This window comes from Malus sylvestris, chromosome 2 (genome assembly GCF_916048215.2).
Source record: "Malus sylvestris chromosome 2, drMalSylv7.2, whole genome shotgun sequence".
Taxonomy (NCBI): domain Eukaryota; kingdom Viridiplantae; phylum Streptophyta; class Magnoliopsida; order Rosales; family Rosaceae; genus Malus; species Malus sylvestris.
Genome location: NC_062261.1, coordinates 29,905,206 through 30,185,688, shown reverse-complemented (window position 1 = coordinate 30,185,688; position 280,483 = coordinate 29,905,206). Strand labels below are relative to the sequence as shown.

At 37.7% G+C, this 280,483-nt stretch overlaps 13 protein-coding genes, 6 long non-coding RNA genes and 6 pseudogenes across 42 annotated transcripts; 14 read left to right on the top strand and 11 right to left on the bottom strand.

The window, feature by feature from the left end:
- Positions 1 to 6,343: 6,343 nt before the first annotated feature.
- Positions 6,344 to 8,071, bottom strand: LOC126585940 (beta-D-glucosyl crocetin beta-1,6-glucosyltransferase-like). Its single transcript, XM_050250550.1, has one exon. The coding sequence runs from the start codon at positions 8,067 to 8,069 to the stop codon at positions 6,582 to 6,584; it is 1,488 nt and encodes a 495-aa protein (XP_050106507.1). The 5' UTR covers positions 8,070 to 8,071; the 3' UTR covers positions 6,344 to 6,581.
- A 3,268-nt stretch (positions 8,072 to 11,339) lies between these two features.
- Positions 11,340 to 13,037, top strand: LOC126586591 (protein ANTAGONIST OF LIKE HETEROCHROMATIN PROTEIN 1-like). The gene is made up of 4 exons (XM_050251500.1): positions 11,340 to 11,368; positions 11,452 to 11,963; positions 12,058 to 12,283; positions 12,379 to 13,037. The coding sequence occupies exons 2-4, from the start codon at positions 11,454 to 11,456 to the stop codon at positions 12,834 to 12,836; spliced, it is 1,194 nt and encodes a 397-aa protein (XP_050107457.1). The 5' UTR covers positions 11,340 to 11,368; positions 11,452 to 11,453; the 3' UTR covers positions 12,837 to 13,037.
- LOC126586601 (uncharacterized) lies at positions 13,037 to 14,275 on the top strand. Its single transcript, XM_050251510.1, has 2 exons — positions 13,037 to 13,393; positions 13,491 to 14,275. The coding sequence occupies exons 1-2, from the start codon at positions 13,037 to 13,039 to the stop codon at positions 14,025 to 14,027; spliced, it is 894 nt and encodes a 297-aa protein (XP_050107467.1). The 3' UTR covers positions 14,028 to 14,275.
- Positions 14,276 to 40,116: 25,841 nt separating this feature from the next.
- Positions 40,117 to 46,472, top strand: LOC126605322 (uncharacterized). 6 transcript variants are annotated; one of them, XM_050272700.1, is made up of 6 exons: positions 40,117 to 40,258; positions 40,366 to 40,445; positions 41,108 to 41,219; positions 41,333 to 41,766; positions 42,567 to 42,882; positions 45,014 to 46,472. In XM_050272700.1, the coding sequence occupies exons 2-6, from the start codon at positions 40,411 to 40,413 to the stop codon at positions 46,325 to 46,327; spliced, it is 2,211 nt and encodes a 736-aa protein (XP_050128657.1). In that variant the 5' UTR covers positions 40,117 to 40,258; positions 40,366 to 40,410; the 3' UTR covers positions 46,328 to 46,472. The 6 variants fall into 6 exon arrangements, with proteins under 6 accessions (XP_050128657.1, XP_050128665.1, XP_050128650.1 ...); XM_050272708.1 differs by having other exon boundaries at positions 40,120 to 40,250; positions 40,369 to 40,445; XM_050272693.1 differs by having other exon boundaries at positions 40,125 to 40,250.
- A 1,954-nt stretch (positions 46,473 to 48,426) lies between these two features.
- On the top strand, positions 48,427 to 49,587 carry LOC126585811 (uncharacterized). The gene has a single exon (XM_050250354.1). The coding sequence runs from the start codon at positions 48,542 to 48,544 to the stop codon at positions 49,043 to 49,045; it is 504 nt and encodes a 167-aa protein (XP_050106311.1). The 5' UTR covers positions 48,427 to 48,541; the 3' UTR covers positions 49,046 to 49,587.
- Positions 49,588 to 58,154: 8,567 nt separating this feature from the next.
- LOC126611957 (putative RING-H2 finger protein ATL61) lies at positions 58,155 to 62,483 on the top strand. The gene is made up of 3 exons (XM_050280261.1): positions 58,155 to 58,829; positions 59,647 to 59,744; positions 61,704 to 62,483. Exons 1-3 carry the CDS (start codon positions 58,671 to 58,673, stop codon positions 62,125 to 62,127), a joined length of 681 nt encoding a protein of 226 aa, XP_050136218.1. The 5' UTR covers positions 58,155 to 58,670; the 3' UTR covers positions 62,128 to 62,483.
- A 5,332-nt stretch (positions 62,484 to 67,815) lies between these two features.
- LOC126610084 (cytochrome P450 77A3-like) lies at positions 67,816 to 69,700 on the bottom strand. The gene has a single exon (XM_050278055.1). It carries the CDS (start codon positions 69,612 to 69,614, stop codon positions 68,070 to 68,072), a length of 1,545 nt encoding a protein of 514 aa, XP_050134012.1. The 5' UTR covers positions 69,615 to 69,700; the 3' UTR covers positions 67,816 to 68,069.
- Positions 69,701 to 76,416: 6,716 nt separating this feature from the next.
- On the bottom strand, positions 76,417 to 79,460 carry LOC126585776 (trihelix transcription factor PTL-like). The gene is made up of 2 exons (XM_050250304.1): positions 78,852 to 79,460; positions 76,417 to 78,054 (listed from the first exon to the last, which is right to left on the bottom strand). The coding sequence occupies exons 1-2, from the start codon at positions 79,292 to 79,294 to the stop codon at positions 76,788 to 76,790; spliced, it is 1,710 nt and encodes a 569-aa protein (XP_050106261.1). The 5' UTR covers positions 79,295 to 79,460; the 3' UTR covers positions 76,417 to 76,787.
- An 18,670-nt stretch (positions 79,461 to 98,130) lies between these two features.
- Positions 98,131 to 99,356, top strand: LOC126587084 (uncharacterized; annotated as a pseudogene).
- Positions 99,357 to 101,093: 1,737 nt separating this feature from the next.
- LOC126585497 (uncharacterized) lies at positions 101,094 to 102,926 on the top strand. Its single transcript, XR_007610543.1, has 2 exons — positions 101,094 to 101,907; positions 102,774 to 102,926. It is a non-coding gene; the product is annotated as an uncharacterized LOC126585497 (long non-coding RNA).
- Positions 102,927 to 108,037: 5,111 nt separating this feature from the next.
- Positions 108,038 to 114,748, bottom strand: LOC126585200 (rust resistance kinase Lr10-like). 3 transcript variants are annotated; one of them, XM_050249626.1, is made up of 6 exons: positions 114,475 to 114,748; positions 111,229 to 111,258; positions 110,802 to 110,831; positions 110,640 to 110,675; positions 110,471 to 110,500; positions 108,038 to 109,298 (listed from the first exon to the last, which is right to left on the bottom strand). In XM_050249626.1, the coding sequence occupies exons 1-6, from the start codon at positions 114,479 to 114,481 to the stop codon at positions 108,166 to 108,168; spliced, it is 1,266 nt and encodes a 421-aa protein (XP_050105583.1). In that variant the 5' UTR covers positions 114,482 to 114,748; the 3' UTR covers positions 108,038 to 108,165. The 3 variants fall into 3 exon arrangements, with proteins under 3 accessions (XP_050105583.1, XP_050105580.1, XP_050105582.1); XM_050249623.1 differs by lacking the exon at positions 114,475 to 114,748 and adding an exon at positions 112,525 to 113,473; XM_050249625.1 differs by lacking the exons at positions 111,229 to 111,258; positions 114,475 to 114,748 and adding an exon at positions 112,525 to 113,474.
- A 685-nt stretch (positions 114,749 to 115,433) lies between these two features.
- On the top strand, positions 115,434 to 117,631 carry LOC126585312 (rust resistance kinase Lr10-like; annotated as a pseudogene).
- An 835-nt stretch (positions 117,632 to 118,466) lies between these two features.
- On the bottom strand, positions 118,467 to 121,490 carry LOC126585335 (rust resistance kinase Lr10-like; annotated as a pseudogene).
- A 178-nt stretch (positions 121,491 to 121,668) lies between these two features.
- Positions 121,669 to 128,938, bottom strand: LOC126585541 (uncharacterized). The gene is made up of 2 exons (XR_007610582.1): positions 128,859 to 128,938; positions 121,669 to 122,048 (listed from the first exon to the last, which is right to left on the bottom strand). It is a non-coding gene; the product is annotated as an uncharacterized LOC126585541 (long non-coding RNA).
- A 12,676-nt stretch (positions 128,939 to 141,614) lies between these two features.
- LOC126585458 (uncharacterized) lies at positions 141,615 to 151,489 on the top strand. Of its 6 annotated transcripts, XR_007610510.1 has the most exons (12): positions 141,615 to 141,676; positions 142,207 to 142,285; positions 142,390 to 142,496; positions 147,131 to 147,184; positions 147,275 to 147,389; positions 147,493 to 147,569; positions 148,681 to 148,735; positions 148,925 to 149,165; positions 150,017 to 150,261; positions 150,421 to 150,503; positions 151,254 to 151,305; positions 151,432 to 151,489. It is a non-coding gene; the product is annotated as an uncharacterized LOC126585458 (long non-coding RNA). The 6 variants fall into 6 exon arrangements; XR_007610514.1 differs by having other exon boundaries at positions 148,925 to 149,011; positions 150,224 to 150,261; positions 151,254 to 151,489; XR_007610508.1 differs by having other exon boundaries at positions 151,254 to 151,489.
- Positions 151,490 to 152,903: 1,414 nt separating this feature from the next.
- Positions 152,904 to 279,886, bottom strand: LOC126585168 (LEAF RUST 10 DISEASE-RESISTANCE LOCUS RECEPTOR-LIKE PROTEIN KINASE-like 2.3). Of its 8 annotated transcripts, none has more exons than XM_050249561.1 (9): positions 279,056 to 279,886; positions 278,340 to 278,363; positions 265,220 to 265,270; positions 265,114 to 265,146; positions 262,533 to 262,562; positions 262,044 to 262,073; positions 261,789 to 261,930; positions 202,656 to 203,379; positions 152,904 to 153,407 (listed from the first exon to the last, which is right to left on the bottom strand). In XM_050249561.1, the coding sequence occupies exons 1-9, from the start codon at positions 279,861 to 279,863 to the stop codon at positions 153,150 to 153,152; spliced, it is 2,100 nt and encodes a 699-aa protein (XP_050105518.1). In that variant the 5' UTR covers positions 279,864 to 279,886; the 3' UTR covers positions 152,904 to 153,149. The 8 variants fall into 8 exon arrangements, with proteins under 8 accessions (XP_050105518.1, XP_050105516.1, XP_050105572.1 ...); XM_050249559.1 differs by having other exon boundaries at positions 152,904 to 153,182; positions 202,431 to 203,379; positions 279,056 to 279,885; XM_050249580.1 differs by lacking the exons at positions 152,904 to 153,407; positions 265,220 to 265,270 and having other exon boundaries at positions 202,134 to 203,379; positions 279,056 to 279,884.
- LOC126585254 (rust resistance kinase Lr10-like) lies at positions 165,329 to 235,506 on the top strand. 4 transcript variants are annotated; one of them, XM_050249662.1, is made up of 4 exons: positions 165,330 to 166,075; positions 208,935 to 208,961; positions 209,053 to 210,087; positions 235,184 to 235,506. In XM_050249662.1, the coding sequence occupies exons 1-4, from the start codon at positions 165,391 to 165,393 to the stop codon at positions 235,258 to 235,260; spliced, it is 1,824 nt and encodes a 607-aa protein (XP_050105619.1). In that variant the 5' UTR covers positions 165,330 to 165,390; the 3' UTR covers positions 235,261 to 235,506. The 4 variants fall into 4 exon arrangements, with proteins under 4 accessions (XP_050105635.1, XP_050105619.1, XP_050105624.1 ...); XM_050249667.1 differs by lacking the exons at positions 208,935 to 208,961; positions 235,184 to 235,506 and adding exons at positions 166,314 to 166,340; positions 166,432 to 166,531 and having other exon boundaries at positions 165,331 to 166,075; positions 209,192 to 210,285; XM_050249678.1 differs by lacking the exons at positions 208,935 to 208,961; positions 209,053 to 210,087 and adding an exon at positions 166,432 to 167,427 and having other exon boundaries at positions 165,329 to 166,075.
- Positions 176,126 to 177,964, bottom strand: LOC126585346 (uncharacterized). Its single transcript, XM_050249760.1, has 2 exons — positions 177,390 to 177,964; positions 176,126 to 176,943 (listed from the first exon to the last, which is right to left on the bottom strand). Exons 1-2 carry the CDS (start codon positions 177,669 to 177,671, stop codon positions 176,209 to 176,211), a joined length of 1,017 nt encoding a protein of 338 aa, XP_050105717.1. The 5' UTR covers positions 177,672 to 177,964; the 3' UTR covers positions 176,126 to 176,208.
- On the bottom strand, positions 178,862 to 192,225 carry LOC126585512 (uncharacterized). Of its 2 annotated transcripts, XR_007610557.1 has the most exons (9): positions 192,144 to 192,225; positions 188,110 to 189,154; positions 185,437 to 185,508; positions 185,265 to 185,325; positions 184,498 to 184,695; positions 183,856 to 183,900; positions 179,449 to 179,509; positions 179,261 to 179,311; positions 178,862 to 178,984 (listed from the first exon to the last, which is right to left on the bottom strand). It is a non-coding gene; the product is annotated as an uncharacterized LOC126585512 (long non-coding RNA). The 2 variants fall into 2 exon arrangements; XR_007610552.1 differs by lacking the exons at positions 178,862 to 178,984; positions 179,261 to 179,311; positions 179,449 to 179,509; positions 183,856 to 183,900 and having other exon boundaries at positions 184,571 to 184,695; positions 185,433 to 185,508.
- On the top strand, positions 181,234 to 183,764 carry LOC126585479 (uncharacterized). The gene is made up of 3 exons (XR_007610520.1): positions 181,234 to 181,614; positions 181,714 to 182,571; positions 183,396 to 183,764. It is a non-coding gene; the product is annotated as an uncharacterized LOC126585479 (long non-coding RNA).
- On the bottom strand, positions 202,134 to 261,782 carry LOC126585358 (rust resistance kinase Lr10-like; annotated as a pseudogene).
- On the bottom strand, positions 217,085 to 220,832 carry LOC126585450 (uncharacterized; annotated as a pseudogene).
- Positions 224,007 to 224,879, top strand: LOC126585435 (rust resistance kinase Lr10). The gene is made up of 2 exons (XM_050249872.1): positions 224,007 to 224,305; positions 224,398 to 224,879. The coding sequence occupies exons 1-2, from the start codon at positions 224,266 to 224,268 to the stop codon at positions 224,862 to 224,864; spliced, it is 507 nt and encodes a 168-aa protein (XP_050105829.1). The 5' UTR covers positions 224,007 to 224,265; the 3' UTR covers positions 224,865 to 224,879.
- On the top strand, positions 228,523 to 230,559 carry LOC126585382 (uncharacterized; annotated as a pseudogene).
- On the top strand, positions 254,780 to 256,034 carry LOC126585531 (uncharacterized). Its single transcript, XR_007610576.1, has 2 exons — positions 254,780 to 255,407; positions 255,516 to 256,034. It is a non-coding gene; the product is annotated as an uncharacterized LOC126585531 (long non-coding RNA).
- Positions 279,887 to 280,483: the final 597 nt, after the last annotated feature.

Genomic DNA, 280,483 nt, shown 5'->3' with positions numbered 1-280,483 from the left:
GGCTTCTCTTCTTGCATCTTCTTCCTTCCTCCTGATTAACTCGTGATCAATGAGGACTCCAGCAGAGGGAATCTCGAGCTCACACTCACGCTGGCATTTACTGCACATAACCATCCCCTTGATTATGGTAGCCTTTGGATACTCGGGTAGTTTGTTTATTCTCTCTATAGGTTTTTGGGCCAGTCTTTCTTCTTCTTCCCTTGTAATCCTCCATTTTCCTTTCTCCGCCCATGTCATATTGAGCATATTTATAGGGGCCTCTGAAAAGGGAAATGCAGGGTTGATTACGTCCATCCCGTCTGGCTGGTTGTTTCTACGTCTTTTTCCTTTGGGAGGAACCACCTCTATATCACTTCTAGAGCCCGTGGAGATTTTCTCCAAGCGTTGCAGCATTTGAAATAACATGGTCTGCAAGTCTTCTGGCATATCTGTTTCTCTATCTTCTGATTAGGTGTCCCACTGGGCGTGGCAGGAATTTCCGTCGGGGATGACTTCCTGGCCAACGAGCACACAGCTCCCCTGGGAGATTTGGCGCCGGTTGAGGGCTGCTGTCGGGCTTCTGCTTTCCTGTTGGGCTTTGTCGGGCAAGTCTCGTCGGGCAAGGCTGAAAGAGAATGACAGCGTTAACTTTGAGAGGTTCCTTTGTGGGGCCTTAGGTGTAGGCCTTAAGGCTCGCAATCAAGGTTAACACTTAGGTGCTCAGGCGTGCCACTGCCATCTTTAGCATGGCAGATGTAAAATGGTTGTCGTGCTTTCGTTGTGAATATATATACATATATCCGAGAAACCGTGTTAGATTTTACAGGTGCCTTTGTGGGGCCTTAGGTGTAGGCCTTAAGGCTTCTTGTCAAACTAAACCAGTACTCGAACATATCATATTTGGTCTTTATGGTTATCGGAGTCTTATAACTATCATATTTCTGATTATCCGAGTCCGAGACGTAGAGCGAACCCAAATAGGTGCCTTTGTGGGGCCTTAGGGGTAGGCCTTGAGGCTTCCTATTAGAGTCCGTTCTTATACTCAAACCATCTAGACCGCAGAATAGAATGAACCCAAATAAGTGCCTTTGTGGGGCCTTAGGTGTAGGCCTTGAGGCTTCCTATCAGAATCCATTCCATCCTTAAGCGTTCTATGATAATCATGATATAATAGAAATAAAACCAAAGGTAGGTCGATTACTTGCGCCCCAAGTAACTTCGGACTTCTCGTTTATCAAGGATTGTCGTGGATGGGTTAAGTCCACATAAAGTTCTTTTTTATGCCTTGAGGCCAAGGACTTTTAAACTAATCAGATTTACATGCCTGCGGGCTTATGACTTGGATCTTATCAATTAAGGCTGATCGTCTTGCAGGTCCCTATCTTTGTAGTTCTGTCAAAGGTCTGAAAGCTTAGAGGGGGAGAAGGGAAAGGAGAATACAAAAGGTGAATCGATACTACAACAAGTTAGAACAAGGTAGCAGAGCTATTACAGAGGTTGGGAGAAAAGATTATCTCGCGGGGGATGAAGGCTTGGGCTGACTACAGCTTCGTTTTGAAAGGCAAATCTGGCTTTTTGAGCAGAGTTTGTGCTTTTGTTTGTTTGATTGAGTGTCTCTATTCCTGTCTTCTCTTCCTCCTTTTATAGACGACTCGGTTTGGCTCCTATAGCGACAGTTTTGCTCGAATGCGGTCTGAGGGTGATGACTCATCAGCTTTATTACATGTAATACCACCATAAAGTACTTTATGGGCTGTGCAGTGTGATCAGTCTACACCACTTGGTCCTTGGGTAGGTAGGCAAGTGGCCCTTGTGAATTGTATCAAGTCAGAAAAGGCCATTTCCTGCTTTCCCAAGTTTCGGCTGGGTTTTGATCTTCTATTCCTCCAGGCCTCCTTTTGGGCCGACTCCATCCTTGGGCCAAAATCAAGTTTTAATCCAAACAGATGCTATAGGAGGAAGATGCCTCTTTGCCCTTTTTGTTTTCTCCGTCGCGGAGTGAGAACAAAGAAAAGAGTAAAGAGAGATCGAGAAGGAAAGGAATGCGAAAAGGGAGAGAAGGGGAAAAATAACATGTGCCTACTATTGCTGCTGACACACTCCGACCCGAATGTCTACTTAGACATCCAAACTGAGCTGTGTTGGCCGACACTGCTCGGTTTGAGTGTCCAAGTGGACACATTCGGGTTGGGATGAGTCAACTGTCTTTCCCTTTTATTTTTAACTCTAACTAAACACATAAAAGAACACAACTCTAAACTAAATAATAAATAATAAAATAAAAGCTAATTAATAGTAAAAACAAATTATACACATGTAAACAATAATTAAGAAAAATTAACCATTCTATTAAGAAGTAATTTAAATGAGGGCCTTTACATACTGCCTGTTTCTAAACTATCCACTTTTATCAAACACTGTTAAATCCAACGAAAAATGGGCATGTGAGGCTCGATCTACCTATTCACTTTGAAGTAAACAACATTGACACATGGAGAGAGTAGCCAAAAATTATGTACTCAATTGTCTACACCAAGTGGTGCAAGTTGGTTTAGAATTTTAAATTCGGTCATTAACAGTTTTTAAACATATTGGATGAAAATTGGAATAATGCATACACAAATTCTAAAATTCTAAATAATTTTCAACCCATATTTTTCTGGAATGTTGCAAACTTGTACCGACAAAAAGAATTCTGAAATATTCCAAAATTCTAAAAGCTTTTTTACTTTAGATTATGTATTTAGTAATCAACTTTTGTATTTTAATTCGATCATTCTTAGTTTTAGATACAATTCATTAGTAGTTTTGATATTTGATATCATACACTTATATATATGACATTACAAAATTAATTGAAAATTCAGGAAAAATTAGTATCCGGTCCCTAGTTCTTACTGTTCATTGACTAAGACCTTATTAATTCTCAAATTTTGATTCAAGTCCCTAGCATTAATGTGATAATGAATTTACATGTTTATTATATAATTTTTAATATAAAAATTAGTAATTAATTTAGGGTTTAATATTCACACCTCTATTAAACTTCTAATTAATTTTCAATTCAAACATTTCCAAAATAATAAAAAATTAAATTAAATTAAGTTTGTACCTATTAGTTTTTTTTTTATATATATAAAAAGATTCTCAATTTTTTAACCTTAAATGTACCATTCATATAATTTTTCAATTTTTTTAATCTTAAATGTACCTATTCTCAAATATATCAATTTGTTATATGTAAAATGTACCCTTTTTTAATATAAAATCCATTCAAAATTTTTAATCCATGTTTAAACTTATATGGGTACATTTTTTTTTCGTTGATTTGAGAATGTATCCATATTTTGGTACAATAACTTTTTTTGTTAATTTTGGTTAATGTACCCATACATATATGTACACACACACACACACACACACACACACACACACTGTGACATCCCACATCGCCCAGAGGAGTGATCCTTAAATATATATTCCCATCCCTACCTAGCGCGAGGCCTTTTGGGAGCTCATTGGCTTCGGGTTCCGTAGAAACTCCGAAGTTAAGCGAGAAGGAGGCCAGAGCATTCCCAGGATGGGTGACCCACTGGGAAGTTGCTCGTGAGTTCCCAAAAACAAAACCGTGAGGGAATGGTAAGCCCAAAGCGGACAATATCATGCTACGGTGGTGGAGCGGGCCCAAGATGTGGTGGACCCGGGCCGGGATGTGACAAATTGGTATCATAGCCAATCCCTGGGCGGAAGTGTGCCGACGAGGACGTCGGGCCCCTAAGGGGGGTGGATTCTAACATCCCACATCGCCCAGGAGAGTGATCCTTAAATGTATATTCCCATCCCTACCTAGCGCAAGGCATTTTGGGAGCTCATTGGCTTCGGGTTCCGTAGGAACTCCGAAGTTAAGCGAGAAGGAGGCCAGAGCACTCCCATGATGGGTGACCCACTGGGAAGTTGCTCGTGAGTCTTCAAAAACAAAACCGTGAGGGAATGGTAAGCCCAAAGCGGACAATAGCGTGCTACGGTGGTGGAGCGGGCCCGGGAAGTGATTCGCCCCGGGCCGGGATGTGACAATTGGTATCAGAGCCAATCCCTGGGCGGAAGTGTGCCAACGAGGACGTCAGGCCCCTAAGAGGGATGGATTGTGACATCCCACATCGCCCAGGGGAGTGATCCTTAAATGTATATTCCCATCCCTACCTAGCGCGAGGCCTTTTGGGAGCTCATTGGCTTCGGGTTCCGTAGGAACTCCAAAGTTAAGTGAGAATGAGGCCAGAGCACTCCCAGGATGGGTGACGTATTGGGAAGTTGCTCGTGAGTTCCCAAAAACAAAACCGTGAAGGAATGGTAAGCCCAAAGCGGACAATATCGTGCTACGGTGGTGGAGCGGGCCCGGGAAGTGATCCGCCCCGGGCCGGGATGTGGCACACACAATACAATAGAGAGTATAATTTATATTTTATTATTTTTAATCCCATAAATTATGAGTTTTATTTAAAATCTCATTAATATAAACAATTACAAATTTCATTTTTTAATTTTTAATTTAAAAAAATATAGTAACTTATATTATTACATTAATGTCAGGAACCTCAATAAAAAATTAAAAACTAACAAGGTTTCAATCAAAGAATATTGATAACTAGGGACCGCATCCAAAGTGTCCCTTAAATTTATTAACAATATATATACCTAATATTAAGAAGGAATGACAAATTGCATATAGGAAAAATGTTTGAGAATATTATTGTTTTTTATTTTTGATTTTGTTTTTGTCAAAGGTTGAGTAATTCATTAAACAAAATCCAAATGAACATAAAATAGCTTACAACGAGTCTAAAAGGGACTAGCACATATAAAAAGAAACGCCACTAATGCAAAACAAAGCATGAGTAATAGTTTCTTTGTGAGTACAAAATGGTAAATAACGGAAATGCATAAGTGGCTCAACAAATAAAGAACCAAAAGTGGCTAGTACAGAAAATCCTAGATGCCTATGTGAGGGATGGCCAGCTGCAGAAGCTGGGAACCTAGAGGCCACTAACCACACACACTACCAAAATTTCACCACAAAATAACAACTGCTCCCTAGATCATACCATATGCAAATCTTCAAAAGCCCCAAATGGTAAACAAAATTAAACCACAAACAAACAACATTATATTAAAACCAAAACTCAAAATCACCACCAAACAACCTGCAAACCGATTGGAGTAGCCAAACTTCACAACTAAATACACCACCCGGGGGACTAGCCAAAAAAATAATTCTAACACCAGAAAATCACAACATGAATCCATAACCAAAGAAGGAGGCGGGGCAGAGCTCCGCGCTGAAACCAATGTCTTGGTTTCACACACCTCCAACTGAATGAGCGACAATTCGCACTCGGGGTGGGTAGTAGACGCAAGAGTTCGTTAGAGTACTCAACCGAAAGCAGCCAATTTGACAGCAAATGAGAGTCAGTAGGGCCAGGGTGGAGGGTGAAAAGGAAACGGCATAGGACGATGGAGAGCGTGTGGATGAAATTGTAGTTTGGGTTAAGGATGTTAACTACATTGCAATGGTTGGGAATTAAAAGGAAAATCAAGAACAATGGATGAAGAGAAGGATGAACACAGAGATATTAGAGAGAGAGAGTTTAGAGAGAAATAGGATTTGTATTCACTAATCAAATGAAGATTACACATACTGTTTATATAGAAATCCTAACCACTTTAACCAAATACTAACTACCTAACTATATTACTAACTGTATTACATTTTTACCCTTAATAAAGGATTTGTGGGTTTGGGGCTAAAGAAAATCTGGTGCATATTGGCAAGAAACAGTGGGCAATTAGAGGAAAATCAACACAGGAAAAGTCCAGTTCCCCAATTGAGATGAAATTCAAGCTCACAACCGCCATTGAAAGAGGATTGGAGTGAACCACCATCTTTGGGGAGATGTGGCCAACCACCATCATTAAAGAGATGGGGCAAAATAGCACTTAGAGAGGAGAGATGAGGTTAAAGGTGGAGAAGGTAGAGAATGGGAAAGAAGGAGGACCTGGTGGGGGACACGGGAGGATGGAAAAGTTTTCAGGTTATTTATATTATTATTGTTGTTGTTGTTGTTTTTCAATTCGAGGATATTTATCCTATCAAGTTGTTTATTATAGAAGAGACTAGCTCTGTATATAATAGATGAATATCCAAGGTAATTATAGTACTCAATAGTTGTTTGTTATTGGAGAGACTAGTTTTGTATATAATGGATGAATATCCAATGTAATTATAGGACTCAATAGTTGTTTGTTATTGGAGAGACTAGTTTTGTATATAATGGATGAATATCCAATGTAATTATAGGACTCAATAATGTAAGGAAATTCTCTTTTTATTACAACAATAACGTCACACAATATTTGGTACACCGTGGAGCAAATGCATAATCTGGAAAATTATTACGTTTTGTACGAATGCATTCCAGGTTATCCATTACAACAAAGAAAGAAAAAAACACCAAAACAGAAGTAGACGTACCATATAATCCTTCAAATTAAACTGATACATATGTACGTAAAGCTGTTTTATATATTGTGTCCATTTCGCATATGCTCTATGCACATAGTTGCACCAGCTGCTCCAGCTGCTCCAGCACGTCATTTATCTCTTCATCCTCAATCTCTTTCATGTTGTCTCTTACTTCCAGTGCCTTCATTCTCACGCCCTCTCCAATTTTCTTCACAACCACATCTCCGATCGCCTCTGCAATCGCTTCTCGTTGCAAACCACCACCTTCTGCTCTCCTAGCCTCCACACCCACGCCGACCTCCTCTACCAGTTTGGCGTTCACTGGTTGGTCAAGTTGCATTGGCAGGGCTATAATTGGAACGCCGAACTTGATGCTCTCCAACACAGAGCTCCATCCACAGTGGCTCACAAACCCACCGACGCTATGGTGTTGCAATATCTTTGCTTGTGGTGCCCAACCCTCCACTATCATTCCCCTCTCTCCCATCCTCTCTACAAACCCTTTTGGCAATACTTCTTCAACTTTAGTGGTTTTGTCTTCCTTGGGAAATCTAATAACCCAAATGAAACTCACTTTGCTGAGCTCTAACCCATGAGCTATCTCTTCTATTTCCTCCTTGGACAAAAAGTACTCACTCCCAAAGGAAACATACACAACCGAAGACTTCTCCCTTTTGTTCAGCCACTGGATGATCGGAGACTCCTCGTCGGTTTTTTGGTCCAGTGGGTCTTGAACTAGTGGACCAACAGGCACAATCTTCTTCCCGACTAAATCAGAGAGATAATCGATATATTTCGCTTCAATCTCTCTGGATGTCTTCGCCAAAATGATATTGCAAGAACTAGAACTGCACTGCTGTATGCGGTCTCCGTCCTTTAGGCCATTTGATGAAAACTCCACCTGATTTTTGAACATTCTGATCTCGTAATCCCGAAGATGGATTCCTGGGAAAGGAAATTTGAGACTGGAATTCTTGAAATGGTTAGCGAAAATTGAAATAATGGTGGCAGCGTTAATGGTACAAAACTCAACGGCCGGAATATTGTGCGACAAAGCTAGAGAGGGTGCCCATGGTTGGAGAAAATCATAAATGAGCAAATCTGGTTTTAGGGTTTGGAGGACGTTGGAGAAGTTGCTGCTGGACATGTCGAAGGCCTTTTTGAGAGTGGACATGAGATGGGGAGGGAGGCCATTGGTGGTGTGGTAGTGAGGTGGCAGTTCAGGCAACTCATCTTGCGGAAGATGGAGTTCCACAAACTCAATGCAGTGGGAGTATTTTTCAGAGAGTTTGGGCTTGATGGAGGTGAGATTCACAGGCGTGGAACAAATGTAGAAGTGAAGATTGTTTCTCTTGTGGGTGAGCTTCTTGGCTAGCTCGAGGAAGGGAGAAATGTGACCGTGGGCTAGCCATGGAAGCATAAGAATACTAATGCTTCTGTGCTGCTGAGAATAAACCATTCTTTCAAAATTTGACTCTTTTTTGTGGTTGGTGTTTTGACTAAAGGAAGTGATCTGATGATTATATATTTTTAAGCCACGGGAAGAGACACACACACATATACATACATACATACATACATATATATATAGGGTAGTGTGATCGAGAGGTGACGAAACTACAAGAATTTTGAAGAGACGTGGAGCTTTAATAATTGATAGAGACTCTAGGGACCCGTTTGTTTGACCGGATTAGGGGGGACTGGATTGGACTAGATTGTAGTCCCTTGTTTGTTCTGCACCAGGATTAGGTTTAATGGGATTAAATGGGACTCGCTCGGATTAATGGGTTCGCTAGGAGTTCTTAGCCGAGAACCCCAAATTCGGCCGGACTCGCAAGACCTTCCGCGAGAGAAAACCTCGCTCATCCTGCGAGAGAGAGAGTTGTCGCCATCGCTCCCTGCTTGCCTTGCTCCCTCATCCTCGTCCTCTTCACCCTCATCTCTGCGTCTTGCTTGCCTTCATCTGCATCTTGCTCGCCCTTATCTGCTCCTCTTGCCTGGTAAACTTCGAATCTTCGATTTATTTCTTCAATTTGTTTTGCAGATCGTGATATTACTAAGCTTTATTTGATTTAATTATTTTGGGTTTGAGAAATTTTCAATAATATACCTCTGTAGTTGAACAAATTAGAGTTTTGATTTTTAGGGTCAAATTGCAGATCCTGCTCGCCCTGCTCCTCCACCTTCTTCTCAGGCGACATCTCAGGAACACTCCAACCAAATCGCCCCTCCTCCTCCCCTGTTCGATCCAAGTCAAAGTAACCCTCTCTCTCTCTGTCTCTCACTCTTACTCTGGTTCTTTTGAATTTGCAGTAATGTGTGTGTGTGTGTGTGTATGTATGCAGTGTGTGTGTGTATGTATGTATGCAGTGTGTGTGTGTATGTATGTATGCAGTGTGTGTGTGTGTGTGTGTGTATGCAATGTGTGTGTATGTATGCAGTGTGTGTGTGTGTGTGTGTATGCAATGTGTGTGTGTGTGTGTGTATGTATGCAGTGTGTGTGTGTGTGTATGTATGTAGTGTGTGTGTGTGCAATGTGTGTGTGTGTGTATGCAATGTGTGTGTGTGTGTGTGTATGTATGCAGTGTGTGTGTGTGTATGTATGTAGTGTGTGTGTGTGTGCAATGTGTGTGTGTGTATGCAATGTGTGTGTGTGTGTATGTATGCAGTGTGTGTGTGTGTGTATGTATGTAGTGTGTGTGTGTGTGTATGCAGTGTGTGTGTGTGTGTATGTATGTATGCAGTGTGTGTGTGTATGCAGTGTGTGTGTGTGTGTGTGTGTGTATGCAGTGTGTGTGTGTGTGTGTATGCAGTATGTATGCAGTGTGTGTGTGTGTGTGTATGCAGTGTGTGTGTGTGTGTATGTATGTATGTATGCAGTATGTATGCAGTGTGTGTGTGTGTGTGTGTGCAGTGTGTGTGTATGTATGCAGTGTGTGTGTGTGTGCAGTGTGTGTATGTATGCAGTGTGTGTGTGTGTGTATGTATGCAGTGTGCAGTGTGTGTGCAGTGTGTGTGTGTATGCAGTGTGTGTGTGTGTGTGCAGTGTGTGTGTATGTATGGTGTGTGTGTGTGTGCAGTGTGTGTGTGTGTGTGTATGTATGGTGTGTGTGTGTATGCAGTGTGTGTGTGTGTGTGCAGTGTGTGTGTGTGTGTGTGTGTATGTATGCAGTATGTATGCAGTGTGTGTGTGTGCAGTGTGTGTGTGTGCAGTGTGTGTGTGTGTGTGTGTATGTATGCAGTATATATGCAGTGTGTGTGTGTGCAGTGTGTGTGTGTGAGTATGTATGCAGTGTGTGTGTGTGTGTGTGTGTGTGTGTGTGTGTGTGTGAGTATAAAAACAGAGTGTGTGTGTGAGGGTAAGAGTGTGTTGCACTCTGTCCCCATGTGTGTGTGTGTATGTATGCAGTATGTATGCAGTGTGCAGTGTGTGTGCAGTGTGTGTGTATGCAGTGTGTGTGTGTGTGCAGTGTGTGTGTGTGTGTGTGTGTGTGTGTGTGTGAATGTGTGCAGTGTGTGAGTGTGAGTGTAAGTGTGAGTGTGAGTGTGTGTGAGTGTGAGTGTGTGTGAGTGTGAGTGTGTGTGCAGTGTGTGTGTGTATGCAGTGTGTGTGTGTGTGCAGTGTGTGTGTGAGTGTGTATGCAGTGTGTGTGTGTGCAGTGTGTGTGTGTGTGTATGTATGTATGCAGTGTGCGTGCGTGTGTGTGTGTGTGTGAGTATAAAAACAGAGTGTGTGTGTGAGGGTAAGAGTGTGTTGCACTCTGTCCCCGTGTGTGTGTGTGTGTGGCTGTGTGCAGTGTGTGAGTGTGAGTGTAAGTGTGAGTGTGAGTGTGTGTGAGTGTGAGTGTAAGTGTGAGTGTGAGTGTGTGTGACTGTGAGTGTTTGTGCAGTGTGTGTGTGTATGCAGTGTGTGTGTGTGTGTGCAGTGTGTGTGTGTGTGTGTATGCAGTATGTATGCAGTGTGTGTATGTATGCAGTGTGCAGTGTGTGTGTGTGTGTGTATGCGGTATGTATGCAGTGAGTGTGTATGCAGTGTGTGTGTGTGTGTATGTATGCGGTATGTATGCAGTGTGTGTGTGTGTGCAGTGTGTGTGTGTATGCAGTGTGTGTGTGAGTGTGTATGCAGTGTGTGTGTGTGTGTATGTATGCGGTATGTATGCAGTGTGTGTGTGTGTGCAGTGTGTGTGTGTATGTATGCAGTGTGTGTGTGTGCAGTGTATGTATGCAGTGTGTGTGTGCGCAGTGTGTGTATGCAGTGTGTGTGTGTGCAGTGTGTGTATGAGTATGAGTATGTATGTATGCAGTGTGTGCAGTGTGTGTATGAGTATGTATGCAGTGTGTGTGTGCAGTGTATGTATGCAGTGTGTGTGTGTGCAGTGTGTGTATGCAGTGTGTGTGTGTGCAGTGTGTGTATGCAGTGTGTGTGTGTGCAGTGTGTGTATGAGTATGAGTATGTATGTATGCAGTGTGTGCAATGTGTGTGTGTGTGTATGTATGCGGTATGTATGCAGTGTGTGTGTGTGTGTGTGTATGTATGCAGTGTGTGTGTGTGTGTGTATGTATGTATGCAGTGTGTGTGTGTGTGCAATGTGTGTGTGTGTGTGTGTATGTATGTATGCAGGGTGTGTGTGAGTCTATGTCAGTGTGTGAGAGTGTGTATGTCCGTGTGTGTGTGTTAGTGTGAGTGTGAGTGTGAGTATGTATGTGTATTTTGCACATTTGTCCATGAGTGTGTGTGTATGTACCATGATATTACAATGTGAATGTTTTGTATGGTGTGGGGTTGATGCTGAATTGCAATTTTTTGTGGTTGTTTGTTGCAGAGAAGATGAGCATAAACAGAAGGCTAAGGCTAAGGCTACTGCATTACAGGTGTCCTTTAATTTCCCTCTTCACATGCAATGCCTAGGAATGATAGCAATCCTCATACTATTGTTTTTTTTTTGTTTGGATAGATATGGATCGAAGGAAGCTTTTATTGATCTTATTGTTAGAGATGTCTTATTTGGAGACAATTTGTATTTGTACGATTCTTGTGGTGATGATGCTACGTGGCAAACAGAGACATGTTGAACGACCCACATTGACTAACCGTTCACTTATTAGACGAGAGATTAGTTTGTGTTATCTGAATGGTATAATAGGGAATACTGATACTGAATGTGTCAACGAATTGAGAATGGATAGAAGGACTTTTGGCATATTATGCGATTTACTTCGTCAAGATGGGAGGGTAAAAACTGATGGTTTGGTGTCTGTAGAGGAACAGATGTGTATGACTTTACAAATATTAGCACATCATACTAAGAATCGTAGTGTTGGCGGTAGATTTTATAGGTCGGGAGAGACTATAAGTAGGTATTTCAATAGCGTATTGCAAGGAATTTTGCGATTACAAGGTATCCTACTAAAAGTCCCCCAGCCTGTGCCTATTGATTCTACAGATCCTAGGTGGCGATGTTTTAAGGTATGATGAGAATTTTTTTTCATTTTCCCTAAGCTTTAACTCTTCATTCCCTTTGTATAAATTAACAAAAACTTTTTTATTTTTTATTTTTAAGAATTGCTTGGGAGCATTGTATGGAACACACATTGATGTGCATGTACCTGAAATTGACAAACCAAGATACCGAACAAGAAAGGGTCGAGTCGCAACTAATGTGTTAGGTGTGTGTTCAGGAGATATGCAGTTCATATATGTGTTTCCGGGGTGGGAGGGTTCCGCATCAGACTCTAGAGTGCTACATGATGCAATTAGTAGGCCTAATGGTTTTAAGGTACCAGCGGGTAAGACTATTACTTAGTCTCAACTTTGTAAGTTAGGTTTAGTTCTGTTTGTCAACTACAAAACACTAATAAGGTCTGTTTTTTTTTTTCATTAGGTTGTTATTACCTTGTAGATGGTGGTTATACAAATGGTGAAGGATTCCTTGCACCCTATAGAGGAATACCTTATCATTTATCTGAATGGGAGGGACGAACACCTTCTAATAAGGAAGAATATTTTAACATGAAGCATTCTAAGGCAAGGAATGTAATTGAACGCTGTTTTGGCTTGCTAAAAGGAAGGTGGTCGATACTAAGGAGTCCATCTTTCTATCCGATAAGGACACAAGGTCGAATAATTACCGATTGTTGCCTACTACACAATCTTATTAGGCAAGAGATGTCTGTAGATCCAATGGAGAATTTGCCAATAATAGAAGATGGACAAAATACAGAAGAAGGTGAATATGTTGGTAGTGTTCAAACATCGGACCAGTGGACTGCAATGAGGAATGATATGGCTCAGGAAATGTATAATGAGTGGAGAGCAATTAGGAACCAGCAACCGAACTAGCTATATGTGTTAATGATAACATTTTATTTTAGTATTCCTTTTTATCATGCATTTGTTAGATATTAGCACAATGATTGGATGGTATGCAAATTAATTGGATATTATGCAAGTTGATTGGATATTATGCAAGTTGATTGGATATTATGCAAATTGATTATTTGTATGGTATTTTCCTTCATTAAAATATTTTTTGTTTAGGTATGGATAACGAAAAATTTTTGAATGCTACTCAAGAGCCAAAAGGAAGAAGGCGTAAATGGGAAGCATTTGAGGAAGAAGTATTACTAGGAGTTCTTGAGGATTTTGTTGCTCGGAAGCAACGGTGTGACACCGGTGCTTTCAAACAAGGTACTTTGGTTGAAATAGCAAAAGCTGTCAATGTTTTATGTCCTCATTCAAATATAAAGGCAAATCCACATATTGAGTCCAAGTTGAAGAAATGGAAAAAAACATATAGTATGGTCGTTGACATGATAAACACAAGTGGATTTGCATGCAATGATGTCAAAAAGTGCGTTGAAGTTGACAGTGATGACGCATGGCAAACTTATGTGCAGGTTCATATCCTATTTTATTTATGCATTAGTTATATTCTTGCTGCTATATTTGTTACGCATGCTAAATTTTAGTTTTGCTATGTTGATATAATCTTAGAGAAATAAAGAAGCCGATGGATGGAGAAGCAAACCTTTTCCACTGTTTGATAGATTTGCATATATATTTGGAAAAGATCGGGCTACGGGTAATGTAGCCGAAACCCCTGCTCAAATGGTGGAGGAACAAAGTCATGATCATGTTGGTGAAAGTGATATTAGAGGTGATAATTTTGTTTCTTCAATGAACCAACAAAGCCAACAAAGCACCCCATCTGAAAATAGCCAAAGAAAGAGAAAAAGAGCTGTGAGAAGTTCAAGTGATGGAACCGAGGCAATTATCAGTGGACTGAAAGATTTTTATGTTGAAAGTGGGAAGAGGATGCAAATGGTAACTGAAGCTTTAGTTCAAGGTACTGCAGATCATACTGACATAGCTAATGAACTTGAAGCAATGGGTCTCTCTCCTATGGATCAAATTGATGCATTGTCTCTTATTTTGGATAAACCAAAAAATGTGGGAGTGTTCAGGGCAATCAAACCGAAACTCAAGAAAGTGTTCGTCCAAAGGCTTTTAAGCGACAACGCAAGCGGATGAGGATTTTGGCTAATGTTAACATGGATGTATTTTATTAACGTTAACATGGATGTATTTTATTAATCATACAATCTTATGTTATGACTTATAACTTAGCTTTGCACTAGTATTTTGGCTTATGTTAACTAGCCATTTTGTAAATTATGGAGATCTATTTTGGCTAATGTTAACTAATGTTAACTAGGATTTTCTAAATTATGGAGATCTTATGTACTTGTATTTGTTGAAGTTGCATGTATTGGCCACTATTGTTTTTCTTCTGTTGGGTGATAGAGTTTAAATCAAGCTACATTTGTAAATTAAACCCAATTCTATTAGCAGGTAATAGAAACAAAACAATTGTCAATTTTTTTTAAGATTCATAATATACATGGTAAAAATATGCTCCAATTAACCTATATCATGAGATTTGTAGCATTACTCTATTACACAATGGCAAAAATTTGTAGTCCTAGTCTAAGCAAACACAAATCTGGTGAACAGTACTGTTTTTCTTATCCTGCTTCTTAGTCCGAGACTGCACCAAACGCTTCACTAAGTTAGTCCAGCTTAGTCCAGTCTAAGCCAGTCCAGCTTAGTCCCGGCAGCTAGTCCAGTCCAAGACAGTCTGGCGCAACAAACGCACCCTAGATGTTTCGTGTGACTTCCTAAGCTGAAGATGCATGCGATAAAGACACAGCAAAGAAAAGAAGTTTAGTAAAACTTCTTTTTTATTTGTTGGCCTAAGGGTTACTTAATTACATTTTGACACGTGGCTACCAACTAGGCCAAAATGTCGACTGACGCCTACGAGCAAAAAATGCTCCCTCGACAAAGTCACTCCAAAATAAAATGGAAAATTTGAAATAGGTGTTGCAGTTCTATTTAGAATAGGAATGTGATTGTGTAAATCTTAGGAAATATGAGAATGTATTTTATATTTCTATTAGGATTTGATTATCTATTAAATGTTATAATCCTAAAGGGAAAAGTTTTACCCTTCCTACTACTATAAATAAAGGCACAATAGGGTGAGTTAACACAAACCCACAATTACACATCTCTCTATTCTTCTCTATTGCCGCACCCCCTCTCTCTCTAAGGCCTCCATAATTGTTCAGTAAATTATGCCTAGAACACGTTATCAGCACGCTCTTAACGCTACGCTAACAAGAGAGTTTGATCTTCAATTTGGGGAGTATTACGTTTTAATCATTCTTTTCATGATTAATTTATTATTTTATTAAATTGATCTACATGCTATTGATTCAATTTAATTTTTCTGTGTTGAACGTAATACAACGCATTGGAGAATTCCGGCTTTCAAGAAGGATCTTCTACAAATTCAAAAGCTTTTGTTGTTTTCTGCTACTCAGGTACGCTTAAAATAAAGGAAGATATTTGAAACGACCCATGAAGCATGAAAACATTCCCCATGATGCATGAACCCCCTACATTTATATTTACCTTCCGATATATATATATATATATATATATATATATATATATATATATATATATATTGTATATGTTCATATATTGGTCAATATATATATTTGTTTCATACATTACGCAATAATTGCTATGTGGAATTTGTGAGTTAAAGTATTCAATTAAATTAGAAGCATGTTTCGGGTTTTTCTAAACCCTAAAGGATTTGAAAAAAAAAATGGGGGAATTAGGACATGGTGCGGCACACCACCGCACCATCATTGTGCAAATAATCACCAGGCCTAGGCTTGGATTTTACCTCGGTAGGGCCTGCAGCCCTGAGCCTATGCACACTGGCCTTGGCCCGCAGCCATCCAACCTGCCTAATTATCTGGGTTGTCCTCCCATACACACAATGCAACCTTTTTGGTTGCTGGGTTTTGTTGCTTTGGCTCACATACATATAGCCAGCATATGCTGGGCTTGTCACTGCGTCACCCATACCCAAGCATGTGACCTGCAGTCATTATGGGGCTGCTTTCACGCAACCAGCCTTCGCTGGGATCCCCGTGACAACCCACAGGCCAGCTTGCGCTAGACCTGTCTGTGCACTCCCTTGTGGCCTAAAACACAACCCAGCTGCGACTAGGGTCTCCCATTCTTCACCCATGGCCTGCAACATCCATCAAAGGAACATTTGGGCCTCGTCTTATGCTTAAGGCACCCAACCCGTGCCTCTTAACCCCCGGCATTAAGCCCAATTATTTTTGGGGCTCTATTTTCGATCCAATAATATTATTTTAATATTATTTTACTTCTACGATCGATCCCGAATGGTCCCGATCTATTGAATTAATTAAAAGTGACCTGCAGTCCATTAATCTGATAATGAATCCAAAATTATTGACCTGAAGATCACTTTTGGACATTAACGATTCAATAATTTATTTCTCTTCTTCAAACCATCACATACTTCCGTAGTAACGAAGCTCTCACACTTGAGTTCCTGAAGACAACTCAAATCCACTACACTAAGTTAGTATATTGCATTCTGAGTTTCTTGCAGGAACCTCTCTTTTATGAACTAAATGTTCATAAACTAAATCGAACCTGTAGTTTCGAATTTAGTGCCTTTGAAACCAGAAGTTTTCATAAACCAATACACCTATGAAAACCCGACGTTTTTCATGAAAACCATGTCTTAGAACTCGAATGTTCTAACTTTGATGCTTATGGATTATTCATTCTCATAGCACCAATCACAATCTTGTTCCTTCAAATTCAATGAATTGTCAAACCGTCACAAGTTTGATTTTCCTGATTTGGGCATTTCTAATAGAAACCACTTTATGTGGGGTACAAGATGTGAATCTCCACATGACTATTAAGAAGCTGAGAAATCATTGAAGCCAACAATAACATGGAAGAGCTGAATAAGCATCTACCATGATCTTCATTCAAAGACTTATGCTCAAAGCATTACAAATGGAAGTACCTCCCGAACGAGGATTCCATGGCTCTTTGGCTCGCTTCTATGGACCGTCTAATCATGAAAGATATTGCCCAAAGCAAACCATGATTACGTCCATGAATGAGTACAATTCTGAAGTTTATAAATCCGATCGAATTTTGACTGGAGAATACTTTTCTCGTCCTTCCCTGTTTCTAACTCGCCCTTGAAGCAGCAGTGTAGATAGCGGAAGTTTATCAAATTCTCGGATCTGATTACTACCACAAACGTGAGAGAAAGGTATGGACCCAGTTTGGTCAAATCCTACCAAATGGTGATGCACTGCTTCGGTAAGGATACACTGAATGGCATACTCTCTCACAATCCAATTTTGAGTTTGTTTTAACAAACATATAGTAGAATCAGGGCATGCCAAGGTGCGGCATCATGCCTGACGCGTGATCCTTGGCACCCAAGACCTAAAACTTCAAGAATACGGGATAATATTCCCAAACCTTAACCCTGCAAAATCTACTTCCGTCTTGATGGAATAGACCATTGGTTATGCACCTGTTCGTGCCCCTACCAATGTTGTTGAGGAGTACCATTCTAGTAGTCAATATGTGAGATTGATTTTGCTCCACCGAATATCGTTGGAATAGCAAAATTTCGACATGGATGGCCTTATTGGCCGAATCCCCTTAGTAAATTTACTTGGTGAACATTTTTCCATGTTCTTGGATTCAGGTTTGGTGTATGTTTTACTTATGGATAATCTTATTGATATTGTCCTCGAATATGAGTTAATTGAATCATATTTCTTAATACATGTGACCGATTCAATTAAACACGTGATTAGGTAGGAATGTGGGAAAGTTAGTTGTCTGGATGAATGCGTACTATGCACACTAACTTTACACCTAAATCACAACTTTAACAACGACTTCAGGTCTATCCAACCTGATTAAGAGCATTGGCACGCTCCTCGTTGTATGAATGATACTGAATTATCATTTAAAGGACTTTAAATTCTTCCTGATGTTGAGTTTTTAAGGATATTCGAGATGACAATGATCATAAATGAAACCACTGAAGAAAATAGAGTGAAATATCTTTGCACCACCTCCAAAAATGAGCTTGAAGCTTTGATTTGGGGCCAATGGGTTGTCTCCCAAACTAGGAATACACCACATGTGGCCGGCCTATAGCCTGGTGATTGAGCAGTTTACTTGCTTTGGCACGACCTTTTGGGACACTTAGGTTGAACAATGATGCTACAACGCATCTCCTTATCTGAAGTAAGGATTTTGTGCCTACAAGCACACTTTGCCAATCCTGCTCATTAGGGAAATTGATTTTCTATATCATTTCTTGCAAAGATACGACACGACTCCATTTTCGCAGTGGATTCAAAGGAATATATGTGGACTAATCCAACCAAAATGCGGACCATATAAATATTTATGGTTTTGGTTGATGAATCGACAAACCGGTCACATGTTTATCCACACACATTACTGCTACACCTCTTGGCCGATTAAGGGTTCACCACTCTACTTATCCCTTGAGGTCTGGAAGACTGGATAATGCTAAAGAGTTTATATCGACGGTTTTCGATAAAGTATTGCATGTCATTTTGGGTTTTTAATTGAACATCGCATTCCTATGTTCACCCCAAATAGCCTAGCCTAGCGATCATAAAGCGCAATTTAAATGATCGCCCAAATTTTGGTAAACGTACCAAGTTTTCGGTCTTTGCCTAGGGCTATGCAATCTTGCACGCAGCTATGTTGGTCCGCCTTGAGGCCCATTGCCACCCAACCTATATGACGTTACAGTTGGTTACTGGGTACAAACCTGACAACTTTCGTATTTACGCATTTGGGTGCGCATTCCATGTGCTAAGTTGCGCCGCCGCAACGTACCACCATGGGTCCTCAAAGAAGGATGTGTATCTTTTGTCAATCATGATTCTCCTTCACACTAGCTCTCTTCGAGCCCTTGCACATGATCTTTTTACCGCTTATTTGCGGGTTGTCACTTTAATGAGACAGTCTTCCCACCGTTAGGAGGAGATAAGAACGTCAACGTTATTGTAGAACAGCGTGAATTTGCATGGACGTTGCCCACTATGTCTCATCTCGATAACATATTCCTCTAATCTAGATTTTAGAATGTTGCTCTAAACGCATTCCTCTAATCTAGCTAAAGTGACGATAACATATACCAGTTGCAAACATACCTGCAAGGATAGACGTACTTAACGGACGTCGAGTCAACATCCCTGGAGGGTGTGCCACCCATGTTGGACGGTTTGGACGCCCATGTTGGACGGTCTGGTACACCGGCGAATAGCCAATCAATATGTCTTGGCCTAGATCACAACATATAATTCGGTTTGTAGGATTCACTTCCTTAGAAGAGGAAGACACGGCACAACAATGAATCTAAACTCGATCGCTGTCTCAAATCATTTCCATCTCATGAGATTACTCTTGAGACTTGAAGTTCTTGGTCCAGTATACTAGTTTGGATGAGAAAATGGAATTGAAATGAGATTATCATCGATGATGTTTTCACTTATATGGTAGCTACCGACATAAATGAAAAGCGACGATATTGAACCGTGTTCAGTTGATTAAGTGACAACGTAGAACTGATTGGACAACTAAAGTTACAATCCAGGTCAAATTCCTTACCAAAGTGTGTATTGGACCTGTCGTTCCTACACTGCCCAAGGTAACCCTGTTGAGTTACAAGTGGGAAAGGAAACGTTATGAGATGAATGAAATAGTGCGATATGATGCACGCCTTACGGCGCAAGGTTTTTCTCAAAACGTCTTATGATTGATAGCATCATTATGAAATGTGGTTAGTATTTCTCCATGGGATATAAATACGGAGATTTACGTGTAAGTTCCCGAAGAATTACATGGACTGGTTCAAATAGTTCCAAACCACGAAACACCCTCTTAACTCGTTTTGAGGCGTTCACTTATGGATTGAAAAATCCGTTGGATGTGGTATACCCGTTTAAGTGATTATTTGATCAGTCAAGGATATGAATTATGCCCTTGCGTGTTAAACTATGAAGTCTTATTCCAAATTGCTAGAGTTACAGTTTATGTCGTTAACACGAATCTAAGACTCTGGAAGAGCTTGAGAAAACTGCCTCGCACCTGAAGATGGAATTTGAGATGAAGGATCTTAGGAAAACTCCTTTATGCCTTGACCTGAAGTTGAAGCATTGTTCTGACGGTATTTTGATCTACCAGTTGAACTACACCCAGAATGTGTCACCTTTGAGTATACCCATGATCGTCCATACGTTATATGCAAATGAGAGTCTTGAAGAGTCTATGGAATCCGAAATTCCATATCTAAAAGTTCAACTTTGCGCTTCGTTGTACTTAGCTCATTGTATTTAGACAGGACATCTCATTCGCTGTTGATCTTGGTAAAGATGCAGCACCGCGCCTACACGCAACCACTGAATTGGTATTAAAGACGTACCCTGAAGGTATTATGTGGGCAAATCCCAACGCATCTTGAGCGGATCTAACCCCCTTGATCCTCGAAATGATGCTTGCATTATTTGTTATGCTGATGCTGGTTACTTATCAAACCCGCACAAGGCAAAATCCATAAATGGTTATGTCTTTACCGTTAGGGATATCGCAATATCTTGGAGGTCCACGATATGACCCTAGTTGTGAAATCTTCGAATCGTTCCAAGACTCACCTTACTTCACTATGCCACAAGTGAGACATGGTTAGGAGTTCTTGTTGAGCATATTCGAAGTACTTGTTATATTTTCATCCATCGTTGAGTCCCAATGATGATCCATGAAGATTATGCCACATGTATCAACCCGACCAAGCCATGATACATCAACGAAGTTAACACCAAGACATATTGCGTCTACATCTACATCAGCAAAGCATCAGGAGATTGAAGTCTTGCAAACCGATCCCAGACAACCTTGCCGACCTCTACACATTGTCACTGCCGAAGTCAACCTTCCAGAAGCTTGTCTGAGGAATTGGTATGCCTAACTGCTCATATGCAATGCTTGTAGTTCTTATTTGGAAGTTATGTCAAACTCATGGGGAGTATCCAGAAGTAGACTCATTTGATCTTAATGTACTCTTTTTCCCTACGATTAGGAGCATTTTTCCCACTAGGTTTTTACTACCTAACTAGGTTTTAACGAGGCACCCATCCTGGGCTGATCATACCCTTGAGAGCTCTTATACTTGCGTCCAAAAGACGTATAGTTTTGACTTAATGCAACTTCTCACTTTTCTCCTTAGACTATGGGTTTTTCTCCCATCTTGGGTTTTACCATAGCGAGATTTTGTGAGTTTTACTTTTTATGCATTCTTCCGTTGATTTGAGACTCGCATTTGCCCATTGTGCCAACGACTTCATCAACTGTACTTACTTCATCAATGAAGACTTGATGCGCCATTTACTTGAGTATTTACACACTCAAGGGGGGGTGTTGCAGTCATATTTAGAATAGGAATGTGATTGTGTAAATCCTAGGAAATATGGGAATGTATCTTATATTCCTATTAAGATTTGATTACCTATTAAATGTTGTAATCCTAAAAGGAAAGGTTTTACCCTTCCTACTACTATAAATAAAGGCACAATGGGGTGAGATAACACACACCCACAATTACACATCTCTCTATTCTTCTCTATTGCCGCACCCCTTCTCTCTCTAAGGCCTCCATAATTGTTCAGTAAATTATGCCTACAACAATAGGTTTAATTTTATAGACTTACTTTTGAAATATGTCTAATTTTTAGTGATTTTTGACTTTTGAAGTAAGTCCAATTTTTAATTACTTTGGACCCATATAAAAATACCCCAATAAAATCCTACTGCCCCGGCAGCTGATACATAGGTTAGTCAAGTTGGTTTTCAACTATGAGCATTATTTCTTTGGGAACTTTAACGAAAAGCTCTCAGTACTGTTCATTTTAACGAAAAACCATATTTTTACACTAAAAAGTTAATCCTGATACTATTCACTTTATCTTTTATTTTGTCCTTATTGTTAAAACTCAAAGTTTTCAAGCTATTTTTTATTAGTTTTCCTTATTTCTTTTAGTTTAAATAACTTTCGACTTTAATCTGTTACCTTTTTTTAACTATTTTTTTAAGAGAGAGAGAGTCAAAATTATCATAATAAATTCTAAGAGAGAAATTTTCAAACTTGGAATGTATGGATATAAATTTAACATTCTATTTATTAGAATATTGGATCACATACTGTAATGCTCTTTTAAAATGTTATAGATTTCAATTTTTTTTTTAAATATTGGAAAATGTTTTTAAAAAAAATAAATAGTAAAATACATGTATTTCTTGATAAGGGATGAAGGTATTATTCCAAAAGAAAACGTTAATATAATTGTCTCTGCAGAGTGTGGTCCAATGGTCCTCATCAAACCCTTATTGTGATGAGCATCTGCTGCTGCAGAATAGATAAATTTTAAAATAGCATAACATGCTTGAGAAGACATAAATTTTAATATCATAAGAGCTTCTTCACAAAATCGCCCTCGAATTTGATCAATCACGCTTCTCGCTTTGTGAGCAGAGATGCTCACTATATAGTAAGAATCACATGCAACATCTAGAATTATCTGTCTGCATGTGGTCGAGAAATCATACCTAGGGACTTGAAAACGTGCGTATCCGAAACTCTAGTTTCAATTATACAAATCATCATCACTGTTGTCTCTTAGTACAGATGTAAGCGTTCTCACAACATCTCGGTTTCGAGTAGTATCTTTGCACAACCACCATTTGTACACCTCATCTCTTTGCAGCCACTTATTATCAAGCTCTTCATCACATCCTCTGTAATGTCTCCACACGGACACCGACCTCATCTGAATAGTCTAGATAGTCATGGCAGCATGGCTAAAACTGAGACGGCCATCGAACCACAGCCACGCGGAAAGCTTCACATACGGAATATTATGAAAGTGCCCACGTAGGTTGTAGTATTTGCAGATTGCGTTGTCAGGATAAAGGATTACGTAAGAATCGACCTTTTACTTTTGTTGTATGGCCGCATGTAAATTATGGACAAATGGAAAACGATATTACTGTAGATTTACGGGGGCGTAGTTAAATTAAAATGTGATAAGATTTTAATAGGCTTTAAAATCCGAATGTATATACTTAATTAGGTTTTAAAAGAGGATTTTAAAAAACTTTGAAATCATAGTATAGTCAACTTAAAATTCTAGAGGATTTTAAAAAATACATTCAAATCTAACAGTAATCGATTAAGATTTTAAAAAACCCATTCAAATTTGTAGGCATTCAAAATGTCATAGATTTTGAAAGATTTCTTTGAGTAAAGGATTTTGTAGGATTTATGAGTGAATTTTATGCATAACAAAGACTACAAAGAATCTCATCTCCACCGGTAGGATTTCTTTTCAAGCTTCAATTTGACTTTTCTCCCCCAAGCTAATATAAGAACCAAATTGAAAATATGGGACCCTTTCTTCTTCATTGTGTTCTTGGGTCCCACTCTTTCTTGGTATGCATCTGTTAAGGTGGTCATTTTCCTTTTGTTTTTTCACGGATGGTTTTTCTGAAGATTATGGTTTGTGAGTTTTTCTCATTTGATTTCAAAAACTGTTTGTGAACAGTATGAGGTCTTTTTTGTTTTTTTTTGTTGTTGTTTTTTTTTTTTTTTTTGCGTAAAAAGTATGAAGGTTTTGTTGTTGATCTCGCTTGGTTTGCCATTGGTGCTGTGTTTCTAATATTGAATGTGCTTCTACTAGTAATTTCTCATTTCTCTCCTGTCTAGTTGTATCGATATATTCTTGTCGGGTTTTCGAAATCAAGATCTGTATGTGAATGAGAGATATAACCGAGAGGCATTTCTTTGTGTGAATGCTCTATATAATTGCCCAGAAAATATTCGACAAAAATAGCATAAGAGGGAGGGGACAAGCTATGGATGAAAAATGGTTGCTGTGACAGTTTGATTAGATTTATGGCCTAGGCACATTTATCACCATTTGATCTATTTGACAATCAAGATTAAGCGCTACATAAGTCTATCAAAATCCATAGAAATCAGTTATATGAATCTTCTCAAATCTACGAAAATCCATATAAATTTTGTAGAAGTCTATATAATCATATGAAATTCATCACCTAAAAGAGTTTATTAAGGGCTTAATTAGAATTAGATGCCTCATTTTAGATTTTTCTAAATTAAAGTTCTGTTACTTTTCAAGCTATTTTATGTCGCATCCCGAGTTATAAATTCTGCTTAAATTATGTTCACATTATTTTATATACATACTATTTTGTGAATTAATAATTGTGAAAGAAAAAAAAAGAGCTATTAGACTTACCTCATTGTCTTATTTTTCTATTCACGTTATAATCTCACCCACCTTAAAAAGTTAAAAAATAAAAATGTTGTTTCCCCACCCACTATTATTCCCAAAATAACCCTTAATATATACATACATATGAAATTATAAAATTGTCTCTTAAAAAAAATATAACAAATAATATGTAAATGAAAACTATTAAGGTCTCCAAATTCAAATGGAAATGACAGAGGTATCCAAATTCAAAAGAATTTGACAACGCCAAATTTAAAAATACAATGGACAAATTCAAATGACCTACACACAATTATTCTTCTACATTTTCAATGGAAACATGATCTTCTACCTCTTCCGTAGAAGCGTTATCTTCCACATGTTCAATTAAAAAATCATCTTCTAAGTCCATTGATATTTTTTTTACCTTTCTCTAAATGAAAGGAAAGAAAATATGAGTTAGGGTTTAAGGTAGACAGGTCGTCTCCAACACCCAACCCTTTTTTTTTCTTAAATTAAGCAAAACAAGATAAATAATGTCCTTATCGGTCCTTTTGCAAATGGACAAATTTGTAATTAAAAAATTCATTAAAAGGTGGGTAGAAAGATATTGGGGTGGGAATAATATCACTAAAAAAAAGCAAGAAAAGATTAGGGGTTTTCTATCCTAAACAGGCTAAACTTGCATGAGCCACAACTTCTAGCCATTTGAGCCACGGCCTGCAGCTGTGCCGTTGAGCTAAGCTACTGAGCTGCCGAGCCACTAAGCCTCTAAAGCAACCCGCTCTACCCAGAACCCAACAACACGGTTTGGTGGCATCCATGTCCTTGGACACGGTCCACCTCCTCATATCCTTTAAATAATTAACAAAGCATGACTATCACAATTCAAACAATTAACTAATAAAATAGGAAATTGTTATTGGCAATTTAAAATACGTCATCATGCTGTACAAATTTATAAAACATAAGCAAAAGTTTTATTGGAAGGAGTAGAAGATGACTTTTTTGGAGTGCAAATAATAATATTTTTAAATAAAGGTTGTTTTATTAGCACTCACATATTGTTGAATACATTTGACATGAAAATTTGGAGTGCACCCATATGTTTCCCCACATATTTCTCCACCCACATTATAATCCCACCCGGCACAAAAAGTTAAAAAATTGAAACGTAATTTTTCCACCCAATATTATTCCTAAAATAACCTCTAATAAACCTAGTCGAGCCTTCACTCACTGTCAAGGCCTCCTTTCCCGATTTTTATTTCGATTAGAATTTCAAAATCTATCAGTTTCCAGATCTCCAGCTGATTGTAACTCTCCGTCATTCCCTCTCTCTAGACCTAACGCAACCCCCTTCCTCCCCTTTTTAAATATTTTCTCCATTTACCATTGCTTGTTTATTAAATAGATCATCTCAAATCCTTGGGTTTTTAAACCAAAAAATTTAGGTTTTAACCCATAAACAATTTTTCTTCCTAATCCTTCTAGGTTAAATTTTTAGCCCGAAATTATTAAAGAATGAATTCTGGATAATTTTTTCGTAAAGGAACTTTAAAAAAATTATGTAGACGATCCTAATTTAGTTTTATAGACATTTTAACCTTAAAATATTTAGATTATGATAAATATTAAAAGATCACTAAACCAACACCATGAAACTTGTGGAACACTATGAAAGAATATGAAACATATAAAAGAATTTTTTTTATTACTTTAGCCGTTATTTTTAAATTTGGACCGTTAAATCTTTTTTCTTACCATTAAATTTGATCATATTATATTTTAGCCGTTGGATTCAATGAAGTTATAAATATAAAACTAAAATAAAATACCCATATATGGTGGGCTAGCCCCACTAAGTCAAGGGGGAATCCTAGCCTAAATTTGCCCTAGATATGAATTTTGGATTAAAACTCATGTTTGCCCAAAAGGTTGGAGCAAGTTGAGTTAAGTTTAGAATCTAAAATTTGAGTTTTACTTCAAGGGTTGGTGTAGGTCTTAGGGAGCTGGGAGTTTTTGAAAAGTTCCTTCTTTTTTTTTTTATCTTATTTCGATTAATATCTCGTTTTTCTTTTTTTTTTTTGGATGAAAAGTAAATTTCTTTAGCAATACTTACCTACATAAACAAAGATCCATAAACATAAGAAAAACAAACAAAGGATGAGCCTCCAAGACAATAACAAAACAACCCAACTTGAGGCTACCACAAACCAGCTTCCTATCCTATGCCAGAGGTGAAACCTAACTAAGCCCCAACAACAAAAAGAGAAGTTGTCGTCCTCAATCAAACCCCACAAAGAACCAATCCACCGCCACCAATGGCAGAAAACCAGGGATGAAGTTAGTGGAACCACTGACAATAGTGCCGAGACTGACATATTGGTGGAAGGTGATGGTGCAAACACCCAAACTGAAGGTCTACACACCTTCTAATAAAGTCGTTGAATAAGGCGGAACGAGGTGGAAGCAGATCAGGTCGAAAGTGAAATTGAAAAAGGCTGAACACAAGTGGGAGAGGAAGAATAGGGAAATAGTGGATACATGGAGGGGAAAAGGCAATGGGGAGAAGAAAAGGGGATCGGAAAAGGAGATTTTCCGGTTGGGGCAATGAACGGTTAAAATGGAAGCGTAAGGGTTGAGAAGCAAATGGGGGAAATAGGAAAAGTAATATGAAAGGGACTGCCACCAACCTTGGCCGAAGCTAAAGTCGACGACTAGATTAGAACCTGAAATTGGAAGAACTCACACACAAAGAAAAGCTCTCACACAGAGAGAAAAGCTAAGGAGAAATTAACTACTCTAGAAAAATTAATTAAAAAATCAATTGAGAAAAAAAAAGCAATGAGTTTTAGATAGATTGAGTATGTTTTAAATGGCGGCAAGTCAAGGAAGAGGATTTGAGATTCTAAATTAAGTAACTTTTTCCCTTTTTTACCCTTTTGGCGGGGGAAGGGGAATATGCCAATGGTTCGGGGTTCTGAGAATTGATTCACATTAGGCAAATTGGATAAGGGTACTCCAAACATATGCATATGCATATGCAAATTGTACATCCTGACCAGTCTGCTTAGTACCTTATTTATACTGGTTTCTTATGGTTGTGATTTATGAATCATTGTAAGGACCCTTTGGAATGACACACCAGCAGGCGCTAGCACTGGTCACGGCTCAGGTTGTTGCACTCTCACCATCTTTTTTTTTAGTTTCTTAAGTCTCAGCTAAGTATTCAACGTCTTCATCTACAATAGAGTAAATTGTAACAATGGTTCCTTAACTTTAATCAATTTGGAGCAATGGTCCTTCAACTAAAAATCCATTACCATTGGTCCCTCAACTTATCAAAATGTGTAGCTATAGTCATTTTCATCAATTTCGTCAAAATTTTGTCAAAATAAGTTATGTTGGAATGACCATTTATACAATTAGGGTCCCTTACCTCATCAAAGTGTGTAATTATGGTCATTTTCATCAAAAATTTTGTCAAAACGAGTTATGTTGGAAGGACCATTGCTACAATTGGGTTAAAGTAAGGGATCATTTCTCCAGTTGAATTAAAATTGAGGGACTAATGGTAATGAATTTTTAGTTGAGAGACCATAGCTGCACGTTTTGATGAGTTGAGGGATCATTGCTGCAATTGATTTAAAGTTAAGAGACTATAGTTATAATTTACTCTTATTCACAACACCCTCCACATTGTTGACACAGTCTCCACCCTTTTACTCACCACCAAGGCCACATCGTTGACACAACCTATAAAAATCCCATCTTCCTAATAAGCCTCAACTCACAGCTAAAGGCCTCCCTTCCCGATTTTGTGAATAACTATTATCTATGATTAAACTAGAGGAATAGAAAATGAAGAAAATATCTATTTGATGGAATTGGGATGGTTGCACGGAGCTGGTGTATAGAGAAGAGAATCAATTTTTTTCTTTTTCTTTTTTGCTTTGGTCCTTGGATGTTATTTTCAAAAGGGGTAAAAGTGGTACCAAAATTTTTACTAAAAAGTGGATTGAGAGATAAGACAATAGAGTGAGTTTATTAACCCTCAAAATTTATCATTAAACGACTTATATACCGTAATATAAAATAACTGTTTAGGCCCATAAGGTTTTAAAATAAAATAAATTTTTTTAATACACCTCAAATTAATTTCAAATTTTAAAACACCTCAAATTTTAATTCACCTCAAATTAATTTCAATGTGTTATACGATTATTTTTCTTCAAACTTTCAAAAGCAACTTTCACCCTCTAGCGTAGAACAAAATTCATAAAGGCAATAAATAGGAATATAATTAGCTTTATATCGGGATTAATATAAATTTTTTGTCCGGACCATATTGAGAATCAATACAAACTAACAAAACATGAGGTGAAACACGAGGACTTTGAGAATTTCCGGGAAACTTCGGTGTCTTGATATTTATTTTGGTATGGGTGTGTGGGGCGAGTGGGTATGTGGGTGAGAGGGTAGTTTAGGTATACAAATAAGGTGTATTAAAATAGTTTTTAATTTAAAAGTAAATATGAGGTTTCGTTGTAGCAATGGTTAAATAAAAAAAAAAGTAAATATGAGATGTTTTTATGTCACGTCGAGATCCACGAATAAATGCTATTCACGAATTAGAGTGTAAGCCATATCTTAACAAAATCGGTTACATCCACTAGAGTTGTGTTTGTATTTGTATTTCCTATATATGAGCTTTACAAAATACCATGAATGTAGCTCGAAAGCCATTTTAAGACGTGGCTAACGTCACATCCATTCAGGCTCTCAGGCCTTGTATTTTTGCCTAACTTGTTGCTTGAGCTCTCCTTAGCCCAATTGTCCAATGTGTGCTGGAGGGATTTGGGAGGGGGATTGGATTTAATTTGGAGCCTATCCACAGGGTTATTGCCTACAATGGAAGTGCTCTAATCTACACGAACTGGATAATGGAGGAGTAATATGAGAAGAGAGAACTTCCTGCTGGCGGTGTCCTTCCTTTTGGTTCTTCTCCTTCCCTTACTTGGCCCCTTACGTCCGCATTGATATCTTAAACGCATTTGCTACCATTTTATTAGAACATTTGGAAGCTTGGTAGAGTAGGCATTCTAGAGAGAATCTTGCCCAAATGATTAACATCCTTATAGATTGATGAGTAAGCACTTCTAACACCACAAGATATTGCCACCTGCATGCTATATTAGACACACATGCATAGTCTATGGTCCTATATAGTTTCATACTTCTCTAATTTAGATTGATGAATAATCACCATAACGACTAACCTCTAATGATTGTAAATTGCACCATAAGGAACCCTAAAATGTCTCCCAAGTGGAGATGTAAAAAAATAACCCACCTCATATATGGAATTCTCATATGTTTCCCTAAATATAAATAAAGAGAAAACTATACAAGTTGTCTCGTACAAGCAGATATCTATCTTTGATTCTCTTATACAGTTTAAATATATGTATTAGTTAACTAGTGAAGGAAACAACTTGGTAGATAAATATTCGTGTGAAAAAACACAAACTAAAAATATTTGGATATGTAACACTTTTCGTTGAGTGTGTAGACCTAAAGAAGTAGTTGCATTAGGTCTTCTAGCAAATGTGAAAGCAGTTGATAATATCTTCTCGTCAAACACATACAATGCATACGCAAGTCTCTAAGTAGGGATTCATATAGGAGTATAGTCTCCCCAAAAACTTGACTAAGGTACCCAGTGGGACAAACTTGTTAGTCTAAAGAGAAAAGATGAAATAATTCAATGACAAAGCTTGATTAGACAAGAGGTTGTGTCACGCCTCGATCCTGACATATGTACAGAATTGACATGTGACATCACCAAGTACCCGTATATCTAACATATCCTGCCTCCGGTATGTGGACAAAGCACAACTCAAGATACGAATTACATAGTAATTTTTTTTCGTTTACTATATGGTTGCATATAACCTCCTCGTTAAACTACCTACGTACCCTCATACGGGATCAAACCATTCATAGTTCACCACTCACACCACTCCAACTTTTATCACAGAACGTTCTAGTAGAAAGGCATAACATTTCTCAAACAATTGTTGGAACTCGACAAACATGAATTACTAAATTCAGGGCTCTATAGCAAACCCAATGACAACCAAGATTTGTATTTCACCAATCATATAAATCACTAGGTTTTCAACAGAATACCGCAATTCACAGCATGTAACATATCAAAGAACCAATGGAACACAATACTATTCTCCAGCCACATTAATCAATTAATTTGATCATAATAATAATGATCATATCCATACCTTATAAATTCATAACAACTCACCGAAAGTCTCGAATAATATACGATTTCGGATCACTCAACGAAATCAAGGTGAAGCGGGGTACCGGACCACTTACTGAATCTCGCTTTAGAATGCATATGGTTCCCTAATTTGGTTAACCAGGTGGAACCATATGCTTCCATCCGATAGTGTGATCCCCCAATGAGGATTAACCAGGCAGGATCACATATGGATCCAATGTGATCAAGTAGGCAGTGACCCCTAAATGCAGATTAACCAGGCGGAATCACCCCTAGTGTCACGCCCCGATCCCGACATACGTCCAGGATCGACACGTGACGTCACTAAATACCCGTATTTCTAACATACTCTACCTTCGGGAAATGCCAAAACACAACTTAAGATCCAATTGAGCAATAATTCTTCGTAGACTTTATGGTTGCATCTAACATCCTCGTTAGACTGCCTACGTACCCTAAATAGGGATCAAGCCATTCGTAGTTCATTATTTCACTACACTCGAATATTCATCACATAAATCGTTATGTCCCAACAATATATCACAATGCATATCATGCAATATTTCAAAGAACAAACGACGAAGCACAATCATATTTTCTATGCATATTTATCAATAAGTCTAATCATAACAATAACAATGATATCCAACATAACAATCCCACATGACGATTAACATTTCCACTTCATCCATCACATAAATCACCATGTTTCCCACATAAAATCACAATTCATAGCGTGTAACATCTTAAAGAATTAACAATGCACAATATTATTCTGTAGAAACAGTGATCAACTAAAATAATCATAATAACAACACTCATATCCAGCATCATTCCATAATCCCGTCAATTAATCAATTCATGAATCAAAGATGCACGATCTTAGCATTTAATTACGTTAATCAAACAATGCGATAACATATCAATTCACGAATTTAACCAAGGAACTCTATATAATTCCCTACTTGGATTATGAATAATAACATGGTAATTCTAATTTGTATTCACAAGGTCTATTGTGGGTAATTCCCATTCACTCGAATCTAGGGTTCTAGACTAACCTTATGGAAATGAACAAGAGCAAGGATTCCGGACTAGTCAACGGAATCCAAAATATCTAGCGTTTCTTGTAGTCTATCCAAATTTATCACATGTATAATCAATGCCTACATCAGGGGAATGGTGCACTGGCCAACCAGAACTCAGATAATCTGCGAAGCTCGGCTGAGTGATAATAATACAAGTATGTGATATTCAATAAAAGAAAGACCATCGGTCACCGTTTATAAACCTCGAATATAGAATCATATTTTTACGAAATCATAGTTAAGTCACTGGAAACTTCGAATGAGTCACCCAAACATCCAACGATTTTTCTAGTTCAAATCACAAGCTTCTTAAAAACCATTGTTCATATATACATTAAAAACTAGGGCTAGATGTACGCAGTTCGACCGAAGCCTACATAAGTAACCAAACAGGAAGTGGCCCCCCCCCATAGCGGATTAACCCAGTAGAGCCACCCGTGAGTAACCATGTGGGTAGTGACCCCCCATTGCGGATTAACCAAGCATAGTCACTCCCACGAATCTGTTAGGCAGTGATCACCCATTGCGGATTAACCAAGCATGATCACCCCTAAGTATGTATGGCCATAAGGATCGCCCATCACGGAGTAACCAAGCACGATCCATAAATAATATGGTCCCTCATCACAGATTAACCAAGCAGAACCACTAGTGACCCCTCCATCACGGATTAACCAAGCAGGGTCAAGATAACCAAGTAGGTAGTGACCCCTCATCGCGGATTAACCAAGCAGAGTCATACCTACAAAACTGTTAGGTTGTGATCACCCATCGTGGATTAACCAGCATGATCACTCCTAAGTATACATGGTCATAAGGATCGCCCATTGCGGATTAACCAAGCGCGATCCATAAATAATATGGTCCCCCATCGCGGATTAACCATGCAGGACCATCCATGTACCACTGCTACATGGTGCAGACTCAGTGTCACCTAACCCCGTGACTAGGCTTGGCAATTCTTAACACGACCCGATAACCCGACACGACACGACACGAAATTAACAGGCGTTCGGGTCGACACGATAACGAATCGGGTCGTTATCGGGTAACCCGATAAACACCTGTTAAGATAACGGGTTGATTCGGGTATACACGTGGGTAACACGATATACGATAAGCAGAATATTAATTTTATAATTTTATAACCCTAAAAAAATATTGTAATAATTATATATATTAATTTAACAATTTTATACCCCTAAAAACTATAATAAATATCTATATATATATATATTAAATTAACTATAATAATTATAATAATTATATATACTATAATAATTATACCCCAAAATATTAACTATCTATAATAATTATATATATATATATATATATATTAAATTTTGAATTATAAAAACTATAATAATTATTAATTAATATGTATGCATCCATTGATTTGAATTTTGATTCCATAATTGATCCATTCCATTCCCTGCTGCAGTGCCGCCCTTTTTGAAGAAAAAGGGAGGGAAAATAAAAATGATAAGAAAAGTTGAAAAGGAAACAAAAAAGAGAGAGAATTAGGGAAAGATGGATGGATAGGGTGGAGGGAAAAGTGAAAATTATATGAAAAGTTGAAAAGGAAACAAAAAAGAGATGGAAAAATGAAAATTAATAGAAGTGCAGTGGTGAGAATATTTTTTTTTAAGTTATTAACTTTTTATCGCACATGATATATCCCACTATTTTTATAATGACACGTGATGTACTACTCTGTGTACCTCAATTATACATACAAAATAAATAGATTTAAATCTACTTAATATATATATACACACACACACACATACACCATTGAACTTGATGGGATACGAATTCTCCGAAACAAATTTCAATGATCACAACCGTCAAACTTGTTTGTATATGCTTCGAGATTACATCACCAAAAAATCACAAAAAACAAACATTCAGAGATCAAGTAACGGGACAAATCTTTTCGACGATTATAAACGAAAAATCACGATTTAACGGTTATTTTAACTCCGATTTTGATGATTTTTTACAGCTACACTCTTTGACCCTATATGAATACAAAGAATGAATTCGATCTTCAATTTAAAATATTTACACAAGTGGATACCACAAAATCTTATGTTATACTTAATGAAAGTATAAATAAACTCTAAGTGTTAGTCAATCTATTGTTTTGATGGGATACAAATTCTCTGAAACTAATTTCAACGATCTCAACTGTCAAACTTGTTTGTATATGCTTCAAGATCACATCACCAAAAAATCACAAAAAACAAACATTTAGATATCAAGTAACGGGACAAAACATTTCGACGGTTATAAATGAAAAATCACGATTTAACGGTTATTTTAACTCCGATTTTGATGATTTTTTACAGCTACACTCCTTGACCCTATATGAATACAATGAATGAATTCGATCTTCAATTTAAAATATTTACACAAGTGGATACCACAAAATCTTATGTTATACTTAATGAAAGTAGAAATAAACTCTAAGTGTTAGTCAATCTATTGTTTTGATGGGATACGAATTCTCCGAAACTAATTTCAACGATCCCAACCGTCAAACTTGTTTGTATATGCTTCGAGATCACATCACCAAAAAATCACAAAAAACAAACATTTAGAGATTAAGTAACGGGACAAAACTTTCCGACGGTTATAAACGAAAAATCATGATTTAACGGTTATTTTAACTCCGATTTTGATGATTTTTTACAGCTACACTCCTTGACCCTACATGAATACAAAGAATGAATTCGATCTTCAATTTAAAATATTTACACAAGTGGATAACACAAAATCTTATGTTATACTTAATGAAAGTATAAATAAACTTTAAGTGTTAGTCAATTTATTGTTTTGATGGGATACGAATTCTCCGAAACTAATTTCAACGATCCCAACCGTTAAACTTGTTTGTATATGCTTCAAGATCACATAAGCAAAAAATCACAAAAAACAAACATTCAGAGATCAAGTAACGGGACAAAACTTTTCGACGGTTATAAACGAAAAATCACGATTGATCGGTTATTTTAACTCCGATTTTGATGATTTTTTACAGCTACAGTCCTTGACCATATATGAATACAAAGAATGAATTCGATCTTCAATTTAAAATATTTACACTAGTGGATGTGGATATCACAAAATCTTATGTTATATACTTAATAAAAGTATGAATCAACTATAATAATTATATATATTAATTTAACAATTTTATGCCCCTAAAAACTATAGTAATTATATATTATTATATATATTAAATTAAATTTAAAAAATTGATGACCATTTGGATCGGCTGAGATTTAATCTTTTGAGAAAGACTTACAATCTTGAAAACAAAAACTCTTTCATTTTGCATATCCTTGCACATTTAATATTTGTAATAGATTAGTAGTGTATGTATTATTTTTTTATTAGGCTCTTATTTTCGAGTGTAGTTATAGTACTTAAATGACAAATGTTTTAATGTTTTGAAGTAATATTTATGTGGCAATATGTGGTATGTGCAAATTAAAAAAAAATTATTTTTCTTAACGGGTCATAACGAGTCATAACGGGTCGGGTCACTTTACCCGTTGGGTAAAGTGACACGACCTGTTAAGGACTCGTTAAGATAACGGGTGTGACACGACACGACCCGTTAAGATAACAGGTGTTACACGAAAACGACACGAACACGACAGACACGACCCGTTTGCCAAGCCTACCCGTGACACTAGGGTAACGGTCCCCTACTAGCCCTCGCATTTCTCAACATTTCAAATATATATTCAAACACATTTCATAAACATTTCAATATGCAATTTGAATCACTTTTCCACAAATATTACCAATCCATGAATCAAATCACATTTAATAAAAATAGATCGGTGGCCAATTATAAAAGAATCACATTTTAACAGAAAACACATTTATAAAACCATGTCATATCCACAAAGGATATTAATATAAAGAATCGGGTAATCACCATATCACATATATTAAAGTCACTCACCGAGACAAGTCCGCAAAGCTTCACTGAGTCTCTAGTAATGCTAATTTTAGTAATTCAAATGGTTCAAGACCTGTTGACCAAAAATCAACGGTGGGGTCCACACTCTAACAATTTAATCCGGAAGATATGCATATCATAATCTAGATCTGTAACTTCCTAAAGTCCACATTATGCTCAAAGAACAACATACTAAAATCTCATCATGATCTGACGGTCAGATCTCCGCCAAATGCTAGAATTAGGTGGCGATTAACAATTAATTTTACTAATTTATAAATCTAATTTGGAAATATGCGTACGTCGGATTCCCGATCCGTCAGTTCCAATTATCCTCAAATTTTATGTTCTATAACGCATTAAAGTTTGGTGATGATCCAACGGTCGGATCGTCGATTTAAATTTTGATAAAGTGATATATCATAATGAAACTAAGTTCAAACAATCAAACCACTTCATACGTATATCAAGTATGAATTCAGGGCATTTAATTGGACTTAGAAAGACATCGTTGGCTCATTGGCCACGCACCGCCGCGGGTGGCGGTTGGCCGCCCTACTCGCCGGAAAATATTCAACTATTTCCAAAAATTACCAAATTTTACAGACAAGTAGATCTCAGTGAGTGGAGCAAAGTTTCATACTTGTGGCCAAGTCCAATTTTTCTGGGAAACACCTCAAATCGCCCATGAACTGCCGGAACCCTAGAAATGGGTGTTCCTCGATTCATCGCCAAAACGAACTCCGACACCTTATCCAATGCTTGGGCCTTGCTCCAGGGGTTGAGGGGAGTTTATTAGTGGTGGTGATTGACAGTAATCATTGTCGGATTCAACAGAAAAATAAGAAAACCGCCGGAAAACGGTGGACTTTGTTGAGGGGAGTCTATTGGTGGTGGTGATTGACAGTAATCATTGTCGGATTCAACGGAAAAATAAGAAAACCGCCGGAAAACGGTGGACTTTATGGCTTCGGTTTGTAAAATTGGGTTAGAAATTGAGAACTATAATACCACAAAGATGTTGGGTTCATCGAGAGCTTTCCATAGACACCAAGATCACCTCAATTGGATGTCGGACGGAAGAGATACAACTGGCTCGGGATTTGAAAACGGGTCAAGGTTGGTTAGGTGTTTCCTCACCTCTCTCATTTCCCTCCTTGTTCCCCTTTCTGATTGGTTCCCTTAACTAACATAAATTTTGATTGGCCTCCTTCCCACAAGGTGGGAGTTTAAAATAAATTTAAAATCTATAGTTTAGTAACACAACTTCAAATGTCCGTATCTATACCGTTATAGTCCGGACTCGCAAACGGCTTTCACCTATGCGCTCGTAGTTTCAAGATCCGTTACTTGTGACCTTGAAAGGTCAACAAATTTTAGATAATTAATTTCCAAACTTCAAACTTCATAACGAATTTAATTAAAATCTAAATCTAAATAGATTAATATAATTTCTCGAAAAATAATATAAGATCTCAATAATACAAATACGTAGATTATAACAGTGCAATCCAGGAACGGGATTTCACACCTAGTATGCGAATAGTCCCCCAATGCGGATTAACCAGGTAGACCGTAGGCAATCATCCGATAGTGTGGTCCCCAATGCAAATTAACCAGGTGGAACCACATATAGAAGCAAATAGAGTAGGTAGTGACCCCTAAATGCGAATTAACCAGGCAGAGTCACTCCTACACATACTGATAGGCAGTGATCACCCAATGCGGATTAACCAAGCGTGATTACCCCTAAACTATGTAAGGTCATACCTAGGTAACGAGGATTGCCCAATGCAGATTAACCAGGCGCGATCCTAGGGTTGCCCAATGCGGATTAACCAGGAAGAACCATCCATGTATCACTGCTACATGGTGCAGTCACATCATTACACAACATACATCAACATAAACAAATTATAATTACTAGCATACACATTATCAATTCCACATAACCAACGACTATCGAATCACGTACTATAACCTACGTCAATTTACTATGAATCACAATTTCAAATATAAATAATACTGATTCCTCTTAACTACCCAATATCTAGTCAACCAAACATACGAATTCTACGGAATATTTCTAACAACATTCCATCTCATATTTTGAAACTAGAAATCATATATCTCATTTATTTTAACAAGAAGTTAAATACACACACACACACACACACACATATATATATATATCACAATAATGCGTCCCATACACGTAAATTAAGGTATATATTAACTGGGATAACACCAAAAGGCCCACTAGACTCTACTTAGTCTCTAGTAGTACTAATTTTAGTATTTAAAACGATTGAGACATGTTGATCAAAAGGCAACTCTTTGTCAACGGTGGGGTTCACAACCCTACATAATTTGATCTCGAACATCTATCCACAGATTTCCTATCCGTAACTTCACAAAGTCTCATTAATCTTCTACAACAATATCCTAAACTTTCGAAACGATCCAATAGTCGGATCTCCGCCAATCGCTAAAATTAAGTGGCGGTCAATGTTTGGTTTTATAACTTAGAAATTCAATTCGGGAAGATCCGTTCGTCGGATTCTCGATCCATAAGTTCCTAAGGTCCTCAAATATTACGTATAATAACATACTAAAGTTTGAAAACGATCCAACGGTCGGATCGTCAATTGTTATAATGATTAAGTGGCAGCCTCTAATGAAAATATGTTCAAACAATGGGATTTCATCAACCAGACGTCACATATGGAATCGGGGTATCAAATTTAGCGTAGAAGGGTCAAGTGAGTCCTCGGGGTACGCGCTGCAGCCATGTGTTGGCCGTCCCGACTCTCCGGAACATTCACCTAACTCCAAAAATTCTCAAATTACACCAAATGAATATCGTGAGGTGATGAGTAATTTTTATACCTGGGCCGAGGTCTAATTCGACTGGGAAGTGGCCTGAAAACGCCAAGAACCTTCTGAATCCCTAGAAATGGGTGTTCTTAATTCATCTTCCCCAGTCATCTGCTTCCCCCAAACTTGTTTGGGCCTTGTTCCTGGGTTCAAGGTGAGTCAATTATGGGTGGTGGTTAGTGATGCTGCCTGCAAGATCTGTGGATCACCATCGAGAACCTCATAAGCACTCTAGTGCTGTTTTTTGTGAAACCGAGGCCAAAAACCCTCGAGTTTAGGTGAAGATGGAAGATGGGAGGTCGTTGGGTAGGTTACAGGTGGTGCATGGCAGCTTTTTGATGGAAAAATCGACAGAATCACGTCAGAATAGTCGCAAAAAAGGGTCGAAAAAGCTGGGTCGCGCAGGTCAAGAGATCTGGTACTTCTCTCTTCTCTCTATTCTCTCATTTCTCCTCCTCCTGATGGGTCACTCCCCTCTCCTTTTCCCTCCCTCAACTCTCTTAAGGCCAAATGAGTCTCAAAACTCCCTTTGAGAACTAACAACGTTGCAAATGAGATAGTGTAGGCAATCCAACTCCTTGGACAAGTTTTGGGAGGGTAAACTTCAACGACGACTTCGTGTAGAGATTAGCGAGGCTCTCTTGGGATAAGATCTTCTTGATTTCAATTTTCTCTTGCTTTGCTAATGTAGACAGAATAAACTTGGTGTGGTCTCTTAGATGTTGTGTGGCATTCTCTTAATGGTCTATTTTGTGGACCTCCAAGATATAATAGTATTCTCAAAGGTAAAGACATAACACATCTTTGTGAATATGCCTTGTGCAGATTTGATAAGAAACATGTGTCAGAATAACTAATAAGGCAAACATCACTTTATCAGAAAAGGTCTTTCACCAATTCAATGGTGGCATGTAGGCGTATCAAAAGAGATGTCTAGCCCAATGCAATGAGCTAAGTACAATGTAGACAAACCCTACTCAAACATGGAACTTTGATTCCATAATTCCTTCAAAAAGTCTCAACTTTGCATCTAGCATACGGATGATTGTGGGTAGTTCGACTGGTGACCAAAATACTATTAGAATAATGCTCAAACCTCATGCCAAGACATGGACAAGTTTTTCAACATATTTCATCTCAAATTTTGATTTCGATTGCGAGTTAGCTTTCTCATGCTCGAGTCTTTATGAGATTTATATCAACAACATATGTGAAGTTCGGAATGACTTGTTTAGATAACACGCAAGGGGCAAAGATTTATTCACACTAGCATTTATCTACATATTTTGTGTGTGTGAACACATTTTTTAGAAAATGAGAAGGAGAAAGGGAGAGAGAGAACGTGGGGGGGGAGTGAGAGGTTTTTGTCTTTGGTTTTTTTTTAATAAATATTAGAGGTATTTTAATATCACATTTATGTGAGATTTAAAAAAAAAAACAAAATTTAGTTATGTGAAATTATATTTCTGCCATATATTTCTTATTCATGTTCTGTTTTAATTAGAAAATTAAACTGATAATTCATAGAATTTTATTTGTTAATAAGTGTTTTATTAATTAGTAAAGCGGCTCGAAAATTAATTGAGAAAGACAGGATGTTCCAATTGGACCAAAGCATAATTGGCTTGTTGCTTTTGCACCCTCATTGTTCAAATGGTCGCGAGTAAGAAGCTTTCTCTGTTCATTCCCTCCGTTAGGGTTCATCATTCATGGAGCTTTCATTCTAAGGCAACCCAAATTGTACCCTAGTTCTCTATCTTTGCCTTTCTCCCCTTTTAATTTTCGCAATCTCTCACCTGGATTGCTCCAGTTTCAATTTCATTTCTTTGATGTTTAATCTCTATCATGGTTGCAGCAGCTCAATTTTGAAGTTCGGGGTTCCGTGTGATCTTCCTCTAGAATGCATAATTCTAATCAGGACTCGCAAGATCAGAGGTAAGGATCATCTGGGTACCTCTCATTTCTTTGTTTTCGCTTCGTTTTGATGTGGATCTCAGTGTTTGAACTCTTTTGTCTCACGGGGGTGTTGTGCGTTCTCCGTCGCTGTGGCGGTTTCTTTTTGCATTTTTCTTACCGTTTCGATGTCAATGAAGCCGAAGAAAAGCTAAGAATTGGAAATTTCAAATGCAAAGATCAACTGGTGTTATGTGGTTTTGAGGTTTTAATTGTGAATTTTAGTATTCGTTAGCTGAGTCTTCCTGTTTGTACACTCGTGATGAGAAAATGTAGGAGAGTATGAAATTTTTAGCTTGCAATTCCACAGTCGAGGATTTGAATTAGCAGAGCTTACTATTGATGCTTGGTATGATGGATGTCATGTTTTATATTTCCATGATCATATCAATGTTAACCATATTGTTTGACGCTGATGCGTCTTTTATTTCTTTATTCTTCTCAGAGATGAAATAAATGATCCCATTTAATGATGAACTACTTGCAGCATTCACTTTTCAGTTTTCCTTCTTGAGATTAATATATTCTGCGAAAACATTTTGAGGGTTGGTGTTTGGTTCTTATAGATTGTTTGAAAGAGTGATTTTTTGTTTTATTTGAGTCATAATAGTGCTTCAACCCCTAATTATTGCCATGTAAACCAGGAGTATGGAGGATTCCAGTGCAATGACGATTGAGTTTCTTCGGGCACGGTTGCTGTCTGAGAGGTCCGTTTCAAGAAGTGCAAGACAGAGAGTTAATGAGCTGGAAAAAATGGTATATTTCAGGATATGGGAAAGTGTGGATCTTTTAATGTCAGGTCTATTGTTCAAAGAACTCTCACTCTCACTTTCACTAGTTTTACAATATTTGTTTTGTTTACAATTTAGGTAGAAGAACTGGAGGAACAACTTAAGATTGTTTCTCTTCAAAGAAAAATGGCCGAGAAAGCCACAGCAGATGTTCTTGCCATTTTGGAGAACCAAGGGGCAAGTGACATTTCAGAAGAATTTGATTCCAGCTCTGATCATGAAACACACCAGGGATCCAAAGTGGGTAATAACTTGACAAATGAAGAAGAAAGCTTTGAAATTTCGAAGGCGAGAAGAAACGATCAGGAGGAACTTTCGGGTTCTGATGCTGATTCTTCTCGAATACCTAGTAGAAGCTTGTCTTGGAAAGGGCGCATTGAATCTCCACGTTCTCAGGAAAAGTATAAGGATCTATCCACTAGAAGACGTAACAATTTTTCATCCATGGGTTCAAGTTCTCCAAGACATCACCTTGGAAAATCCTGCCGCCAAATAAAACACAAAGAAACAAGGTTTGTTTGTTTGGCTTACTACTTTTCTTGTTTTCTGTGCATATATAGTATATACATTCATAGGCCTGCTTATTTAATATATGTATGTATGGGTTAAGGTGCTTTGCTATTTGATATAGTATGTATATCCTCTTAATAAATTTTCCTAAGCCAACTGAAAGTGATTCAATGAAGACAAAAGTATTTTATCCGTTAAGGTGCATTATAAATACTAGCCTAATCTAACTGTAGAAATGTCTTCAACCTAAGACCTAAGACTTTTGGTATCAAATACTAACCACTGGGAATATCTAAGTGTTATTGTTGTATTGATTGTTATGGTTAATATCATTATTGTCATCATTATTATGTTTGCTTTGAAACTTCGTAGTATCAGTGTAAAGAAAGTTAATAACTTCAGACTTATATGCATATTCAATAAAAAAAAGCTGTCATGGAAAAATCAGTAAGAACATGTATACTTTACAGTCTTTGTTTCTCTGAATTCAGGAGTGTTGTTATATCCGTTCTTCCTCCCAGAATTTTCTAGCTGACGAAGATAATTGTAGTAGACTGAAACTGATTTTTCATATCTATTGCGTTAAATGCTACATGCACTGATACACAATCCACGCTGAATTTACCTTATAATGTTCATAATCTGTCTATTATGTTATCCTCCCAACAATATAAAACAATTTAACTCCAGAGACAAAATGAAAAAGCAAAAAGAGCAGAGTTTTCTGAAAAGTCCTTGGTTTATGTACCATGGGGTTCTGTATAACACATTAGTTTTAAATAGATTTTATTGTATTTTTCAGATCAGACAAGTTTGATCCTCAAGAAAATGGTGTTTCTGCTTCTTCAGAAGGGCTTCCAAATGGCCTATACGGTGGGCCTGAGAAATTGAGAGAAAGTTCTGAATTCCCAGAAGGGAAAATTTTATCAAATGGTGTGCTGTCAGGGACCATTGAAAGACAAAGAAATAGGGACCTGGATTTCAGTGGGCATGGAAGAGACAAAGATATGGAAAAAGCACTAGAACATCAGGCGCAACTTATTTGTCAAAATGAAGAGATGGAGAAGGCTCAAAGAGAATGGGAAGAGAAGTTTAGAGAAAATAATACCAGTACACCGGTATGTTTTATATGAAGCTATTCATATCATAGACCATTTAAATGTTTTTGCTTCGCCTTCAAAGAATATCACTATTTCGCTGCATAATGTCTTAATGCTTGGAATAAATGCCCTTTGGATTTACACTCCATAATAGTGCTACAAACCTTAATTGTTGCCATGATTGTATAATTTTCCTTTTCCGTCTTTTTAGTTATGCTTGACCGATTTTAAGTTCTGCTATATAATTCATCAAGTTTTGTTGGAGTATTTCCAAAACATCTTAATTTTCAATCAGTTAGTTTCTTAAATTACGTGTGATGGTGTATATAGCCTAGTTTTGGAGTATTTTTGTTAGTTAATTTCTGAAAGTATGTTTTTGTAGTCCATAGGCCATGGCTTACTTTGATTAGTGAAAACCCATGTAAAAGTTCAAACATTCAGTTCCAAAGAACTTATTTACTTCTTGAAGCTGATAACTGAACTTATTCAACCGTCACCACAGTCAAAATTACCATCGGTCATCCCTTTATCATAAAACTAGTCTCTAGACTCACTACTAACATATTCACTACCTTTGCAAATACAACCAATGGCACAGTCGTCACTTCACTGTTGCTAATTGCATCCATCACTTGTCAGCAGTGCCATTGCCAACAGTCACCACCAATGATGTTGCCATTAGTTGAACTCCCAGTCACAATTTCATATCTTGAATGTTCCTTTCGGCTTCTGGGCTTTGTGTATTCTGCTGTAATTGAGATTTCATATGTTTGGTAAATTTGGTTTGGTTCTTTGTGTCCTTTCCCAAAAATGAAGAAGAAAATTATAGTTACTCATATGAAAGATAACCCTTTCTTTTCTCTTCCTCAATTTTCCAAGAGATTTGTAGGAGCTACAGTTGTATGCATTCTTGAACAATTACTTTCGTTCTCCATAATCAGTTTCACAACCCACAGTTTCTTCAAATCGGTTTTCATCTGATTTACTAGAGAAATTAGCTCTTGGCAACATCAATTTAAAATTTTCAAACCCGATTGATCAACATATTTGCTAACTTCACATCAATTTTCTGTAAATAATTCATCAGGTCTTACGACTTTAGGTTTATTGACTCATCTTCAACAATGTCATCAAGATCTCTTGTATGACATTATATTTGAAATTGTATTGATTCCTGTCCATGTCATCAAGATCTCTTGTATGACGTTATATTTGAAATTGTATTGATTCCTGTCCTTCAAAAGAATTTCCTTTACTCTCACTGAACTCACTTGTCAAAAGTTTTCAAGTCCCAACCAAATATCATAACAAAACTCTCAATTGCTTTTAAGAAACAATCAAATACTAGAGGAAGTTACAACTTTAGCAAGGAAAAATGAAAATCTTAAATTGTACTGGGACTCATGCAACGCTAGGTCAAGCAATGGAACAAAAGTCAGCTTTATAATAGTAGTTAAACATGATTGTCGTGTCAAAGTATTATTTGTGTTAGCTTTTACAGTAATAGTCAACCATAACTTCACCTGCCAGTTTCATGTTAGCTTGGTTTTGCCTTATTCTTTGGGCTTATAGGAGCCACCTCTTCCAGAAGATGTTAATTCGTCTTTCATGGCTTTGAAACGTTTGCTCTACCCATAATATTGGGGATTATTATTGATGATGCAGCATTAGCCTCATTTCTTCCATGTATTTTTCATATGAGTGAGAACTTTACTTCCTGTGAGTCTTTGGTACAGCATTAGCCTCATTTGGGGATTATTATTGATGATGCAGCATTAGCCTCATTTCTTCCATGTATTTTTCATATGAGTGAGAACTTTACTTCCCGTGAGTCTTTGGTACAGCATTAGCCTCATTTGGGGATTATTATTGATGATGCAGCATTAGCCTCATTTCCTCACGAATCATTTTACTGAACTAGGCTTCAAAACAAATTAATCAGTTTTGAGTGAACATATGGCATGGGTGTTTTTCTCCTTGTGATATTGTGTTTGATACAAGTAGCATTTGTTTCTAAGCAGTCATTCACTTTGCTGGTTGCATTTGTTAATAATGATGGTATGTGTTTTTTTACATAAAAGGTCTTTTCATTGTTTTCTATTGTTTGGAATTTTTATCCACTAAGCCTGGTGGGTTTTTGGTCATATAGGATTCATGTGACCCTGGGAACCATTCCGATATCACCGAGGAAAGAGATGAGATAAAGGCACAAATGCCATCTCCTGCCCAGGTGACTGCTGCCCAAGCTCAAGAGTCAAAGTCAGCAGAAGGAGATGTCTGCCTACCTAAGGAAACAGTCAAAATTCAGTCTAACGGTTTTCTATTAGCTTCACATATAGATACGGGAGGGTTGCAGGATAATCTGAGTAGAAACTCTGTTGCTTCCTCACAAGTTCAAGAATTTGCATTCCCTGGGGCAAATGGAAAGCAAAATCAAGAGAGCACAGAAAATTATGCTCGGCACTCTTCACGTGGCTCCCACCCTGACCAACTTCTGCATCAGTCAGCCCACAAACATACATCAGATGCCTTGTCTTCTGATGCTGGCTATGGTTTCCATAAAGGAAATGCTTCAGGGAGCAGAAACGACCTATATGCATTGGTGCCTCATGACTCGCAGGATAAGTTGGGTGGTGTACTGGATGCACTTAAACAAGCAAGGCTATCACTACAACAGACAATGACTAGATTGCCGCTAGTAGATGGTACATCTGCACACAAGTCCATTGAACCATCTATTCCTGCTACGAAAACTGTAGACAGAGTAGAGATTCCTGTTGGGTGTGCCGGGCTTTTCAGACTACCAACTGATTTTGCAGTTGAAGAAGCTGCGGCTCACAATAGCTACTTTGGTTCTTCTGGCTTACTGTCTGCAAGGCATTTTCCTGAAAATAGGGTTTCAGTTACTCCTGATGCGTTTGTCACGAGTCCTTATGTTGAGACTAGACCAACCTTCTCTACTAATGCTGCTGATCGATTCTCCACCAGTCAATATATTGAGCCAACTTTTTCTACTAGTGCTGCTGATCGATACGTTACCAGTCAATACATTGAACCCAGGCCAACATTTTCTGCTACTGGGGCTGATCGATCCGCCATCAATCCTTATGTTGAGACTAGACCAAATTTTCCAACTACTGCGGCAGTAATATTTCCCAGTAGCCCTAACGTCGATACCAGATCAAATTTTTCAGCAGATAATAGATTTATAGCTGGGCGTTATGCAGATTCTGGGTCAAGAGTTTCTCCGCTGCTGCCACATATTGATCCTTACTTTGATATGGGGCTGCCCTCGTCGAGGTTTACCAATCCTCTCTATTCCAACTATCCCTCTGTTCCAGACCCGACGCCATGGATGACATCTGATGAAGGATTAACGAGAGCCCTACCAAGAAGGCCAGTTGGGGCACCAACAGATCGGTATTCATATTACGATCATACTCGACCTAATATGTACAGATAGTAGCATGTAGCATGGCATTGCTAGTTAGTCACAGTGAAGCTTAGTGGTCAATAGTGGTTTTGTAAATGTTTTTGAAATCATGCCCTATTAAACCCTTTACTGAAGGACGCAGATTGTACTCGAATGCCGCCACGGTTTATGCTTCCATCTTGTCCTGGTTTCTGTTTTCTTTAAGGGCCGTTTAATAATCATTTTGTTACAGTTTTTGCTTTTCACTTTCTTAAAAAAAAATTGAATTCTTATTTGGTACTTTCTAAATTTCAAACAAAAAGTTGACGAGGGTTTAACTTGCCCATTCAAATTTAGGGAAAACTGAACGTTTACTTTCATTTCCATTTCCAAATTATAATTGAGAAGGAAATCCGGAAAGTCGTGAGTTCTAAAGGTGCGTCTCTCTTAATTTTGAGGGTGTTTCGATTGCCAAACCTTAATTCATGTTAAAATCAACCTTGAAAATTTTCATTTATAAATGAGTATAAATATCACCAGACTGGAATAATAGTAGTAATCTCTCACGTGATTCAAAATTCATGCATAAACATAAAATCACCCACCAAACTTACTCAAAAGACCTTAATAATTGTTTCACCCACTATGTAAAATAGATTGTTCGTGAAAACCCCAACTCCCTCCAACCACCACCAGCCCGCCCCCCTCCCCTCCTCCTCGCTCCAATGTCAATAATGACAACACTAGACCATGTATAGTTGTTGGACTTCATACGTACGCTAACCTGATTCTAACACCATGAAATAAGTTAAGGTTCTAGTTTAATATCTATTAGCAATATGAGAGTAACCTAACTCTTTTGAAACCGTAGCAAAGTTCCTTAACTTTTCAACATAGAACAACACTCACATTCTCAGACATATCGGTACACCCTCACACATGATACCTAGCACATGCTCGCTGTGTAAAAAAAGATGGAATTAAGCGATTGTCCTCTAATAAACTAAAGATTGACCCAAACTACATGGAATAAAACAATGATTTGGCCAGTGGAAGAAACTCTGCATATTATTCCACACTTATTAGAGCAATTTGCATCCCAAACACTTTCCATGGACTCATCAAACTGCATTGAACTTGTATGCAACAAAAAATTCAAACAAAAGCAGATTTTAAATTCCATTATTTGCCTGACTACAAGGGACTTTATTGGTCAAAGATAATTGTACTAGTTGCTCCACAATGCCTTGAACCAATCTTTGACACCACCATCGCCGCCACCATCATATTCCGGTCTTTAATGCTGTCCTCTTATCCACCATGGCCACCACCACTTCGGCCGTTTCACCATCCACTACCGACACCACAACTAAGTTCTCATCATGACCATCACCACCTATACCTCTGCTACCATCACTCCCACCACCGTTTAAATTTTATGTCTTCTATCAAAGATCAAGTCTATAAAAAATCACCCAAATTCAAAATCATATGCCAATTGGGAATATGGGGAGTAACCGATAAGTTCGGTTACTCCTCTCATCAATGTGGGATTTATTCTCAACGCGCCCCCTCACGTGTAGCGATCGAATTTTCAAGCCTAACACGTGGACAACATAAACAGAGTGACGTGGAGCGTGTGTGGCCGTTAAGCTATAATACCATGAAGAAAGTTGAGGTTGCATCATAAAACCAATTGGCAATATGGGGAGTAACCTAATTTACTTATAAGCTCATGCAAGGTTCATCCTCTTATCAATGTAGAATTCATTGTCACTAGTTGGAATAAATTTAGTGTTTATTTGTAGAACCATATTCGTCCTTTTTTTTTTCACACCAACAACCAGTCTAACGATGGCATTTCTTTTTCAAGCGACTCACCTTTTAAAGAACACGACTAAGGTGATCATGTTCAAGAAGTTGACTAGTTGATAGTTTTGATCAAACCTAAATGTGCCGCCATGATTTGACTCATTTATTGTGTGTCTTCCCATCCAAAAATCATCTCAAATTGAATTAATCAGGTACGCGTAGCTTAATTAATTGGCATGACCAAGTCATGGCTTAATTAGAAATCTTGAACTTGGTCAACTACACATTCTCAACACCTATATATATGTGCACAAACCACCAAAATTATCCAAAACATAAACGCTTTCAAACACATTGAGATCAATCAATTTGTTATAGCAAACCCTTCAACACAACAGCTCTCAATCTCCCCTCTTTGTATCTAGGAATATCAAATTATCGGTTGTTGTATCCATGGAGAAACCAGAAGGATATCCACAAGTAGACGATATTGCAACAAGTACGGAGCCATCAAGCTCAAGAACTTCATTCTTCGGCACCAAGAATGATATGTCACAACTTGAGAGCGGCCTACTCCGGAGAAGTGTTAGTGACATAGGTGAAACTTACTACAGATTCCAGTCAAAAATTGGCAAGTCAGTTGATCCAAGGTTGCTAGCGCTGGTGGAATTCTTTAGAGAACTTTATTTTCGAAGATTTGAACTGTTGAAGAAAATATTTCCCGGGGTTCAGGACAAGTTAATTATTGAGGTGCCAAAGAAATTGGGTATGGTATTAGCTCAAATGAAGTCGGATCAAACCAAAGCAGTTTGGACAATGCAACGGAGTCTAAGTATTGGTTCACCGCGTGATTTCAAAGGAAGAGAATCCAAAATGAGGCTTGAGAGATTCAAGGTAAGGACCATTGATGTAGATGACGGCGTTGATCAAACTGCTAAACCCAGTGGTTCGAAATAGAATGTTGCAGAACCAGGAACAAAAAGACGTCCAAATGATCAATGTTCTGCAGAGTGGTGGTGGTGGAGAATGTGTTGACTTTCTGATGGGATATTATTCTTTGTATAGAAAAAACAATGAATAATGAGGTCCTGGGGAAAAAGTCTGAAAGTTGAAACAAATTTAAGAGTATATAAAACTGCTCTAGTCGTGGATCGTGGTACTTGTGTCATACGAAACATCTTGAGTTAACTGCTCTAGTGTGAGTTGGAATTGAGCAAAAGTATTTTCAAAGAGACGACTGTAAGTGATGGTTGTTGTTATGTTCTTGTGTCTCTAGGTTAGCCATGTCACGACATGTTCGTCAACGAGGTGCTTGCTTCTAGACTCGATGTCGACAAATCCCAAGCTTTGGCTACGACTAAGAAAATTTGGGAGCAATGTGCTGCATCTATAGTTCCTCAACGATGAAACACGAAGGCCAACTTGTGCTTTTCTTGTGTTTTAGTTAATGTAATCTCATTTTACTTATGTTACTTTTAATTCTACCCATCACTTATATTTCCTGTGTGTTAAGTGTCTGAAATTTGTATTTTATTTTAGCTTATTTCATCGCTGTTTCCCTTCGCCATTTAACTTTGAATAATTTCTTCTTGTATCACTGCCTCAATCTAAAAATGAGGTCATATTTTGAGATTCAGATGGCCAAATCGCTTGGGAGTTATCAGAAGAAAATTTTTATTATTCGAAATTCCAATTAAATCACGAGATATTATTATTCTAATCTGTAGAGGTTGACAGGATGTTGAACGAGGGTTGTGCTAGCCTATTGGTTTGTAATCATCTTCGATGATATTCCCTTGATTATTTGAATCCGAGATGCAATATAGTTAAAAAGAGAAAGTCCATAACCATCAAGATAATATTAAAATACGATTAAAATAAAATGAAGCTCCTAATACAATCCACCTTATAAATAATTGAATTATGTTTTAGTTGAGTTTTTATAACACCAAAAGAAAATTGTGACGCCACGCTAATGAGCAGCCTAAAGATAGTTCTTCTATTATTTTAGTTGAGTAACATTACATCGTGACTAGGTGTGCAAAATGGAATGATCATAAGGCAGCCCAAATCAATTAAGCCCCGCGATAAAGAGGATTACCAGTCATTGGTTTTGATCAAACCCAAACGTGTTGCCATGATCTGGTCAATTGTGTCCCCCAATCCATAAAAATAATCTAGAGTCCAATTAGCTACGCGTATAGCTTAGTAGGCATGAGGACGAAGTCATGGCTGACTTTAAAAACCTTGAACTAGTTTCCTTTTTCTTAATCATTTCCAACAACTAGCTTCTCAAAATAACCTAACTACACACACACACAAATGTATATATATATATAGGATTTAACTTTGCTGCCGCTTACACCCAATCCCGGCTGGATACGTGGATACGTGTCCGAATTTTGATTAAAAAAATCAAAACTTAGACATGTGTCCAGCCAGGATTGGGTGTAAGTAACAGCTACTGAATTTGCAGCAACCAAGTCCAGTTCATATATATATATATATATATATATATATATATATATATATATATATATATATATATATATATAGGATAACCATCCAAAACCGGAAATAAACCCTACGCAAAGCACATTGAGATCAATCAGTTTGTTGTTCAAAAAGTGCAGAAAACCCTAATATATAAAAGCATTCAATCCCATTCTCTTGTGTATACATATATACGACGATTGGTTGTTATATCCATGGAGAGGCCAGAGGATATCCACAAGTAGATGATATTGCTACATGTGGGAACTAGGAAGGCACCTAAAAAGAAATTGTCAACGGTTATGTATTTTTGGAGAATATTTTTGACATTTTGATAGGATATTCTTTAATTTGTACAGATAAGGATAGTCAATAATGAGCAAATGGATTGTAGCTCGGTTGTATAAGAGCATTCACCTATGCACCCGAGGTCTTATGTTCAGATTCCCCTACTAAACGGTCTAAAACAAGTTCTTAAATTCAAGAGAGATACTTAGATGTGGCTGATTCATGGGACTTTCTACTTATGATCGTAACCATTTGTTATTATAAAATGCAAAAAATCAATTAAAACGCATGTTGATTAGCCAATTGTAGCAAATAGATTCCCCCTCCCCCTTGCCAAAAGATAGACTTCATTAAATTCTAGGATGAAGTGCCGATTTAGTCCCTGAACTATCACTTCAATGAACATTAGGTCCCTAAATTATTTTTTGGGTAAAATACGTCCCTAAATTCATTTTCATCCCTACTATTATATTCAAAGTTATTTTATCCAATTTTTCGTCAACTTAAGTCACTTGACATACTTTGAAGTGTAATACCATTATTTCCTCGCCTATAAGCCCTTAACATTTCATATAGATTGTGAATCTAACATCTAATTTACCCTCCAAAGTTAACTTACACTATTTCTTACGTAAAACTACCAATTTACCCTTCAAAGTTGACTCCATACACTATTTCCCTATGAAAAACTACAAATCTACCCTCCAAGGAAAATTGAATATATTAGCCTTGAATATAATATTAGGGAAGTAATTGGCAGAATTTTATAACTTAGGATTGATTTTTCTGAAAGAAAAAAAATAGTTTAGGGACCTAATTTTCACTGATATGATAATTCAGGAAATAAATTGAAATGTTTACATCTTGAGCCAAGATGTTAAAAAGGAACTCAAGACCAATACAATCCCATCTAAAAAAACCTCCATTTTTTTTAATAAACGCTGCAACAGAATGATGTTAAAAAGGAACTCGAGACCAATAAAATCCCATCTAAAAAAACCTCCAATTTTTTTAATAAACGCTGCAACAAAATGTGTCGCTCGGTTGCCTTCTTGACGAGCAAACTTGAACGAAAAAGTCCCCACGTCATTTGTAACAGCCCAAATGTCATGCACTATGCTTTCCAACTCCGCATCAACACCGATCTCCTTCCTTATCATCATCCTAATAACTTCACAGGCATCAGACTCAATGATAATGTTTGACAAACCATGTCTGCTGCACTCCTCCAATGCCTCTCGAATGGTAGAGGCCTCTTCCAGCTATATATGACTAATATTTTTATCGATATCAACTATTTGTTTTTATTTAGTTCAATGACTAAACGATCTCATATTTTATTAATGTGCTAGATGATGCCACATTCACGATGATGTCACATTCACATTGTAAGAATAAATTTTTTTAGAAGAGACATCGTATGAATAATAAATTGATTTGATTCGGATTTTTTAATGGCACCAATATTTGTCACTTACAAAACATTTGGTCGCTTTAACCCCCCGTGGGGGCCGCATCTAAGACCATATCTAAAGGAGCTTAACATGGCATCAGATAGCAAGAGAATGCCAAAGAAAAAAAATGCACAAGCGAAGATGAAAAAGAAAAAACACCTAGAAAATCTATAGTGAATGGTACATATATATTGACAATTAATCTTTCTGTACACTTCTATACAGTAAAATGCCTTTCAAAGTTGACAATGGAAGAAGCATGCCTCCCTTCGCCTTGTGTTTAATAACGGGGCAAAAGTGAGTCCAAATACAACATACCTATCACTTGGTATTGATTTGTGGCACTTTCAAATGCACACAGATTTGAAGAGCTCGGGGTTCAGTAAGTTGGTTGCCACTCAAGAGAACGGTATCTCCAATTTTGGCCGAGTAGCTTGGATATGGACTTGGTTGATTTCAGCATCATCATACTTGTCGCAAAACTTTTTATGTTCACTTGACTCTTAACCTTTAGCCTTTTCTATTGAATATAGTCTCAGTTGCCAATAATCTTAAACTAAAAGGTGTACGAAATAGTTAGTCCTGTAAATTACTAGTAATTATAAAATAGTAATAGATTTTTTTTTGGCTTAGAATAAAATATAATAGATTGTACACCAATAAACTTGAAGCATGAGATTAATTTAGTTGATTAATTTAGTACGTTAACAAAGATTAATTAAGTAAGTTAATTAGTTAATTAATTTTGGTGGATGTGATGTGAACCTGTTTCTAGGCTGCCTAATTGTGAGACTATTGCCGTTTCAAATTGTAGAGAAAACAAAGTTTGATGTGGTGTAAGTGTGGCTTTCACGTCAATTAAAAAACAAGTTGCATAATGGTCACTCATCACTTTTACAAAGGATTAGAAAGTTAAACAACTCAAAAACATAAACTGTTATGATTCATATCATAAGTATGCAGTGTGAGAAAATTAAAATCGTACTGCTCTATTTGAAAACCAGTGTAAATATGGTTATTCTAAATAAATAAGAAGATGCGGTGAATCAACTTTTTATATCAAATTTAAAAATCATGTGATGTGTCACTAATAGAATATAAACACGTTTATCAACATTTGCAAAATATAATTTAAAGAGAAACCATATTCAAAAGAAATATCAAATTATAAGAGTCAAATTACAATTGATAGCCAATTTGGCAATCTGAAGTCCTATGTTAAATTTCGTGCTTCTCCAACTAAAATGTCAAATATTTTTTTCTTATTTAAATAGAACTTTAAATGGTCATAATTATTAAAAAAATGTTGAAACAAAATTTTTGTTGGTTGAAATATTAGTGAAATAAGAGACCCACCATTAAAATGAATTAAAAAAATTTGGCAATTGACATACCCCGACCCGGAATGTCCATAAGGACTCCGAATCGAGCTGTGCTGACCGACACCTGCAAGGTGACAAAGCCATAAAGTGTGATGATGTGGAAAAATATGAATAAATTTGAACCTAATAATGCCTAAATACCAGAGTGCGCTGGTGAACAGGAATGAACCCACTTCACACGTGACATTAGAGCATAGGTAAAGGGCAATAGTGTAAGATAAGAATTATGTGGTCACTTATTTTGGAATATGCCAATCATCCTCGCCGATACAGAAGCTCAACTACTAAACCTGGAGGGGCGGAAAACAGAAAATGTGAGTGGCCTAAAAACAAAGTTTTAATAAAAATCTTCTAAACGTTATAACCCCTCGCTATAACACCTCTTTAGTTTCCCGAAAATCATAATACGTATAAGGATGAAATCAATTGTATACTATTAGTAAATCCAGAAGTATACCACGATACGACATTTCATCAGCAATATAAATAATCAATGCTAGCACGTAAGTCAGAGTCACCTATAGTGACCTGTATGACTCACCCATATCTCATCAATCAATGCTAGTACGTAAGTCGGAGTCACCTTTTAGTGACCTGTACGACTTATCCATATCAAGTAATATGTCAGCCGGATCCACATCTTGTGGCATGTACGGTTGAACCCATAGCTCATCACATAGTATCTGATATTCGTATGACGAGGATTGATCGTTTGAACCTAATTTCACTATGATACATTACTTGATCAAAATATGAATCAATGATTCGACCGTTGGATCGTTAACCAACTTTAATATGTAATAGTACGTAATATTTGAGGACCATAGTAACTGATAGATCGGGAATCCGACGTACGGATCCTTCCGTATTGAATTTCTAAGTTTGTAAAATCAAACTTTGGTCGCCACTTGAATTTGTAATTGCCGGAGATCCAACCGTCGGATCGTGATGAAATTTTGGTATGTTGTTTTAGAGGCATAATGTGTATTTTAGAAAGTTACATATCCAAAATCCAACGAGCGGATCTTACGGATCGAGTTGTGTAGTATTGTGAACCTTACCTTTGATCGAGAGTTGACTTTTGGTCAACATGTTTCAAAACGTTCTAAATACTAAAATTAGTACTACGGGAGACGCAGTGAGGCCTAGTGAGCCTACATTGGTTAAAGAGTGACTTGAGTATATGGGCTATGGTGATTACCTTAAATTCTTATATCAATATCAATTGTGATTACGACTTGGTTTTATAAATGTGATTTCTATTGAAATGTGATTTTATATATTTAGCCATAGACCTATGCTTATTAAATAGGATTTGGCTTGTACACTGATTATGTTTGTGATGTATATGTGTTTAATTATCTTTTTAATAATGTGATTGATAATTATGATGAATGTTATGACAATTATGAGATTTAATTATTGTTTGATAATTATTTGGATATGATTGCCAACTGAATACCTATTTGAACTTGGCATTACTACCTAGCTTGAGATGGAGATGAGTTAGGTACTTTGTTAGATTTTTAGTAGAAATAGTAGTTAAGGGAATTCCTTGTGTTGTGCTCCATATGACTAGATGCTAATTGATATGTGGAATCGATAACATGTATGCGTATAATTATGTTTAATGTGTGATGATGAGATTGCACCACGTAGTAGTGGTACATGGATGTGGTCCTACTTGGTATATTCGCGATGGGAGACCATATGTATTCAGGGGTGATCATGCTTGGTATATCCGGGATGGGTGATCACTGCCTGCACGATGATATTATGCCCATGGTTCTGCTTGGTATATCCACGATGGGGGACCATACGTATTCTAGAGGTGATGATGATTGGTTGTACTTGGTACATTTTATAGGCGATCATATTTGGTTTGGTTCTGTTGAGTGGTCCAGAACCCGAAGTTGTTGAATTTCATGGAGTGGCCTAAAATCCCATTAATTGGAGAAGTAGACTTGGTCTAACTGTGTCACTCTAGCCTTAGTTTTATATATATTGTGTCAATGGTTTCGAGAGTCTTGTGAATTGAGTTAAAAAATATGTTGGACGTCTGAATGACTCCTTTGGGATTTTCTATGATTCAATTATGATTTCATAAGTATGAATTTAGAAGATATGGGAATGATTGGTATTACTTTGTGTTTCGTCGACTCTTAAATATGATGTGTGTTGTGAATTGCGATATCATGATGAGACATAATGATTTATATGTTGGTGGGAGAGAAATCAAGTTTTCATGGGGATTGGTTATGTAGCCTGAGTCCAGGAATTACATGTTGTCAGGTTATAATAAATGATTGAGGAATGCTATGATTTTCTACTTGAACTTAGTGGATAAACATCTGATTTTGTGATAAGGTGAACTACGAATGGCTTGATCCCTATTGAGGGTACATAGGCAATCTAACGAAGAGGTTAGATGCAGCCATAGAGTATACAAAAAATTATTGTGCATCTGGATCTTAAAGGATACTTTGTATATATTCAGGAGGCGAGGTGTGTTAGATATACGGGTATTTAGTGACATCACGTGTCGATCCTGGACGTATGTCGGGATCGGGGCATGACACCGTACGTCGGATTCCCTATCAATAAGTTCTATGGTCCTCAAATATTACGTACTATAATGTATTAAAATTTGGTGACGATCCAACGGTCGAATCGTCGGTTGCTATACTAATCAAGTGACGGACCTTAATGGAACTAGGTTCAAACGACAGAATTTCGTCAATCGGACTTCACAAATGAAACCAAGGTATTCAAATTTAGTCTAGGAAGGTCAGAGGACACCTCGGCCCAGGTGGCGGTTGGCTGTCCCGACTCACTGGAAAATGCAACTATTTCTAAAAATTACCAAATTTTACAGAAATGAAGATCTCAATGAGTAGAGCAAGTTTTATACATGTGGCCAAGTCCAATTTGGCTTGGAAGGGTCCCAATTTTGCTAAAACCCGTCGGAAACCCTAACTTTGGGGTGCCCTCAATTCAGCTTCATAGCAACTCCGACGCCCCAAAACTTGTTTGGGCTTTGTTCTTGAGCCTCAGAGGAGTATTTTGGTAGTGATAATCGATGGAGTGAGCTTCGGAAATGGCAAATCACCGCTGAGACGCCATCTCACCCGCCGATGCATTTCTTGCGAATCCAAGGCCAAATTGCATGAATTTTGGGATGGAATTGGTAGATGGTAGGCTAGGAAGTTGTTTCCAGTTGGTGATTTGACTCGATTTTCCGTGAAAAGCCATGAATGACATCGAGAAACATGGTGCGCCGCCAGTCAGGTCAAACCAAAACTGGTCGAGGATCCAATCTCATGCGTCCCCTCTCCCTCGTTTCCCTTTGTCTTTCTTCCCTGATTTGTTCTCCTTCTTCCTTTCCTCCTCTGATTGGGTAGCTCTGCCCAATCCTTCTCCTTCTCCCTCCGATTCCATTCTCTTCCTCCCTCAGCACACACAAGTGGCATAATAATTTAGTAGTATAAAATAATATAATATAATTAAAATAATGATTTCTTCCAAGTACTTTCGGGTCGTAGCTCTATGAAACTTTAACCATAACTCCAAATTCGCTTCTGCCTGCGCCTATGCGTCCGTATCGTCAAGTATTTTAGGAATATGCTAAAAGAATATTTCATACGTCTCACTACATGTTGGTCAATGAAAGTCAAAACCTTCATCTTTAGGGTATTTTCGTAAATTCACACTTTTAAAATTTATAAAATCATAGAACTAGGGACGGGTTGTCATAGCAATGATGTCAAATTTGCTCCTAATTACAAAGTTTTCAAATCCAGTTAGCAAATAACATTTTGATTGGATAAACTTTTGATGTCAAGTATGTACAGTGTCATTCCATCTAAAAGTTTGACATTTTCTTTAGAGATGCTAAGGAGACTCTCTCAAAAGTGAGATTTCTTATGGACTTTCCGCCACCTCATATTTTTTGCATAATATTTTATAATGTTGGCACGAGAATTGTGGCAAAAACATGAGATGCCGGAGAGTCCCACTTTTGAGAGAGTCTCCTTAGACCATCTCCAAGGAGATGTCAAATTTTAAACATAAAATTTAAATTTGAAGATTTATGTGTCATATTAATGTTTTTTTTTTAAAAGGGCTTAACACATATTTACCACTGTGATAAAGGCCCACTTGCACATTATTTACTTTTATTAGTTGTTATTAGTATTTTTTAAAAAAAATATAAGAATAAAAAAATTAAAAATTATGAAAAACATTTATTAATTACTAAAAATAGATTAGAAACTTTTGTCAAATTTCACAACAACTTCCTCTGTTGCCATTCCATATTATGCCACATAAAAAATATCATTTTGATTCAAAAACACTAATGATGCCTTTTATTTTATTGATGTGGACTTTTTGACATAAAATATACATATCTCTATATTTGTAATTAAAAAACAAGTGTTTAATTAGATATTATTTGTTGTACAGTCAACACTGTTTGGTGACTGAAGTCAGTATCCAATCTTAACCCAACACCCAAAACCTGGATTTTCCTTTGGATCTGAGCAAATCCCTCCTTCCTCGAGTACATCATATCCCTCTTATTTTGTGTGATTCCAGTTACATGGGCTTCCTCAGTCCCTGGCTCTGCTCAATCCCTCCATGGCTTTCTCCTTATCCAGTCTTGCCCTCTTCCCTCCTACACTGAAGCAGTCCCCTTCTTCCCCCTCCCTTCACTCCCACACACAAACTAATCTTTGAGCTGTCCTGTCCATGACAATTGGCTCAATCCCAGAAGCAACAGCAGCACCAGAACCTGCAACACCAGCAGTACAAAACCCATATCTCAGAATTTTCACTACCTCAGTGGAAAATCTTACCCAATTCAGTGTAGCGTGTGTGAGAGTGACTGACGGGTCTTTATTTTTTCTGATTAAATTTTGAGCTTGTTGTGAATTTGGGTAAATTGGATACCCCAAATACAGAGTGATGATATCTTCAGGGATAAACCTGGTGATGACGGTGATTGGGTTCGCGGTGAGCACTATGTTCATCGTGTTCGTGTGCACCAGGCTTGTCTGTGCGAGGATTCACCTCAATGTTTCTAGACGCTCCTTCCCGATAGCTTCCAGATCCGATCTCAGTATTGTATGTTTCATCCTTTTCAGTTGTTTACTTTTGATTTGTTTTCTGGAATGGATGAATGGATTGTTCGTTTATCAGTAATTGGCTCTGATTTTAATCTTATTAGGATAAAATAGAATCTGGGAATTTTCCATTTTTCATTGGAAATGAATGAAAATTTTCTTGGCATGACTGTCAATGGTTTCACTGTACTTAGATCTTACTCTTTCAGTAATTATTATGTCCATATTTAGTTATTGTGGGTTTTGTCATAATATGTAGTTCTTATCATTTTTTACATTGAACAAGGTTCTTGGATTTTAGTTTAGAGAGAATTGGAGCAATGGCCCCCCGAGCTTTAGTCTAGTTCAAGCTTTGGTTCCTGAACTAAAAGTCCGCGACTGTTGGTAATTTGGTAAAGAACTTGTCACAGTTTGCAGCAATGGTCCTTTTGGATAACTCCATTAGAACTCCTTATTTCCCCCTTTAATCTCTTAAGGTGTTACTCAAAAGGACTATTGCTCCATGTTGTGACAAGTTCAGAGACCAAATTTTCTCGTAGTTTTATGCATTTATTTTCAACTTTCTTTTGTGATTTCCTGAGTTTAGTTCGTCAGTTTGAATTGATAGTTAGTGTACCATTTAGACTATTTAATATATCTTTTGGTCTTTGTATATCTCTTTACTTATTCTGGTGAATCACATAAAATATATACAAACTGGTTGTTGTTTTATTAGACCTATATATATTCCAATTTTCTTTCTTTTTATAATACGAGCTTATGTGGAATACGTATCTTTGACCATGAATTTAAATGGTTTTCACTTAATTCGTATACAGTTGGAGCGGGGATTGCATGGCGTTGAACCTGTAGTAGTAGCCAAGTTTCCAACAAAGAAGTACAGTGATGCATTTTTTTCAGCAGCAGAAGATGCTCAGTATGTTATTTCTTTAATTCTTCCATACCTCACTTTAATTGCTGTTTGCAGTTTTTATCATTTGAATGATTGTAATATGCAATGTTTGCGAGATATATGATGATTTTTCACTATTTTGAACTTGAGTGCATTATTTCAATTTTCCATAATATTTGGTATAGGTAACTAATCCAATTCAGATTCTCAACCATATGTCTTATAATTTGTCTAGTATTGGAATTTGAAAATACCTGGGAAAGGGGTAGAGGGAAGGATTTCCAGTGGTCTTCTCGTTAGGAGATACTGAAGAATCGACCAATTCCAACTTGTAAAACTTTTGGACCTTTGGGAGTTGCAAATATCAAGTACTATGGATAATACTGACAATGTTTAGTTTGAGATGCTAATCTCCTTTTTCCATACCTAAATGATGATAATGTTTCTTAGAAGCATGGCTCTTTTATTCTCTGTTTTTTCCGTTACATAATACAGCATTTTAATCTTCTATAGACTTCCATGATGCAATAAATCCAGTAATAGTCCTTGAAATCTCTTCTTCTAGTAACCTTATAGATGATAATTCAAATAATGTGGTTCAAGTGTCCATCGCCAAGGTTTGGCTGACCAGTCCTATGAGAGAGAATTTAGTGATGTATCTTGGTACATTGTTCCTTTTGGCTGTAGCATTTTATGGTAGACTGATGGACGGTTGTGTGTGTACAAGACACAAGTGGAATGATATTGGTTAGAGTGTAATTTGATGACGGAAGTTGGCTCTTTCATTTTCTCTGGGCATTGGTCTTTTGTCCATTGAGAAAGAAATACCAGGATCTTGGTTGCACCTAGTTCTAATTCAAAAGGTGGAGCTACTAGGCGTTAATTCATTCCAACTAGGCTGGATAAGTCTGAGCATAGATGCCACGTACCCTGTTTTTCTCATGGAGAATTTTAGATTTGTTCTGGACTGTGGGATGTGATACATGGGTTTAACATCTATTGAGAATTTCTATGTCTGTGATGTTTAATTTTCTTGTAAAATACTTTTTATAATTTGAGAGAGTTTAATATGTCCTCGAGCTTGGAAGGTCAGTGAATGTATATAAGAATGAAGTTTACGCTAGGTACTTGTCCACTTCAATCTTGTATAGCCTCTGATTCATCCTCGGCTGTATTCGGTGTATAATCATAGATCATTTTCTTATGTTTCTAAAAGCCAGTGGCTACTTATTTAGTGTTCCCAAAAGTATTTTAAGAAGTAATTGATCAATGTAAGTATTTCTATCTTTATGTGCACTTTAGAGCTGTTGCCACCCTCGTGACTTCTGATATCAAATGTTAATTTTTATATATTTCTTAAAGAGTGCAGTATTTTCGTTCTGATGCAATGTAGGCATATTTAGAAGGCTATATAACATTTCCCAGTTCTTTTGGAGCTCTCTTATTTTGTAAGTTTTAAACAATCTGGAAAATGCAGTGCTCTTCTGCAGTAAACGTTATCCTTGTTAATGCCTGACAATGTAAATTTACCACATAATAGTTCTTTGACTCCGAGCCAGTATCCTGCTACCCTGAATCAGTTATCTTCCCATTTTTTGTAATCTGTTGGTTATTGCGTATCCCGAAATGTTTTAAGGTTTTTGGTTCCTTAATCCTTTCATTTCAATGTTCTGCTGACATGTAAGGATTCTCTTTAATGAGGTCAAGTTTGCAATTTGTGTGACACTCCAATGAAGAACATGCAGTAAACATTTATTCTGGTATCTCAATAGCATGTTTCAGAAATTTCCTCTCTTCCTCTCTGCTTTAGTGATTAAATGTAAAGAGGAAAAGCAATGCGAATCAAATGAATATTATTGTCATGTTCACCTATAATCATGGCACTTTACAACAATTTCAATTTCAATCCATATGGTCAAACGTATTATCTCTTAATCTTTGCAATTTTTTCTAATGAAATTTGTTTTTTCTTTTATTTTGTAGATGCACTGTTTGCCTCGCGGAATACCATGGCGATGATGTATTGCGGATCCTCCCCTATTGTGAGCACTCCTTCCATGTGACCTGTATAGACATATGGCTTCAGCAGCATTCCACATGTCCTGTTTGTAGAATATCACTGCGCGAGTTTCCTGAGAGAAAACGCCGCATGCAACCCTTGTTCAGTTCGGCTATTCGGTCTCATTACGGTACAGAGTCCTTCAATACCCATTCTTATCGCTATCTCTTGAATAGTCGAGCATCAAGAACTCATGAAAACCATGGTATGGATCCCATTCAAGAAGATAATGCAGCATCAGAGGGTGATGCAACAGATGCCAGGGAGAATAGCTCCCCCTTAACTGAGAGTAATCAGATTTCTAAGGACTCGGCAAATAAGCACGTAGAAAGCCCATCAAATCCGTAGGCACATTGGTACCTTTGAATTCAAGATACATCCGCTAATACATCTGATCGGGCAGCGATTGAGAATGGGTATGTCGTAAAAGTTTGGAAGTAGATAGCATTGTTACCTTCTCTTAGGAAGTTGGTTGTTGGCTCTTCTGCTTGCTGTATATATAATCGAAAAGTGATTTTACTTTTCGTTTTGATTCACTTGCTTTTGTTTCGTTGTTCGGGTGGCTGGTCTTGGGCAGTTTTGTTAGATCAGTTCTACAAGTAGTAGCAGATAAAGATTGCTTGCTGGAGGTTATGTATTTCACATGTATGCCCTTACTGTCAACTCATTGCCATGCAAATGGAGAGAAGGGATCTGTTTGAGCACTCTCCCCTTTTGTCTGGGGAATTGATGAAGCTTGGGAAGGGGCTAAGCTATGGGTAAAATGGGATTAAGTTAATGATTTAGACCCAATACTTTAATCTCGAACTCAACTTTACGCCCTTTTTAATACAAGCGATATTAAGGGAGAGGTTTGGAACATAGAACCTTAGGCGCACGAATAAACACTTTTAATCACTCTTTGTGTCAACTTTAGGCTTTATATGATTGGAAAGTGCTCCAAAAAACCATTGCGCACTACAATTAGTGTCTATGTTCCTAATTTAATTTTCTCGCCATTGGATTGAGTACACCCAAGAAGAATCAAGTGACAAATGAGAGAATGCAGAAGAAGACGGGATTGTGAAAATTACTACTCTATTGATTTTGTTCAACCCGAATCCAATATAGCTTTTCTACATTCGTGTGACACATCGAAAGAGTGAAATTTGCAAGTAGGGAGAGTTCGTTAGTAGTTGGCAAAAAGCGTTGGCACGGAGAGTTATCGAGTGCTGTAAATGTTTGTGCGTGTAATGTATGACATTGAATTTTGGAAAAGGAAAAATGAAGTTTTGTGTCAGCCGGCAACGTTGGTTTAGTATCGTAACTAGTAAGTACTCCAGTCAACAGACACTGACAGTCATGCTCTTGTAGTTGTTTCTACATCACACAATATGACCAGTGGGGCTGATGGTGGCAGTGGTGTTGGAAACGATGCTCGGAGTAATGTGGTGAAAACAATGAAAATGGTCATTGTTAAGGTGGTGGTGGTCAAAGAAAGTTATCACCTGCGAACCACTCTACATACAATGGCAGGGTGTAGTGGTTATGGTAGTGGCGATGGTCGTGTGTGATCGTGGTGGTGGACCGGTGGTGCAGAGGCAACAGCGGTGGTGGAGGACAGGAGGTGGTGGTTGCTTTGTTCCTCTAAAGAAGAATAGTGTCGATTTTAAGAATGAGTGAGGGTATTGGGGGAATTGAAAGGTTTTATTACATACTTTATTTTTTTAATGATATATTTATACTAAGGAGTCGAGAATTAAGTTATACTACACAATTGCCTATGCATAATAAGATGATGTCAAGGAGATTAAAAATTTTAAATCAAATTTACAAATTAAATGATGTGGTTATAAATGATTGATTAATAATTAAGTATCGATTAACGTGCTTGTTTCTTATTAATGATACATTATTTAGTTAAAAAAAATTTGATCTTTCGAGTATTACCCTTCATAATAATATGATATTGGACCCAACATTCACAATAGTTAAACGTTAAACCTCCTACTTAATTACTAGTAAGATGAGGTGAAATACTTTCTTTTTTAGGAAAACTAATGAAAAGGGTTTGAAAACTTTGAGTTTTAATGATAAGGACAAAATAAAGGGTAAAGTGAATAGTATCATGATTGACCTTTTAGTGTAAAAATGTAGTTTTTCGTTAAAATGAACAGTACCTGAAGCTTTTCATTAAAGTTCCCTTCTTTTTTAGCATGATCTTGAAAAACTCAAAAGAGACCCCGACTATTTAAACTGCCACGAGACAACAATTTAATAGCCTAAAGCATCTTCTATATGTAGCGTTTACACTCGTTGTTCTTTTTTCTCTTCTAAAGATGAGTTCAATATGATTTTATTGAATGGCAGACAACAGTTCACTGTTATTTATAAAAAAAGATAATGTCAGAGAATTAAATTTAGAAACAAAATTTACAAAATAAATGATATGTCACCAATATGAATGAATACGTTTATTAACACTTAAGTAATAAATTGATCGTCAACTTCTATGTCTTTTAATTTTCAAAATTTTGTCTACAAATTTAGTCTTTCTAACATTACCGTTTATATAATTGTGAGATCAGTGTACAAATAAATAAGAAGAAAGCAACAATTTCATTACATTTAAGACTGCCGAAAGTGTTACTTGTATAGATGGTCAAGGTAGTGTACTTTAGAGTATGATGGTACAAAGCGAATACCTACAATACGAGAAATTTTTTCATACAAAAGCCATATATTTTGTGTTTTATAATATAAATAAAACGTGCATATTGCGTGTTATAATATAAATAGAACGAAAATGTATTTTTGAATGTTGGACACATTAAATCTCTCCTATGATAATAATGATTCAGGGCAGCTTTCCCAAGATGCAATATCGACACATAATTATTCACATGAAAAGGCAACCAAATTATTCGGTTTATGAATGCCACGATGCAGACATATGACATGATGGTGGTCCGTATTCCACCTCCACTTGTACGACTGCTGTAGTCACCCCTCCCCCGTTAAATCCTCGATCCATGGGAAGAAAGAATACCAGCCGCATCGTTCGTTGTATCATTTTCTCTCCATTCCTCCCTGTAAAGAAACATGTCTGAATTCTCAATCTGGTTAAGTTTTTCTCTCAAAAAGCTTGTTTAAGTTTCATGTGTGAAGTAATCGTTTAATTACGTCCCTAAAATATACGGTTTCAATTATTTTATCACATTGCTAGATGAAGATTCAGAAATTTTAATATACTTGAAACACTGCTACATGATGTTATTATTTTACTCAAAAATGAGAAGTTCACTCATATTATATAATACGTGAAATGATACACCTTGTAACAAGTATTCTATGAGCACATAAAGTTTTAGTTCACAATAACAAATTTTTGTATCAAATGTTTTTGTTTGATGTATTTGTATCGTAAGGGTCATCATGAAACGATACTACGTTGACCATAGCCAATCTTGCCATGATCTCGAGCCAAGTCACATAATTCGATGGTTGATTGCACAACAATTGCATTATTGCTAATATCTTTTGAAATAAATATGTAAACAATTTCAAATGATTAAACTCATTGACATCTTGCACTCGAGATCTTGTATTGAGCGATTCTCGCTTTTCATACCACTTGTTCAAAAACAAAAACATTAAAACAAGCCCGAGGAATTGATAAAGCTAAGTTTAGGCAAGATACATACACACACACACATATATATAAAGTATCACATCAGGTGTGACTTTGCGGTCAAGAACAACATTCATGGTGGTCGCATAGGATTCATCGACAGATTCTGTGGAATGGAATAAGACACACTCACGCGATATAATTATTTCTTCCAAAATTTAAAGTACATAGCAACTGATTGCTTTAATGTACATAAATACAGATGGACTCAAGTTTTGACTTTAATTTACACAAGCACGCAGTTTGTTAAATTTAACCACTTTTAAATATTACTAATCCTCTCAAATTCTACCCCACACTCAGTTGCACCATATTTAATTTTTTATACGACTTTTTCCGCAATAGTTGACACACAAGGAACTTAAGATTACAAGAAATTTAAACGTCTTAATTAAGCTAGAGTGCAAGACAATTTACAATTTGCTTTCTTAATTAAGCTAAGCTAATTTATCTCGTACGAAAAACTTCGAAACCAATGTAGAGAATCAAAAAGTAGAAGCGAAAATGTATCATGTTTGGTAGATATTGGTACTAAGCTGCAAAGCAAGATTTTAAATGAACTTAATAGGAGAAGTAGTTGGCCAAAAAAAAAAAAAGCGATGGATACCCAATATTTATCTAATATTTTTTTAGTAGTGCTACACCCAACGTTAGGCGCTAGTTGAGCAGTGGGCTAGGGCCTAGTGCCTAGGCGTCTAGGCGAGGCCTAGGAGGATTTAAGTAAGTTTATTACCCATCGTATAAATAAGTGTTTGTTTATACTTAAAAACACATAACTGCATTGAGATACATAAATTGGAAAATAGAATGACATATAGATTATAAAGTACTAGAACATAACGCAAAATGAAAGTTATCTATTTTCTGTCTGAGTGAGATTCGCGATCTAAACGGGTGCCTAAGCAGACGCCTAGACGGTCTAGGGACACCTAAACAGTTCTAGGTGCATTTTCTTAATTTTCAAATGCCTAGTGATTAATTGGGGCGGTGGCCAGCCGCCTAGCCTTACTTAGGCGGTACTAGCCGGGAATTTTTAGAACAGTGGCTACACTTACCACATATTAATACCATTAATTGTGCAACACCTCTAATGGAGGTGGAGTTCACAAACACATGTAGATCCCATCTTTATTAGAGAGATAATACACAAATATATAATAAGAGTAATATTTGTATTTTTTTAATTCCATATGAAATTGTAGATCAAGATTCCACTCCCCTTCCTTCCCCAGAGTAAAATCCATTATTTCCGTGTAATAACACTATAGAATAACTAAAAAAAAAAAAAGGCGATCATTTTTGTTAGCAAATACAATTAGGCCAAATTGGATAAATGATCATGTGATCATAAAGTATTTGGAAAATAGCCCATGTGCTAAAAAAACTCGGATTTAAACCCTCTGGTGTACTCTGTTAGCAAATTTAGTCCAAAAGTGATTTTTTAGTTAACTGTCTGTTAATACATGGGTAAAATTGTATTTTGACGTGTGCACCTTCTTTTCCTGCATCTCCCATACGCAACCCCCAAACTCATTTGGCGCAAGAGAAAAAGGAGAGACCATTTTTAGTTTTCCATAGAGCTACCACCACAACCATGGATGCCATCGTGTCCCCTTGGGTGCGCTTATGTGAGTTTTCCACAGTTGGGGTTTTTTTAACCCTTGATTCTGATGCGATTTTGGGCGACTTCTGAGGAAATCGAAGCCGTCTCAGTTTGGATTTTTTTTATTCGAACAATTACGGCCTTTTTGGGTGTTTTGTTCTCGAAGTGGTGTATGTAGTAGAGGAAATCTCCGTTTTTGCAGAGGTGTGATATATTAGATGTGAAATTTTCTATCTTCCTGTTTGGTTGCCTAAGTAGAGAATGATCAATCAAACAATTAGAGGGGGGATAAAGTTTTTGGGATTGATTTTGTTCTGTCTTTTTTCTGATTTAGTAAACTTAATCAAATTATTATCTCGTTTCTACAGAACATATGTGTGCGTGTGACTTTGATTAATAGTTTGGGTAACTTTTGTTTTCCAATTAAATTGAGGTTTAGTGTGTAAGATGAACAATTTTATGGTTTTCCTTGGATCTGGAAGATGATGGGAAAGTTTATCTGATTTGTGTTTTTCTTTGGTGGGCTGTGAAGAAGAAGGTGGATGTAGGAAGAAGAAGGTGCACATGTCAAAGAACAATTTTACCCATGTAATAACAAATAGTTAACGGAAAAATCACTTTTGGACTAAATTTGCTAATGGAGTACACCACATGGGTTTAAATCCGAGTTTTTTTAGCACATGGACTATCTTCCGAATACCTTATGACCACAAGGATCATTTATTCGATTTGGCGAATACAATTATATCACTTTACATTAAAATTTACCAAACACTTTTATACTGTTTTTCATATCAAATGCTGCTTTATTTTACAACTAATTATTCCTTAAAAGTACAACAAAATAATTTTTTAAATCCATAAACACTTAAAAATAACCGAAACATAAGAAATAAAATGAAAACAATACGAAACGGTGATCCACGATACAGATTAAAATGAAAAACAAGATGTACATATGATAAACGCTATATATCCGTATTATATCAAAATTTATTAGATTTTCCACCTAATTAATCAGATTCTAGGCTTGATCATAGCTCTAAGAGTGTTCTTCATCACCACAGTGAACTCCAATTTTCCAGCAAAATCTATCTTCTCACTAGCCTGGTAAGCACTCCACTCGAACTCCTGCACCATTCTAGCCAGCATTAGATGAACATGCACGGTCGCCATGCCCAACCCCGGGCATATCCTCCTGCCGACCCCGAACGGCATCATTTTAATTCCGGTCACCCCGGTTATATCCGCCTCCTCCCTACCGGACAGAAACCGGTCGGGATCGAACTTTTCTGGGTTGGACCACAATTTGGAGTCGTCCGATATGCCGGGCAAGTAAATCTCAACATTTACATCCGTCGGTATGTCGTACCCGGCCAAAGTAGCAGGCTCAGTTACTGCATGGGTTAGTGAAAAGTAGGTAGGAGGGTGTTTACGTAAAAGTTCCTTCACCACAGCTTGCAAGTAAGGCATTTTCTCCACATCTTTCTCGTCAACTTTTCTGTCGCCCACACTTGCTTTAATTTCGCTGTACAGCTTCTCTTGAATGTCCGGATTTGCTATGAGCTGAGCAATTCCCCATTCGAGAGCCGTCGCCGTCGTGTCAGTGCCGCCATTCAGAAACTCCGAACAAAGCGTGACCAATTCAGCATGAGAAGGCGAAGATTTTTGTCCCTCCACTTTGAGATCGAAAAGAGTGTCGAGGTAGGAGAATGACGTCGCTTTGACATCCGACCCTGGGTTCTTGAGCGCCCTGCGACGTCGTTCGATGAACGGGACAATGAACTGAATCTGCTTGTTTCTCACTTCCAGAGCTCTCTTCCTCTGCTTGGAGAAAAAGGGGCTTAAAATCGGCAAATAATCGTCCATTCTCGGGTCGAGCACCATTAAAACCGTTTTCATTATCTGATCCATTTTCTCCACGGTCTCCTCGTCCATCTCGATCCCGAAACACATTGCCAAAAGGATGCAAAACACGGCGAAGCGCGCGTTTTTGAGGACCGAAACGACGCCGTCATTGGCCTTGGCGTCGGCCTTAATCCGCTCGATGAGTGTGTCCATGGCATTTTCTCGGACACTTCGGAACTCCTTCAAGCGAGTGGAGCTGAGCATGTTCTGGACCATGTTCCGCCGCAGGGACCGCCACACCGGGCCGTAGACAGCGGCGTTGACGGTGAACTTGTTGCAGCTGAAGATTGTTCGGGTCGGGTTCTCTCTGGGTCGGGTGGCGAACACCGCGCCCTTCTCGATCAACGCTTCGTGGACGAGCTTGGCGTCGCTCAGGATGATCATGGTTCGGGTACCCATTTTGAGAGTGAAAATGGGGCCGTACTTTTGCCGGAGATCATCGGCGTACTGGAAGAATGGTTTTCCGGAGCGGGCAAACTGGAAGAGGTTGCCGACAATCGGCCATCCCGGCGGACCGGGAGGGAGATTGGGGCGCTTGGATTTGGACTTGTGGGTGAGCAGGAAGATTAAACCAGAAACGAGGAATGCAAGGAGGGTGAAAAAAAGGTGGTAGTACGAGGAAAGAGAGGCAGAGGAGAAGGAGAAAGTAGCCATTGATGAATGCAGGGAAGGTGTGTGAGAGAGGAGGAGAGAGAGTGAAGTGAAGAGTGGGGGGAAGAGAGAGATGGGTATAAAATGGGCAAAGCTTGAAATTACAGGTGGGATTAATAAAGGCACTTCCCTACCACTTCGAAGGTGGGGAGGGGGGGGTGTTCTTGAGCCGTGTGGTTGGTGGTGGGTGTATATTGTTAAATGTTACCCTCTCAAGCTTGTCAATTTTTTACAGCAGTGGTATAAAGTATGGGCAACCACTTCATTAATTTGAACAACTAGTTTTAGAGGAACGCTGCAGTTATTATCTAGTTATACCAGTACTTATATCATTTCTCTAATAGAAGTAGTATCCTTTAACACATGTAAATCTCATCTCTATTAGAAAGATAATACAAATAATGCTACAACTAGATTATAAAAATAACATTTTTACTATTCTAAAAACTCTTTTACTTTTATTTGAGTAATATTTTTTCACATCTACTGGGGCAGATTCCGAATTACACGATTAATCACATTTTCAGACAAGTTCAACGTGTCCGTTGATGGTTTTGTTTATTTGGCACATAATTCTAGCCACTTTTGTGTTTGGTTTGGTAATTTTCGTCTTGCAATACCTTTTAGGCTACTTTTTAACGGAAAACGATCATTTTCTTAGGATCTTAGAGATTCAGTGATCTGGATCGCCCATTGAACATCATACGGTCAGTTTTTATTAGGAATTATTTATATTTAATTTTAAATTTAAATTTTAAAATAGTTTCTGAAAGCACGATGTACGATTAACGATCCTGATCACGGAATTCAAAGGTTTGATATTGGAATCTGTCAAAGATCATACGCGTAAGTTTCTTTACATCCCAAGCAATAAAAATTAAAAAGATAAGCTTGTTTACATCTTGGTAATAAATTTGTGCGGTGGAGGGGCAGTGGTCAGAAAATGTATTGGAATTCGTAGGAAATTAAATTATATTTTTATCCCAAAAATAAAAGTATAGCGTTAGGAAGATAAAAAATTTAAATTAAATTTACAAATCAAATGATATGTCTTCAATAAGAAATAAGCATATGAATTAACATTTAAGTAATAATTCACAACATTCACACCATTTAATTTACAAAATTTAATTTAGAAATTTGATTTTCGCGTGACTCAAAATACAATGATGTTTGTGAGACATAGCAAGGGAATTTGTTAGCAATAAGAGTAATAAATTCTTGATGACAATGGTCGAAATGGGATGGAGAAATATTTATGGAGCCGCTTCTAAATGTTGTCTCTTTGGTGAAGTCTCTGGGTGTTTCCTTAATCTGCTAACTATTTAGTTAGTTTGTATTAAGTTTGTGTATCCTTGTTGCTACTTTTGAGTTACCTGTGGGTTGGATTTTGATCTGCAATTCCATGCGATTAATCGCATGTGTTTTATATGAAACTTGACTCTATCGCATCTTTTAGAAACAACTTTTAATCGCGTGTGTTTATTCTAAAGCACATTCAACTTTTCGGTTAAATATTGTGTTGGAACTAAATTTGTGCACATTCGCAGATGGAGACGAAATCCAATCGAATTAGCCCATGGTCACCGACGAGGAGAGAATGGGGTTAATTGGGGGTGTGATTAGTGAAGTTATTTCATTGTAATTAGACCTAACAAGAACAAAATCACGCTATGTAGGATTTGATCCTACGACATTGGGTTTTGGGGACCCACATTTTGATTGGGGGTGTGGTTGAATTTGAATAGGACTGCCTACATATCTTTGGGAAGGAGAATCAAACCACGATGTAGTTCTAAAGAAAAACAAAGTAAACCATCCTTGACGAATAGCCGAGGCGTTGGGAGAAGAGTTCTCCATAGATGTGTCAACGCGTAGACGGCAGCGTGCTCGCCTTGGTTAGGTATAGAGAGAATATGTGTATAGAAGTTCAAGTGAGAGATAGAGAGAGATTGATCCTCTTTCAATAAATACCTAAGCTAGTGTATTTATAGGGATATTGAGAGTCCTTGTAGGGAGAGTAATCTTCATCAAATCGGGAGACTATCTAAGAGGAAATCTAGAATAAGATACCTAATCTTTCTAGAATCTTGATTATGATGCCTAATCCCTAAGATATCCTAATTTGACTTTAATTAGGGTTTCTTTACTTGAGAGACAAGTAATATTTTTAGTAGGCTTAAGCCTAGCTTGCCGGACTGAGCTCCATGGGTTTTGAGTATTCCAGACCTTCTTGCCACCAATCATTGGCCTAGAAAATCAAGGTCCCACACATTGCCAAAAATACTTTTGATACTATGAAAATGTTTTCATTCTTTCTGAAAATGTTAGTGTTTCTTCTAATATTGTGTCGTTTAATCAAAATTAGGCCCAAATATGTCGTGCCCGTTTATTGAGTCACAACACATGAATGGCTAGTGGTGGAATTTATCTGGTAATCGAAATGTAAGGTGGAACCATAACCAAACAAATGCCTGTTGGAATGAGTAAATCGCAACTAACATGAGACGACCAAGTCAGTTTACCCACGTCCAATTAACTGATTTGGTCAGTCAAAACAATTTGAGTTTAACTATAAACACCAAAGTCTTTCTCTCCTCCTGTGAGAGGTTTTGTCTCCTCCGGTGAGAGTCTTTCTCACCCTTTTGTGAATGATCCTAGTTTTTTCAATTTGCATCATCCCAAGCTACGATGCACAGACACGGCACATCGGCCACTTATCGCATGTCGGATACGCAAACGGACACGATATGCCTCTGATACGGTCAGATACACATTGGATACATATCTGGATCAATGGATACGGCGTTTGACAGATGGATACGGGTATCCGACGGTTTAGATACGGGTATCCGACTGTCTAGATACGGATATCTGCACCATGGCCTTTGACGCAATTTTGTGGAAGAAAACCTCATGACAGAGATGACGCAATCTGATGGAAGGACACCTCACGAAGAAGATGACGCAATTTGACAGAGGAAGGCGTCACATGGAGACGACCCGATCTGAGGCTGCGAGAAGAAGATGACTTCTAGGTCGACATGCCGTTTGTTAGTTTCTGTAGAAAAAAACGACACCACATTTTTATTTTTTTTTAAATTTTATTTATTTTTATTTAGGGTTTAAATGAGACTAAAGCCCAAAACTACATAGCCCACCGAATTTACACCACTACCATCCTTTTTTTTTGAGAGTTTGAATAATATAAATTAAATTTTGAGTAATTATTTTTTTATTGTTATTTAAAATATATTTTTTAAATATATATTTATTATATAAATTGTTGTATCCATGCCGTATCGTGTCTTAATTTTTAGAAATTTAACGTATCTCCGTATCGTATCGTGTCGTATTCTCGTGTCCGTGTCCATGCATCATAGATCCCAAGTCTTAGTTGTTGCTAGGGTCAGTGGTAGTCCATGCTTTTTCTTGGCTTTCTTCTGTTCCTTTCTCCTCCTGTAGTCTGCAATTTTCAATTTCCAAGTCTCTGCTCATCACGATCTCACCATTCTAATACTTTTCTTGCTTCTAATCTCACCATTCCCATCATCCGCTTCCTCTATCACCCTCGAATCATCTCATTCCATCATCTTTATCATTTGGCTCCATCATCTTTTCGCCCATTGTCAATTCCGATCGGCTATTGCCTGTGTTCACTGCGATTTGTCATGGATCTATGGGAGGGTGTTTGTAGCTTTGCCTCCAGTGTTCGCACCACCGCCTTTGTTGGCTTTCCCGATGCTCGCTTGTTTGGCGTTGTTGCTCATAAGATCTTTCTTCCTGCGGTTTCCTTTGTTTTGTACCACAGCGTCTAAATCCAAATGTAAAAAAAAAAAAAAAAACAAACTAGGAAACAGACACTGTATTGTAATGTCTAAATCCATATGTAAAAAACAGAACCAAGAAACAGACATTGCATTGCTCTGAATCCAAATGTAAAAATAATGTAAAAAAAAATAGAACCTAGAAACGAACATTGCATTGCAGTATCTGAATCCAAATGTAAAAGTCACGTGTCGTGTGAGGTGTGAAGCATAGGAGGTATGTGAGTATGGAAAAAACAAAACAAGGAAACAGATACTGCAACGCAACGTTTGAATAAAAAAAATAAAAAAACCAGGAAACATATACTACATTAGTTTGAATCCGTATTGACCTATTCCAAAATATAAATAAATAAAAAATATGAGAAAGGGGGTGTTAGTAGTAGTGGTAGATTTTGTAATTTTTGTTTATCTAAAATGCGTTTAAGGATCACAATACGATTAACCTATTCATAATTAGTATAAACATTGTTGATTAACCCAACCCTTTTTTTTATAATAAAATATGCACATTTTTTTACAACTTAACTGAAAAATAGACCACAAGTGCAACATATGATATAATTAGATGACTGAAGCAACTATTATTAGAGTTTGGAGACAAAACTAAACTTGTATATAGTTTAAAGACCATTGTTACTAAAGCCTACATCAGAGAATCAACAACATTTACAATAATCACTAATTCAAAAACAAATTGGGCTGTTAATTATCTAAAATAAATAATAAAGGGTAGCAAACCCGGCCTACTCTCAAGTGTCACTGCCCACACTAACGCTAAAGTGCTCTCATTTCCTCACCTCAAGCCACCAATTTGAAATTTAATTTGCAAGGATGACCGTTGCATCCTAGGGAAATTTATCGGATTACATCAAATGCATATGATAAACTATGAAGCTCGTGTAAATAACAAACAATAACATATTGTTTACAAATGAAAGGACACACAGGAATGTGACCTCAGTTTATAATTCAATGGATACGTTCAACATGCATACACAGTTCAAATCACCAACACCAGCTTTAATTTCTAAATCACAATCACAAGCTCTTCCTATCGCTCATATAACCCAAAGAATACGAAAAATGAAAACTAAACACAAAATGGTTATCAACTGCCCCTTAATGATTAAACACATTGTTATTGATATTGGATCTTCTCTTTTAAAGCAAAATCAAACACATAATATAATGCTCTAATGGTAATAGAAAAATTCTGCAGAATTCTGGATATCGATTGGAGTGGAAGAGCAACTAAAAGAAATGAAATTTAGGAAAACTAATGAAAATAGTTTGAAAACTTTGAGTTTTAACGATAAGGACAAAATAAAGGGTAAAGTGAATAGTACAATGATTGATTTTTAATGTAAAAATGTAACTTTTTATTAAATTAAACAGTACCGAATTTTTTTCGTAAAAGAAGTTTTTCGTAAAAGTTTCCATGAAATTTCTGTTGATATAGAAGGGTTCGAGCAGCTGAAAGTGACCAGCCTGGGCGTGTTGATCTCCATGAAATGAAAGGACTGTTTTTTGCCGTTTGTGTTCCCCTGACCGGGTAACGTATGACTTCAGTTACCCATAAAATAAACAAAATTTCTTTATTTATAAATGGTATGAGGGTACTGCCATGAACCATGCATGACGCTCACTGTCCGTAACTCAGTACATGATGACCACTCACCAGTGTATGTCTCTGTCTACTACCTAATTAAGGTCTTGAGAATACTTCTTTTATCAATATAAAAAGAAGGACAAGTAGTGACAAGTTACAGTTATCTACTTTTTTCGAGTCTAAAAAAACTATGGAAAATTTCATTCTATCCGTAGACACAGGCAAGCAGACTATGGGAATACTTCTAACTCTGTTGATAATACTTGTTTACAGAATGTGTTAATCGGTTCTTTTCTCACTTTCTCCTTCAGTGTTCACAAAATACTCTGGTTTCTTATTGGATGTTTAATTGAAGACCTTTGGTAGCCCTAGGTTTGTGGATGTTGATCAATTTGTATTTGGCCAGAAACCATAAAAATTCCGATGGAAATAATTAGGTTAAAACCAAATAATCGAGGTGCATGCAATTAAGGCAGTGAGTGAGAAGTATTTGATCGACAATACTAAAAAGCAACCAATTATTAATATAAATATATTGATAATGTAAATTGATAATCGATATTAAGTAATCTATTCCCAAAACTTTAGAACCTAATGAAACGTACACACTCTAAAACAATAAAAATAACAAATCCAAATAACGAGCATGTACTTTTTTCAAATTGATAGTATATATATGTGCCATAAATCAGTTATGATGAGTACTTCTATATCAAAAAACTTTTACATGTATAAGTAGGATTTTGTTTATAACTATGTACAAACTTCATTAAGAATATCCGAGTGCTTCGCAAGATCAATTTCATTAAAAACTCGAGTGCTCCTAAGTAGTTTTTTTTATTAACAACAATTCAAAATTTCATGAAAACCCCACGTATGTGCTTCTTACACAGTGGTTTTTATGTTAAGAGCATATAAATATTTTAACTAAAACCCTAGTGCTCTTACATATTCTATTTTAGAATGCTTTTGAAGAAGCAACTACGTATGTACGTGGTGTTCTAAAATACTTAATTATCTCACAAATGCTATCAGAAAACATTAATTATCTTGAACTTTGCAGTCCAAAACACAAAAAGTTGAAGCTCTTTTGGTACTGTCAAAACACTTCCAAACAAGCCTAAAAACAAAAGGATCTTCAGACTCTTCAGTTGGAAGACATGGTATTAATTACGTAAAGTTCACAAACCTGCTAGTCTGAACCTTGAGAAATATTTTTCCAGAAAGAAAATCTTGATAGACAGCTGCTTGTGTACATCTCATTCTCCTCCCCAGCTGTAATTAATCATGATATATAACATGATATGGAATCAAAGTGCGACTTTTTTTTTGGTTAACGAACCTTACTTGATTAGGAACAAATCCATTCAGAAAGCAAATTAATCAACAAGACCATGAGGAAATAATCCTTACACTTTTACCTTTTCATAAAAGTCCCGCAGTCAATGCTTTCTTACCTGGACAAATTAGAAAAGCACCTTCTCCAGAAACAAACACACATTGGCAAAAATCTACCATAAGAATTAAGTCACATACTTACACTCATAAAGAGAACTCAAATAGTCTCTCTAATTACTTAATCACCTTGTTCTAACTTAGTACTGGTGCTTTCCCTTGCTGATGAACAGTTCCATACCTATCGCACAAGATAGAGATATCTCTTGCAACCAAAACATGGTTCTAGACTCTAGTGGCTTCACCAGTCTAAAGATGAGTGTCAAATGTTAAAAAAATGCATCACCAGTGCAATAAACACTTGTTACGTAGTGAATTGGTTACATAGGAGTCTCTCTCGTCCCACAAGTTTTCTCCTCCATTAAATGGAATGTGCAAAGAGCTGGAGTTCACATCCATATTAGAACATGACGGTGAAAGCCCTTCATCCATCAATTGAAGTCCCATCCCATCCTGTCTTCGATTCCGAACTTCATGGCCTTCTTCATAACAAGAGATCTGACTAAAGTACATGTTATTAGTCTTTGTATCTTGTTTGTGCATCTTGTTACTTTCTGTTGTCATTTTAAAGCAAACACTTTCATTCTCCCATTTCTCTTTACACTCCCCTCCACTCCTTGTGTAGCCCAAACTACCCATATTTGCAGCTATCTCCTCCCATACTCCCTCCTCCTTCAGATACTCACTTTCTTTGAATGTTTGTTCCAAGGTAGTCTTCAGCTGTATTAAACTTGTAACTTCTTGTTCAGTCCATCTAGGATAATTCTTACTGTGATCACTGCCAATTTCTTTTGCAATATCATCCTTGCCACTGTTGTTGTAAGTTCCTTCGCCTGTATATTTTCTTAGAGCCTCCATTATCATGGCGTCTCGAGTTTCAACCCATGCTCTCTCTTTAGCCCAAAACTCATGTACATCTCGCTCATACTTGGCCGTCTCTTGCTTCCTCCATTCTTCTTCCTTAGCTATCCTCTCGTCTGCACTAGCTTCAATACTCTTTACCATCTTCTCCATTAATGCCTCCTGGGTCTTTATTACTTTCCCCATTTGTGAGTTCACAAAGTCCACCACCTTTGCTTTCCATTTCTTCTTTACCGAAGTCGCATAGCTTTTTTTCTCATTCTTAAGGCTCCCCGTTGACTGATTCATTGGAAAATAATCAATGGCTGAAAGTGAATCATCGTCGTCTTTGTTCTTTGAGGGTGAGGTTTGATCAAATTCAGTTGAGTTATTGGAGAAACTAAGGCTCTCGTAGCTTATGAGCTTTTGGTCTTGCACAACTACTTCTTGATTTTGATCTCGGTTAATACTATCACTCGGAGTAGTGTGACAAAGAAGAGGGTTTGATCTACTGTAAAAGGAGGACTGATTGGTACTTTGGTGGTGATTTCCATAAATTGCTTCAAGCTGACGAAAGAACCTATAGTGCTTCCCATCTTGCCTCCCAGTTTTGCCTTCCTTGGTTTTCTTGTAGTACTTATACAAGTTCTCAAACTTTTCTTTGCATTTCTTCCCAGTTCTCTGGAATCCATGTTCCTCAGCCATTATCCTATACATCAAGAAAATGGAAAAGGAACAGATTTTATTAAAATTGTAGACTACATATACATATGCTTAGTTTCTCATAATCTCAAAATATTAAATTAAGATATGATCGTTTAGAAATTGTTAATATTGTTATAGAATCAAGATAGCCACACCATTCCGTCCTTTATATAGACCATAAGTTTTTTGAGATTAGTATATTAAGCTAGAATTTCCAGTTTAAGAATTTCACTTACTTTAGGTTTAAATTAATCAAATCATTCTCCCTTACATCGATGTCATATGGAATGTATGGCCCTTTTTAGGTGTGAGGCAGATTTCATTGCCCTAATTGAACAAGAAGCAGGTCTCTCAACTAGAAAACAAATATTTAAGATGTTGCAGAGAGTACTCTTGGACCAGTCAATTTGCATACCAAAACCAGAAAAAAATATGAAAAAAAGAAGTCCTGGGTCGATCTCTAGTTAACTCATATGTTTTGTCATTTTCATGCACTAAATTAACTAAGGATAAAAAATGAATACATCAAAAAGCCTGAAAGTATCTAAGAAATTAACATTAATATATGAAACAATATAAGTAGAAAGAAGCTCAACACTTTTTCTTTTCCTTTTGCTTATGCTGAGGTAAAAGATGAAGATCCATCTTAATTAATGAAAAAAATGAGAAATATTACAAGAAATTAGAAAGAAGAAAGTACTCGGTTGTAGTGACCTCACTCTCTACATATTTTGTTTTGATGAAAAGAAATTAGAAAGAAAAGAGTATATAAAAATTAAGAAGAGAAGAAATAGGGTATACCTAGAGACTTCATCCCACAAAGGTCCTTTCTGATTAGTCTCCTTGAACTTGGAATCAAGAGCAGATCTAATCTCAAGAAGAGTAAGACTTTCTTGTCTTGGCCATCTACTATTATTGTTAGTATTTGCTCCATCAATATTATTCCATCCATGCTCAAACTCTATCCCATACAATGCAGCAGCAGCAGAAGCAGCTGATGAAGTGGTAGGATGACAAGCTGTTGTCGTGATCATACTAGTATAACGATGATTGTCAAGCAAGCCAGCAGCTGGAACAACATCACTGCTTAGCATTATGGGGAGATGACGATAATGGGGCGGAGGTGGCGGTGGAGGCGTGAGATTGAGGTGCACTGAAAATTGCTCTGGGAATTGTAAGGGCGTATGAAACTGGGTTCTTGAGGCCATAAGCTGCCGGAGATCTGGAGGTTCATAGTCATCCATATCCCTAGAGAGAGAGAGAGAGAAAGAGAGAGGGATTTAGCTAGCAGTAATCAGCAGTACTCGCAGTTATTGGAGAAAGTGCTTTTGCTTTTTAGAATAGAGGAGAGAGAGAGGACCAAGATTTGTGAGTGCAGTGCAGAATTTGAGCTTTTTCCATTGGAGACAGGATCCGAGTCTAACGCAACTTTCGTCACTCTTGCATCACTGTCTCAGTTCATGTGAGAGACAAAGCTAAAAAAGGAGAGTACGTAATGACAGATGGAAAGGCATTCCACGAGTGCATGATAATCCTCTACTGTACCATGCAATTGCAAACAGTGCCATCCGTGTGTGGTTTTGACTGGCCATTCCATATCCATCTTCAACGGTTCTACCCTTATAGGGTTCTAACTTCTTGCTAGTTAATTGGTCTTCTACACCGCCTAGATAGCTTAGTGCTGAGAGCCTGAGAGCAGAGCGCCAAACTAGGTCTTCCAATTTCACTTAAAGTCTCAAACCTTGCTCAATGTTTAATTGTCTTAATAATATTGCCACACAGTACTACGGTCTGGTAGTATTCCTCTTCACTTGATAGTGAGAGATCTTAGGTTCAAATCTCGTGGATGGCAAATTCGACATCAAATTAGGTTATTCATTGTATGGCTTAACAGAACTCCTCATTCCCTAAATGTAAAAATATCGATGTATTAAAAAAAATTGTCTTAACAATACTAAATCGAACATAGATATACTCTTTCAATAATTGTCCCTCTTTTTTCCCTTCTCTATTTGTTTACCAAACACCTTGCTTACACGGGTGGATCAGTGAAATCCTATAAATTCCAATTGTATAAATATCTATATACTGTTAATATATATAAGCATACTTATTCAATTAATTTGGTTTTGTTACAATATTATTTGGACCCTATTTCACAGCAACTACCCGTATAATTTAGGTGGTTCGATAGAAAGATTACTAATTATTATAACTTTCAATCATTTTTGGACAATTTTATGATTTAATCATGTGGCCGCAAATTATGACTATTCCATCTATATGGTTGAGAATGTTTCGAACGAGAATGTTGTGGCCAAGAATATTTGTTCGGAGGTTTTGGTTCAGATTTTTTATAAAGTCTAAATCGAGAATGTTCGTTCAATGGTTTTATAAAGCTCGGTTGAGCAAATTCGTTTAAAGGTTTTGATTCAGTGAAAGTTGGATATATAGAGCATTCTATGAAGTAGTTAATCATTCGGATTGGGTGTGGGCGAAAGGATATTGTTGGCCATTCGAAGAAGACTGGGTGAGATGCATGGTTTGCTGAGAATCTTGATCGTATTAGGATTTCACCTAGTTGGGATTTCACTCAAAAGGGAATTCCGTTTTACAAGGATAAGAAAAGAAAAAAAAAAATTCCATGCAATTTTCGTCGAGAATCACAATTGAATTAAGATTGTATGTAGACATGCTTCCAAAGGCATGTTCTTAGCTTGTTAATGGGTGGATTACACCATGTAACAGCTCAAGTTCGGAATGAACACGGCTGAACTTGGTTTGTTATCACCATCATCGCAACGTTCAAGTAATTCTGCCCGATTATTCTTATCCCCATTTGTAGAACTTTCAAGTTTGAGAAAATATAAAATGAGTTGTAAATTATAGATATTTAAAACTTTAGCAGCCTAACAAACTGACCAAGCACCCGAAAATCTATAATTTACATCCCATTTTGCATCCCAACCTTGTATCAATTAGGAGAAGGAATAACCATCTTTTCGGCTCACATGGTAAATCAACCAAAAGTGGTTTTTTGAGGGTGGATGGATTCTTGCTAGCAATATCGGATATTGTCTTCTCCTCACAGCTGGACATCACATCTAATCATTTCAGCTTTTGTACGTACGTCTTTGAAAAATTGGAATATTGGTTTACTATTATACGATCCCAAAGGGAAGAAAACGTAGGCCTCTCCAATTTTTCTTATGTTGATAACAACTAGAAGATGAGCACACATTGTGTGTGTGAATAATTTCATTTTATGTTTTATTTTTTTTATTAAAGAGTGTGATTAGTTTTTAAAAATTAAAAAAAAAAAGTATGGAACAATAATGATGGGATAGTTTCTTTTAATAAGGGCATATTTTTTTCTTATTATAGGGTAAAATAAGAAAATTAAGGATATGATTACTGTTTTTTCCTCTTTACTATGTAAACATTGTGTATCAAAAATGAGGGTAAAACAAGAAAAATAGGGATATGATTGTCATTTTCTCAAAATGTACATAATTACTGTTTTGTCCTCCTTATTATGTAAATGTTGTGTATCAAAAGTGAGTGTAAAATAGAAAAAATAGGAATATGATTATCATTTTCTCAAAAGGTTGACAAGAAGAGTTTTCTTAATAATAGTATATATGATTAGTTTTAAAAGTATTTAATATTTCATCTCTTATATGTAAATGCGTAAGGCCCTGTTTGGCAGCCCGTATAAAGCATTGGATAGGATAAATAATACGGACCCGGGTGTTTGGCGTTGTTCCGTACTAAATAGCAACCGGATTAATTATACCGGCCCCACATGATTTATACGGTACACACCTGTTAATTTATCCTCCCTAAAACGTAAGGATTATTAGTCGGGTGGGAAACAACGATCGCTCTCTCCCTCTCTCCCTCTCTGTCCCTTACTCGTCGCGTTCCTTTCTCTCTCTCTCGCATCGTTCAGCCACCGTCGTTCGTCGTTCGTCGTTCAGTCGTCGTCCAGCCGTCGCCGTCCAGCCGCCGTCGTTCTGCTTCTACTTTGCTCTGCTCAGTTCCTTTCTCTCTCTCTCGCATCGTTCAGCCGCCGTCGTTCTTCTTCTACTTTGCTCTGCTTCGCCCTAAATTATTGGGGAAGTTATAGATCCCTTCAAAATAAGTTTTAGAACTCCATAATTTCTATAAAATTCTATGAAATTATTGAGGGTTGGAAATCCAATTAATAGATTTGGTTAACAGGATTTGAAACCCAACGACCTGCAACCGCCTATTCGCCGGAATCTGGAGCATATCTCATCGATTCCCGGAAAACTTCAAGAGCCAAAAGCTCTGTCAATCCTCGCCGACGTGGCTGGACCTTCGTCTCCGTTTGAAGCCGCACCTTCACAGTGCCTCGATTTGTCGTAAAACACACCCTTAACGGATCCATGTTGTTTGTAGAAGATCAACCAAAAAGGGTTTTATGCCAAACATGAACGACAAATTAAAGGCACTGCCCTTTGTTGATTATTCTATCATGATTTTTCTTTTTTTATCATATCCGGTATAAAACCAAACACCGTATAAATAATACGGTCATTAGTCCGATACTGCACCAAACGTCCGACTAATTTAGTCAGTACTATCCAGTGACTATTTATCCTATCCGACAGAAATAGTCAGTACAGTCCGAGCTGCCAAACGAGGCCTAAGTTCCTAACACTTGCAACTAAAATAATAAAAGATAAGGAATTTTTATTTAAGTTAATAAATAATTTCATATTTTGGCATATGTTAATATGAACTATTTTCTTCTTCAACTTCATGTTTTGGTTTCTCATTATCATATTATTTCGAGGAAATTGTAGAAATGGTCATTTAATTTTAATCGAATTGAAACAATGGTCTCTCAACTAAAAATCCATGACCATTAGTCTCTTCACTCATCAAAATATTCTGCTATGAATTTTTCGTCTACTCTGTTAGAATGTTCGTCATAAGTGACGATCCGTCCCTAATTTTCCTATGTACTTTCTCCCCGAGTATGTGTATTGTTGATTATGCCTTTATTGGCAAGTGAGGACGTATTCATATCGCTTTTATTCTATTTCTCACTATCGCATTTAAATTGTACACGTTGTTACGAGTGTACGTAAATTTTATCAGTGTGAAAACACTATTCCAGATAGATTTTCAATACTCTTTTATGTACAAAATCTAAAACATATCCCTAGCTTTTTTTAGCCCATCCCGTGCACTCCACCAATCCCATCCATTCCCTCATTCATGTCCCCCAATCAGAAATCAGAAAAAAAAAAAAAAAAAAAAGGATTTCTCTCTCTCTCCCGTATACTTTCTTTCTCTGCAAAACCCTTAAACGAGCTTCAACTCTCATAGATCTAACCCAAAAACCACACCATTGTACTCCCTTCATCTTCACAATCACAATCATGTTCTTGAAACCTGGTTTACACGAGTTTTGACTCGTTAACTCGAAAGGTCCGAACTCGAGCACACTGAGTTCGACGTGTTTTCGAATGAGTTAGGATGTTTTGAAGCTTGGGAAGACTTCTACACGACATTTTAAGGGTCCTAGGCTTGTTTTGGAAGAAGTTCGACGTGAAACGACCGAGTTTCAAAGAGTTCACTTTTGGCTGGAACTTTCGAGGCTTTTTCTGGAAACCTCCGTCCACTTTTTGGACTCCAAATAGGTATAACGCGATTCTACTCTTCACGAGCTTCAAATCCTTATAAAGTACGTAAAAAATGGTTGAGTAATGAATGAGAATAGTGTGTTTGAAATTTTTCCAGAAATCCGACGAAAAACCAAGTTGCAGACAGCGGTGGACGGTGACGTTGGCAAGGACAACCGGAGAAGGAGACGGAATATTCCTGACAGCATCAGGCCAACTGACGGCACTGGCTTGCGTATAGGGACGTGTCTGGCCGTGCCATTGCCGGCGTGTGGGGGCACGTGAGTGGTCCAAAAATTATTTTTAAAATTTGGGGATGTTTGTGGCATCGAGTAGGTCACGATGGTATATATAAACCCTAGGTTTGAGCAACTATGGGGGTTTTATTTAGGTTTCCGTATATGTGCTTTAATTAATTCTATTTTAGTTATTTCACATATAGGAGAAACGTATCTCGAGGACGTTCGAGGTCAAGCTATACTCGGGGGTTACGACCCAGCGACGTACTTGTGAGTGAGCAGTTTATTTTTATATCTATACGTATTTATAGTTTCCAAAATTGAATAATTACACCACTTTGCGTATATTTTACCAAATAATTGATATTTGTGAAATAATGGTGATAAATGCTGCTATATGGTTGAGATATTACTGTCATGGCATTCATACATATTTGTACATGCTCATCTTACTACACTGGTGTTAGTACTCGCCCTAGGGCCAGGGCCAGTCCTTCACGTGTATGTTAACATCGCACCATTCGTTCGCCTTGGATCCAAGTTAGGTGTCAGTCATGTCGGGTAGATTGCATTAGGCAATCCGAATTGTATGTGACCATGCTTCTGCACTAGCCTTCACGTGATCGTAGTATTAGAGCATATTGATTACACCCAGTCCTGTTCGTGTTAGAAATTATCTGTTCGAACTCGTGTGTCAGCTTAGATGGATGAGCACTTAGCTATACTTGATTATCACATGATTATATTATTGTGGCATTTGATACATCATGATTTGGCATATTTCTTTTTATTATACTACTATAATGCTGTTGATTTATTGGTTACATACTTACGTAGTATGTTTTAAGGAAACTATACTTGTTTTATGGCAAGGGTTTAGTATATTCGAAAATAAAGGATTTCGTATAAGCATTGTTTTGCTTACCCACTCAACTTTGTTTTTCGCCCCTTCAGGACCTAGATAGCTGTACTCTTTGTGGCACTCGAGGAATCTCGGCAGTTATGACATTCTCTTCTGTTTAGATGTACGAACTTATCACGGTTATGTAATAAGTGTACTTAGTTAATTTGACTACTCTTTTGTAGTCTCATTGTCTATTACGCTCTGAATAATTATAGTGGGTTCTTCCCATGATCGCGCACTCTTTCACTATTTAGTATAATTAGTTTTAAATTTATTCACTTTTTGCGTCACTTACCTTTATGGCTACGTCACCTCACAGTGATGGCCAGCATGCTTTGACCTTCACATGTCGGGATGTGTCAACAATGAGTCACGTGCCACACACATGAGGCTGAATCAAGGGGCAAATATGAAAAATCCAAAGGAGAAAAATTGTAGCAGTGGTCCCTTAATTTTAACCAAATTGAAGAAATGGTCCCTCAACTTTAACGCAATTGGAGCAATGGTCCCTCAACTTTAACCCAATTGTAGTAATGGTCCTTCAAACATGACTCATTTTGACGGAGTTGATGAAAATGACTATAGCTAGACATTTTGATGAGTTAAGGGACTAATGGTCGTGAAATTTTAGTTCAGGGACCATTGCTTCAATTGGATTAAAATTGAAGAACCATTGCTACAATTTTCTTCTTTATTTTTGTTTTCAGTTTGTGCCTAGACAATGTAATAAAGGCATGCCATACCGTGGGGGCCTTTGAGTTTTATTGGGATCGCTTTGAGCCACTATGGTTGTTTAGTTTTCTAGCTGTTGGCATCAGTGTAATGACTTGTTTATGAGTTTATTCAATCAAATTTATCTTCTTACATAAAAAGAAAAAAACGAAGTAAATAAACACAATTGACCTAATCTTAATATTGAAATTATTTTGTAAACTCAAGCAAATTACCGAAAAGAATAAGCTTGTATGTCTAGATATGATGAGCCGAAACTTTAATCCACAAATCATCTCAATCAGGATTTGCCCTGCCTTGTTAGAGGCCCATGATGAAATAGAAAACGAAGCCCTTGTCTCACACCTAATGGAGGCACACTTTTTCTCCACCAGCATACCCCTTCCTTCTTTATTCTCTATCCTTCTCTCGCCCTCTTGGTCCCTTTCTCCCTCTACCCGAAAGTAAAAAAAAATCAAGAAAATTCAATAAAAACCATTGGAACTCCTCAGTTAAGAAGAACTGGTTTCATCTTGTGTATTTGGTGAGTCACAAAATAAAAGCAAAGAGATGAAAGCCCTCATAAAACTAATTTGGGTAAAAATTAAACATTAAAATTGTTCTAATATATGCTGCTTGGAACTTTAAATGAGAGAGAGGAAGAGGAAAACAACACAAGGGAAAGTATTTCTTAGCAACAAAATGGTGAGCCAAATGTCGAAGGGAGTGCACCAACGTTGGTGTTTTCTGATTTTTTTTTTCTAATTTGATTTTATTTTTGCGTTGCATCAAAAGTAGACCTGACAATTTCTTACACGATTCATTAACACAACATATAAATGACACGAAAATAATGGATTTCGGGTCAACGTGATAACTAATTGGGTCGTTATCGGATCACATGATAAGAACCCATTAATAACAGATCCTTTACAGGTTTACACAAAGGTGACACACGAGTAATTAACTTGTTTCGACATGTTAAGAAAAAAGTTATTTTGATGATTTTAATTTTTTTTAAATGTGATGATTTTAATTTTTTAAACTACTAAAAAAAAACTTACTATAAAATATAATAGTCATAGTAACATATATTATTGTATTGTTGTTCTATATAAATTTAAAAATTTTAAGTTTTATTTATTTATTTATTTTTATAGTATACTATAGGCAAACTGTAACATCCCACATCGTCCAGGGAAGTGGATCCTATAAGCCTTATATGTATATTTTCATCTTTACCTAGCACAAGGCCTTTTGGGAGCTCACTGGCTTCGAGTTTCATCGGAACTCCAAAGTTAAGCGAGTTTGCGAGAGTAATCCCATGATGAGTGACCCACTGGGAAGTTCTCGTGTGAGTTCCCAGAAACAAAACCGTGAGGGCGTGGTCGGGGCCCAAAACACACAATATCATGCTACGGTGGAGTCGAGCCCGGGATGTGGTGGGGGCCCGGGCCGGGATATGACACAAACAGTGAGATTAAAAAAAATTATATAAGACATTAAAAATAAAAGTATCAAGTAATTTAAAAATACCAAAAACATTAAAAAAAAAAGGAATTGTTATTAACATTCCAAAAATCTCATTTGGCATTCGAAACTTTTTATAATTAGAAAGAAAAATACATTTTGTGAGGAGTGTAGAACAAGATTTTTGGAGTGCTAATAATAGTTCCCTAAAAAAATTATAATAATTAATTTACAAGTGCGAAAAATGTGAAAAAAATATGCAAAGGCTCGTGATCGCATCCTCTATGCTTTGAGCATGGATACATCATCGTTTGAAATTTTAAACCATACAAACCCTCATGAATAGTATTTTTAAGGGAGTTCAAAATAAATAAAATTCATAATCATTAATGCACAAGTCTAAAAAATGTGAAAGCATATATAAACGTACAAGGTTCTTCAACCTTGAAACGCATCTCTCTTCATTTTGCATATCCTTGAACATTTGGTATTTTATAGTAATGTACTGATGTTTTTTCATTAGGCTCTTATTTTAAAGTATGTAATACTTGAAAGACAAATATTTTTCTTTAATGTTTTGAAGTAATGTTTATGTGACAATGTGGTATGTATATATATACTAATTTAGTATTATGTTTTCTATTTTTTTGGGGTCAAATTATGTTTTTCATTTTCATTATTTATTGATTTAAAATATATTTTCTTTAACGGATAACAGGTCGGGTCATATTACCTGATAATATTAACGGGTTGATTTCGGGTCGGGTCATATTACCCATTTACTTCAATGGGTGTTACATGACACGACCCATAAAGATATCAGGTATGACACGAAAACAATACGAACACAAAAAACACGACACATATACCAGGTCTAGTCAAAAGAAAACAATTGTTTTTCATTTAGTTGTTGGACTTAATTGTTTGTTAACTTGTATTAGGGCCCTTTTTACTTTATTTTTTTTTTTGAAACAATTTATAAGTAACTTAACAAGCAACATAAATTTTTTAGGCCCCAAAATTAGGCCGTCGCACTCCCCACCCTTGACCAAGGCCGGCCTTGATCTCCATAACGTAAAGTGGCAGGTTGTGACAGTTTAACCCTGATCATACCTCACAATTTTTTGTTGTTTACGCTAGTAACCCTTGATGTTTTTCGTGTTGAAGCAAAATTCCGTTAGGTTTACAATAATACCCCTTGATGTTTCAAGCTGTTTCCGCGAAACCTCATGTGTTAAAATTTCATCCAAAATTGGATGTAATTGAAGAAATTCTCCACTAATTTACCATTATAGTTAATCATATGTTCCCTAAATAATAGCCAATTACTCAACTTTCTTTATAGTAAAAAGCAAGATGGGGAAGAGTTTGTAAATGAAGTACGAACAATGGGTCATATCCACCACGTCAACGTGGCTCGCTTGGTTGGTTTTTGTGCTGATGGATTTAGACGAGCTCTGGTTTATGAATTCTTTCCCAATGGTTCACTCGAGGATTATATTTCATCATTAGATAGTAAGAATGCCTTCCTTGGTTGAGATAAGTTGCAAGATATTGCCCTAGGCATAGCCAAAGGAATTGAATATCTTCACCAGGGATGCGATCAACGAATCCTCCATTTCGATATAAAACCCCATAATGTTTTGCTAGACCAAAACTTCAGTCCAAAAATTTCTAATTTTGGTTTGGCCAAGTTATGTTCCAAGGATCAAAGCATGGTGTCTATGACTACAATAGGGGGACCATGGGGTACATTGCATCCGAAGTGTTCTCCAGGAATTTAGGAAATGTGTCTTACAAGACAGATGTCTATAGCTTTGGAATGCTACTGCTTGAGATGGTAGGAAGAAGGAAGAATATTGGTTTAACCACAGAGGATACTACTAATGAAATTTACTATCCACAATGGATTTATAATCTTCTCGAGGAAGGGGATGACCTACAAATCCATATTGGGGAAGAAGAAGATGGAAAAATTCCAAAGAAACTTGCAATTATAGGGCTATGGTGTATTCAGTGGCACCCGGTGGATCGTCCTGCCATGAAAATGACAGTTTAGACGTTAGAAGGAGGAGGAGAAAGCTTGACCATGCCGCCTAATCTGTTTGTGCCTACAGGTCCTACATCTAGAAATGGAAGAATCCTGGCAAGGCGCCAAGAGTTGGAAGCAATTGCTGAACTAGAGTAAAATGTAAATGCATGTATCTAGATGCATGTATGACCACCAATGTATGTATGATTGTAGTCATTCAAACCTAAACTGAGGGAGTTTGTTTCTTGTGTTTAAGTATTATCTATGAATTTTAGATTCCAGTTCTTGTTTATTTTTCTATTTTTTGGGTTAACGTACATGAAAATTTTGTACTTTGACTTGGCCTACTAATTCATTTCAACACAACAAGAGCTTGATTTTTGTTCTCACTAGAAGTTTAAGCCCCCGCGTTGCTACAAGATTGAAAACTATAAGAACGATTATTTTTGAAAGATACAAAAGATCGTGTTGCGAAAGATAAATCCTATTTACATTAAAAACAATAGGAAATCCTATTTACATTGAAAACGTTAGGTAGATTGTTATATACCAAAGTTTTGAACAACAAATTCCACACATGTAGTTTATGCGACTTTTGATCATTTTAGTACTTGCATAAAAAAGATTATGGAATTTGTGCTATTTACATGCAAAAGAGATTAGATCTACACATTCCACATGGGTAGTTCCTGTGGCTTTGGATCGATAAACTCAAACTTACTTGGTTTGAGTTGTCTTATGGCCTATTAACGATAGTCAAAAAACCAGTAGCATGAAAATTCAAACCAAAACCATATATCTCACGAAAGCACAAAAAAAGATATCTATATAATACCCGAAACAGCATCAATTATTCGACGGTTCTTGGATACTCAGTCTGCATAAAGAAGAAGGTTTACAAGTCATGCATGAGTATTGAGTACCGAGTCCAAAGACTACAGAGACAGACATACCTCCATGTAGTGAGATAGAACAATCAGTGTCTTGAACTGCTCCCCCATTTGCTGATAAAGAATTAGAGCAAACAAAAGAGAGAATTAGCTGAATAACGTTTGCTGGCCAAAGGTTGATTATGAAATTCGTCGAGATGATAAAAGAGAGAACCAAAAACTATTAAGACATGAATAAACACAGAACTTGAAAACCATTTTGTAATTCTCGCTCGCACACACCAGCGCACAATATTTGAAATATCCATCACCCATGAGAATGAAAATAATGAAAATATAATCAAGTATACAGTCAACTAAAAGAAGAAGGAATGAACTATGTTGATGCACAAAATTAGTGAAGACTTTATAACAACGTAAAGTGTCAAGTTTGTGACCTTCACTCGGTTGCTCCGGTCACCTGATGAGGATAATATGTAAATAGATAGAAATAGGGAAGCAAACACAAGATGTACGTGGTTCACCTTAAGTTTGGCTACGTCCACGAAGTAGAGGAGTTCTCATTAATAGTGAAGGATTTACACAAATACATAGGTTCAAGCATAATTATCATTAGTGGGTACTAATGACTAGTTTAAGTACAATAATGACATTAGGAATTAACTGTAGGAGAATGGTCTTCTTTTATAGTTGAAGAGAGTCTCCAGCTTTTGTATGTGGTCGATGTGGGACTCTATGAACTTTATTTTGACGTTGACATGTGTTGTGTTGTGATGGCCTCCCAGTTAGAGGGAAACTCTTGTGCTTCGGCAGGGGTGCCTCAGCATGAACCCCTAAGTGGATCCTTGAAGGTATGAAGTTGACCGGTGCTTGGTAGTTTCAGGATTGGTCAAGTATGGTACAAACAATGCTCTCTTAAGTTCTCGAGTGAGGAAAGCTTCTCGGTTGGGGACTTGAAAAATCTAAGTCACTAAGTAATCACGAAACTTCCGAGTACCGAAGTGTAGTAGCATATAGTAGGAGTCCCCCAAGTTTTCAAGCGAAGAGGATAGCCAAAGGAGGTGGCTTGATATTCTTGAATGGTTGAAGTTTTTTCCTTTGGTCACCTAACTTGAGTGGTTGAAGCTTTTTGGTTGAAACTTTGTAGGTGAAGCTTTTTGGTTGAAGTTTTGTAAGTGAAGCTTTTTGGTTGAATCTTTATAGGTGAAGCCTTTTTGATTGAAGCTTTTTTGAACCATATAAATAGATTTTGCTTCCATGCTCTTGAGCAAAATTTTTTTGTTAAAGCTTTCGGTTGAAGCTTTTTTGAACCACATAAATAGATTTTGCTTCCACACTCTTGAGCAAGAGTGTGGAAGGCTTTTTGAATTTTTTGTAGTTAGGCAAAGAGTGAGGCTTCCTCCTTTCAAGGTGTGGGAGGCTTCCTCCTTTCAAGGTGTGGGAGGCTTCCTCCCTCAAAGTGTGTGAAGGCTTTTTCCCTTCAAGGGTGTGGGAAGCCCCCTTCCGTAGGTGTGGGAAGCTCACCCCCTTGGGTGTGGGAAGTTCTCTCCCTTCAAGGGTGTAGGGGAAGCTCTCTCCCTTGGATGTGGGAAGCTCTCTCTCCCACAAGGGTGTGGGAAGCTCATTCCCTTGGGTGTGGGAAGCTTTTGCTTCCACACTCTTGAGAAAGAGTGTGGAAGGCAATCTACATGTTGTGGTATCTCTTATGTGTTGAAGCTTTGTTGACCTTCTCCACATGTCATAATTAATAATTAATTAATTGATTAATCAACAATTAATAATTAATTGCTTAATCAACAATTAATAATTAATTGCTTAATCAACAATTAATAATTAATTGCTTAATCAACAATTAATAATTATCAAAATAATTAATTAATTTCGGATTTTTTTATTGTAGTAGTTGAAGGTTCGGAGGAACTATATAAATTGATTTTGCTTCGCATAGTCTTGATCAAGAGTGTACAAGTTTTCTACAAGTTGTAGTGTTTGCATTGTTATAGAGGGGAAATGTCTGGAGCAGGTGCAAGAAGGCTGAAGAGCTTAATCTTTGTATACCATGCACTGAAGCCTTTGTTGGTGACTATAACCCTTGTTGGGCATAAGTGCTCCCCCAGTTGGGTTGAGTTAAGCTTGCTTATCTCTCTTTTAAACTGTAAGGCTTGAGGGTTTTTTATTATTTGTGAATGCTAAGAGTTCATATGTATAAGTTGTACCAATCCTCACCTAGTTAGTGGGAAGAAGGGTGAGTTGCTGAGGCAAAAATGTTTATTAATAGTTCTAGTTGTACTATTCATCGCCTGGTTGGTGATACGAATGTGAGATCCTTCATCACCTAGTTGGTGATAAGAGTGGCAAGTTGCCGAATGATATTAGAGTATAGGTTGTACCTTTCATCACCTAGTTGGTGATACGAAGGTGAGTTCCTTCATCACCTGGTTGGTGAGAATAAGGGCAAGGTGCCGAGGCACATTGTAGCAATTGCCGAATGACACAAAGTATGTTGACTCTTTTCGAAGCTTAGTTGGCTTATGTATGAATGTGTTAAAATGTATGATGTTTATGTTGATTGACATGAGTGATGCTTATGAATGTTTTGCTATGCATGGAGGAATCTATGCTTTGGATATGTGAACCATGTTGGTTATAACACTTAGTTTCACTTACTTTGTGTCAAAGTATGCATGTTGAAGCTCTAAGTTAGAGTATAGAGGTAGGTCAACGTAGACCAAGTGTTCCAATGCTAGGAATGTAAAAGACTCGAACGAAGTTGTCTGACTTCCCTTTTTTTTAAATATTTGCCAAATGACTTGTGTTACAAAAGATCTCAAACGGTTGAGGGTCAAAACATTTGTAATGTGTATGCCTCTTCTTATAATAGCATTTCCTTCAGCACCTAGTCCTTCTATTTTGAAAGAGCGAAGCTTGACCCCATGATCATAATAGTTGAAGGTATGTTCACTTCTGGTTGTTTGGATATGAACTTTTATCCCTCTTATTGTAATGAGCTTGCAAAGAGTAAAAATATTTCCTCTTACCAAGAAATGAATACGTTTGGTGACTTAGCAAGTAGCTAAGTGAGGCAGGAGAGGGTGTAACAAGTGTCTGAATGGACAAAACCTCCTCACTTGGTAGAACTTGACTTCCATTCCCCACTTGTTGACAGGAGTTAACTATAAGAATGTTCCTTTGGTATGTCATTGCTTGGGTAAAGGCATGATTGTAAGCTTGCATCATCATCTCAGAGTAAGTCTTCCAAGTGTTAGCATTGATTATGTACTTGAAGAAGCATTCACGCATGCCTACCGTGAAGGCCCTTGGGTGTTGTTTTGTCATCTACCTCAGCGCAATGAGAGTACTCATAGCTGAAGTGACCGGCATATTCACATAATGACTTTTTGATTTCTAAGGAATGGTGTATAGCTCATCAGCGAAGTGTAACCGATCAGCTTGGAAGATGTGTTGAGCCACAAAGAGTCTCCTTAGCTCAACGAAGGAATCCACTGTATCAGGTTGAAGATGACAATACCAATTAAGAGCTCCACCAGAGAGAGTGGTAGGAAAAATGAGACATTGTTCCTCATCACTATGTATTCAGTATGTCATAGTGGAATCAAAGAGATGGATATGCTCAATCGGATCTTCCCTCGTAGTATAAGATTGCAACCTAAGCTTTTGTGTCGTTTCTCCTTGTAGAAGGGTGCCAATGATCTTCCTTGTAAAAGGGTCGGGCCTTGGTTGATTCCAGTCAGGTATCTTAGCCTGATGTTCAGCCTTCAACTTGTTTACTTCCTCAAAAAGCTATAGAACACGAAGGTCTTGATTGGAGTCAGGCACCATTAAAACTCTTATTCCCAAGTTTCCCCCATCCCTTGCAAGTAAGGGAGTTTGGTCAAAGGCATGTGGCTTTTCCTTAGATTCACCATACTGACTTTTCGGGTATGTATGTTGGTAGTCCCTCAAGTCTCCTACACCTTCTCGTCCCTTCAAAGCATGTCGTTCCTTTCTTAGATTGGGTGTTACCCTACGTTGTGGTAAATGAGCGAGCCCTTCAATGACTTTTGGGTATTTGATCCTTGAGCCTCTATCGATAGAATTTTCTTAACGCTGTCTTAGAAAGTCTCAACAGTCACGGTAAACGGCTCTTGATCATTCCATTCCTTCTGCATGGAGGTACCTCCCTTTACTTCTCCTGCTTTAGGTCGAAATAGCTGGGTTGATCAACACATTGATGAGTAACTTGCTCCTCATCAGGAATATCCATGTTGAAGACCAGTGACCCCTCATGTTGGGGTAGCACCCAGGTGATGGTTGACTTTCACAGAGGAAATGGGCTTGTGTGATTGAGTATGCCTAGCCTTATAGAGTTTCTCATACTGCTCCTGGAGGATCTCATCCTTCATTGTTATTTTATTGTTTTAAGCCTTCAGCTCTTCGACTTTAGCATGAAGGGCAAACTTCTTTCATTCCTTCATTCGCTCCCTCACACTAGGCACGAGAGGAGTGTCGTTCTATGTGATGTGGCTTCCTTCGCTCCCTATGTTGGAGAGGGATGCCTGGTCAAAGGAAAATGTACAAACGATGGAAACCAGCTTGAAAACGCTGAAAAGAGTAGGAATACGTGTCTTTCCCACAGACGGCGCCAAAAGTTGATGCATAAAATTAGTGAAGACTTTATAACAACGTAAAGTGTCAAGTTTGTGACATTCGGTTGGTTGTTCTGGTCACCTGGTGGGGATAATATGCAAATAGATAGAAATAGGGAAGCAAACACAAGATGTACGTGGTTCATCCTAAGTTTGGCTACGTCCATATGAGTAGAGGAGTTCTCATTAATAATGAAGGGTTTACAAAAATACATAGATTCAAGCATAAGCATCATTAGTGGGTACTAATGACTAGTTTAAGTACAATAATGACATTAGTAATTAATTGTAGGAGAATGGTATTCTTTTATAGTTGAGGAAAGTCTCCAACTTTTGTCTGCAGTCGATGTGGGACGCTATGAACTTTATTTTGACGTTAACATGTGTCGTGCTGTGATTGGCCTCCTAGTTTGAGGGAAACTATTGTGCTTCGGCAGGTGTGCCTCAACATGAACCCCTTAGTGGATCCTTGAAGGTATGAAATGGACCAGTGCTTGGTAGTTTCGGGATTGGTCAAGTATGGTACAAACAAACTGCACCACTCTTTCAAGAATTAAGGGTGCGTTTTTGTAACTGTAATCGGAATCAAAACACGGAATTGAATTATGATTACGGTGTATACCTTTGTTTACTAAACTTGGGGAGTAAAAGAAAAGGTGAGACCCACACAAATATTTAGAATTCAATTCCAAAACTTGTAGCATTTGGATTCCTTATATTAACATGGTATTTGGGTTCCTAATTGCTTGGGCAATCGGAATGACACTTTGGTTCCCTTTATGCCCTCACTTATTTTTTTAATTTCCAAGACTATCCTTTATAAACCCATTAGCCCTAGACTATCATTTCTCTTTTCACTGCAGCTCCTTTCTCTTAGCATCAACTCTAGTCACAATTACGAACAAGTAAATCCCTACTTCTTCTGCGTTTTTATCCCTGTGTTCAATTTTTAGTTTTCAATTCTTCGTGGAAAGGAGTTCATGATGGAGTAATTGGTTTCATTTGAATTTTTAGTTTTTCGTCATGTCGCATCCCTGATAAGCACCAAGCCTAACCCTTTGTATTGTCTTCCATGTCAGCACTGAGCATAAAGAACCAACCTCAGCCCCTTTATAAGCTCTAATCTCATCCTTTTTGCCCATATCCTTAATAATGTCTAGCTTGCTTTTTTATTTATTTATTCATTTTTCATCTTGATAGCGATTTTACCACTTGTAAAACAAAGGGTTAAACCATAGAAAATTCTTGCAAGAGAACAAGTGTTGTAGTATAGAATGGCTCAAGCAAGGTCGATCTCCTCAGGGACTAGTATAAACAATTTATAACTTAGTTAACTCTAAGAACTACACTAATTCAACAAAACTAAATACTATTGTACGTGACTTAAACAAACATTTAAAAAGGGAAATGGCTTATAGAAATAATGATTCAACTAAACAAAACAAGTAAATGAGAAAATTCAAGATAAAATAAATGATTGAAGAAAAATAGATTGACAATATGCTAGAGTTCAACCTTTTACCAACAACACTCCTACGTAGCTCTTCCAATTGCTTAAGTAATCGAAAACACATATGCTTTGAAGGTTGGGTTTTCCTTGTGTATGTTTTACTTGTGACATTCAAGTTAAAACGCATACCACTACATGCAATTTATCCATGACATTTGGATTAAATATAAACATAATGATTAATTAATCTTGATGAAAATCTCTTTGTTAAACCATGTAATCCCTAAGAGTATGATATTTACCTTAGGAGAAATTATAATCCTCAATCACAAGAAGCATAACCAATTTTAACGTGACATTCGTTCAAAATTGCATCCAATGACTTTTCTAAGCATCCTAATGGTGATCAATCATCAAGACACATAGATAGTTTAATTTAGAGATTGAAAATATCAAAGCAAGCATGTAACAACACTTAAGTAATTGATAGAGAAATCTACGTAATCATGTTGCGACTCATGGCCTCACTCTAGCGAAAAGAAATTAGTTACACATAATTATTTGAATACATAAGAAATTATCCATGAAGAATCAAAGAAAGAGACAACCCTTTTTTACAAGGAGGTTATCTCCTAATGCTCTCCGATCCTCCTTCCATGTGGAGCTGTGGCTCCCTTATTTTTCTGCTATGTTCCTCTCTGATTCTCTGTCCGTTCTCCTTCTTCTTCTCTGCTATGTTCTGTCCGTGTGCCCTTTTTTTCTTCTCTGCTCTCCCTCTATATTTTTCTTCCGTGTGCCATCTGCCTTTTTCTTCTATCTTGCCGTTTGTTGCCTTAAACAATAAGGCAATGATTTTTCAAAGCACCAAGGCTACAAGTGGAAGGCCAACTCATCCCACTTCCTAGTGCTCCACTTAATCCTCACTCCCCCACTTTGCTTTCTGATTTCTTTTTCAAATACCACCCGTGGAGACAAGCTCCACTTCCAATTCTTTTGTTTGTTTTTATTATTTCCTTTTCTCCTTTTTGCTTGAAATTGATCCTAAAGCAAATTTAACTGCACACTAACATAAGGTAAGGTAAAATGCAACCATTTTAACACAAAAACATCACAAAGACTTTTGAAATGGATGGTATAAATGCATGAAATATGAGTGATCACATCTAAATGTTGTATTGTTTAGGAAGAGTACTTTATCCCTAATTCTTTATGCTCACAAATGTTTATTAATCAAATATTAGTCATCTTTTTTAAATTAGGAAGAGTGAGTACAAGGTTATGGGTTGAGCTCTCTTTACTATTTGCAGGTATACTATGATTTATGTTGTTATTTTTCCATTAATTGTGAGACTAGGTATGTAGGGAAAATTAAATAAATTTTTGTGACTAATTGTGTTATGTATTGTTAATTTATTTCAGTTTGCCAATATGTTTATTAACTTGTCAATTGAAGTCCTTCATGACAATTTTTTTCTTCACTAATGGCTCGTCTAAGTTTGTCTACAAAGAAGAAATTACATGCTGTGTTGAATGTGTTGATTGTCTATCTTCGAACTATATTTGTTGCATGTCCTACTTTTTGTTTCTATTCTTGGTATTCTTTCCAAAAGCACCTTAGAAGTCCTTCACCTTCTCAAACAATTATGAGCGTTTACAAGCAATTAGAATGCTTACATGGCTTAATTTATAAGAGTGATGTGACATGTATTGCTGAACTATGAATGGATAGACGACCCTTTCATAGATTATGCCAAGTTCTTGTGACTAGAGGACATCTATGAGCTACTTGAAATGTGTCTATAGAGGAGATGGTTGCATTGTTTCTATACATTCTTGCACACCATCTTAAGGTATGTAGTATCTACATGCCTACACTACTCGGTAATTACTAGTTTTTTATTTCATAGTTTCGTTTGTTAATTTAGTGTCCTATATACTGTAGAATTGCTTAGGTGCACTATGGAACACCGGTTAAGGTGCATGTACCATAATGTGATAAATCAAAGTACAAAACAAGGAAAAATAAAATAGCAACAAATGTTTATTTGGGGAACTGCTAAGGATACAATATTGATGATACAATATTGGTTGAATCATTGCTTGAGTTGTATAGTGACCCAACTTGGCAAGCTGACACTGGTTTCAAGAATGGTTATTTAGGGAAGATAGAAGCTATGATGGAAGCCAAACTCCCAGGGTGCGGATTAAAAGCGTGTCCCTACATTGAATCACGCATCAAGACGTTGAAGGCAAAATATTTTGCCTTAACTGAATTGCTATCTCTCAGTGGGTTTGAGTGGAATAAAGAGAAAATGATGTTGGCTTGTGAGAAAAGTGTGTATGACAAGACTACGAAGGTATGCATATATATGCCCTTGCTAATTTAAGAAAACTTTAATATTTATCAGTATTGGACAAAAATAATATTTATCCTATAAGGACATTTGAATGAATAAATGAAAATTGTGGTGAATCCTTATAAATGCAAATTGGTATCAGTCTATATAAATGCCAATCAGCTAATCAGTAGATGACATCAATGCAAATTGGTATCAATCTTTTTAAAAGACAATCGGCTAATTGGTGACTCTTGTTGCACATATGTATCTTCATAAAATCAAATTGGTGAATCTTGCTGCACATATATCTGATTGTATTTTGTGTTTTATCTGATTGTGTTTTGTTTTATAGTTTTCTTACATGCCTTGTACTTTGTGTTTTTTGTTTGTAGGGTAAAAAGGATGCAAGTGGATTGTACGATAAGCCTTTTCCGCACTACCATAGTTTGGGAGAGATTTATGAAAAAGATCGTGTTGTGGGTGCAAATGCTGGTAACGCGAATGACGATGAAGAAGAAGTTAGATTTGAAGATGCCAATGTCAATCAAAATGAAGGTAAGGATGAAAATGGAAATGATTTTGATACTTCTTTCTCAGTGCCAAATACCCAACAACAAAGGAATATTGCAGAAGGTAACACATCAAACAGTGGTCACAATAGGGCAAGAGTAGGGGATGAAATGGCTAAGCAATTCTCTATTACGGCTAAAGCTATAGGCGATGTGGGACCTAAGCTTGATGGTCTAGTTCATGCACTGTCAACCAACAAAAATCTGATCGAAATGCAACAAAAACTTGACAGTGAGTTGTGCAAAATGTAGTTTTTGGCTCCCATGGAATTATTTCAAGTCACCAACTTCTTGGCCAAAGAAAATGACCTTTTGAGGGTCTTTTTCAACATGTTTGATGAAGGGAAGAGTGCATATGTGACTACTTTGTTGCAGACTTGGATGCATAATGACATCTAAGTGACAATCCAAAGAATGTGAATGCTGGTTTTTTGCTATGGCATGCTCGCTGCCATGATGACATATTAGGGGAAATTGTGAATGTTTTGTAACTCTAATGACTGTTTAGATGACACCATGATGGTGAAGAACTACTTTTTTGTTGATATTATGATGTTTAGATAGGTTACGAATATTTTGTTGACAATCTAATGTATAGGCAGGTATGACTAGTTTGTTTAGGTTGGTTATGATGGTTAGATAGATGTGCTTTGATGTAAAATATTAACTTTAATGAAGTTATTTCCTACTCTTTGTTTGTTCCTAATGTTTTTTCTTCATTTATTTACTATTATACAAAATCCACATCGTGAAGATCTCTTTAGTTTAAGAGGAATCAAGTTTTTTTATTTGAAATGGTAAAAATCATTCCTTTTACTCATTGACATTATGTAACAAAATATATCCTTGAAGAGTTAAGATTGAAAATGCTCCTAACAATTTCTTTCAATGTCCTTCTAGCTCATTAAGCACAACTTCATGCTCATTCATATTATGCACAACTCCATGCATATGCCGAAGAGAAAAAACTACAACTTGAGCGAGAAAATTTAAATATTAAAGTAAATACTTAAACTTTATAAAAAAAATAAAAAAAAACTAAACAAAAGCATTTTAGTGTGTCTATGAAATAAAAAAGGAAGTTAATTTTTTTTCTTACTGTTATATGTTATATCAAATTTTATTAAAAAAAGTAAATAAAATATTTGATTTGGGATAAGGGCATTTTAGTAATCATACTGGTTTATATTCCGATTCTGCTGAATTAGAAAACAGCTTTATGAAATTAGTGTCATTTCTATTCCAATTCTATAACATTTGAGTAAACAGCTTCAACATGAATCCGATTCCAACTAATCCTCAATTATGTTTCTCTTCAATTCAATTCCTTCTATCTTTATTATGATTACGTAAATACGCCATAAGAATGAGATGGGCTAAAATCAGGAGAGGGCATTGCGATCAATGCCTGCACATCAATATAATACTCATAAACATTAAAGGCACTTCTTATTTTCACCAACATTCTGCATTAAAAAGATAAAACTAAAAGGAAGGTTTCAAAGTGGCAGGATTTAATATAAGACATTAACCCATATACGGGCAACAATTTGCATGCTCAAACCATCTGACTCGAAATGCACACCAACAAAAAAGCAATAGAATATAGTTTACAGTAAATTACATAATCTAACCAAAAAACAAAAAACAAAAAACAAAAAATTAAAAACAATAAAGCTTCGTAGTATATTGTGGATTCTAAAACATAAACCAACCCAAATATGCCGGTTTGCAGTATATTATTACTTTAGTCTAAAATGAACTTCCCAAGTGCGCTATTCATCTTTGTTATAAGTTCAGGCTTCAATTTGAACTCATTGACCCTTTTGCCATCATGCGTATCCGGATTGGGCTTTGTTCAGACTGAAGAAATTGAGCTGCATTCCAGATCCAACGGCAAACCTTCATGGGCGTTCTGGTCATTGCAACCTTAGGGGTAGGTTTGCAAACCCATAGAGGGGTTTGCGGGTGGGAGAGTGATTTCTGGGAATGGAAATCCCATCCCGTGATTTCCCTCCGTCATCTCTGTTTTCCCCCATCTCACCTCTTTCAGACTCTCTTTCTTCCAACCCTCCGTCTCTCTCAACCCTCCCCATCTTCCCCTTCTCCGTCTCTCGCAACCTTAGGGGTAGTTATGAACTGTGACTAGCTTGGTCACCAGTAGGAATTTGAATAAATATCGGGGTCAATGTATTAACAATTGGGGCAAAATTGTAATAGAACGCATATAAAAGTATTTCAGTTGCAATGGTAAAGTTGAAAATTTATTAATAGAAATTTGAGAATTGTTTGAGTCGATAATAATTTGTTTTATGAATTTTACAAAATTAAAAAAGCTGCTGCATACTGAGTTTTATTGGGGTAAATTTATGGATGCCTTGACACACCCCGATCCTGAAATCAGAGTGGCGCAACGGAAGCGTGGCGGCCAGCACTCCCTGATTTCAGGATCGGGGTGTGTCATGCCTGGTCTTTTTATTTCTCATACATTGAAGAAAACTTCATTTTCCACATTGCTTTTGCTTTTAATGATGTTTTCTTGCTTAGTGATAACTTATTTCCTTGGATCAATTGTATTTGTCCAGTAGAGGAGGTAGCATGCAATTTTGTATTGTTTGTTTTGTCTTGATGTCTTCTTACTGGTGTGAACTTTATGCCATTCCGACGATCTCTATATTTTCTTTGGTGATTTTGGAGCATAGGTGGAAGGTGAGAGAGAGAACTGCCAATCTTGTTCAGGAATATTGAGTGTGGAAGTTCCTTGAACTGATAATCTGGCCTTTCCCAACTCAAGACAAGTTATGTTGTTGTGCTGCGCCCGAGTCATGTCAAGGCAACCATGTCACAGTCCGACTCCAGACGGACGGTTATATTCTTGGTGGTGGGATAGTCACATTCGACAGGAGAATCTTACAGGTCTTGATATTTTTCCCTAAAATTTATCTGTTTAGTGTTGGAGTTTGAATGAAATTTCAACTCAAATATGGGGTATTGTTGGAAATTTGAGTAGTTTGAGTAGAAATTCCATTGTCCCATATTGGCCATTCCCAAAAGCTTTTATCACTTTATAAGGTTTTGTCCTTTAAAGAAAGTGATTGGAGTAATATGACTGGAGACTAAAATTGGGCTTACCCTTGGGTTGGGCTTTGGGGTGTAATAATTATATGGTAATTAATATATAATTAATTATAATTAATATATATTTAATTGTCAAAAGATGGGCTTGGGCTTGAGGCTCTAATAATTAAATTATTTAATTAATTATTTTTCGGATTTACTTAATTAATTTTTTAATTAAATTCAAATTTAATTAATTATTTATTTTTTATGAAAAGACTCATCCTTTCAGATGAAGTCTGAGAGTTCTTTCTGAACACAGAGCAAAGCACCCCTCTGAAGAGATGTCTCCCAACGGTCACACTCCATTCTCATACCTGTTGCAAACAGGCATCCATCTGCTATATATACATCCATAAGCATAGCATTTAATACACAGAAAATAATCATCTTCATCTTCTACACTCCTAAACCTTCTTACTGAGAGAACCACACTAAATTCGCCAGTAGTTAAATTTTCCGGTGCTGGAATTTTAACTTGATCGTTGAATCCTAGTGAAGCAGACGTCCGTAGAACTACAAGCGCAGAGTAAGGACGAAATTTCTGTTTCAAGGACATTGCGGTACGCAAGCCTCGATCCTCAAGTTGTCTGTTTTATAATTCATATTCTAGTTTATATTCTGTTAGTTTCTATTGCATTTATTATTTATTAGCATATATAAATTATCACAGATTGTTGACTTATATCCAACATTTAGTAGAACAAATCATTTTTTGTTCTTTTCAGATGCGGATATAAGCTATCAGTTGTATGTGCACTAGGCATATAGCTACTACTTACGTGTGATGCCAAGTCATACCAATAAGACACGTCATTTTTGTTTTAATGCCAACATAAAGATGTTAAGTGAGCCAGTTGCCTATATTCTTCTCTTTTGGATGTTAATTTTAAAGGAAAACTAATGAAAAGGGCTTGAAAACTTTGAGTTTTAATGATAATGACAAAATAAAGGGTAAAGTGAATAGTACCAGGATTGACTTTTTAGTGTAAAAATGTGGTTTTTCGTTAAAGTGAACAGTACCGGATGCTTTTCGTTAAAATTCCCTAATTTTAAATGCTGAGGAGTCAATTTCTTAACGATTTTGTATTTAGATGAGGAAAAAGGACAAAAGGGATGTGATAACCGAGGGGGTAGAGTAGATAGAACTAAAACTAAATACTGAAAACCATTCTTTGCGTGGCCACCTGTGTTGGATTTTTTCTTCTCCTATTATCATTTCCTTCCTTTCACTCCTCTCACAAATTGTTTTTTTGTCTTCTAAGAAATTAAAATTTTGTTTGGTATTCTACTTGAATCCAACTTTTTAGATTCAAAAACATTTTTTAAGTTTTACAACTTGAATACTTATTTGGTATGATTGTTTTAAAAAACTGAACTCAAAACTAATTTGAAAATTAGCCTACTTCTAAAAAACACAAAAAGTGAGTTTTTAAACTTCATACCAACTACTTTTCTCTCTCGCCTCTCTCACTCCCAATTTCTCTATCTTAGTCTTAATATTTCCTCCCCTCCAAATTTCTCTCCTATTTCTCTCTCATCTCTCCTTTCTTTCCCTCTCCTCCCTCCTCCTAGGCTCCTACGTATCTCTCCCTCATCCTTACTCTCTCCCTCATCTTTGACTTTCCTTGGTTTTCACCAAGGTATATTCGTCCGACCGCTCAATCAAGTCTCGCCAACATAAAAAAAGAACCGAATGAGTTGTTCAGCAACTATGTCAAGAGGTTCAAGGCGGAGAAGGCTAAGATTGTCGAATGTGATGACACAATAGCCAAAAGGACATTCAGGAAGAGAATCCTACTTGAGCATGCACTTTAGAATGAAGCCAAGAGAGCTCAGAAAGCAACCTCGGAAGAATATGGAGGTAATTTATATGAAGACCAATGAGAAGTAATCCAACAGAAAAAGCAGCAAAACTCTTGCACAGAGATGTTCACCAAGTTCTCATTACCGATCTACCAGATCCTCAGTAACTTCAAGGACGCGTCTTCGTTCAAGATATCGCCACCCTCGAAAGGAGAAAAATTCAAGCTGGATCATTGAAAGTATTGCGCATTCCACCGTGGTCCAAGCCACACAACTAACAGCTGCATCAAACGAAAAGAGTATCTCGAAAAGATGTGAAGGAGGGCAAGTGCGACAAGTAACTCAACAAGCCAGCAACACAGCCCACGCGTCTACAAGACGCAGAAGCTAACGCTGAACCCCCTGCCAAAGTAATTCACATCAATAGTATCTTCACCGAATTTAAACACTTGGGGCCCACCAACAATTCCAAGAAGAGGAAAATTTAAGGGTAAATTACATTTTACCCCTCAAGTTTGGATGTAATTACAATCTTATACAATATCTTTGAAACATTTCAATTTAATAGCTTAATTAACATTTTATTGTAATTTCATACATCTGTTAGTTAAACCATCAATTTGACCGTGAAGTGATGATACGACAAATATAAAGCTTGCATGTTCTTGATAACGGAGAAATTAAAATTTTAAAAATAAAACTAAATTAATACAAAATTTAAAATTGCAAAGCCCCACCCACCCGCTTTTTTCTCCACGGAGATGACATCCACCACTCCCGTCGCAATTTAGGGAGAAGCGAGGTCTCTATCTCTCTTCTTTTCAGTGGGCCACCCTCTCTCTACCCGCAGCGATCGTGGTCTTCTCATCTTCTCTCGATCCTTCTCTCCGAGAGGAGTGCGGCTTCAATTCCACCGTGTGCGCAGGCGTAAGACGATGCCGATGGAAGGGTATGGGAGTTTACGAACACCAGCGACAGAGAAGGTAGGGAATGGAGTTGCGGTGTGACCGACGGAAACCGAAGATCTGAGTCTTTCCGGAGAATCATAACTGTACGAATTGGGCGAATCGTGCAAGTGAAGAAGACGATGAAATTTTTTGTCAAGACTTCGAAAGGTTCCAATTCCGAGAGCGAAATGAAACCTGAAGAGACAACTCCACTGAGATTAGAAGCAACTCGGACCCCGACGAGAGCACCGCCGCTCACAACACTCTCGCCACCATCAAGAATTTGATGGAGGTGAAGCACGAAACTTTCCCCCAAAATCTGAAACACAGAACTTTCCCCAAATTAAAATTCCTGTGAATTTCATGGGCGGACAGCGGGAATGGAGAACCCTTTACCCTGAAAATTCAGAGGGATCCAAGGCGATGAAACATGCCCAGTTGTTTCCGACTAGAGATTTGACCCCTTTTCTTCTGTTTAGAAGGCTATTTTCTTATGTGTAGGCTGTTCCCAAGCAAAGATACAAGGTGGAAGACCCAAAATTATAAATTTACAATCACAAACAGGAGAGAGTATTATTTAAGGTAGAGAGAGAAGCTCCACGCAATGTCAAAGAGTAAAATTCAGACCCTATCCATGGAATAGGTAAGCAGGGCAAAGTAGGTGGATGCCATTGCCATCTCTCTCCGTGGAGAAGAAGGTGGTGGGCCTCTTTGTAATTTTAAATTTTGTTTTATTTTTAAATTGATTTTTAAAATTTTAATTATTTTTATTTTCCAAGTCATCAAAACATGTGGGCCTTATATTTGTCACGTCATCACTTAACGGTCAAATTGACGGTTTGATTAACGGATGCATGAAATTGCAATAATATAATAATTAAGGCATGAAATTGAAATGTTTTAAAAATTTTGTATGATGTTGCAATTGCATCCAAATCTGAGGGGATAAAATGTAATTTACCCAAAATCTAGCAAGCAGAATTGGTTTTCTAGGTTCAAGCTACTAACATTGTACCTGAGCCGTCAGCTTCAAGGAGCAGGACGTCGAGGAAGTAGACTTTCCCCACGATGACGCCTTGGTGACTTCATCCAACTAGCCCATGCCATGATCGACAGAATAATAGTGGACAATGGCAGCACGGTCAACATTCTTCAACTATCAGTAATTCAAAGGATGGTCATAGAGAGCACTATCAAGCGCTAGACGGAGGTCCTGACGAGATTCAATGGCTTCACCTAAACTGTCGTCAGCAACCCATCCCCCATAACAGATTTTTGAACCAACCTTGGCTCAGGAAGATTGGAGTTGTGGCATCAGTCGAGTACCAGAAGATTCAATTTTGCAACTTAGGAAGAGGAGTCTGAAAGAACAAGTCTGACCAAGTCGCATCCCGAGACCCGACGATGCACTATGCTTATTTTGTGGGTGATATTGAAGAATTTCAGTTTCTTCATTTGAATCACTTTGTTTTGATTGAGGCAGTTATGGTTTGCAAATTTGGAGGAGACGGTGGATAAATGTTCTACTTTTGTTGGCTTTGGTACAATTTGAGTCAAGGTAGAGATTGTTATAAGCACCAAGAGCTTGGAGAATTTGATTTGCCTTCCGTTGTTTTCTAGTTAGTACTTAAGATGCTTTTGATGATTGTTGATTCAACTCTTCGTGTTGCTATAGGAATTTCGCCAAAGTGAATATTGTTGGAATTAGTAGCTCAATTCCACTTGGACCTTGTATTTTATTTGAGCCCACAATGGAGTATGTGAAAACCACTTGAGTGGCTCTAGGTTATCTCCAATATATAAGCCAACCGTCTTTTGTTTCAAACAGAAATGAGAGCGGCCGACAGCTACCAAAAGATACAGAGGGAAAGTGCTGCTCGTGTGCTTCCTTTTTGTGCAATTATTCATTCGAAGATATTGGTGTTAGTTTTTGTGGCTTTTGAGAAGGAAATTGGTATGTACCTCTATCTTTCCCATTTGTTCTTTGTTTGGGTGAGAGGTATTGGGCGTATGTGGGATTTGGGCTTGAGAATTAAAACTCTATTTGTAATCTCTATTTTTATTTACAACGAAAATTTCCTCACCGTCTCTAAACTACACAATTACATGTAGGCTTACGTCAAATCATTATAAATCCTTTAATCGCTTTGGAGTTTTGTCCTATTTTACCATATTAATTTATTGGTTTCATATTTAACAATTCCCCGGTGTATAAGACTGGTGTTTAGCTTTATTTCATGTGCAAAAGATACTGGAGAATAAATGTTTACTCCTGGATTGTTTCTATCTATTTGCGAGAGCAAGCCTGGGTTCATTTGTTCTGACTACTGGTTATGGCAGCATATCACGTCTATAGCTCTGATAGAAAGGAAAAAGAGAATCGATTAAAAATTGAAACATTTTAAGCGGATATTCCTATGCAGATATGAAGAGGATAACAAATCAATTAAATGACAGGTTAGGCCAAGGAGCCTAAGGAACTGGTTTAAAGGAAAGCTTTCTTCTGAATGCTTCGTTGCTGTCAAAGTACTCAACAATTCCAAGGGCGATGGGGAAGAGTTTTTAAATGAAGTGGGAATAATGGGCCATATTCACCACGTCAATGTGGTTCGCTTGGTTGGTTTTTGTGCTGAAGGATTTAGCCGAGCTCTGGATTATGAGTTCCTTCCCAATGGTTCACTCCAGGATTATAGTCATAAGTAGATCCAGATAGAAAGAATTCTTTCCTTGGTTGGGATAAGTTGCAAGATATTGTTATCGGCGTCGCCAAGGGAATAGAATAACTTTACCAGCGATGCGATCTAAGAATCCTCCGTTTCGATATCAAACAATTCAAACCCAATAATATCTTGCTAGACCACAGGACGCATTGCACCCAAAGTGTTTCCAGGAATTTCGGAAATGTGTCTTACAAGGCAGATGTCTATAGTTTTGGTTCAACCACAGAGAACACTGCAAATGAAATTTACTATCTAGAATAGATTTATAATCTTCTAGAGGAAGGAGATGACCTACGAATCCATATGCGGAAGAAGGGGATGGTAAGATTCCAAAGCAAGTTGCAATTGTAGGGGTATGGTGCGTCCAGTGGCACCCGGTGGATTGTCTTTCTATGAAACTTGACAATGCCTCCTAATCCTTTTGTTTCAGCAGGTCCTACAAAAAAAAAAATTCTCATGCCAGCATCCCCGAAAGAGTAACATGTAGCTGTAAACGCACCAACCGAAGTAGTTCCTATATGAATTCAAGCCCAATCAATTACAGATGACTCACTAAATCACTTTAAAGTAAGAATTTAATAAATATTACATTATTGCACTTTCTTAACAATCTGACCATCACCTAGCTGACAATGAACATGTTAGCTCCACGTTAGAACATATTGGGTTCGATTTATTGTCTTGAATATCACCCATAGTCGCAGGCGTCTCTTGTGGGCATAGAGAAGGCCTGAGAGGCATTTGCAAACATTCAACATCTCCTCCAAGCATTTCGATGACTTTGGACATCGAAGGGCGATCACTTGGTTTCATTTGAATACACCACAAGGCAGTTATAACCATCTTTCTTATTACTTTCTTTTCCTCCTCTGTAACATTATCCATCTCCAAGTCATTTCCCACAATATACTGATCATATACCCACAACGGGAAGAAGATTTGGCTGGAATGCTCTACCGTTGCTTTCCAATTCTTCCTTCTGCTTGCCATTTCCATTAACAACATTCCAAAACTATAGACATCAGCCTTGTACGAGACGCCTCCAATATTTTTGTAAAACAACTCAGGAGCAATATATCCCATTGTCCCTCTTGCTGCCGTCAAAGAGACAATGCTATTATCTACGGGATACAATTTTGCAAGCCCAAAGTCAGAAATCTTTGCTTTAAAGTTCTCATTAAGAAGAATGTTATGAGGCTTGATGTCAAAATGTAGAATTTGCATGTCGCACCCTTGATGTAGATATTCGATCCCTTGAGCCACTCCAAGAGAAATCTCATACATGTTCTTGATACTTAAGGGGATACTTCCTTCTTTGGAATAAATGTATTTATCAAGAGAGCCATTGGGCATGAAATCATATACTAAAGCACGCTTTGATCCGTCGACACAATAACCAACAAGTTGCACCACATTAGCGTGGTGAATCCTTCCAATTGTAGCTATTTCGCTAATGAAATCTTGGCCATTTGCTTTGGGCTTGCCCAAAACTTTAATTGCTACAAAACGGCCACTGCGTAACTTTCCTTTAAATACGGAGCCAAAGCCGCCTTCGCCCAACTTATCGTTAAACTTGCGAGTCATCTTCTTAATTTCTGAGTAAGAGTACCTTATAGGCATGAAGTTGTTATTGCATTGCAGAAAGTCTTCTATTGTAGTGTACATTGACCAATGTCTTCTGCGCCATTTATATACTAAAAATACAATCACAACTGGAACCCCAAGCAGGAGTCTTACTATTAAAAATAACCCTGCATAAAAAATATATCACCAAAAGAATCATAAGAACAGAAACTTATTTGTCAAATCCACACTACTTTAAACTTTTTTCTTGTTTTGAGGTAAGCTTTAGATCAAGCCACTCTTTAATGAATGAGATATAAATTAACACTCTTATAAAAAAAAGGTGAAGTGCTGATTTAGTCCTTGAACTATCACCTCAATGAAAATTAGGTCCTTGAATTATTTTTTTGGTAAAATAAGTCCCTAGCTAAATTCATTAAAAATTGTGAATTTCATCCCCTACTATTATATTCAAAGTTATTTTATTCAATTTTTCATCAATTTAAGTCACTTGACACACTGTAATACCGTTATTTTATTGCCTATACACCCTTAACATTTCATATAGGTTGTGAATCTAACGTCTAATTTACTCTTCAAAGTTAACTCCACACACTATTTCTTTATTAAAAAAATACTAATCTACCTTTCAAAATGTATCACATACAAGTAACATGACTTAAATTGACGGAAAATTGAATATAGTAGCTTTGAATATAATATTAGGGATGTAATTAGCATATTTATATAATTCAAGAACTGGTTTTTCTGAAATATAGTTTAGGGACCTAATTTTCAGTCAGGGGATAATTCAAGGACTAAATTGTCAGTTCTCTCTAAAAAAAATCTTTTGATAAAAAGATAAATTAAACAAGTTATGAGTCTCCAAATCATTTTCCACCACCCTTCCCCTCCTGCATTGGCCGACTCCCTTCTCGGAGACCTACACCGGCCACCCTACCCCACCCCTAACCATTCATCCTTCCCTCACGTCTCTCTTTCCCTTTCTTTTTCTTTCTTATTGTTTCTTTCTCCTTTTATTGCTCCTCCTCTCTTATGCCGGAGAAGGACACAAGGCACACCAGCAACCTCACAAGCTCTTAAATCGGAGGTCCGTGATGGCAAATCTGAAGGTGTCACGGACCACCCTCGGGTTCCATGTCAGAATAAGAGTGGTAGAGAACGAGAGGGAAGAGTAGAAAGAAAAAGAAAAAACATTTGGAGTACGAGTAGTCTTGATAACCCATGATTTTTTTTGTACAGTTTATTTGATTTCAGTCATGAGAAGTTGGAATCTATGCTAAAAATGGACATGCATGAGCGTGCATGCACACAAACACATATATACAATAATTCTTACCGGTGCCCATGAGTATACCCCATCCACGCACTGCAACAAAAATAGCAAAAAGTAAAAACCAAATGGAAATGGTAAAGACCGTAACGGCTCAAAGTTTGAAAAGTGAATAAAAATCAAAGACTTTACTATATATTCAAGAAATACAAGCTCTTGGGGAGAAAGTCCTTACCCATGGATTTGAATGGTAACCATCGAGGAAAGTTTCCTGCAATACATACCACACAAAATTCATCAACGACAAAATACTAGAATATTTCTGAGAAGTGCATATAGAATAACATGCAGTGGCAAAGAAATAAATTAGCATTGAATTGAGAGAGAAAGTCCTTACGAGAATTCACGTTTTTACGCAAATAAAAACCTGCAGTGACAAAGGTGAAAATGCACAACATTAATTAGCAATACCACAGCGAGTTTATTAGAGTTTAAAATAAACAAGTTTTGAAACATATATTTTCAAGCAACAATCACCAAGAAATTATGGTTTTAATTTGCATTAGTATTCTTCCTATAAACGCTTTTGGTAATTGGTATATGACCAACAAATACCAAATTTCAATGATGATTTAGTTTTACTGCATATGCCATGTTTACTTATAATTTGTTGGAAGAGGTTTCGTGTTTGAATTTAATGACAAGAGTTAGAGGCTTGTGTCTACTCCCAAATCGTAAACATTGAATTTGAAAGAGAAACAAAAAAGAGATGCTTTTCTTTTCTTTTTGTTTGTTTTGTTTTGTTTTGCAAAGGGACCACTTACTGAATTGATCCCACAGGTATCGAAATAAACCTACAGTAAAACAAGAAAACAACATTAGCATAACAGCAGTTAGAAAATAAAATTCAAGTTGCTGCCATTGTTGATACCTGTATAGCATGTGAAATAGAGCAACATATAATTCATTTGTCATATAATTGATTGCGGAATTAAGATATAGTGTTGGGAAATGGCCATGAGCATCTCCAACAATGTCTTTAAGATTTTGTTAGTTTAGCACGTAACTAGAGCCCAAACACTATTTCAGTTACCAAATTTAGGTTAACATCTCCAACAACGCTATATTTTAACAAACTCTAAATATTTTAATATTTAAACAACCCATATTTCTCATCTTTTTTCACTCGTTAAATTTTTTTTCTCCTCCTCTTTAAAATGGATCAGGATCCTCTCTTGAGGTAAGGGTGAGGATTCTCCTGAGCAAGCCTATCGGGCCATTCAAATTTTATCCAATGGTTACAATTATTATAACTTTTAGAGGGACTTCCTGTTTGTAGTCATTGGATAAAATTTAAACGGTCCGATTGGCTTGCTCAGGAGGAACCTCACCCTTAGCTCAGGAGAGGATCCTAATCCCTTTAAAATCTATTGAGTTACTATTCACAAAACTAAAACAAAGAGTGGGAGTCTCTTGGAGCTTCACTTTCTTAGTTTGACTCTTTAATCAAGCATCCCAATAGATTTAAAGAGTCTCTTGGAGATGTTCTCGAGATAGAAATATAAAACCAACCATAATTTAGATAGAGTCTATATAGAATGAAATGTCTAAATCACCCTTATATAGATATATTGTATTCAGATGATATAGATCTTGTATCAGCATTGTGTACATATTGCTGATGATATGATATCCATAAGAATATCTATATCTATCTATATATTGTTGACATGGTATAAAAATTGTCGATATTTTTCAAGCATAAAAAGAATGGCTAGCTCCCTGTCACAAGCAAGAGGCTTCGCAAAGGAAGAACGTCAGATCGATTGGAGATCGAACTGGAACAAGTTGGGATTAAGCATGGCTGTTTAAGAGAGTGAATGTTGTAGAGAGATATATCCATGAGAAGCAAATTTTCTCAAACATATTGTGGATGGATGGAATTTGACTTGGTGGTGAGGAAAACATAAGGGTAGTGATATTCCACACACCTATTTTACCTCTTCACACCTCTTTCTCAATTTTTGACCGTCAGATCGAATATTAAAAAAATATCAATGAATAGAAATTATATGTGAGAGATACATAATAAGGTAATATTTCATTTGAGAATTACGCACCTGAGATGGTACGTGGAAAACATTTAGGACGACGAGTGGCAGACCTATAGCCGCAGGATGGCTCTAATTCATCTGGCCAATATACTCGAAGCTCAAAGCCATACATGAGTGCACTGTGTATATATTCATAAGAGGCCTTGTAGTACTCCTTAGAGTAGTCCAAGAGCATCAAAGCAATCCCCTCGGCTCCGCAACCCTCCTCCAAATCCCCTACTTCCATATCGTCTGGGCCAACCTTGACATAACTATAAGATTTTGGTTGAATCAAAGAAGTGGCACTATTATTCAAGCATGGAGCAGTATCCACGTACAGAGAAGAATTCATTTTGTTTCTACACCTCAAGTAAAATATTGATGTTGAAAGTGGAAGATAAGTGGTGGGATCATACGAAGTATATGGCTCGCTTACGTAGGACAGCGAATTTCGAGGCATGGAAGAGCAATTATTGTTGTCAAGGCCAGGATCTAGAAGTCGGATTGTTTTGTTATTGTAGTCGATTGCCAGTACGTAGTATTTATCAGAATAAGGTAGATCTAGTACTGTAATGTTGTTCTCACAGGAAAGAGTATACAGAATGTGGCCGCAGTGCTTTGGATCATCTTTTAGACGAAAAGGGTAGCTTATGTTGTGAATATTGCCGCAGGAGGAGGTACAGTTTGTACTATCATCCTTAGCGTTACAAGTTTCACTGGAACAGCAAAGAACGAGAAAGGCTAAAATAAAAGGCCACCAAGACAAGGCGAAGGATATGCTTCCACTTTTTTCCATGGATAGAGGAGGGGGAAGAGAGAAGGACAGAAAAAGAGAGAGGGGGGGGGGGGGGGGGAGTTGTGTAGTACAAAGTAGTTCAGACGGTTGTATATACACACACACATGTATGTATGTGGTGAATTGGTAATTTAATCTTTGGTCGTGAGCTAGAGCACCCTCCGTGAAGCTGCGGTATTGAAAAATATCCAAGACGCAAGACGAAAAGTCATGCTATGTTAATGCTAGGGGCATTGATGCCGGACAGTTGGTCAGTGGCAGAACTAAAAAATATCTTACAGAAAAGCAAGGTTCTAAAAATCGCTAGGCGCTAGTCGGGCGGCGGGCTGAGGCCTAGCGGCTAGGCGGGAGCCTAGGCGGACTAGGCGGATTTAAGTAAATCTATCATATTTAAGGTAAATAAATGTCTGCTTCTACTTGAAATATATAAAATTTCATCATAAACTACAAAATAGAATGCATATATATCATGAAGTATTGGAACATAATAAAAACATGTGAAATAAGGATATAATGTTTGTTCATTCAAGTATGCAACAAGTCTCTTACAATTTATTGGAAAAAAACAAAATGCAAAATGAAAGTTATGTATTTTCTATCTAAGTGAGTTGCAACCTAGGCGGGCTAGGCGGGTGCCTAGGCGGTGGGCCTAGGCGGTCTAGGCTGTGGGCTGGGGCCTAGGCATTAATTGGGACGGTGGGCTGGGGCCTAGCGCCTAGGCGGGGCCTAGGCGACGCTAGGCGGGGATTTTTAGAACAGAGCAGAAAAGTCAGTTAATGATGGCTTGACACAGTCAGTCAATGGCAAAGACTGAGTCGTGCAATAATGCATTAGTCTCCATCTGCCCCCGATCTTTCTCTCTCTAGATCTACGATGCATGAACACGCGAGAAAACCACTGTATCCCGTATCTGACATGTTGAGGATACGATGATACGCGTGCATACGTGTTCGATACTTATTGGAGTGAAAGGATACGTTAGGGGCTGATGAGATACGTGTATCGTATTGTCCAGATACGTGTATCCTACTTTTCGGATACATTTGAAACTGAAATAGGAGGATAATCACAAAAAAAAAATCACAAAAAATCCGCATAGAATCGTGATTGATCGAACTTAGTTAACTGAAATTACTCTACAATTAGAGGATAATCAGAAAAAAAATAAAATTCAGATTTACCTCTCATAAATCACTCTGCTTGGGAGACTTTCACGAATCCCCATTGACCGTCATCTGCAACTGTTCCGTGACCCGTCGTCTCCATCTGCAACTGCGCCGTCGTCTCCCTCTTCTTCGTCTACAACTGCTCCGTCGTCTCCTTCGTCTGTCTACAACTCCTGATGAGTGGTGACCGATGAGCTTTCGTTGTTTTCACCAGTCTCAACTTTACTGATTCAACCCATTCGAAGAAAATAATATTATAATACCCATTCCAAGACAATTTGATTCCTTGAGGACAATAATATAATATTATAGTACCCATCCATTCCACTACCCCCATGAGCCATTCATATCTGACGACTTTTGCTTTTCTGTTTTTAACTTTTTCTGTTATTATAATATTATTGTATTTTGCATATTGACAATTTGATTCCAATAATATAATATTATAGTACCCATCCATTCCACTACCCCATGAGCCATTCATATCTGACGACTTTTGCTTTTCTGTTTTTAACTTTTTCTGTTATTATAATATTATTGTATTTTGCATATTATAATACATTATTGTGTAGTGGTATGAATATTTAGATTATAATAACTTTGTTTTACAAGTTTTAAGAGTAATTGCTTGTTGGATGGACTCTCTTTCTAATTGTTTAGAGTTTATTGAATAATAAATTTGAATGCTTATTTTATAATGTTTTATATATATATATATATTTATTTTTATTTATACATATTTTTAATTGCCGTATTCCTGACTTATCATGTCCTCGTTTTTTGAAATTTAATGTATCCTTGTGTCGTATCGTGTCTTATCTCCGTATCCGTGTCCGTGTTCATGCATCATAGCTCTAGATATATCTCTTTCGTTAATGTCTTCGGTTAATAGAGAGGACACTCTAGAAATATTACGTGTGTGTGTATATGTATCTTTGGTTAATAGAGAGGACCTGCTTCCACTAATTTCCGTTGGAGAGAGAGAGAGAGAGAGTGGTGTTTGACAGAGTCAGTCAACGGCAAAGACAGACTTGTGTTATGATAATGCTCTCTCTATATCTTTTTCTTTGGAGGACACTGTATAATTACTACGTATATATCTCTGCTTAATTACACAAAAGAACACATTATTTTTATTATCATATTATTTGCTCAGAAATGCAGAAATTGTTCATCTCTTCCTTTTGCGTATTGTTACTGGTTTTCTTCAAACTATCTGGAGCAAGCCAATATGTGTGCGCAGAATCCAAGTGTGCCGAGGATCAAGGCCCGGCTATCCATTATCCATTGCGCCGCAGCGGCACACATCATTGTGGAAATCCTGGGCTTGAATGCAACCAAATTTATGAGCAGCCGATAGTAGTAAAATATTTTGTCAAACACATAAATTACAAGCGTCAGGAAATCCAAGTCTATCCCTCAAGTGATTGCCTGCTGCTAAAGCCTGTTGAAATCCCAAACATGCCACTCTCTCCCTTCTCCGTGTCAATTGCTTACATCTTTAACGTTACCTTATTCAGTTGTGCTACTCCTGCTATGTATGATTATCAAGTCCCCTGCCTCGGCGACCCTGGCAGCAGAATTTCTGTCGTTTTTTCTGACACGCATTTAAAATTTCTCATCCCGGATCGACGATCTTGTTCAAAGATGTATGATGTTTTATCAGTTCCATTTGCCGATTGGGAGGGTAATGGCCCTGTTCTTCAATTCAAATGGTCGAAACCAAATTGTAGAGAATGTGAAGCAGAGGGAAAGAGGTGTAGATGGAAGAACAATGGCACCAACAGTGAAATTGAATGTCAACACGTGAGGAAACCAAGTAAGGAGACCATTATATTCATTGCTAGTTTTAAACATCGTTACATTTATGTCTCAGTAATTATTATTTGAAGGATATTGTCACTTGTCCGAACCATTTTTCTTGGGATAATAATTGTTCGTCCCGATTTAATTTGCAATTATCTTTTACAGGCAACACATGGAAATTAGTGGTTACAGGTGGAATCCTGGGTTCTTTGCTTCTTGTTCTACTGATGATTGCAGCATATCGGGTATATAGCGCTGATAGGAAGGAAAAAGAAAGTCGATTAAGAATTGAAAGATTCTTGGAGGATTACAAAGCACTCAAACCAAGCAGGTACTTGTACGCGGATATTAGGAGGATTACAAATCAATTCAAGGACAAGTTGGGCCAAGGAGCCTATTGTCTTCAAAGGAAAGCTCTCTTCCGAGTTCTTTATTGCTGTCAAAGTCCTCAACAGTTCTAAGGGAGATGGGGAAGAGTTCGTAAATGAAGTGCGAACGATGGGCCAAATCCACCACGTCAACGTGGCTCGCTTGGTTGGATTTTGTGCTGATGGATATGTACGAGCTATTGTTTACGAATTCTTCCCCAATGGTTCCTTGCAGGATTTCATTTCATCTGCAGATAGTAAGAATTCCTTTCTTGGTTGGGATAAGTTGCAAGATATTGCACTAGGAATAGCCAAAGGAATTGACTATCTTCATCAAGGATGCGATCAACGAATCTTGCATTTCGATATCAAGCCCCATAATATTTTGCTAGACCAAAACTTCACTCCAAAAATTTCTGATTTTGGTTTGGCCAAGTTATGTTCCAAGGATCAAAGCATGGTGTCTATGACTACAGCTAGGGGGACCATGGGGTACATTGCACCCGAAGTGTTCTCCAGGAATTTCGGAAATGTGTCTTACAAGGCAGACGTCTATAGCTTTGGAATGCTGCTGATCGAGATGGTAGGAGGAAGGAAGAATATTGGTTCAACCATAGAGAACACCACAAATGAAATTTACTATCCACAGTGGATTTATAATCTTCTAGAGGAAGGGGATGACCTACGAATCCATATTGGGGAAGAAGGAGATGGTAAAATTCCAAAGAAACTTGCAATTGTAGGGCTATGGTGTATCCAGTGGCACCCAGTGGATCGTCCTGCCATGAAAATAGCGGTTCAGATGTTAGAAGGAGAAGGAGAAAGCTTGACCATGCCGCCTAATCCCTTTGTGCCTACAGGTCCTACAACTAGAAATGGGAGCATTCCAGCAAGGCGCCTAGAGTTGGAAGCAATCGCTGAACTAGAGTAGATATGTGTGTGTGTGAACACCAATGTATGTAAGATTAACATTGAACGTGCAATCTTTCAGACCCAAATTAAGGGAGTCTATATTTTTTTTTTCAACACCTGTATGCTGTATGTTTCAACAATTTGAGGTACTCAAATTCATGGAATGTAAATCAATTAAAAATTGAAAGATTTTTGGAATTATGTGTGGTGTCCGAAGATATATACTTCTTTTATTAAATTGATAAGGAAGATGAGAATGGAGTGTAACAGTTGAACAAATGAAATTTCAACGATTTCTGAAGGAGAATGATTTTCGAACATTATTTCCTTTCTACTACACATTCATGTTTATTTCTGATCATTGAATTGCATAAATCAAAGAAGAACAAAAAAAAATAAAAATATACAAAAATGTAAAGAAAGATTAAAGGTGATGCCAAGATTAAATGTGTTTGCAAATTAATTCTCATCAACTATTTATTTAATTAAGAGGATGTGGATGTTCATTGTGTTGAGAATGGTGTTGAGAATGAATCTAACGTTGATGGGAGAAAAGACCTTGCATGAACTTATAAATAAAGTGGGCTACTTCCCATGTTGCCAATTGATGCGTCACTTTTAGTTAAAAAACGACTTTGGAGGGAGATACTAGCAAGAAAACACCATTTTCTAAGTGGTGGGGAACTCATTGAAGCAAGACTTGATAAAAAGAAAAGTCATTGTGGTGATTACTTTCAACCCTTTTGGGTGAAGGAGATTTTTAAGTGGTAGGGCTTCTTATTGATGTGAGGTTGCAGATGTCGACATCGCAGCATAACTTGGACTCGATCCTTCGGGACAAAGTAATCTTTCATCCAAATTTAAAATTTCTTTTCTACGTTGTAAACACGAAAATCCTGTAAATTTCGATGTCTACATACGTAATAAAATGTTTTCCCTAAAATTTCAATAGAATGTTATTTATTTCTTTATTACATTTTCAAATTTTCAGAGCCTTAACCAATCCGAAAAATGGAATTCCAGACGTGGGAAAGGATGAAAAATCAACAGCATTCAGCCACTTCGGTTGGAGTATGTTGGGTTCACATGATGGAAAGGAAAGTTTACATTGATATTCAAACTGATTGAATCCCTCCTCCTCATGACCTAGCTGAAAGAGTCATTGTGAGCTCCCTATTAGAACATGCTTGGTTCTGATCATTATCCTGAATAGTTCCAGCATGCATCTCTTGTTGTGGGAATAGCAAAGGCTTTGGAGGCATTTGTTGGCTTTCAGCATCTCCTTCCAGCATCTCTATAACTTTCTTCATGGACGGACGATCACTCGGCTTCATTTGAATACACCACAAGGCTGTTATAACCATATTTTTTATGACTTTCTTTTCTTCCTCTGCAACATCCCCCATCTCTAACTCCTTTCCGTCACTATATTGTGGGGAAGTAAATTTGGCTTGAACGCTCTGCAAATGCATTTAAATTTTTCCTTTTGCTTGCCATTTCCATTAACAACATTCCAAAGCTTTAGACATCAGCTTTGTATGAGACTCCTCCAATATTTTTGTAGAATAACCCTGGAGCGATATATCCCATCGTTCCCCTTGCTGCTGTCCATGTGACAATGCTATTATCTGTTGGATATAACTTCGCAAGACCAAAGTCAGAGACTTTCGGAACAAAATTCTCATCAAGAAGAATGTTGTGAGGTTTGATATCAAAATGCAAAATCTGCATGTCACAACCTTGATGCAAATATTCAATCCCTCGAGCCACTCCAAGAGCAATCTCATACATTTTCTCACAACTCAAAGGAACACTTCCATCTTTCGAATAAATGTATTTATCAAGCGACCCATTATGCATGAAATCATATACTAGACCGTGCTTTGATCCTTCAACACAATAACCGACAAGCTGCACCACATTGACATGGTGAATCCTTCCAATTGCTGCTACTTCACTAATGAAATCTTGCCCATTAGCTTTGGATTTATTACCCAACATTTTAATTGTGACAAAACGTCCACTGCGTAACTTTCCTTTTAAAAACAGAGCCGTAACCTCCTTCTCCTAACTTTTCGGTAAATTTACTAGTCATCTTCTTAACGTCTGAGTAAGAGTACCTTATTGGCACGAAGTTCTTTTCACTTTGCAGAAATTCTTCAATGGTGCTATACATTGACAAATGCCTTCTTTGCCATTTGTAAATCAGAAGTGCAATCACAAATGGAGCTCCAAATATAAACCTCACCATAAAGGGTATTACTGCAAAAGAAAATTACCCGAAAATTATGAAAGAAGAAACTTATTTGTTGTGGCTCTTTGAATCCTTATAACCAATCTCACGTGTCTTACTGGCTATCATATTGCTATAATCAGTTGCTTCCTTTTTTATTCCTTTCAAATTAATAGATTTTGATCTCTAGGTAATTTAGTGGAAATCTACACTAAGGGTATATATACAAGGTTCTTTTCTTACTGATGAAAACTTCCAGTAGCCATCCAAAATCTGCAACAAATATAACAAAGAAATCGGAACTAAATGTCGTACTTAAACCAAGAATCTGAAAAGAGAACATATAGACTTAATTATACTATAGGAACGACAAGCATTTACCGAAGCGATATAGTGGTCTCAACACATAATCTGCAAAAAAGACGGACAAGTGAACACAATCAATAGCGGATATACTAAATGTTCTTTGATCTCTCTTCTTGTTCGTCTCATTTCTAGTATCTATGAATGCCAAAAGCTAAAAGGGGTGTGATATCCACATACTCTATTTTACTTCTCACACCCTTTTAATTTTCGGCCGTCGAAGTAGATGAATTGAAGAAGATCAACGGACATAAATTAAAAAGGGGCGTGTGAGAAGTAATTTGGGGTGTGTGGATAGCACACCCCAAGCTAAAAATATAAATGTTACTAGACAGGGTGTAGGTGAAAATAGTAACTTCAGCAAAATTGAACAGTTTTTTCTTCTGTATTTTCCTATAATTTCCTGAAACGGACATTGCTGTGCTTCAAACTAAATACATTGAAAAATTTGAGATCAATCACTGAAGATCACGAGTTGCTCCTATTCTAGGAACGATTGGATAAACCTGCTTCTAATTTTATCTAATTTTCTTATTCCTTGATGAAAGGTTTTGGAGTATCGTAACGAAAAAGAGAAAAAAGAACCAAATTAACATTTGAATTTCTTACCTTGAATCAGCTCCAATAGAAGTCGAAAAAAACCTGAAGTAACAAAAAAAAAAAAAAAAACGTTTATCAACTCGTAAAACAAGTACTTCTGATAACTTAGCGAGACAAAAACCTACAATATTTTTTCCTTTTTGCTGAGAATAAAGACGGACCAGGGATGCTGTGCGGATAACATTTGATAACACCAACGGCCCTCCATTGGTCTCTGCCACAATTAACATAGATAACAGGTGATCACGTATACTGAAGCTCAAAGCCATAAACCAGGGCGTTGTGTATGTATTGATAAGAAATATTTGCGTAATTTTCGTAGTTAAACAAAGTACTCATCACAGTCATCCAAATTATACCGCATCCATCCTCCAAATCCGCTGCCGTTGTATTTCCGACCATGGCATAACCACCACTTGTATTAATGCATGGAGCAGTGGGAACATAAAGACTTGAATTCACTGGATTTGTACACTTGAAAAACATTACCAGTGTACTTGATGAAAAATACGGACTTCCGAATATCTGAAGTTAGATTCAGATAAAGGATATCTCGGAATGGAGGAGCAATTGTTCTTGTGAAGACCAGGATCGACAACTCGGATTGTTTTGTTACGGTAGTTGATGGACTGCACCATATGTGCAGTACCGTAACGTTATTTTCACAGAACAAAGTAAAACTAGAGTGGCCGCAACGCTTTGGACTGCTGTTTAGTCGGAAAGGGTAGCTTATGTTGTGGATGTTGCCGCAGGAAGAAGGAGCACACTTGTAGTTATCTTCACGTAGAGGATTTACAGAGTACACGCCAAGAACACTTGTGTTATGCACATTGTGGCGATCCTTGGCGTTACAAGTTTCAGAAGATAATAAGCTAATAACAAGAAACAAGGTAAATGAGATTTCGCTAATTGCCTTGAAGAGAGATCAAAATGTCAGTTTTTGGTGAGAGCAACTTTCATTCCATGTATTGAATTGTAAGTGATGAATGTTCATGAGGATAAGATGTGAATGGGTAGCATGAATGGTTTGACTAGTTGTCCCTCTCTCATTGCAATGATGAATGCAATAATTGAGAGCATTGTTACTTTTGACTTGGTGAAAATTCTGCTTCAGTAAACAGTTTTTGTTGATCCGAATTAAGAGTTATTATGCTGAGAGAACAACTTTTCTGATACGAATATACTATTTTCATGATTTTTCTTGTCAATCGCACAACCGTTATGTAGAGAAAAACTTACATGTCGCGTTGTATAATTGGCATGGGACGCCAGAGTGGCGGTGCACTCATGAATGTCTTTCTCCTATCCTGGAGTAACTGTATATGCCGAATCAATTAGGAAGAGATCCCATAATTAATTCCAAAGTATTGCAGATGACACTTTACCACAGTGGTGAAAAAGAATCATGCTTGTAAATCAAAAGATAATCAATGAACATAAATAAACCGGGTGTGCAGAAGAAAATAAGCAAATCAACCAAAACCACACAAACATATCACCATGCAACAGCATTGGGTGCAAGTCTGGATCTACAAGCTGGATTTTGAGATCCTATTTCCGTTATCCACTGCTTAACACATATAAGCTTCAGCATAAATGTGGTACTTTATGAACCAAAGAAGGCAGCACAAACAGGATATGAGCGAAGAATGACCTCTCTCAACAGACTAAATGAAATTGAGTAAAATGTAAAAACAATCTCATAACAGATAAGAAAGATCATAAAAATTCCAAGTTTTCTCGTTAGCGTTTAAGAAAAGATGCCATTAAGAGCATCAATACTCAGTGCAGAGCGATTCACTAAAGTTTTGTACAATATTATTATTCGTGATTACTTCCAAAGTTGAAGTTTTCAAGAACTGCAAATCACCATTTCAGAATTAATGTGTCCCATCAATCTTCTGCAAAAAAGAATGACAGTAATTAGTCGAATTTAAATATTGAATGAAAGCCAGTCGTATTATAAGAAAAATGTCTCAGAAACAATAACCGATTAAAATTAGAATAAACCAGTCAAAACTCATCAGTGGCACAAAATTACCTAATCTGGTTGAAGTAACTATAAGAATTAGTACATATTCTTCAGTTGAAATGGGGGAAGTAGAGACTTAAGTTGCATTGCAGACTTCAACATTAGGTGATACATAATCATCCAACAAATACACTATCATCTCATGAATTGTAAAGGGAGTCAAGGACCAGAATACATAATCAGACCCATTCCAATATAAGACTTCATCAATGCACATTCAGTGCAAGAATTGAAACAGAAACTTCCCCGAAAACAAGAACGCGAGAATAACACATCATCAAGGAAGATTATTATGCAAGCCTGCCCTACACCACCTTTCCAGCTTAGAATGCTCTAGATTCATAAAAACATTAAAGAAGATGCATGAGTAGAAATGTAACATATGCGCCTATACATAACAATAAGCGTAAATGGTATTATATGCATACATCTCTATTTTTAAAATAAATGCATTCCACAGAGGTGTTATGTGGTTAAAATTTTGTGATAGAAGCAATGATAAAATATTCTACTGCATCAAGTGAAATAAAGGACATGTGGTGTAATCTGTTAGTACTCATGCAGAATCGCTAGGCCCTTAAACCAGCCACATAACCCAAAGGGATATGAAAAGGGGCAGTCGCCCACGGATACTATACACTTTGAAAGAAGAGGCATGATTTTGGTGTTAAAAACAAATGTACAGACGTTTCACTATAAACCTATGTTCTGTCTTTACCCTTGCGCCCATTTGTAAGACCAACTTAGAGCCCAAGAGCCATCAGTTCTCTCTCATTCATCTAGGATAAGCAACGTATTTAAAGTTATCAAAAGCAGTTGCTGAAGGAGCTGCAATCTGTCTTTCTTTTTATTATTCTTTTTTCATAGATAAGCAACCATATGCAGAGGAAAATGTACCTCAATAACGACTTTTTAAGTCTGATTGCAAGAAACCTCGATGATAAGTATAAACTTCTGCCACTTCAGCATAAATAAAAACCAGTCGTCCAATCTCAACCTCATCATTTTGAACACTCAGACGCGATTCTCTCTTATTAAGCCTTTACTCAATATTGTGTCCGTTCCTCCGGTAATTCCTATTTAATAAAACTCATTCTGTAGATAAAGATAAATCTTAGTTTGTTGAAGTGTTGAGATATATTTTGTTCTTTCTGTTTTGGTTGTTATAGGTTGTTAGTGTGTAAAGTTCACACGTGTGGAGCTAAAGCTTGTATATAAATACAATTGTAATCTTATCATTTAAGTTAATGAAAATAACAATTCTTTTATGGTATCCTTCGCCTCTGTCTACCGACTTTCCCGATCCTAATTCTCGCTTCCTTTCTCTGTGATTTTTTCTCAAGCCCTAATTTGTCAATCATGGCGATCTCCGATTCTCCCTCAGACTCTTCCTCGCAGCCTCATCCTCCTACTTCATCAGCTGCAAATTCTTCAATCACGATCCAAAACATTGGATCTATGGTTCCTATCAAGCTCACCACCACCAATTATCTTACCTGGAGTGCTCTTTTCGCTCCGATTTTTCAAAGATACAATCTCACCGGCATTGTTGATGGCTCCATGGTGGCTCCGCCCAAATTTCTCTGCGATTCTTCTGGAAATCGCACCGCCACACTCAATCCTGAGTATATTGCCTGGTTTGAGAATGATCAAAACATTTTGATTTGATCTGGATTAATTCTACTCTCTTTGACTCTTTGATTCCTTACACCGTTGGCATCAATTCTTCCCGTGAGCTTTGGTCAAAACTTGAATCGCGCCTTGCAGCGGCGTCTCAATCGCACATTCATGAACTCCGATCGCGTCTCCATCAAATTACAAAAGGTGACTCCACCGCCGCTGTTTATCTTCAACAAATTGAAGAAATTGCTGATGCTCTTGCCAGCGCTGGTGCTCCAATTGAAGATTTTGAATTGATCTCTGTCCTGCTTCATGGTCTTCTTCCAGAATATGAATTGTTTGTGGATGCGATTCAATTTCGCCTTGGATCTACTACCATTGATGAACTTCATGGTCTGCTTCTCAGCAATGAACTTCAGTTGACTACCAGGAAGAAGTTGTCATCTCCTTCCGCCTTTCAAGCCTATAATTCATCAATTGGATCATCTGCTGCTGGTTTACTACCTACTCCATGTGCAAACCCTAATTCTGAGGCCTTTGTAGCTCAGAATTCTTCACCCTTCAACTCCTCCCAATGTCATGGTCAAGATCGTTATTCCTCAACTTCTAAGGGTTCCCAAGGTCGAAATTACTCAAATTATCAATCTAACAATCAGCGCTAGAATTTCAATCGCCAGAATAATCAATGATTCAATCGAGGAGGACTCTCTGGCTATAATTCTGGTTACAATTCTGGTCGTCGACTCTCATACCAGATCTGTTGCTAGTTTGATCATGAAGCTGTGGATTGTCCACATCGTCTGAATCCTTCTTATGGCCACAATCCATTCCAGCTGCGATGTGTGCCAACACCTCTTCTACTCCACCCTCTTGGATTCTTGATTCTGGCGCCACATCTCACATGACCAACTCTCTGGCACAATTGCAAAATCCAGAAGCATATCATGGACCTGAACAAGTCTATATTGGAGACGGCAAAGGTTTGAAAATTCTACACTTTGGCTCTTCTCGAGTTTCTGTTCCCAATCATACTTTTGCTCTAAAGCAAGTTCTTCATGTGCCTGCTTTAAAAGAAAATTTGCTATCTGCAAATCAATTCATACTTGATAATTGGTGTTCTGTTCACCTTTATCCTTTTCACTTTATTGTGAAAGATCTTTCTTCGGAGATGACGCTTTTTAAAGGTCCAGTAAGGAATGGGTTTTACCCTTTTCATGCCTCTCCCTCTGCTGGCAATCATCTATTTGTTGCAGCAAATAAAGTTTCTCATGAAGTTTGGCATCAAAGGCTGGGTCATCCTTCATTCAAAATTCAGAATAAAGTTTCTCAGTCTGTATTTTGCTTACAAATAAGTGTTTTTGTTCCAACTGTGCTTTAGGAAAATGTTCTAAGCTTTCATTTATATCCTCTCATAGTACTTCATGTAAACCACTTGAACTTTTACATACTTATGTTTGGGGGCCAGCATCAGTATCTTCTGTATGTGGTTTTTGGTACTATGTCATCTTTATTGATGACTATACTAAGTACACTTGGTTCTATCCTATCAAATACAAGTCTGAGGTGTTTTCCACATTTGTCAAGTTCAAGAATCTTGTTGAAAATATGTTGAGTTCAAGAATTATTGCTCTTAGATCAGATTTTGAAGGGGAATTCCTTAATTCTGCATTTTCTCAGTACTTACATGTTCATGGAATTCAACATCAGTTCAGTTGCCCACACACACCTGAGCAAAATGGGTGTGCCGAGCGCTTCTTGCAGCTTCTAGTGTTCCTCATAAATATTGGGTTGAGGCCTTTTCAACATCCATTTATCTTATCAATAAGCTTCCTACAGTCTCCACATGTTCACTATGGGAATCTCTTTATAAGAAAGCTCTAGATTATACAACTCTTCGGGTCTTTGGTTGTAGGTGTTTCCCTTGGCTCAAACCCTACACAACTTCCAAACTGGATCCAAAAAGTATAGCTTGTGTTTTCTTAGGTTATAGTCTCTATCATAAGGGTTATCGATGTCTTGACATCAAAACTGGGAGAGTGTACATTTCCAGGCATGTTCTTTTTGATGAGGTTACTTTTCCATTTCAACACCTTGCCCAACCTACATTCTATCCTTCTACAGCACCTTCTCCATCTTCCCACTCTATTCCATCCACTTTAACCTTTTCTCATGTTACCTATTTCCCACAACCTCATTCATCTACTGCAAATCAACCCTCTATACCTCTTTCCTCATCACAGCCTTCCTCATCATCTATTCAACCCTCTTCTAATCTTCCCAATCATACACATCAATCCTCACTACCATGCACCAACATTCACCCTATGGAAACTAGATCTAAATTTGGTATACACAAACCAAAAGCCTATACAGCCACTAAACATCCTTTACCTTCCCATATATCTCCAGATTATCTACCTTCCACCTATATTCAAGCCTCCAAACACTCTCATTGGAGACAAGCCATGCAAGAGGAGGTCAATGCCTTGCTTAATACTAATACCTGGAGTTTAGTACCTGCTGCATCCTTTCAAAACCTTGTCGGTTGTAAATGGATTTTCAGAATAAAAGGAAAGCCTGATGGAAGCATTGACAGGTATAAGGCTCGCCTTGTTGCTAAAGGTTTTCATCAACAAGGGCTTGGACTATATTGAAACCTTTAGTCCTGTGGCTAAACCTGTCATCATCAGAATGCTACTAACTTTGACTGCTCAATTTCACTGGTTCCTGCACCAATTAGATGTTAGTAATGCGTTTCTTCATGAAAATCTTTCTGAAAATGTTTTTATGTAGCAACCACTAGGATTTGAGGATCCAACCAAGCCTCATCATGTTTGCAAACTACATAAATCTCTTTATGGTTTGAAACAGGCTCCTCGAGCTTGGTATGATAAATTACATGGTGCTCTCTCCTCTCTTAGGTTCTTTGGCTCTAAGAATGATTATTCTCTGTTTTTTAAAAGGGATCCATTGGTTTTTGTTCTTGTTTATGTGGATGATATCTTAGTCATCGGGCCATCTTCTGCAGCTGCTGGTATTTTTGTTTCTAAAACAAAATACATTCTTGATCTTCTTCAAAAAGCAAAGATGGATGGTGCCAAATCCTACTCCACACCTCTCAGCACTTCTAAATTGGATCACACATCACCTCTTCTAGACAATCCAACTGAATATAGGTATTTAGTTGGAGGTTTACAATATCTTACATAGACTCGGCCAGATCTTTCATTTGCTGTTAATCTTGTTTGTCAGTTTATGCATAGTCCTCGACTCTCTCATTTACAAGCAGTTAAACGTATTCTGTGATATTTGAAAGGTTCTTTGGAGATTGGTTTATGGTTTTCTAAACATTCAAGTCCTCTCAGCATTACAGCCTTCTCCGATGCAGATTGGGAAGGCTGTTCACTTGATCGACGATCCACCAGTGGTTTTTGTATCTTTCTTGGTTAGTCTATTATCAGTTGGAGTGCTAAAAAGCAACCCATAGTAGCAAGATCATCCACAGAAGCTGAATACAGGTCTTTGGCTACTTCTGCTGCTGAGATAACTTGGATTTGCAAACTTCTAGTTGACATTGGTTTGGTTCTTCCCTGTGCTCCTAAGCTATGGTGTGATAACATTTCAGCTCTTTCATTAGCTAAGAATCCCATCTTCCATGCTCGTTCCAAACATGTTGAGATTAACTATCACTATATCAGGGAAAAAGGTTCTTTCCAAGGCTATCTCAGTTCATTTCGTTTGTTCTCAAGATCAAATAACTGACATCTGCACAAAGTCACTGCCAAAACCGAGATTTCTTCTTCTCCGCCACAAACTATCACTTCGAGTTCCTTAGTTTAGTTTGAGGTGGGCTAATAAAACTCATTCTGTAGATAAAGATAAATCTTAGTTTGTTGAAGTGTTGAGATATATTTTGTTCTTTCTGTTTTGGTTGTTATAGGTTGTTAGTGTGTAAAGTTCACACGTGTAGAGCTAAAGCTTGTATATAAATACAATTGTAATCTTATCATTTAAGTTAATGAAAATAACAATTCTTTTACTATTCACATGAAACTACGACACTAACTCGAGTGATCAAACATCGCAAAGCTACACCTGACTTTTTGCAAATGAACACTATCCATGTGTCACTGATACTTGTGTGTGCTTGCTTACTAAAATACACATTTCACGACAACAACAATAATTTATCAAATTATTTCGATATTACGCAAAGGGTAATGCTAGGAGACCAAATTTTTTTAAACTAAATTTGCAAACCAAATGATGTGGTTGTAGATGATTGGATCATTAATTAAATGTATATTAATGTACTTATTTCTTATTGGTGACTCATCATTTGGTTTTGGTGCATTATCCTCATGCAAATATCGCGCAAAATCACATACATCTGTAAATCTTTGCCAATCTCATTTTGGGCAGTGCAAAATGCACATATACATCCGCAATAAGAATTAATACGTACCTTATCAGCATTTTCTTTCTCTTTCTCCGCGTTTTCCTTTTCAGCCTTCTGCTTCTCCAATTTCTCCCTCTACTTTTTCTTCACAAATAAAAAAAAATTAACAAAACAGAATTTGATTCGATTGTAGAAAATCATTAAATCAAAAAATCAATTTTGATCCGAACAAAAGATAATAACATAAGTATTGATTCAATCTGATTGATTTAAATTAGTATTAATAAAAAAAATTAAATTTAAAAAAAAAAAAAAAAGAAAAAAAAAAGAGCTACGGTTGCGGTTGCGTACCTGGATTTAGACATTCTCGGCGGCACGCTCCTCCTCGCTGAGGACTTTGCCTTTGCCTTTGCCTTTGCCTCCGCTTAAGTAGCGAGTGGCTCCTCGAGAGGACTCTATAGAGCAAGTGATCAACGCTCGAGTTAGCACCGCCAAGCTCTAACCAAATCTCATTGCCGCCATCGCTTCTGCTTTCTAGTTTGTCAGTTTGTTGCTACGGCTGATAGTAATAGAGCAACTTCCATTGTGCAGCTATACGGTTAACAACAAACGAAAATTTACACAAATAGCACCTGATCTTTTCTACTTTTTCCATTTACCTTTCGGACTCAGACACGATTACACTTGATAACACTAAGGGGCGGGGGCGTATTCAATTAGGATTTTGAGGGATTTTAATTCTTTTAATGAATCTAGGGGTATTCAATTAGGATTTTAAGTGATTCTCTGAAATTCAATGTGTATTCAATCAGGATTTTAAGATAGTTTATTAAAATCCTTAAAAATCCGGTGTATTCAATTAGAATTTTAAAGAAGTTTATAACATTCTAGGTGTATTCAATTAGAATTAGAATTTAAAGAATTTGGAAAAGTTGAGGAATTTGAGGGAATTTGAGAGATTTTATAGTGTATTTTAAGTATCCACAAATCTCATATCTCCCCATGAGATTTCGAGAGAATTGAATCAAAATTTTACATGGAATCTCTACAAATCAGTTAAACTCCATAAAAATCCATGGATTTATAAATATATTAAAATCTCTCAAATTCCCAATTGAATACACCCCTAAATATGTATTTAATACAATTACCTCGACGTAATTCATATAAATATATGTAATTAATACAATCAATATATGATAATCAAGATGATAATTTGCATTGGATATATGTAAATATTGTGGTCGCTGTTGCTGTATGTTTTCCTCCCTTTCTCTGCCACTTTCACGATCTGCTTCTATCCTTTCTCCTTTTGCTTTTGATGTCACCTTTTTGAGACCAAACCTCCAATCCCCTGTTTCCTCCATCCTCTTTGACCCTGTCCTGCTCTTTGACCCACCCCCTCCATCTACTGCATCATCTTGGCCCGCCATCCATCCCCCCTCTTTCACCCTTACCTCTGTCCTCAATTCCAGTTGGTTACCGTCTCCGTTTACCGCTATCTGTCGCGGCTCTTTGGGAGGGTGTATAGAGCTTTAGCTCAGGTGATCGCACCACCATCCTTGTTGACCGTTGTTGGTCCTTCTCGTAGTTGGCCCTCGCCGGCATGGGTTCTCCCTGCGTGCTTCCTTGTTCTCGTGGCGGCGGTTCTTGCTGGTACTTTGAGGAAGTTGTGGCTTTTGTCTTCATATTTTCTAGAGTTTTTGGTGGTGTGATCTTAAGTGATCGTGATTGGAGGCTGATCGTGACGTTTGTTGGGTGGCTCTTCGGTGTCGGTTTCGGCATCTCCAGCTTCTGGAAGATTGGTTTTTTAGGTTTTTTCTGTGTTGTTTGTTTGTGTGTGCTGTACTCCAAGGTTGGGCTTGGTGCTTTGCCTTTTGTTTGGTGTGGCCCATTTTTGTTTGTGTATATCTTGCTTTGGGCCTTTGTTGTACTTTGTTTGTTAGTAATGAATCTTACCCTTTGTCCCTTTGTTAAAAAAAAATCTTCAAATTTTTCCATACAGATCATGTGAATTTCTTAAGGTCAAATCGCACAAGTAAAATGAAATTGAAAACAACCAACAAAAAGCCCATCATTTTTCATTCTAAGAGTTGTTTTCGTCTAATTAATTTAATTGATAGCTTTACAAAAGATATGTGAAAAGTTAAAAACGATGGGTTTGTTATGATGAGGCCTCCAACATCTGCAATCGGGATGAAATTACGAAATTGCCCTCAATCAGCTTTCCTTACCCAGTTGGCAAAGTACTGTTTACCAGCAGTAAAATAGCGAAATTGCCCTCAATCAGCTTCCCTTGCCCAGTTGGCAAAGTACTGTTTACCAGCAGTAAAATAGCGAAATTGCCCTCAATCAACTTCTCTTGCCCAGTTGGCAAAGTACTGTTTCTTTCCTTGCCCAGTTGATTTTCTGTCTTGCCACAGTGAAATTACTCATTTGTCCACGTTGGCCACACGTCCATCATCGTCGGAACCTCTACTTCGACTGCAGCTTCTCGATTTTTCCATCCATTTCCAGTTCTTTCTTTCGAAAATTTCTGCTTCCGTTGCTCTCAACTTGCCTTCTGTCACTCTCAAACGCCGGGTAAGCTATCGACCACCCCTTCTCTACCTTCTTCTTCTTTCGCTTCTCCCTGTGCAAATCTGAGAGACGCCTACCACAATTGCTTCACCGGGTCCTCTCAACATAAAATTAGTTTTTATTTTGCTCTTAAACCCTAATCTCTCTCTAAAATGGGTATTGTTTCTGTTTGCAAGTTGTACTTGGCAAAGTCTGTGAAGGACCTGTGAACACGGAAATTTCCTGAAACGAAATAGACAAGAACAACGTGCACAAACAAATATTTGTATTTGAAAATTTTGGGTTACAATCTCTCTCAAATTTGATCATCTGATTCGATCTCCGTAAGGTATTGATTTGTGGATGTTTCGTTGATCCAAGGGCCGTCGAGGGTTGATCTTGGATGAACTATTAGAAGTTTCTTCAAGGGGCCGTAGGCTTGATCTTTGAAGGTGAATTTGAGCGAATCTTCAAGGAGCCGTTGGGGCTTGATCTTGAGGATGAGTGTTTCTTCAAGGGCTGTTTGAGGCTTGATCTTGAATAATGGTGATGAGCGGATCTTCAAGGGCTTTTGGGCTTGATCTTGAAGAACAGTGATGAACGGATCTTCAAGGGATTTTGGGCTTGATCTTGAAGAACAGTGATGAACAGATCTTCAAGGGCTTTTGGGCTTGATCTTGAAGAAACGGTGGCTTGTTGATCCAAGGGCCGTTGGGGCTTGATCTTGGAAGAACGATGAACGAAGAACGAAGAACATTTTCTTCAAGGGCCGTCAGGGCTTGATCTTGAATTGGTGGTTGTTAATCCAAGGGCCGTCGGGGCTTGATCTTGGAAGAATGATGAACGAAGAACGAAGAACACTTTCTTCAAGGGCCGTCGGGGCTTGATCTTGAATTGGTGGATGATTGCTAATCCAAAGGGCCGTTGGGGCTTGATCTTGGAAGAACGATGAACGAAGAATGAAGAACACTTTCTTCAAGGGCCGTCGGGGCTTTATCTTTAATTGGTGGATGATTGTTGATCCAAAGGGTCGTTGGGGCTTGATCTTAGGATGAACGATGAACGAAGAACGAAGAGAGCTTTCTTGATTCTTCGGGAACCTGGATGCTTGAGAGCTTCGGAGTTTCAGAGCTTCAGAGCTTCAAGAATTTTGCCTAATGATTTTGGTTCCTCCAAATAAATGAATTAGCCTTCTATTTATAGAAGTTTCCAAGGCTTAATTTTGAATATAATATTCCAGATGAAATAAGTCGTTTCTGCCAGGTGTTGACACGTGTCCTGTTTGATGACTTTTCCAACTTATTTTGATTTTTTGTTTAGACACACGCTACGTGTAAAATTTATGTAATACGTGAGCGTTGAAACTTTGATTTATCGGTCAACATTTATTTACCGAAATTTCGATGTCTACAAATGCCCACAACGGTATGATCTTCAAGATTGATGGACTCTTCTTCCAGTTGGTGACTTGATCTTTAAGGATTTGATTCAAGGGTGGTGAAACGGCACATGCAGCCCACAACGCCTAGCAAGTCGACCCAAGAATTTGAGGGTCAAAACGAGTCCTCCACCCAGAGGGATTGCAAACCTGATGATATGAGATACTTTTGATTTTGAAGAAGTAGCGGATGAATCGGCACGTGCTTTGTTGTGCTTGTCTCCACATGCCTCAATGTATCATTTTCCCTTGTCTTATCCGTTCTTCTGGCAGAATGTAGCATCTTCTCGAGTTCTTCAGCTCAGACTCCTTCTGCTGAGCTGACTGTGCACGCCGCATTATTCTCTGCTTGTTTTTTTAGGCAGATGTGGCAGCTTCTTGAGTTCCTCAGCTCGGACTCCTTCTGCTGAGCTGACTGTGGAAACTGCATTCTTCTCTGTTTGTTTCTTCTGCACGTTGTCTCCACGTACTGCAAGGTATCATTTTCACTTGCCTTTATCTGTTCTTCAGGCAGATGTGGCAGCTTCTTTGGAAGTACAGCAGCAGTGGGAGACGAGTACTCGAGAGCAGTGCTAGGTAGGCAATCAGGGAAGGGTTCCCAGCAGTTAGTTCCTTACCCGAGTTTGAGTGGAAGTTCCGGCATATTGTTTTCTTTATCCTTGTCTTTGTAGGTAGGAACAAGGACAAAGGAAAGGACAGGGAGAACACATGATATGAGATACTCTTGCTTTCTACCCTGGTGATATGAGATACTTTTACTTTGGAGTCATTGGCTTGCAGATGTACCCCAAGGAATAAGGAACACTGAGTGACCCGAGAGGCTTCGTTGGGAAGGCATTCTCGGAGATGAAGAAAGGTTCTGTATGTCTGCCTTGCTATGAAGGGTGAAGGTGGACAGTTATAGGAAATTCTTTAGTACTTGTAGAGGAACTATTCTTTTACTCGTGTCGGCAACCAATGCGTGATTGATCAGTATGGCTTCACGTGTTTTCTTCTTTATCAGAAATCTTCGACAAATTGTCCGTAATTTTCGTCAAGCTGAGTGTGCATGTGATAGGTGTTGACGAGGCTGAAAAAGACTGGCGCCTCTTCGATATCTGGGATCGGCGCTTCGACAAATTGCCCATGATTTCCGCAAAGCTGAGTTTGCAGGTAACGGGTGCTGACGAGGCTGAAAAGACTGGCGCCTCTTCGATATCTGGGATTGGCACTTTAACAAATTGCCCGTGATTTCCGCAAAGCTGAGTTTGCGTGTGACAGGTGCTAACGCGTCTGGAAAAGCAAGATGCTTTTCCGATTTCTAAGCTTGCCTTTTCGATTTTTGAGCCCCGTCGAGTGCAGAGGTTGCATATGACAAGTGCGGACAAGTCTGGAAATGAAGATTGGCCCGTGGTTTTCGAGCAAGCCCAGCTTTTGAGAAAGCTAGCACCTCTTCGATTTTTGAATTGGCCTCTTCGAATTCTGAGCTCGCCTATTCGATCTCTGAAATCCCGTCGAGTGCTGATTTTTTTATAGAGGCACGCAGTTCGTTTCAAAGCACACTTGAATTTTCGCTTGTAGAAACTCCCTTCTTGTACTTCTAAGATCTTGATTTATCCGACCTCTTCTTCCTTCAACACCCTTGAAAATTTCTGGACCATCCGACCGTCGTTTTGATTTGAATCTTGGTGAAGAGGTAGTCCCGCCTTCTCCAGACAACATATGGCGCCCATCCTTCATATCCCCTACTGGTCCTCTTACCGTTGGGGATTCAATGATGAAGAATGATATGACCGCTGCGGTGGTGGCCCGGAACCTTGTCACTCCCAAAGATAATAGACTACTTTCCAAACGGTCTGATGAGTTGGCTGTTAAGGATTCCCTGGCTCTCAGTGTGCAGTGTGCAGGTTCTGTGTCTAATATGGCCCAACGCCTATTTGCTCGAACCCATCAAGTTGAATCCTTAGCGGCTGAAGTGATGAGTCTCAAACAGGAGATTAGGGGGCTCAAGCATGAGAATAAACAGTTACACAGACTTGCGCATAACTATGCTACAAACATGAAGAGGAAGATTGACCAGATGCAAGAATCCGATGGTCAGATTTTATTTGATCATCAGAGGTTTGTGGGTTTGTTCCAACAGCATTTGCCTTCGTCTTCTGGGGCTGTACCGCGTAATGAAGCTCCAAATGATCAACCTTCGGTGCTTCCTCCTCCTGGGGTTCTGCCTAGTACTGAGGCTTTGAATAACCACCCTCTTGTGCCTCTCCGATATGGGGCTCCGCCGAGTACTGAGGCGCCACCTGATCAATGAAGGCTTTTGTTTGTTTGCACCCTTTTTTTTTTGGCATGTAAATGTTCCCTCTGTAATTTTCCAGAAAAATAAATGAAATTGACTTTATTTCTCTCAATGCATTTGCTATATACATACATATATTATGTACGTATATATATATACATATATTTATATATGTATATATATATATATATTTATATATGTATATATATTTTTTTTCACGTGGACTGATCCACCATTCCAAAAACCCTTTCCCTTTCTTTTGCATGGTGCTAGCCACCAAGAATCCACCTTCTCTTTATTTATTTTTTTTATTATTATTTATTTTATTTTATATTATATATATTTTTTTTTCTTCTGCTTTCACATGGTGCTGATCCACCATTCCCCTTTTCTTTTCTTGCACATGGTGCCAGATGCACCCCCATTTTTTCACATGGTGACAGCACCACTTTGCTTCACCATCCCCTTTTTTTTTAATTAATTAATTAATTAATTATTATTTTTTATTTATTTTATTATATTTTTTTCTGTATAAATTTGGGTGATGGATAAAGGAATTTGCCGGGAGCGGAGCAAGGACGAAGACGGTCGGAGAGCTGCAGTCGAGGCTTCATGACCGGCTAGTCGTTTGACGGCGGTCTTTGAAGTTGTTGGCAGCTGCGAGGCAAGAGACGGAGGAGAAGCGGAGTAAGGGAGCCGGAGGTGTGGAGTTCGTGGCTGATTATCCTTGCTGGGCAGAAGGAAAGGTCTTGCAGAGGAGGACGAGTCGGCGACGTGGTTGCTGCTCGTTGCTGTTTGCTATGCTCGCTGCACGGAAGGATGCCCATTGCCAGGGTGGCTGTCTGATGTGGCTTCATCTCTCGCAGCCATGGCTCTATAATCCCTGTGGATCTCTCAAACCCAGCAAGGTTTTCATAAACCCAGCAAGAAGGTCTCAAAAAACTAGTAACTATGCTCAGCTTCTCGACCACGCTCTTCGCCAGCGGAGCGCCACCGCAGCCGATCACTTGTAGGGAGTTCAAATCACATCCGTCCATCTCGTTTCTTCCCCGTGTTTCAACAAAGTCATGACCGTTGACTGGGCTTAAAGAGTGAGGGACCGAAGACTGGACCTGCAGGCATTATATTGAGGAGATGAGGACGACGAGGCGGCTTGAAACACATTGAAGGTACCCTGCACGGCGGGTAACACCATCTCGAGAAACAACGCAAGCTCTTCATCTCCGTCGTTCACGTTCACCACCTTCCCGAAGCTCCGTTCTCGCGCCCTTGACTCCAATGTAACTTCCATGGTTGTTTCTGCAGTTCAGCAAACACAGAAGCTGCTGCGAGGAGAGAGAAAGAAGGAGGAGCGGAGTTTTTTTTTTTTTTTTTTTGGTGGCTGAAATTTTGAGGTGCTGTTTTTTCTCTTTCTCTCGGCCGCACCCTGTTTTTCAACTGCCTTCTCGTTTCCATGGAGATAGGATCGTCGTCAGGAGTTTTACCAAGATGGCATGGCCTGGTCCCAAGCAGTCCGCAGAGGAATCTTGGGGTGTTGGGAGATTATTAGTTGCTTGGTGACATGGCGGAGTCGCTGTAGAGAGGAGTTACAACCATGGCTGGGTGTCGATATCAGTGTGCTCGCAGCTCTTGGATATGAGGTGACTTTTAAGTTGTCGTCTTGGTCTAGGAGGAAGTTCTCCGGCTTCAGATCCTGGTGGTAACGTCGCGGCTGTGGCAGGAATCTATGGCGGAGATGAGCTGCCGGAATATCTGGCAACGTCCTCCCTGAGCCGGCCCTTGACGATTTTGGCAAAGAGCTCGTTGCTGCAGACCAGATCCATGGCGAAGTCATGACGAAGATCACCCTTTTGATTTGCTCCATCATCCCCACCCTAATCACCTTCTCTTTCTGCCGGAGTCGCCACATTTCATTCACTTCAACAGCTCGATTTGCTTGCTGCGCACCACGAACAGTAGCACTGAGGAACCGTGAATTTGGTCGGAACCTTGTTTTAGGCTGTTGAAGATAAGCATGCACACCTTCCTTGTCAGCTTGACGCCGCAATTCAGCGGCTTCTCTCATAAGAATTGTAGCTATTATGTTCTCCGTCTCTAAATCCATCTAACCCCCGGTGACGGCGCTCCTCCGCCGTTAGTAGCGTCTTGGTCAGCTGCTTCCGGTGGTGAAGGGAATCGAAGTCAGGTGAGAGAGAGATGAGAGATGAGAGGAGAAAGGACGGCCTGGATCGGGACATGGAAACGGGCCTAAGGCGGCTGCGGCGGCGGAGGGTAGACGTGGACTTGACCTACAGCCGCACGAGGTGCTGCCGGTGCGGATGCGTGCGCAGTGGCGCTGCGATTGGGGAAGAACTCTGCCGCCTGGGCGTTGAGGCGACTGAAGGAAACGTTTCGGGATAGGGATGGATCAGGACTCGGACAGGGATAGTGCAAGCACCATATTTGAAGAAGCGGAGAGCATTTCGATTGGAGAGGTTATGAAGAACTGGGCTTGGGCTTGTTGGGCTCACGGTTTGGGTCTGAGGAGAGATGGAGACAGGCCTGATTTTGTAGCTGGGCTCAGACATGTATATATATTTTAGATAACATATGTATATATATATATATATATATATATATATATTTTTTTTTTTTTCAAAGAAACTGTAATTTAATTTTGTACAAAGAAAAATTGCAAGTAATTTTGTAATAAAATTGACCTTCATCAATGAGACTTTAATCAAATCCCCCCCCCTTTTTTTTATGTGTGTCTGAACTCGAAATCGAATGCTCGAGCTGCCTACGTACCCTTCCAAAGAAAGAGATCAAGTCAAAACGTTGTTCAAATACATACATATATATATATATATATTTTTTGTGCCGTTTGCAGTTTCAGCTCATACAGGCAAGGAGCGTCGATGTTGCCTTTTATGCTCGTGCAGACCAGGAGCTTTGTGCCATGCAGTTTAGACTCGTGCGGGTAAGGAGAATTTGGTGCCGTTTGCAGTTTCAACTCGTGCAAGCAAGGAGTATGTTGTGTTGCCTTTTAAACTCGTGCAGACCAGGAGCGTTGATGTTGCCTTTTATGCTCGTGCAGACCAGGAGCGTTGTGCCATGCAGGCCTCGTGTCCTACAGTTCAGGCTCGTGTGGACAAGGAGCTTTGGTTCGTGCAGTTTAGGCTCGTACGAATAAGGAGCATTGGTTCGTGCAGTTTAGGCTCGTGCGAACAAGAAGCATTGGTGTTGCCTTTTATGCTCGTGCAGACCAGGAGTTTTGTGCCATGCAGTTTAGACTCGTGCGGGCGAGGAGAATTTGTGAATTTTGTCAAGCAATTTTGGAGAGGCATTCCTCACAATCTTCATAGCAAGGAGCCTTGACCGAGTGATTGAAGAAGTCTTCAGGAAAGAAATCGCGCATCGTGATGGGGATGGACGATCTATGTGTTGAAATTTCATCATTTTCAACACGTTCACGTTGCTTTGAAGGTTGACAAGAGCTGCTTTGCCCCCTTTTCGATTGGCGGACTTGTGGATGAGACGTATGCTTCTTGTGCAATTTCTTAGGAGTGACTTGAGTCCATCCTTCAACTTTGCTTGTCTTGGAGGATGCCCCCAGCGGTTGAGGTGAAAACTTTGAGTCGGAAGAGCCAGAAGTGAAGGTGGTATAGTTTGACTTCACCACATCGTCAAGATCTAGCTCGATGATTCCTTTCTGAGCCAGCTTCATGATGAGATCTTTCAGTACGAAGCATTTTTCTGTTGGATGGCAGATGAAGCGGTGGAATTTACAGTACCTTGGATTGTCTGTGCGATTCATCTCTTCTGGCCGCCTGCATTCAGGCAAACCGATCACCTTCTTGTCCAACAGGTCATCCAGCATGGCAACCACATCAGAGTCGGGGAATGGATAAGTCTTCTCCTCAAGTTCCTTCAAAGTGCGTCTACGCATCTCTTGATCACGAAAAGCTTCGGTTTGAATCTCCTTGCCTCGTGTAAGGATTTTGACGGGAGCTGTGTTGATCGTCATTGCTTCCTTGGTGGATTTCCACGCAGTCTTCTCTAACTTTGGCCCAAGAACTTTGTCGTTCTTGTAGTCGACGATCGGTTCCTTCTTCCCATGATGGGCGATGCTTAACTCCATGTCATGGGCGCGGGTGGCCAATTCCTCGAAGGTCCGTGGCTTAATGCCTTGAAGGATGTATTGCAAACCCCATTGCATGCCTTGGATGCACATCTCGATTGAAGAGGTTTCCGAGAGCCTGTCTTTACAGTCGAGGCTTAGAGTGCGCCATCTGTTGATGTAGTCAATGACTGGCTCGTCCTTCCACTGCTTTGTGCTCGTTAGCTCTAGCATGCTCACAGTGCAACGGGTGCTGTAGAAACGGTTGAGGAATTCCCGTTCCAATTGCTCCCAGCTGTTGATGGACTCAGGCTCTAGGTCCGTGTACCACTCAAAGGCGTTTCCTTTTAGCAAGCGCACAAACTGCTTGGCGAGGTAATCTCCTTCCGTCCCCGCGTTGTTACAAGTTTCGACGAAATGTGCAACGTGCTGCTTTGGGTTTCCTTTTCCATCAAACTGCATGAACTTTGGTGGTTGATATCCCCTTGGCATCTTTAGGGCATCAATCTTCTTTGAATAAGGCTTTGAGTACAACCCGGAGGTATTTGAGCTCCCTTCGTACTGTGCCTTGATGGTGTTGGTGATCATCTCTTGCAGCTGCTGGGTAGAAAGAGATCCCATGAGTGCCACTGCTTGGTCTAGCTCCGGCTTCACATCGATTCTCTCTACCGTAGGCTCATTTTCTGGGTCGGGTTTCTCGTCGTCCTGTGGCTCCAGTCGGTTGACTAGTGCTGCAATTTGCAAGTCTTTTTCTTCCACAGTTTGGGTTAGCCTTGCGATTGCTTCATTCATTTGAGCCAGCTGCTCATCGATTGAAGTTGTTCCAATGGTCATGACTTGCATGGCTGAACTGCCTCTCGAATCGGCATCGGAGAGCATGGATTCAGAGTATTTCCTTGGACTTTCGCCCCTTGGTGCCCTTGGTGAGGCTAAGGTGATCAAAGGCTCGTGCCTTGGGTGCTCTTGTTCCTTTGGCAGAGTTGATGCAGAGGTGAAAGAGGCGGCAGAAGTAGCTCTTGCCTTGCTTCGAGTCGTGATGCCTAAAGTGACACCACTTGCGACGATGACGCTCTTGTTCTTTGTGCCAGTTGCGGGAACAGTTTGAGCCTTCCTTGATGCCATTAATTTTGGAAGTGTGCTCGAATTTCTTGAACGGAGAAAGAGATGAGAGGTAGAGATTGTCCCACCGGGCGTGCCAATTTGTGAACGCGGAAATTTCCTGAAACGAAATAGACAAGAACAACGTGCACAAACAAATATTTGTATTTGAAAATTTTGGGTTACAATCTCTCTGAAATTTGATCCTCTGATTCGATCTCCGTAAGGTATTGATTTGTGGATGTTTCGTTGATCCAAGGGCCGTCGAGGCTTGATCTTGGATGAACTATTAGAAGTTTCTTCAATGGGCCGTAGGCTTGATCTTTGAAGGTGGATTTGAGCGGATCTTCAAGGAGCCGTTAGGGCTTGATCTTGAGGATGAGTGTTTCTTCAAGGGCTGTTTGAGGCTTGATCTTGAATAATGGTGATGAGCGGATCTTCAAGGGTTTTTTGGCTTGATCTTGAATACAGTGATGAACGGATCTTCAAGGGCTTTTGGGCTTGATCTTGAAGAAACGGTGGCTTGTTGATCCAAGGGCCGTCGGGGCTTGATCTTGGAAGAACGATGAACGAAGAACGAAGAACACTTTCTTCAAGGACCGTCGGGGCTTGATCTTGAATTGGTGGTTGTTAATCCAAGGGCCGTCGGGGCTTGATCTTGGAAGAATGATGAACGAAGAACGAAGAACACTTTCTTCAAGGGCCGTCGGGGCTTGATCTTGAATTGGTGGATGATTGCTGATCCAAAGGGCCGTTGGGGCTTGATCTTGGAAGAACGATGAACGAAGAATGAAGAACACTTTCTTCAAGGGCCGTCGGGGCTTGATCTTGAATTGGTGGATGATTGTTGATCCAAAGGGTCGTTGGGGCTTGATCTTGGAAGAACGATGAACGAAGAATGAAGAACACTTTCTTCAAGGGCCGTCGGGGCTTGATCTTGAATTGGTGGATGATTGTTGATCCAAAGGGCCGTTGGGGCTTGATCTTAGGATTAACGATGAACGAAGAACGAAAAGAGCTTTCTTGATTCTTCGGGAACCTGGATGCTTGAGAGCTTCGGAGTTTCAGAGCTTCAGAGCTTCAAGAATTTTGCCTAATGATTTTGGTTCCTCCAAATGAATGAATTAGCCTTCTATTTATAGAAGTTTCCAAGGCCTAATTTTGAATATAATATTCCAGATGAAATAAGTCGTTTCTGCCAGGTGTTGACACGTGTCCTGTTTGATGACTTTTCCAACTTATTTTGATTTTTTGTTTAGACACACGCTATGTGTAAAATTTATGTAATACGTGAGCGTTGAAACTTTGATTTATCGGTCAACATTTATTTACCGAAATTTTGATGTCTACAGGACCATAAATGGATTCAAAGATGAACCAAGTCAAGGGACACATAGCTCAGAATATCGGAGGTATAAATAGTGTCTGTGTTGAGTCTTTGAGCATCTTGATTTTTTATATTAAATGATCTCTGTAGTGTTTGTGGATTTGTGCATCCATGCATGAATATGATTTCTTTCATTCATTGTTTCCTATATCCGAATTTAAATCTATTTATTTTTTAAAATTGATCTGGGATGGTGAGAAATTGGAGCTCTTCTGGGGTCAGATCCATTTTGAATTGGGGATCTGATGCGAAGAAAATGAAATAAAATTTGGGTTTTGGACTGATGTGGTGTTTGGTTTTATTTCCTGTTTTAAGTGCTTACCACCTGTTTGAGAAAATGTATTAAACATTTGTTTGGGCTTTTTTAGATTATCTATATGTTTCGAAAGTTTTTTGGTTTGTCATGTGTGTAAGAATGTGAAATAGATTATCTGAGGTAATCAATTTGAACATAGCATATAGAACCTTTTGAATTCAGGTTGTCTTCTTTTTTCTTTTATCTTTCTATTTATTTATATTGGAATTGGTTACTTATTTATTTATTTTTTTTTCAAGATTAGAGATTTTAATCTTCTGCACTTCAAATTTGAAGCACGCTGTATTACAGAGTATACAATTCCTTGCTGGCTATGAGGTTTCTTATTTGTTTATTTCTTTGTTCCACTTTTTAAGTTAAGGGTTATTTTTTATTTGACTTAACTTTGATTTTTGAAACGGTCCCCGCTGCTGCTGATGAAGATTTTTCAATAGGGTTTTGCCTTTCTGAAGAGTTACTTTCAAGGATAAAAATGGATGTTCCAAAGAAAGCTAGGAGTTCCAGTGATGAAATTGAACTTATCTTCTTGGTAAGGAGTCTTCATTTTTTTGGTTTTTAAGATTGTTGATGCACAAAACTGGATGTCTTGGAACAACGTAAATCCGACCGTGAATCTGCAAGTAATGTAAATGACACAAGAGTTATCGTGGTTCACCCCAAGGTTTGGGCTACGTCCACACTGATTGTATTGTATTTCTCTGTTGAAGAGGGAGAGAGAGAGCTTAGAGCTTAAGGGGTGTGAGGAAGCTTCAGAAATGGCATCTGAGGGTGAGAATGAGTCTTCCCAATTGTGAGGGTGAGGGGTCCTTTTATAGAATAAGGACTCCTCACTTATTACATATTTGCCCCTTCCTTTATCCCATAATTACATTTAAGTCCCCTGAGTATTTGTACGAGATCTAAATACGAGGCCCTAAATATGGTATAAACAGTAGTCCCCCAAGTCTTCAGTCAAGAGAGTCTTTTGGCTGGAGACTTGAAATTCAGTCCATGTGTAGGCCGAAGTAACTAGATGTCGTCTAGAACTAATGCTTGATATGAGGCGGTGCCCAATCTGAAATGATGCTCAACTAGAAGTAGCACATGTTGCGAGGCCGCTTTGCTTGTAGCTTGTGTTGCCTTGGTTGGCTCGGCTTGTGGCGTTTGAAGGTGAGGGAGTCCCTTTTATAAAACAAGGGTTCGCTCCTCAATACATAAGTGATGGGTTAGAGTTGATGCTCGTAGTGAGACGGTTGCTCAGTAGGCGGCGATGCTCTCTAATGGTGGTGAGGGAGTCCCTTTTATAAAATAAGGGTTCACTCCTCAATACATAAGTGATGGGCTAGAGTCCCCCAAGTATTTTTTATGAGGCCCAGTTGAGGCCCAATATATGGTACATAATGTAGTCCCCCAAGTCTTCGGTCAATAGAGTCTGTTGGCTGGAGACTTCAAATTGAATCCATGTATGGGCCGAAGTGGCGGTTGTTCGGATGTGGTATTTGTATACCCTGCACTGAAGCTTTGTAAGTGAAGCTTTGCAAGTGAAGCTTTGAAGCTAGAGCTCTGTAAATGAAGCTTTCGAAACTGGAGCTTTTGTAAATGAAGCTTTTGAAGCTAGAGCTCTGTAAATGAAGTCTTTGAAGCTAGAGCTATTGTAAATGAAGCTTTTGAAGCTAGAGCTCTGTAAATGAAGCTTTTAAAGCTAGAGCTTTTGTAAATGAAGCTTTTGAATCTAGAGCTCTGTAAATGAAGCTTTTGAAGCTGGAGCTTTTGTAAATGAAGCTTTTGAAGCTAGAGCTCTGTAAATGAAGTCTTTGAAGCTAGAGCTCTTGTAAATGAAGCTTTTGAAGCTAGAGCTCTGTAAATGAAGCTTTTAAAGCTAGAGCTTTTGTAAATGAAGCTTTTGAATCTAGAGCTCTGTAAATGAAGCTTTTGAAGCTAGAGCTTTGTAAATGAAGCTTCTGAAGCTGATTTGACATGAGTGATGCTCATGAATGTTTGATTGACATGAGTGATGCTCATGAATGTTGACATGAGTGATGCTCATGGATGTTGTCATGAGTGATGCTCATGAATGTTAACAGGAGTGATGCTCATGAATGTTGACATGAATGATGGTCATGAATGTTTATGTATGATTGTCATGAGTGATGCTCATGAATGTGTATGTATGAATGACATGAGTAATGTTCATGTATAATTTGGAGTACTAAGCGTACTTTTGATCACCTGGTTGGTGCTATTTTGGGCATATGGGCCTTCACCCTCTACAACATTCCAGCCCATTTACTTTGGGCTTTGCCGTTTTTTTTTTTTTTTTTTAACCCTCTGGTGGGGTTTATATTACCCTCTGATGGGGTTTATACATATGTCTCCGAAAGATAATAAAAATAAATTACATCATTCGGGTGGGGTGTTTATTCCTTGCTTTTACAGTGTTTTTCTGCTGCCCTCTCTCTGTATCTTCACCTGACAGACAGAAGGAATAATAATAATAAGAAAATCTTTTGCTTTCTTTTCTGCTTTGTTCCCACTGCTTTTCTGCTTTGCTTAATCTCCCCGCTCATTCTCTGCTCATTCTCTGCTCATTCTCTGCTCATTCTCTGTACCTTCTTTTGGCAGACAAAATGAGTGATAATAATAGAAAGCTTATCTCCACTTTTGCTTTTGCTTTATCTTTTCCTTTGCTTTCGGCATGCTGGGATCTTTACTGCTTTTCCAGTCAGATGTCACCAGCGGTGGAGCCATGGACGTGGAACAGGAACTGCCGCGGAGAAAAGATCGCACTTTCCATTTGGTGGAGGTATCTGGTCTTGATCTCCATCTCCTGGAACTTGCCTAGGAATTGGCTCCTTTGAATCCACAGTATTTTCGGGAAAAATGGGTTTCTTTTCAATTTCATACCCATTCTACTGTTCTTTTAAGACCTCACTGTTTTCTTTTCAGTTTCATCCACGACGCGAGCTGGCGACAACCCCACACCGTTCTTTAAGACCCCACTGATACTAGGGAAGCAAAACGCAGCCGTTTAACCGGACCCAGTCTGAGCACAGGCTATCAAGCCGCGGCCAACCATGGCTATTGGAATAGCGTGGCGCTGAATCGGCGTGGGCTTCACGTACTTGCACCGGCCAAATCGATCTCGACAAATGTGTCCACCGGTGGTGGAATGTCCTCGTCGCTCGCTTCCACCGGGATGTCTTCGTAGGCGTCGAAATTGATACCGCCATTTCCATCGTCTGCGTCCTCAATGACTTTGAGCTGATCAAATTCCCCAAAAACAGAAAACAGGAACGTGGTGTCTTCGATGAGGTTCTGATCGCTAGAGATTTGGAGGGATCGATGGATAATGAAGGCGTAGAAAGCAGCAGAGGAAACAGAACCGTTGGATCTAGCTGACCGAGTCGACGATCAGATCTGGTCTACCGGGGTAGGGCAGTGAGTGGCGTCACCATCGTCGTCGACAATTAGATCTGGTCCAAAACCAGGGTCCCAGTCGAGGGCGCGCTCAGTGCACCACCAGTAAATTGGCTTCGGCTCTGATTTTACGGGAGCGACCCAAGTTTGAGGGCCCAAGGAAAATACGGGCTTTAGGAAGGCAGTATCAAGAGCTTGTAGTTCTCTCTGTTTTTCTGGATTAAACTTCCTGGATGCAACTGTTGTTGGTGGTGCTGCTGTTTGTTGTTGCTGGTGCTGCGGAGTGACTTGTTGGGCAATCGCCATTAGATTTCCACTGTCAGCGCACATATATGTTATTCTCCGTCTGTGAGTGCTCTTCGCATTCTTCAAATGGTGCGTAAGTGTTAAGCTGCCTCACAAAGCTTGAGAAATGATTGTGCCTGAAGTACTCGGGCATGAGGCTCATCACAAAAATATGTGGGTCTCGCACCCCAAAGCTCCCCCCTCCCCGCTCCACGACATGACCCGATTTGAATCCGGCTCGTCCACCTTATCGTATGTCTTGTTCAGAAACGACGGAGGGATCATCATCACCATCAGGTCGTCGATGAGCTGCACCTGCTGCTGATTAGGCTGCATCCTAGCGACGGCACCACCCATTAAAGGTTGAGAATCGCCTACGAGAAAGGTTGAGAATTTGCAGGTTGATGAGGTTGAGAATTGCCGGCGGGAAAGTCCAGGAGAGCGAGCCTTGTACCCCAACACCGCCAGAGTTGTCAATGATAAGCAGAGGATATTTGACTCTGACGATCTTTGAATTCCAGATGAAACTGAATAAACTGCAGGTTGTGGAGTTTGATGTGGGCCCAGATTTGCTTGACAACTTCGGCGCGGGAGGACTCCTTGACGCCGAGGAAGCTTCCCAGGGCTGGAGATCTGAGATTGTGGGACTTGGCAGTGAGGTTGTGAGACGGGAATGTCATCGAATTTAGGCTCAAAGCCATCGGTTCTTTCTCTCTCTCTCTACGCTTTCTTTCTCTCACTCTCTCGAGCTTTCTGCTTTCGTGAATCTCAGAGAAGTGCTAATTACGAGAGTTGGTTTCAAGTTATGTGACGTGAGGCTCTTACTGGGAGAGAAGGGGAAAGCAACATGACGGGAGAAGGAGAAAGGACAGCCGCAACCAAACGAGGAAATGTTTTCTTTGGGTTTGCAAATCGATTTCTGTGTGCGACTGATCGAGAGAGGAGGTGGCTCCATGGGTTTTCTGGAAGCTTTGGGTTGTTGGGTTATTGCAGATTCACGGTGGAGGTGAAAAAATGAAAGAGAACCGACACAACTTTTAGTATCGTTTCCCACAGACGGCGTCAAATGTTGATGCACAAAACTGGATGTCTTGGAACAACGTAAATCCGACCGTGAATCTGCAAGTAATGTAAATGACACAAGAGTTATCGTGGTTCACCCCAAGGTTTGGGCTACGTCCACACTGATTGTATTGTATTTCTCTGTTGAAGAGGGAGAGAGAGAGCTTAGAGCTTAAGGGGTGTGAGGAAGCTTCAGAAATGGCATCTGAGGGTGAGAATGAGCCTTCCCAATTGTGAGGGTGAGGGGTCCTTTTATAGAATAAGGACTCCTCACTTATTACATATTTGCCCCTTCCTTTATCCCATAATTACATTTAAGTCCCCTGAGTATTTGTACGAGATCTAAATACGAGGCCCTAAATATGGTATAAACAAAGATGATAAAAAATTATTTGTTTTCTTATTTGGTCTTTTGCCAAGGGATTGAGTTGCTTTTATGACGGAGACATTTCAGAAGAGGATGAGACTTTCCATGTAAGATAGAGATGATACAAAACTATAAATGGATGTCTTAGTATCTAATTAGGTTCAGTTTGTATTTAATACATACAATTGTATTGGTAGGTCTGGAGTACTTTCTCTGCATGCTTAGGGTAAATTGTTTGCCTATTCTGGGTGCAGCTATTCCGAGGTTGATTGATAGGGTGAATATTGAATCTGTCGACATTAAAGGAACTTGGTTAGTATGGCAAAAGTTCTGTTACTTTATTTTCACAGAACTAAGAGAATAATTTTATTTTTGTATCAAAGATTTGTTCATGATCACATATTTATGTGCGCAGGGTCTTTGATTGGTGGTGACCCAGAGCAACAATTTGCAATGTGCTGTGAATGTTTGCAGATGTGCTTCAACGTTGAGGTCAATTAATTTCTAAACTCATGATTACATTAACTAGCCTAATAGCTAGGTATAATGTGAAAGAGTGTAGCCTTAACCACACATGTGCATAATGTTGTTTTTACTAATTGAAGCAACTGCTGACAGTGTTGTAAACTTTGCTTCTTCCTTTATTGTTTCAACGTTTAGGATTATTTGGTTGTTTTTGTACAATCAAAAGTTGGTCATGAAACATGAGTGATACGTTTCTATACAAGTTCTGGTGGGGCACCCATAGAAAACAAATTTTCTGTTTGTGTAGCAATGTAGTTGAAAGCTACCATATTTTCTGTTTATGTTGAGCAAAACTATGATCAACATCAGCCATATCCATAGAAAACAAATCATTAATCGTGTCCTTATTTGTTATGCTACTTTTTTTTTACCGCTTCATAGAAAACAAATTGATCGCTTTCACTTTTGGAAGCAACTAAACTCTTTTACCAAATCAAAATCTCTTTTTCAAGTTTTCATATTTCACTTTAGTTTTTAGTTTTTGCCTTTTTGAATGGGTAGTATTGTTATTTTGGAGACATGCTACATGAATGCATTTATACATTGTTGTACTAACAAAATATAAATTTTCAATTTCATATTGAAATGAGTATATTTCCAATCAAAAGTCTAGGTCCATTTGAAGCTAGCAAAAAAAATTAGAGTTTGTGCTAGCAAAATGTGGAGACAAAAAGTTTTCAAATATGATATTCAGTTTTCTCATTTGCAGTGCATATTGATTGATGCATTGGCATATTGATTGATGCATTGGTAAGACAAATATCTACTTACACTATTCAAATGTAAATATTAGTTAACTAATTTTTTAGTTTAATGGCTGTTTGGATGCATAAAAATGTTTTTTGTTCAAATGTCCTTTTGAATGGATAATCAAATCGATATAGATTATTTTTTTTATCCCTTGCTTTATCAGTTTATCTTACTTATTTGAGCTAAACGCAAATCCCAATATTGCATATAGTTAAGCCCTGAAATTAGAACAGAATTTCTTTACATGAAACTGAAGTTTTCTCTAATTGAGAACTCTCTTTTTGTTCAAATTGTGTTACAGATTTTGTGTTTTTTTTTCTTTTAACAGGTGGACTTAAAAGAGATCAAGTATGCAGGGGATTGGTAGGATCAACATATAAGAGGTAGAGGTCAACTCTTTCTCTGTGATCTTTTTGTTATTAAATTTTGGTGGAAACATTGTTTAGTATAAACCTTATTAAAATACAATAGGAAGATGGATTAGAGAGGTGTTAATTTGATTTTCGTTTTACTTTAGCGATTATGGATAATGATCATGAATGTTGGTGATTTTCGTTTCTCTGCATGCTTAGGGTAAATTGTTTGCCTATTTTTGGAGCAGCTATTCGGAGGTTGATTGATAGGGTGAATATTGAATCTGTCGACATTAAAGGGACTTGGTTAGTATGGAAAAAGTTATGTTACTTTATTTTCACGGAACTAAGAGAAGAATTTTATTCTTGTATCAAACATTCATTCGTGATCACATATTTATGTGCGCAGGGTCTTTGATTGGTCATGAAACATGAGTTATACGTTTCTATACAAGTTTCGGTGGGGCACCCATAGAAAACAAATTTTCTGTTTGTGTAGCAATGTAGTTGAAAGCTACCATATTTTCTGTTTGTGTTGAGCAAAACTATGATCAACATCAGCTATATCCATAGAAAACAAATCATCCATCGTGTCCTTATTTGTTATGCTACTTTTTTTACCGCTTCATAGAAAACAAATTGATCGCTTTCACTTTTGGAAGCAACTAAACTCTTTTACCAAATCAAAATCTCTTTTTCAAGTTTTAATATTTCACTTTAGTTTTTTGTTTTTGCCTTTTCGAATGGGTAGTATTGTTATTTTGGAGACATGCTACATGAATGCATTTCTACGTTGTTGTACTAACAAAATATAAATTTTCAATTTCATATCGAAATGAGTATATTTCCAATCCAAAGTCTGGGTCCATTTGAAGCTAGCAAAAAATTTAGATTTTGTGTTAGCAAAATGTGGAGACAAAAAGTTTTCAAATCTGATATTCAGCTTTCTCATTTGCACTGCATATTGGTTGATGCATTGGTAGGAAAAATATCTACTTACACTATTGAAATGTAAATATTCGTTAACTAATTTTTTTAGTTTAATGGCTGTTTGAATGCATAAATATGTTTTTTTGTTCAAATGTCCTTTTGAATGGATAATCAAATCGATATAGATTATTTTTTGATCCTTTGCTTTATCAGTTTATCTTACTTATCTGAGCTAAACGCAAATCCCAATATTGCATATAGTTAAGTCCTGAAATTAGAACACAATTTCTTTACATGAAACTGAAGTTTTCTCTAATTGAGAACTCTTTTTTTGTTCAAATTGTGTTACAAATTTTGTGTTTTTTTTCTTCTTTTAACAAGTGGACTTAAAAGAGATCAAGTATGCAGGGGATTGGTAGGATCAACATATAAGAGGTCGAGGTCAACTCTTTCTCTCATGTTAACTTCTATTGTGATCTTTTTGTTATTAAATTTTGGTGGAAACATTGTTTAGTATAAACATTATCAATATACAATAGGAAGATGGATTAGAGAGGTGTTAATTTGATTAGTATAAACATTTTCTAGATGTTGAGTATGGAACGCCAAAGAACCCACTTAATCAGGTAACTCCACATATTCTGGGAGATATTTCTTTAAAAATTTATTTTTGGTTAGTTGTATATTTCGATTTTGCCTCTCTTGAGGCAAAAATGAGATTTTGACTCTCACTAAATAACTGGCTTTCGATTTGTTTTTATTTTATGTGTTCCTTGGATGAACAGCTACACATCAACATCAACAACATCAACAGTGTGTTGCCAATTCAATTTGCAAGGAAGTGTTTGAAAATGCTCAAGGAGGAGAGGTCAGAAATTTCGTTTGGATTTTATACTTTGGAAAATGTTCTATTCCTGTACATATTTGATTTTTATGAGGTCAAATAGGTTCTGTATTAGATGTGTGTGTTGATGTGGGGGGGGGGGGTGTTGGGTTGTTTGAGTTGATCCTAGCTGATTTTGATATTATTGATTCGTCAGTGTAATTAAGTTGATTGAATTCGATTTTGAAGCTTGGGAAGAGAATTGGGTCTCAAAGTTTGATTTTCATATGTTTGGTTTTTGGTTTAGTCAATTCTTTGCTGAAAAGTTGTATTCCATTGAGCTACGATTATTTGTACGTTGGCTTTATCGATTTAATCTTTGGTACATGAACATCTTTCTAATGTTTTCAATGTAAATATTATTAATCTTCTATAACAGTGAGCAATCTTTTATATATTTCTTACAATTCTTTATCCCGCAACAATGAGCGGGTAACAATTTCTATTATTGTCGAAATGTATGGGTAGTCAAAGTAATTTTATTTGTTTGGACGCTGGATGCACGAAGGTGAAAATGTCCAAGTACTATTTATGCAATTTTCTCTTTTCCATAAACCTCTCAGCTAATGGAGAGATTTTCTCACACCATTCACCACATGTCAGTCACTCACCGGATGGTTAGAGTACTTTCTGAACACATGGCGAGATATTATTTGACAATGATGCCATATGGACTAAACACCGGTTTCATTGAGTCTCTCCAGCTAATGATGCCACTTGTATGATCACTTGTAGGTAGACATATTGGAGCAGCAAGCAACTTTTATTGAATGGGTGCAGTGACAAGGTGACGATGCCCTGACCTATAAAATAATATCATGTGTTTAAAATTTACACATCAGTTTTATTGACCAACTTGCCTAATTTTCTCCGACATATTGATATTGGATTGGGCATATGCATATCCATCCAGATACTGATAGTTTGTTCATCTCAAAAACAAATCCATGAGCATTAGTATGACCTCAAAAGTGCAGAAAACTCTCATTTGTTCCTTTTACTTAATCTTACTCTTCATCTCCAAAGGGCATGGAGAAACCCAAAATGCCTGCAAAGAATTCAAGTGTGGGGATAAGGGCCCAACTCTAGATCCTTGGTCTCTAGCGAATGTTTTTGTGCAACGGAAAGATTTGTACGTGAAAATAAAAGTGATTTATCCTAAAAACTCAAAAACCAGGAAAATAAATTTCTGATTCGGGTGTCCCTGGAAATATTTACTCCAGGTTTAATTTGCAGGTGCATCCCTGGAATCATTAGTTGTATTACTACTTGTTGCAGCATATCAAGTATATTGCTCCGATATAAAAGAAAAAGAGAGTGAATTGATTAAAAATTGAAAGATTTTTGGAGGATTACAAGGCTCTCAAACTGAGCAGGTATTCGTATCCCGATAGTAAGGGGATTACAATTCAGTTCATAGACAAGTTAGGCCTAGGAGCCTATATGTGGAACTGTTTTTAAAGGAAAGCTATCTTCTGTTGATTCTCAATAGTTCTAAGAAATAAGAGATATTTCAGTGTGCCCGAAATACGAGACGGTGAACCATATGATATTATACAATTGGAAGGGAAGATCGGGAAGAGTTCATAAATAAAGGGGGAACAATGGGTCATATCAACCATGCTATTCCCTTGGTTGGCTCTGCGTTTATGGATTTAGACGAGCTGTTGTTCGTTAGATCACTGCATGTGGGATAAGCTGCAAGATGTAGCCATTTGCCAAAGGAATTGAATATCTTCACCAAGGATGTGATCAACAAATCTTCCATTTGGCTTACAATCACAATGATGCTCCAGCAAGTGATAGACATTACGTTCAAGAATCTTAGGAAATTATAATGAGGCTGAGTCCTCCACCAAAGCTATAAACTGGTTGCACAGTACAGAGCAGGCAGCATTTCAAATAGAAAAGGAGGGATTCTCAGACAAATTTTTTAGAAAATGAATTCCACGTCGGAGAAAGAAGGGACCTTACATATGCTTATAAGTAATTAGACTACTCTCATATTACCAATTTATTTTACGGTGGAACCTCAACTCTCTTAAAAAACTTCTAACTAAGAAATGACTTGGCAAACTAAAAGGTTTCGAATATTGCCACTCAGTACTACAGGTGGTGATATTCCTCTTCATTTGTAAGTGAGAGGTCTTAGGTCCGAATCTTGTAGATGGAAAATTTGATACCAAATTAGGTTGTCCATTATGTGGCATAGACGAACCGCCCTCCCTTAGTGTAAATATATCGTTGTACTCACAAGAAGAAAAAAAAAAGTTTTCGATATTGACTAGGGAGGTCCCTCCCTACACGGACAAATAACAACCGGAGCTATCTAAGAGCAGCCAGCGTGAGCCCATGAGAACCAGAATTACCAGCACGAGCGAACAATCATCACAACTAATAATTTCTTGGAACAAAAATTAGAAAATATCGTCTTCATGAATCATACAACATGTCCTTCATGAAATATGTTATTTATCCCTGGAATCATGAAAATATGTTGTAATGAACAACATATTTAACATCACCGAAAGGGAGTTTTAACATTCAATGTACATGCACACAGTACGACTACAAAACCAGAAACATTGCATTGAGATTCAAACTGACAGAGTCCATGCTAGTTGCGTGTCTTCACCTACCCGTCAAAGAAGATGTTAACTCCACCTTGGAATATGATGGATTCGGATTATCATTAGGAGCACCGACGGGCATCTCTTGTGGATATAGAAGAGGCTCCGGAGGCATTCGAAGCAATTCAACATCTCCCTCGAGCATCTGTAGGACTTCCTTCATTGACGGTCGATCGCTTGGCTTCAATTGTATGCACCACAAGGCGGTTATAATCATTTTTCTTATTAATGGTTTTTCCTCCTCTACAACTTCTCCCACCTCGAAGTCTTTTCCTTCATTATATTGATTGTAAACCCATGACGGGAAGTAAAGTTGGCTTGAATGCTCTGCCAATGCATGCAAATTCTTCCTTCGGCTTGCCATTTCCATCAACAACATTCCAAAACTATAAACATCCGCTTTAAACGAAACACCGCCAATATTCTTGTAGAATAGCTCAGGAGCCATGTATCCCATTGTACCCCTTGCTGCTGTTAGAGACACAATACTATTATCTATCGGGTATAATTTTGCCAGCCCAAAGTCAGAAATCTTTGGTACGAAATTCTCGTCAAGAAGAATATTGTGAGGCTTGATGTCAAAATGTAAAATTTGCATGTCACAACCTTCATGTAGATATTTGATCCCTCGGGCCACTCCAAGTGCAATCTCGTACGTTGTCTTGCAACTTAATGGGATACTTCCTTCTTTGCAATAAATGTATTTATCAAGAGATCCGTTGAGCATGAAGTCATATACCAAAGCATGCTTTGTTCCTTCAACACAATAACCAACAAGCTGAACCACATTAACATGGTGAATCCTCCCAATCGTATTTACCTCGCTGATGAAATCTTGTCCATTGCCTTTGGGCTTATCCAACATCTTAATTGCCCCAAAACGTCCACTCCGTAACCTTGCCTTAAAAACTGATCCATACCCTCCTTCACCAAGTTTTTCTTTAAATTTGTTAGACATCTTCTTGATGTTCGAGTACGAGTACCTTATTGGCACTAAAGTCTTTTCACCATGCAAAAATTCTTCTATGGAGTTGTACATTGACAAATGTCTTCTTTTCCATGTATAGATCAAAAACGCAGTCACGAATGGTGCCCCAAGTAGAAATTTTGCCCCGACAAATAGTACTGAACATTGGAGTAAATCACAAAAAACATCATGAGAAAAGAAATTGACTTGTTGCCTTGAATCAAATTATATGCTCAATATTTACCAAAAAAAAAAAATGTATATGCTCAATATTGGATATCATATATATCAGCAAAGCTCTTACCGAAACATTCGAGTACGAACCAGGGCCGTAGAAGATCTGCATTTAGAACAGAACGAAGAGTAAATCAAACTTGACTAGAGCTTGAACTTTGTAAAGTGAATATTGTGAAGAACATTAAATACCCAAGAAATACAAGAAGATATATTAACAAAATCAATGAGAAATAACTAGCTAGTTTTCGAAGTGCAAAGCATTATTATAGATAAAAATTTCTGGTAAGCCATCATAGATATAGCCCCTAATCAATTATGGGAGCTAGTTTGGTTTCCAATTTCTGATAAGCCATCATTCAAAAATTTCTGATGAGCCATCATACATATACCCTGGAGGTAGTTACAAACATATCGCTCCTACGCACACCTGGATTAACATGGAAATTTGTTGCAGTTTTTCATATCCATAGAGGATGCCCTATATTATTTGTTAGGTACATGTTTATGTGATTGATTAAATACCACTCTTGTAAGGTGTAACAAAAATATAGTGTAATTAAAGAAAGTCTGTGGCTCTTAGTACCAGTTTGGTACAGCTGAACAACAACAACAACAACAACAAAGCCTTTTCTCACTAAGTGGGGTCGGCCTATGAATCCAAGAACGCCATTGCGCTCGGTTTTGTGTCATGTCCTCCGTTAGATCCAAGTACTCTAAGTCTTTTCTTAGGGTCTCGTCCAAAGTTTTCCTAGGTCTTCCTCTACCCCTTCAGCCCTGAACCTCTGTCCCGTAGTCACATCTTCGAACCAGAGCGTCAGTAGGCCTTCTTTGCACATGTTCAAACCACCGGAACCGATTTTCTCTCATCTTTCCTTCAATTTCGGCTACTCCTACTTTACCTCGGATATCCTCATTCTCAATCTTATCCTTTCTCGTGTGCCCACACATCCCACGAAGCATCCTCATCTCCGCTACACCCATTTTGTGTACATGTTGATGCTTCACCGCCCAACATTCTGTGCCATACAACATCGCTGGCCTTATTGCCGTCCTATAAAATTTTCCCTTGAGCTTCAGTAGCCTACGACGGTCACACAACACGCCGGATGCACTCTTACACTTCATCCATCCAGCTTGTATTCTATGGTTGAGATCTCCATCTAATTCTCCGTTCTCTTGCAAGATAGATCCTAGGTAGCGAAAACGGTCGCTTTTTGTGATCTTCGCTAGATTGCTCCGGTCATTAGTGTGGATAAGTATATAAATGGATAGAGATAGGAAAGCAAACACAAGATGTACGTTGTTCACCCAGATTGGCTACGTCTACAAAATAGAGGAGTTCTCATTAATTGTGAAGGGTTTACACAAGTACATAGGTTCAAGCTCTCCTTTAGTGAATGATTTAGTACAAATGACATTAGGAAATATTGTGGGAGAATGATCTCGTAATCACAAAACTTCTAAGTACCGGAGTGTGGTATCGTCTTGACTTGCCTTATCTGTCTCATAGGTAGATGTGGCATCTTCTCTGGAAGTACTCTTCCTCTATCCAGGGGTGGTATCTTTAACTGGTGGAGATGCACAAGGTAATGTATCAATTTCACTTGAAGCTTACTTGTAGTTTCAGGTTTGGTCAAGCGCGATACAAACCATGTAGTAGGAGTCCCCCAAGTCGCCGAGTTAAGGGATCTACTGAAAGAGGTGACAGACAAGGTAAGCAATCAGAGCTCCGGCTGATTGTTCACATTCTCCCTATCTTGCAGGCAACATGAAGGATAAAGAGAAGAAAAATGAGAAGAGATGATATGGGATACTTTTGCTTTTGAAGAAGTAATTTTCCACAGGCTTATTCTTGAACTGGGCTGGAGGATTTTCTGGTTTCCTCCAGAGTATAAGGCCGACTGAAGAATTTGAGGGTCAAAATAAGTCCATCAAATCTAGAGTACGTTCGACCCTGCTGATATGGGATACTTTTGCTTTTGACAGAGTAGTGGATGTATCGGCACATGTGCTGTTACGCTTGTCTCCACATGCTTCCTTGTATCCTTCTCACTTGCCCTATCTGTTCCTCAAGCAAATGCGGTATCTTCCCTGGAAGCATAAGATGTTGAAGATGAGTACTCGAGAGCAATGCCAAGTAAGTAATCAGGTAAGGGGTTCCAGGCAGTCAGTTCTTGGCTAGAAGCTTGATTCCAAGTGCTGACTGATTGCTCTCTTTCTCATTGTCTTGCAGGTAAGAACAAGGCCAAAGGAAAAGACAGGGAAAAAGCATGATATGGGATACTCTTGCTTTTAACCCTGATGATATGAGATATTCTTGCTCTAGTATAGCTTATTTGCAGAGGTATTATCAGGGGGAAAGAAAGCTGAATATTTCGAAAGACTTCGTTAGGAGTGCCCTCGCAGATATGAGGAAGGGTTGAGCATTTTTGCAGGTCTGCCTGTCCGTTGGGGATGGAGGTCGACATATATAGGAGTCTCCCTAATAACAAATAGTAATGCTATTCCTTTACCCTGTTTGGTCATAGCACGGTAGTGGGAGCTGTCAGCTTCACATGTTTTAACTCTGTTAGAGCACTTTGAAAAAAGTGGTATGTGGTATCTGGAAAGCTGATGTTGCGTGTGAAGATTACAGACAAGCTTTATCCAAGGAGATCCGGCTCTTGAAGTTGGGAAAGTGGTGCCTCTTTGGTTTTCGAACAAGTAATCCTGTCGGGGATCTGGCTTTCGAGATTCGGAGAACGATGCTTCTTCGATTTTTGAGAAAGCAATCCTGCTGGGGGTCTGGCTCTTGAGATTCAGATAGCGGTGTCTCTTCGATTTTTGAGAAAGTAATCATGTTGGGAGTCTGGCTCTCGAGATTCGGAGGGCGGTGCCTCTTCGATTTTGGAGCAAGCAATCTTGTTGGGAGTGTTTTCTCGAATGTGAGTAAAGGTTGGGCATGTTTGCTAGTCTACCTTGCCACGAAGCATAGAGGTTGACACACAGGGACTTTCCAATTATCCAGCAGTGGTACTGTTCCTTTACCCTCTCTTCGATTTTTGAGAAAGTAATCATGTTGGGAGTTTGGCTCTCGAAATTCGGAGAGCGGTGCCTCTTCGATTTTGGAGCAAGCAATCTTGTTGGGAGTGTTTTCTCGAATGTGAGTAAAGGTTGGGCATGTTTGCTAGTCTACCTTGCCACGAAGCACAGAGGTTGACACACAGGGACTTTCCAATTATCCAGCAGTGGTACTGTTCCTTTACCCTTGTGGGTAATAATATGGTAGCTAGACCTTCAAAATTTATGTGTCTAAACTTTGTTAGTGCTGTTTCTTTGCTATTCTTTTACCCTTCTTGGTCAGAGCGATGTAGTGTGAGCTGCAAGCTTCACGTGTCTCAACTTTGTCAGAAAACTTTGGCAAAGTTATCTGTGGTACCCATGAGCTACTGTTGCGTGTGGGAAGTGGGTGATTGAATAGTACAATTCATGTGCTTTCTACTTCACCAGAAATCTTCGACAGAATACCCATAATTTCCGCAAAGCTGAGTGTGCGTGTGACAGGTGCTGACAAGGCTGGAAAAGTAGGTGCCTCTTTGATTTCGGAGATCGGCCCTCGTGGTCTCTGAGCAGCCCAGTTTTTGAGAAAGCAAGCCTCTTCGATTTCTGAGATCGGTCTTCGTGGTCTTTGAGCAGCCCAGCTTTTGAGAAAGCAAACGCCTCTTCGATTTCTGAGATCGACCCTCGTGGTCTCTGAGCAGCCCAGCTTTTAAGAAAGCAAACGCCTCTTCGATTTCTGAGCAGGCGCCTCTTCGATTTCTGAAGCTTCGTTGAGTGCAGATTTTTATAGGGGCTGACATTAAGTTCCAAAGCACACTTGAATCTCCACCAGTAGAAGCTCCATTCTTGCACTTCTAAGATCTTGATTTGTCCGACCTCTTCTCTCTTCAACACCTTTGAAAATATCTGGCCCCTCCGACCGTCGTTTTGACTTGAACCTTATTGAAGAGGCAACCCCGCCTTCTCCAGACAACATATGGCGCCCATCCTTCGTCTTCCCTACTGGTCCTCTTACCGTTGGGGATTCCGTGATGAAGAATGATATGACCGCTGCAGTGGTGGCCAGGAACATTCTCACTCCCAAAGATAACAGACTACTTTCCAAACGGTCTGATGAATTGGCTGTTAAGGATTCTCTGGCTCTCAATGTTCAGTGTGCAGGTTCTGTGTCTAATATGGCCCAACGCCTATTTGCTCGAACCCGCCAAGTTGAATCATTGGCGGCTGAAGTGATGAGTCTCAAACAGGAGATTAGAGGGCTCAAGCACGAGAATAAACAGTTGCACCGGCTCGCACATGACTATGCTACAAACATGAAGAGGAAGCTTGACCAGATGAAGGAATCTGATGGTCAGGTTTTACTTGATCATCATAGATTTGTGGGTTTGTTCCAAAGGCATTTATTGCCTTCGTCTTCTAGGGCTGTACCGCGTAATGAAGCTCCAAATTATCAACCTCTAATGCCTCCTCCTTCTAGGGTTCTGTCCAGTACTGAGGCTCCGAATGATCCCCCTCCGGTGCCTTCTCTTTCTGGAGCTCTACCGACTGCTGAGACTTCTCCTAAGCAACCTTTGTGAATGCTCCCTCTTGTTTGTTTGTTTTTTTTTTTTGTATATGTACATATTTGTAACTTATCGGGGATATCAATAAATAAGTTTTCCTTCATTTGAACGTATTGTGTTAAATACACCAAAGTCTTCTTCGCTAAGTTCTTTGAATTTTCTTTTGTTGAAGCTTGTATGTTGAAGCTTTGTGAGTGGAGCATGTAGGTTGAGGTAGTGTTCCCTTAATTTCCCGAGTGGGGAAAACTTCTCGGTTGGAGACTTGGAAAATCCAAGTCACTGAGTGGGATCGGCTAGATGGATCTTAGAACGCCATTGTGCTCGGTCTTGTGTCATGTCCTCCGTTAGATCCAAGTACTCTAAGTCTTTTCTTAGAGTCTCTTCCAAAGTTTTCCTAGGTCTTCCTCTACCCCTTCGGCCCTGAACCTTTGTCCCATAGTCGCATCTTCTAACCGGAGCGCCAGTCGGCCTTCTTTGCACATGTCCAAACCACCGTAACCGATTTTCTCTCATCTTTCCTTCAATTTCGGCTACTCCTACTTTACCCCGGATATCCTCATTCCTAATCTTATCCTTTCTCGTGTGCCCACACATCCAACGAAGCATCCTCATCTCCGCTACACCCATTCTGTGTACGTGTTGATGCTTCACCGCCCAACATTCTGTGCCATACATCATCGCCGACCTTATTGCCGTCCTATAAAATTTTCCCTTGAGCTTCAGTGGCATACGGCGGTCACACAACACACCGGATGCACTCTTCCACTTCATCCATCCAGCTTGTATTTTATGGTTGAGATCTCCATTTAATTCTCCGTTCTTTTGCAAGATAGATCCTAGGTAACGAAAACGGTCGCTCTTTGGTATTTCTTGATCTCCGATCCTCACCCCTAACTCGTTTTGGCCTCCATTTGCACTGAACTTGCACTCCATATATTCTGTCTTTGATCGGCTTAGGCGAAGACCTTTAGATTCCAACACTTATCTCCAAAGGTTAAGCTTTGCATTTACCCCTTCCTGAGTTTCATCTATCAACACTATATCGTCTGCGAAAAGCATACACCAAGGAATATCATCTTGAATATGTCCTGTTAACTCATCCATTACCAACGCAAAAAGGTAAGGACTTAAGGATGAGCCTTGTTGTAATCCTACAGTTATGGGAAAGCTTTTGGTTTGTCCTTCATGAGTTCTTACGGCAATCTTTGCTCCTTCATACATATCCTTTATAGCTTAAATATATGCTACTCGTATTCCTTTTTTCTCTAAAATCCTCCAAAGAATGTCTCTTGGGACCCTATCATACGTTTTTTCCAAATCTATAAAGACCATGTGTAAATCCTTTTTCCCATCTCTATATCTTTCCATCAATCTTCGTAAGAGATAGATTGCCTCCATGGTTGAGCACCCTGGCATGAACCCGAATTGGTTGTCTGAAACCCGTGTCTCTTGCCTCAATCTATGCTCAATGACTCTCTCCCAGAGCTTCATTGTATGACTCATTAGCTTAATACCCCTATAGTTTATGCAATTTTGTATGTCGCCCTTATTCTTGTAGATAGGCACCAAAGTGCTCGTTCGCCACTCATTTGGCATCTTCTTCGTTTTCAAAATCCTATTGAAAATGTCAGTGAGCCATGTTATACCTGTCTCTCCCAAAACTTTCCACACTTCGATTGGTATATCGTCTGGGCCTACTGCTTTTCTATGCTTCATCTTTTTCAAAGCTACAACCACTTTTTCCTTCCGGATTCGACAATAAAAAGAGTAGTTTCTACACTCTTCTGAGTTACTCAACTCCCCTAAAGAAGCACTCCTTTCATGTCCTTCATTGAAAAGATTATGAAAATAACCTCTCCATCTGTCTTTAACCGCGTTCTCTGTAGCAAGAACCTTTCCATCCTCATCCTTGATGCACCTCACTTGGTTTAGGTCCCTTGTCTTCTTTTCCCTTGCTCTAGCTAGTTTATAGATATCCAACTCTCATTCTTTGGTATCTAGTCGCTTATACATATCGTCATAAGCCGCTAACTTAGCTTCTCTCACAACTTTCTTCACCTCTTGCTTCGCTTTTCTATACCTTTCACCATTTTCATCGGTCATATCCTTGTATAAGGCTTTACAACATTCCTTCTTAGCCTTCACCTTTGTTTGTACCTCTTCATTCCACCACCAAGATTCCTTTTGGTGTGGGGCAAAGCCCTTAGACTCTCCTAATACCTCTTTTGCTACTTTTCGGATACAACTAGCCATGGAATCCCATATTTGGCTAGCTTCCCCCTCTCTATCCCACACCCACTGGGTGATTACTTTCTCTTTGAAAATGGCTTGTTTTTCTTCTTTTAGATTCCACCATCTAGTTCTTGGGCACTTCCAAGTCTTGTTCTTTTTTCTCACTCTTTTGATATGTACATCCATCACCAACAAGCGATGTTGATTAGCCACGCTCTCTCCTGATATAACTTTGCAATCCTTACAAGTTATACGATCCCCTTTCCTCATTAGAAGAAAATCTATTTGTGTTTTTGACGACCCACTCTTGTAGGTGATTGCATGTTCTTCTCTCTTCTTAAAGAAGGTGTTGGCTAAGAAGAGATCATATGCCATTGCAAAATCCAAGATAGCTTCCCCACCCTCGTTTCTCTCCCCAAAACCATGGCAATACAGGTATGAAGATAAGTTGGGGTCTTTTTAGTGTTTGGTAAACACTCTAAAACTAGCTTTTTTAAATTGAGGGTGAAAAAAAAAGACTAAAAGCTCAAGCAGCAAAACATAGCTTTGAAAATCTAGCCCTTTTCCAAAACATGCAGAGCAACAGTGCATGTTTAATGAAACTTTCCTACACCCTCGTTAGTTGTTCAAAATGAGTCCTTGTCCCTAGGACTGCCGCCGTCCCTCCCACTCCCGCTCAACACCGACCACCACCACTGCACCAACGACTATCCCTCTCCTCGTTCTAGATCCTACACACGATCAAATGCGATGATTAAACAGTAAATAAATTTAGAAAACAACCCAGAAATTAATTTAATTGACAGAAATGCTTAGGGTGAGAAAAGGACCATGATTTCTTCAGTAGCAGGATTGATGATTCTCATAGGCAAGGACTTCACCAAATTAACACCCAATAAATTAATAAGATGCCAAACAATCTTATATGCACCACACAAAGAAATTTACCAAATTCAACAACAAAACCCTAAGTTAAAACCCAATAAACAAATGTTTTATTTATTTACTTTTATACCTCAATAAGTTTGTCCATCCTGACAAGGGAGAAGCCGTATCTGAAGAGCATGAGCAGTGAATTGGAAAGCAAAACAATCTTATCAGCAAAAGGAAGCTTTGATTTGAAGCGCAGAAGAGGAGGAGGGGCTTTTGATGGCGAGGTTGAGGAGCTTGGTGTAGTTCAAAGCATGCAAGTTCCTGGGGTGGAGAATGGAGGCGCCGGCCTCGGAAGGTATGGGTGGAGATGTTGACGGTAGCCATGCGACCACTGACGACGGTGTTGCTCTCGATGATCCAGTGAAGTTGAGATGAGGAAGGAATGGGGGCAGAGAAAATGAGGGAGAGGACATAGAATGAAAGTAGGAGAGATTATAAATAAAAAATAACAAATAACAAATAAAAATAAAATAAATAATTTAATATTAGACCAAATTTTTTTCATGATCATGTGATGACACACCATTTTCGATATGACCCTCGTGATGAAAAAGTTTTTAATTAAATCCTTGTGGTGGGCCTTGTTAGCAATTGAAGTCCAAATCCCAATCCAAATTTCTATTAGTATTCTGCTAAATAAACTCACGTAACTATCATATGAAGGATCAAATTCGTCATTTCAATCCAAATTACATCTTATTTAATGGACATCTAGTATAATTTAGGGTTTATTGGAATTAGTATAATTTAGGGTTTAACTACTTGGTTTTTTTTATTTGTAATTTTATTTTAATTCAATCATATTTTTATCTTTTTATTTTCCAAAATAAATAAACTTAATTTTGACCGATCCACATATCACATGATTTTATTTAACGGAAGACTAACAGAAATTTGGATTTGAATCTCAATTACTGAGTTCACCACAAGAGTTTAGTTAATAGCTTTTTCATCACAATGGTCACATTGAAAGTGCCTTGTCACCATAAAACCACAAAAAAACATTTGACCTTAATATTATACTATTTTTAATCATTTAACATAACCACAACAATTTTATATAAAAGTTCATCAAACATTAAAACATTTTTTTAATATACTTTGATATTTTGGATTTCACCTCTCTTTAGAGATGCTTTTAGACTACACAACATGTTTTGAATATTTGGATATCAATTCAAATTGAAAAGACACGTTCTCTAGGAAGTAGCACCTCTTGATGAAGGGGTGTAAGCCAAGTGTCAAACCAATTCAAAAGGAATATAAAAACTCTCGAAATAGAGGATAAATTAAATGTCATATAAGCTCCCATATATAGATCTCTTACCTATAATCACCGTCCATGTAGCCACCAATAGAAATCGAAAATAACCTGCAGTGGCAAAGAGGGAAAGTGTAAAATACTTGGGCCCACACCCGTTGATTTTAAATTAAAATTTCAAACTTGATATTTTTTTTTTTTTTGCGTTGGTAAGTTAAATGTTAACTTAACCACTGATAAAATTTAAACCCATAATAGCATCATGCAAGAACACAATACATTTCCACTACTATGGTAAATGGTCACTTGCTCAAATTTGTTATTTCTTTGTCTAACATATTTCGCCATCTCCAATGGTCCACAAGCTAAAAAATGACAGGCTGACCAAATGTAGGCACCTTCTTAGCATTTTTGGTGCCCATAGTTGCAATAATTGATTCAAATTCAATGATTAGTTTTTAAAACATTCAAAAGTAGTTTACTTAAATTAACCAATAAATTTAAAGTATAAGCTTAAAACTAATAAATTATTAAGCAACTATATTTAACCTCTTCAATTATAAATTATATATGAATTTGGCCTGATATTTTTATTTAAAAATAATTTTTTACTGAGCTATCTATTTAGCTCTATTAACTGAAGATGACCAAAAAAGAGACAAAGGATGACCATGACCCTGCAATTTTAATTTTAATTTTATTTAGGGGTGTGATATTCACACCCCATTTTACTTTTCACATATCTTTTTAATTTTCGGTCGTTGGATCTGATAAATTAAAGAAGATTAACAGACAGAAAATATTAAGGAGTATGTGAGAAATAAAATAAGAGTGTATAAATAGCACATCCCTTTATTTATTTTATAGAAATGAATTTCTTACGAAAGATGATAATGAAGTAAAAAAGAAAATTGAGATTTATTCCCTACTCACCTGGACCGCTGTTCGGATAACACTTGTCACCCAACCTCTGTTGGCCTCCGCAGTATGAGGGACCATCAGGGGCATATTGAAGCTCAAATCCATAAACCAGAGAATTGTGTATGGATTTATAAGAAGAGTTGTACCCGTCGAACAAGTGGGCATAAGCCGTTCGCTCTATGCTGCAACCGTCCTTCATCTGCCCTACCTCTAAATGTCCAATCTTGACATAGCCATACGATTTTCGTTGGGATGACGACATCGACGAAGATGAAGTAGAAGCAGATTCAAGAGGAAAACATGGAGCAGCGTCCACGTAAAGAGATGAATTCATTGGACGCGGACACTTCAAAAATGTTAAATTTGTTGCGCCAATTTCCGTACATATCGCTGATGAATCTGTTGATGATGCTGTACAATTCCTAGGCGTCGTCGGAATTTGGAAATACCAAGAAAGAAGAGACAGAGAATGAAGAGGAAGGGAGGAGCAATTGCTCTTGTCAAGGCCCGGATCGACAAGTCGGATTGTTTGGTTATGGTAGTTGATTGCCTGTACGTAGTAATCGCCATACGAAGGTGTGTTTAGTATGGTTTTGTTGTTCTCACAAGACAGAGTGAATCCTAAGTTGCCGCAAAAAGGGTGGCTTATATTGCGGATATGGCCGCAGGAAGAGGTACACTTTAGCCGGGTGGCGTTACAAATGGTTTGAGGGGATAAGCTAAAAACAATAAAAGCTGCAATTAAAAACCGCATCGACGAGGAGGAGGAGGAGGAGGACCTTCCACTCATTCCCATGGAGAAAAATATCAGCGAGGTTTGACACAAAAAGTGCGTAACCATACAAATAATTTATATAAGCACAAGAAAAGATTTTACACATGTATGAGATTGAAAGTGGCAGGTAAAGACGAATGACTCTCTCTTTCCGCTGTGGAATTAAGTATTGACCAAAACAGTAAATACTTTCTAAGCTTCCGTGACGTGGTCTTTGGGGTAAACCCGTAGATCAATTGCATTTTTATGGTCAAGTTCTCTACAAAGTTATTAACATATATTTGTTCTTCTGCTTGGAAAAAAAAAACCTCAGAAATGCAGCGGCTACAGCTCAATCTCTCTTGGGTGCGCATGTTCTCAATGACTTTGTTAACGTTGCTCGGAGCAACCCAGACTGCCTATGCTTGTGAAAAATCCCAATGCGGGGATCATGGCGAGGCCATCCATATTCTGTTTCGCCGTGGACATCTCTGTAGTCCGACATCTGATTGTCATGCGAATGAGGCTGACTACGGACAGGAGCACCGAGTGGTAGTGGTGAAATTCTTGGTGAAACGCATAGATTACAAGCATCAGGAAGTCCAAGTCTATCAACCGCGTAATTGCCTGCTGTTAAAGCCTTTAAAAGTTGATAACATCAACATCTCACTGCCAGCCTCTCAGTTCTACTTCCAAGAATCCATGCCTTCCAACGCTACCTTATTCCACTGCCCTGCTGAAAGAGAGTTCTACAGTACTAAAGTCCCCTGCATTAGTGGCCCTGGCTACAGAGTTTATGCCATTGAATCTTCCTACGAAACTATGGAGTGTCCGTTCCTAGAGTCGTGTACAAAGATGTACGATGTTTTGTCGATTCCAGATACCGCTTATGGTTATAACGGTACTTATTTGAAATGGAAGAGACCAAATTGTACAGAGTGTGAGGCAGAGGGCAACAAGTGTCGAATCAAGTACAATCACACCAACACTGAAATTCAATGTGTTCGCTTGAGCAAACCTAGTAAGTCTGCCTATATTTTCAATCTTGGTTTTATTTTAAATATATTCTGCTATATTATTGCACTTGCTGCTTACTTATCTAGTTAGTATCCGACTGAACATATTTCAAATAACTAGATGCAACGCATTTGATATGAATTTCAAATGACCAGGCAAAGAGTAATTTGTTTTCTTCTATTACTAAATTTGTCCGAGTAGTAGATCATCACTATTACTAAATTTGTCAATGCCTTTTTCAGGTGTAACAAGGAAATTTGCAGCCGTAGGTGAGTAGTCTGACTGTTTTTTATTTTATTTCATGTCTAGCTGGACCGTCGGGAATACTATTATTTACTCAAGGATTTGTTTGATTTGCAGGTACAACCCTGGGATCATTTGTTGTATTACTACTGGGCGTTGCAGCCTATCGTGTCTATAGGTCTAATCGAAAAGATTACAAAGCTCACAAACCAAGCAGGTATTCCTACGCAGATATTAAGAGGATCACAAACCAATTCCAGGACAAGTTAGGCCAAGGAGCCTATGGAACTGTTTTCAAAGGAAAACTTTCTTCTGATTGCTTTGTTGCTGTAAAAGTTCTCAATAGTTCCAACGAAAATGGGGAAGATTTCATAAAGGAAGTTGGAATGATGGGAAGTATCCACCATGTCAACGTGGTTCGTTTGGTTGGTTTCTGTGCTGATGGGTTTAGTAGAGCCCTCGTTTATGAGTTCTTCGCCAATGGTTCACTGCATGATTTCATTTCATCGGCGGACAATAACAATCGTTTCCTTGGTTGGGACAAGTTGCAAGATATTGCTCTAGCTGTAGCCAAGGGAATTTATTATCTTCATCAGGAATGTGAGCAACGAATCCTCCATTTCGACATCAAGCCTCATAATGTTTTATTAGACAACAATTTCACTCCAAAAATTTCTGATTTTGGTTTGGCCAAGTTGTGTTCTAAGGATCAAAGCATAGTGTCCATGACTACAGCTAGAGGGACTATGGGCTACATTGCACCTGAAGTGTTCTCCAGGAACTTTGGAAATGTGTCCTATAAGTCGGACGTCTATAGTTTTGGAATGCTGCTGCTTGAGATGGTAGGGGGAAGGAAGAATATTGATTCAACCTCAGCAATCCCAACTGAAATTTACTATCCAGTATGGATCTATAATCTTCTAGAAGAAGGAGACGACCTACGGATCCATCTTGGGGAGGAAGGAGATGGTAGAACTCCAAAGAAACTCGCAATTGTAGGGCTCTGGTGCATCCAGTGGCACCCAGCAGGTCGTCCTTCCATGAAAGAAGTTGTTCAAATGCTGGAAGGAGGAGAAATCTTAACCATGCCTCCCAATCCTTTTGCATCTACAAGTCCTGCACGAACAAATGCAGCTACACCTGCAAGAAATCTAAACAGTCAGTTAGAAGCTATTGCTGAATTAGAGTAACTCTACTTAGATATATAGATAGATATGTGTGCACACGCTTATTTATGTTACTATGTTACTAAGGACTCCTGAGAAGTGTAACCATTGTACCTAAGTACCATATGTGCTCGATAGCTCGGGGTCTTTGTCTGGCTACGTAAGTACATTCGAGGTTTGTTGGATTGCTTGGTTTTTCACTTGAAACTGAAACCAATGGCTGGCCAATTTGTATCACTTTTCCACAGAACTTCTATGCAAAACTCTTTCCTCAAGTTTTTACACCACAGTTCTTAACTAGCTTCGATAGACATATTATTGTCATGCCTGCTTAGTTATGATCCTTCAAAGTTTCTAGGTTCTCAGTTTCCCATTCAAATCGATATGTTTTGTAACTTTTTAATTTTTTATCAGTACTTTTACATACTGAGAGCGATAATTATGCGATTTGGTGAGAGTGGAATGATGAATTATTAGTGAGAATTCACTTTTTCTTGAACAATAATCACTTTAGGATAAGGTACATTACCAACTAGAGAGATTGATCAAGTCACCATCTCTTCCAAAATGTTGAAATACGTTTCAAGTTTAATCCGTATCTCAACCAAAATCAATAAGATATTGTTGATTACACATTGATATATATATGAGGAAATAAATAAACTACTAGAAATGAAAGTATTGGCTTATTCTGATTATTAAGATTTTTTTTTTCAACTCATTGAACATTGAGTATAAACTTTTCTCCTTTTTTATTATAGATTACCCTAGAATATCGCTTATAATTAAAAGAAGAATAAAAAAAACAAAAAAAAAAATGGAAACCATTGAATTTTGTTCAAAGTCTAGATCTTAGTTCTTCTATAGCTTTCCATGAGGTTTAGCTCCAAAGTCCAACCATTGACCTGCAACCAACCATTGACCTGCAAGGCGCACGGCCATCATTGTTGACCCCATAAAGTATGCATGTCGATAAAAATATAAATCAGTCAATTCCTTCCTTTTTCAATTAAATAACTTAATTTCTAATAGACTCGAGTTTGTTGACTAGTACAAGGCAAATAATTCAGCGGCTTGCCTAAAGCGCATGTGGCACAATCAGCCTTACACTTAAATGAGTTCTACATTGGACACATGAGCAAATTTGTCGTTTCATCTAAAGCTATCTTGTTTTGTCTACAACAGTATTGAACTCTATAAGCAAATTTATTGTTTCGTCTAGTTATATATATTTACACATTAGTCATTTAAAAGAGTGTTACAACGTTAGTCACGTAATAGATGATGTAGAAACAAAAAAAATATCGTTCAGATTATTGATGCTAAAATAAGATATAGTTCAACTATATCATCACATGATTCCCCCTCGAGTGTTTCGTTCTCAAATGCCAAAAGAAATGATGATTACACGCGTGTCATTATTAGAGATTGCTAACAGACAATATTTATCGGGAATTATTATTAACATTCCAAAAATCTTATTTGGCACTTCAAATTTCCTATAATTATAAAAAAAAATACATTTGTAAGGAGTATAAAATAAAAAATTTAAAATACTAATAACAATTTCCTATTTATATAGCGATTTTATATGTTTGTGCGAGATTTGACTTCTCAATAAAACTTTGAGACACTTCAACTCACTAGCAGAAAAATAAACACAACACTTTGAAGCTACTCTTGGACACTTGTGCAACGCTCCACATGGCGTGCTGTTGACTTTGACTGACAGCCACTTTAGGAACACACGTAGACGTAGGACATTGTCAAAAAAACACGCCAGTGGTAATTGTGAAATTAAATTAAAATTTTAGGGTAAAATTGAAATATGAAAAAATTGTTTTAGGGGTAATATGAAAAACGGATTTAGAGGAAAAGGTAATATTACATTTTGTTTGGATGAGAAAATTTTATATTACTAAGGAATTTTAAAATGAAATTTTAATTTTTTAGAATTTGTGAATTTTCTTATTTGGTTAACTTAAAAGAATAAGGGAATTTAAATATGATTTTTTTTAAACTCTCACTCATAGAAATTTAGAAATGACACATATTTACATGAAATTTAAACTTGGTGATTGGAGGTCTCAAATTCCAAAGTTTTTTTTTTTGCACGGAAATTCTAAATTTCTATTTTTATGAATCCAAACAAAGAAATTTTTACGTGACAATTTATAAATTCTGATGTTTTTCAATTTATATTGTTGCCATGCTTGCTTAATTATGATCTTCAAAGTTTCTGAGTTCACAGTTTCCCATTCAAATTGATGTTTTGTAACATTCTTCTTCTTTACTATCCAATACTTTTGCATATCGAGGGCGATAATTGCACGACGTGGTGAGATTGAAATGATGAATTATTAGTGAGAATTTCTTGAACAATAATCACTTTATGTTGAGTTACTTACCAACTAGAGCGATCGGTCTAGTCACATCTCTTCCAGAATGTTGAAATACGTGTCAAAGCTTAATGCATTCCGCACCAAAATCAAACAAGATAATGGTGATTCAATATTGATTTATATGAGAAAATAAACAAACTACTATAAAGGAAACTATTGGCAAGTGTTGAATTATTTTGATAGTTAAAGTTTTCTTCTTCAATCCGCTACATCTTGAGTCTAAAATTTCCTCTCTTAACGTAAATTAGTATAGAATATTACTTATAATTAAAAGAAAGAAGAAAAGAAGGGAACCATTGAATTTTCTTCAAAGTCTAGATTGTGGTTCTCTCTAACTTTCCATGAGGTTTTGCTCCAGTCTTTACTAGTTGTGGAACCCACTTCAAATCAATCTTCAACTGTCCAAACCATTTATTTTTCAATTTGCACTTCATAGATCATCTTTGCAAAATATTAGCTAAATCAGAAATGTTTGAAGCATCTAATTGAGTTAAAAAAAATTGATGAACATTGTGTTCTAAGAAATATTGAAATTTCATCATGACAATCAAATGGTTAGTGGTTTTGGACTGGATTAATGTTTTGCAATGGTGGTCTATTAACGAAGATTAAAAAAAATAGACGGTTAAAGTTCGATATAGAGTGGACCTCACAACTAGTCCTTATTTTCACAAAAAAAAAAAAAATAGAGATCCCTTTGGATAAAGACTCTGTATATCTTGTAATTTTTTACAATCGTCCGCATACAAGCATCATAAACAATCAGATGAGGCCAAATAGACAGAAGCCTCCCATGCGTGTGTGTGAGTAATACCGTCGTGGCCATGTTTATAGTGTATCACCAATAGTGTAGACAAATTAATGAGTAGGTAAACTCATTTTGATTGGCTTTGTGAACAAAGAATTTGATCCAACAGTTAGGCAATTGGGTAGACAGATGCCTCTCTCCATCAAAGTAATAATCAATACAAAGAAAGACTAGGTCAATTGCTATCATGTGTAAGATACGGATGGATCTTATAGATGTCTTGTTATTTGCTATCATTGACTTTGAAATATTCTAAAGCATAATATACATTACATATGCAAATAATTTAATAAAAGTTATCATTTGACAATGGTTTCTATCAACCCTTTACGAACCAACGGGGTTTCTGCAACTGTCATTTCCACCGACAGAGTTTTGATTTCCATTGAACTCTAGCTCATTGAACTGGACATTATGATGTTTACGTTTTGTCAAGTAGTTTAGTGAAAAGAAAGAGGCTCTTCTAAATTATAATAATTTTTGTTATTTATGTACGTCTGTGCGTGAATAATTTTAAATCCTCGCGAAGAAAATTCCAATGCACCTTGTATCAAACAAAAAATTTAAATATTTGACCAGTTCAGTAAAAAGAAAGAGGTGTAGTTTAAAGACTCTTGCTCACGTCCCTACGTTAATTAGCGATTGATAGTTTTGTGGGTCAACAACTTAAACTTGTATAAGATAACCTAATTATGCACCTTGTATTAAACAAAGATTTGATGCAAACTTGTTCAACAAATACGCAAACTTATTCAACAAATTGACAGGAAAACTAAGCATGTTATTGTTAGAATTTGGAATTTGAATCAGTGATTTTGTGTAAGCTAAGATTAACACTGAGTCTTCAACAAATCAGTTTACAATTTATGCTTCAACAATCCTTAAATTGTGAACTGATTTCACACCAAGGATATCTCTCAGATGATTAAACTGATCTTTTGCCCGAGTCTTTGTAAGGATATCAGCAACTTCTCATTTGTGGGACAATGAACTAAATCAATCACTCGTTGTTGCAGTGCTTTCTTAATGAAATGATACCTTCCATTTATATGCTTGGGTTTCCGATGAAAAATGGGATTCTTAGTGATGCATGACTGAAGTTTTATCACATTTCAGTGTAGCATCAATTTGAACTTCACCAAAGTCTTCTAGGACAAATCTTATCCAAGTGGCTTGTGTAGTAGCTTCTAAAGCACTGATGTACTCAGTTTCAGCAATGAATAAGGCTACACATTGCTGCTTAACTGAAACCAAAAAGAAAACACCACTACAAAAAGTACAAGCATAGCCAGAAGTGCTTTTCACCACCTCTTCTGAACCACTCCAATCACTATCACAAAATCCTATCATAATTGCTCCTTTTCCTTTCTTTCTTGTATTCAAAGCCAAAATCCAAAGTTCCTTAAATATAATTGAGAACTCTTTTTGTTGTTCCATAGTGCTTATTTGAGGGACAATGTAGAGCCTTGCTAGCAAAAAGGCATAATACATTATGTCTGGTCAAGTTGTAGAGGTATAACATGCTCCCAACAACCTTTCTATATTGACCTTCAACAGCAGTTCTACTATAATCCTCTTTTCTCAGATGGTCACTTTGAATTAGTGGTGTACTCACAGGTTTGAAACCTGGAGCCCAAATTTCTTCAACAGAGATTAGTCCTACTTTCTTTGATGTATAAAAATGCTTTCTTCAGTTTATGTGATCTAGAGATCACAACTGAATACATAAACGATGCCAAGAGTAAAAGTCAAAATAAAATAAATTAGAGAGCCATAGATTGAGAGATGAAACATTCTAACACTCAAAACCCAATAATTGTATAAAAGATATAAGGATTTGTGCATATTACACTTGTTTAAATGTTGAATTTATGGTTTTATTTGTTCTTATGTTCTTGTTTGTAATGGACGACTAAGATTAGAACTAGCTCATAGACTAGATGAATGACAGCTTTTATAGTAGTCGTGTGTCTTAAGTTGTACACATGATGTGCATAGGAGTTGAGTCATGTTGTAGGTGTGAGCAGGTTTGCAACAGTCGTATTGCTCATTCCTCTTTGATAAGTAATCAAATCTAAGGAGCAACGCAGTATATCTTATCTCTTCGTTCATCGTCTTAATCAGTTCCTCATTGATTTTCAGTTTTCAATATATAAAATCAAAGCTAATTCGAATACAGAACACTAATACCTTTTGGCGGCAGCACGGTTGCAAAAATCAAGATAACAAGGTTAATTTTGAGTTTGGATGTTAATTTGGTGATTTATTGAAAATGTTTGGCGTTTCATTAATGAGGAAGAAAGAAAGTTTGAAATTTAAATTTTTTATAAATGTGGCACTGCTCATTTCCTAATTTTCTTGAACAAAGGGAAAATTATTCATTTGCTAGTTTTTTTCTTTTCTTTTTTAATTTATATGTGTAAGGATTAAAAATAACTAAGAAATAATTTAGCGCTGTAGAAAAATAAAAATACTCATGTGTTCGTTAAATAATTTAAAAAATAAAGATGTGTCTATTAAAAATTTAAACAATAAAGAAATGAGAGACTGTTTGATCCGATTTTGCACGCTCTCGGTCCATATACTCTAAGTTGTTGGATGAGAGAAATGTTGAGAATCAGGTTTGGTTTACGGATAACGGTTGAGCCAATCGCATAATTAATCTCGATTTAGAGTCCTAGTCAAAGACAACGAGACTTGACGGCAATAGAGTTTTGGCCAAGAATAATTCTGTGTATATTCAAAGAATATGCCAAATAATCAAAATATGATCAAAATTATACCATGCGGTAGACTTGGTCATCATGAAATTCAACCTTATAAATAGAAGCGGTTCTACAACGTAGACAATCCTTGCCATCTCTCCCAACTCTCTGGCCTCTCTCCATCAAAGTAATAATCAATAGAAAGAAAGAGTAGGTCAATTGCTATCATGTGTAAGATACAGATGGATCTTAGAGCAACTCCAGTGTAGGAGCCCTCCCCCCAGGCAATTCACTATTTAATCCACCTAGTGAACAGTAACTGCCCTTAATGAATAGTGCATTCCTCTGGCAATTGCCTTTTGCATCTCCACCCCTGCACTGAATAGCCCTGGCAATTGGCAATAAAATATTAGTATTTTTTTATTTATAAAATAATACATAATAATTTTATTTGTAATTTCGGATAAGATTTTTAATCGTTCTCGTTGCGCCACGTGTCATTATCCGAAAAGCCAATAGCAATAAATTTTTTGTATTTTTGTATTTATAAAATAATTCAAAATAATTATATTTGTTATTTCGGATAAGATTTTTAATCGTTCTCGTTGCGCCACATGTCATTATCCGCAAAGAAAATTATTGGTGATGGATTTCCGATAAGATTTTTAATCGTTGTGTCAAGGCACGTGTCATTATCTGAAAAGACAATTATTGGTGATGGATTTCTGATAAGATTTTTAACCAATCACGTCGTGCCACGTGTCATTATCCGATTACAATCTTTGAGGATAGATTTCCACCATATTTTTAACGAATGATGGCATGCCACGTGGCATTATCTACAACCTAATCCCTTCTGAATCCTCCATATAATCCCCCATCCATCCTCATAAATCTCACACCAATTTTCTCAAGATCTCTATCATTATTCATAGTTTCTGCTTCCTTCTTCGCCAAAATCCCTATCATTATTCATAGTTTTTGCTTCCTTCTTCACCAAAATCCCTATCATTATTCATAGTTTCTGCTTCCTTCTTACAATGTCTTCTTCTTCTTCTTCAAAGATGATGTGGGAAATCGAGCAAGAAGAGGAAGAATTGTTTAACCAATCACAAGGAATGTTCAATGTTGGGGATTGGGCCCAAAATGAGATGGAAGAGGATGACGAGCGTAGACGGAGAGATGACGAATCAAGAATGGCAGGAGCCTCACAATCCCGTCGAGCCGTCCAAGCTGTGGCTCATATCTGCAGGCCCAACTGTGCTGTAAACATTGATAGAAACAGGCAACGACGAGGTCAGGAGCTCTTGGACGATTATTTTGTCCGTAACAGTGCATTCCCTGAAACATACTTCCGACGTCGTTTTAGAATGGAACGACATTTGTTCAACAAAATCATGGGCGCTGTTTGCAACCATGATTCTTACTTTGTGCAAAAGCCGGATGCTTTTGGTGCTATGGGTCTCCTGCCTCAGCAAAAAATTACTGCTGCCTTGCGGATGCTTGCATATGGAGCAGCTGCAGACCAAGTGGACGAGATAACGAGGATGGGACAATAAACCATTCTTGAGTCCCTCATGAGGTTTTGTTCGGCAATCGAATCTATCTACACCGCAGAGTACTTCCGGAGACCTACTCATATGGACTTGCAAAGGCTTCTGAAGAAAGGCGAGATGCGAGGTTTTCCAGGGATGATTGGAAGCATTGATTGTATGCACTGGACTTGGAAAAACTGTCCAAGTGCATGGCAAGGCGCTTATGGGGACAGAAAATGATCAAAAAGTATCATTTTGGAGGCGGTGGCATCTTTTGATACATGGATTTGGCACGCCTTTTTCGGGGTTCCGGGAGCTCAAAATGACCTCAACGTCCTTGCCCAATCCCCAGTGTTCAACGATGTCCTGCAAGGAAAGGCACCAAAAGTCACGTATGAGGTCAATGAACGTATGTACGACGGGCCATACTACCTAGCTGATGGCATTTACTCAAGGTGGTCAACATTTGTCAAAACAGTGCCACGTCCGCGCAGTGCAAAGGAAAAACACTTTGCAAGATGTCAAGAAGGGTGCAGGAAGGATGTGGAGCGTTGTTTCGGTATCCTCCAAGCTCGCTGGGCGATCATCAGGGGTGCTGCCAGATTGTTTGATGTAGAGTCGCTTCAATCCATCATGATGACGTGCATCATTCTTCACAACATGATTGTGGAAGATGAGTACGATTATGAAGCCGTTGATGAATATGAGCCAGACACGATGAACAATTCAAGAACACGTATATATTGTGCTCATGACGCCACCGATGAGCCCGTGCAATATGAGCCATTAGAAAGGGATGGACGTTACAATGAAAGGATCATCCAACGATATACTGCACTTCAAAGGTCAAATATGCACAATGCCCGCCAACTTGACTTGATAGAGCACCAGTGGGAATTGAGGGGTGCTGACGATACTTAAGTTCATTAGTGTTTGTTTTTATTTGGTGTGTTTATTTTATTTTATGTGGTGTGTTTTTTTAGTTCATTTAGTGAGTTGAAATGTAATTTTATTTTATTTGGTGTTTGTTTTTATTTGGTGTGTTTATTTTATTTTATGAGGTGTGTTTTTTAGTTCATTTAGTGAGTTGAAATGTAATTTTATTTTATTTGGTGTTTGTTTTTATTTGGTGTGTTGATGTTATTTTATTTGGTGTGTTTAAATGTGTTTTGAATAAAGTACTAAGTTCAATAAATTGGAAACAACATAAAGTACTCTATTCAATGAATAAGAAATTACAACCCGAATAAGAAATTACAACCCGAATTGATTGGAAAATTATGGGTTCGTGAATGGATGATAACCATCACCTAACCAATTTGTGGTGCTAGGATGATCTTCTCTTGTCATGCTAGGATAATCTTCTCTTGTGGTGCTAGGACCATCTCCTCTTGCTCTCGCTTCTCTTGCACGCCTCCTTCGCAACACATCCGCTTTCTCTGACTTCCAAAAATATTTAGAGTCTGGAGACTTCCCTTCTAAAGGCTCATTCATAATGTCACGATCTCGTTCAGCCATTCTTTCTTCTCTTCTATGTTCCCTTTCTTGCCGAAGTAGTTCTCTTTCTCTCTCATCAGCTTCAAATTTTCTCTCAAAAGCTGCAGCTTTTGCATCCTCTCTAGCCTTATCAGCCTCAAATTTAGCCATTTCCCGGGCCAAATTCAATTCACCTTGGCGGGCAAGATCTTCCATATACTTTGCATAATCATTCTTGGAAGCATTACCTTTTCTCTTTGAAGCCTTCTTACCTTGAGGCCTAATTGGATAACGGGTCGACCCCGACGCTTGTTCAACGGGGGGCGTTTCAGGCACTTCTTCATCATCTTCATCATGATCATGCGAGGCATGCTCAGGTGTAGAGTGTAGAGGGGTGCCGTTCATGAAAACTTCTGGACCGACATGCACAACTCTAAATTTAGGACAATCTTTGACAATATTCCAACATTCAAACCGGGTGAATGTTTTGTTTTTACTTTTGGTTTTGGCACCATACCAAGCTTGTGCTTGAAGTTCCTACACAAACAAATAATTATAATGAGAATAGGTAACAAATAAATAATTATAATGAAAGTATGTAACAAATAAATAATACAAACAAATAATTATAAATGAAAGTAGCTAACAAATAATTATAATGAAAGTAGGTAACAAATAAATAATACAAACAAATAAATATAATGAAAGTAGCTAACAAATAATTATAATGAAAGTAGGTAACAAATAAATAATACAACCAAATAATTATAATGAAAGTAGGTAACAAATAAATAATACAAACAAATAATTATAATGAAAGTAGCTAACAAATAATTATAATGAAAGTAGGTAACAAATAATACAAACAAATAAATATAATGAAAGTAGCTAACAAATAATTATAATGAAAGAAGATAACAAATAAATAATACAAACAAATAAATATAATGAAAGTAGCTAACAAATAAATAATATATTGTTACCTGATCCGTTAAATTTTCCCCACTTCGAAGATTACCACTAGCTTGTGCCAAGGCGTCTCTCCACGTACTAAACGATTGACTAAGTAATTTCCAACGACTGGACATCGATTCTTTAGTTCTTTGCCCACCCATTTTCTCAAGATAATTGGTATGAATAAGACTCCACATTTCTCGCAACTGCATCTCATTACCCGTAATCGAATCATGAGTAACTTGAACCCAACTAGTACACAACGCAACATCTTCAAGAAGCGTCCAATTCGTACCTGGTTGAGTAGTCATTTTGTTGGAAAAAAATTGGATTGAAACTTTGAAAGAAAGATAGGAATGTGGTTGAAAGTAGTTGAGAAAATATGAAATTGTGGTGTAGGGTAGAAGATAATGAGAAGGTATTTATAGGTGAAGTGAAATCAAAATTTTTTATAATTTTTCATAATTTTTTTTCGGATTTTTAAGAATTTTTTTACATTTTTTTTAAATTTTTATTCACCTAATTAATCTCTGCCGTTGGATTTAAAAAAATTTAAATTCCAACACTCCAGATTGTGCCACGTGTCACAACGGTAACATTTTATATTTTTAAACTGTTTTTTCTTTTTTTTTAATTTACAAAGCCTAATAACGTGGACCGTTGATCTTAGATCAAACGGATGAAATTAAATTAGATTTTTAAATGTTTTTTAACGTTGGAAATCCAACGGTCCATAAAATAGGACCGTTTCAATCGAACGGACATGGGGAAGCCACGTGGCTTCCCCAACGGTAACTTTTCAAAACTGAAATCGCGGGCCCCTGCCCTGTTTTTTTGTCGGACGACTCGCGCCCACGCGCGCGTGAAACGCACGCGCCTGACGCAGCCCTCGGGCTCTCGGGCTGGCAATCCTCGACGGGCCTGCTCCTCGGGCCTCGCCTGTCGCTCGGGCTTCCATACGCTGGAGGTCATCCCCCCAGCAATTTGCTACTGTTTGACCCACTGGCCCCCGAGCAACCTCCCCCGCTGGAGGTGCATGTCTTGTTAATTACTTGCTATCATTGACTTGAAATATTCTAAAATATACATTGCATATGCAATGACACTAAACCGTGGACCGGGTTTGGTTTCTATCAACCCTTTACAAACCAACGGGGTTTCTACAACTGTCATTTCTACACACGGATCCCAATAATCTGGTTTCAAGGATTCAACGATTCGGACCGTTGAAATTTGATCAAACGGTTATAATTATTATACTTTTTAAAAAGATTCCTTATTTGTAGTCATTGAATTAAATTTTATCTGTCTGGATCGTTAGATTCTTAGGCTCAGATTTATAGAGATCCAGAAAGAATCCGGGTTCGAACTCTAGTTCATTGAACTCGACATTATGATGTTACGTTTTGTCAAGTAGTTCAGTGAAAAGAAAGAGGCTCTACCATATTATAATAATTTTTGTTATCTATGTACGTCTGGTGAATAATTTTAAATCCTCACGAAGAAAAATCCAATGCACCTTGTATTAAACAAATGGAGATTCCTTTCACTCTCAATATGGTTTATCGTCTGCAAAAGTCGTGTCTTTATCGTCTGCAAAAGTAGTGTCTCATTTTCTTCTGGCCTGCATTGGGTTTTAAACATGTAGGACAACACCAATCACAACTACAAATACTAACAACTGTGCAAAAGAATTATAAAAACACTCATGTACCATATAAGAACAAACCTCACTTTGCTAAAAAGACAAAATAATGGCCTGTTAATGGCAAAATACACTCCTCAACGATGTATATGAACATGTGAGTTGAAATTTTGAAATATTCGACAACAAAAAGAAAGAAGCAAAATCAGAAGAAAAGAAAGAGATACTCATTCAAACATAAAGATGTAATAATACCAGGCTTCTTCTCCTCAGCATCCAAAATTCCATCGTTGTCTCCATCTTCAACTTTCAACGTATTTAAATTACGAAATGGAAAAAAACCCAGAAGAAATCATTAAATAAAATAAAATTATCCAAGTAAAATTACAGCATGGATAGAAAAGAAATGAAGGCAGTTTATTCCGACTTAATTAGAGACTTACTGAATAAGCTCGGAATCTGTCTCACACTTCTCTCCAACTTCAACCCCTATCCTCCTTGTCCCTGTAATATGCACACATAAAGAAAAAGAAATCGACTTTAGAACCTGCATCGGTACATATCTTGTGTGAGTAGGTCTTTCTTGCTTTTCCCCAATCATGCATATCAAAGAAACGAAAAAAAAAAAAATCACCCGTGTATATAATACTTTAAGTTTAAATGCATCCCAATTTTGGGTTCCAACATCACAGAAAGAATGTCTTATACATAATCAACAGTACACCCGGCATCGGTCCATCCATTCGTATTAATAGTAATTTTATGCACAAACCTCAATTACCTTACAATCATTCATCATTGACATATAGTTCATACAAAATGGGACATCATGACCTCTCTTTGGCCAGCAACAGTTTTTTCCAAAATGAAATCAACTATTACTGCATTAATTACGGGTCCATCTGGGCAATTCATTAAATTCACAGACCCAAAAATATCACCAATTCACTGAATTTACATACAAATGAGAGAAGTACAAAAACAAAGACAATGGCAGAAATTATACCATAAAAATTACACTACGAAAAATTCAAAGACCAAAATCCTTGTTAACAGAATTTATTCACATTAAAAGACACACTTTCGGTTAAAAAAAAGAAGAAGTTATTTTTCACCTAAATCATAGGAGTCTAAGACAGTTGACAAAATATTAGCTAAAAGACAAATAGAGACAAAAATAAGAACAAACCTCACTTTGCTAAAAAGACAAAATAATGGCCTGTTAATGGCAAAATACACTCCTCAACGATGTATATGAACATGTGAGTTGAAATTTTGAAATATTCGACAACAAAAAGAAAGAAGCAAAATCAGAAGAAAAGAAAGAGATACTCATTCAAAAATAAAGATGTAATAATACCAGGCTTCTTCTCCTCAGCATCCAAAATTCCATCGTTGTCTCCATCTTCAACTTTCAACGTATTTAAATTACGAAATGGAAAAAAACCCAGAAGAAATCATTAAATAAAATAAAATTATCCAAGTAAAATTAAAGCATGGATAGAAAAGAAATGAAGGCAGTTTATTCCGACTTAATTAGAGACTTACTGAATAAGCTCGGAATCTGTCTCACACTTCTCTCCAACTTCAACCCCTATCCTCCTTGTCCCTGTAATATGCACACATAAAGAAAAAGAAATCGACTTTAGAACCTGCATCGGTACATATCTTGTGTGAGTAGGTCTTTCTTGCTTTTCCCCAATCATGCATATCAAAGAATCGAAAAAAAAAAAAAAATCACCCGTGTATATAATACTTTAAGTTTAAATGCATCCCAATTTTGGGTTCCAACATCACAGAAAGAATGTCTTATACATAATCAACAGTACACCCGGCATCGGTCCATCCATTCGTATTAATAGTAATTTTATGCACAAACCTCAATTACCTTACAATCATTCATCATTGACATATAGTTCATACAAAATGGGACATCATGACCACTCTTTGGCCAGCAACAGTTTTTTCCAAAATGAAATCAACTATTACTGCATTAATTACGGGTCCATCTGGGCAATTCATTAAATTCACAGACCCGAAAATATCACCAATTCACTGAATTTACATACAAATGAGAGAAGTACAAAAACAAAGACAATAGCAGAAATTATACCATAAAAATTACACTACGAAAAATTCAAAGACCAAAATCCTTGTTAACAGAATTTATTCACATTAAAAGACACACTTTCGGTTAAAAAAAAGAAGAAGTTATTTTTCACCTAAATCATAGGAGTCTAAGACAGGTGACAAAATATTAGCTAAAAGACAAATAGAGACAAAAAAGGGGGGTATCAAACCTGTGACCAAGTCACCAATGGTGGCTCCGATGACGCTACACCAACTCATTTACTAGTTTATATAATTGAATAATTTATCTCCACACCCACATAATGTGGACCACATTTGTTTTAAGGTATAACTGGAATATAAAGTTTATACAAAAACTAATGAGTGAAGAGATAAAATTATTGGGTTTAAATAAAAAAAAATTTAATCAAGTCTTCCCTAAAAAGATTGATTTGATTTAAAAGTTGTTTGTCACAATCTGTCCCGAGATTTTATTCTCGAGGTTGTGAAACGACGAAACTGCCCTGGCGGTTACTAAGGTATGGGTGTGACATATTATGAATAATATATATATTCTTCCCTAAGTTTTGGAAAAATTGGAATTTGCTTAAAGGATATGTGTATATTTGTGTGGTTAGGGAATTAAAGAGTGGAATTGTTTTGAGGGACCACACACACACGGGGGACACCCTGTCCCTTTCCCCGTGCCCTCTATCTCTCTCCCCTTCTCAGTTCTTCCTCTCTCCCTCTCGACTCGTACGGACGAGGCACCAAAACCCTCCAACCTTCATGGATCGACGTCAAAAAGGTAAGTTTGTGAATCCTTGCAAGCTTGTGAGTTCATTGGTGCAATTTTTAGAACTTGGAACCCTCGATATCACGTGAAATCCGAAACCCATTTTGAGATCACTATTCATGCACATGTGAGTTGTTGGATTTCAAGGAATTCTAAGCTTATAGTGAGCTTAGTGAGGTCCTAAGGAAGCTCGGAGTGCTTAGTTTGAAGGTTTTGGACGTCGAGATCATTGAGTTCAAAGTTGGCCGGTTTTCTTGGAATTTTTCCGATGAGATTTCGTTATTTTTAGAGCCTTAAAGTAGTGTAATGGGATTCTACATGCTTAGGGCTTCATTTTGATATAAAATACGTGAAAAATGGTTGAGAAATGACGGAGAACAAGGAGATTGAAAAATCTCCAGTTTTCCGGCCACCGGAAAAACCAGTCCGGCGAGCCCAAGGTAGGAGACGCGCGTGGGGGGGGGGGGGCGCGTGACAAGCCCAAATTTTTTTCTAAAAATATGCCGACGTTCGTGACGTCGAGTAGGTCACTGTGGTATATTCATATACTCAAATTGAGCATCGTATGAGAAGTTATTACGAATTGTCGGTTATGTGCTTTAAATAACGTTGTTTTAGTTGTTTCGCATATATGTGATACCTATCCCGAGGATGAGCGCATCCAGGGATGTTACGGGGGCTACGACCCTTCGACTTATGAGTGAGTGGGCAGTATTTATGTTTACACCTATATACTATTTTTCCCAGAAATTGAGTTTAAATGAAAGTATGTTTTAAAATCCCATGCATGCATATTATGAGATATGAGATATATGAATTGATAATTGATGCATATATATATGTGAATTGGTGTTGTGGACGCACAGGTGAGTATCAAGTGAGTTTATATGGTTTATATGAATTAATGATGATGTGATTTGTGCTGAGAGCTCATAACCTACACTCCTTGGTGTTAGTGCTTATATTATTCACCGCACCGCACGCACACCTTGGATCCAAGTAGGTGCATGTCGTACAGACCATGAGAGGGTTCCGACATGCTAGTCGTATAGATCACTAGAGGTGGTTCCGACTAGTAGGTGACCTTAGATTATGAGCGCAGATGATGGATGAGAGAAGTACTAGAGCGTATTATTACACCATTTTTGTTGTACAAACTACTTCAGGTAGTTCCGACTTATGTGCAGAGTAGTGCCGTACAGGTCACCGTGGTGACTCCGGTTGGTTGGATATTGAGCTAGAATTAACCGTACAGGACCAACTGCAGGGTCTCCGGTTGATTCATTATGTCACCTGTTATATTGATGCATCCATATTCTGTCATTGTCATTTATAGCATGGCATACTTGCTGGATTTTGATAAGATTGATGTTTTGAGAGATATGAACCAATATTATGCTATTATGTTATTTTATGGGAAAGTATACAGGTTTTACAGTGAGGGGTTAGAATTGTTTTAAATGAAATGTTTTCGAAAAGCTTTGGTTTTACTGACCCGCTCAATTTTGTTTTGCGCCCCTCCAGGCTTTAGTTAGCGGTTGGTGGCTCACGAGGTTTTTCTTCGGCGTTCTGACAGACTTCCTGCTTGTAGGACTCACCCGCGGGTGTTGTAATTTAATTATAGTCCTACTTGACTGCACATAGTAATTATGCTATGAAATTGTGTACTGCACACTTAAACTCACTCTAGCATGTTAGTTGGATATTATTGCTAGTAGTTGGTTTTTATTCCTTCGTATTTCCCATATCTTTTGCTTCCGCATCGCACTTTTGGTTACGTCACGCTCATGTGACGGCCAACACGCCTTGATTCTAGGATCGGGGTGTGTCATTGTTCGTCTATATTTGTGATATTCCATTTCAAAATTTATTATTTATTATTTGTATTTTGAATTTCAAGGTGTGTTTGATTTGCAAAGATAAATAAAAAATTAATATAACTAATTAGATTTTGAACATGCAATCAGGGAGCATAATCGTATACCTAAAAATAGCAAGGAAACGGCTTCTTCCTTCCACAACCAGAGTTCTAGAAATTTCCAAAGAAAGTAAATCCATTAGCAATTTAGAGAAATTGGAGGACCAAATCGTATTAAATTTGAGTTAAATGAGCAAAGGTACACCAATTAAATGAGATACTAAACACATTTTGAATCTATGAAATAAAAGAACAATCATGTTAAGACCCCCAAGATGGTGTCCTAAGCACAAAATTATATGTTAATAATGGTAAATCCAAATCCAAAGCTCCAACCTTTTAACCCAAAATGAAAACAAAAAGCATGGAACATATATTTCAGTTTTATTATTAAATTTTCTAAATCCTAAATTTGAATGTGTTGTAATGATAATACCACCAACTAACGGTGGCAATCTGACCATCGTTGTGCATGTCATGTCGACTCTATGCTACTGAATATATAAAATTTAAGCAGCCCCACAGAGTCTCCTAAGCATCAACAAACCATTAACATTATTTCCTACCCCCCAAAGACATTCCAAGTCTTAATGGTTACATTCATTAGTGACTCAAGAACTCAGGCACATCGACTACAACTTGGAAAAGTTATGCAAGTCTTAAGCAGCTTGAATCATTAAATTTGAGTAGGAAAAAGCTCTATGTTACCTGCTCTGCTAGCTGGGAAGTGTACCCAAATTGGACACTATCATCAGCATCAACCCATTTCACACACTCCCGCTTCCAAAACACACTATAAAACTTACATGATGATAGGTTAAAATTCAGATATTTGACCTTAATGACACATAAGAATAAGAGAAAGTACAGGGATCAAATAGATGCTTTATTTCTCTCTGTCTCACCCTGTTCAAATTATTTTGCTACTGAAATCAAAAGTACTAAGTTCTTCAAACAGAACAAAGTAAAAAAGAAGTCCAAGTCAAAACGTGGAAAATCTGAAGCAAAGAGTGTAATATGAGGAAATTAAAATTCATAACCCATTTTAAAAATCACTCCGGACCTCAAAAATGTAAAAAGTAATTAACACTATCAAATAATCCGGAACATACTAAAAAGTCAGTAGTTACTGTGAAAATCAACCCCTCGGGCTCATTTGATTAGTGTGATGAAGACTGACCAAAGTAACAGTTGTTGCACCATATATTTGGTTTACTTCAACTTGGATCATTTTCTTATGCAAGATTCGTTGCTTAATTTAAATATATAATCAAACATCCCTCCCTACTTAAAAGCTTGTGGTGCCAACTATTTCATTTGACCGAAAATTATATGTCTAAATACTCACGGCCTGCTTGCTTGATAGCCATTTTTTCTATCTCTGTGTTTTTCAAAATCACTCAATCATTTTGGTCCCAATTCTAAAATAGAAAAATGGCAAGAAAAGGGCTTTTTGCAAAAGCATAAGTACATACCAATTCGGCAGTGAATCCTCGTGATTCCTCCTGGGACCTTGATGAGATTATTGCTGGTGATCTGAAGATAGAAAGCTTGAATTAGGGTGGCTTATTTTCTGAGTGCACATAGTGACAAAAGGGTAAAACAGCATAACACAAAACATATTATTGTATGCAACGGAGTACCTACTGCTAAATAAGAGCTACGCTTTAGAAGTAAAAAGTTGAAATTGTTTGCCTTGAGCACAGAGGGCTTCCAAGGCTGCAAAGAAAATGCCCAAAAAACGAAAAAATCAGGGTCTCCTGAAACTGAAAACAAAACCAATTAAACACACATATACGTATGATCCAAGGCTACAAACAAAACCCCTAAAATCACAAAAAAGTAAATTTGAATAGAAAACCCATTAATTGTTCATATTTCTCAGCCCGAGACATGTCTGTGTGTGTGTGTGTGTGTGTGTCGGGCTGAGATTATATAGGTAGATACATTATATCCAACCTTGAAGAATAACTGCAGAGTAGCTAGGCCAATACAACATGGTAATCAATGCAATTTACTCAGCTCCTAGCTAGCCTCATATTGTTCATCTTCATCTTCAGCTGTGCCAATCAAATCTGATTCTTGATAGAATGTATATGTGTGTGTGTGTATGTATGTGTGTGTGTGTATATATATATATATATATATATATAAAATATGCGTTTTTGAAGTATATAGTTATCCTCATTTGGTTACCTTGATTTCATAGTGTCCATTATTGTTAAGACTTGGAACTTGGAAGCCCATTTCCTACAACCAATTTCAAAACATGCACAACAATTTTGCACGCTTGATTTCTGAAAAATAATTTGTAACTAAGCTAGTAGAACTTTGGAAATTTATCTTGCAACCTAATCTATTGTCCTAACAACCATAATGCAGAGAAATTTGTGGTGACTTGGAACAAATTAAGTAGTGGAAAAATAATCATGTACATTATTTTTTTCAATTCATGCTTCAGTGCAGTTGGCTCTGTATGCATGGGTTTCTGTTTGTCTGGTGCTTCACCAAATTTGGTTGATCAAATTAAGGTGCCACTATTATTAGTAGGAGAAGATGCCCAGAGCATCAAGTTAGGAACATGATATGGTAAGTCCTAGAATTATCCATATAATACACAAACGGATAACCCTGCAGGCCAACTTGGTTTTTAGTTGTTTCTGTTGCAAAACTTATTAATCTACCTTAATTAGCATGGAAGCAATAGAGTTGAAGACAAAATACGTAAATTTAAAAACCATTTTTGAAGTTAAAGTTGAAATAAAAGAAACCAATTTTCCATTGAATATGAAGGCATGTAAATAAGAAATTGAAAACAAACCTGTAACTTCGTTTCTTCAAAGGCAATGAGGAAAAGAAACGGCAGAAAAAAAAAAAAAAAAACAACACAGAAAGGAAACACAATCTAAAACCCCTAATTTATAATGCAGAGAGTCCGAACAGTGAAGAAATCAATTGAAAATTATAACATGGCTAGTCCAACAGTAACCTAAGGAATTGAACACCCTGTAATGCTATTTTCTTCCAAATCTATAACAAAAAATGCATGCATAAACACGGTAGAAATTGGCGAAAACCCACAACACAACCTAACTAATCACCTGTATGGGGGAACAACCTGCTAATACCCATAATGGCCAAAGCCAACACAATGTCCTATAATTTCCTCATACTTCATTTTTCTTTTACAATTTACAAATGCAAAATTTGGATGCTGCAGTGGAAGATCATGCTACAAATTCAAACGCAAAAATCCAAACTAAACACAAAATCAAGGGTAAATTACATAGTAACCCCTCAGGTTTGAGGTCTATTGCAATCTTATACAACATATTTAAAACATTTCACTTTCATACCTCAAATACTATTTTATTTCAATTTCATACAACTGTTACATTTTCCATCCATGGATCTGTTAAATGCTGACGTGGCTGCCACATACATGCCATGTGACTGCCAAATGTCTGCCACGTGGCAAATAAAATAATTTTTTAATTTTTTTAAAAAAAACCTGTCTGCCACTTTTTTTTTTCTCTCTCTTTCTTCTTCTTCTTCTTCTTCTGGGTTCGGTCCCTTTTTTTTTTTCTTCTTCTTTCTCTTCTTCCTCCTCCTTCTCTTCTTCTTCTTCCTCCTTCTTCTTCTGGGTTGCAGGGGTTCGATCATTTTTTTTTCCTTCTTCTTCCTCCTCCTCTTTCTTCTTCTCTTCTTCTTCTTCCTCCTTCTGGTTCGGTCCCTTCTTTTTTTTTTTTTTCTTCATCTCTTCCTCCTCTTTCTTCTTCTTCTTCTTCCTCCTCCTCCTCTTTCTTCTTCTCTTCTTCTTCTTCCTCCTTCTTCTTCCTCCTTCTTCTTCTGGGTTCAGTCCCTTTTTTTTTTTGTCTTCTTCTTCTTCTTCCTCCTCCTCCTCTTTCTTCTTCTCTTCTTCTTGGGTTGCAGGGGTTCGGTCCCTTTTTTTTTCCTTCCAATTTAGGTTTTTTAGAAAAAAATTAAAAATTATTTTATTTGCCACGTGGCAGACATTTGGGAGCCACATGGCATATATGTGGCAGCCACGTTAGCATTTAACATATCCATAGATGAAAAATGTAACGATTGTATGAAATTGAAATAAAATAGTACTTAAGGTATGAAAGTGAAATGTTTTAAAGATGTTGTATAAGATTGCAAATAGACCTCAAACCTGAGGGGCTATTATGTAATTTACCCCAAAATCAATGCTTTCAAAGTCGTATGGCACACTGGCTTATCACAATTCTTTATTATAAATATACCCACATTATATATGGATAATTTAAATAAAAAATAAAAGATAACCAATCATACACCAGTAGTCTCCGTATCCCCCCAGCAAGCAAACCATTGATGTGCTCTCCTTGAAAGCTTAGTTAGTGAACATGCCTATTTGCATACGCACTTCAGAACTCAATTCATACACATAGGAGAGAGGGAGAGAGACAAAGTCCCAATTTTCAATCCCACTACAGAGAAAAATCGATTAGATCCCCATACCCCTTAATAAAATGTATAAGAATAATTTACAAATTTGTTAAAACTCATAAATTTCTTCCGTCACTGTAAATTTTAACTATTCATTTGAATGAAGATGAATTATCAGTAAAAACTCACCGCGAATACATCTGAATTCTGAATTAACCCCAGCTATAAACCTGAATTAAACCTTCAGTTAAACTCCAAATTAAACTATTAATAAAACCCAAATTAAATCATCAATCAGGAAAGATAAAAATACAAAGAGGTATTTGTCGTTTTCCCCCTTGAACTTGTAAGGAGATGCCAAATTCCCCCTTGAACTTTAATTTTAGCCAATTACCCCCATGAACTTTTGTAATTAGCCAATTTACCCCTGATGTTAGATTTGAGAATTTTCCATCCAATTTTCCATCCAACTCGGTCACATGCATGGCACATGCCAAATTTTTAAGGGTAAAAAAGTAATTTTATCCCTAATGTAGACATTCTATCTTTATTCTTCTTCTCTTCCACTAGTTCACTTCGTACAATTTTGTCTAAATTAGCTATAGAAGTCTAATTAGCAACTGAAAAATATTGGCTCAGTGCCCAGTTTACCAAAATGAAATTAACGATTCTTACTTCGAGTGCTTTAATAAAGTTAACAGCATCCACAAAAAATATGCAATAGACTTAACAGCCTTGCACCTAGCATCCACAAAAAATATGCAACAGACTTAACAACATCCACCAAAAAACGTTAATTTGGCATACAGATCAAGCATGGACATATAACCTTTAGTATAATTGTCAACCCACTGTACAATACCACCCACATACTGACCAGCTTTAAAGTGACCACCATGGTGTATTTCAAGTGTGAATAGGTCATGATTACCTACAACAAATACATCGCAATATAATCAGGATCACCAAACAACACTTACTAACCAAATATCCACCAATATACAACATTTACTAACCTAACTTGCTAATTATTTAAAGAAAGTCAATAAAAGCAACAACTAAACATATTATATGTGCAAAGTTGATAGTATACAGGAAGTGCCAACAATGCTACACCAAAAAGATTATACCAGCAAAGACCTGCAACATTGCTTGTTTGTTAGATCTTTCATCTATGAAGCTTGAAGCAAGAGGGAATAATTTGCTTGGTTTGTTATCCAAACAAGTAGCAAACAGCTTGCTAAATATTTTGGGCCACAATCTATATGCAAGCTTCCAGCAAAAGAAAATAATTTACTAATTATTGGCTTTGCCTGTTATTCAAACAAACCTATTTATTTCGGGCACAATCTATGGAAGCAAGCATGAATCAAAAGAGTTCATAAACAAACAAACAAAAAAAATAAAATACTGTATAGCAAATCAAAAGACCATAATACAGTAAACAAATTCGAGATTATGCAGCTTAGAGAAGGTAAATTAAGAGACTCGGCAAATGGTGTTTCTTGCTAAATACGAGGATACCTCGACTCAACAACACAAGTTAGATCCACATCAGGGCCATACTCTCTCCCATCCCCTTCTTGAAAAATTTAAAAGGTGGAATGTCGTGTGGGTGTGGCTGGGCTAGGATTAGGGTGGGAGGGTGTGGGACGCAGAATTGAATAAAACAATTGATCGGAGCATATTTATGCGCCTTAGTTTAGCTTGTTCTTGTGCATTTATAGTGTTTTTCCTTAGTAAAGTAGTCTTTTAAGCTAGTTTTAAGTTTTTCAGGTTTTAAGGGCAAAGTATGCAAAGGGAAGCATTTTGGAGCCTTATGGAGCAAATTAGAGCTTGGAATGAAGATCATATGCTTGGAGCCATGAGGATGGACGAAATTGAAGACTTGAAGATGATGATTCCTAGTTGAATTAGGTTTCCTAGTTGAATTGGGAAACCTAGAAGATTGAATTCCCTACTTGAACAAGGTTTCCTACTTGGAGTAGGAAATGTAAACCCCAAATGGCATCAAGTTGCAGCTACAAGGAAAAGATTTCCAAGTCCAAGAAAGAAAGGTTTCCAAGATGAAGAAGGAGAAGAATTCCAAGTCAAGGGAGGATTGAGACATGTTTTCCTAATGCTTGAAGGACTCCTAAGTGTTGTAGGACACAAATGAGAAGTTTCTAGAGTGTTCCCCTCCTTGCCGTGAGTTTCCTACATTTCCTATCAGTTTTGGGGCTTTCTAGAAGCCCTATCCCTAATCCCTACATTGGTGCCACACCCTAGCCTTCTAGATGCCCTAATCCCTTGCCTTGCAAGGCTTTCTAGAAGCCTTATCACCCCTTGACCTTTGCCACACCCTTATTCCCTTATCCCTTAGGATTTCTGATTGTTTTAACCTATTTCCTTGTGGATTTGGCTTTCTAGAAGCCTTAAACCTGATTTACCTAGGGTTAGAAACCTATATAAAGCAGCCACACCCATCCATTCATGGATTCACTCCACAAAATCAGAAATTCGCCCAAACCTCTCCACACCTTTGCCGCTGCCACCAAACACCCTTCTCCTTAGTTTTTAAGTTCTTGCCGCACCATCCCCTTCCCCTAAACACTACTACATCCCTCCATAACCATTCATCCATACACCTAAGGCCCTAAACCTGTCCCTAGACCCTTTGCCGCACCAAGGAGGAGGAGAAGGAAGCTTGGAAGTTCATGCAATTCAAGTTCGCGTCGCTGGAATTTCTAGGTGTTTCTTGTCCTTTGATTTCAATGTTTAAATTCAATTCTCTTTGTTTTGTGTGTATGAGGAACTAAACCCCCCTTGGCTAGGGGGGGATTCGAAATACATGTTTATGCTTGCGATATGATTTGATTACTTCTAATTGCGTTTCATAAGTTGTGAATTCAATTTACTTATCTATGTGAATTACATTGATTTGTGTGTGTTGGTTGAGAGTGCACGCTTAATTATCATGCATAAATTGAATGCTAGGATATAAGGAAATTTCACCTAATCGTTATGGACTTATATTCACAAGTAGTAAAGGTTGATGATCTCAATCGCGTTAAGTAAATTCTTGGCATAAGTTTCATGCAATAATAGTAACAAGTGCTTCGTCAATGCTTATGGTTTTCATAGAACTTAATGATTCTTGCTTGTATCTCTATTATGCAATCATGTAGGGGACTTGTGAGGAATGCTTTGGGTTGTCGTATGCAATCATCCAATTCAATAACGTTAGGAAAATCTGAAGGTTAATTTAAGCGGACCTAATTAACTTGAGGCGTTGAGAATTCATGGGTTATTGAAAAGCAATTGGAAATCTTTTTTAATGCAAGTATAACATGTGTGGAGATGAACCCCTTAGCTAGCCTTCCATACATTGTTTTAAGCCAAATTCGTTTTAAAATCTGTTTTGATTTGCAAGTTTATGTTTTGTTTTCAATTTCGTAAAAATCAAATCCCCCTTTGTTTTCAAGTGTCAAATTAGTTAGAAAGTGTGTTAGTTTGTGTTTTTAAGTGTTTTGAGTCAAGTTAAAACCTATTTTCGTCAAAATCTTGTTTAGAGTTCAAAACTGCCCAGAAAGTGGTTTTAAGGCAGTTTTGAGTGTTTTGTGTTATTTTGAGTCTTTTGGTTTGTTTTGGTGTTTTAAGTTATAGTTTTACATTCTTTGAGTCTAGTTAGTGTTTTAAACTTGTTTTTACGTTTTTGAGTCAATTCCAAGTGATTTTGCAATCCCTCCTAATCCCCGGCCTAGAACGATCCCTACTTACGTATTTTGCTACAATTGATAAAAAGAGGGTTAATTTGAGTGGTAGTTAATATCATATCAACAATCAAGGGACCCCATATACACACACGACTAGAAAAATAACACATAAAGCAAACCTTTCACATATTAAACAAACTGAAAAAGAAAAAGTGAAGACTCTACTGTATCTTGGAGGATGCCCACCATCCCTGACCACGATACTCATCGTTCTCAACTTCAAAACTCAAAATACCTTCAATATTTGGTAGCAATTGTTGATTTCACCATCTATTCTCAGACTGTAACCCTAGAATGCGCAATTCTTTGTGGCTCGCCTTCCCCTGCTTCTCCATATACCCAACAACGATTAGGTTTGGTTGTGGTGTATGATTACCATTTTTTCCTCACACCATTAGCATGTGCCGAGCACGTGATCAAATTGGATAGTGAATTGGATGGTAAATTCTAAAATATAACGGCAGGGGGTAAATTGGTGATTTACACAAGTTTATGGGGGTAATTGGCTAAAATTAAAGTTCAGGGGGGAAATTGACTATTTCTTACAAGTTCATGGGGTAAATCAGCGAATACCCCAAATACAAAAGGGGATTTAAGATGCGTACCTGGAGTGAGAATTTTCGATCGAATGGAACCACGCGTGACACAGCTAGGGCTGGTTTGGTATTGTTGTGCTTTGAAAAAAAGTTGCTGTGAGAATAAGCGACTATGAAATAAAGCAGCAGAGTGTTTGGTAAACTTTTTTGTAAAAGTGCTTTTGGAAAAAAAAAAGCAGTATGATAGTGTTTGGTAAACTTTTATATAAAACAGCTGTGACTATGTGAAATGACCAAAAAAGGTATAATACTATATTATTATTATTATTATTATATTTTATTTAATATTACTATTTTGACAGTTTCACACCTTCCTCTCCTTTTCATTGTTCACTTTTTTTTTCCTCCTCCGACATACACACACGGACGACAACGGCGACACCACCAATTGTGTGGCCGTGAAATCCCAAATCCAAAACCCTAAAAAATGAAGAACTGATGCGAAATATATAAGCACACAAATTTAACCCTCTTTTGACAATTGTAGTATAAGTATAAGTAGAGATCGTTCTGGACCGGGGATTAGAAGGGCTTGCTAATAACCTTTAAATTAACTTAAAAACATAAAACTAAACTTAAAAATACTTAACAAGACTCACAAGACTCAAAGCAAATTTAAAATACTCAAAACAGCTTAAAACAACCAAATAAACTTAAACTAGACACTAGGAATGACTTTGGACGAAAATTGACTTTTACTTGAATCAAAACACTTAAAAACACAAACTAAAACGGATTTGAAACACTTTGAAACAAGAAACTAAAAGTGGGGGTTTTGATTTGGAGGAAGTTATAACAAACAAACAAGTATGAAAAACTAGACAGATTGTAAAACAAAGTTGAGAAATAAGATAATGGATGGGATAACTACAGGATTTTTCTCCACACATGACATGTATGCAAATAACTCGATTTCCAATTACTACTTCATTGAATTATGAATGACAATGCTCCAAATTAACCGTGACATCACTAATTAACTCTCAGATTTTCCTTGTTTTTATTGGATTGGATGACATCATTCGACAACCCAAAACATTCTTCTAAAGTTCCCTACATGACATCATAATAGAGATACAATCAAAGATCATTACGTTTAATGAAAATCATAAGCATTGACAAAGCACTTGCAATTATGACATCATGTCACTCATGCTAGGAATTGAACTTAACGCGATCATTTATAAGCGACCTTGACTACATGTGAATATAAGTTTGTAACGATTATGTGAAACTTCCTTATATTCTAGCAACGGATTTATGCATGCCAATTAAGTGTCGACCCTTAATTAACAAATACAAATAAGTTATCAATCAAATAGTTAAGCCAATTGCATTTACGATTCAAGAGTTCATAACTGGAATTTATCAAATCATATTACACACATAATCATGGCTTTGAAATCACCCCTAGCCAAAAGGGGTTTAGCCACTCATATTTACAACAAAACGAAAGGAAATGAATTTAAACATTAAAAACAAAAGAAAGAAAACACCTAAACGCTCCAAAGATCCAAGTTGGACAGCAAGCACGTCCAAGCACTTTCCTTCCCTTCCTTTGCTACGACACAAGGTGTTGGTGAGTGTTTGAAGGTTTGTTTGTATGGAGGAATGGATGTGAAGATAAATGGATGTGTTTGGATGAAGGCTCTTCCAAATTATGGTGAAGGGTGGATGTATTTATAGGCTAGGGAGATGAGTGTATGGAGTTGTAATGAGTGGATGTAATGGGTGTAATGGATGAGTGTTTGGTAATGAATGGATGTAATGGGTGTAGTGGGTGAGTGTTTGGTAATGAGTGGATGTAATGGGTGTAGTGGATGAGTGTTTGGTAATGAGTGGATGTAATGGGTGTAGTGGGTGGATGTTTGGAGTTGTAGGTCAACACACTTGCACACACACATGCTGATTTCTAGCCTTCAAATCTTCAAAAACGTCCATCCTCATGTCTCTATGCTTGCACTATCCAATCTTGGCTCAAAAATGCTCTAAAATGCTCCAAAATGCACTTTCTTGTCAACTTTGATATTATGACCTACAAACACACGAAAATAGCTTAAAATACATAATTAACTAAGAAATAACAACACAAATGCACAAGAACAAGCTAACTAAGTTGCATAAATATGCTCCTATCAAATTCCCCCACACTTAGCTTTTGCTAGTCCTCGAGCAAAACAAAAGAAACAAAACGAAACAAAACAAACAAAACATAACCTAACCTTCCAACATTTGCCTAAGGGATTTTCAATGAAACATGATATGCCAAAGATCACCACTTACATAGAATTAAGCATTCCTTACCCTCGAGCATACTTAATCATAGTCACCATTCACTAGCTCACATTTAATTAATTAAAACAACATTTTGAATATAGTAACATGCCTTAGAGAATTTCCTCAATTCCTTACTAGATACACTCTTATTTTCACACAAGAATTTCTGACTACACTCCCTATACTAGGTATATGTGAGAAGATTGATGTAAACATGAAAATTAGTACTCACATATGTTTTTCAACAAAGAAGCAATTTCTGGAATTATTAAGTCATGTATATATATGATCTCATGAATGGAATGCTACTACTTAGATGCGAGAACCAGTGACGCCATATGCTCATATCAATTTCAAACTCCACAAACTGAAACACACAACACTCAAGATTGAAGTCAAGGGTTGTAACAAGGCTTGGGGGTAATGGCTAACAAAGAAATGATAGGAATAACAAACGTTCTTAAAGCGATAACAAGCAAAGTAATGGAATCGACACTTGGAATTTACTTTAGAATGCAAAAATCAACATTTAAACACAAAGGGAAGATTCATACAACACTTAGGGTCGAATTCAATGCTTTGGACCATTTCTTCAACAAACAACACTTTAGAGCTCTTTCTCATAAATTTTTCAACTCTTTTCACAACTTTTCTTCTTTTCATTCTATTTTTCACGAATTTTTCTTTTTCTTTTCCTTTTCCTTTTCTACATGTGCCTTATGAAGGACTTTGACACACACACACACAAGAATCACTTCCCCCACACTTGTTTTTCTGCAAGAGTTCAACAAAATGAATTCCTTCTAAATTATGCTTTACTATGCTTCAAGAACAAGGGTATGGATGGTCATAATCTAGGCTAGGTGAGGATAGTGTGGGTAACAAAGAACATAGGCAACACAAGGCTCAACAGGGTTAAACTTAAACACATAATGAACGGGATAGGCTTTTTGGCTCTTGGCTCACTAAACAACTTCATCTTGAATATGTGTTATGCAAATCAATAACATGCTTTGAATGAAATAGGCATGAGTTCTAGCATTTGGAACTAAATGATGAAACGCCTTCTAAGTAGCAACCAAGCAAAGAATAATGAGATCATGCAACGACTTTAGAAAACAAAAAAAATTGCATAGATTAATAACTCTCCAAATAAATGTTTAGGCCCAAGTCTCTCAAGGATGTAACCTTAGTTTGAGTTCCTTCTTTCAAGCATGTTACAAAAAAAACTGATTTTTCCTTTTATGATTGCATGTGAATTCATAAATTATAACCACAACCAAGCATACACCAAAGAGTAAATCAAATTTTCATCCATGTTTATAACTCTCTTTAACAGTCATGTAATTAAAAACCAAATCCTCATCATTGTGTTGGAAGGTACCCTAAGACACAAATAAACATACAAAAACAACTCTTTTTGGGTTTTTCAAAACAATTTTTCAAATTTTTATGAGATTTTCGGATTTTTATGTCAAAACACACTAAAACACTCCAAAACAGCTTAAAAACATTTAAAACAGCAAGGAACAACACTAGAAGTAATGGGTGATAAACTCCTACAAATTTCATGCAAAGAATTTCATGCACAACAATGGTTACCCCCCCCCCCACACTTAAATCAAACATTGTCCTCAATGTTTCAAGCATAAACTCACACAAAAACAAGCAAATAAACAAACGACGAATAAACATGACAAATATAGCAAAGTAAAAAAAAAAAACAGACAAAGTAGAGTTTAAGAACGCAAATCTGGTTTTGGAGATAGATGATCTTGTTGACTTTCCACAGCTTTGATCTCGAACTGGTTTGGAATTCTGAGCGAGGAATATCAGAGTTCCTTGGTTTCAAATCAGATTCCTTCTGTTGGGTTGATTTGATTGTGCAGTCTGCATTCTTCTCTGCTTGTTTCTTTTGCACGGTAGGCAGACACGAGGTAGAGGTGTTGGTCTGTTTCTTTCTTCAATCTTTCCAAGTGCCTACCTCTTGCTTTCTTTCTCCTTGTCCCTAGCTGAGGATGAATTGGCAAATTGTCTCCACATGCTTCGAGGTATCATTTTCACTTCCCTTATCTGTTCCCCAGGAAGATGTGGTAGACGAAGAGGAAGCATAAAGTGATGAAGATGAGTACTCGAGAGCAAGGCTAGGTAAGCAATCAGGAAGGGGTTCCAGGCAGTCGGTTCCAGATCGGAAGATTGATACCAAGTGCTGGCTGATTGCTCTCTTTCTCATTGTCCCAAAACAACGACAAGGAGAAGGACAGGGAGAAAGCATGATATGAGATACTCTTGCTTTCAACCTTCATGATATGAAATACTTTTGTTTTGGATGAGTTGTTTGCAGAGGTACCCCAAGGAATAAGGAACACTGAGTGACTCGAGATGGTTTGTTGGAAAGGCATTATCGGAGAAGAATAAAGGTTATGTATGTCTGCCTTTCAATGGAGGGTGAGGGTGACATTTATAGGAATTAATAACCGGTACTATTCTTTCACTCTTGTCAGCAACCGTTGGATGATTTAATAGTAAACTTCACGTGCTTTCTACTTCACAAGAGATTTTCGACAGATTGCCCGTAATTTCCGTAAGGCTGAGTATGCATGTGACAGGCGCTGACACGTCTGGAAAAACAAGTGCCTCTTCGATATCTGGAATCGATGCTTATACAAACTGCCGTGATTTCCGCAAAGCTGACTCTGCATGTGATAGATGCTGACATGTCTGGAAAAGCGCTTCGACAAACTGCCCGTGATTTCCGTAAAGCTGACTCTGCATGTGACAGATGCTGACACGTCTGGAAAAGCAGATGCCTCTCCGATCTCTGAAATCCCGTCGAGTGCAAAGGTTGCATGTGACAAGTGCGGACAAATATGGAAAAGAAGATTGGTCGTGGTTTCTGAGCAAGCCCGACTTTTGAGAAAGTTAGCGCCTCTTTGATTTTTGAGTTGGCCTCTTCGATTTCTGAGCTCGCCTCTTCGATTTCTGAAATCTCATCGAGTGCTGATTTTTATAGAGGTACGTAGGACGTTCAAAGCACACTTGAATTTTTTCATGTAAAAACTCCCTTCTTGCACTTCTACGATCTTCACTTGTCCGACCTCTTCTTTCTTTAACACCTCTGAAAATGTCTGGTCCCTCCGACCGTCGTTTTGACTTGAACCTTGGTGAAGAGGCAGTCCCGCCTTCTCCAGACAACATTTGGCGCCCATCCTTCATATCCCCTACTGGTCCCCTTACCGTTAGGGATTCAGTGATGAAGAATGATATGACAGCTGCGGTGGTGGCCAGGAACCTTGTCACTCCCAAAGATAACAGACTACTTGCCAAACGGTCTGATGAGTTGGCTCTTAAGGATTCTCTGGCTTTCAGTGTGCAGTGCGCAGGTTCCATGTCCAATATGGCCCAACGCCTATTTGCCCGAACCCGTCAAGTTGAATCATTGGCGGCTGAAGTGATGAGTCTCAAGCAGGAGATTAGAGGGCTTAAGCATGAGAATAAACAGTTGCACAGGCTCGCACATAACTATGCTACAAACATGAAGAGGAAGATTGACCAGATGCAGGAATCTGATGGTCAGATTTTACTTGATCATCAGAGGTTTATGGGTTTGTTCCAACAACATTTGCCTTCGTCTTCTGAGGCTGTACCGCGTAATGAAGCTCCAAATGATCAACCTCCAATCCCTCCTTCTTCTGGGGCTCCGCCGACTACTGAGGCTCTGCCGACTACTAAGATTTCTCCTAAGCAGCCTTTGTGAAGGCTTCCTCTTGTATTTATCTGCTTAATGTTCCCTTCTTTTTTATGAATGTAAAAATATCTTGCATAACTGTCAGTGTTTCAAAAAAAAATAAACCCACACAAAAAACAATTAAACAAGTAATAAATATAAATGACAATCATGGCAAAATAAAACTACAGAAAAGGGAAGGTTTATAGAAACGCAAAACTGATTGTGGAGCAATTCAAAAACCTTCCTTATTTGAATACATGGATTGCCTTCCAAGAAGTGCTTGCTTTAACGTCTTCCAGCCGGACGAAACTTCCTTATCAGTTCATCTTACTTATTTGAGCTAAACACAAATCCCAATATTGCATAGTTAAGCCTTGAATTTAGAACACAATTACATGAAATTGAAGTTTTCTCTAATTGAGAACTCTCTTTTTGTTCAAATTGTGTTACAAATTTTGTGTTTTTTTTTCTTTTTACAGGTGGACTTAAAAGAGATCAAGTATGCCGGGGATTGGTAGGATCAACATATAAGAGGTAGAGGTCAACTCTTTCTCTCATGTTAACTTCTACTGTGATCTTTTTGCTAATAAATTTTGGTGGAAACATTGTTTGGTATAAACCTTATCAAAATACAATAGGAAGATGGATTAGAGAGATGTTAATTTGATTTTCTTTTTTACTTTAACAATTCCGGATAATGATCATGAATGTTGGTGATATTGCATTTTTTTTTAATACCACAATTATGCATATTGTTTATTTCAAGCATGCTTGAAAAATTGTTTATTCCAAGCATATTGTTTATTTCAAGCATGTTATTGTGATAGCTAAATGATTCATATTGCAGAACATGCTTGAAAAATTATAGCTTTAACTGATCACTCATCTTTAATCTCTCTTCCTCCCTCTCACTATTGCAGTAACTCCTGTTGTATTCCGTTTGCTTTTGTTGCTGCCAGTCTGCAAGTAAATCTTCATTTTCCATATAAAGTTTGCATTTTTCTATTTCTGACACAATGATTTGACACTAGGTTTTCTTTCAAGTTGGTGTGTGAGTGCATTTTCCATTGATCTTTCTGTTGAACTCTCACTTAGTTCCGATTTTGATCACAATATTCTTTGAATTTTCTCCTCTGTCTTATGTCGTATTCGACTTATTTCAACTTCCAATTTCTCCACATTAAATGTTCATGGTTTAAGGGCATTGTTCTAATATTATATTATTTTATTTACTTTAATAAAATTGCAGACAATATACTTCTTTCAAAATAAGAGAAAATATAGTGTGATTGTCTGCAAAGCACTTATCAAAGACAGAAATATAATATGTATGTATATCTTTTGTATGTTTACATTTTAAATTTTCTAGATTGGGTAATGAATATGATTGAATTTATTCCAGCAACTTCTATCATGCAAATATGATTGATGAACTTGACGTTTATCCCATTAACCTTCTCTGCAATGCATGACATGTTTTTGGTTTTCTAGCTGCTGAGTATGGAACGCCAAAGAACCCACTTAATCAGGTAGCTCCACATATTTTGGGAGATATTTCTGTAAAAATTTATTTTTGGTTAGTTGTATATTTCTATGTTGCTTCTCTTAAGGCAAAAATGATATTATTGACTCTCGCTAAATAACTGTCTTTCAATTTGTTTTTATGTTTTGTTTTCCTTGGATAAACAGCTACATATCAACATCAACAACATCAACGGTGTGTTGCCAATTCAATTTGCAAGGATGTGTTTGAAAATGCTCAAGGAGGAGAGGTCAGAAATTTCGTTTGGATTTTATACTTTGGAAAATGTTCTATTCCTGTGCATATTTCATTTTTGGGAGTTTAACAAAACACTCCCTAAAAAATGACAATTTTACTTTAAAAAATCATTCATGGCACTATTCACATACAACACCTTTTTGTCATTTCGATTAAAACTCAAAGTTTTCAAGCATTTTTCATTAGTTTTCCTTTCATTTTTATGAGGTCAAATAGGTTCTGTATTAGTTGTGTGTGTTGATGTGGGGGTGTTGGGTTGTTTGAGTTGGTCCTAGCTGATTTTGATATTATTGATTTGTCAGTGTAGTTAAATTGATTGAATTCGATTTTGAAGCTTGGGAAGATAATTGGATCTCAAAGTTTGATTTTCATGTGTTTGGTTTTTGGTTTAGTCAATTCTTTGATGAAAAGTTGTATTCCGTTGAGCTATGATTTTTTGTACGTCAGCTTTATCGATTTAATCTTTGGTACATGAACATCTTTCTAATGTTTTCAATGTAAATATTATTAATCTTCTATCACAATGAGCAAATTTTTATATCTTTCATACATAATATTTCTTACAATTCTTTATCCCGCATCAACGCGCGGGTAGCAATTTCTAGTATTGTCGAAATGTATGGGTAGTCAAGTAATTTTATTAGTTTGGACGCTAGATGCACAAAGGTGAAAATGTCCAAGTACTGTTTATGCAATTTTCTCTTTTCCATAATCCTATCAACTAATGGAGAGATTTTCTCACACACCATTCACCATATGTCAGTCACTCATCGGATGGTTAGAGTACTTTCTGAACACATGGCGAGATATTATTTGACAGTGACACCATATGGACTAAACATCGGTTTCATTGAGTCCCTCTAGCTAATGATGCCACTTATATTGAATGGGAGCACTGACAAGGTGATGATGGCCTGATCTATAAAATAATAGGAAAACTAAAGAAAAAGATTTGAAAACTTTAAGTTTTAAATAAAGGGTAAAGTGAATAGTATCATGATTGTTTTTTTAGTGTAAAAATGTAGTTTTTCGTTAAAGTGAATAGTATCAGAAATTTTTCGTTAAAGTCTCCTAAAATAATATCATGTGTTTAAAATTTACACATCAGTTTTATTGAACCAAAACCTTACGGTGCCGGTGCCTTGACCAACTTACCTAATTTTCTCCGACATGTTGGTATTGGATTGGGCATATGCATATCCATCCAGATACTGATAGTTTGTTCATCTCAAAAACAAATCCATGAGCATTAGTATGACCTCAAAAGTGCAGAAAACTCTCATTTCTTCCTTTTACTTAATCTTACTCTTCATCTCCAAAGTGCATGGAGAAACCCAAAATACCTGCAAAGAATTCAAGTGTGGGGATTAAGGCCCAACTCTAGATCCTTGTTCTCTAGCAAATGTTTATGTGCAACGTAAAGATTTTTACGTGAAAATAAAAGTGATTTATCCTAAAAAACTCAAAGACCAGGAAAATAAATTCCTGATTCGGGTGTCTTAATAAATGTTTAAGACCCTGGAAATATTTACTCCAGGTTTAATATGCAGGTTCATCCCTGGAATCATTAGTTGTATTACTACTTGTTGCAGCATATCCAGTATATTGCTCCGATATAAAAGAAAAGGAGAGTGAATTGATTAAAAATTGAAAGATTTTTGGAGGATTACAAGGCTCTCAAACACAAATCAGCTCATAGACAAGTTAGGCCTAGGAGCCTATAAATCACAGTTCATAGCCCATGAGAACCAGAATTACCAGCACGAGCGAACAATCATCACAACCAATAATTTCTTGGAACAAAAATTAGAAAATATCGTCTTCATGAATCATACATGTCCTTCATGAAATATGTTATTTATCCCTGGAATCATGAAAATATGTTGTACTAAACAACATATGTTGTACTAAACAACATATTTAACATCACTGAAAGGGAGTTTTAACATTCAATGTACATGCACACAGTACGACTACAAAACCAGAAACATTGCATTGAGATTCAAACTGACAGAGTCCATGCTAGATGCGTGTCTTCACCTACCCGTCAAAGAAGATGTTAACTCCACCTTGGAATATGATGGATTCGGATTATCATTAGGAGCACCTACGGGCATCTCTTGTGGATATAGAAGAGGCTCCGGAGGCATTCGAAGCAATTCAACATCTCCCTCGAGCATCTGTAGGACTTCCTTCATTGACGGTCGATCGCTTGGCTTCAATTGTATGCACCACAAGGCGGTTATAATCATTTTTCTTATTAATGGTTTTTCCTCCTCCACAACTTCTCCCACCTCGAAGTCTTTTCCTTCATTATATTGATTGTAAACCCATGACGGGAAGTAAAGTTGGCTTGAATGCTCTGCCAATGCATTCAAATTCTTCCTTCGGCTTGCCATTTCCATCAACAACATTCCAAAACTATAAACATCCGCTTTAAACGAAACACCGCCAATATTCTTGTAGAATAGCTCAGGAGCCATGTATCCCATTGTACCCCTTGCTGCTGTTAGAGACACAATACTATTATCTACCGGGTATAATTTTGCCAGCCCAAAGTCAGAAATCTTTGGTACGAAATTCTCGTCAAGAAGAATATTGTGAGGCTTGATGTCAAAATGTAAAATTTGCATGTCACAACCTTCATGTAGATATTTGATCCCTCGGGCCACTCCAAGTGCAATCTCGTACGTTGTCTTGCAACTTAATGGGATACTTCCTTCTTTGCAATAAATGTATTTATCAAGAGATCCGTTGAGCATGAAGTCATATACCAAAGCATGCTTTGTTCCTTCAACACAATAACCAACAAGCTGAACCACATTAACATGGTGAATCCTCCCAATCGTATTTACCTCGCTGATGAAATCTTGTCCATTGCCTTTGGGCTTATCCAACATCTTAATTGCCCCAAAACGTCCACTCCGTAACCTTGCTTTGAATACTGATCCATACCCTCCTTCACCAAGTTTTTCTTTAAATTTGTTAGACATCTTCTTGATGTTCGAGTATGAATACCTTATTGGCACTAAATTCTTTTCACCATGCAAAAATTCTTCTATGGAGTTGTACATTGACAAATGTCTTCTTTTCCATGTATAGATCAAAAATGCAGTCACGAATGGTGCCCCAAATAGAAATTTTAGTACTGAACATTGGAGTAAATCACAAAAAACATCATGAGAAAAGAAATTGACTTGTTGCCTTGCATCAAAGTATATGCTCAATATTATGCTCAATATTGGATATCATATATATCAGCAAAGCTCTTACCGAAACAAGAGAGTACGAGCCATAGAAGATCTGCGTTTAGAACAGAACGAAGAGTAAATCAAACTTGACTAAAGCTTGGACTTTGTAAAGTGAATATTGTGAAGAACATTAAATACCCAAGAAATACAACAAGATATATTAACAAAATCAAAGAAAAATAACTAGCTAGTTTTCGAAGTGCAAAGCATTAGTATAGATAAAAATTTCTGTTAAGCCATCATAGACATAGCCCCTAATCAATTATGGGAGCTATTTTGGTTTCCAATTTCTGATAAGCCATCATTCAAAAATTTCTGATGAGCCATCATACATATACCCTGGAGGTAGTTACAAACATATCGCTCCTACGCACACCTGGATTAACATTGAAATTTGTTGCAGTTTTTCATATCCATAGAGAATGCCCAATATTATTTGTTAGGTACATGTTTATGTGATTGATTAAATACCACTCTTGTAAGGTGTAACAAAAATATAGTGTAATTAAAGAAAGTCTGTGGCTCTTAGTACCAGTTTGGTACAGCTGAAATTAAAAAAAAAAAATGCAGGTATGAAGATAAAAGTTGGGGTCTTTTTAGTGTTTGGTAAACACTCTAAAACCTGCTTTTTTAAATTGAGGGAGAAAAAAAGACTAAAAGCTCAAGCAGCAAAACATAGCTTTGAAAATCTAGCCCTTTTCCAAAACATGCAGAGCAACAGTGCATGTTTAATGAAACTTTCCTACACCCTCGTTAGTTTTACAAAATGAGTCATTGTCCCTGTAACAAACTGGAAGGATCTGTTTCCTACTCCCCGCATCAGACCCCTAGGACCGCCGCCGTCCCTCCCACTCCCACTCCCGCTCAACACCGACCACCACCACTGCACCACCGATTATCCCTCTCCTCCTTCTCGATCCTACACACGATCAAATGCGATGATTAAACAGTAATTAAATTTAGAAAACAACCCAGAAATTAATTTAATTGACAGAAATGCTTAGGGTGAGAAAAGGACCATGATTTTTTCATGAGCAGGATTGATGATTCTCATAGGCAAGGACTTCACCAAATTAACACCCAAGAAATTAATAAGATGCCAAACAATCTTATCTGCACCACAAAGAAATTTACCAAATTCAACAACAAAACCCTAAGTTAAAACCCAATAAACAAACCTTTTATTGATTTAGTTTTATACCTCAACAACCTTGTCCATCCTGACAAGGGAGAAGCCGTATCTGAAGAGCATGAAGAGTGAATTGGAAAGCAAAACAATCTTATCAGCAAAGGGAAGCTTTGATTTGAAGCGCAGAAGAGGAGGAGGAGGGGCTTTTGACGGCGAAGTTGAGGAGCTTGGTGTAGTTCAAAAGCGTGCAAGTTCCTGGGGTGGAGAATGGAGGCGCCGGCCTCGAAGGTGTGGGTGGAGATGTTGACGGTGGCCATGCCACCACTGACGACGGTGTTGCTCTCGAAGATCCAGTGAAGTTGAGATGAGGGAGGAATAGCGGCGGAGAAAATGAGGAAGAGGAAAGACAGTGAAAGCGGGAGAGATTATAAATAAATAAAATAAATAAATAAATAATTTAATATTAGTCCAAATTTTTTTGTGATCCTGGTGTGACACACCACTTTCGATGTGACCTCGTGTTGAAAAAGTTTTTAACTAAAGCCTTGTGGTAGGCTTTGTTAGCAATTGAGATCCAAATCTTCTTTTGTCTTCTGTTAAATAAACCCACGTACTATCATATGAAGCATCAAATTCATTATTTCAATCAAAATTACATCTTATTCTATGAACATTTAGTATAATTTAGGATTTACTGAAATTAGTATAATTTAGTGTTTAACTACTGGGTTTTTTTATCTTTACATTTTTTTATTTGTAATTTTATTTTAATTCAATCATGTTTTGTTTTTTTATTTTTCAAAATAAATAAACTTAATTTTGACCGATCAACATATGATAGTCACATGATTTTATCTAATAGAAGACTAACAGAACTTTAGATTTGGACCTCAATTGTTAATAGGGCTCATCACGGGAGTTTAATTAATGGACTTGGATTGTCTACCCTTCTAGTTGTGGTGCCCTTCCATGCCCTCATATTTTGTGCGGTCACGGTTTAGCCACGTCAATATTTTATATTAATTTTGTAATGAGATAATAAGACAAAAAATAATTAAAATATAAAATATTGACGTCGCTTAACCATGACCGCACAAAATAAGAGGGCATAGAAGGGCACCACAACTAGGAGGGCAGACAATCCTTGTCCTTAATTAATAGCTTTTTCACCACAAGGATCACATAAAAAATGACATATCACCACATGTACCACAAAAATAATTTGACATTAATATTATATCATTTTTAATCATTTAACATAACCACAGCAGTTTTATATAAAAATTCATCAAATATTTAAATATTTTTTTAAAATAGTTTGATATTTTGGATTTGACCTCTCTTCAGAGATGCTTTTAGACTACACAACATGTTCTGAATATTTGGATATCTATTCAAATTGAAAAGACACGTTCTCTAGGAAGTAGCACCTCTTGATGAAGGGGTGTAAGCCAAAGGGTCAAATCAATTCAAAAGGAATATAAGAACTCTCGAAATAGAGGATAAATTAAATGTCATATAAGCTCCCATGGATAGATCTCTTACTTTGAATCAGCGTCCATAGAAATTGAAAAAAACCTGCGATGGCAAAGAGGGAAAAATGTAAAATACTTGGCCCACACCAGTTGATTTTAAATTAAAATTTCAAACTTTATTTTTTTATTTTTTTTACATTAGTAAGTTAAGGGTTATATATGTCATTGACATGATTCGAACCCTATGTCATCATGTAAGAGCACAACATATTGTGGTAAATAGTCACTTGCTCAAGCTTGTTATTTCTTTGTCTAATATATTTGGCCATCTCCAATGGTCCACAAGCTAAAAATGACAAATTGGCCAAATATAGCCCTCTTCTTAGCTTTTTTGGTACCCAACTCTTTAGTTGTAATAATTGATTCAAATTCAATTACTAAATTTAAAAAACAAGTCGTTTACTTAAATTAATCAATAAATTTAAAGTATAAGTTCAAAAATAATAAATTATTAAGGAGCCTCTTCAATTGAAGATGATATATGAATTTGTTCTGACATTTTTATTTAAAAATAATTTTTTACAAAGGATGACCATGGCCCTGCAATTTTAATTTTAATTTTATTTATTTTATAGAAATGAATTTCCTACAAAAGATGATAATGAAGTAAAAAAGAAAATTGAGATTTATTCCCTACTCACCTCGAACGCTGTGCGAATAACACTCGACATTCCACTTGAAATCCCACCATCCGCAGTAAAAGGAACCATCTCGGATACATTGAAGCTCAAATCCATAAACCAGAGAATTGTGTATGGATTTATAAGAAGCGTTGTAGCCGTCGAACAAGTAGGCATAAGTCGTTCGCTCTATGCTGCAACCGTCCTTCATCTGCCCTACCTCTAAATCTCCAATCTTGACATAGCCATACGCTTTTGGTTGGGATGACGACATCGACGAAGATGAATTAGAAGCAGATTCAACAGGAAAACATGGAGCAGCGTCCACGTAAAGAGATGAATTCATTGGACGCGGACACTTCAAAAATGTTAAATTTGTTGTACCATTCACACGTGTCGTCGGAATTTGGTAATACCTAGAAGAAAGAGCGGAAGAATGAAGAGGAAGGGAGGAGCAATTGCTCTTGTCAAGGCCCGGATCGACAACTCGGATTGTTTGGTTATGGTAGTTGATTGCCTGTACGTAGTAATCGCCAGATGAAGGTATGTTTAGTATGGTTTTGTTGTTCTCACAAGACAGAGTGTATCCTGAGTTGCCGCAGTGGCACGGATCACCCTTTAGTCGAAAAGGGTAGCTTATATTGCGGATATGACCGCAGGAAGAAGGGGTACACTTTGGCATGGCGGCGTTACAAATGGTTTGAGGGGATAAGCTAAAAACAATAAAAGCTGCAATTAAAAACCGCATAGACCCGGAGGAGGAGGAGGAGGAGGAGGAGGACCTTCCACTCATTCCCATGGAGAAAAATATCAGCGAGGTTTGACACAAAAAGTGCGTAACAATACAAATAATTTATATAAGCACAAGAAAATATTTTACACGTGTATGAGATTGAAAGTGGCCGGTAAAGAGGAATGACTCTACAACGGAAGAAGTATCCGCTGTGGAATTAAGTATTGACCAAAGCAGTAAATACTTTCTAGGCTTCCGTGACGTGGTCTGTGGGGTAAACCTGTAGATCGACTGCATTTTTATGGTCAAGTGCTCTACAAAGTCTTTTGTGTTGAACTATACATATATTTGTTCTTCTGCTTGGAAAAAAATACTCAGAAATGCAGCAGCAACAGCTCAATATCTCTTGGGTTCGCATATTCTCATTGACTTTGTTAACGTTGCTCGGAGCAATCCAGAATGCCTATGCTTGTGAAAAATCCAAATGCGGGGACGATGGCGAGGCCATCCATATTCCGTTTCTCCGTGGACATCACTGTAGTCCGATATCTGATTGCCATGTGAATGAGGGTGACTACGGACAGGAGCACCGAGTGGTAGTGGTGAAATTCTTGGTGAAGCGCATAGATTACAAGCATCAGGAAGTCCAAGTCTATCAACCGCGTACATGCCTGCTGTTAAAGCCTTTAGAAGTTGATAACATCAACATGTCATTGCCAGCCTCTCAATTCTACTTCCAAGAATCCATGCCTTCCAACGCTACCTTATTCCACTGCCCTGCTGAAAGAGAGTCATACGGTGCTAAAGTCCCCTGCATTAGTGGCCCTGGCTACAGAGTTTATGCCATTGAATCTTCCAGCGAAACTATGGACTATCCGGACCTAGAGTCGTGTACAAAGATGTACGATGTTTTGTCGATTCCACAGATGCACTATTATGGTCTTGAGGATACTAATTTGAAATGGAAGAAACCAAATTGTATAGAGTGTGAGGCAAAGGGCAACAAGTGTAGAATCAAGTACAATCACACCAACACTGAAATTCAATGTGTTCCCTTGAGCAAAGCTAGTAAGTCTGCCTATATTTTCAATCTTGGTTTTATTTTACATATATTCTGCTATATTATTGCACTTGCTGCTTACTTATCTAGTAAGCATCCCACTGAACATATTTCAAATAACTAGATGCAACGCATTTGATATGAATTTCAAATGGCTAGGCAAAGAGAAATTTGTTTTCTTCTATTACTAAATTTGTCCGAGCAGTAGATCATCACTTTACTAAATTTGTCAATGCTTTTTTCAGGTGTAACATGGAAATTTGCAGCCGTAGGTGAGTAGTCTGACTGTTTTTTATTTTATTTCATGTCTAGCTGGACCGTCGGGAATACTATTATTTACTCAAGGATTTGTTTGATTTGCAGGTACAACCCTGGGATCATTTGTTGTACTACTACTGGTCGTTGCAGCCTATCGTGTCTATAGCTCTAATCGAAAAGAAAAGGAGCGTCAATTGAAGATTGAAAAGTTTTTAGAAGATTACAACGCTCACAAACCAAGCAGGTATTCCTATGCAGATATTAAGAGGATCACAAACCAATTCCAGGACAAGTTAGGCCAAGGAGCCTATGGAACGGTTTTCAAAGGAAAACTTTCTTCTGAATGCTTCGTTGCTGTTAAAGTTCTCAATAGTTCCAACGGAAATGGGGAAGATTTCATAAAGGAAGTTGGAATGATGGGAAGTATCCACCATGTCAACGTGGTTCGTTTGGTTGGTTTCTGTGCTGATGGGTTTAACAGAGCTCTCGTTTATGAGTTCTTCGCCAATGGTTCACTGCACGATTTCATTTCATCGGCAGACAATAACAATCGTTTCCTTGGTTGGGACAAGTTGCAAGATATTGCTCTTGCTGTAGCCAAGGGAATTTATTATCTTCATCAGGAATGTGAGCAACGAATCCTCCATTTCGACATCAAGCCTCATAATGTTTTATTAGACGACAATTTCACTCCAAAAATTTCTGATTTTGGTTTGGCCAAGTTGTGTTCTAAGGATCAAAGCATAGTGTCCATGACTACAGCTAGAGGGACTATAGGCTACATTGCACCTGAAGTGTTCTCCAGGAACTTTGGAAATGTGTCCTATAAGTCGGACGTCTATAGTTTTGGAATGCTGCTGCTTGAGATGGTAGGGGGAAGGAAGAATATTGATTCAACCTCAGCAATCCCAACTGAAATTTACTATCCAGAATGGATCTATAATCTTCTAGAAGAAGGAGACGACATACGGGTCCATCTTGGGGAGGAAGGAGATGGTAAAACTCCAAAGAAACTCGCAATTGTAGGGCTCTGGTGCATCCAGTGGCACCCAGCGGGTCGTCCTTCCATGAAAGAAGTTGTTCAAATGCTGGAAGGAGGAGAAAACTTAACCATGCCTCCCAATCCTTTTGCATCTACAGGTCCTGCACGAACAAATGCAACTACACCTGCAAGAAATCTAAACATTCAGTTAGAAGCTATTGCTGAATTAGAGTAACATATCTACTTGTATTGATAGATATGTGCGTACACTTGTGTATATTGTACCTAAGTACCATATGTGCTCGATAGCTCGAGGTGTTTGTCTGACTACGTAAGTACATTCGAGGTTTGTTGGATTTCTTGGTTTTTCACTTGAAACCAATGGCTGGCCAATATGCATCACTTTTCCACAAAACTTTTATGCAAAAATCTTTTCTCAAGTTTTTACACCACGGTTATTAACTAGCGTCAATAGAGATTGTTGCCATGCTTGCTTCGTTATGATTCTTCAAAGTTTCTAGGTTCTCAGTTTCCCATTCAAATCGATATGTTTTGTAACTTTTTTTTATCAGTACTTTTAGATACTGAGAGTAATAATTCTACGACTTTGTGAGATTGGAATGATAAATTATTAGTGAGAATTCACTTTTTCTTGAACAATAATCACTTTAGGATAAGTTACATTACCAACTAGAGAGATTGGTCAAGTCACATCTCTTCCAAAATGTTGAAATACATTTCAAGTTTAATCAGTACCTCAACCAAAATCAAATAAGATATTGTTAATTACACATCGATATATATGAGGAAATAAATAAACTACTGGAAAGGAAACTACTAACAAGTGTTGGATTGTTCTGGTAATTAAGATCTTCTTTTTTTTTAACCCACTGCACCTCAAGTGTAAACTTTTCTCTTTTTTTTATTGTAGATTACCATAGCATATCGCTTATAATTAAAAGAAGAATAATAAAAATAATTAAAAAAAAAAGGAAACCATTGAATTTTGTTCTCAGTCTAGATCGTAGTTCTTCTCTAGCTTTGCCATGAGGTTAGGGCTGGTAATTCCTGACACGACCTAATAACCCGACACGACACGAAATTAACAGGTGTTCGGGTCGACACGATAATGAATCGGGTAACCCAATAAGCACCTGTTAAGATAACAGGTTGGTTCGGGTATACACGTGGGTAACATGAAACATGATAAGCAGAATATTAATTTTATAATTTTATAACCCTAAAAAATACTATAAAAATTATATATATTAATTTAACAATTTTATACCCTTAAAAACTATAATATATATATATATAGATATATATATATATATATATTAAATTAACTATAATAATTATATGTACTCGAATAATTATACCCCCAGAATATGATGGAATATGTATGTGCATTAAGATGCGACATCATATGATGTAGTAGGATGGGATGATTATCACATGAATACAAATGGTAATATGCCTTTTGATTATTGCCACGTGGAATGCATTAGTAGGAGATTTTGACTCCTTATGCAAGTATGGGTTTGATAAAATAAAGGACATAATTATATCTCCAAGCAAATAGTACAATTCAAATTGATTTGGGATGTGTGGTGTAAGATCCCATATCATCCAGGGGTGTGGATCTTGTAAGTCTTATATGTATATTCACATCTCTATTTAACAAGAGGCATTTTAGGAGCTCACTGGCTTCGGGTTCCGTAGGAAATCCGAAGTCAAGCGAGAATGGCGCGAGGTCAATCCTATGATGGGTGACCCATTGGGAAGTTCTCGCGTGAGTTCCCAGAAACAAAACCGTCAGGGCGTGGTCAGGGCCCAAAGCGGACAATATCGAACTACAGTGGAGTCGAGCCCAGGGTGTGGTGGAGCCTGAGCCGGGATTTGACAATTTGGTATCAGAGCCAATCGCTCATTGGCTTCGGGTTCCGTAGAAACTCTGAAGTTAAGCGAGAATGGTGCAAGAGCAATCCCAAGATGGGTGACCCACTGGGAAGTTCTCGCGTGAGTTCCTAGAAACAAAATCGTAAGGGTGTGGTCGGGGTCCAAAGCGGATAATATCGTACTAAGGCGAAGTCGAGCTCGGGCCAGGATGTGACATGTGGCGTGTGGACGTGTGGATTGGATTAGTTTAGTTGACAGATTCGAAAGTGTGGACGTGTGGCTTTTATCTTGTTTGAAAAGCCAGCCATCTGGAAGATAGGCTTTAGCCTATGCCACGAATCAGCCTCTCATTCTACGTGTGGATTTGATTAGTTTGGTTGACAGATTCAAGTGTGGACGTGTGGCTTTTATTTTGCTTGAAAAGTCAGCCATATGGAAGATAGGCTTTAGCCTATGCCACATATTAGTCTCTCAATCTACACGTGGATTAAATTAGTTTGGTTGACAAATTCAAGTGTGGACATATGGACGTGTGGCTTTTATCTTGTTTGAAAAGTCAGCAATTTGGAAGATAGGCTTTAGCCTATGCCACATATCAGCCTCTCATTCTCCGTGTGGATTTGATCAATTTGGTTGACAAATTCAAGTGTGGATGTGTGGCTTTTATTTTGTTTGAAAAGTCAGCCATCTGGAATATAGGGTTTAGCCTATGCCACATATTAGTCTCTCATTCTACGTGTGGATTGGATCAGTTTGATTGACAGATTCAAGTGTGGACGTATGGCTTTAATCTTGTTTGAAAAGTCAGCCATCTGGAAGATAGGATTTAGCCTATGCCACGGATCAGCCTCTCGTCTACGTGTAGATTTGATCAGTTTGGTTAACAGATTAAAGTGTGGAGGTGTGGACGTATGGCTTTAATCTTGTTTGAAAAGTCAGCCATCTGGAAGATAGGCTTTAGCCTATGCCACGGATCAGCCTCTCATTCTACGTGTGGATTTGATCCATTTGGTTGACAGATTCAAGTGTGGAAGTGTGGCTTTTATTTTGTTTGAAAAGACAGCCATCTTGAAGATAGGCTTTAGCCTATGCCACATTAATCTCTTATTCTACGTGTGGATTGGATCAGTTTGGTTAACATATTCAAGTGTGGACGTGTGGCTTTGATCTTGTTTGAAAGGTCAACCATCTGAAAGATAGGTTTTACCCTATGCCACATATCAACCTCTCATTCTACGTGTGGATTTGATCAATTTGGTTGATAGATTCAAGTGTGGACGTGTGGCTTTATTTTGTTTGAAAAGTCAGCCATCTGGAAGATAGGGTTTAGCCTATGCCAAATATTAGTCTCTTATTCTACGTGTGGATTGGATCAGTTTGGTTGACAGATTCTGACACACCCCGACCCTAGGCCTGGCAATTCCTGACACGACCCGATAACTCGACCCGACACGACACGACACGAAATTAACAGGTGTTCGGGTCGACATGATAACGAATCGGGTCGTTATCGAGTAACCCGATAAGCACCTGTTAAGATAACGGGTTGGTTCGGGTATACACGTGGTTAACACGATACACGATAAGCAAAATATTAATTTTCTAATTTTATAACCCTAAAAAAATACTATAATAATTATATATATTAATTCAACAATTTTATACCCCTAAAAACTATAATAATTATATATATAAATTAAACTAAATTTTAAAATTTAGTGACCATTGGATCAACTTAAATATACATATCATTTAATTTTTTAAGTGTTATACGTGCAAAATAAATAAATTCAAATCTACTTAATAAATAAATAAATAAATAAATAAATATATATATATACCATTGAACTTGATGTGATACGAATTCTACGAAACTAATTTCAACAATCCAACCACCGAACTTGCTTGTATATGATTCGAGATCGCATATCCCAAAAATCACAAAAAACAAACATTCAGAGATCAAGTAACGGGATAAAATTTTTCAACGGTTATAAACGAAAAATCACGATTTAACGGTTATTGTAACTCCAATTTTGATTATTTTTTACAGCTACACTCTTTGTCCCTATATGAATACAATGAATCAATTCGATCTTCAATTTAAAATATTTATACAAATGGATACCGCAAAATCTTATGTTATACTTAATAAAAGGAAAAATAAACTCTTAAGTGTTAGTGAATATATCATTTTGATGAGATACGTATTCTACAAAACTAATTTCAATGATCCAACCGTCAAACTTGTTTTTATATGCTTTGAGATTGCATACGCCAAAAATCGTAAAAAACAAACATTCAGATATCAAGTAACGGGACAAAACTTTTCAACGGTTATAAACGAAAAATCATGATTTAACGGTTAATTTAACTCCGATTTTGATGATTTTTTTACAGCTACACTCCTTAACCCTATATGAATACAATGATTGAATTTGATCTTCAATTTAAAATATTTATACAAGTGGATACCACAAAAACTTATGTTATGCTTAATGAAAGTATAAATAAACTCTAAGTGCTAGTAAATCTATCATTTTGATGGGATAGGCATCCTACGAAACTAATTTCAACGATCCAACCATCAAAATTGTTTGTATATGCTTCGAGATCGCATATCCCAAAAATCGCAAAAAACAAACATTCAAAGATCAAGTAACGGGACAAAACTTTTCGACAGTTATAAACGAAAAATCACAATTTAACGGTTATTTTAACTCCGATTTTGATGATTTTTTACAGCTACACTCCTTGTCCCTTTATGAATACAATGAATCAATTCGATCTTTAATTTAAAATATTTATACAAGTGGATACCACAATAATTATGTTATACTTAATGAAATGATAAATAAACTCTGTAGTGTTAGTGAATATATCATTTCGATGAGATACGTATTCTACAAAACTAATTTCAATGATCCAATGATCAAACTTGTTTGTATATGCTTCGAGATCACATACGCCAAAAATCGTAAAAAAAAACATTCAGAGATCAAATAACGGGACAAAACTTTTCGACGGTTATAAACGAAAAATCACGATTTAACAGTTATTTTAACTCCGATTTTGATGATTTTTTTACAGCTACCATCCTTGACCCTATATGAATACAATGATTGACTTTGATCTTCAATTTAAAATATTTACACAAGTGGATACTACAAAAACTTATGCTAAGCTTAATGAAAGTATAAATAAACTCGAAGTGTTAGTGAATCTATCATTTTGATGGGATACGCATCATACGAAACTAATTTCAACGATCAAACCGTCAAAATTGTTTGTATATGCTTCGAGATCGCATACGCCAAAAATCGTAAAAAACAAACATTCAGATATCAAGTAACGGGAATAAACTTTTCGACAGTTATAAACGAAAAATCATGATTTAATGGTTATTTTAACTCCGATTTTGATGATTTGTTACAGTTACACTCATTGACCCTATATGAATACAATGAATCAATTTGATCTTCAATTTAAAATATTTATACAAGTGGATACCACAAAATCTTATGTTATACTTAATAAAGAGATAAATAAACTCTTAAGTGTTAGTGAATATATCGTTTTGATGAGATACGTATTCTACAAAACTAATGTCAATGATCCAACCGTCAAACTTTTTTGTATATGCTTCGAGATCGCATACGCCAAAAATCGTAAAAAACAAACATTCAAAGATCAAGTAACTGAACAAAACTTTTCGACTGTTATAAACGAAAAATCACGATTTAACAGTTATTTTAACTCCGATTTTGATGATTTTTTTACAGCTACACTCATTGACCCTATATGAATACAATGATTGAATTTGATCTTCAATTTAAAATATTTACACAAGTGGATACCACAAAAACTTATGTTAAGCTTAATGAAAGTATAAATAAACTCTAAGTGTTAGTGAATCTATCATTTTGATGGGATACGCATCTTACGAAACTAATTTCAACCATCCAACCGTCAAAATTGTTTGTATATGCTTCGAGATCGCATATGCAAAAAAGCGTAAAAAAAAAACATTCAGAGATCATGTAACGAGACACAACTTTTTGACGGTTATAAACAAAAAAATCACGATTTAACGGTTATTTTAACTCTGATTTAGATGATTTTTTACAACTACACTCATTGACCCTATATGAATACAATGAATGAACTCGATCTTCAATTTAAAATATTTACACTAGTGGATACCACAAAATCTTATGTTATACTTAATGAAATGCTTCACAACCTTGAAAACAAAAACTTTCATTTTGCATATCCTTGCACATTTAATATTTTGTAATAGACTAGTATTTGAATGTTTTTTTATTAGGATCTTATTTTCAAGTGTAGATGTAGTACTTAAACGATAAATGTGTTTTAATGTTTTGAAGTAATATTTAAGTGGCAATGTGTGGTATGTGCAAATTTAAAAAAAATATATATTTTTCTTAACGGGTCATAACGGGTCGGGTCACCTTACCCGTTGGATAAAGTGACCCGACCTGTTAAGGACCTGTTAAGATAACAGGTGTAACAAGACACGACCCGTTAAGATAACAGGTGTTACACGAAAACGACATGAACACGACAGACACGACCCGTTTGACAGGGTTACATGAGGTTTAGCTCCAATGTCTAAAAGTTTGTCTTCCACTCAAAACAAAGATGTCCAAGTGAAGTGGGCTCTTACCATTGATCTGCAAGGCGCACAACCATCATTATTGACCCCATAAAGTATGCATGTCAATAAAAAAAAAATCTGTCAATTTCTTCTTTTTTCAAATAAATAACTCAATTTCTAATGGACTCAAATTTGATGACTAGTACAAGGCAAATAATTCAGCCACTTGCCAAAGCACATGTCAGCCTTTCACTAATATGAGTTCTACATTGGACCCAGGAGCAAATTTTTCTCGTTTCATCTAAGCTATATCTTGTTTTGTCTACGACATTATTGACCTCTATAAGTAAATTTATTGTTTCGTCTAATTATATATCTTTACACATTAGTCACTTAAAAGAGTGTTACAACATTAGTCACGTAAATGGGTGATGTAGAAACAAAAAAAATATCATTCAGATTATTGGTGCTAAAATTAGACATAGTTCAACTATATCATCACATGATTCCCCTCGAATGTTTCTTTCTCAGTGCCAAGAGAAATGATGATTACACGTGTATCATTGTTAGAGGCTGCTAAGAGATATAGTATTTACTAGAAATTGTACCCGCACGTTGCTGCGGGATGGAAAACTGTATGAAAAATTATGCAACTTTATTCTCTCCATAAAACAAATACACTAAATTTTTTATAATTAGATAATAGAGTACAAAAATATCAATGTGGCAACGTAAATGTAAGTGGTGAGAGAAGCTATCCTAATTATAACCCTATTTGTTTTTATTCAGGCTTGAACAAAGAAGCAATCATTTTTACTTTCTATATTCCCAAATTCGATTACCCTTACCCAACATCGTTTGTAATAAAAAGAAAGGGTTGGTTCATACATAACAATCAATTCTTCATTCTTTGTAAGAAAGAGGAACTTGTGTGTTATGCAATTGGAGGAGAGGGGTTTTGAACTTGGGTCAATTTCCTGAATTGTAACCAAACAATGTTTTCGTATTAGTTAGTAAATATTTGGCCTTAATCACTAACTTGGCCTTAATCCCCATGAATTAAATACTAAAATGAATTATGCTAAATAAGTGACGAATGCAAAAACAAATGTTAATTGAATTAATAATTAGTGACTTACTCAATAAGCTCAAAGTCCTTTTCGCGTAGGCTAGAGTAATGGCTTGGATGAGGAAAGTTGAAGATGACATCAAATTTTCACCTGCCAAAAGCAGGTGGCAATCATTAAACTAATAGCTTATTGTTTAATAGAGTTGAACTTCTGAGACACTTACACTTTCAGAAAATTTTGGGCTGGGAATTCCTGCTGCCAAGGATCTGAACAATGGGGTACATTTAATAGGAGAAGTGAGCTATGTACTTCACGATGCAACTGCGTAGTCTTTTTGTTGCTTCAACACATGATGAAAATATTTCTGGGAAAAGAAAGATTAGATAGGTCATCAGGAAAGATTCAATAGGAAATGTAATGTATAATTTAAAAACAGTAAGCTATTATCAGCCAACATATCTTATTTGTTAATCCATTACTTTGCTTTTCGGAAACAATCCCTTTTTCACAATCACCGACATGATTTTGTCGTTCAATAGGAATTGAATGTGACCCTGGTCGAATCTCCTAAATCAAAACTCAAAAGTACAAAGATTCATCATTTATAGGACTTTATCCCGAAAATCGAGGACACCTCCCTGTGTCTGGTTTCATGTGAACACCTTACCTTATATTGCATCCCATTAAACTACCGCAACAACATACCGATACAATGAACATGGAAATCCATATACTATTTGACAATACCAAATCAAGCAGTCTCTAAAGATTAGAAACGAACCCTAGAAAGCAGAACCCTATCTCATATGCATTAAAACAATTAGCAAATTCTCAATGAATCCTCACAAAAAATGTATAGAAGAGTAACCCAATTTCTTATTTCAAATTTAATCAATATTTTATCATTAATGAAAGCAGAGTCTTTCCATTTAAACCAAACCCATCAAATTAAATGAACGATTAAGTCCAACCCACACTTCAAAATCCAAACTTTATATCAAATTAAGAAAAGAAAAAAATCAATTTTTTTTTGTGCTCACCAGTCGCCAGTTTTTGGGTGCCTGCTCATGGGAGGAACCTCAAAAGTGGGAGCCAAATGCATCCCTTTGTACTTCCTCTTGTCATCCATGCAGTTGAGGAGAGATATGGAGAGAGAAGAAACTATAAATTTGGTGAAAATAAGCAATTGGGTAGTAAAAAACAAAGATGCTTTAGCCTTTTAAGAAGCTGAAAATTGAACCAAACTATATGCACTGGGCAATTGAGACTCACCCAAAACAAAGGAAATACCTGCATAGAAGTATTAACACATTAAGTAAAAATTAAAATTATCTCAATTTGAAGCTCATATCATGCGCAGAAAACGAAACCAAAACAAACAATCTAACTGAAAATTTGAAATTTAGACCAACTGAGACGAACAAAAGTCATTTACCATGGAAGATTATCACAAAATCGCAGGACTCAGACAATCTAAAATCGAGCAGATTCTACGGGATAGAAGAAAACACAAAAGTTATTGCGGCGGTGGAGCAAATAGCAGAAGGCAGAGTAGAAAACCCCATTTCAGATACCTCTCAAAAATCAAAACCCAATTGAAGATTTTGCGGTTTTCATTCAAATTCAATAACTAAAAAATAAATTATAAAAAAATCATTAAAATTTAATAATGGTCACAAATGTAAGTAAAATTAAAATTAGTAACTAACAAAAAATAAATACCCATGTCAATGAATATTGCATATGGAGGGTCCTGGAGAAAGCTTTGCCTCTATATACTTTAGAAATCGCCCCCTGAAAGCAAAAGAGAAGTAAATCAAACAGCCATACGCAGCATCCAAACACACAGACAAAATTACAAAAGGAAAATTTAAACACAAAATTCATATGTAAATCGAAAACCACAAAAAAATAAAATAAAAATAAAAATAAAAATTCAGGCACACTGAGAAAGACGCAGAACTCACCAGAGTATGTGAGTAAACCCGAACTAAATGTCTGCAGGTTGTGCCCAAAAGCTTCTCACCAGATTTGCCAATAATTAAAGCATTCATTTCACTGGTTTCGTCCTCAAGGACCAAGTTTAGTTTGTACCTGCTTATAAAAGTTTAAATTAGATAAGATTGATCATCAAAGATATATTTCTTAAACAAAGCCAAAGAAAACACGTTAAGAAAAATTGTTTAGTGTTTACTCTTTCTGATCAAGACATTTTGAAGATCAATTGATATGAAGTAAGTGAAAAAGAAGAATGAAAACTTACGGAAGAAAATAATTTGAACAAATAATTTGACATAGTGGATAACCATTTGAGTAAATAATGAATGTCAAATATTTTTAATGAAATTAGTTTTTTAGCACTATTGTTTACATCTATTTATTTTGATTTAATATTTTTCATTTATATATTGACTACTTGAATCGGGATTTTGAGCATAAATATTCCACTGACCTGTAAAAAGTGGACCTAATCCTTGGGGATGTGGCAATACATCTAAGAAATTATTCCATTGAACGTTTTCTCCCCTGGATCCAGGAACAGCCTGATTAATTAACATATGCAATGAAAGACAAATGCAGAATCTAGATTTTTAAATCCATGAAAACTTTGATTGACTAATATCAATTTAGAATTTTCCAATACCACTTAAGTGGAAACCATAGATTTGTCATTTGTATATAACTATAATTAAACTGTTTCTATGAAAGACACCATTATGACAACAATAATTTTAACCAAAAAGATGGAATGGATTTCTAATTGCATAACATTGAGATTTAAAAATCAATACAACACCACTAATTGTAGGCAGTAAATTGTAACATGAGGCATTGGCAAAAAAGAAGAAATGCAAGAAATATTTTGTGCAATTGGTAATAAAAGTTAATCATAACATGTTAAAAATTACCAAGGAGTTGGTGGCTGGTCTGCATGTTTTTGACAAATCAATTGCCCAATTGTTCAATCTTTGTGCATTTGTTTGGCACAGTTTAGGCAAGCATTGTACCACCAATCGTAGTGTGCGTCAAACTGCTTGACAGATTCTTTGCAGAGAAAGGTTTCGTTCTGTAAAACAATTTAACAAAGACTTGTACAAGCAGGATTAATAATATAGATATTTTTAACCAAATGTGTCAACATGCATTCAACATTTTTAACAAAAGATAAACAGATTTAATACCTTGTACAAATTTGGATCTAAAAAAGCCAACTCTTCAATTGTTACCTTCTTTGCTGTCTGCAATATTTGAGCTTTACTGGCTTGTTTTGTAGAGGGTAGCAGTATTTTTAAAAGGCTCTGTGCATTTGGAAAAGCTGCAGAGTTTAAAATAGCACATTAGTTGATACATTTTGTGAGAGTAGCCTTTCTTGTATTGTAAGAGCATATAACATTTTTTTTTAAATAAATTGTAAACAAACTTACACTGATTTTATGAATTTACTTCCGGAATATCTGGATCAATGAAGAAAAGCGAAGAACCAATGGTGTTCAAGACTATCTTATTTGTGTGTTCAAAAATTATTGAAAAAATGCTTGTTAAAAAATAGTTTGAATATATTTAGCCAATTTAAAATCAAACATAAAATTGCATCTATGAAAAGGCTAAATTTGGGTAAATAATCTCGGTATAGCATGTAATAGTTAATTTGGTTGTCAGCGTTGGTATTTGTATAGATGTGCAGGAAAAAAATTAAATGAAGAAAATGTAATAGTTAATCTGGAAATCACCAACCTCAACATGCACCGATTCTCTCAGAAGAGAGATCACCCAAATTGGAGCGAAAATCTGCCAACAAAATCAATCCCAATCGTAATAATAGTCAGACAACCAAAAATGAAATAAAACTGGAAAGCAAAACTAAAAAAATCTGAAAATCACCAACCTTAATATGCACTGATCCTCTCAAAAGAGAGGCTTGAAACAAAACGGCGAAAAAGACAAAATCGATGCAACACACAGATCGCAGCCAAAAACAGAGAAGAACAGCGAACAATGATTGCAAAAAATCAAAGATCGTGTCTCGCTGGAGATAAAATTGCGAAACAAAAAGGAAGAAATCGAGAGAAATGAAGGCACACAACGACGATGACCGAGGAAAGCAGAAGCCCTAAAGCAGAAAATGGAGAAAGGTAAAGTGAAACACATGAACGGAAGGAGAGAAAGAAACGACAGAAGACCTTTGGGCTGAATGGGTAGAACTGGGAATTCACTGCACACATAAGGAAAAGCACGGCAAAAATAAGAAAAATCGGAGGGCATTTCCGATATTTCACTGTTCACGAATAGTGAAAAACAGTGCACTCGAGTTTGGGTTTTAGTATATGTATAATGTAGCAATTTTGTATGTTTGTGCGAGATTTGACTTCTCAACCAAATTTTGAATACCGAATAGGATGCCGGTTTAGTTAGGTGCTTTTTATGCCTAGAGAATTGAGAACTTTGAATTTTCCCTGTGTTGTGCTTGCCTAAAACGTACATTAACAACCTTGGGACCACCTAAATTATATTAATATAGCAAGATATCAATTTATCAAAAAATTTAGTAATTGACAAAGATTTTTTTTTTTTTTTTTTTTTGCATGACAGTAAACATGTATTATATTATCAAGATTTGATGAATTATATTTATCACATCAAGTGACCAAGTTAAGATTCAAAGTACAAACTTTATATTTGACCTATTAAGATTTCATTGAATTATAATTAGCAGAAAGATCCAATGTGTTCTACTTATTAAAATAAGTGGAGGAAAGTAATGATGGATATGCACACTAATATGGATTTGATCTTCATCGATTTTCTCCTCCTAACAACTTAACAAGATAACTCACTAACACTATTGTTTGTCAAAAAAAAAAAAAAATCAAAGTAAAGCAAAGACAACTAAAACCAACATAAGACAAATGAATAAAAAATTACCACGTTGAATGCCTAAGTGGGTAGCATTTTACATATTACATACTTAGGAGATGCTCTTATAACTATCTTTTTTATAATTTTAATTCATCTTGAGTGGCATCACTCATCTCCGGTGCATCTGATGGAACCCAGTGGATCTAGATAGCCCATCCATTAAGGTGGACGTTCAGATGTTGGAAGGAGAGAACTTAACCATGCCTCCCAATTCTTGTGCCTCTACAGGTCTTGCACGAACGAATACAAGTTCGCCTGCAGTGCTGGTATATTAGGCTTCCATGACTGCCATGGTCTTTGGGGTCAATTGAAGAACTTCTGAGCGAATGGAACCACACATGACACAGCTTAAGCCTAATTGATAATGATTCCTACAACGACAGATGAGAGACGAGCAATGCAACTTCAAAGAAAGCACCATACTGCTTTAGTTATGTTCTTAGTTGCACACGACACTTCAATACACTAGCTTGTGTTACGTATTAGACACAAAAACAAACACGAGACTTCTCAGACACTCTTGGACACTTGTCCAACACTCCACATCGCGTGTTGTTGACTTTGACTGACAGACGCTTTAGGGACACTCGAATGGAACCACACATGACACAGCTTAAGCCTAATTGATAATGATTCCTACAACGACAGATGAGAGACGAGCAATGCAACTTCAAAGAAAGCACCATACTGCTTTAGTTATGTTCTTAGTTGCACACGACACTTCAATACACTAGCTTGTGTTACGTATTAGACACAAAAACAAACACGAGACTTTTCAGACACTCTTGGACACTTGTCCAACAAAAAGACAAACCGGTGGTAATTGTGAAATTAAATTAAAATTTTAGGGTAAAATTGAAATATGAAAAAAATTGTTTTAGGGGTAATATGAAAAACGGAGTTATAGGTAAAGGTAACGTTACATTTTGTCTGTGCGAAGAAATATAATATTATAAAGGAATTTCAAAATGGAATTTTATTTTTTAGAATTTGTTGATTTTTTTTTGTTTGATTAACCTAAAAAAAGAAAAAAGAAATTTGAATACATAACTTTTTTTAGTTTTAAGCTCTCACTCATATAAATTTAGAAATGACACATATTTACATGAAATTTAAACTTATGAATTAGAGCTCTTAAATTTCAACTTATTTTTCCTAACAGAATTTTAAATTTCTATTTTTATAAATCTAAACAAAGAAATTGGTGTGTATCAATTTATAAATTCTAACTATTTTTACCATCTTCTTAAGTGGCATCACCCAATCTCTGGTGCATCCAATGTATCCCAGCGGATCTGGATCGTCCATCCTTTAAAGTGGTGGCTCAAATGTGGGAAGGAGGTGAGAACTTAACCATGCCTCCCAATCCTTTTGCCCCTACAGATCCTGCACGAACAATACAAGTCTGCCTGCAAGAAAAACAAACCTTCAGACGTTTGTCAAAAATAAAAAAACAACCTGCAGACAAAGGAATTTTCCGCTGTGGAATTAGGTGTTGACAGAAAGTGTAGAATCAAGTACAATCACACCAACACTGAAATTCAATGTGTTCGCTTGAGTAAACCTAGTAAGTCTGCCTATATTTTCCATCTTGGTTTTATTTTACATATATTCTGCTATATTATTGCACTTGCTGCTTACTTATCTAGTAAGCATCCGACTGAACATATTTCAAATAACTAGATGCAACGCATTTGATATGAATTTCAAATGACTAGGCAAAGAGTAATTTGTTTTCTTCTATCGGGAAGATCTCACAAACTCAATCGCAGTATTATTCATGCAAAGAATATTGTCCGAGCAGTAGATCTTACTAATAATTAAATTTGTCAATGCTTTTTTCAGGTCTAACAAGGAAATTAGTGGCCACAGGTGAGTAGTCTGACGGTTTGATATTTTATTCCAATGTCTAGCTAGACAGTCGGGAATACTATTATTTACTCAAGGATTTGTTTGATTTGCAGGTACAACCCTGGGATCATTTGTTGTATTACTACTGGTCGTTGCAGCCTATCGTGTAAATAGGTCTAATCGAAAAGAAAAGGAGAGTCAATTGAAGATTGAAACGTTTTTAGAAGATTACAAAGCTCAAAAAACAAGCAGGTATTCCTATGCAGATATTAAGAGGATCACAAACCAATTCCAGGACAAGTTAGGCCAAGGAGCCTATGGAATCGTTTTCAAAGGAAAACTTTCTTCTGAATGCTTTGTTGCTATAAAAGTTCTCAATAGTTCCAATGGAAATGGGGAAGATTTCATAAAGGAAGTTGGAATGATGGGAAGTGTTCGTCGCAGGAATTTCCGTCGGGGGATGATTTCCTGGCCAACGAGCACACAGCTCCCCTGGAGGTCGACGCCGGTTGAGGGCTGCTGTCGGGCTTCTGCTTTCTTATCGGGCTTAGTCGGGCAAGTCTCGTCGGGCAAATCTTGATCGGGCAAGACTCGTCGGGCAAGGCTCGTCGGGCAGTGCTGAAAGAGAATGACAGAGTTAATTTGAAAGGTGCCTTTGTGGGGCCTTAGGTGTAGGCCTTGAGGCTCACAATCAAGATTAACTTTGAGGTGCTCAGGCGTGCCACTGCCATCTTCAGTATGGCAGATGTCGAATGGATGTTTAAGTTTTAGTTGTGAATATGAATATGCCCGAGAAACCGTGTTAGATATAACAGGTGCCTTTGTGGGGCCTTAGGTGTAGGCCTTGAGGCTTCCTGTCAAACTAAACCAGTGCTTGAACATATCATATTTAGTCTTTATGGTTGCAAGAGTTTTATCACTATTATACTTCTGATTACCCGAGTCCGAGAAGTAGAGCGAACCCAAATGGGTGCCTTTGTGGGGCCTTAGGTGTAGGCCTTGAGGCTTCCCATTAGAGTTCGATCTTGTACTCAAACCATCTAGACCGCAGAATAGAGTAAACCTAAATAGGTGCCTTTGTGGGGCCTTTGTGGGGCCTTAGGTGTAGGCCTTGAGGCTTCCTATCAGAATTCACTTCATACTTAAGCGTTCTATAATAATCATGATATAATAGCAACAAAACCAAGAGGTAGGTAGATTACTTGCGCCCCAAGTAACTTCGGACTTCTCGTTTATCAAGGATTGTCGTGGATGGGTTAAATCCACATAAGGTTCTTTTTTATGCCTTGAGGCCAAGGACTTTTACACTAATTAGATTTACATGCCCGAGGGCTTAGGACTTAGATCTAATTTAAACACTGAAGATATATTCAAATCGGATCTAAATATTGAGAAAGCCTTTTCATCATGATTTTGCTAGAAATAACTTGCATATAACTGGAAGTATACAACATATTACTAGGCTTTAAAGAAAGAAAAGACAAAGACAGAGCAAAGAAGGTCGGGCAAGATTAAACCTTATCAGTTAAGGTTGATCGTCTTGCAGGTCCCTATCTTTGTCAAAGGTCTGAAAGCTTAGAGGGAGAGAGAGGATACAAAAGGTGAATCGATACTACAACAAGTTCGAACAAGGTAGCAGAGCTATTACAGAGGTTGGAAGAAAAGATTATCCCGTGGGGGATAAAAGCTTGTCCGGAATGGGATGAAGGCTTGGTGCTAACTATAGCTTCGTTTGGAAGGCAAATCTGGCTTTGAGCAGAGTTTTGGCTTGCATTTGTTTGTTTGTTTGATTGAGTGTCCTTATTCCTGTCTTCTCTTCCTCCTTTTATAGACAACTTTGGCTTGGGTTCCTGTAGCAACAGCCTTGCCCGAATGCGGTTTGGAGGTGATGACCCATCAACTTTTTTACATGAATGCCACCATAAAGTACTTTATGGGCAGTGCAGTCTGGTCAGCCTACACCACTTGGTCCTTGAGTAGGTGAGCAAGTGGCCCTCTAGTCAGAAAAGGCCCCTTCCTGTTCTCCTAATTTTCGGCCGGGCCCTGATCTTCCATCCCTCGAGGCCTCCTTTCGGGCCGACTCTATCCTTGGGCCCAAAGTCCAGTTTTAACCCAAATAGTGCCCCCTTCAATTGATATTAAACCTGGAATTCCAGGCGCCAATATTAATTGAAAGAAACTCCTTATTAAACCCACGGAACCCTCGCGATTGAACTTCTCAATTCCCCGTGTTCCGTAGAAAGAAATCCTTCTGCGATTAAAAAAAACTTTCCTATTTCTCCCCACCAATCTTCTCTGTTGCCCGACAAGGTTGCATCCTTATTATCTTCCTTGTTTTTCTCTCTTGACTTTAATCAAATGGCTTCAGGATCCAGCCAAACCCCACAATCTTACGAGTCCGGCGACGGAATCGTCACTCTACGCCGTCTACTCAACGGGCTGCATCGTCCGCGGGCAGGTTTTCATTCTGAGCTATTCTTTGAGACGCATGGAGTACAGTCATTGGGCCCCGCTTGGATTTCTCGGGTCCCCTCAGTAGTGGAAAACAACATGCCTAGGGAGAACTGGTTTACCCCAAATCCCTATTCGGCTAGTTCGGGCATCTCCTCTTCCAAATGGTCATCATATCGTCGAGGCTTTCCCTTGATGAATGATCCTACCTGGGCCCAGTGGGTTGACGAATTAGAGCCTTCCTTCAAGCAGAAATGGATGAGCAACGGTATTTATGAACTAATCATGCTCTCGAAGACTTCCGTTGTCTCTAAGCCCGAATTGGTTACTTCTGCCCTCCTCTTTTGGAATACGGGCACAAATACTTTTGATTTCCGTATGGGTCCCATGTCTCCCACCATTCTTGATATGGCCCAGGTCTTCGGGTTAAGGCCATTGGGCAGGATAATGGATGTTACTCAAGACTGGGTTCCGTCTTCTACCACCGGGAGCTCGAGTTTATCTACCTCCTTCCTTCCTCTGAGCTATAACTCTGCCACTTTTAAGAGTTATGGGACCTCCTTTAAAGGATTCATTCCTTTTGTAAAGGAGAATTTTGGGGCAGGCTCCCCTCGGGCTGACAAAGATCAAGAGCATATGTATTTTCTTTTATACTGGCTCAATAAGCACATCTTTCCCAACAAATCTAAAGGAGTGAGGGTAGAATGGATCCCCTTGGTAAAGGTTCTTCATAATTTTGATGATGTAGCCACAGGTCCATTCTTTCTTTCCCATCTCTATCACCTTCTTTTTGAGATGACTCGAGATGAGCCATTCGAGACCAACTTGAATGGACCTATCTGGATGATACAAATCTGGCTACAATGGTATTTTCCAGAATTTCGGGCTGCTAATCTGGAGTTCCCAGAGGGTGTGGCTCCTGTCCGAATCTTGGCTGAAGCTCCCCCTGTAGACCATTCCACCTTTGCCTGCTTTTACTTTTTCAGAGTCTGCAGGACTCGATCAGACTTGGAATGGGGTGCGTCAGTCTTGAGGCGATATCCTTGGTTCTCTGACCAAGCCTTCCAAGATGCCCCGGGTGAGGATGCTACTCCCTTTTGCAGGGAAAAATTTATTAGCTGTATTCAACCAAGAGACTTGGCCTGGGGGGTTCGGGACAATAGATATGATCGAGGCTTGGAAGTGTACCATCCTAACTTCTGCAGCAGGCAGTTAGGATTTAGGCAAGCCATTCCTGTCCCATTCTTCGACTCTATCCATTGTGGCACCTCATTCCGGTTACAAACTCCACCTGAAGTGATATTCCGAGCCGCCCGACGCAGTCTGGATGTAATGAGTCAAGCAGTCCGAAATTCCGTTGTTCTAAATTTTGAAAGTACCTCGCTGTTTTCTTCTTGGTGGGAGGACAAATGGACTAGGAAGTATGGAGGAGATTTGAAAGCGAATCACGATCGCATCTTCAAACAGCTTTCTCTTAAATCATATCCTAGCTCGGTCGAGCTTGCAAATTGGAAGGAGACGATCCAAGAGAAAAACCGGTCACTTCTGATAGGTACTTCTCTTTCCATCTGATTTTGTTTTTCCTCTGATGTCTATCTTTCCTTACCTTTGCTTGATTCTGCAGCTCTAGTGGATATTGAGTCTGAAGCCATTGAATCAGAGAATGACTCCGCTGATGCTGCAGTTCTTCATGGTGCCGCCGCAGAGGCTGAAAGACGAGAAGCCGGGGAGGGGACGGACGTCTCAGAATCCATTGGGGATTCAGGAGCTGAAGAAACGCCCAAAGCAATCACTAAAGCATCAAAACGAAAGAAGGCGACCATGACTAAAACCTCAATCCCTGATCCTGCACCTCTTCCAGCAACCACCCGACCAATTCTCACCCGAAAGAGTAAGTGGGCAAGGATCACTATGCCCCCTAAACCAGCAGTTCCACCTGTTCCAGTTCCTGAGGCAAGCAGAAAGAAGCAACAATCTTCCAGTGAGTTTCTATTTTTCTATATCCAACTGCTACCTTTCTCCTTTATCTAATTGTCCATTTTATTGATCAACAGGACCTCAAGCATCTAAAAGGCCAATCCTTGCTTCTAAGGAGGAACCACTAAGGGCTGCTATGCTTAAAGAGGCTGAAGATTTGCGAAACACCGCCCTCCGAGAACTCGAGGTATGGCTTATATTCTTATACTTTCTTACTTTCATACAACCTTGAATTTGATTACTCTGACTCAGGCTGCAAGGAAAGAAAGGCTCTCCTCGCCCGAGGCCTCTCCACAACCTGCCCGAGAGAAAAATCTTTCCCCCTCCCAGATCAATCCTGCTGAGGTAATTTCCCTCATTCTACTTCTTGGATAGCTCTCCAACTTATGGATCTAATGGCTAAATCTTTTCTTTCCTTTTATTTTGTTTTTCTAGGCTGGTGCATCTGCCTCCTTGCCTAGTCATGGACCTCCTCTGAGATCTATGACTTCTTCTACTGCTCTGGATGCGACCCCTTTTTCTCAATTTGATCCGTCCACTGGAGTTATGTTGCACTTCGTAGATGAGGATGATACCTTGGTGAGTTACTTTTTCCTCATTGAAATTCTGCACATTGCTGCCCAATTAACTCATATTCATGTTTTCTGCAGCCGTCTCTAGGATATGAGCCCTCTCCCTCACTAGTGGTCTCGGATAAGGAACCCATAGTTCCTGAGATCCCTGTAGCTTCAGGTGCAACAATTTTGCAGGCGTTTTCTTGCCCGACAGTTGATGAACCTCATTCCCCTCCTCATGATCAGACTCAGGTACATGAATATTTTCTTCTTTCTTCTCTCTTGTGACCTTTTTACTGACAATTACTGCTTTCTTTGGATATTTCTAGGACGCTGGCACAGGTTCAGGCGCGGCTCTTTCTTCTCCTGCTGGTGGTGAAGAATCTTCCCCTCAACAAAGGGTTAGTACATTCTCTGGTGAAACTCCGGGGCTGAGTTAGGTAGATTTCTCCTCTCCAGAATCCCTTTTTGCTTCAACTTGTGTTAAGTTTATCTTGACCTAATCCTTTGGTTTTTGCAGCAAGCTTCAAAAGAAACTTCCCCTCCTTTATTGGCCCGTAAATCAAAACGCTTTCATCCTCATTCATCTTCTGGAGGTATTGGTACTTCCCCCTCTGGAGTTGAGCAAACTAAACAAGCAGAGATTGCCCCCTCAATAGGCATTGTTTTATCGGAGGGAACTGTCACGCCGGACCCTTCTCCTTTTCCATCCTCTGACCCTGCCAAGTTGCCTAAACTCTTTGAAGCGCTCGGGCGACTTGAGACGCAGTTGAAATCTTCAACACAACCTTCAACAACCTCTATGTCCTCAGAGCAACATCGAATCTTTCAGGAATGGGCAAAGAAAGAATTCACCGCATCATTTAGTCTCAAGTCTCTTTGTGATCTTGAGAAGGTCATAACTGAATTTTTCAAAACCGGTCGTTTGTCCAAGCCTTAACATGATTCTTTTCTCTCTTTCTTTGAGAACTTGAGGGCTCTCAGGGAACAATACCAGAGGGCGGACAGACAGGCTAACCGGGCAAAATGCTTCATAGAGAAAGAATCAAGCTCCTCCACCCAAGTTAACCGGTTGATGGAAGAAAGTATGCAGACCAAATAAATGGTTAAAGTGGTTTCTTCTGAAATTCTGAATCTGGAAGAGCAACTGATTGCCCTTAAGGCTGAACAAGCAACTCTTCTAGACACCCTTGAACACCAAATCGAAGGGGTAGAGAAAGCAACTTCGGAGTTAGAGCAAGCCAAGTCCCAACTTGTAAACAGCCACACTGTATTGGCCGAACCTAGTAGGATTTTTGCATCATGCGAACATATCATTCTAGAATAATCACTCTATGTGAAGATGTAAAGTTTTTAGAATAGAATGATTTGTAACTCCTTTTTGTATTGGAATGGATATGTAATTTGCTTCCTGCTTTACTCTGTTTGAACTGGCTTTGGACAACTCTCTGCCCCTTTGTCTATTTGCTTTTCTTCTCCATCTTCCTTATTGGCAACCTTAGAATTTGCCCCCGGTCCTCTGGTCCCCTCATGGCACCTTTATTCAATCGATAACCCTGACTCCTTAAAAATGAGGTTGATCATATTGATAGGAGCCTCTGGAAAAGGGTTAGTGTCCACCATCATACTGGCTTGGGGTGAGTCAAGTAATAGCTTCCCTTTTACTATAAGATCTTGTACCCAATCTCTAAACTGGACATAATTAATTATAGAATGGTTGAAGGTATAATGCCGCTTGCAATACTTTTTCCCCCTGAGTTCCTCGGGCTTGGGCATCTTTTTGGCACTGTCGGGCAAAATTACTCTTGCCCGCACCAGTTCTTCGTAGATTTCCGGTGCCTTGGTCAAGTCGAACGAATAACTCTGATACTTTGGGGGTTTCATGGGGACGAAACCATCATCATTCATCATGATCTTCTGATCCTTGATAGGTTAGACTAACCCTTTGACCGTCAGTTGTTTGAAGGGAGTGGTCATTTCAGCAGCACATACATCTATATTTTCTTCCTCATGACCATCATCGCGTTCGGGTCTGGTTTCCCCTACCTCCACATGGTGAATAGTGGCATTGCTTTCGTAGAAATGAAGAGCTTTGGAAGTATGCTTCACTTGCTGTTCTTCTTGCAACAGCCTCTCATACTTCGTGGCAGCAATCACCAACTCTTGCAGCTCGTTAAACTGCGCATCATAAAACCTTTTTCTCAAAGATAATTTTAAAGCCCTTTGAGCAATGGATATGAGCTGTGCTTGGTTGACGGGTGAATTGGCATCTCATCCTTGTCCTCCTGAACCTCATCATGAAATCTTCAATAGACTCATGATCATATTATTTTACTTCCACCAGATCATTAATGGTTAGTTCCGGCTCTATCATATAGAACTGCTCATGGAAAGCCATCTCCATTTGCCCCCAGTTGGCAATAGAGTTAGGGGGTAATAGAGAATACCATTGAGATGCCAATCCTGCCAGTGAATTTCCAAACAACCTCAACTTGTAGTTTAGATTGTCCTCATATGCCACACAGTGATTGGAGAATTTGAAAATATGGTCTCTGGAGGACACACTGCTATCTTCACTTGTGAAGGTTGGGAATGCGGGCATCTTGAAATTGAGAGGGAATGGATTTAACTCGTCGATATATTCGGGATATGGCTTCTGCTAAGTAATCCTGAATATTGGGCGAGCCCGCGGCTGGGCGTTTTGAGTCACCGTTCTTCTTAACTCAGCCAATTCCTCCCTTAGTTGCTGAGTGGCTAAATTATCATTATGACCGAGGATAGCTGATTCAATCTTCGGGCTCCGGTCATTGCCTACATTTACTTCTCTCCTCAGTTCGGGCTTCCTCCAGTTAGATCCTCCACCTTTATTGACCATCGGGGGTGGCCTATAGGGTGGAGGTTTATCTGAAGTAGCAGTAGTAGTAGTCTCCTTCCCACTAGTTTCTCCCATCATAGCTGGCAGTCCGTACCTCATTCTTTCTTGTTCGCTCTGCCTCCTATTATTAAATGATAATAATGGGAAGCTGGGAAACTCCTTCTCCGGAACTGGCTCTATCACTGGTTGACTTCCTTCAGGGATTGCCTTCTTTTTTCCCCTATCCCTTTCTTCTTCTAGTATTAGGAATAAGGGAATGATTGGCTCATTTCTTGTGATAACCTGGCTCATTCCACTTCCTTGAGCACTCTTTGGAGTAGAGAACTCCAAATCCAGCCTTCTTTGTAAATTCCCTGTAAGCATACAGAGTCTGCTCACTTCTCCATTCGTCTCCAGGGAGATTCTTTCCATGCTCTTCAACACTTGGATCATTGTAGCTTGCAGCTCCTCATTAGTTCCCTTTCCTTGTGATCTTTCAGATGCAGTCGGGCTATCTGAGACCATCTGTCCGGATGGGGAATGAGGATTTTCTGAATGCTCTGCCATTTGGAAGAGACCTTTCTTGGTGTTCTTTTTGCCAAGTTTATAGTTTTTCTTTTTGGACATGCAAAATCCGAAAGTTTGATCCCACCGGGCGTACCAAAACTATGTTCGTTGCAGGAATTTCCGTCGGGGGATGATTTCCTGGCCAACTAGCACACAGCTCCCTTGGAGGTCGGCGCCGGTTGAGGGCTGCTGTCGGGCTTCTGCTTTCTTATCGGGCTTAGTCGGGCAAGTCTCGTCGGGCAAATCTTGATCGGGCAAGACTCGTCGGGCAAGGCTCGTCGGGCAGTGCTGAAAGAGAAGGACAGAGTTAATTTGAAAGGTGCTTTTGTGGGGCCTTAGGTGTAGGCCTTGAGGCTCACAATCAAGATTAACTTTGAGGTGCTCAGGCGTGCCACTGCCATCTTCAGTATGGCAGATGTCGAATGGATGTTTAAGTTTTAGTTGTGAATATGCATATGCCCGAGAAACCGTGTTAGATATAACAGGTGCCCTTATGGGGCCTTAGGTATAGGCCTTGAGGCTTTCTGTCAAACTAAACCAGTGCTTGAACATATCATATTTAGTCTTTATGATTGCAAGAGTTTTATCACTATTATACTTCTGATTACCCGAGTCCGAGAAGTAGAGCGAACCCAAATGGGTGCCTTTGTGGGGCCTTAGGTGTAGGCCTTGAGGCTTCCCATTAGAGTTCGATCTTGTACTCAAACCATCTAGACTGTAGAATATAGTAAACCCAAATAGGTGCTTTTGTGGGGCCTTAGGTGTAGGCCTTGAGGCTTCCTATCAGAATTCACTCCATACTTAAGCGTTCTATAATAATCATGATATAATAGCAACAAAACCAAGAGGTAGGTAGATTACTTGCGCCCCAAGTAACTTCGGACTTCTCGTTTATCAAGGATTGTCGTGGATGGGTTAAGTCCACATAAGGTTCTTTTTTATGCCTTGAGGCCAAGGACTTTGGCACTGATCAGATTTACATGCCCAAGGGCTTAGGACTTAGATCTAATTTGAACACTGAAGATATATTCAAATTGGATCTAAATACTGAGAAAGCCTTTTCATCATGATTTTGCTAGAAATAACTTGCATATAACTGGAAGTATACAACATATTACTAGGCTTTAAAGAAAGAAAAGACAAAGACAGAGCAAAGAAGGTCGGGCAAGATTAAACCTTATCAGTTAAGGCTGATCGTCTTGCAGGTCCCTATCTTTGTCAAAGGTCTGAAAGCTTAGAGGGAGAGAGAGGATACAAAAGGTGAATCGATACTACAACAAGTTCGAACAAGGTAGCAGAGCTATTACAGAGGTTGGAAGAAAAGATTATCCCGTGGGGGATAAAGGCTTGTCCCGAATGGGATGAAGGCTTGGTGCTGACTACAGCTTCGTTTGGAAGGCAAATTTGGCTTTGAGCAGAGTTTTGGCTTGCATTTGTTTGTTTGATTGAGTGTCCTTATTCCTGTCTTATCTTCCTCCTTTTATAGACAACTTTGGCTTGGGTTCCTGTAGCAACAGCCTTGCCCAAATGCGGTTTGGAGGTGATGACTCATAAGCTTTTTTACATGAATGCCACCATAAAGTACTTTATGGGCTGTGCAGTTTGGTCAGCCTACACCACTTGGTCCTTGAGTAGGTGAGCAAGTGGCCCTCTAGTCAGAAAATGCCCCTTCTTGTTCTCCTAATTTTCGGCCGGGCCCTGATCTTCCATCCCTCCAGGCCTCCTTTCGGGTCGACTCTATCCTTGGGCCCAAAGACCAGTTTTAACCCAAACAGGAAGTATCCACCATGTCAACGTGGTTTGTTTGGTTGGTTTCTGTGCTGATGGATTTCACAGAGCTCTCATTTATGAGTTCTTCGCCAATGGTTCACTGCACGATTTCATTTCATCGGCAGACAATAACAATCGTTTTCTTGGTTGGGAAAAGTTGCAAGATATTGCTCTTGCTGTATTCAAGGGAATTTATTATCTTCATCAGGAATGTGATCAACGAATCATCCATTTCAACATCAAGCCTCATAATATTTTATTAGATGACAATTTCACTCCAAAAATGTCTGATTTTGGTTTGGCCAAGTTGTGTTCTAAGGATCAAAGCATAGTGTCCATGACTACAGCTAGAGGGACTATGGGCTACATTGCACCTGAAGTGTTCTCTAGGAACTTTGGAAATGTGTCCTATAAGTCGGACGTCTATAGGTTTTGGAATGCTGCTGCTTGAGATGGTAGGTGGAAGGAAGAATATTGATTCAACCTCAGCAATCCCAACTGAAATTTACTATCCATAATGGATCTATAATCTTCTAGAAAAAGGACATGACCTACGGATCCATCTTGGGGAGGAAGGAGAAGGTAAAACGCCAAAGAAACTCGCAATTATAGTTCTCTGGTGCATCCAGTGGCACCCAGCGGGTTGTCCTTCCATGAAAGAAGTTGTTCAAATGCTGGAAGGAGGAGAAAACTTAACCATGCATCCCAATCCTTTTGCATCTACAGGTCCTGCACGAACAAATGCAACTACACCTGCAAGAAATCTAAACATTCAGTTAAAAGCTATTGTTGAATTAGAGTAACATATCTACTTAGATATATAGATAGATATGTGCGCACACACTTATGTATGTTACTAAGGACTCATGAGAAGTGTAACCATTGTACCTAAGTACCATTATGTGCTCAATAGCTCGAGGTGTTTGCCTGACTACGTAAGTACACCAAGGTTTGTTGGATTGCTTGGTTTTTCACTTGAAACCAATGGCTGGCCAATATGCATCTCTTTTCTCAAAACTTTTATGCAAAAATCTTTCCTTAAGTTTTTACACCACAGTTCTTAACTAGCTTCCATAGACATACTGTTGCCATGCTTGCTTAGTTATAATCCTTCAAAGTTTCTAGGTTCTCAGTTTCCCATTCTTTAAAAAAAAAAAAAGGAGACAACTAGTGGCAAGCCACGATTATCCATCCCTTCCGAGGGCCAGGAAGACTCAGTTTCCCATTCAAACTGATATGTTTTGTAGCATTCTTCTTCTTTTTTTTTCTTTTTTTTTTAGTACTTATACATATTGAGAGTGATAATTGTGCGATGTGGATATTGGAATGATGAATTATTAGTGAGAATTCACTTTTTCTTGAACAACAATCACTTTAGGATGAGTGACGTTACCAACTAGAGAGATTGGTCTAGCCATATCTCTTCTAGAATGTCGAAATACGTCTCAAGTTTAATACATACCTCAATCAAAATCAAATAAGATAATGGTGATTACACATTGATTTATATGAGAAAATAAATAAACTACTAGAAAGGAAACTATTGGCAAGTGTTGGATTGTTTTAGTAATAAGGTCTTCTTCTTCAACCCATTGTGCCTCGAGTGTAAATTTTTCTCTTTTTTTTTTTGGGCCTAGATCGTAGTTCTTCTCAAACTTTCCATGAGGTTTCGGTCCAAAGTCTTTATAAATCGAACGATTCAAGGTCTTCCACTCAAAAGCAAAGATGTCCAAGTGAAGTGGACTCTTACCATTGACCAGCAAGGGGTACATCCATCACTATTGACCCCATAAAGTATGCATGTCAATAAAAATTAAATCAATTCATTCTTCTTTTTTCAAATAAATAACTCAATTTCTAATTGACTCGAATTTGCTGACTAGTACAAGGTAAATAAGAGAGATGGGGATCCTCTTCAGATTCTCTTTGTGGAAATCTAGATGATCAATTAATCATGCTCATTCATCGTACATTGTGCAGTCAGTTTCATTAAATATTGTTTATATTTAATTTTAAATAAAAAATTTAAAATATTTTATTATCGTACGATGTACGATGAATAAACACAATTGATTGATCATCTGAATCTCTACAAAAAGGATCATGGTAGGATCCTAATCCCAATAGAGCCACTTGCCTAAGCGCACGTGGCACAGCCAGCTTTTCACTAATATGAGTTCTATATTGGATCCGCAAGCAAATTGCCGTTTCAGCTAACCATATCTTGTTCTGTCTATGACATTATGTAACTCGCAAATTTGTTGTTTCCTCCAGATATATTTACTCATTAGTCACCTAAAAAGTGTTATAAAATTAGTCAAGTAATTGAGTATAGTAGAAACAAAAGAATATCTCTCAGATTATTGGTGCTAAAATCAGACATAGTTCAACAACATCATCACATAATTTTCCCTAAATGTTTCTTTCGCTCAGTGCTCAGAACAATCATGATTACACGTATGACACTATTGGGGATTGCAACAGACAATCTCTATGTAGTGATTTTTTATATTTCCGCGAGATCTCACTTGTCAACCAAACTATTTAGCAATGAATGGGACGTTGCTCCTAAAGCAATGGAGATGTGCTTAACTGCTTTGTTCAAAGTAGTCTGCTCAATTGTTCATTTTACGGTAAAAGTTTGAAGCAAGGTAAAAAGATAAGAATGAAGTAAAGCGAAGAAAAACAGTTTATTAATTTCTAGCAAATTGGTAAACTAGCACGAAGGCCAACAGAGTTCAAGGAAAGGAAAGGAAAAGACAGTAAATCCTAAAGTCTATCTAGAAAGACTACTCCTCAACAACTTGGACATCTTCAGCAGCCGCATCTCTCTCAGCAACATCAACCTCCCGCACTTCATCTACAGCTGCCCCATCTTGAGTAGCATTGTCACCAGCCAGCCCTGCCTAGGCGCGTGAGGCTTTTGGTCTTAATCTTAGGTGTTATTATTTTGTAGGTGCATTTTCGTCAAAGGAAAAAACGGCGAAAACTTGCATCCACATTATTCACTTATAAGAATTGAAACAAAACACTTTAAACTATTGGCATAAAAAATAAAAAATAAAAAGAAATGTTCCAGGAAGGAGATGGGTGTTGTCCCACCATACCTCACACCTTACTTCCATCTTCCCCTAGGGGTGGGCAAACAGGTACTTGGGGCAAGTAATCATGGGTCGGAGCGGGTAATCACTGTTCGGGGAGGATACGGGCTGGTTCTTAATTTTTAAAAAGAGAAATAGGGCAGGGCAGGGTGGGGCTTTGAAATTTTAGGGGCGGGCTGTTTCCAGAAGTATAAAAAAAAAGGGTACCCGGACCGGCCCGTTTGTAACATTTTCCCATTCCTCTCCTGTCGATTCTCAATCTCCTCCCTCTCGAATAGGGGAGCTTGACTGCTCAACGTCTCCCTCCTTGCCTCAATCTCTCCGTCAACATCGGAGAAGTAACAGTCGTCGAAGAAGTTGACACCAGGGACGAAATCGATGGCTGAGTTCATCTAGTTGTAGAAGGGCTTGATCGAGACTCGCTCGTGGCGTCGGCTAAAAGGGTTGGCAGAGTCGATGTTGTGGTCGCAGGTGACGCAGAGGGTCGGGACTCCCTCCCTCTCTCCTGTCGATTCTCGATCTCTTTCTCTCCCCAAACATTTTGCTTCTTCTTCTTCAAGTTCTTAATCCCAGCTGGGTTTTCCACAAATCATGCATTTTTAGCTTTTAGCCCCAAACCCCAATCCGAGTTTTGCTAATTTTCTCTGCATTTTTGTTGCGAGGACGGCGTGGCCTTGGAAAATGGAGGCGGAGAAGTCGAAGAAGGTAGCAGTTTTGCAAAAAAAAAAAAAAGGACATGTGGCCCTTGCCCATTTCAACCGGGCCGAGTTAGGTCCGGTTCCTATATTAAAATATGTTATCTCCGACCCCGCCAGTCTCTTTACACCCGAGTTTAGTCCGGTCCTTTCAAAATCGAGCCTGGCCTAGCCCGTGCCCAGCCCTATCTTCCCCCATTCGCAACACTCACTTTTTTATCTCTCCCAACCGCACGCCACAACCGACCCTTCACCATCGTAGTCCCACCCCCAACATTCCAGTCGCATTCTATAACCAATCCCGCACCTAATGTAGCGGTGGGTATGATGCTTGCGATGAGTTTTGGTATTAAAGTTCTGATTGGATTTTGAAGAGAAAATTGGGTACGAGGTTTGTTGGATAGAGAAAATTAAGTACAAGGTTTGGTGTTGGCTTCATTGTTACTAGTGAAGGAGATAAAGGATTTTTTTTTTTAATTTTCTATGTTTTTAAAATTTTCATACTGTAATATTAATCATGGGTCCCATGTGCCTACCATGTCAGCATTTTGACGGAAAACTTAACAGTGTTAGCATGGAATGACCAATGTTGCTTCTTTTGTCAAATTAAAGAACCAAAACTAATAGATTTTTAGTTGAGGGACCATAGTTACAGTTCAGTCATAGTTTAGGGATCTCAACTACAATTTACTCAAACAAATAAGGAAGAAGATGGGTGTTTCGTTATGAGTTCAAGATGAAAGTTAGGTGTTTGGTTAACAAGACCACAAATGTTTGGGGAGAGCTTTAAATGAAAGATGTTTTAATATTTCTAGGCATGTCATTAGGTCAATATTTTGGGTACTCTAAGTATTGTCCATTTCTGATGAATCGAGCATCTCCAACAATAAATATTAAATCTTTGTTAAATCTCAAAGATTTTATTAATTAATCATTTCACAAAAATAAAAATAAAATCTCAACCCACCACTTTCTGAACAACTGCAGCGGTTTTCTGTCTCTCTCTCACTCTTCCTTCCTCCATCCCTTTATCTTCCTTCTTGTTCTTCTATGATGCATGATCGCGGACACAGAATTATAACAGGACATGACACGAGAATACGTCAAATTAACAAAAAAAAAATTTTTATGACCAAAAAATACAACACGGGAATAATATCATCATGTCCATGCACGGTAGCTCTTCTTTTTCTTCTTTCCATCATGCTCTCGTCCTTTCCCCATTTTTTCCGTCCTTTCTCTCTTCCTTCTCTCTTCTTTTTCTTATTCCATCAAACTCTCTCTTCCTTTCTCTTTGTTTTTTTCGGTCCCCTTCACTCTTCCTTATCTTTTTTTTCCTTCTTTCCATCAAACTCTCTCTTTTTCCCCTCCCTTTCTCTCGTCCTTCTCTCTTCTTTTTCTTCTTTTTTCTTCTTTCCTTCATTCTCTCTCTCTCTCTTGCTTCCTTTCTCTTTGTTTTTGTCCGCCCCTTTTTCTCATTTTTATCTTTTCTTTTTCTTCTTTCCAGCAGACTCTCTCTCTCTCCTTTTTCTTTGCTTTTTTTTAAGAAAACTAATGAAAATGATTTGAAAACTTTGAGTTTTAATGATAAGGATAAAATAAAGGGTAAAGTATATAGTAACAGGATTGACTTTTTAATGTAAAAATATGGTTTATCGTTAAAGTGAACAGTACCGGAAGCTTTTCGTTAAAGTTCCTTTTTTTTCCCTCTTTTCTCTCTATTTTTTCTGGTCCCCTTCTCTCTTCCCTCTCTTTTTCTCTCTCCTTTTTCTTTGCTTTTTTTTTTCCGTCCCTTTCTCTTTTTTTTTTCGATCCTGTTCTCTCTTCCTTCTCTCTTTTTCTTCTTTACATTAGTCTCTCTCTTCCTTTCTCTTTGTTTTTTCCGTCACTTTCCCTTTTCTTTTTCTCTTCTTTTTCTTCCTTCCATCAGACTCTCTCTCTCTCTCTCTCTCTCTCTCCTCTTTCTCTTTGTTTTTTTTCTTTTTTTCTTCTTTCCATCAAGACATTTTCTCTCTATTTTTTCTGTCCCTCTTCTTTTTTCCGTCCCTTTTTTTTTCTTTTCAAACTCTCCCTCCTCTTTGCATGTTGACCTCATTAATAACGGGACTTGGATTGTCTGCCCTCCCCATTCCAAACCCTCCTTATCTCCTCCTATTTCTGTGGTCATAGTTAAACCACGTCAATGTTTTATATTCTCATCATTTTTTGTCTTATTATTTCTATAAAAAATCAATATAAAATGTTAACGTGACTTAACCATGACCACATAATATAGGAGGGCAGGGAAGGGCATAGAATGAGGAGGGCAGACAATCCAAGTCCTTAATAATGTGTTTACGTAAGGGGAATTGAATGTAAGAAATTGGAATTGCACTTCTTCCAATGATTGAAGTGTTTGCTAACATTGGGGGAATAAAAATAGGGGTTTTTGAACTTTAATTCTTCAAGAAGATTAAAATTTAATAAAAACCTGGTATTAGATTGAATATTGATTTTAGTCCTTAATGTGTACCTAATTCAAATTCATATTATATTTTTGTTTTTGTATATAATAGATAATTTATTTAGGAATTGTTATTAGCACTCTAAAAATCTCATTTGGTACTCCAAACTTTCTATATTTAATGTTATTACATTGAATTTTTAAATTTATTATTATACACATTTTAATTCATTAATTTTATTTAACCTTCTCTAATTAGTGTACCTAAATGTCTGTATCATAATACATTTTACTAAATTAGTGTACCGAAATGCCCGTACTTAAACATATTGTAGTGAATTAGTGACACATAAGAAAATGTGAGATCCCACATCGTCCAAGGGAGTGGATCCTCTATGCCTTATATGTAATTCTCATCTCTACCTAGCACGAGGCCTTTTGGGAGTTTACTAGCTTCGGGTTCCATCGAAACACTGAAGTTAAGCGAGTTCGCTCGAGAGCAATCCCATGATGGGTGACTTACTAGGAAGTTCTCGTGTGAGCTCCTAAAAACAAAACCGTGAGGGCGTGGTCAGGGCCCAAAGATGATAATATCGTGCTACGGTGGAGTTGAGCCGGGGATGTTGTGGGAGCCCGGGCGGGGATGTGACAATTTGGTATCAGAGTCAATCCCTGGCCGGAAGTGTGCCGACGAGGACGTCGGGCCCCTAAGGGGGGTGGATCATTTATGCCTTATATGCATATTCCCATCTCTACCTAGCACGAGGCCTTTTGGGAGCTCACTGGCTTCGGGTTCCATCGGAACTTCGAAGTTAAGTGAGTTCGCGCGAGAGCAATCCCATGATAGGTGACCCATTGGAAAGTTCTCGTGTGAGTTCCCAGAGACAAAACCGTGAGGGCGTGATCGATGCTCAAAGCGGACAATATCGTGCTACAGTAGAGTCGAGCTCGGGATGTGGTGGGGGCCCGGGTCGGGATGTGACATAAAAACATAAGTGTGCCAAAAATTCTGTACCTAACTATATGATACTAAACTAGTGTACCGAAATGTCGGTACCTAAATACATTATACTAAACTAGCGTACCAAAATGTATATACCTAAACATATTATACTAGCCCAATGTATCGAAATGTTCGTACCTAAATATATTGTAATGAATTAGTGGCAGATAAGAAAATATGCAAAAACATAAGTGTACCGAAAAAATTCTACGAAAATATTGTCTTATATAAGATGTTTACCATGATGAGAATTAAAATTTATAATATTTTCATAAAATTTAAATTCATAAAATTATAAAAAGAAAAAAAAGAAAAAAAAAGAGACATTGAATACATATGTTGGCATTAAATAGTCTAGGGACTAAAATCAATTTTTAATCTTGTATAAAACATTTTTCTAAACTTCATCTTATTTAGGGATTAAAATCTAATTTTCTAATAAAAATATATGTAGGACCCACTTAATATAGTAGTAGGCGAGCCACTCAGAAAGTAGATGTGAGATTTCTGAACTTCGATCCACTCACGGCTGTCAAAGACACATCGACTTGAACAACGTTATGAACCACAACATGAGTAACTGAGAAAGCCGATAGAAAGGGCATGGAGGAGAGAGATGGAGGGTTTCAAAAATTGGGGCTAGGGTTGGGATTTCACAGATAGGGGAAAAAGATAAAGGAATCGTCGCAGATCGGCTACCTTTTTTTTTTTTTTTTATCAATTATATCAAGAGGTCTCTTATATTAATTAATTTAGGACAAGTGCATTGTATATTTAATATCCGAATAACTAGTGGTAATCTTTTTCACTTGTAAGTGAGAGGTATTAGGTTCAATTCTTGATAAATGGGAATTTAAACCACATTATTACTAGCTTATTATGAGCTTAAGTCTAACCCCTCCCTTTAGTATAAATAATATCGTTTGTTAAAAAAAAATTATATATATATATATGTTGATGCACAAAATTAGCGAGAACTTTGGTACATCAGAAAGTGTCAAGTTTGCGACCTTCGCTAGATTGCTTCGGTCACTAGTGTGGATAAGTATGTAAATGGATAGAGACAGGAAACCAAACACAAGATGTACGTGGTTCACCCAGATTGGCTACATCCACGGAGTAGAAGAGTTCTCATTAATTGTGAAGGGTTTACACAAGTACATAGGTTCAAGCTCTCCTTTAGTGAGTACTAGTGAATAATTTAGTACCAATGACATTCGGAAATATTGTGGGAGAATGATCTCCTTTTATAGAAGAGAGTTTCTAGTTTTGTTCTGACATTGACACGTGTCGTGTTGTGATTGGCTTCTGATGTTGACACTTGTCACGCTATGATTGACTTCTGATGTTGACACGTGTCGCGCTATGATGGCCTTCTGGTTAGAGGGAAACTCTTCTGGGTCTTTGACGGTATAACGTTAATCGGTGCTCGGTAGTTTCGGGATTGGTCAAGTATGGTACAAACATATATATATACATTGTAGTATGTTTAATATTGCTAAAAAATTATTACTTGGTACTACGGTCTAGTGGTATTCCTCTTCATTTGTAATCGAGAGGTCTTAGGTTCGATTCTCACCGAAGGTGAATTTGAACCATATTATTGCTAGCTCATTGAGAGGTCTTGTGTCTATGCCTGCATGTGGATGTGGTGGAATGCGGGCTGAGTGTCGTCAGCATGTTTGTACATGCATGTGATAGTGAGAGGAATGGAATGGAGATGCTAGTTTGACTTGTTTACAGAAAAAAATAAAAAGAAATTAGGCAACTTAAAGGTCGTTTCTTTCTCTGCACCTCTGACAACTTAAAGGTCGTTTCTTTCTCTGCACCTCTGACCATCATCCCTAGGAACGGGCAACGGTTATGGTGGGTGGGTAACCGTAGTTATTTACCCATAACCGTTTATATTCATACCCGCATAACTGTTTATCCGTTGGGTAATTGCATAAACGGTTATACCCATAACCATAACCGTTTATAAATGATTATTCATACCCATAATTGTGTACCCATTTAACCATAATCATTTACCCATTTAACCATACAGTGGCGGAGCCAGGAATTTGGACTAGGAGGGGCCTTTAAATACAACAACAACAAGGTTAACATTAATTTCAAACCAAAATTTAAAATCATGGCTCAACACTATTATTATGAGATTTTTCTTCAACATAAATTAACCTTGTTTTGTATCAACTAACCAAAAAAAAATTGATGATAAAGAACTTGAAGGAGATTCACTAGCAAGTTTCGAACCCCTGACGTGCAGGAACACAAAAACCCCGTCAACCACCGAGCCGCATATTCTTTAGTTACCAAACCAACAAATAAAGTATATAAACCAATATTTCAGGATAGGCCCGTGCCCATCTTGGTCTCCATGTGGCTCCGCCACTGTAACCATAACCATAATCATTTACCCGTTTTTGAACCCGTTTATCCTTTTTTACCCATTTACCATTTTTTCACCCGTCTACATGTTTTTTTTTAACAACTTGAAAATTACAAAAGAAAAATTTGTCATAATTTTCATTTTCTAACAATTAAGCACCGTTATAGGTACATTTTAGCATGCATTTCTATATTTTAATCATTCAAGTCCTCATACAATTCCAATAATTGAAATGATAGTTTACGAGATCATATTCACAGAGTGCTATATATCAACTATTAAGATGGCAAGTCACAGATGTTCTATTGATAGCACATACAGACATGGTGACCAAATCAACTGAACGATTGTGTGTATTTTAATTGATTAATTATATTGTGTAATTTGTATTAATATATATATGTATATTGTTATTGCATTTGCACTTTGCAGGAAAGAGTTCATGGTTGGAGCCTACTCCATGAACCTGTACTTAGAATTTTAGCATACCCAAAATCTCTACGATAATTAAAATCCCTGCAGCGGAGTTGGGAAGGAGAGGGTCCTGACCAAAGGAGGGAGAGAGAGAGAGAGAGAGAGCCTACTTCTAAAACCCCTCAAAATCCCTGCGATAATTTTTTTTTAATTTTTACATATATTAAATTAAGGGCAAAAGACTGTTTACTACCTTCATGTTTCGTGGTTTTCAACATTTAGTACATCAAGTTTTTTTCGTCCCAGAGTCATACCTAAAGTGTAATTGTGATGTGGCGCCCATGTGGACAATGATTGGGCGCCATGTGTCATCCACGTTTTGTTTTTTTTTTCCCTTCTTCTTCTTCTTCTGGGGTTTGGTTTTTTTTTTCTTCTTCTTCTAGGTTTTGGGGGGGAAGGGGGGGACGAACTGAGTTCCCTTTTTTTTTTCCTTCGCCCATGAGCGGTAGGTCTCGGGTTCGAGACTTGGGAGCAGCCTCTCCATAAATGGGGGTAAGGCTAGCCGACATTCACCTCTCCCAGACCCTGCGTAAAGCGGGAGCCTTGTGCACTGGGTACGACCTTTTCTTCTTCCTCCTTCTTCCTTCTTCTTCTTCTTCCTCCGAATCTGCAGTTTTTTTTTCTTTTTCTTCTTCCTCCTTCTTCCTTCTCCTTCTCCTTCTTCTTCTTCTTCTTCCTCCGAATTTGCAGTTTTTTTTTTCTTCTTCCTCATTCTTCCTCCTTCCTTCTCCTTCTTCTTCTTATTCTTCTTCTTCCGAATCTGCAGTTTTTTTTTTCTTCTTCTTCTTCCGAATCTGCAGTTTTTTTTTCTTCTTCTTCTTCTTCCGAATTTGGGTTGCAGATTTCGGTTTTTTTTTTCCTTCCTTCTTCTTCTTCCTCCGAATCTAGGTTGCAGATTCGGTTTTTTTTTTTTTAACTTCTTCCTCCTTCTTCTCCTTCTTCCTTCCCCTTCTTCTCCTTCTTTCTTCTTCTTCCTTATCCTTCCTCCGAATCTAGGGAAGATGAAGGTTTTTATTTTTATTTTTTAATTTATATATAATTTATTTATTTATTTTTTTAATAATTTATTTTTAATTTTCACGTGGGTGACACGTGGTGCCTAGTCATTGTCCACATGGACGCCACGTCATAGTTAACGGGAGACTTAACAGTTTGACTAACGGATGTATGAGACTGTTCCAAAATTTACACTTTAGGTATGATTCTGGGACGAAAAAAACTTGATGTACTAAATGTTGAAAATCACGAAACATGAGGGTAGTAAATAGTGTTTTGCCCTTAAATTAAATAGATAAATGGATACCTGTACAACCGTGGGTAATACCCCATAACCAATGGATACCCGTTACAACCGCGGGTAATACCCATAACCGCTAATTTAAATTTCACGGATAAACGGTTATACCCATAACCGTTTTGTCTAAATGGTTACCCATGACCGTAATTGTGAACATTAAATGGACGGGTAACCACGGTTATCCAAACTCATGAGTATTTTGCCCATCCCTAGTCATCCGTCCTCTTCCCTCCCACTGAGCACTTCACCTTAGAGCAATTCCAGCAGGGACAAAATGTCCCAGCCTTCAGTCCAAAAACCAAGCCAGGCCCCTGTCAATCAAGTCCACCCCAACAAATTGACTGGTACCCATCCCGAGCTGGGCAAGAGCCCAGCCCAAAAGAGACTGAGACAGAAGCCGGGGAGGAAGCCTGGCGCGAGTGCCCGACAAGCTTTCAGAGCCCGGGCCCGCGTGCAGGCGCTGTCAGTTCCACCCCCCGAGTTTGCGACGTGGCTCCCTCTCTGCCGTTGGATTTCCAACGGCTAGTTTTCTAGACCGTTGGATTTCCAACGGTAAAAAATTTTTAAATTTTACTTTTAAAATAGACCGTCGGATCAAAGATCAACGGTCCACGTTTTTTTCACAAAAAGTAAATAAAAAAAAAAGGGCCTAACGGTCAGAAATATGATCGTTGGCCACGTGGCAACTCCCTAGCTCTTGGATTTGAATATTTTTCAAATCCAACGGTCCAGATTAATTAACTATATTAAAATTCATTAAAAATTATTAAAAAATACAGAAAAATTATTAAAAAATACAGAAAATTTTAAAAAAATTACAGAAAATTTTGAAAAATGTTAATTTTTTTCCTATAAATACCTAACCCTCATCTTCTACCTTTACACCACATTCCAATATTTTCTACACTTTCTATACTATCTACATTTCAATATTTTCTACACTTTAAGAGAAAAAAATGTCTTCGTGGAAGCTCATTGAAGATGTTACGTTGTGTGAATGTTGGGTTCACACTACTCATGATCCGATTACGGGTAATGAGATGGATAAGCGAGAAATGTGGAGTAAAATTACGAAAGCGTTTTGTGATGTACATGGAGAAAACGCCAGAACTAGTCAAGGTCTTCAAGGTCGTTGGAAAAAACTCAACGCATCCTTTACTTGTTGGAAAAACGCCATCTCTCATGCTTCCGGTAACCTCCGTAATGGGACAAGTTTAGCGGATCAGGTGACAATATTTTTATTTATTTATATGCATTCCACTCATATTAATATTTTGATTTATTTAATTTCGTATGTAATTTTTATCTTATTTCTTATGTAATTTTTATGTAATTTTTATTTAATTTCTTATGTCATTTTTATTTAATTTCTTATGTCATTTTTATTTAATTTCTTATGTCATTTTTATGTAATTTATATGCATTCCACCCATATTATTATTTTGAATTTATTTATTTGTGTTACACCCGCATTTTTTAACACTATGTTATCCCACATTTTTATAGACACTACAAGCTCAAGCATTCTACAATTCAAAGAACGGGAACAAATCATTCACTAGATGGGAATGTTGGCAAATTGTCAAAGATTGCCCTAAATACAAAATTGTGGCAACTGGTCCAGAAGTTGTCATGCACGGTATGGGTCTACATAGTTCTCCAGAACCAGACATGGCCGAACAAGAAGCCGACACATTTCAAGACACGGAAGGGATGCCTGAACAAGTGCCCGAGACCCAACCGACTCGTCAGTCCCTCAGGCCCGTAGGTAAAAAGGTGTCAAAGAAAAAAGGTAGTTCTTCCAAGAATGACTACACTAAATATATGGAGGAACTTACTCGCCAAGGTGAATTGAACATGGCACGAGAAAAGGTTAGAGATGATGAAAAAGTTGCTGCTATGGCAGCAATATTAGCAGCTACTGAGGCCCGTGATGCGGCGGCTGAGAGACAAAAAGAAGTAGTTAATCGAGAGAACGAGCTGGTTAGAGAAGCACTTCATCGAGAAAATGAATTGCTTCGAGAAGAAAGGATGGCTCAAGCAGATCGTGACACTATGAGCAAGTCTCTAGTAGGACTGTCTCCGAATTCTAAATATTTTTGGACATCGGAAAAAAGAGATGTCATGCGAAGGAGGCGTGCAAGAGATGTGGAAACAAGTCAAGGGGGTTCTAGCAACTTTTGTGACAACCAAGATCCTCGCACCACATATCCTAACTCGAGAGACTTTGTATAATTTTTATGTATTTTTTATGTTTTTTCCTTCCTTTTTCTTTTGAACTTTATTTAATTTCTTATGTAATTTCTTATGTTTTTTTTCTTTTTTTAGGTTTGAACTTTATTTAATTTCTTATGTTTTTTTCTTTTTTTAGGTTTGATCTTTATTTAATTTCTTATGTAATTTTTATGTTATTTCTTATTTATTTTTAAAACTTTATTTATTTTTATTTAATTTATTATGCAATTTTAATGTAATTCTTTATTTATTTTTAAAACTTTATTTCTTTTGTACTTTATTTAAACACATGAAATAAGATTACACAAACTCACCAAATAAATTTAAAAACAAAACACACTACATATAATTACATAAACTCACCAAATAAATAGAATTACATAAACTCACCAAATACATAGAATTACATAAACTCACTAAATAAACTTAAAAACAAAACACACTACATAGAATTACATAAACTCACCAAATAAATAGAATTACATAAACTCACTAAATAAACTTAAAAACAAAACACACTACATAGAATTACATAAACTTAAAAAAAAGATCGTGACATTATTCAACCACAAGCCTCATTCTAATTATCTTCGCCTTCATGCAATCCCCACTGGTGCTCAATCAAGTCATTCTGGCGGGTTACGTGCCAGTATGGCTCTTGCACATTAGTGTAACGTTGAACGATCAATTCATTGTAACGTCCATCGAGTTCCAACGGCTCGTGTTGCACTGGATCTTCGGTCCCATCATGAGCACAATAGATACGTGTTCTTGAGTTGTTCATTGGATCCGGCTCATATTCATCGACGGCATCATAATCATACTCACCTTCAACAATCATGTTGTGGAGAATAATACACGTCATCATGATGGATCGAAGAGCCTCGACATCAAACATTCTAGCTGCAGCCCTGATAATCGCCCAACGAGCTTGCAGGATACCAAAACAACGCTCGACATCTTTCCTACACCCTTCTTGACATTTTGCAAAGTGTTTTTCCTTTTCAGTCTGTAGATGTGGCACTGTTTTGACAAATGTTGACCACCTTGGGTAAATGCCATCTGCAAGGTAGTATGATCCCTCGTATTGGGTACCATTAATGGTATATGTGCATCTCGGCGAGTTTCCTTGCAGCAGTTCGTCGAACACTGGGGATTGGGCAAGGACATTTAAGTCATTCTGAGCTCCTGGAACACCAAAAAAAGAATGCCAAATCCATTTATCAAATGAAGCCATCGCTTCCAAAATGATGCTTTTGGTTCCTTTTATGTTGCCATATGCTCCTTGCCACGCACTTAGACAGTTTTTCCAAGTCCAGTGCATGCAGTCCATGCTTCCAATCATGCCAGGGAAGCCTCGCATCTCACCCTTCCTCAGAAGCATTCGCATGTCCCTTGGCGTGGGTGTCCGGAGGTACTCATTGGTGTAGAGGGCTTCAATTGCAGAGCAAAACCGCATCAGGGACTCCAAAACAGTTGTTTTTCCCATCCTCGCGATCTCATCCACTTGATCTGCAGATGCTTCATATGCAAGCATTCGCAAGGATGCCGTAATTTTTTGCTCGGGAATAAGACCTAGAACATGAAAAACATCCTCTTTTTGCACAAAGTATGAATCATGGTTGCAAATATCACTCATGATTTTGTTGAACAAATTTCGTTGCATTCTAAAACGCCGTCTAAAAATATGATCAGGGAATATGCTATTGGGAATAAAATAATCTTCCAATAGATTTTTACCTCGTTTTTCCCTTTTTCTATTGAGGTTTGCAACACGTCTTGGTTTGGCTATCTGACCCACGGCTTCCATGACACGGCAGGAATGTGAGGCCTTCTGCCTTCTATGGTGATCATCCTCATCCTCTTCCATGAAGAAAGCCTCATCTCCACCTCCACTTCCACCTTCCTCGAGATTGGCCAATTCTGCCTGTTGTGCCAACAACCTTTGTTGTTGCTCCTGCAACTGTTTATACACCATTCTTGAAGAAGACATTGTAATAAAAAATCAAGATTTGAAAACGATGAACAAGGATTCTGAGCTAAAAAGAAGGATTGAGCTTGGTGTGAGGATGGATGTAGGGATGTAGGGTTTATATGGACAAAAAAAGAAAGGATGGGGTTCTGGACAATGCCACGTGGCACTACGTGATTGGTTGAAAATCTTATCGAAATCTTGGCTAAATTATTATAAACCGGAAGTGACACGTGGCGTGTTGGGATTGGTCGAAAATATTATCGGAAATCGATCCACAAAATAGTACGTTCAGATAATGACATGTGGCATGACGTGATTGGTTGAAAATCTTATCGAAATCTTGGCTAAATTATTGTAAAACGGAAGTGACACGTGGCGTGTCGGGATTGGTTGAAAATCTTAGCGGAAATCTATTCACAAAATAGTACGTTCAAATAATGACATGTGGCATGACGAGATTGGTTAAAAATCCTATCCGAAATTAAAACTATTTTATTTTTTTATTCTTTTAGACAAAATTTAAAAATATTTTAAATGGGCTGGGTGCCAGCGCATTTGGTAGGGATGGAGATCGTTTGTGCCAGCACATTTTTTCAGTATGTGCCAGCGCATTTTTTTAGGGGTGGAGATGCCTTGGCCTATTACTGTTCATTGGAGTCTGTTACTGTTCATTTGAATGGATAAATGCGCTGGGTGCTGGCGCAAAGTCCTTAGGGGTGGAATTGCTCTTATGGCGGCAAGACCCCAATTTTACTGCCACGTATACCAAATTGCCGCTACAACCATTAGAATCACCAATTATAACCATGAATATTATTTGTTTTAAAAATCTATGAATATTATTTTATATTATTTTAATGGTGAAATCATGAGAATTGATGGAAGAAGCAGAAATACATGTGAGTGGAGAGTGGATTATAATATTGTAGTTCTAGGAATAATGTTTATTTTTTATTTTAAAATAGTGTGAGTTATTTTTAAGTTTTTTGAAATACTGTGGATAATTTTGCTTTCTTTAAAAAATAATGTAAATTATTTTGTTCAATTTTCAGAAATAGTGTGTTATTTTGCTATAGTTTCATAAATAGTATGTGTTATTTTGGTTATGTTTGAGAAATAGTGTGGGTAATTTTGTTGTAGTATCAGAAAAAGTGTAGGTTATTTTGATTGTGTTTCAGAAATAGTATGGTAAGAAATTACGTGAATGAAGACCTTATTGACCGATCGACTGAAAGAAGAGGAATTGAAATACGTGTGGTGATGCAAGTGCGCGGTGAGCGTAGTAGCCCCCTCGGGCATGTTCCGATGACGAGAATCTGTTAGCGATCCCAAGAAACAATGACCCATTCTGCTCCCCCTTCGTACTACAATTAAAGAAAAGAATTTAGGCACAGCCTTTTCCAAATTATTGAATAAGCCATCTTCCTATCAAGGTTAAGGGGTCAACTGAGCATCTTTTGTTTCTTCGCTTTGTTGAAATTGAAATAAAGTTCTTTTAAAAGGGTGTGGTTTATTTTGCTGTTATTCCAGAAATAGTGTTGGTTATTTTAGTTCAGTTTCATAAATAGTGTGTGTTATTTTGCTGTAATTGTAGAAATAGTGTGTTATTTTGGTTCTGTTTCAAAAATAGTGTGGGTTATTTTGTTGTTTCATAAATAGTTTGTATTATTTTGCTATTGTTTCATAAATAGTTTGTATTATTTTGCTATTGTTTCATAAATAGTGTGTTTATTTTGATGTTATTCAAAAAATAATGGTTATTTTTGTTCCATTCTAGAAATAGTGTAGTTATTTTGGTTCAGTTTTCAGAAATATTGTGGATAATTTTGTTGTAATTCCACAAATATTGTGGTTATTTTGGTTTTGTTTCATAAATAGTGTGTGACACACCCCGACCTGATCGAGGCATGCTGGCCGTCACGTGAGGGTGACGTAGCCATGTGCGCGGTGCGAAAATGATATTGATAAAGAGATATACGAATAAATAAAAACCAAGCTACCTAAAAGCACTAGATAAGATAAAGTGCAAGTGGCGAGATTAAGTATGAATACACATAACCGGAGCATAAGTAGCCTAAGTGCAGTCCAGCGGGACGAATACTAATTATAAAATACCAAAGGTGGTCCTACATTAGTGATAATCTGTCAGAACCGCCGTCAAATCCTTGTAAGCCACCAATAAACACTCCTACTTAAAACCGGGAGGGGCGCAAAACAGAAAGTGTGAGTGGGAAAAAATAAAGATTTTCAAAACCATTTCAATTATCAAAGGTAGTAACCCCTCGCTGTAAAACATGTATAGTTCCCAGAAAATAGAATACATATCTATATCAAAACCATGCTCAGAATAGCAAAATCCACAAGTATACCATGCCAAATATCTCAATAACGGAAAAGTAAATCAGGTGAACTAAATCAAAGAGAAGTAACATACTAGCAGGATCCACCTAAAGTGGCATGTACGGCTGAATCTATATCTCAACAAATATGCCTGCACACTTGTCGGAACCACCTAAAGTGGTCTGTACGACATGACTGGGTGTAAATAAATACGCTCAAGTGCTACGATCACATGAAGATTGTGCGAATGATCGTGGGTCACCTATGAGTCAGAACCACCTATAGTGGTCTGTACGACAGGACTGTGCACCTAACTTGGATCCAAGGTGAGCATGTGGTGCGGGAGGTGAACATCACGTGAAGGACTGTGCCCTAACCACGGGCGGGAGCACTAACACCGGGGTGCAGGTTTATGAACTCTAAATACATCCAACATAATCATAACCATGCAACTCACACCATCCACAATATATAGCTCACCTGGAACTTACCTGAGCGTCCGTAGCGCCAACAAAAACAACATATGCAACTACTAAATGCATAATCTAAATATAAAAATATTTGGCATGGCAATTCAAAACACAGTCATTTAAATAAGTTTTCTGGGAAACATACCAAGCATATATATATATATATATATATACTGAAAACCAAAAGCCCACTCACTGGTATCTGGAAGGGCCGTAGCCCCCGAGTCTCACTTGGTTGCATTCGTCTTCTGGATATGTCTCACCTATATGCAAAACAACTAATTTAACGTTATTTTTAAGCACATAACCAAAACTAGGTAATAACTTCTTATACATTGCTCAATTGGGGTGTTTCAATATATCAACGTGGCTTACTCAACCCCACGAACATCCCCATATTTTTAGAAATTTTTTCCGATGTCCCACGTGCCCTCACGCGCTTGCCAAGGTACGGCTACATGCACAGGCACGTGCCTGGCACACTGGATGGAAACCCTAACGGTGTTAGGAAATATTCTGTTAAAAATCAGCATATACTGTTAAATATACCTAACGCCGTTAGTATATTCCGTCAACTTTGATGGAATATTCTTCTCCTTCTTCTTTGGTTCGCCGGAGTCCGGCACCGGCCACTGCTGCTATCGTCGGTTTCTGGAAAATCTTCAAACCTTAATATCTCATCCATTTCTCAACCAAAATTCATAAAATTTATACCAATTTGAAGCTTAGGATGAGAAGAACACATTCTTACGACCTTTAGGACCTAAAACCAACGGAATCTCGTCGAAAAAATCTCAATAATCCGGCCACCTCTGCAACTCAACAAACCCGAGTATTCCAACATCAAAACTACTCTAAAATTGTTCCAAAATGTTAGGAGAGCAAGAACAATACCTTCTAAAGTCTCAAAACTAGCTAAAACCTTCGCGATCACGTCGGAGGAAATTTCACCCCCTCGCTGGAGCTCGGGTAACTTGAGTTCTACAAGTCCTTACGTCCAACCAAGAGTATGCTTCGACTCCTGAGCTTGCAATGAGTCCAAAAACCACCTAATCTAACTCGATTCGCGACTGGTGAAGCTCGTTGAGAGATTGGTTGTATGATTGTACGGAAAAGGAAAGAAAATCCGAAAGGGAAGGAGAGAGAGAGTTAATGGATGTGTATGTGTGGTCCAGATTTGGGCAGCCAACCAAAAATAAAGAAAACCTAAGTTCTAATTGGGTCCAATTACTTAGGAAGAAAATGAATTGGTCCAAATCCTTAGCCCATTTACACACCACCACAACCAAACGCTCAAGGGCAAAATAGTCATTCTACGCTATCGAAGATAAAATAGATTATATTTCGGGACAAGCTGTCACAGTGTGGGTAATTTTACTGTAGTTTTAAAAATAGTGTGGGTTATTGTAATTTAGTTTTAGAAATAATGTTTGTTATTTTGCTGTAGTTTCAGAAATAGTGTTTATTTTGTTGCATTCCAGAAATAGTATAGGTTATTCAGTTTCAGTTTCAAAAATAGTGTAAGTTATTTTGATGTTGCATAAATAATGTGGGTTATTTTGGTTTTATTTCAGAAATAGTGTCGATTATTTTGTTGTTTCATAAATAGTGTGTATTATTTTGCTATTGTTTCATAAATAGTGTGTTTATTGTGCTGTTGTTCCAAAAATAATATTTATTTTTGTTCCATGCTAGAAATAGTGTAGTTATTTTGGTTTAGTTTTCAGAAATATTGTGGATAATTTTGTTGTAATTCCACAAATATTGTGATTAGTTTGGTTTTGTTTTGTAAATAGTGTGGGTAATTTAACTATAGTTTTAAAAATAGTGTGGGTTATTGTAATTTAGTTTTAGAAATATCTGTAGACATCGAAATTTCAGTAAATAAATGTTGACCGATAAATCAAAGTTTCAACGCTCATGTATTACATAAAATTTACACGTAACGTGTGTCTAAACAAAAAATCGAAATAAGTTGGAAAAGTCATCAAACAGGACACGTGTCAACACCTGGCAGAAACGACTTATTTCATCTGGAATATTATATTCAAAATTAGGCCTTGGAAATTTCTATAAATAGAAGGCTAATTCATTCATTTAGAAAGAACCAAAATCATTATGCAAAATTCTTAAAGCTCTGAAGCTCTGAAACTCTGAAGCTCTCAAGCATCCAGGTTCCCGAAGAATCAAGAAAGCTCTCTTCGTTCTTCGTTCATCGTTCATCCCAAGATCAAGCCTCAACGACCCTTTGGATCAACAATCATCCACCAATTCAAGATCAAGCCCCGACGGCCCTTGAAGAAAGTGTTCTTCGTTCTTCGTTCATCGTTCATCCCAAGATCAAGCCTCAACGGCCCTTTGGATCAACAATCATCCACCAATTCAAGATCAAGCCCCGACGGCCCTTGAAGAAAGTGTTCTTCGTTCTTCGTTCATCGTTCTTCCAAGATCAAGCCCAAACGGCCCTTTGGATCAACAATCATCCACCAATTCAAGATCAAGCCCCGACGGCCCTTGAAGAAAGTGTTCTTCGTTCTTCGTTCATCGTTATCCCAAGATCAAGTCTCAACGGCCCTTTGGATCAACAATCATCCACCAATTCAAGATCAAGCCCCGATGACCCTTGAAGAAAGTGTTCTTCGTTCTTCCAAGATCAAGCCCCGACGACCCTTGAAGAAAGTGTTCATTCGTTCATCATCCGTTCATCCTAAGATCAAGCCCCAACGGCCCTTTGGATCAACAACGTCAACAAATCCACACATCCAACCGTTCTTCAAGATTAAGCCCAAAAGCCCCTTGAAGATCCGTTCATCACTGATCTTGAAGATCTGTTCATCACTGTTCTTCAAGATCTAGCTCGAAAGCCCTTGAAGATCTGCTCATCACCGTTATTCAAGATCAAGCCTCAACGGCCCTTGAAGAAACACTCATCCTCAAGATCAAGCCCCAACGGCTCCTTGAAGATCCGCTCAAATCCACTTTCAAAGATGAAGCCCACGACCCTTAAAGAACATTCATCTAAGATCAAGTTTCGACGGCTCTTGGATCAAAAACAACATCAACAAATACATACCTTACGGAGATCGAATCAGAGGATCAAAAATAGAGAGAGATTGTAACCCAAAATCATCAAATACAAATATTTGTTTGTGCACGTTGTTCTTGTCTCTTTCGTTTTAGGAATTTTCCGTGTTCACAATATTGTTTGTTATTTTGTTGTAGTTTTAGAAATAGTATTTATTTTCTTGCATTCCAGAAATAGTATAGGTTATTTAGGTTCAGTTTCCAAAATAGTGTGAGTTATTTTGATGTTGCAGAAATAATGTGGATTATTTTGGTTCAATTGCAAAAATAGTGGGGGTTATTTTATTGTAGTTCCCAATGATTATTTTGGTTTTTGGTTTAAAAAATAATGTGTTATTAGTATCACATACTACCATATTAAATTTCAGATTGTGCCAAAACCAAAATAATCAATTCCAATGAACCAACCTGCAGTTATTGGAGCAATCTAGGGATGGGCAACGATTATGACGGGTAGGTAACCGTAGTTATTTACCCGTAACCGTTTATATTTGTCACATCCCGGCCCGGGGTGGATCACTTCCCGGGCCCGCTCCACCATCGTAGCACGATATTGTCCGCTTTGGGCCCTAACCACGCCCTCACGGTTTTGTTTCTGGAAACTCACGAGCAACTTCCCAGTGGGTCACACCCATCCTGGGAGTGCTCTGGCCCCCTTCTCACTTAACTTCGGAGTTCCTACGAAACCCGAAGCCAGTGAGCTCCCAAAAGGCCTCGTGCTAGGTAGAGATGGGAATATACATTTAAGAATCACTCCCCTAGGCGATGTGGGATGTTACAATCCACCCCCTTAGGGGCCCGATGTCTTCGTCGACACACCACGGCCAGGGTTAGGCTCTGATACCATTATGTCACATCCCGGCTCGGGGCGGATCACTTCCCGGGCCCGCTCCACCACCGTAGCACGATATTGTCCGCTTTGGGCCCTGACCACGCCCTCACGGTTTTGTTTCTGGGACCTCACGAGCAACTTCCCAGTGGGTCACCCATCCTGGGAGTGCTTTGGCCCCCTTCTCGCTTAACTTCGGAGTTCCTACGAAACCCGAAGCCAGTGAGCTCCCAAAAGGCCTTGTGCTAGGTAGAGATGGGAATATACATTTAAGGATCACTTCCCTGGGCGATGTGGGATGTTACAATATTCATACCCGCATAACCATTTATCTGTTAGATAATTGCATAAACGGTTATACCCATAACCATAACCGTTTATAAATGATTATCCATACCCATAACCGTGTACCCATTTACCCACTTAACCATAACCATAACCAATTACCCGTTTTTGAACCTATTTATCCTTTTTTTTACCCATTTACCCTTTTTCACCCGTCTACATATTTTTTTCTAACAACTTGAAAATTACAAAAGAAAAATTTATCATAATTTTCGTTTTCTGACAATTAAGCACCGTTATAGGTACATTTTAGCATGCATTTCTATATTTTAATCATTCAAGTCCTCATACAATTCCAATAATTGAAATGATAGTTTACGAGATCATATTCACAAAGTGATATATCATCATATCAACTATCAAGATGGCAAGTCACAGATGTTCTATTGATAGCACATACAGACATGGTGACCAGATCAACTGGATGATTGTGTGTATTTTAATTGATTAATTATATTGTGTAATTTGTATTTATATATATATATATATATATATATATATATATATGTTGTTATTGCATTTGCACTTTGCAGGAAAGAGTTCATGGCCAGAGCCTACACCATGAACCAGTACTTAGAATTTTAGCATACCCAAAATCCCTGTGATAATTAAAATCCCTGCAGCGAAGCTGGGAAGGAGAGGGTCAGGACTAGATGAGAGAGAGAGAGAGAGAGAGAGAGAGAGAGAGATATAGAGAGAGAGAGAGAGAGCCTAATTCTAAAATCCCTCAAAATCCCTGCGATAGGAGCCTACTTCTAAAACCCCTCAAAATCCCTGCGATAATTTTATTTTTATTTTTATATATATTAAATTAAATAGGTAAATGGATACCCGTATAATCGTGGATAATACCCATAACCAATGGATACCTATTATAACCGCGGGTAATACCAATAACAGCCCATTTAAATTTCACGGATAAACGGTTATACTCATAACCATTTGTTCGTCTAAATGGTTACCCATAACCGTAACCGTGAACTTTAAATGGACGGGTAAGCATGGTTACCCAAATCCATGAGTCTTTTGCGCATCCCTAGAGCAGTTTGGTGAATACCAATACAAATGAAAAGGATAAAAAATTTGTATAATCAATAAATGAACTTTTTACTCATTTGGTAATCTACAAGAAGATCATCATATTCACAAATCCCTTATGCAGAGAGGGTATGAGGCATGCCCTAGGAGCCACTTATCTATACAAGGCAGGTTAAATATGTTATGGCAGTGTGGCAAACTTCTTACTGTCTCTCCAAGCTGAAAATCCTGATCATGAAAAATAAAAATATCATTATATTAATCGCTAAGTTCGAATTGAGATTAATTATCTCACTTGTGACCGAAATACGAGACGGTAAACCATATGATATTATACAATTGGAAGGGGAGATGGAGAAGAGTTCATAAATAAAGGGGGAACAATGGGTCATATCAACCATGCTATTCCCTTGGTTGGCTTCTGCGTTGATGGATTTAGACCTAGTTTGGGAGTGAGGTGCTTAAAAAAAAAAGCACCCATGAAAAAAAGTTGTGAGGGTTTTAGGTGTTTGGTAAACTGAAAAAAATGGCTTATTTTAGAAGTTGCTGTGAGAATAAGCTGAAATCAAAGGAAAAAGCTGAAGCTGCTATTTGTAGCTTTGGAAAACTGGCTTTTTTTTTCAAAGCACAAGGAGTTACAGTGCTTCTTTAATGAAAAGACCCACTATCAGACTGCTTTTTTTTTTTTCCAAAAGCACTTTTACAAAAAAGTTTACCAAACACTCAGCTGATTTATTTCACAGCCACTTATTCTCACAGCACAACCGCTTATTCTCACAGCACAGCCGCTTATTCTCACAGCAGTTTTTTTTTTCAAAGCACAGGAATACCAAACCAGCCCTTAGGGGTGGTTTGGGAGTGAGGTGCTTAAAAAAAATGCACCCATGAAAAAAAGTTGTGAGGGTTTTAGGTGTTTGGTAAACTAAAAAAAAAAGCTTATTTTGGAAGCTGCTGTGAGAATAAGCTGAAATCAAAGGAAAAAGCTGAAGCTGCTATTTGTAGCTTTGGAAAATTGGCTTTTTTTCAAAGCACATGGAGCTACAGTGCTCCTTTAATGAAAAGACCCACTATTAGACTTTTTTTTTTTCCCAAAAGCACTTTTACAAAAAAGTTTACCAAACACTCTGCTGCTTTATTTCACAGCTGCTTATTCTCACAGCACAACCGCTTATTCTCACAACAGTTTTTTTTCAAAGCACAGCAATACCAAACCAGCCCTTAGACGAGTTGCTGTTCAATAGATCACTGCATGATTTCATTTCATCAGCAGACAATAACAACAAATTTCTTGGTTGGGATGCAAGATCTAGCCATTTGGCAAAGGAATTGAATATCTTCACCAAGGGTGTGATCAACAAATCTTCCATTTGGCTTACAATTACAATGATGCTCCAGCAAGTGATAGACATTACGTTCAAGAATCATAGGAAATTATAATGAGAAGGCTGAGACCTAGTTTGGGAGTGAGGTGCTTAAAAAAAAACACCATGAAAAAAAGCTGTCAGGGTTTTAGGTGTTTGGTAAACTGAAAAAAAAGGCTTATTTTGGAAGCTGCTGTAAGAATAAGTTGAAATCAAAGGAAAAGCTGAAGCTGCTATTTGCAGCTTTGGAAAACTGACTTTTTTTTCAAAGCACACGGAGCTAGAGTGCTTTAATGAAAAGACCCACTATTAGAGTGCTTTTTTTTCCAAAAGCACTTTCACAAAAAAGTTTACCAAACACTCTATTGATTTATTTCACAGCCACTTATTCTCATAGCACAGCCGCTTATTCTCATAACAGTTTTTTTTCAAAGCACAGCAATACCAAACCAGCCCTGAGTCCTCCACCACAGCTATAAACTGGTTGCACAGTACAGAGCAGGCAACATTTCAAATAGAAAAGGAGGGATTCTCAGACATAATTTTTTTTGAAAGTGAATTCCACGTTAGAGAAAGAAGTGACCTTACATGTACTTATAAGTAATTAGACTACTCTCATATTGCCAATTGATTTTGGGGTGGAACCTCAACTTTCTTCAAAAACTTCTAACCAAGAAATGACTTGGCAAACTAAAAGGTTTCGAATAAAAGGTTTCGAATATTGCCACTCAACTAAAAGGTTTCGAATATTGCCACTCAATACTACATATGATGATATTCTTCTTCACTTGCAAGTGAGAAATTTTAAGTTTGAATCTTGTAGATGACAAATTGGATATCAAATTAGATTGTCCATTGTATGGCTTAGGCGAACCCACTCCCCCTTAGTGTAAACATATCGTTGTACTCACAAGAAAAAAAAAGTTTTCGATATTGACTAGGGAGGTCCCTCCCTCCACGGACAAATAACAACCGGAGATATGTAAGAGCAGCCGGCATGAGCCCATTAGAACCAGAATTATCAGCACGAGCGAACAATCATCACAACTAATAATTTCTTGGAACAAAAATTAGAAAATATCGTCTTCATGAATAATACAACATGTCCTTCATGAAATATGTTATTTATCCCTGGAATCATGAAAATATGTTGTACTAAACATATTTAACATCACTGAAAGGGGGTTTTAACATGCACACAGTACTACTACAAAACCAGAAACATTGCATTGAGATTCAAACTGACAGAGTCCATGCTAGTTGCGTGTCTTCACCTACCCGTCAAAGAAGATGTTAACTCCACCTTCGAATATGTTGGATTCGGATTATCATTAGGAGCACCTACGGGCATCTCTTGTGGATATAGAAGAGGCTCCGGAGGCATTCGAAGTAATTCAACATCTCCTTCGAGCATCTGTAGGACTTCCTTCATTGAAGGTCGATCGCTTGGCTTCAATTGTATACACCACAAGGCGGTTATAATCATTTTTCTTATTAATGGTTTTTCCTCCTCCACAACTTCTCCCACCTCGAAGTCTTTTCCTTCATTATATTGATTGTAAACCCATGACGGGAAGTAAAGTTGGCTTGAATGCTCTGCCAATGCATTCAAATTCTTCCTTCGGCTTGCCATTTCCATCAACAACATTCCAAAACTATAAACATCGGCTTTAAATGAAACACCACCAATATTCTTGTAGAAAAGCTCAGGAGCCATGTATCCCATTGTACCCCTTGCTGCTGTTAGAGACACAATACTATTATCTACCGGGTATAATTTTGCCAGCCCAAAGTCAGAAATCTTTGGTACGAAATTCTCATCAAGAAGAATATTGTGAGGCTTGATGTCAAAATGTAAAATTTGCATGTCACAACCTTCATGTAGATATTTGATCCCTCAGGCCACTCCAAGTGAAATCTCGTACGTTGTCTTGCAACTTAATGGGATACTTCCTTCTTTGCAATAAATGTATTTATCAAGAGATCCCTTGAGCATGAAATCATATACCACAGCATGCTTCGATCCCTCAACACAATAACCAACAAGCTGAACCACATTAACATGGTGAATCCTCCCAATCGTATTTACCTCGCTGATGAAATCTTGTCCATTGCCCTTGGGCTTATCCAACATCTTAATTGCCGCAAAACGTCCACTCCGTAACCTTGCTTTGAATACTGATCCATACCCTCCACCAACTTTTTCTTTAAATTTGTTAGACATCTTCTTGATGTTCGAGTTCGAATACCTTATTGGCACAAAATTCTTTTCACCATGCAAAAATTCTTCTATGGAATTGTACATTGACAAATGTCTTCTTTTCCATGTATAGATCAAAAACGCAGTCACGAATGGTGCCCCAAGTAGAAATTTTAGCCCGAAAAGTAGTCCTGAACATTGGAGTAAATCACAATAAACATCATGAGAAAAGAAATTGACTTGTTGCCTTGGATCCAAGTATATGCTCAATATTGGATATCATATATATTAGCAAAGCTCTTACCAAAACAAAAGAGTACGAACAATTGAAGATCTGCGTTTAGAACAGAATGATGAGTAAATCAAACTTGACTAGAGATTGAACTTTGTAAAGTGAATATTGTGAAGAACATTAAATACCCAAGAAATACAAGAAGATATATTAACAAAATCAAAGAGTAATAACTAGCTAGTTTTCGAAGTGCAAAGCATCAGTTTAGATAAAAAATTCTGATAAGCCATCATATATATAGCCCCTAATCAATTAAGGAAGCTATTTGGGTTTCCAATTTCTGATAAGCCATCATACATATACCCTGGAGGGTAGTTACGAACATATCGCTCCTATGTACACTTGGATTAACATTGAAATTTGTTGCAGTTTTTCATATCCATAGAGAATGCCCTATATTATTTGTTAAGTACATGTTTCTGTGATTGATTAAATACCACTTTTGTAAGGTGTAACAAAAATATAGTGTAATTAAAGAAAGGATAGAGATAGATTCCTTACAACGAGGCTGATATCCAGAACCAAAGAAAGCTACATACAAAAAAGAAAAGAAGATTAGAGACGTCATCCACATGATATCGTCAGTCAATATCTCAATAACATTACTTGTAAAAAATTCTGTACATCCTAACAAAAACAAGTACACAAACGGGCGTGACTGTGGTGGTCTAATCGTTTATATGAGGCATTCGGCCCTTTTATATAGGCCTTAGAGTGAGCCGCAATAGTCTGGGGCTCTTAGTACCAGTTTGGTACAGCTGCAATTTTAAAAAAAAAAAATGCAGGTATGAAAAAAAATTGGGATCTTTTTAGTGTTCGGTAAACACTCCAAAACCAGCTTTTTTAAATTGAGGGTGAAAAAAAAACACCAAAAAGCTGAAGGCAAAACATAACTTTGAAAATCTAGCCTTTTTTCAAAACATGCGGGCAACAATGGATGTTTAATGAAACTTTCAAAATTCCAAAAACACCCTCGTTAGTTTTACAAAATGAGTCCTTGTCCCTATAACAAACTGGAAGTATCTGTTTCCTACTCCCTGGTTCTCCCCCCGCATCAGTCCCCTAGGACCGCCGCCGTCCCTCCCACTCCCACTCCCACTCCCACTCCCGGTCAACACCGACCACCACCACTGCACCAACGATTATCCCTCTCCTCTTTCTAGATCCTACACACGATCAAATGCGATGATTAAACAGTAATTAAATTTAGAAAACAACCCAGAAATGAATTTAATTAACAGAAATGCTTAGGGCGAGAAAAGGACCATGATTTCTTTAGTAGCAGGATTGATGATTCTCATAGGCAAGGACTTCACCAAATTAACACCCAATAAATCAATAAGATCCCAAACAATCTTATCTGCACCACACAAAGAGGTTTACAACAAAACGCTAAGTTAAAACCCAATTAACAAACCTTTTATTTATTTACTTTTATACCTCAACAACATTGTCCATCCTGACAAGGGAGAAGCCGTATCTGAAGAGCATGACGAGTGAATTGGAAAGCAAAACAATCTTATCAGCAAAGGGAAGCCTTGATTTGAAGCGCAGAAGAGGAGGAGGGGCATTTGACGGCGAGGTTGAGGAGCTTGGTGTATAGTTCAAAGAGTGCAAGTTCCTGGGGTGGAGAATGGAGGCGCCGGCCTCGAAGGTGTGGGTGGAGATGTTGACAGTGGCCATGCGACCACTGACGACGGGGTTGCTCTCGAAGATCCAGTGAAGTTGAGAATTGAGATGAGGGAGGAATAGCGGCGGAGAAAATGAGGTAGAGGAGAGAGAGTGAAAGTAGGAGAGAGTATAAATAAAAAATAATAAATAAGAATAAAATAAATTATTATCATCTATCTATACCATTATTAATAGAACACGCCAATCTTTTTGTCCACTTTTTTCAATTTTACCCCTCACTTTTGAGTACACAATATTGAAATGAGAGGGCAAAATTGTAATTTTGTATCTTTTGACAAAAAGACAATCATATCCTTTTTTTTCTATTTTGCCATCACTTTTGATACACAATATCTCAACGTCATTTTTTTTATATAGGTAAGTGAAATTATGATGTTTTTTGAATAGTTTGAATGAGTTGAAGCGGTTGAGCTTGAGAAGAACGTAGGAAGAGGTGAGCGGTTGTTCACACACACAAAATGTGTGCTCTCTGCTAATATAAATTAATATTATACTATTTTCAGTCATTTAACATAACTATAACATTTTTATATAAAAATTTACCACACACTTGAATACTGTATTTTTTGTTAAAATACTTTGATGTTTTGGATTTGACTTCTTCTGTAAAGATGTTGTTAGACTTCACAACATGTTTGAATATTTGGATATCAATTCAAATTGAAAAGACACGTTCTTTAGAGCAGTTCCACCAGAGCAAAAAGAGGCCAGTACCCAGTGGAAAAAACAGGCTGGGACTCAGCCAATCCACTCCATCCTGTGTATTTGCCTAGCACCCAGCCCAAGCTGGTCTCCAGACCAGCCCATTTTTGACAAACCTTAGGATCAGACCATTTGTGTTGTTGCGCTGGCACGTGTCCTACACTCGCACGTGGACGCAAGTAGCAAACAACAAAATCAGAGGTGGGGCCCAGCGGCGCAGGTGCACTAACATCTCCCCCGGGTGGGCGACGTGGCCCAATTTCTACCATTGGATTTCCAACGGCTAGTTATTCTAGACCGTTGGATTTCCAACGGTAAAAAAAATTTGAATTTCACTTTTAAACTGGACCGTCCGATCACAGATCAACAGTCTACATTTTTTCCCAAAAAAAAAATTAATGTCAGAAATTAAAAATAAAATAATTATTTTTATTATTTTATAATAAAAAATTAATATTTTAATAAAATTGACTAGACTATTTTTTGTTAGGGGTGGAGATGCTTTAGTATATTATTGTTCATTTGAGTGGATAAATGGGCTGAATGCTAGCGCAAAGTCTTTAGGGGTGAAATTGCTCTTAGGAAGTAGCACCTCTTGGTGAAGGGGTGTAAGCCAAGGATCAAATCAATTCAAAAGGAATATAAGAACTCTCGATAAATGTCATATAAGCTTCCATAGATCTCTTACCTTGAATCAGCCACCATAGATATCCAAAAAAACCTGCAGTGGCAAAGAGGGAAAAATGTAAAATACTTGGGCCCACATCCGTTGATTTTAAATTAAAATGTCAAACCTTTTTTTTTTAATCGAGTGATAGCGTTAATAAGATCCCAAACAATTTTATCTGCACCACACAAAGAAATGTACTAAAGATAAATTTTATTTGAATCCATATAACTTCTTTCTACACTCAACTTAAATTTTAAATGTTAATTGTTTTTTTATTCTATTGTATAATTACTATCAAGTGCAATATAAAATTATTAATAAATATCAATAAACCCACACCATATAATTAAACCTACTATCGCTCCTTGTTTATTCTAACTAAAACCCTAATAGCTCTTATAGAGAAACACAAGTTTTTTTTATCGAAAGATGGTGATTTGAAATTTTGAATACTCCAACTAAGGTATAAATCGATTTGTGAAAAAAAAAATCATTTGATTTTAATTTTTTAGAGTTTAGAAGGTAAGTACTTGGGTTTCATTTTTTTTCTCGTCAATCCCAAGTTGCATATAGTTTGTTAAACTTTCTATGAGAAATAGTACGGATGTTACAAAAGATGTTGCACACACCAAATTTACTGGATATGAAATCCTTTATGCAACAACTGTAGTGAAAGTATTAATAATTTGTTGCAGACACCAAATTTCTTGGATACCAAACCCTTTCTATGGTTTGACAAAAAAAAAAACCCTTTCTATGGAAAGTAGAAGTATCAATAATTTGTTTGGCATATTAGAAAGAAACAAGTTGTTTCTTTGGCATTACAATTTGTTGCCGTGCTAGTTTGTCCTCACATATTAAGCATGCATTAGTTACCATGCTATCACTCATCTTTCATGAATAAGTTGATAGCCCATGAAAATCGAGGCCTTTGTTTTACTACGAAGATTATACGAAAAAGATCAAATAAGATGCACACATAGGAGATGCCATAGTGCTGTTAAAAAGCTCCAGTTGGAAATTGGAAAATTAACGAAAAAAATCAAATAAGATGCAATGAAGCAATTGATAGAAAAATTCAGAGAAATTTTTCAAAAAGCTTAGTCACTAGCCAAAAGCTTAAGAGGAGACAAATGCCAAATAGCTATGTTTCAAATAGCTCGAGGTGGGAAGGGAGACATAGGACCCAAAAGATTTTTTATTTCGAGTTTGTTAGAATACATAACCTTTGAAGTATCTTCTTCTGCTCAAGAAAATTTATTATTCTTACATGCAAATAAAATCACAGGGACATGAATATCAAGAAAACAAGAAATTGAGAAGTGTTAGGTATATGGAAGATTCATAAACAAGTAGAAACTTCACCAAATTATTTAATTTGGGATTTTATTTTCTAAATGGGTGTGATGATAAATATGCATTTTGAATTGGATTTGGAGGGTAATTTAGGTAATAATTTTGGGTTTAAAGAGATATTAATTCTTTAATTAAAAATAATAAGAGTTTAAAAAGTAAGTTAGGTATAAAAAGAGATTAAATGTGTTCAAATAAGTTAAAACTCATTAAACAGGGTTCAATAGGAGGAACGTCACGGGTTGGTGAAAGATTCTTGGGATTGTCTTTGCATTGGTAATTGTCACAGCCCGTCCCGGAATTTCATTTCCGAGGACGTGAAGTTACGAAATTACCCCTAAAGTTTTCTAAGGTGTGTGACATGTTTATTTGATTAATATTGTCATTCCTAAGTTCTTGGAAAAAAAATTTAGTTGGATTAAAATTAGGTGCATTTTTGTGTGGTTAGGGACTTAGGAGGACCACACATCACAATCAGATTCTTCTCTCTCTCTCCTTTCTCTTAGTTCACTCTCTCTCTCCCTTCGAACTTGTACGGTCCACACCCAAAGACCATCAAAACTTCACGGATCAACGTGTTTGAGACCATCATCGTGCTCCTGGAGACCACACGAACACGATGGTACCCATTTCAGGTAAGGATTCATTTGTTTTCACGTCGAAATCACAAGCACCGAGATTGTCACTATTCACAAACTTTGTAATGGTTGAATTTTAGGACAATCCAAGCTCACAGCGAGCTTAAGAAGGTTCCCACGAAGCTCGGAGTGCTTCGTTTGAAGGTTTTAGACGCCGGGATCACGAGGTTCGAAGGTGGCCGGTTTTGGTAGAATTTCCCCGACGTGATTTGGAAGGTTTTGAGGCTTCAAATAGGTATAATCTTATTCCTCTCGTGATTTGTGATATTTTGGTGAAAATTTCAAGGAAAATGGTGCAAAAACAAGCGAGAAAATGGCAGTTGTAGGTTGCCCAGTTTTCCGGCGCCGATGAGGTTTTCCGGCGTCTGGAGGTAGGGGATGATGCGCGTGGGGGCGCGTAGCACCGTGGCCTCCCCGGCACGTGAGGGTGCTTGGGCCTTAGAAAAATTATTTTAAAAATATCTCGACATCTGTGACGTCGAGTAGGTCACTGTCGTATATTCATATACCCAAATTTAGCATTGTATGAGAAGTTATTACCTAGTTTCGTCTATGTACTTTAAAATAACGTTTTTATAGTTGTTTCACATATAGGTGAGACCTATCCCGTGGACGAGTGCAACCAAGGGCGATGCGGGGGTTACGACCCTTCGACATATCAATGAGTAGGCATTTGTTTTCTGTATATACCTAAATACTATTGATTTTTCCCAGAAATCGAATTTAAATGAAAGTTTGTTTTAAAATGCCATGCATAGAAATTATATGAAATGTTTGAATTAATATATGATGCATATATGTGAATTGGTGATGTGGACGCACATGTGAGTATCAGGTGAGTTATTTATCGTTAATGTGATTTATGTTGAGAGCTCATAACCTGGACCCTCGATGTTAGTGCTTATGTTATTCACCCTGCACCACACGCTCATTTTGGATCCAAGTTAGGTGCATAGACTTGTCGTACAGACCACGAGAGGTGGTTTCGACTTATAGGTGACTTTAGATTATGTGCACAGTTGATTGATGAGAGAAGCACTATAGCGTATTATTACACCATCCTAGTCGTACAGACTACTACAGGTAGTTCCGAATTATGTGCAGAGTAGTGTCGTACAGGTCACAGTTGGTGACTCCGGCTGGATTGGATATTGAGCTATAGAATTAGCCGTACAGGACCACTGCAGGGTCTCCGGTTGATTTATCATTTCACCTGATTTATATTGATGCATCCATATTATGTTTTTGACATATGGCATGGCATATTTTCTGAAAAGTGTTTAAAGGATTGTGATTTGAGATATTTGCTGATATATATGGTTATATATTATTTTATGGGAAAGTATACAGGTTTTTTTAGAGAGGGGTTATAAATGTTGATAAATGAGATGTTTTGAAAAGCTTTATTTTCGCCCACTCACGTTTTCTGTTTTGTGCCCCTCCAGGTTCTAGATAGAAGTGTTGGTGGCTCACGAGGATTTCCACGGCGTTCTGACAGACTACATAAATGTAGGACTCACCTGCGGGTGTTGTAACTTAGTAATTGTCCTACTTGACTGCACCTAGATTATTATGCTCTGTTTATGTGTGTTTCACACTCTAATGCACTCTAGCATGTTAGTTGGATATTACTGCTAGTAGTTAGCTGTTATTCTTTCGTATTTCCTTTACCTTATCGTTTCCGCTTGCACTTATGGTTACGTCATGCTCACATGGCGCCCAGCACGCCCTGATTTTCGGGTCGGGGTGTGTCAGTAATGCCTTGGATTGATGGCAACAAAAAGTGAATCATTGTCGGTCTCAACTTGTTGAATGGAGTACAAGGAAATTTAAAATGAGGACTCAGGAACTTGCGGAACTTCTATCCCAGTTGGGTGAACTTTAACAAGATTGGAGCGCTAATATTGATGAAATCAAAGCAAAGTCCCACTTGATTGATTGGTTATCGGCGTAAGACGAGAGTTTTTGGCAACAACGGTCCAGAGTTAAATGGTTGTGTGAAGGTGATACAAATACTAAGTTTTTTCATCATTCCACTGTGCAACGTCGACGGCGCAATCATGTGCTAAAATTAAAGGATGATGGTAGTTGGGAGGAGCGGCCTCATAGCATTAGGAAGTTAGTTGATGATTACTTTATCAATCTTTCTTCCTTAGTGGGGCGAAGGGAATAGGGATCAGTTTTGGAGTATGTAAGTCCGGTGGTAACTGATAACTTGAATGAGCTTCTGCAGGTTCCATTCTCAGATATCGAAATCAAAGAGGCAACGATGCAAATGGGTGGCTTAAAGGCTTCAGGTCGTGATGGCTTTCAGGGTGTGTTTTATCATTCTTTTTGGGACAGTCTGCGGGAGGAGGTGAATGCCTTGATGGAATATGGGAAGGTTTCTCCTCGCCGACTCAACGCTACCCATATTGTGCTAATTCCGAATGATCCAAATCCGGAGTCCATTTCACAGTTCCGCCCAATTAGTTTATGTAATTATTCTTATAAAATCTTGGCTAAGGTGTTGGCAAACTGGCTAAAACCATTGCTTCCTCAGCTTATTTCTTATATGCAGAATGCTTTTGTTTGAGGTCGTCAAATTCAAGATAATATTGGGATTGCGCATGAATTATTCCATTTTCTTAAACTAAGGAAAGCTAAACGAGCTTGGCATTAAACTGGATATGCAAAAAGCATATGATAGAGTTGAGTGGGACTTCCCTGATGCGGTTATGGAGAAGATGGGCTTTTCTTCTTGGTGGCGGAAACTTATCATGGGTTGTGTGAGCTCAGTTCATTTTGCTGTACTTCTGAATGGGCAGCCGAGTCATACATTTGTTCCTTCACGAAGCTTATGACAAGGGGACCCTTTATCTCCTTATTTATTCCTCTTGGTTAGTGATGTCCTTTCCAAGATGTTGCAGTCAGATATGGACAATTAGTCTTTGCACGGGGTACAGATGAATCTGCATGGTCCGATAATTTCCCATCTTTTCTTTGTTGATGACACTCTTATATTTTTTAAGGCCACTAAAACGAATTGTAGCAATTTGGTTAAACTTATTCATGATTATTGTGAGGCTTCGGGCCAAGCAGTTAACTTCCAAAAGTCGTGTGTTTTCTTTGGCGCTAATACGCCAGAGGTTGTGTCAACGAAATTGGTCACATTCTTAATATGCCCGTTGTTTCCGATCCAGGAAAATATCTTAGTATTCTTGCTTTGTGGGGCAGATCTAAGCGGTAAGGGCTTGCATACATCAAAGGTCGGATTTTGCAAAAACTTCAAAGATTGAAGCAATGCATTATTTCGCAGGCGGGTAAAGAAGTTCTTATTAAAGCAGTTGTTCAAGCAATTCCAGCATACCCTATGAACTTATTTAAGTTTCGAGTGATGGTGTGTAATGAGTTGGATTATCTGATCTCTGGCTTTTGGTGGGGAGCAGTTGGCGAGGAACGCTGCATTCACTAGGTGTCTCAGCATATGTTGAGTCTTTCAAAGAAGGATGGAGGCTTGGGATTTCGCAATTTTACAGCGTTTAATGATGCTTTACTTGCAAAGCAGCGTTGGCGCCTCATTCATAACCCACAATCTCTTTGGGCCTTGGTTCTTAAAGCTAGCTATTTTTCGAATTGTTCTTTCTTTGATGCTTACCAAGGGAGTAGGTCGTCCTGGGCCTGGTCTAGTCTTTTGGTGGGTTGAGATTTACTACTAAAAGGGGCGCATTGGCAAATCATGAGTGGGTCTAATGTTCGGTTGTGGGTGGATAGATGGCTTCCTTCCATTATGTTGAGTCATCCAATGCCTCGTGGGGAAATGGATTGTCACTCGGTATACTAGAGTTGCGTCCCTCATATGTCCTACCTCTCGTTGTTGGGATCTCAATTTCCTACACCCATTCTTTTCTGTTGAAGAAAAAAAAAAATCTTATTTTATCGCTTAATATTGGGGATCTTAGTAGATGTGATAGACTTGTTGGCAAGATTGGTTTCATTCCCTTGTTACTCGACCGGTTGGCTCTTCGGAGCATCATGGAGTGTTGCTTTCCCACGTGGCCTTCACTTGTTGGCATATTTGGAAAGCCAGGTGTAAGTTTTTGTTTAATCAAACTCCCATCAAACCTACGTAATTTTTTCTTGCAATTTCCACTGTTGTTGGAGTGTTTTTTGATGTAATTTCTGTTACACCTATCTCATATTCTCATATCCCCACGGTGGATGCTTGGGTTTCACATTTGTCTCCCTCTTCTCCTCTTTTTTTTTTTTAAAGTTAATGTTGATGCTAATTGGTCGGTTTCTTCATGAAATGGCTTTGTTGGGACTGTTATCAGGGATTCGACAGGTGGTTTTAAGGCAGCGGCAAGGTATCCAGTGCAGGCTAATTTGGTTGACTTGGCAGAAGCATTGGCTCTCCTACGTGGATGTCAACTAGCGGTTGCTTTGGGATATAGACGGGTAATTATTGAATCTGATTCAAAAAATTCGATTTCCTCTTTATCCACTTCATTAGACAATGGAAAATGGGAAGAATTTCCTACCTTAGCGGTGGTTAAGCGGTTTGGAGAGTCTTTTCAGGACTTCCAATATGGAGGCACATACTTTGGTGTCGAGACGAAACTCGAAGATGTGCAATTTTACTTGGGTCTATAGACATCCATCTTCGTTGGTTCATGTGCTAAATAGAGATGGATTACCTTGTCCCCCTTGATGTTTTTTTTTACTGCGGTAGTGGAAAGGGAGACATTGGAACTTGCTTCTCGTGTCTTTCTTTTATCCACTTTTGCTGCTTTGTGTGTGTTTGACGTTTGTGTGTTGGCCTTGTTGTAGGCTTTCTTTGTACCTGTGAAGTGCATCACTGTTGGCTCAAAGACGGAAACATGGAGGTCACGCAAAAGGCTCATGATCCAAATAGAATCAGCGCATGCAAAAGCAAGTGCCCGATACTCTGCTTCGGCACTAGATCGAGATACCGTCCGTTGTTTCTTTGCACACCAAGAAATAAGATTGTCACTAAGAAAAATACAGAAGCCAGTGGTGGAACGACGTGTGTCAGGGCACCCTGCCCAGTCTGCATTTGAATAAGTGATGAGGCGAAACGATTGTGAAGAAGAAGTTAAGCGAAGTCTCATATCCAAGCTGCTTTTAAGATAACGCAATATACGTTTAACTGCCTCCATGTGAACAGTAGTAGGATGACCCATAAACTGAGAGACATTCTGTACAGTAAAGGAAATATCGGGCCGAGTTAGGGTAAGATATTGCAAAGAACCCACAAGCTGCCTATAAAGAGATGGATTTGTGATGGCAGCACCAGTGTGTGCAGAAAGTTGAGTCTTGGCTGTTATGGGTGTGGAACAAGGTTTACACCCTAATAAGTCACCACGTTGTAATAACTCCAAAGTATTTTTTTTCTGAGAAAAGTGAATGCCATTGGATAAGTAAGAGACCTATATGCCAAGGAAATAGTACAGCTTGCCGAGATCCTTTAGTTCATTGCTCAAAGTTTGGATAAAGGATTGAATCAATGGAGAGGAATTAACTGTCAAAACGATGTCATCCACATATAGAAGAAAAACAAGGATAGTGGAGCCGTGATGATAAGTAAACATTGAGCTATCTGCCCGACTTTGGATAAAGCCTACCTGAATGAGAAAGGTGTTTAGGCGTTGAAACCAAGCTTGTGGAGCTTGTTTAAGACCATGATGGCTTTCTGAAGCTTACAAACATAGTTGGGACGATTGGGATCAACAAAGCCAAGTGGTTGGGTCATATAAACCTCTTCCATAAGTGAACCATGGAGAAAGGCGTTCTTCACGTCAAGTTGACATATCGGCCAACCGATAGACACAGCAAGGCTGAGCAAGGTTCGAATTATGGTAAGCTTCACAACGAGACTGAAGGTCTTTGTGTAATCAACCCTAGGCTGTTGATGGAAACCTTTGGCGACAAGACGTGCCTTGTAATGCTCTATCGAGCCATCAGAATGGCGCTTGATTTTGAACAACCATTTACAGCCTACAATGTTAGCATAAGGAACAGAAGGAGTTAAGGTCCATATGCCTTGTTTAAGCAGTGCATTGAACTCATCCAACATAGCCTGGCACCACTGAGGGGATCAAGAGGCCTGTGTAAAAAAAGTGGGTTCCACCTCGTATTCAACGAGGGTGGTCATCGCAGAGGGAAGAGGATGACGACTAACAAAGTAGGCCTTGGTTTTGGGTTTAAAAATTCCTGATTTGGACCGTGTGTGAGGTCATGAGGAATGAGCAGGAGCCACGCCACTAACTGGCAATTGAAAAGCATGTGGATGTGAGTGGGGTGGCTGAGATGTAACAGGGATAGATACAAGAACAGGTGCAAGTAAGTTGACAGTAGAGAGTTCCAGATTTTGAGGGATAGTCACGGGGGTTGCAGGCAACATAGGTGCCAGGCCACCAGCTAGCAAGGAAGATGCATGTGGAGGGTAGGGTGACTGCGGGATTGCAGCTGAGACTGACGCAGGGACAGTGGCAGACGTGGTGGCATGGGTGAGATCCTAATTTTGAGGGAACATGGGGGGACAAGGCATATTGGTGCTGAAGTGGGGTAGGTACGGGGGGAATGGGAACAAATACCAAGTCTGATGGTGGCACGGAAGATGATGCCATAGAAGAGTGGAAGGGAAAATCATCCTCATTGAATTTAACATGACGAGACAGGTATACACGTCCAGTTGAGGGATGAAGACAACGATAGCTTTATATTGGGCATTGTAGCCAAGAAAAACACATGACAAGGATTTGGGTTGGAGTTTGTTAGTTGTATAATCACCAAGGTATGGAAAGCAAGCACACCCAAACGTGCGCAAAGCCATGTAATCAGGAACTCGGCCAAACAAATTTTGAAACGGAGAAATCTACTTAAGAATAGGAGTGGGTAACCAATTAATGATATAAACAGTAGTGCAAAGTGCCTTAGCCCAAAATTTATGTGGAAGATGGGCAATAAGTAACATGGTGTGTCCCATTTCTGAGATATGACAGTGCTTGCGTTCTGTAAGTCCATTTTGTTGCGGGGTATGTAAACATGAAAATCTATGGTGAATCCCCTTTTGCGCACACAATTGACGAAAAGACAAATTATCACTCTTTACCCCCATCACTTTGAAGTATTTTAACCATTTTCCAAAACTGATTAGAGATGAGAGTTATAAAATTGGTAAAGTGAAGAAAGACCTTTGACTTCTTACGCATGGGATAAATCCATGTGTATCGTGTGTAATCATATGTAAACAAGACATAATAATGAAATCCCAACACCGACATAATAGGAAACATCCAAACATCAGAATGTATTAATTCAAAATGAGACATAGCATAGTGTTCTGAAGATGTAAATGCTAGGCGATGGGATTTGGCCAATGCACAGTGATTACAAAAATCTTTAGTGGAGACAGTAAAGGATGAGCCTAATACATTATTAGAGGCTAATACAGTAAGAACTTGACGAGAAGGATGCCCAAGACGACGATGCCAGAGAGAGGGTGACGCAATGATGGAAACAAATGCATGTTTCGCAGTAAAACCAGTGTTAGGAGCAAGACCAAGCTTGATGGGATAAAGACCATCCTCACATAGGCCCTAAAAAAGAACAACACTCGTCTTTAAGTCACGGACGACAAAACCCCAGGGAAAGAACGTGAGACTAACAAGATTATCACGTGTAAACTTAGCAATCGACAATAATTTTTTCCGAATGGCTAGAACATACAAAACTTGGGATAACCGAAAAATGAATGACCCGGACTTAAAGGAAAGATTACCAGTGTGCGCAATAGGTATGGTCTCACCATTACCCAAAACAACCTTGTCATTAGAACCATACCCTATAGTCAAAGTGAGAGAGTGATGGTCACTTGTCATATGGTGAGTAGCGCCAGTGTTCGGATACCATGTAAGATCTGAGGGGGAATCAATATGCATGCCAGCGAAAGCTCAAGAGATATCATCATCGGAGTGAGTTGCTCGAGGGCACAACGCAGCTATGTGGCCAAACTGATTGCATGCCCAACATTGAGGGCTGCGAGTAGTAGGTCCTGGTCCAAGGATGCCAGGCCGGTGTTGTGCAGTACGTGGACCATATCGGCCAGCACCACCATGCATGATAGAACGGCCACCTCCAGAATGACGGGGAAGCCGATTGCCACGTGAAGTGCCATGATAGCGAGAAGGCAGACTGGCACGCCCCTGAGAGATATTACCACCAGAGCTACGGGTCGAGTAAAGAGCGGAGGAAGCTAAAGCAGCTTGAGTCATAGCGTGCTTTGACTCATAAACCAGTAGACAAGCACGCAAGTCGTTGAATGACCGTAGAAGAGGAAAGTTGGTCAGTGCCAAGACAAGAATCTCATATTCAGACCCCAAGCCATTAAGTACATAAGACACCAAATCATCATTCGGAATAGGTTGGACAATAGAAGCCAATTGATCTGCCAAATGTTTGGCAAGACCCAAATATTCGGAGATCGTCTTGGTACCTTTTTGAAGAGACAGTAGCTGAAACCGAGTATGGGTAGAGTTGGCAACGGATTGTTGAGAAAATTTTTGACGAAGATGCTCCCAGATCTCATGAGAAGTAGACAAGCCGACGGTCAAAAAGAGAACAGGCTCTGTAAGGGTAACACGCAACATGCTGACAAGGTCTGATCAGTTTGGTACCATACCAGGTAATCGGGGTTGGGGACGCTAGTAGTGACAGGAGGCACCACTGTGAAGGAGTCGGAATTAGCAGAGGCATTTGGGGAAGGTGCTTGAGTGGTGGTGGTGATACAGGGAGGAGGTCAAGGGTGGGTTCCATCAACAAAACGCCAGAAGTTTTGGCCAATCAAGAATGGTTTAACTTGACTTTCCCATGGTAAGTAATTAGATTCAGAAAGTTTGACAGAAACAAGTGTAAAGATATTAGGAATGAGAGAGGCAGGAGAGGAAGTAGCGGAAGCCATGGGAAAAAAAAAGGGAAGAGATCAGAGGCTCTATACCATGTGAAGTTTCAGATTCTCATTAACTTTATACTTTACAAGGGTTTATAAATACCAAGGGGTCTACAGGATATAGAGAGTTGGGAGCAGCTATATAGTACAATAAAATACAAAACCCTAAACCTTAACCCTAACTGTCCTTGTCTACAGTACCTTTCTGGCTTTGTGCCCTGGTTTATTATTTATAGTTTCCAAAAAAAAGAAGAAAAAAATCCATTAAACAAACCTTTTATTTATTTACTTTTATACCTCAACAACCTTGTCCATCCTGACAAGGGAGAAGCCGTATCTGAAGAGCATGACGAGTGAATTGGAAAGCAAAACAATCTTATCAGCAAAGGGAAGCTTTGATTTAAAGTGCAGAAGAGGAGGAGGGGCTTTTAACGATGAGGTTGAGAAGCTTGGTGTAGTTCAAAGCATGCAAGTTCCTGGGGTGGAGAATTGAGGTGCCGACATCAAAGGTGTGGGTGGAGATGTTGACGGTGGCCATGCGACTACTGACGACGAGGTTGCTCTCGAAAATCCAGTGAAGTTGAAATAAGGGAGGAATAGAGGCGGAGAAAATGAGGGACATGAGAGAGAGCGAAAGTAGGATAGATTATAAATAAAAGGATTTTTAATCAAAATGATCCTTAAGATTTGCATAACTCCTTACTTTGGTCATTGAGATTTAAAATTAATAGAAATAATCCCTAAGATTGTATCAATCATTTTGATCATTCTATGAAAAACCTCAATTAAATCAGAATTAAATGACAAAAATAACTTTAATTTTTTGTCAACTCATTTTGGCCTATTATTTGTTAAACTGAGGGTATTTTTATCATTTTGATCCTTATTGAATATAATTTTTCACGAAATAACCAATATGATTGATGGTGTAATCTCAGAGACCACTTCTATTGATTTCAAATCTCAGGGACCAAAGTGAGGAGTTATGTATATCTCATGGATCATTTTGACTAAAAACCCTAAATGAAAATAAAAAAATAAAAAAATAAATTATTATTATATAATTTTTAAACATTTAACACAATTACAACATTTTTATATAAAAATCACTTGAATACTGTTTTTTTGTTAAAATACTTTGATTTTTTTTTAAAGGAAAACTAATGAAAATAACTTAAAAACTCTGAGTTTTAACGAAAATGACAAAATAGAGGGTAAAATGCATAGTACCATGATTGACTTTTTAGAGTAAAAACGTGATTTTTCGTTAAAGTAAATTGTATTGGTAGCTTTTCATTAAAGTTACTTTTTTTTTGTTAGACTTCACAACATGTTTGAATATTTGGATATCAATTCAAATTGAAAAGACACGTTATTTGGGAAGTAGCACCTCTTGATGAAGGGGTGTAAGCCAAGGGTCAAACCAATTCAAAAGGAATATAAGAACTCTCGAAATAGGGGATAAATTAAAGGAAAAATTAGTATCCGGTCCCTAGTTTTTACTGTTCATTGACTAAGACCTTATTAGTTCTCAAATTTTGATTCAAATCCCTAGCATTAATGTGATAATGAATTTACTTGTTTATTATTTTTTTAATATAAAAATTAGTAATTAATTTAGGGTTCAATACTCACACCTCTATTAAACTTCTAATTAATTTTCAATTCAAACATTTTCAAAATAATAAAAAATTAAATTAAATTAAGTTTGTACCTATTAGTTTTTTTTTTATATATAAAAAGATTCTCAATTTTTTAATGTTAAATGTACCCATTCATATAATTTTTCAATTTTTTTAATCTTAAATGTACCCATTCTCAAATATATCAATTTGTTATATGTAAAATGTACCCTTTTTTTAATATAAAATCCATTCAAATTTTTTAATCCATGTTTAAACTTATATGGGTACATTCTTTTTCGTTGATTTGAGAATGTATCCATGTTTTGGTACAATAACTTTTTTTGTTAATTTTGGTTAATGTACCCATACATATATGTGTATATATATACACACACACACACACAATATAATAGAGAGTATAATTTATATTTTATTATTTTTAATCCCATAAATTATGGGTTTTATTTAAAATCTCATTAATATAAACATTTTCAATTTTCAATTTTTAATTTTTAATTAAAAAATATAGTAACTTACATTATTACATTAATGTCGGAGACCTCAATCAAAAACTAAAAACTAACAAGGTTTCAATCAAAGATTATTGATAGCTAAGGACCGCATCCAAAGTGTCCCTAAATTAAATGTCATATAAGCTCCCATATATAGATCTCTTACCTTGAATCAGCAATCGAAAAAAACCTGCAGTTGCAAAGAGGAAAAAATGTAAAATACAACATTGGGCCCACACCCGTTGATTTTAAATTAAAATTTCAATTTTTTTTTTCTTCTCTTTTTGAGTCTAGCGTTAGTAAGTTAGATATTAGATTAGTTATCGACAAGGTTCTAACCTATACCGTCATGTAAGAGTACAACACCTTTCTACAACTGTGGTAAATGGTCACTTGCTCAAACTTGTTATTTATTTTTTAACATACTTGGCTATCTCCAATGGTCCACAAGCTAAAAAATGACAGGCGGGCAAAATGTAGCCCCCTTCTTAGCATTTTTTTGGTGCCCAGCTTCTTAGTTGCAATAATTAATTTAAATTCAACATCTTGATTTGAAAACATCCTAAACAATAGTTTACTTAAATTAACCAATAAATTTAAAGTATATGTTTAAAACTAATAAATTATTAAAGAGCTATGTTTAACCCCTTCCTTTCGAGATGGTATATGAGTTTGGCGATATTTTCATTTAAAAATATTTTTTTTTTGTAGAGCTATCTATTTAACTCTTTTACTTAGAGATGGCCAGAGAGATACAAAGGATGACCATGCCCCCAACAATTTTAATTTTAATTTTATTTATATTTTATAGAAAAGAATTTCCTACAAGAGATGATAATGAAGTTAAAAAAAAAAGCAAATTGAGATTTATTGACTTCTCACCTGGAACGCTGTGCGGATAACACTTATCGAAGCTCCATTGGCCTTCGCATGATGGACGATAAAGGGTATATTCAAGCTCAAATCCATACACCAGAGAATTGTGTATGGATTTATAAGAAGCGTTGTAGCCGTCGAACAAGTAGGCATAAGTCGTTCGCTCTATGCTGCAACCGTCCTTCATCTGCCCTACCTCTAAATATCCAATCTTGACATAGCCATACGATTTTGGTTGGGATGACGACATCGACGAAGATGAAGTAGAAGCAGATTCAACAGGAAAACATGGAGCAGCGTCCACGTAAAGAGATGAATTCATTGGGCGCGGACACTTCAAAAATGTTAAATTTGTTGTGCCAATTTCCGTACATATCGCTGATGAATCTGTTGATGATGCTGTACAATTCCCAGGTGTCGTCGGAGTTTGGAAATACCCAGAAGGAAGAGACAGAGAATGAAGAGGAAGGGAGGAGCAATTGCTCTTGTCAAGGCCCGGATCGACAACTCGGATTGTTTGGTTATGGTAGTTGATTGCCTGTACGTAGAAATCGCCAGATAAAGGTATGTTTAGTAGTATGGTTTTGTTGTTCTCACAAGACAGAGTGTATCGTGAGTCGCTGCAGTGGCGCGGATCACCTTTTAGTCGAAAAGGGTAGCTTATATTGCGGATATGGCCGCAGGAAGAAGGGGTACACTTTTGCCGGGTGGCGTTACAAATGGTTTGAGGGGATAAGCTAATAACAATAAAAGCTGCAATTAAAAACCGCATAGACAAGGAGGAGGAGGAGGAGGACCTTCCACTCATTCCCATGGAGAAAAATATCAGCGAGGTTTGACACAGAAAGCGCGTAACAATACAAATAATTTATATATAAGCACAAGAAAAGATTTTACAACTGTATGAGATTGAAAGTGGTGGTTCTCAGTTTCCCATTCAAATCGATATGTTTTGTAACTATTTTTTTTATCAGTACTTTTAGATGCTGAAAGTGATAATTCCGCGGCTTTGTGAGATTGGAATGATAAATTATTAGTGAGAATTCACTTTTTCTTGAACAATAGTCACTTAATGATGAGTTACATTACCAATTAGAGAAATTGGTCAAGTCACATCTCTTCCAAAATGTTGAAATACGTTTCAAGTTTAATATGTACCTCAACCAAAATCAAATAAGATATTGTTGATTACACATCGATATATACAAGGAAATAAATAAACTACTAAAAAGGAAACTACTGATAAGTGTTGGATTGTTCTTGTAATTAAGGTTTTTTTTTTCAACCCACTGCACCTCGAGTGTAAAATTTTCTCTTTTTTTTTATTGTAGATTACCATAGACTATCGCTTACAATTAAAAGAAGAATAATAATAAATAAATATATAAAAAAACAGAAAACCATTGAATTTTGTTCAAAGTCTAGATCGTAGTT

What these genes read in the sequence shown, in the direction of transcription:
- LOC126585940 (XM_050250550.1), bottom strand. Translation starts at nt 8,069, where the DNA reads ATGTATGTATGTATATGTGTGTGTGTCTCTTCCCGTGGCTTAAAAATA.
- LOC126586591 (XM_050251500.1), top strand. Translation starts at nt 11,454, where the DNA reads ATGGATCGAAGGAAGCTTTTATTGATCTTATTGTTAGAGATGTCTTAT. An exon ending in CTAGGTGGCGATGTTTTAAG is followed by an intron (nt 11,964 to 12,057) that starts GTATGATGAGAA and finishes TTTATTTTTAAG; the next exon opens with AATTGCTTGGGAGCATTGTA. An exon ending in TGGTTTTAAGGTACCAGCGG is followed by an intron (nt 12,284 to 12,378) that starts GTAAGACTATTA and finishes TTTTTTCATTAG; the next exon opens with GTTGTTATTACCTTGTAGAT.
- LOC126586601 (XM_050251510.1), top strand. Translation starts at nt 13,037, where the DNA reads ATGGATAACGAAAAATTTTTGAATGCTACTCAAGAGCCAAAAGGAAGA. An exon ending in CATGGCAAACTTATGTGCAG is followed by an intron (nt 13,394 to 13,490) that starts GTTCATATCCTA and finishes ATATAATCTTAG; the next exon opens with AGAAATAAAGAAGCCGATGG.
- LOC126605322 (XM_050272700.1), top strand. Translation starts at nt 40,411, where the DNA reads ATGCATAATTCTAATCAGGACTCGCAAGATCAGAG. An exon ending in CAGGACTCGCAAGATCAGAG is followed by an intron (nt 40,446 to 41,107) that starts GTAAGGATCATC and finishes CATGTAAACCAG; the next exon opens with GAGTATGGAGGATTCCAGTG. An exon ending in AAAATAATACCAGTACACCG is followed by an intron (nt 42,883 to 45,013) that starts GTATGTTTTATA and finishes TTGGTCATATAG; the next exon opens with GATTCATGTGACCCTGGGAA.
- LOC126585811 (XM_050250354.1), top strand. Translation starts at nt 48,542, where the DNA reads ATGGAGAAACCAGAAGGATATCCACAAGTAGACGATATTGCAACAAGT.
- LOC126611957 (XM_050280261.1), top strand. Translation starts at nt 58,671, where the DNA reads ATGATATCTTCAGGGATAAACCTGGTGATGACGGTGATTGGGTTCGCG. An exon ending in CCAGATCCGATCTCAGTATT is followed by an intron (nt 58,830 to 59,646) that starts GTATGTTTCATC and finishes ATTCGTATACAG; the next exon opens with TTGGAGCGGGGATTGCATGG. An exon ending in TCAGCAGCAGAAGATGCTCA is followed by an intron (nt 59,745 to 61,703) that starts GTATGTTATTTC and finishes TTTATTTTGTAG; the next exon opens with ATGCACTGTTTGCCTCGCGG.
- LOC126610084 (XM_050278055.1), bottom strand. Translation starts at nt 69,614, where the DNA reads ATGGCTACTTTCTCCTTCTCCTCTGCCTCTCTTTCCTCGTACTACCAC.
- LOC126585776 (XM_050250304.1), bottom strand. Translation starts at nt 79,294, where the DNA reads ATGGATGACTATGAACCTCCAGATCTCCGGCAGCTTATGGCCTCAAGA. An exon ending in TTGTGGGATGAAGTCTCTAG is followed by an intron (nt 78,055 to 78,851) that starts GTATACCCTATT and finishes CTTGATGTATAG; the next exon opens with GATAATGGCTGAGGAACATG.
- LOC126585200 (XM_050249623.1), bottom strand. Translation starts at nt 113,293, where the DNA reads ATGGAAAAAAGTGGAAGCATATCCTTCGCCTTGTCTTGGTGGCCTTTT. An exon ending in GCGTAAAAACGTGAATTCTC is followed by an intron (nt 110,676 to 110,801) that starts GTAAGGACTTTC and finishes TATGTATTGCAG; the next exon opens with GAAACTTTCCTCGATGGTTA. An exon ending in GTTACCATTCAAATCCATGG is followed by an intron (nt 110,501 to 110,639) that starts GTAAGGACTTTC and finishes TTTTTGTTGCAG; the next exon opens with TGCGTGGATGGGGTATACTC.
- LOC126585346 (XM_050249760.1), bottom strand. Translation starts at nt 177,671, where the DNA reads ATGACTACTCAACCAGGTACGAATTGGACGCTTCTTGAAGATGTTGCG. An exon ending in GGGAAAATTTAACGGATCAG is followed by an intron (nt 176,944 to 177,389) that starts GTAACAATATAT and finishes TTGTTTGTGTAG; the next exon opens with GAACTTCAAGCACAAGCTTG.
- LOC126585254 (XM_050249675.1), top strand. Translation starts at nt 208,010, where the DNA reads ATGCAGCAGCAACAGCTCAATATCTCTTGGGTTCGCATATTCTCATTG. An exon ending in TGTTCCCTTGAGCAAAGCTA is followed by an intron (nt 208,698 to 208,934) that starts GTAAGTCTGCCT and finishes TGCTTTTTTCAG; the next exon opens with GTGTAACATGGAAATTTGCA. An exon ending in ATGGAAATTTGCAGCCGTAG is followed by an intron (nt 208,962 to 209,052) that starts GTGAGTAGTCTG and finishes TTTGATTTGCAG; the next exon opens with GTACAACCCTGGGATCATTT.
- LOC126585435 (XM_050249872.1), top strand. Translation starts at nt 224,266, where the DNA reads ATGCTTTTTTCAGGTCTAACAAGGAAATTAGTGGCCACAG. An exon ending in AAGGAAATTAGTGGCCACAG is followed by an intron (nt 224,306 to 224,397) that starts GTGAGTAGTCTG and finishes TTTGATTTGCAG; the next exon opens with GTACAACCCTGGGATCATTT.
- LOC126585168 (XM_050249561.1), bottom strand. Translation starts at nt 279,863, where the DNA reads ATGGGAATGAGTGGAAGGTCCTCCTCCTCCTCCTCCTTGTCTATGCGG. An exon ending in CACTCGATTAAAAAAAAAAG is followed by an intron (nt 265,147 to 265,219) that starts GTTTGACATTTT and finishes TTGCCACTGCAG; the next exon opens with GTTTTTTTGGATATCTATGG. An exon ending in TCTATGGTGGCTGATTCAAG is followed by an intron (nt 262,563 to 265,113) that starts GTAAGAGATCTA and finishes TTTTGTATGTAG; the next exon opens with CTTTCTTTGGTTCTGGATAT.